Source organism: Corvus hawaiiensis, chromosome 10 (assembly GCF_020740725.1).
Source record: "Corvus hawaiiensis isolate bCorHaw1 chromosome 10, bCorHaw1.pri.cur, whole genome shotgun sequence".
Classification (NCBI taxonomy): Eukaryota; Metazoa; Chordata; class Aves; order Passeriformes; family Corvidae; genus Corvus; species Corvus hawaiiensis.
In genome coordinates, this window is record NC_063222.1 from 5,717,676 (window position 1) to 6,006,033 (window position 288,358).

A 288,358-nucleotide genomic window follows, 5' to 3' on the forward strand; every position below is an offset into this window, starting at 1 on the left:
TTTCCTTCTTCCTCCTCCCTCTTTTTTTCAGAGCAGAGTTGTTTTTCTGCCTCTTGGGCTGAAGGGCGGGCAGGCAGTCATGCATGCACACATCCAGCAGCTAACTGTGCGTGATTCCCTCTGGCAGCCCTGTCAGGACCGTGGAGTTTGTATCTATGAGATGTCACTCTGGGAAAGGTTCTTACACCTGTTCCAAACCCCTTCAGAATTCACAGCCAAGAAATACTCATTACAACCCCAAAGTCTTTTCGTTTCAATTCTCATTCCTGGCTGATTTTTTTCTTTTTTTGAGAGGAGCCCAAGATAAAAGTCGGCTGTGGTCTGCCACAACAACACATGCACATTTCCTGAAGATTCCTGGAAAAAAAAATATAAAATTTTGAAGTCCTGCAGCAAAGTGCATCACCTCTCCCTGGCCTCAGAAATCACAGTTTACCACGATGCTCTCTCTGGCTGCACCAGAGCAGCAGTCTACAAACTCCTCCTTTTCCTGTGGGAAATTCCCTGACCTGCAAAGGAGATTACTCCTTGGAGTTCCAACTGGAGCAGATCACTTTCCTTCTCACCAGCACACTTCTGAACAGAGAAGCATGAGTAATTTCTCATCTCTCTTTTCCTTTTTAAGCATGCTTACAGTTGAGCAAAATGCTTTGAGAACTGAACACAAGCCTCTGTGTTTTCAAGTCTGGCAACAAACAGCAGGCACTAATACTTCCTCAGGCCTTCCAGGGAGAAGCCCTGAATTACATTTGTGAGCCTTCAGCAGGAACAGCCTCAACATGAAGCTGGTGGAAATGCTCTCAAATACATTCTGCATTATGCCTTACGTGATCTACAGAGCAGGCAGTGAGCCATAATTATATATTCCACAAAGCACATGAGCACTTGCTCATCGCTGTGTATGGAAGGAGTAGTTCCTACTCAGCTGCCACCTTTGAAAACAGGAACTGTCTAATCCTTACTTAAACCCTGACTCCCTTTCTCTCCTCACTCTGCTTTTCAGAAAATACCTCTTATTTCCCTGACTTCTATATGAACTTTTTCCAGGGGAGTCAATCTGGACTGGAAATTCCTTCAGTACTGCGTGCTGTGCCAAGTCTCAAACAGTAAAAGCAGGGGATAATTAAAAGGAGCAGATAACTTTGACTGAAAGGCAATGAAACATGAGCTCTGAAAGAAGCAGGGAAGGATTCATTTGCAAGAAGTTCTGCTGTGATAAAACACTCAAAATAAGCAGGTAGCTTGCAGCAGGATAACATGCTGTTGAGCACAGTGGTTACTGTGCTGGACATGCTGATAGCTGCAGAGTGTGCATAACAGAGCAGATTCAAGGCCAGTCTCTCCCTTCTCCACTTGCAATTCAAAAGTAACCCAGGTCTGGCTCCCCACAACTTCTATCACCATCCACAAATGAACATGACTACTGAAAACAATCTGTATCTGTACATGGGCTTGAATTCTCCAACAAAAACATGGAAGAAATCTATTTTTCTGCAGTTTTACAATTAAAACTCTTGCTGCTGGGGCTGTTCTGACTTCTCAGTTTGATTACTAGAGCCTCTCCTCTCCAGCTCTCCCACACCCACGCTGGCCTCTCGTACCCACATCCACAGGGAGAGCTGCTGCCCACAGCTTCCTCAGGCTCCCACCTTCTCCTTCCTTCTCTTGCCTCAGCTTTTCCTCCTGTTCTTCATGGTATTCAAACTTTTTTCCCTCAAACCGTCCCCTGTCACATCCCACACTCTGCCCAGCTAACAACATGCACCTTCCTTGAAGTCACTCAGGTCTCCCCCTGCCTTGCACAAAAGCAACCCAGATGCACATTTTAACTTTGGTCCGCAAGTTTCTTTGTTTCTTTCAGCTTACTGAAATCACACCACAATGCTTATAAAACAGGCAGCTAGATTTGGGGTAATTGTCTAACTATGCTGTATCTGTTACCTTCAATTTCAGGATTTCAAAATGATGTAAAAATAAAAATTTAAATACCCACATTCTTCACCAGCCTTATAAGCTTTCCATTGTTAGGGTATAGGAAATTCTCTGCAACCTAAGGATCTAAAAGACCTCCAAACCAAACCATCAATCCCCTCCCACCCCCAAATGAGAAAACCTCCTGCCAAACTGTTGCTGGCAGCAAAGTGAGAGGCAACATTAACTTTCTTTTTTACACCATACTCATGCTCATTCCTCAAACCTATCTTGCTCTAGCATTGTTAAGAGGTCTGGAGATGCAAACCAAGTTGTAGTGGGTCAGTCTTTTTGAACTGCACGCAGGACAGGGAGATGGAGCCTTTGCTGACTTCGAAGGAAGATTTATCTGTAGAGAGCAGCTGCTACATGAATTTGATTTCCAGTTCCCTCAGATCCCACCTTTTAAAAAAGGCTCAATTTATAAAATGAAAATCCCCCTCCAATCCTACCAGAGCAAGCAGAGGACACCCCCACAGACAGAACCCTTGGATCTATCCAAGCGTTGCATTTGCTAATATTAGATGTGACTTACAATATTTCAGCACAGCTCTCCCAACGTCCAAGGAAAGTCCAGACCATCCTCCCCCAGATTCTCCTGTGACCTGACAGCACAGTCAGAGAGCCAGACCTGTCCCCTGCGCACGTGCTCTTAGCATGGAGGAGTTTTTCCCAGTGGAAGCTCCAAATATATTGTCGAGGCAGCTCTGTGGCTGGAGAAGGGACACCCTACCTCACCCCAGCAGAGCAGCAGTGCACAACAGCAGGCAGGAGACCTCCAGGAAGGTGAGGGCACTGAGGGTCTCCACTAAACATCCAAATTCCCTCTGTGATAAGCCCCATCCTCCTCACCTGGAAGGATGGGTCAGAAGAATGTGTGATCCTAAACCTTCACAGCTCCTGCATGGCAGCACTTGTTTGGCACCTCCACTCCGAGAGCAGCAATCAATGGTGCTCAAAATTATCTCCTGTGTCAGTAACTGGGATTCAGTCAAGTTCTAATATCCTTGATCTAGAGTCCCAATCAGACCTCGTAATTTTCTGGGTCTAATTGCCTATGAAACTCTGTAGTAGTTGAAACTCCTGAAGCTGTAGTTTCAAATCTTTACTTGTGTGAAATAAAGTATAACCTTGGAAATTTTTTACTCAAAGAAAAGAAACTAGTATTTTGTACTCCTATAAAAACTTTACCTCATAACATGAGAAAGTTTTGAGGGAAGAGACAGAACAGTCTATCTGGAGATAATAATAAACCTGACAAGAGACAGAAATTGTAGGATTAAAGACAGAACTTCACTATATTAGGAAAAATGACTAATTAACTTGTGATTCATGCACCCTAATGGAGTTTGAGAGCCCCATCAGTGTCATCAAATCACTGTCCCCTCAAAATTATGGCTCATTGCCTGCTCTGTAGATAAGGAAATCATGATAGGGTAACTGGGCATTTAAATGGGATGACAGTAACGTTAAGGAGGAATTCTGTATTTTTACATGCCCAAATAGGCCAGTTTCAAAAATACTTTAAGGAAAATCTTTTGAAGTTAGTAACATTCACTTTTGGGGGGGACTAAATGTAAATCTGATAAGAGGCAGCTTTTACTTATTCTTAATGAGAGAAGATTGCAGGTCCTTACAATGCTGACAGTGAGAAGCTCCTGTCTTACCATACCATTAAAATCACGGATGATGCCAGAGCCCAGGGGCAAGGCAAAACCAATTCTCCTTTCTCCTGATCTGTGTTACAGGGCCCCGAGGCAGGGGCTCACTGTGTTCTGTGTTTTTATGACACAAAGAGGGCACATTTGATGAACTAGGGTACGAATGCTACAATGCTTCAAAATAACATGATGAATGAAAACCTGCAGCATTTATTATGTATCAAAGCCCCAGACAAGGAAGGTCTTTGTGTTGTTTTTTGTTTAATAGTGAAGCTCTGTAGTGAGGGGAAACAACAGAGTTCTAAAACAAATGAAAAAGCACACTGACCTCCTAGGTCAGTGTTTTAAGCACATTTCCATGCAGTTCTTTTCTTCTACACACCACCACTTAACAACGTGAAGGACCTTAAATATGATAGGAAGAATAATTTGGCTCATGCTCAACATTTAAATGGAAGCTGGCTGACGAGTCAGACATGCCTGTGGTTATCAAGGTGCAGAGAGATTGAGATAGAGTAAGGGAGAGGAGAGATGGGCAGTTAATCAAAGTGACCTTTCCATTTATTTTATCCTGGAGCATCATCTCTGCTAGCAGCAGCCTGAGCATCAGCCTGCTTTGGCAAGTTTCCAGTCAAGTGTAGCCAGACAGATCTCTGTGACCTGTTTATAAGGAGCATTGCAGAGCATCTAGAACATAGCAACTATGGACACCTCTTGGCTTCTGCTCTTCTCCACTCTTCCGCACCAAAACTTGCATTGTGTTACTTTCATGGAATCCAGGATTAACGTGTGAGAAATGGTTCTTTATAAGAATGACTGGATAATGTGCCGCCTTTCTGTCACCCCTCTCCTTGTGTACAGTGAAGCAAACGTAATGGAGACCTAAGGAGGAGCCCACTCTTACCCCAGCCTTGCTCACCAGAAGGTGGTAGATATTTTTTGGATGTGGTTTAGAGTGTGGAAGAATCTACGACCTTCCTCTTTAAGGGCATGAAGGAAAGAAAGGTTAATAATCTCTCTACAGTTACCAAAGTTCCCACCCTAACAGCCCCAGCACAGCACACTGGGTTTCAGTGATGGTCTTTTTGCTGCCAGCACAAAAGACCATGAGAGCTTTGGGTTCCATGCTACCCTTAAAAAGTGTGACACAGTTTGGTGACTACCAGCTTGTCTGTCTTTATCCCCTTATGCTCATCCTTTCCAACACTCACCTTCCAGTTTTCCAGACATTTCAGCATCATTTCAGTCACAGAAACCTGGGGCCTTAATTACTGAAAGTAGTATGCAAAATATATGGAAGGGCAGAAAGCATCAGACACCTTACAGGCACAGTTATTGCCATAAGGCATCTGTGCTAGTAAAAAAGAAATAGAAGATCAGTAGGAGAAGAAGGCTTGAGGGGAAAACACCACAGACAACTCAAAAACAGATTTTGGAGGATGAGAAACACACCTAAGAGCTTTTAATGCACAAAAGGCAGCTCTGGACTAAGAAATGAATGGTAGAGGCAAGGGCTACTGTAAGGAACACACTACTTTCCACCTACCACCTTCCCATCCAAGAAGACAACTGCTTCACATGCTTTCATTGTCAGTTCCTGTGGGTTTTGGCCAACCCAGACCTGCAGGCCACCTTTACAAAGAATGAGGAAGGACGACAAAACAAATGGTTTTCACAAAGAAGCCACAGGAGACTGGGAGAAAAATAACCCACAACCAAAAATGTAAGACAGCTAATGAAATTCCCAAACACAGAGAAAACAAACAAACAAAAATGCTGATGTGATTTGTAATTCTAGTCTTGCCACAGATGTTACAGGCACTGTGAATTGTAAGTTCCTCTACTTAATAGAGTTCTTTTCTCTTGTCAAGATGAGTAAAATATATACAAAAGCAAGAACAGGCCAAGAGCAGAAAGGCCCTAACAAGAGATTGCTAACAAATGGCAGATCACTTGATGAGGAGACAGTAAAGGCTGTTGGGTTGGCATACAAGCAGAAATCTTTATTTATTGCTATAATTCTTCCTCCCAACACTGTCCCGGTGGGTTTGATTTGGTTTGATTTTCTTGTGAAAGTCCTTAAATGTACACATGAAAATCCAGACAACATGTGCACATCTCCAGAGCTTGGCTGGCAGGCCAGCAGCCATTCCTGCTGGAGGACATTGCTGTACCACAAACAACCCACACCACAAAGCTCAGCTTGGCCTGAGTTTTTGTTCACTGAGGCATGGCCCTGTCTCAGTGTGCGGCCTCGGCAGAGCTGATCCTGGGCTCGTTCCTCACGGGAGGAGGCAGCCATGCTCACGCCTTTCACGTGGCACAGCACATAGCTCTCACCAGGACAGAGGCAGACAGGCACACAGAGAGTAAAAATGACCTGCAGATTACTGAGACACTGCAAAGAGAAACCAAAAAGCCTGCATATGTGCTCAGATTAAACACTGTTTCCAAAAGGTTGTGGATGTCTTTCTCTAAGGGCAACATGGAACAACGAGAGGCGAGGCCGTGCCCGTGAGGGCCAGGCCTTCACCAGCACTCTGGCCCCCGATTTTACCCTTTGCTTTGACAAGCTTTCCCAGTGGAGAGAAAACAACAGTACTCAGAATAAACACATGAAAAGCTATGTGGAACAGTTGTAATGAAGGGTCCCTTGATAACATCAGCTAGGCTGCTCCTATCAAAAGATTTCTCCTCCAATAGGACCTCTGTCTCCATTTTCGCCTCCAAAACAGCTGAATTTTGGTCATTTTAGCTGCTTCAGAAGGCCAGACTGCCCTCAAAACAGAACACCACATACCCTTAATTCTTTGCATGACTTGGCATTTGATCTTGAGCAAAAACCTAACAAGCAGAAGATCCCTGAGCCCATAAGGTTGCACACTTCTCCCAGGGGCACAGTTTTCCAAGATCCAGGTTCTCCAGCCAGGGAGCAAAGCCTCCATTAATTAACTCCAGTAGCATTAGCATTTCCAATAACACAAACGGTATGATCATTCACTAACATAGTAAAATTTAAAAGCCTACATGGAGTTGTGGCTAATTGGGTTCAGTTTATAAATTCTCACTTAGTATCTAAATATTTGATATCAAGGAAAGGAAAGAAAAGAACATATGATCAGTAGAAACCAGTACTGATGGGGGCTGCTGTAGTAGGCAAAATGTCTGAGCATTCACTAATTTGGCTGTGAGCTCTTGTTCAGAAAACAATGTCTGGCACTAATAATCAAATCCCACAGAAAGGGCTCTAAAGGAAAGTTATTTACCATCTCACAAAGGCTCTATGATTTATATGTGTTGTCACTGCCTATGCCAGAAAACTGATGACTGACTACCACATATTCATTTGGGGATCAGGTATCCAGCCTGAATTAACTAGATTAGGCCACATGGAATTTCTTTACCATTTACAGCCCAACTGAGTATAACATTTGGTTTAAGTCAATAAGGAACTTTTAAATGGAATCCAGTAATAACCAGAATATGCTAAAGCCACTTGAATTAAATGCTTATTATTTATTATAATGTCTATTACTCATTCATTGCACAAACATCTGGATTCCATGACCATAATCTAGAAGAATATATTTATATATTTATTTTGTTTTTCCCCACTAATAACATCTAGTTTATTAAACATTTGCAAAGCACTGCTTTCCCTCATCCATTCCCACCTCCTAGAGGACAGGCATTCGACTTTTCCCTTGTGTTGTTGGCTGGATGTTGATTAAAAAGTATCTCAGTTCTGCAGCTCCTCGTGCAAAGGTCACAAGAATCCTGACTGAGATACTGCATGCCCCCCGTCTCTGGGGACAAACCTTCTGTGAAGGGGACAAACCTACTGTGAATATCAGTGGGCCAGAGTAAGGCAGGGACACGAAAGCACTCAAGAGTAAAAAAGCTTATGAGAAGAGCATCACCAGAGAGTGAGATGAGTAAATTCATGTGGGACAAAGAATTTCTAAGCCCTAACAAACAGTACCACATACACAGACAGTGTGGTCTGACTAATAAATAGAGACTTACTCATTTTAGGCTTATAGATATTTGCAAAGTATGAACATGCATGGTTTCTTTTCCAAGCCACTTACTTCCCAGATCAATTAAAGCAGACAGGGCCTTGCTAGAAAAGCTTTCCCCACTTGAACCTCTGATTGCATTAAGAGATACATAGCAATGATCTATTAAATACTGTTCAATTAATGAATATTTCATTGACTACACCCCCTTTATTTGAAGTTTATGAAATAACTGCCAGAGTAAAACTCAAGCTGCTTTAGTGTTAAGCCCACAATATATTCTTTTGAGTTTATGTATGAATGTGCCTTGGTTTCCCCCTGCAGCAAAGAGGGGAGCTGATGTGCCCAAATTAGCCATGAACATTTCTAACTGCAGAAAGCCCATAATTTTATTTTATCTGTGTATAAATTTATTCACATCCCTATTCTAAGTGCCACTGAAGTACTGCATCATAAAGTGTTCCAAACCGCAAGGCCTGGGATTCTCCTAAGATCTGTCCACTTTTACAAAATCCATAGAAACATGCAGTCACCACTAGATACACATTTAACTATGCACAGACCTACATCCCTCTTTCTGCTCTGTGACAACAAAGAAGTTCAGCATCACGTGGACCCACACATGGATCATCAGCAAGGCAAAAAGGGAACCTGTACGACCCAAAGATCAATGCAGGAAAGCTTTGGCACTACAGTGTTAAAGCAGATTTGCTTTGCTTTTCCTTGTCCTCTAGACAGTGGAAAGAAAGAGGTTATTAAAGAGTTAAAGTAGCTCTGTGTGAGTTTGTGAGCCAGAGAAATAAAACACAACCTCTGACAAGATCTCAGCACCACCTCCTCTGGTATAGTAGAATCAGGATCAGTTTTCTATTCAGGAAGAGCAGGCTGTCACCTGGGGCAGCAGAACAGCCAGGGGCTGTTTATTGTTAGGGTAACAGCAGGATGCAAAGGAGGGCACTTTCCAACTAACCTGAGGCAGCACATCCCCCAGAGGCATGTCTTGGCCTTTCCACCTTCCACAGCTTCCCAGAGGCAGTGCTGGATAGCGTAAAATCACCAGACAGAATTGAAACAACAACATTTTGGACTCAAGAATAAAGAAATTGAGTAATCAGTGTAATCAAGAAAAAATCCTGAGACTCTGGAGGTTATTCCCTCAGTAATTTCACTGCTTCTTTTAACCCTCCTTCAAGCATCCATTCTGCTCCTTTCCCTTTCTGCAACAGCAGAAGCCTTCCTTCCACCTGCTATCCTCCCTCTTTTCCTGGAGGCTCCTAGCACGGAGAAGAAGAACCCATTTTAAAGGCAGTGTAGGAAGACCATGTGCAAATGAAAGTGTTTTACCTGCCCAGACTTCTTGTGCCAGAGTATCCTCCTGGCTTCTGGAGAGGTCAAGGAGGAGACAAAGAGCGCTTAAAACAGGAACAGCAGGGCTCCCACAGAGCAGGACAAGCTGTGCCTGCACCTTGGCTGCCACGCTGGCCAGAGGGAGCCACACTGGGAAGTTTCTCCTGCAGCTCAGCAGGACATGAGGCCTCCTGAGCAGTGGTACCAGCACAGCTGAAGGGACTGACCCGAGGTCTCCATCAGTCCCCTCCCCTCACAGGTGAGCCCCATTGGGATCACAGGTGTTCCCCTCACACAGTCACTTACCCGAGTCCTCCAGCAGCACCTGCATGGCCCCTCCTTCCCTCCCTCCAAGTGTGATGCTTCAGTAAAATCATAGCCATGTTATTTGTTACACTTAGATAAATACCTTGCTGTTCTCATTCAGGATGCTGTGAAACACTTGTACCATCATCCTCTTACCCCCAGCTTACTTTCACTGTGCAAAACAGGCACGTGGCTTCGTTCAGTAACTGCAGAACATTTTTGCACAACAAAGTACTGAGCACGAAACCAACAAAAAAATTTCTGTTAATTATTCTGTAATGTTTGGTGTAACAACCTCTATTGCCTGCAAATGTGTTCGTTGCAGTGACTCCGAAAAAGACAACTAAGAACACTGTACAGCAGCAAAGGTAATTCTTAGATGATAGGTTCCATGAGGTTTAAGGACTTTCTGCAGTGTTGGCTCAAATGTAACAATAGGAATGAACAGACTGCAGTTTCTGCTTGAATATTTCTTGTCCAGGAGTCTGTTTTTGTAGCAGAAAACAAATATTCTTAATCAACTGCACTGGCAGCTTTATCTCTCTGTAATAAACAGGCAAGACATATTACACTGAAACAGCATCCAAAGGCCAATGCAAGGACAACACGCACAACAGATGCTCAATTTTAGGGTTTATTTCATCTGCTAACATTCATCCTTGATCTAGACAAAAACAATTAGATGATTTTTTAAAATTTTATTTTTCTTGTGGAAGAAAAAAAACCTTTTAACACTTTTTGTAAGATGCTATAAATAAATATATAAAGCTTTAAGTGTTACTCGGCTCAAGTTAAACAGTTGCCTTTTATTTTTTGTTGTTTTTAAGTTCCTGAAGTGGGGGGGGAAGTGCAAACCATACACATTCAGCCCAATGGAATGAGTCCAGCCACAATCACTTTCAGAGAAGCTGAATCTGTTTGATCTACAATATGGAGAATGGAAGGCAGGTGGGGGGACAGTTGTATTTTTTTTACCCTCAGTCACACAACTCCTAGAGGAACTGAGTTCCTTGGTAAGTAAAGCACGCAAGTAAAGGGAGAGAAAGAACAAGAGAACCCTGCCTGCACTGCCCTTTCCCTGCCCTGCACAGACTGTGTGGCAGAGAGGAAAGAAGAGACAATATAAGCAAAGTCTCAGATGAATAGAAATGACAATGAAAAACAAAATCAGATAGCAGGAGGGCTGGTGAGAAATCCTGCGCCTGTTGCGTGTTTTGACTGGCAGACTACACATAAACACATAGGAACTTCACATTGAGAGAGGATGGGGATTTTTGTCTTCTCCTTAAAGAAAAAAAGATTAAAAGGGGCAATAAAAATAAGTTAAATCATATTCCAATATGTACAAAACAAATCATGCTCAGTAAACCTTTTGAATATAAAATTATTCATTATAGTACAACTCTCTCAATCCAGTCTCCAGAATTGACACCTGGGGGAATTGACCAGGGAGGGGGAACTGTGGAGCTCTGAGGAGACAGACTCATTTGCAAATCTTGTTTTTTTCAGCTTGCATGGCTAAGAATTACAGAGAAAACTCCCTGCAGCTGGGACAACATAGGCTTTAACTCCCATGTGTTTATCAGGTCTGCATTCACCTTGGCAGAATTCTTGTGGAGGGGGTAAAACAAACGGCCACGGGTAGCTGGGATTGTGTGCCCTGGTTCACCTGAGCTGCTGCTTGCTGACCTGTGCCATAAAGGCTTGGCTACACTCCTGATCAGGCAGTGAATCCTACATTCACTTCTGCCTCTGGAACGTGATCTGCTAATATTAATGAAAGTGAAAACAAGAATAAAAAGAGAACGCAGCCAGCCTTGTGATTTGGATCCAGCAGATAGTATCAGGTTGCATGCCAAGCTATAGCTCTGGGAATACAGTATTAAGCATAGTTTGGTTGATGAATTCCTGTAGTACTATCCCTTTTTTGTGATGACTGGAAAAGCCTATGGGGTAGGAGGGGGTCTGGGTAACTCTAAACACCAGCAAGACACTAGAGATGCTTTTAACCCCAAGATATGAACCTTGGTCAGGCCCTGTGCTGTAACATTTTCATCACCTTCCGTAGCTGTCCACTGGTCCCTGTGAAGTGACTTGACTGGCTCAGAGCAAAAACTTCCCAATAGTCTGCACTGTCACTGGGGAGTCCTCCTGCCTTGTTCTCTCAGCAACTGCACTGCTCCTTTTTGCTCTAACAGGACAGCCCAGGGAGAGAGAATTCAGAACCTTATTGGGATCTTTCTTATGCTGCTTTCATTGTCATCCCAGTTTTGTAAGCAAGTAATGGACTATGGGGTGCAAAACCACCAACTGAAATGCTCCTCATTTATTCCAAAATGTTGGGTATAAAGGGAGAAATTCAGACAAGCCAGAAATTCACACTGATCCTTTGCTGACTTTTTCTTTGTTTGTGCTTGACTTTGAACCCTCTGACAGCCTGGGCTGTCAACTGTACCAGTCAATCCTGCATTTTGTGACCTGGATTGGGTACAAGGTGGTACCTGACTGTCTGGAAAACTTTGGATGAAGCAAACTCCTTCAACAGAGCTAACTGGGATGAGACAAACCAGCAAGAAAATGTTTTCTTCAGCAACACCACCACCAAGCAGTGAAGTTTAGCTTTAACTAAAAGCACATTGACTTCTTAGCACTACAACATGTCTTAGCCTTTCTACCTTCCCAGAGCAGGAATGAAGTCTGCTGGGAAATCCCCACTGAGCCCAATCCTTGTCTGTGACGTGCCAGGGTCAGCACAGTGCCAGATGGCAGAGCCTGAAGGACCACTGCCTTTTCCTGCCCAAATTGCTCACTCACACTGGTACTGCTGCCCTATACAGCCTTAAACACCTTACACAGCCCCAGCCTTTGTAAAGGCTTTCCAGGGGGTACCCCTGGAACCATGGCAGAAACACTGTGGGGTGGGTAAGCATCTGACCAGGTAAATTCTGATTTCAAGGGGAACTGCCTCACCAAGTCCCTGAGAGACAGGTCCAATCTCGCACCTGCTCGCACTGCTCCCAGCACTCTCTTAACCTGAGCTGGATCATGACACATAGACAGACCCCCTGAAGAAACACTTCGTGTACTGAAGAAGGTCGTGGTGTATCTGGATGCCACAGGAAAAACATTTTGGAAGAAACGGGCAAATATTGAACAGGAATCTACTGTCTGGCCACTACTTCTGCCAGAGTGCCTTAAAGCCATTGTTCTCCACTCATTTTAAAACTACACACACACTTTTCATGTTATTGTAGCATCAAAATATCAGTCCTAAAAAGAAAAGAAATAGTACCACTTCAAGCTGTGGTACATATAAATCACAAAAAGCTACATTCACATTATGTTAAAAAAGTTCCCTTGCACTCACTAAAGGAAGAAGATAGTGCCAGGTGTGTCCTGCAACCCATGTTCTGGTACACAGCACTTAAAATAAATTAACACATGGCTTACAGCCATAAGCAGACCAGCACAGCAGCCAGGGTGAGGGATGGCTTTTGGGTGATTCTGTTCATTTCCATTACTCAGAATCTGTTTCAAAGTGCCCTATACTTTTCATACCCTGGAATACCCTTTTAGAGTCTGTAAATTTGTTACTCCCAGTGTAGAGGTGGGAAAACGGAGGCATTTGCTGGGTGCAGGATTTAAATCTAGAAACTTCTGCCTCAGTACTAAGTGAGGTCAGCCCTCCTTTTGTGGTTGAAATGAAACTGTTAACAGTTTTCAATATAATTTCAGTTCTTCTGCTTGTTACTGCAATATACTACAAAGAAAATGTTGGAACAAGGTCTTCTACTGACATGCTTCTAAGGTCAGAGGCTGCTTCTGATTTAGACAACCCTGCAGACAGATTCATTAACATCCAGCTGGTTACTCAGAGCCTGTAACACAGGAACAGCTCAGGCAGACACAGCACAATCACAATACTGGTGTGAATCACGCAGTCCCAGCAGTGCCACACAAACAGGGATTAGCTGCAGGCACCACTTGTGTGCTATGGATCCATAACACAGGACGCACCCTGAAAAGCTTTTGGGGAAAGGTGGAAACTGTGCACATAGAACAGTTGCTTTTTATATGTCTTGTGTCGGTTTTGTGGATAAACAGCCTGTAAAGTCGAATTTTTAAGATACAAATGTTTTCTTTAGTTACAGCAACACATAAAAGTGCTGGCAACTACCAGACATAGCTTCTCCCAGTCTTGGAATTCAGAGATGAGCAAATGGACTTATAATACCTTCTGCCCCCAAGCCAACCACCAAATACTGCTTCATTTTGCTTCCCAATTTTCATCTAGGTGGAAATGCTTATGGCCAGGCTACACATTTCTGGGAACAGGAGTCATTTGGTGCCTGCAGACAGGTGAGTGTGTGCTTGTGCACTTTGCAGCAGCAGGATGCAGACCTGACCAAAATCCATCTGAAAGCAACAGGAAAGACATCCTCTGACTTTGGTGGACTTTGGCTCAGGGCTGTAACAGAATTGTATTTGAGCCCTAAGTGCTCTTTTTATTTTCTGTTCTCAAGTTTTTAGTTGTCTTTACTCTTGAGGAGAAGAACGTCTCCAAAAGCAAGGTGTATCCCCCAGGGCATGCACAGGAGAACAGAGATTTGCAAAATCTCTTTCTCTTTGCAAAACTCTTTTCCCTTTGCAAAACTCAGTCTGAACTTGAAACTGCTGGAAACAGTGCACAGAGGCAGAGAAAGAATTAAAATACAAGCCAAGCAGCACATCAATGGATTTGTATGATGGGAAAGGGATGCTTGTAAAAATGACATGCTAAAGTTGAGTGCACCAGCTCTCTGCCTCTCCTCCAGTGATTTCAATGCCATATTTGATTTGCAGTTAACATGGCCTTTGAAAATCAAATCATATTCCATTTGGTTCAGAGTTTACCCTAAACAATAGCTGGTTCAGGTCCTACAGGCTGAGCAATAACGGAGTGAGACATGAACCAGGCAAAAACTACTTCATTTCCATGCTTCCAGCCAAACAAAGAAGTGCTTGCAACAGCAAAAAAATGAGCCATATTTTAATTTGGCGAGTGGGAAGAGGAATTAGAGAAGCCATTGTTGTTCTATGACTGAACTATGACTGAAAAGTCAGTAAGCAGAACCTGGTTAGACTGTCCCCACACTGGAGGATTAAACTTACATGAGGCCCTAAAAAACAGCATTGAAAGAGTTCTGCTTTGAGAGTGGTCTGAGACTAAAAAAACACTATCCATGATTCTCCTTTCCAGTTTTATGAACACAGCTTGTTCATTTAAAGTAAGGGCTGCAGAACAGGCACCCTGCCAAAAGACAATGTGCACTGTCTCATAATTCAGACCCATAGTCAGAAATTTTCACAGCTCTGAAAGACAGCCCCATCCTGTTCCCACTTAAATCAGTTCTAGTGACTTCACTGGAAGCCAGCTGATGCCCATTACCTCTTGATAAAAGCAAGTAAAAATAACTGAAATAATACAGCTAGAGTACGTCTGTAAGCTTATTCTGGGTCAGTATTTCACATAGCAACAAACAAAACACAACCACCCCTTTGTCATGTTCCCATTAATGACTGATCATTTGCGGGGTCTGAATTTTGTGTGGATTTATGAAGGAGTATTTAAACTTTTCTTTCTTTTTTTTTAGTATGTAGGAGAGGGTTTTCATGTGCTGTTAACACACAATACTGATGGTGGCTTGAGTGGTAGTGGTGTAAGCTGACAGGATAACATGGGAATGCAGGTTTGAGTCTATGGTTGGCTTTTGACTTGTTGTGGGACCTGTCTGGGAAACAAATCTGGGAGTTTTGTGCATGAATTCCCTATTACTTTTGTGATGAAGCTGCGTATGTATATGTGATACCAGTGTAATGCATCAGAACCACTGTGCTAAGTACATATCCCAGGCTGTAGTCAATTTGCTTTAATGTTTCTCATCCTCTGACTGGTTTTCTTCTTTTTTTTTTAATGGTGCTCTACTTTCTGGCAGTGGCTGCCAGCTGAAACGCTGTGAGTGCCTGTGTGCTGAGATCCCAGCCTGACAGGATGGCCAATCCTCAACTTAGTCACCATTATCAGTTACTGACAAACAATGCAATTCCCATCCCACCACCCCCATAAAAGAAAACCTCTATTTCCTTCTTTTTAATTATGTATCTTTAGATCATTATGCCCAGGGGAGAAAGAGATTTCAAAAATTCCTACTTCTGCCATTTGTGTTAAAATTGTGAGGATAAGAAACATTCTTTTGTATTTTGTATTCTTTGTATGAGTGGGTAACTGCATTTGTGCATTTTTTACCTCTGCATTAGAATGTTGACCCTTTTTTTATTTTTATGTATTTATTGTTTTTTTAAGAATATCATCGGTCTTGTAAGAAACAGTAAAAAGACCCTATGCTTAAGGAAGCAATCTATCTTCTGTTTTACAGACTTGTTTTTAAATAAAATATTTTTTTTTGTTGTTTTTGCAATTTTACTTCCATGATCTCTTATATGGAAACCCTAGAATATCATTAATATAAAAGTCTGCCTAGGCTACCACTTCTCTATAATATGGCTCATGTAGTCCTCAGTGGGCAAACGTCCTTGCTCTTCGGTCTCTTCCTTGGGAAGTGCTTCATTGGACCGGTGAAGAAGCCTCTCTTCCCGGTTCTTTATCCTCTGCTCCATCCTCTCCAGCTGCCGTTTGTACTGGTAGCGCTGTTGGAAGAGGTCCTTTGCATAGTCATAGAGCTGCATGTCCAAGTCATTGAGCTCCTCGATCCTGCGGATGGTGTCGTTATCCACCTCCACCCCTCCTGCCCGCGTGCTGTTGTACTGCATGAAGGGCCGGATGAATTTCAGGTTAAAAGTTCTCTCAAACAGGTACTGAGTCTTTCTCTGGAACTCTGTCAGGCCGAAGAAGGCCATGTCTTTGAGGTTTTTTTTTGCACTCTCCAGCAGGATCTGTGCTCGCTTGTTCTCTGGGATGAAGGACATGTTGTAGCAGCCCACTAAGCTCAAGTCAGCCAACATCCTCACTTGGCGGTTGTTGGCCAAATTATATGGGCAATCCATGAACTCCTGCAGCGTGCAGCCCGACCAGTCCGTGCCCTCATAGCACGATGGCAGCTCTTCAGGAGTTGGTGTCCTGCCATCACACATGTGCAAGGAGGTCTTCCAAGTAGCTCCTCGTTGGACGTGACGCCATTCGCTGAGGTAACGAGATACGGGGTCTCTCAGCAGTGTGATGTAGTAAAATTTTCTACAAGAAGAAGAGAAAATAGAATAAATATTCTGCTAGTAACGGGACAGATGCTTGGCAAGCAGAGATCTAGTGCAGACAGCAAAAAACTGAGAGTAAATCAACATCACATCATCCATTCCACTGTACTCGTGGGCTATTTTTTTCTTGCAATATCTCATGCAAAGCAGTGTGTGCAACATTAGGCCCGTGTTTCTCTTTCTCACTGCCCACCATTTTAGCCTTGCCAAGCAGTAGCACCTTCACCAGAATGTCCATTCCCAGCAACAGAGTACGAAGTCAGAACAAATCACCAGGACTGAACCTATCTATTGACTTCAGAGAGCAACTGTGTCTCCTGGCACTGCCTGGCCTGTCACACTAAGCACTGTGTGCCCGCTGTGCCAGCCAGGACCTGCTCTGAAGGACAGCCCAGCAGCCTCTCTGTTTATGAGTTGGGCCTATCACTTCCACTCCATGCAGATGCTGACCAGGACACCCACTGCTTGACCGATCTGGCTGCTGAGCTGAAATCTGGGAGTCTGCAGTAAGTAGCAGGATAACACCACAGGCACATAAACGAAAAACAATGGGAAATCAGGAATGCAATATGCTTTGCAGAAAGAGAAGGCTGAGCTGACAACCAGCAATAGCAGCAATAATTTATTCCCATTTCAGTCAACCTGACACTAAATCAAACAAACTTCAGACACACTTTTGACACGAGACTAAATAGAAGGGAAGAGCAAGACAACCAGGAAGAACATACATAATGACAAGGGGAATTCTTGCTGTTCCAAGTATAATGAAGCCCCCAACAATACAAGCTGTCCCTAGAACTGAAAACATGACAGCTGTCTCTAACAGAGACCCTCCAGCTTCAGCCCATAAAGTTCTGGGATTGACAGAGATGGCAGTCTACAATAGCCCTCTGCACACAGAGGGAAATGGGCCTTTTCTTCCCTAACTGCCAGCAGTGTGGGATTGAGGTGTCTTTGTGCTTCCAGAACAAGGAAATACCTTCTCTAGCTCCTAAAGCTGGCACGAGCTTGTGGGGCACAGGGCTGTGTTACACTGTGCACACAGAAGCACCTGGCTTTGGCAGGGAACACACATATGCAACTGGAAATGTTCCACATAGGGGTGCTGGAGGATTCATCTCCCCATCAGAAATGCATCTTTGGAATGCTGCTAGGGCTCACTGCCTTGCCAGCACGGCTCGGGAGCACTGAATGTAATGGCCATTGAGGTGGCAGTGAAAAGTTTTTTTGAGGAAAAAAATAGTAACAGTATTCTCTTTTGGCTAATTTTAACACACCCATGTTTTCCTAGCACCTTCAGTATTATTCTTCTAGTAGTAACTTAAATTTCTGCAATAAGAGCAATCTAATTTTAAAATAATACATCAAAGCCATTGCCCAGGAAGTCTCATATTAAGTAAAGTTTGCTTTCCTAATTCATTACAAACTTGCTGAAGGGCTGTTCCAAAGTGGCCGATTTTGCTCTTTCCAACAATGGCAACGGGTGTCCACTCCAGCTCCAATTCCTCTCCTGCTTTCCACCTTCATAAGTAGGGCTGGTAAAGACATTTGTTATTTTTGGAAACTATTCCATCTCTCTTCAACAGGAAGAGTATCTTGCTGTCTAGTAATGCTGTCCAGTGCTGTCTGTGTACAGGGAGAGGGGAAGAAAAGGGGAGCAGACTCTTTCCTTAAGCCGACTTCTTTTTCCTTCCTTTACCTTGCAGCCTGTAGTGATTCCACTACCCTGAGAGGCAGCCATAATTTATACCGACTGAGCTAAGGAACCTCCAATAGATGGGATAAAATATGACAGCAGAAAGAAAAGGAAAGTAGTGATGAATGCCAGATGTTCAATGACAGACATTGGTGCTAAACACTATCAGCAGTTTTTGACTTGTGAACTGCAGTGGACTTTTTATTTTCACCAATGTAATCCAAAGGTTTTTCAGTGAGCAGGTTGAAGGCATTTATTATTTTGTGGCTACAGAAGCAACTAGAAGGTTGCTTCCCCCTGATCCCTAAGATCAGGGACTCATTTATGTGTCAGGTATCCACAGACACAGGAGGAGCTGATTCCTGTCCAAACATGCCATCTGTACAAGTATGGATAGTGGTAAAAGGCAAGAATTAATATCTGCATTTGGTAGACAGGGGAACCACAAATATTAACTGATGTGCATAAAGTCAAATGGAAGTGGCAGAGTTGGCATGAATCTGATTCCTGTAAGCCTGAGTCCAGCTTATCTTCTCTCTCTGTCTCTGTTTAAACTTTAGGAGACTGTTAGTAAATCAGATTAATAAATATCATGCAAAGCTTCTGGAGTCCATTGAAACACAGACAGCTTGAACAGGACACGGACTGGCAAAAGCTTAAGGAGCAAGTACTTCTTTCTTCAAACCTACACTATAAGAGCTATTACCTTAGCTGAGGTAATACCCTGGTAAGTATTTTACCATGAATGATCTTTCTCAAAGATTCATCTCAATGATAAAAAGCAGAGGAAAATAGGTTACAATTTTTGAAATTCTACTGAATCCGATTTGCCCCTTTCCAAGTCTGTCACACAGAAAAGTGCTTGAAGGAAAGAGCTTGCCTCCTAACACAGAAATCAGATTTATCTTTGGAAACTGGAACCAGGCCTCTGCAAGTACTTAAGGAAGCTGCCCCAATGGGGCTTAAATAAAAAAAACCCCTAACAAACAAAACTAAACAGAGACTTTAAAGCAAAAGAATAGTTTTAACTGCCTAAGTTGAGATGCACCATTTACATAGTGAAAGTTATGCTCCCAAATTTGTATTTAGCTTTCTAGAAATATATTCATTTCCAAGGAACAGATTCCCTCAGCCCTCAGGCAAGTGAGCAGTACACCTTCCAGGAGACTGGGACCTCAGGAGCCAGAGAGGTGAGCCACTTGCACATTAGATGGATGACCATGCAAGTATTCACCCAAGGCACTTAAGATACTGAAGTTGCTGTTCTTGAAGTATAACTTGGGATTGCCTTTAAGTTTAGAGAAAAATAAGGTAACTGTAAAGCATCGTCCATTAGCAGTCAGAAAGCTGGGGGAACTCTGTTTCAGCATGGCTGAGAACACAGGCAGTGCCACTTGTCAACAGTGGCTTGATATTTATGAGGAACCACATGACTAGTAAGGTTTTTTTTTGTCATCAGAGATGAAATAAACCCATAAGCCCCATGCAGCTGTGAGTGCCCTTCCTTTCAGCATGGTGTCCCAGACAGCCACTTAACTTTAGTGTTCCTAAAGGCTCATTTCAGAAGTGTGGTCTTCTCCTAGCCCAGATGGTTCCACTCAATACTGCCTCATAAAAAGGCCAAGCAGCCCCAGTTTGGTCATGCAATGTCATGTCTCACTGGCTTTTCTGGATTTAACAAGCTTGAGCAAGACAAATGGACATTGGAGTTAGTAAGATTTTGCTTCCCATGTGAAGCTGAGCAGAGCAGCATTACTGCTCTTGCAGGCTCCCCTTCACATAGCCATGGGGTTGTGATCTCCAAGGGCACAAAGACAAGCAGAAGACAAAGTCACACCTCTGCCTTTTCTTGCATTACTGTTCCTGGCAGTCCCAACATGAAAATCCACCTGAAGCTCTCTGACGTGTTTGCAGAGTTGCAACTTGGACCTGCACAGTTTTGGAAGCTGCACAGTTTAGTCCAAGGAAAGAATCCCTAGCATATCTTTTAAACAGAATAGAATAAAAGAATGTTTTTGATGAACAACCCTTTACCCGAACTGAAGTTGCAGGAAGAACAAAATCCAATATTAGAAAGGAAAGGCCAATCTTGTGGTCATAATACACAAATGAATTCAGGAAACCTTACTTTAAGTGCCCATTCTGTCAAAATTAGCCTGCTTGCCCCAGACAAATCTCTCTCTCTGCCTCTGTTTCCCATGTGTGAAGGGCTGACAATGTCTCCTTTGTCTGTTTTGGAAATTCAAAACATAACATCTCTTGGAGCAGGAGCCGTCTCCTTCCATGATTATGCAAAGCCCCTGTTTCAGCATGGATTGAGGTCAGAGGACAATGGTTAACTGGAGGCATATTTTCATGACACAGGCGTCAGAGGCACCACTGCCCTACGGGATTCCCGCCCGGACCTCTCCTTCCCATTCTCACATAGCAGCACAAAGCAGCCTTAGTTTTGCCAGCAGAGTTTTGTTTTTTTTAAGCAGGGTCATGCTGCAAATGCAGTCACTGAGCAGCTCTGGGTTAAAAACAACCCTTTCTTGCATGGCTGAAGCTGCCATTTAGCAATATTCTGTCTTAATTCCTGTCAGCAGGTTCCTCAGCTAATGAAGGGGAAATGAAACCATTCCTCCTCTAAAAACTCAATTCCTTCTCTTTTGCTAATAACCAGTCAACATAATTCAGATAAAGTGACAGATTCTAAATATGATGCTATCATTTCTCTTCAGTTCATTTCCACTCTTTTCTACATGCTGATGCACCCTTCTTACTGCTGCTGGTCTCTAAATTCTGCCAGGAACTGCTTATTTGACTGTGCAATTCCTTATTCTTTCCTGTGCTTGAATGCTTCCTCCCACATGGCCAAATTTTATTTTATTTTTCTTAAAATTTTTACAGGTTCTTCACTGAGCTTTCAAGCATTCCTCCCAGGAAAAGCAAAATATGTAACAAGTCCTTTTTGACTTCTGTGGTGGCCTTCCATCAGATCAAGAACAAAACACAGCTAGCCACTTGCAATATAAATGCTTCATCTGCCTGCCAGGAGGGGGAAGGGGAAGGAAGCTGCATAGGTCAGCTTCAACCATATAACCCCAATCTGTCAAAGCAATATGCCCCCAGGCTACAATTTTTCTAATGCTAGAAAACAAAAAATAATTAAAAAATCATTCCATATCCTTGCTGAATTAACTGAGCAGGGGGTCTGCCATCTTGTAATAATGAGGAATGCTGTGTTTTGCTTAAAGATGTAGTAATGTCAAATTTGTGGCTGATTTAAGGCATCCTTGTAAAAGTCAAGCCCACATATTATGCACTCCACAAATCCCTGGTGAGGGTCCTTATTCCATTCATACTGGCTCTCACTGTGAGTAGTTTATCACTGAAACAACCAGTGATTCTGCCTCCCAGCAGTGAAATGCACACGTGCACCTGCCCTGCTGTTAGCCTGCAGGGACCAAGGGAAGAAGAACCAGAGCATTCAGCACCTCCCTTGTGATCATCTAAACCCTCACTTGGCTGAAACACTGAAGGGGATTGCCAGGTAAGGGTTATCTCCAGTGAAAACGAGCAGTGTATCCTTAAGGAACAGCCCAGCAAGGACTTACAGGTAAGTAATAAGTAATAAGTAATAAGTAACAGGTGAGTCAGGTGTCTCTAACGATGGATGAGCTGAGAATGTGGCAGATGAAAGTTCATAAAGAATTTATATTCTCATTATAAAATCATACTAAACATTACCTACAAATAGCAGAGGTATGGTAGAACAGTTTCCCCCTTCTGCACAGAGAATGACCTTCAGCTACGATGGGAAACTCTGGGTGACTCTCCAGGCACCACTCACTTCAGTACAAGCTGCCTCCTGGCTTATTTACCACCAGTGCACCAAACCCATACTTACCACTTTTAAAGTCCAGCCTTGCCAAGACTCCACATATTTCCCTGTTTTCCTCTACAGTCAGATTTCTTGCACAACAAGCACATTCTCAGTTAGAGATTGGAATTTAATATATGTACAATGATTACTTCCTTTGGTAGCAAATAGCCCTAATTTTCCTCAGTCTATTTCCTCTCATCTGTTGTTCATTTAGACTCTTCCTGCATTTCACACACAATAAACTCTTCAGTCCTTTAAAAGTCATAGAAACAGAAAGAAAACCCCAAACAAACAAAACAAGCGTCTTCTCTATACCCTATGTTTAAATAAAGGTTGCAACACAAAACCCCAAAAGCCAAGAAACTGAACAGCAAACCCAATCCTCCAGCTCTCAGACTGGGTAAATAGCTACAGCAGTGATTTTCTTTGCCAGGAAAGGAGGGGGTGTCAGTGCTTGCTTTGGGAACCAGGTTTGTTTTGCATAATTGTGTTTGTTTTGCCTGATGATCTCTGCTCTTGGGACTCAGCTGTATTAAAAGATAGGACATTTGGAAATGTAACAACAGCCAACCCTCACACAGGCTCTGCTCACCCTCCAGATCTTTGCTCAGGGAGTCATCCTGGGGTTTGATTTCACCATGGGCCAGTTCCTGATGCAGGAGTGCCTGGACCATGCTGCCAACAGCCCACTGAGAGCCAGCCCTGAAACAATGCTCAGGCTGCTCCAGGAGGGGGAGGCAGATGAGAAGAGCCACTCCTCTCTCTTTTCACCCATATATTTCATAGAATGTGGACAATTTTGAATGGTTTGCAATCCTGGTGATGCAGCCTGTCATCACAGCATGATGATCCCACTGCAGAGCCTGCCCGGAGAGCAGAGCTCCAGCGTGTTGGACCTGTGTGCACCAAACACCACATCTGGGTGCAAGCACAACAGAGTCTGACCATGAAGAAGGAGACAGAAGAGAAAGCAACACCTCAGGCATTTCATGAGAGAAACACCCACCCCTCCATCCACTCAAAACAATCTTAAACAAAAGCTCCCTTTTGGTGTTCTCAGCCATGCATGGGCTGAGTCACAGCTCAAAAATACCAGAGACAATCAAACACAACTGCAAGGCCTTCTCCAGACCGGTGGTGAAGAGACCTGAAGACACGAAACTCAGGAAAAGGTCAATCTGTGTGCTTGATCCAGTCACACTGCAGCAATACAGCCTTGATTCTGGGATCTGTAGGAGCAGTAATGCTGTGTGTCTGCACACATGGTGGCTGCAGCACAGTATGAGGTGTCTCTATTTAAAGCTGACCTGCAAAGAAAGGTGGGTCTGCAAAGCAATAGTTGGAATAGTATTGTGTATATATTCCTGTAACACAGATATTCCTCCTGAATTATACTGGCAAAGGCAGCAGAGCTGGAGTGGAAGCACAAAGGATGTAAGTGAGCCCCAAGGGCAGATGGGTGAGACCTGGTTTGTCAGAAAGTTGGGAGGGCACATGGAGCCTTGACAGCCATGTTGGGAGTGGCAGAATGGTACAGGCTATTCCATACTGATTGATATGTATGGTAATACAAGGGAGCATTTCACATCTGGAATCAAATGGAGCATCAAGGTAGCTATGGCTGGGCATTCATTCCTCTGAAACCATCAGAAATGGATGCTTTCAGGACCACAATCTCCATTCGTCTCCATAAATGAAGTGAGGTGCACTTTTACCTCAGATCTCAGAGCTGTGCAATGCTGATACTCACTGTGTTCACACTACAGTGTTACACACTCAGCCCCAGTTCAGGTTTGTTGGCTTTTACCCAGGAAGCAAGTGTGGTCCTATCATCCTCGAGTCTCATGACTTTTTTATATCCAATTAGCAGAATAGACACAGATAATGAGTTTTAACAACATCTCTGCTTTTCATAAAAATTGCAGTGCTGTGTAAGCACAAGAATTTCCTGTTGAACTGTCTCTTCGCAAACAAGTTAATCTAAAAAAAGATACATGGCATGCTATGAACCTTAGGAGTGAACCGCCAGCTCATTTTTCAAAATGACAGATATGATGAAAATTGGACAAAGGCTTGGAAAAAAACGCGGGGGTCAGGGTGAGGGGAGCAAACGGGGGTGGAGGGAAAGGCATTCCAGAGCCCTCTGGAGCCTTGGACTCCTCTAGGACCCATTAAAAGCTTATGTTACTTGCACCATTTATAAACAAGCTCATTCTTTTGCCATCATAACTTTCCTCATATGAGGAGTTTAGGAAGTGTTGACTGCTGTCTTCTACTGAAGGAAGGCACCAAAAATGACAGCAAGTTACAAATCAAACACCTTTAATTTACGACCTTTCCCGAGTTTTGGGAGGCTTGTTGTGCTTCCTAAGTGACCTCAGTAAACCCCCTAATCAATAGCACCTCGGAATGCTGACAGATGGCAAGGGGAAGTGTCAGTGCCAGAGGGATTACATCAGTGCTGGCAGAGAACAGATGGCAGAAAGGTGGACTGCAACCTGTGCTTATTCTTTGCATTCCTTCGCTTTTATTATTGCCCCTGCTGTCAGCAAGGTAGGAAGTTTCAGGAGGGGAAAAACATGGCCATTCTCTGGAAGAAAAATTTTCACTCCCTTCACTTACTGGTTCTGTCACAGAGACTTCCAATTGCATTGATTTTGGCATTACAAAACACACAGAAGTCAGTAACACATTACACCCATACTTACTAGAAAATATTTGCTAGAAGGGTTCTATATCCCTTTTTTGTGGAGTATCTTCCTGTGTGTGGCCACATTAGAACCAAGCCAGTAACAAATCAATCCCTGAAGAGTAACGACACATTTGCAATGAGACACTGAACTTTTCCTCTCTGCATCAGAGATCAATTTCCACTGGATATGTAGCATAGGACAGCAGTTTTCACCCCACCATTAGATAAGTGGAAAGCATTTGGGGCCTCATTCCTGCTCCAGGGAGTAAGTGCTGTGCCCTAATACACTGCCTGTGCAGGCTGCCAAGCCAGGCAGCTTTCCGCTGTGTCACTGGGACCGAGCTGCACTGGTTCTGCACAGAAATCTGCAGAGCTTCATGCTGTCTTTGTCCTGGGAAGAGAGAGAATGCCAAGGATTTAGCCTCCCCAGGTGTCAAGATGGATGCAATGAATAAAACAAGTGAATATTTTAACTAATAAAGCAGGATTTCTGCATCTGATCCCTGCACGCTTCAGGACGCAGGAGAAAGAATGACCGGGATATTGCCGAACAGAAAAAAGAAAACCAGAAGCAAGTTGATACAGAGCAAAGACAAAGCTGAAGTAACTATGCAATATGTAAAGATATTTATTTGAAACAGCTGTAAATAAAGCAGATAGGCTAGAATTTGCATTTTCTTTTGAACTGTAAGTCAGCTTCTCTTGTGAATCACAGGAGCTCCACTGGCTCTGAGACTCAAAAAAGATTCAAGGAAAATGTAACAGCATGATAGACAGGAAATATGGCTCCTTGAAGAAGATTAAATTATAAAGAAACAATAGAGGAAGATTAAGGGAGCAAGAGTAGTCAGAGGAGCAGATATTGATCGCTTTAGCAGGACAATTGAATTCCTTGGCAAAGGGAGGCAATATTTGTGTCAGGCAGCTGCAGCTGCAACACAGCACTCCTGAGTTGCTCACTGATCAATCTTGTTCCAATCAAAAACTGATGGACAGCTGCTTTTATTGATCTGAGTAGGAAGACTCAGTAGGAAATAGGAAACAGGATCGAGATGCACAGGATTTTTAAACTGGACTGACATGTCCTGAACATACAAGCAAACACTGAAACTTTCAGCCAGCCAGCGAACATCAAGGAACAAGACATTCCAAGGAAAAAAACACAAGCAGCAGCAGAATCCATCCCTGAAAGCAGGCACAGTGCAAGGACTGGATTCCAAGGAGCTCTGCAAGCCACACAGGGCTGCTAGGAAAAGGGAACAACTGCTGCCCTGCAAAGCAACCAGTGTGAGCTGCATACTGCCACACACCTCACAGCATCAGGTAGGGGACTGGTCCTAATTCCATTTACTCAGCTCCTTCTTAAAATCAGTGCTGGGGGAGGTTCCCACACGGCTTCTTTTCTTGTGAATAGTCATACTAGTGGCTTACAAAGAGTACCAAAGCTCCCTCTCCTCAATTAACTGACTCTCCCTTGCTCAGGAATAGCAGATGTTGTTAAGCAGCAAAAGATAATCCTCAAGAAAGCAGAGCTACTGATCAATCACTTTTACATTTAAGATCACTTGGAGTTGCCACTGTCTTGTACTGTTTTCCTAATTAATTGCACTGGAATGCACTTAAGTAAGCCCCAGATCAAAGAATCATATGCAGAGATTGAAATAAATCCTGTCTGTGTTGCTAATGCCTCGGAAATGGATGACTTGCTAAGCATTCAAAATCCTGAGTACCATGGTTCAAAACTACAGATAGTGTGAGATGCTTTTAAAGGAGCAGATTTAAGGATGAAAAGGAAAAAGCTCCCTTCATTTGCTCATAAAAGACAATTAAGCAAAGGCAATTGTTCAACTAATTTAGTGTGAAGTTTGTGTATCTTAAGTTCCTTATTCTTCTCTTTCCTATCACCAAAAATCACAGATCAGGAGCATCAATTTTCATTACAGCAAAACTTTATCATCATTACAGATATTTTAAAAATGTGCTTTAATGAAGGGCTGAAATCTTTTCAAAGTAATGATAAATAAAAATGACTGGGGCTGAATGTGTTACCAGTTGGTGCAATAAATCACTGTCTCTTCCTGCATGAGTCTCTTTCTCATGATCTAGAATATCATCAAAACGCTTTGATTGATTTACAGTTTAGTAACCCAGCCATCATCATCCATAATTCTACAATAAACCACACCACTTAATGTAGCTGTTACAGATGTTCAGAAGTTCATTCCCTGCCTTTCAGGAGGAGATATTGACACAACAGCTGCAGACACCAAGATTAGCTGGGGAAGAAAAATTTGTCTTCGGCACAGGAAAACATCCAATTTTCCTCTAACAATACCCTGTCTTTAAAGCTGAAAGACATGCTGCCAACCTTGATACAACCAGTTTCAATTATTAAACACCAAATATCTATATGCACATACCCACCCCCCTGCCAGCTGGCAGGAGTAACAAGCTGCCTGGCTTCTGTCTAAAACACATCATTTCCTGGGAAATCAAGACATTACTAAAAGCCGTACGCAACAAATCCATCAAAGGGTTTGCAGTGAACAGCAGCTGATCTCAGGCCTTGCCAGCACCAAGAAACCCATTCTGCATGTGGCACTGCCTCCAGTCAGCCCTAAGGAAACAACTGGAGGGAATTTGCTCTTAAAATCACCAGCAGAGGTGGGCTGAGCAGGGGGGGGCTCAGCCGCATGAAGAGAGGGCTGCTCATTGTGCTGTCTCTGTGGCCAACACCAGCCCTGCCCCACAGCACAGCGAGAGATTGCACGGGCATCGTTATTCATTTTTCACAAATTATTGATCTGAAAACAGTAGGTTGGTTCTCGGTTTGAACTTCTTTTGCTTGAGCCTGAAAACAATGCAGCATTAGCTGGCCTGCCATTAACACTTTTGTTAAAACTGTTTCCTCAGGAAAAGGAGAATGTGCAACATGCAAAGTACAAAGTGTGGGTATTTTATTCCAAACAGCACGAGTACTCCCTGCCAGCCTCAGCAGCCACTGTTCATTTAAAGCAGGCATACAGACATACCCAACATGAATTGTCAGAGTGATGGTCTGGCTCACAGACACAATTTCTCTCCTAAGTGAATCACCATGCTGAGGAAGCTAACAAAGACTGTAAAATTCATTAACTGAGCAGTGCTGGAAAGGGCTGCTCCAAATCCATCACTGATCTGTCCTGGCCAGCCAGCATCCTGTCTCTGACAGTGACCTGTCCCTGGCGCTGCTGAGAGAGGTGCAAGGAACAGCAAAGCCATTTCTAATTACAGGAATCCTCTCGTTTCCTCTCAGTTGCACTCAAAGGAAGCACAAATCAGCCTTGTGGTTTGAGACTTCAGATGGACATTTGAGTCTTCAAAACTTCAGCAGCCTCAGGATCTCTCTGCTAGGTGATCCCCCAGACCTGTGCATTGCGAGGCTGAGAGAGTTATGAAATATCAAGTGGGTATTTCACAGGGACAGCACCCCTGCACTGTGAAGAAGGGATATTTTGCCCTGACTAACTTTGGGTTCTTTTAAAGTTGGTTAATGGGATTCCTTGCCCTGTGGTTAGCAAGAGCACTTGTGAATACCAGAAAAGCAGCAACGTGTTGAATGGGATTTTAAAAATCTGCTTTTTGATTAATAGATCATTGAAAGACTTTTTTTATTTCAATACAGGCCAACATTATTCCCTCACCTTCCACGTGAAGGACTCCAGAGGTGTTCCAGCTGGCCAAAAGGCTGCCAAATTCCTCTGCAGCTCTACTGTAGGTAAGTCTAATTACGTGCTTAAAAGCGTATGTTGCCATCTCTCAAAGCACTGCTTTCAACGCGGAAAATCCTTCTGCCCAAAGAAACCCAAAGAAAGTGCACAGTGGGACTATTCCTGCTTCTGCTGCCGCCTGGGAATCCCCTGACAGCCCAGCGCAGAGGGAACCCCCGGCTGTGCCCAGGCGGCCGCGTTCCCACTAGATGGCATCTCCTGCCACGGAATGGCTCTGGCACGGAGGGACCGCTCCTCCCGCCAGCATTTCCCTTCTCCTGGGATTTGTCATGTCCTGCGCAGCAAGGCCACGAGTGCAGTCTCATTTAATTGCCGGGAATGGGTAATTGGGGCTGTTTCCCTCTCCAGAGCGGCACTGCAGGCAGCGATGCCCGTGTGCCACCCTGAAGCGCCGTGAAGTCACCCGGCTGGGCACCTCCCGCAGCCCTGCCGGGCGTCACAACCACGGTGAGCCGGCACAAGCGCATCTTCCTAAGGCAGCCTCTGCTCGCACAGCCTTCCTCCCAGAGGCTCCGACAGCACCTGCCCCGGGTATTTACATTTTCAGTGTCACAGCTATTTCCTGCTCACACCCTGCTGCACCCGGAGTGCCCTCTGCCCGCGGGCGATGTGGCACTGGGACATGCAGCAGTGGGGTTTGCCTTGGGAGATTGCAATGCACCTGTATCTGCTGAGCCTTTTGCTTAAGTCTCTGCTTCAGGCTTGACTGTGAAACACCACCTTTAAAAAATGTACACAGGCGTTTTCTCCCTCACAAGCTTAGGTTACACAGAAGAGTTTTGTTGGCATAGCTGTACTGTAGGAAGTAAATAATAAAAGAACATTACCAGCCAAATAGCAATGCCAGCAAAAAGTTGTGGGTAGCAATATATCTGTGGTTGTGGGTATGGGTTACTCTGTCCAGGGAAATGGGTTAAACTATGGAGCAGAGGATCCTTGCCAGTGTGAGTTCCTTCCCAAAAAGGGTTTAATCAGCACAGCTCTGCTGAAATAACCACGGTTTGAATGCAGGCATGTGCTCAGTCTCTCTGTAAAAACAATTATCACAGAGAAAAACTTTCTTGTGTTTGGTAAATTTTGAAGTAAGTGCGTGGCAATCCACATCCCTGGAGCATGCTGTGCTAAGTCTCTGCCCACTGGGATCTGCTGGGCTGGGGCCATGAGCTGTTTCAGATACTCTGGCAAACTGCTGAGCTTGGAGAGGCTTTCAGGCACCACCAACCTGGGGTGAATGAGAGCTGGTGATCTTGTTATATGAGACTCCATATCCCACAGCTTTGAGTCATTCAATCTCCTGCCTGTCTCTTCACATAGTAATTTATCTTTTCTTTGAATATTTTGCCCATGGGAGCTGGAAGGTAGCAGGGCCATTGCAATCCGTTTCTTTCAGTACTCTGGGGGATCTCAGCTTGGTGTATAGCACTTTTTTTCATCCTAAATAGAGGATGTGTACAAAAGCAAGAAATCTGGAAAGCTTTCAGCATCACAGAACTGCCAGCACTGCTTCCTTTGTCTGCACCATTTAACCCAGTGATGTATTTTATTATCAGTTAGCTCAAACACAGAAACACTCTCAGTCACCTGTGGGACACAAGTATTGGGCTTCAAACTTCCCTTGTTAATCTTTCTGAGAAGCTGTGCTGATGCTTGTGCATCCTGTTATTCCAGTCAGCCCAGAGACAAGTGCCAGAGCTGGCACGAAAGGTATGCATCAGAGGTAAATTCCACAGGTAAATTCCTCCCACTCCTTGCTTGGGCTTGGTGTACCTGTTACTGCATGTGGTTGCTCCTTATGCCAGACACAACAAGGCAGAAGCAGTGGTGGAGAGGGACAGAAGGGGGACTGCTAATGCAGAAAATGAATTGTAAAGTAATCAATACAGTAAAGATTCACCATGTTCACTCTGGGAAGACAAGGTGCTCCTTCTGGAGAATTCCATGAAGGGAGGAACAGTAGTGACAGATTGAAAATGAAGAAATAACAAAAAAAAAAACCCCAAAACAACCAAAAAACCCAAAACAACAAAAAAAAAAAAAAAGAAAAAGAAATCCAATCACATCCTCTATATTTAAAAATTAAAAAGACTACCAGATGCAATTACATTCATGATTAAAAGATCTAACAGAAGCGTATTTAAATTCATTAACTTAGTCCACACTTTCCTACCTCAGGAGACCAGCTGCTCCTGGAATACAGGGCAGCAAAATACAAACTACATCTTGCTTGTATTTGATCAAAACCTTTTTGAAGTTCCAATGATCTGGTTGTTAACATCTCTTAGGTGATAATTAGGCTCTTGGGGCAGCAAACATTGTTTGGGAAAGAAAATGCACAGTGGAAACATAAGTAATGGAGCTTTCTGCGTGTTGAGGAGTCAGTTATTCCACTGTATAAAAAAAGGCACCAAGGGCAAAATGAGGCCATTTTCAAACAGAGCCTCATTTTGCCTGTGTATAGCAGCAATCAGCAGATGCTTACCTCTGTGTAAACTGTTTACTTTGGGTTTTGCTCATTTCTTGCAACACATGTTTTAAGCAAGAGATTTCAGCCCTTGCACACTGCGGCTCATGAGCATGGCTCTCCTCTGGAACACGGATGCTGCATGGTTTTTCCATCACTGCTTGACAGGCATTTGGTAGCAGGTACCAGCTGGGGCTGAGCAGGTACTTCTCCCAGTTCCCATCCTCTCAAGAAGGATCTGGTCTCTCTGCTCAGGGGATGCTCCAGGGCCTCTGGACGAGGTTCAGGGCATTTTCAGAGATACTGAGAAGAGCCAGAACCTCCTTGTGGGATGACGCCTGTTATCAAACCATGCACAGTGATATTCTCTGTCTGTCCCAGGAGAACACTAGAATAACAGCTGAGGCACTGACTTACTTCCCTTCTCTTACTGCCATGGGACCCGTTTCCCTCTGACGAGACAGGAAGAGGCTTGATTAAAGACAACTGGGAATTTCTGTTTATGGTTGCATCTGACAGGTATCTGTCCTTCTCAAGCCTCCCTCCAGGTGCTATGCCTGGCTTTGGTCTCCTCCATCCTGCAAAGCTCAACTCCTCTGGATAATGACCCTTCCTTCCCAAGAGATCTTTTAAATATTTCTGACAGTTGGAGTCTCTCCTTTCCTTCCTGCACAGCCCTCTGTAATCAAACACAAGACACATCAAAGGACAGAATTGCTCTTTCAGACAAGACAGCTACGCCTGACTCTGAACTGTCAGTTCAGACATTTTCAGGACCCACTTTAGGATTTTCTTCTTGTGACTTAGTTATGATCCATGGCAGAGACCTCTGCACTTTGGAAGAATCTGCTCCCCCTCCTCTGAGAAGTAGGGAGTGCCCCTGGGAAGTTGCAGCCTTGCTGAAGAGCTGTAATTCAGCTTCCTCACTGTCTGCAAATGCACCTGAAGTGCCCAGCATCTTCCCACACAGCCAAGACAGCCCTGATCATGTGTACAGGAGCAGGAACAGTTCCCTGCTGTCTCTGTCTCTGTGTTCCAATGAAGGCAGTGGAGATGGGGCTGCACCAGCAGTGCAATGTCCCACTCAACTTTAGTTCTCCTTTGCCACTGAAGAACTGGAGAGGTCTATTTTATTTTGCTCCAAAAGCCAATATAAGGCAGCTGACCTGCCTTGACAAAAGTGAAACCCAAGAAATATTCAGGTATCAAAATCACAGCTTCAGAATGTTCCCTGTTTGAGCGCTAGCCTGGGAATACGTCACAGCTGAGAGCATGGAGAGGAGAGCTCCTGGGGGGCTGCAGAAAGACACTCCTCCATGACTGATCACCATCCCTCTGGTGAACATGTACATAGGGACAGGATTAATCAAAAAAACTGTAACCAAAAGCAAGAAAATAGTGGAAAAAACAGGGAAATGCACGGGAAACTGCAAACGCTCAAACTCAACTTTAAATTCCAAAACTGTTTCTAGTAATTCAACTCCAGACATGTGATTCTGGATGTGTTTCTATCTCCTAAGTCTCATATCTTTGTTCTGACTCAGAGGAATTATTGTTATTTATGGGACCATGCATCATATATATCACATTGTGTTTCAAATGCAAAGGAAGATTCCTCTTATTGCCATATTTTTGGGACAATCCTTCATGCTGCTCCAAAAGTCCAAAAAGTATGTGCTCAACATGAGATCACTTTCCTGAATGGGAACCTGGAATTCAACCTGAGCTAAAGTTACTTATAGCAAAACTCAAACATATTTCATGCAAGACCTGCCCTGTGCACGTAACCTTGAAAATAATGACATTTTATTTTGTGATGAATTTACATGAAATCATGAGTGTTTTCTTCTCTTTCTAGAGCATTCAGTCTCAGAGAAAATGGAGATTATTTCCACAGAAGAGCAAAATGCCTGTTATCACCATGAACACACAGAACTTTACAGATGAGGTTTCTGATGGCACCTACTGAAACTGGGTGCCAAGGTCCCACACACAGTGCTGTGCCTTGTTCTCATCATCAAGGAGCCTGTAAAGGCTGCTATGAGTCTTGAGATTGGGAACTGAAGATGATGGATGGCAGATTTATCAATCACATTCCAATTTTTTATCCCAAAGAATCTTCAATACCTTTTACTACCCTTTCCCCTCACAAGAATGTTACCTGTTATCCTTGACAACTGATAGCTCCACATAAGCTTTCATTCATCCCCAGTGAATATATAGATTTTCTCTAACCACAAACTCTCATCTGTCCAAGCCTTTAGGAGTAGCAAAATATTCTGGGAGAGAAACTCGGAATGATCCAGATGACAGGATAGGGAGGACAAGGTAGGAAGACAAGAAAAGAGGAGCTTGAGGATGAATTGTGATCACATTTGTTAAGTTTAAATTTTATTCGATTTGTTAGATTAAATTTGTAAAATTACTTAAGACATATCAGCCTTGAGTACACCATCAGGTCAATCTGGTGGTAAAACAAAGGGCTTCCCTTTTGAAGAGGGGAAATTAAAAATATTAGATGTTTTCTCTTTTAACACTAATTTGTGCAGGAGGGGATAGGCTAGGCTGCAAATGACACGATTAGCTCCCTTTGGGGTGAATATTTGGGTGAGCTTGGCTGCATGCATTATCATCCAAAAGCTTTATTTTTAAAACTGTATTTACTATAACCTGACCTTTTCTTTTGCTTTCTGTGGATAAGGTTTGCACGGGTCTTACTTAAAAGCTGCATCGATTCCAAAGTGAAAAACTGTGATGATGAATTTTTCAAATGATTACCATTAATACAGGTAACACAAACACACCCAGCCTTGTTGCAGGCTGAAAGCTGCACAGCTTAGAGGTCGATTGTCACTTTTAATTGACTGAACATGCCCATAACTCTGACAGAGAACTACTGTCATTACCAGTGTTTTTCTGGGCACCAGTGCTGACCTCTCTGTTCCTTCCTGTGCTTGGCCTCTTGCACTCAGCTCAAGCTTTTCCAGCCACCATCGGTTTGCTGAAATCTTTTTCCCTGACTTAAGTTGGGGATTTAAGCTAGTCTATACATTCTTCTGCCAAGTTTTCCTTCCATTAGGGCACAATCCAAAGCTCATTGAACTCAGAGGGAAGATCTGCACTCACTCTTAGGGATTTTGGATCATACTTCACCTGCCTGTCTGCCAAATGCTTTCCTTGAAGACAAAGTGAATGCTGTGCATGAGCTCTCTTATGAGAGAGTGACAACTGATAGGGGAGGACACATGAGAAAATGTGGGGAGAAGCCTGAGGAGACATGGGGAGGGACAGACTCCTGAGGACATATGGGGCTGGAGACATGCTTTTGGAAGGAGGGACTCCCCTGAGGGACTGTGGCCAGTGGAAGACTCACACCAGGGCAGGACCCTCCTGAGGAAATGCAGCCTGCTGGTGACCCATGCTGGGGAGCAGCAGTGACAAGAGCAGAGTAAAAGAGACAACCAGTAAAAACTGTGGAAGAGGGGCAGACAAAAATGATTTCACCATTACACATTATAACAATTGATCCTACAATTATAACACTTGATCTTGCCTTTTACGCCCAGACCCTTATTTAGAAGAATAATCTCTAGGTAAAGTAGGAACTTGGATCTCTATGTTGTTTTAGTGCTGGGCCTTTCTCAGAAAGGGACAACTAGGACCCCAGCAGGGTCCACCTTCCTGCAAAAAGGGCAGATATGTTTAACTGAGGACACGTGGACCCTTCCCAATCCATGTTCAAAGAAACCTTTTGAAAATCAGCTGGACCTACTTTGCTTTCTGTATTCCCACCAGTTTCTTTAGGCTATGTCTACACCATCAGATCCAGGAACTCTCATCCAGGTGGGAAAACCAGTTTGTCCAGAGGTGCCCCAGCCACCCTGTGCTGTGGTTTCAATGGGCTGGAGGAGAGCTGTGGGCTGCTCCAGGCAGGTACCTTGTTAGCAGGACAAAGGGATCAGGGTATAAGGAATTGCCACAAAACACACATAATCCCATACCTTGGACAGAAGCAGTGTCAAACATCCTTTGGAAGGACAATTTGAGAAAAAAAAATATTGTCAAGCCTTGTTTAGGGAGCCAAACACTGTTTTCTCCCTAGAATTATGTCTTATTTGCCATTATCACAATGTCAACCTTCTGTGCCCAGTTTGTCACCTGGGACTCTGCTGATCTCGTTGCCTTCACCAGAAGCACTGGGGTCTTCCAGCTGTTCAGCAGCACCAAGAAAACCAAGCTTTTCCCTTGCTAATTCACTAAGAAGCTAAAAGGTAGAAAATAAAAGCCTTAGCAGAAACTTGAGGCCTCTCAGTTCAGTCTGTGCTCTCCCAGTCTGCCAACCCATTCTTGTGGCATTTACTGACCCTAAATTCCTGCCTGTCCACATGTACATGCAAAGTGGGTTTTATACTGTTTGTGGCTGATGGTTAGAAGGGCCAAAAAATTTATGAATTGCCAGAATCGTGCATTCAGAAAATTTGACTCAGGCCCCTGGAAAACCACTGGACTGGCTGAAAAATTCCACCACATTAAGCTGACCTCATTCTGCTTAGCTCCAAGTACTCTGGCAGGGGAGCCCAGGATCCTTCCAGCTCCAAGTCATTCACTCTAGTAACTACAGGAAAGCTGTGGGAGGAGTCCTCTGCCAAAGCTCCTTCCCTCCCAACAGCGATGCCTCTGTTCATCAGCGAGCAGTCTTGATTTCTTTTAGTTGTGGCCCAGTTCTGCTCTATTTTAGGATTTCTAGAAGCTGTTAAAAACTAATATCCTCTCACTCCCTCCTTCTAGAAACTCATTTATCACTCTGCCTCCTGCACAGTTACACTTCTCTCTCTCTTAGCTGGCAATTTCTCTCCTATGGTATGAATTTTGGATGACCTTAAGCGGTTGTAAGCACATGGGTGCAGTGGACCAGACTACACAGTGGCAGGGAAAGACTTAAGCAACTGGGACTGCTAGGCAGGGGGGAATTGTGCTCATTAGAAGGAAAAAGAACAGTAAATAGCTACAAACAAAAATGCAGAGATCCTCAAGCAGAAGGCCTCCCCCCACCCCGAGCGGCAGCAGAGCTCCCTATGGCCTCTGAAACAGAGCTAGGAAATGCACCAATTTAGTGATAGATAAATTCACTCTCAGAGTGTATGCAGTGTCATGTCTGCTGACTTGGACACGTATCTCATGATCAGTATTTTTAAAGATAAGCATGAGCTAACTACACATAAGACATGGAACAAAGAGCAGGCACCTGGAAAGGGAGTTAGCACAGGACAAAAGGAAGCTTCTCAAAACCATGAGACTAATCAGACTAGGTTGTTCCTACATGTCAACTAAAGTGACTGAGCTCTTCCATAAACAGCTCAACTAAACCACCTACTTACCTGTGTGCACGAGCACAAGGAGGAACTTGGAGAGTGCTTTCTTCACTGTTGTATTCCAGGGAAGAAAATTAATCTCCCTTCAAATCTAACGGGGCTTTTTCTCACAGCTGGCACCAGTCTTCATACACTGATAACCCACTGTCTCAAAACATCAGGGAAACAACTGCTCTTGGGACTGTCATTTGGCACAAAGCATTTGTGTGCTGTGAAACTCAGCTGATCACCAACCTGCTCTGCCTCCCAGCACTATGGCACGTCCATGGCCACAGGCAAGAAATGTGTAGTACAGGTCCAGAAAGGGCTAGAGGTAGCTGCCACATGCCTCTGAACCCAAACCTGCCTTATGCCAGTAGTAACTGGCAGTAGTACAAAAGCTGGCTTAAGTTTACAGGCTGTCAGGGGTTCCTGTGGGCCAATAAAGCACCAGGGAGGATCAGTGGCAGCGTGCAGAGAAACCCACTCCAGCTCCCTTAAATTGCCACTGGGGAGCCACAACACAGACTCAAGGATGCAACAGGGCTCCCCTCTGCTGAGATGATAATTCAGGGATCAATTGCACTGCTGTAAATCCCTTCCCTAGCACCAATGTGTATCACAGTGACCAGCACAAGACTGCTGTCTGCACCTGGAGGGTACAATACTCTACAGCTCACCAGGTGCTGGAGCATGGCCTGATGGAGAACACACTGATCACACCACAAACATCTCTGAGCCTCCCATTCCATTCACTGCTCACTGTCTTGCTTTCAGACAATCAATATTCCTTCTGATTTTTGTTCACATTCACACACACAAAGCAAACAAAGTCAAATTTTCCCTGCTTCTCATCTCATTACTGAAATTTTCCTTGCAGCTCACTAATTTTGTTCTCTCTCAGGTATGAGCACTCCCAGCAGCAGGTTTCCAGCAGCAAATTAGACAAGCTAAATTACTGGAAGTTTACCAAAGGAAAAGGAAATAAAGACCTCAAACACCTTGTAGACTTTTCTCTCCCTCAAATCAGTAGCTTGTTTATCCAAATAATAATAAAGCAGGCAGAAGGATGTAATTAATGTCAAACACAATTCTTTCCTGTTACTTTGAGGTACTAAAATCAAAACCAGAAATCCTGACCTTGAAACAACATACACACAAAAGACCAAGAAAAATTTTATATGTACGATTTTCTAATTTAGGAATGTCCATGTGCTATGTGAGCTGCTCAGCAAATTGAGCCAGGAAATACATTAACTGAAAGCTAATTTAGGGCAGACCTATTTTACCTCATGTTTGAAACTCTTCCACAAGGTTATTTCTCTGCAGCAAGGCAGAATATTTTGGAGAGGAGGATGAGCGCGACAAGGAGAAGAGAGAAGGGAGGAGATTTGCACTGTGGGTTTTTGGCTAAAATGGAAAGGAAGCTATTTCTGGTGAAGTGGACTCTCCCACACACATGGTTAATGGATAAATTGTGTAAGAAAAATGTCTCCATCCCAAGGCAGACCCAATTATGTTCTGCATTAACTGAAACATATGGGAACATTTCAGTATAAACAAAACCTGCACTGTATGAGCTTTTTTCTATGAGCTTTCCAGTTCATTTAACCCTTGATATGGTGCACATTAAGAACAGCCTGAGATTACTGGTGTAACGCTCTACTAAGTATTTTTTGGCTCAGATAATGCAGCAGTTATCTCCCAGCCTTTACACTGATAAACTGAGGGCCTGCTTGTGGGTTTCAACCCCTTCTTTGTGCCAATTTTGCAGCTGAAGGAGGTGGATGTTACAGTGGGCTTCCTGAGAGCACCAGGTTGAACAAAAGCCAATTTTTTGAACAAAAGGATGGCAACACTATAAAACCATCTATGAGAAAAATGTTATTCACATCAGCTTAGGTTCCCAAATAACTCGTCTGCTTCTCGAAATGCTGCCACTGTGTAATTCCTAGATTTCCCTTCCCTTTCAGGACCGTGCCCTTTCCTGCTGGGATTCCAGAAGCACTTACTGCTGGTTACAAGAGCAAACACCAGGAGTCGTGGTGAATCAAGATGACTCAAACCAGTGCTAAAGTTCACACACCTCTGGGGTTTCAGAACAGTGAATTATTTGCTTGCCTTTTCATCTCCTTGCTTTCCTTGACAAGACCTGCCCGGCTGAAATGATCAGCTGCCCCATCCATCACTTTTTTCATCAGGTAAATGAGGAGCTATCAAGATTTAGACAATTTTCTCATGTTAACTACTCTACTTTTATTTCAATACCAATGTTTACTGTGTCAACTAGTTTACTTTCCTCCTTGAGAGCCCACTGACATTGAATCAGTAAATGTACATCCAACCTCTCATATCCTCCTGACTGCTAGAGCACCAGCAGCTTGGGTAGAGCTCTAATGAAAAGCTTTGGTTTTATATTTTCATGCAATTTGTGTGGCAGAAAAGAAGACCCACCAATCAAAGCAAAAGGTCCTTCTGCCATGGAAAACAAGGGAAGATATCTCTTCAAGTCAACGGCACAGTATCAAGTGACAGGATACACACTGATTTTCATTTTCTGACCAAATCACTGTGAAGCCAGGAACCTGTTCATCTCACTGTCATTCACAGAAAGTAAAACCACAGAAGATTATTGCAATTTTGACTTCTGAATTACAGGGGCCATTGGGTTCCTATGACTTCGTTTTTCCTTGAATTCAGCATGTATTCTTGAAATAATCCTATTTCAATCGAGCAATTGTCAGCAGTGCTCAACCTAGTATAATCCAGCGAGTTTTATACAATCTTTAGCCCACGTTTGTCCAGCTTCATCTGTCTTTAGTCTGTTAGACTACTGCCAGCCTGCTGCTCTCTTTACAGACTGCAAATCAATGGCCCTTTAGACTTTGGGTTGAACCCAACAAACTGTGCTCTATGAGCTTCTTCTGGAGGCCTGGTTACCAGTCTTTTTCTTTCACATAATTTCCCAATGAATCCTCCCCTATTTATTTTCTGCCTTCTCCAACTATGGGCACCAGAACTGAGGAGGGTGAGTGAATGCTACACTCACAGCTGCAGGGGATGCAGTCACAACTCCTGGGTGGATACTTGTTGTGTACCTACAGTACATCTCACAGAGGAGGATCGTGGCACTGCACCCCACTAATATCCCCTGGCCCCCTTCAGATGTTGTTAGGATGAGTGTCATGCTGCTGTTTGAGTATAAAGTGCTCATAAACTAATCCCATCTCATCAAACAGATTGACTTTCTCAAAAAGATTATAAATGAAGCAACCATAATGATGGAAATACTGACAGGGATATTCTGGACAAATTTCACATTCTGCTACACAGAGAAACAAGGACCTGAAATTGCTCAGGACTGAAAATGAGATGTTGCAGCATTTGGCTTCTGGATCAGGAATTCTAATCTGATGGAGGAGGGTAATGAACAAAACCTCATTATCATCTAGCAGCCACTAATGTGTGTCAGGAACTAGATGAATACAGGACTTTGCTGACTAGCAGTGGCAGCTCCTATTTTAGCAAGAGCTATGTTTGTAAGAGGTCTGGAAAAATGAGCCAAAATTCTGAAACCAAGTACTCCTTGGGTACAAAATTCTTGCAAGATGGCAAGTGTGGGGCAGTGACTTTATTTTTAGGTCACTTGCTTACAAACCAGACTAGAAAAACAGAATGGGGAAGCAGTTAATGCTTAGCTGTCTGTGTGTAAATCATTTACTCTCCAGTCCAGAGGGCAAACACTCAGGGTGGAGGCCATGAGCAGCGGTTTCCCCAAAAGCCCTGGAGGGGAAGATGTGCCCAACTGCCCACACTGAGTCAGCTGGGAGGTGCAGCAGTGGTACCTTCTGACAGACCTGTGGCACAGCTGCTGGTGCTGCTCCAAGTTGGGAGTCCAGTAGCCCACAGGTCTTTGCAATGATCAGCTTTGATGATTTTAATCTGGCTGGCTGGCAGGAGAGAAGGTCAGTACGTAGCTGTCCTCCAAGCTACAGTCTCATAAAGGTAATTGCATTCTCACTTTTAGAGAGGACTTTCACTCCACAAACAAACGTTGTTTCCAAAGCTCTGTGGTGCAAATGAGTGTGCCCATTCTCCCTCCAAGCATGGACTGCTCTGGCAGTGCTGTGACACAGGCCAAGTCCCCCTCTCTCTCCCTCTCTGTGCTCTGCACTCACTGTTTCACTGCCTGAAAGGTTTTCACCCTTTTTCCCTAAATGTGTTTTTCCCTTTGGCTATTTTTTCTTTCCTACATGAAGTGCAAGGCCAGTAATATTAAAGAAGATGACAACTGTCAGACCTACAGTGTTCAAGTCAATGAAAATGCTGATGAAATTATTTTCCTTGTCCCTGATCTCCACTGCTGTCAGTTGTGGTCCTTTTCACACAGTTTGAGTTCACTTTTGAATGTGTCATCTTGGCTAAGGCGGGCTCTTTGGGCTCAGAATCACACCCAGACACCTTAAATCCTTGCATCTCAGGGCAGACCGCTGCTACACAGAAGCCTTGTCAGCTTGCAGACAGAATTCCCTAACTCCCACAGATACCCTCTGCACAAGGGTTAAGAGAGGAAGGGACCAGGCCTTTCACTGCTCTGCCACGGCTGGCTGTTGGCAGCAATGATAAACCAAGAGAAAGAGTCAGGAAAACTCCTGGGCAGAAGAGTCCCGTTGCAGAATTTGCAGCAGAGGATGGCAATCAGAAAGAGAGCACATGTTGCCTGGATAACTCTGCTGGAGCACTGGGACAAGCTTGGGAAGAGGAGCAGAACTTTTTCTAGGTCTGAAAAATGTTTTAAGAATCTTCTGATAACCTTTTCTTTCTACTCATTAGTTAAACTTCCCTTGATGACCTTCTCCACTCCGTCTGAGGCGTGGTGTAAATCACAGACATAAAATCAAACACTGTTCTGCATGAGCAAGCATTTCCACAATGAGTACAACTCACTCCCTGGGTAACTGGGGGTATTAAGAAGTTAAATCCTTCAAACTACTGTTGCGAACAGCAGCACTTGACACGGTAACCCCAGACCGGAATAATCTTGGACTCTGATCTAGTCAAGCATCCCTGTCTAATAACTGCCTCAGGCTGTCAGGCTGCAAACCTTGGAAAATAAAGCAGCATCACAGCACAGAAAAATCTGAACTCATGTCATTCCTGGCTAAGAACCTGCTCACCTTGAGCTGCTAGGTCAAACAGGCAGGTACAAAGAGCTGGGGGTATGGATAGTCAGGCCAGGAACAGACAAATCAGGGTGCAGTTTGTCTCTGAATGAAAACAATTCCTGCTCTCAGCACTTTTGTTTCAGTGTGCCACACCTTCCCTGTAAGGTGTGCTCCCCTGCTCGATGAGGTGGGCTTTGCTGAAGGTGGGAGTCTGGCTCTGTCTCGGGCCTGCCAGGCTTCACATCTACACTTACTGCCTGGTTCTGAGAAAAAAGTAGATGATTTTGTTCTGGAGTACACACAGGAAATCCCTGAATGGTGACATTCGGAAATGGGGTCAGGAAAGGCTGCTCTCTGCAGGTCTTGGAGCACACAGCCCTTTCTGGGAGCCAGCATGTTTGTGGAGAGAAGTGCAGGATAAGCAAGAGCCTCCAAAGCAGAGTGATGCCACTCGGCAAATGGTCCCTAGAGAGCACAGGAAAACTTCAGAGCAGCAGCTCTGAACTAAACAACGAAAAATGAGGAACTTGGAGCAAGTTGATAAATAAACTGAGGCCATGCTGAAGGACAGAAAAGAATTCATGACAACTGGCCCTACTTCCTATGGGTGGTGAGCATGTTTCCCTGATTGCACTCTTCCTCTTCAAAACACCCCATCAGGAGATTAAAACACCCCTTTGAGAGCAGCTCCCAGCCCTGCCAGCCTTGGTTAGGATGTGCCTTGCTGTCACACAGGGACTTGCTGAGTGGGAAAGCCAGGCAAGACCACACACATGGCACAGACCCTGGGGACCCTCAGAGAGTGAGGCTCCGGGACACCCCTTTGTGCTCCCATCCTGCTTCATCCTCATGCTGAGTCCAGGATAGCACAGAAAAATTAGAGCCTTTGAGGGTCATTTATCACGTGACAGGTGTAATATTCAGAGTTGTTCAGAGACCTTCCTTTTGCTTTTCAACAGTGGCAACAGTTCAAGAAGACCCTTAGAAACTCTTTTTTGTGCACAGTCCTCGGAGCTGCAACTACACACACCCGCTCCTGGATGGCATCTAGAAGTGTCAGCAACAGTCCCAGGGTTAAGTCCCTTCCCTTCTTATTGACAACAATAGTCTAAAGCTCCCCACGAAATTCTTTGTTCCATATCCTCCACAATGAAGCCGAATGAGACCCCAGGGCATCCCACAGTGATAATCCAGCCACATGTAACTTGTCTGAGGGCCTGTGAATTAACGTTTGCAGTGACTGGCTGAATAAAAAATCTCCTCTCAGCCGTTTTTTGGCACTGCAACACTCATCAGAGCCCTGAGCATACCTACAGTAGCCACCATTGTGTAATGTTTATTATGGCCTTTTATTCTGTGCACACACTTTGGTAAAGATCCAGCATATGATTCCTCTACTCCTTCCATGTTTCTCTGGTCTTCTATCAATTAGCTTCCTTATAAACACATATCCCACCTCAAAGCCCCATTTTAATGGAGAAACCCCAACATTCCTAACAAGTTTTTAGTCTCTACTGGGCATGAACAACCACCTCCTCAACAAAACCCAGGAACCTTCATATAGCTGATTTAATTTCTTGTGACACACTTGCAGTTTCTGTCATTTTGCCTCTGGCGCTGGCATCCAGCCACGGTGGTGAGTCATTGAAAATTCCATTTCAAGGGTTAAATTTACATGTTTTACATAATGAGTACACACGTTTTCCAGTTCCTACTAATTAAATTCATTGAGTCTTCTGTGACTCCACTGTCACTATGTAAATGAAGGCAACCTAACATTGTTGAGAGAGGCACAAGGCTACTGGGTCCAACCCTCTGTCAGTCAGAGTCTGGAACACAGCCAGGCCTTTGCAGGGTTGTGGAGATAGCCCAGACACTACAGCATCTACTTCTGCACCTCTAGGAAGTGGGGGAAGTATAAAGTTTGGAAAAATAATAGTCTTTTCCAGATCTGTCATAGACCAGGACTGTCTCTGTGCAAGCTGGGAAGCATCAGGACTTCACTATTTGCCACTTGCTGGTTACATATAAAAGTGCTCATTAAAATGAAATTTCTTACTGCAGTTTCTGTTGCTTGTCTTCGGTGGAATTCTGTGCTTGGAAATTGTCAGAAAATACACGGCCCTGCCTCCTAACGTCTGCATATTTCTAAATTTCTCCTGCAAAACATTCTTTTTCCTAAGTGTCCTGGTTCCGGAGGAACAGAAGGCACTGAAAAGGCATGAAAAGGCAGCAAGCTCTGGGAAGGACTGGCCTGGAGATATTTCACCTCAGACTTTGGCAGACTCCCAAGCGGCAGAAAATGCTGTGCGAACCAAAGACATTCTTGTAACAGAGCAACAGAAAGAAAACACGGCCAGCTTTCAGGGACAGACAATGTCCCTGCCTGTCTCTGGACACCTCTCTCTGTATATTCTGTTCTTGACTGGCATCCCCTCTCTCTATTGTCATTTAAACAGGCTGATATCTGTGATCTTTAAACTACTGAGCCACCTCTGACAGCCCCAGTTCTCTGGAACTCCTGTGTCAAGGGAAACATCAAGTGACCGTGTCTTGCTCCTGCAGTCCTGGGCAGATTTGCTGTGTCAAGGCTGCTCTGATGCCCCCTCTAAGCTGTGGTGGGGGAGCTGGCAGAGCTGGGTGGCAGCAGGAGACAAAGCCCACCTGGCACTGTGTCCACCGTGTTGGGGTGTCGCCCAGGAAAACCCAGCCTCCTCTGCTGGGAGCATCCCTACTTGCAGCCAATGGTTAGTAAAGACAAAATAGAAAATGTTCTTCTTAACTGGAGTTCTTGCACTCCAAATGGCCTCCTTACCAACCTCCTCCCCCAAGAGCTTTCGAGTTACATTTCTGTACCTCTGAAACATGTATGATAATGACTGAGGAAATAATAATCTTACCTTTAAAGTAATGAAGCAGACAGGATCACACAGAGATATCAAAGCCACCAAAAGACAAATCCGGGTCAAATGGGAAAAGGAAAAGAGAGAGAAAATACACAGTTAGATTTGTATTTCACTATGAGCACTCCAGCTAAGGAGGGAAAAAACAAAAAAGAGACATTTTAATTCAATTTAGTTTGCTTTCTCCAAGCAATGATAAAGTAAAAACAATGGGGCAAATGAAATAGGGTGACACAGAGTGCTTTTGTCAGTGGATAAAGATTTCAAAGATTTATGCAAATGATCTTTTACTAGCATTCCTTCATGACACTGACATGTCATCAAAAGAGTAGCAGGAAGATATTTTATGTACTATGAAATTTAACACAGACACACACCACTCCACCAGAAGTCCTGGGTGCAGACAGAGGGAAAAGGTAGGGTGTGTATCAACAGATCTGTCTGCACACACTCAGAAGCATTAAGCCCTTGGCAGAGCTCCAGTTCCCGGTGGTACCAGCCCAGCCCACTGGATTTGCCACGTTATCCCAGAGCCCCAGGCAGAGTTCTAACACCCAGCCCCTTTCCCCTCTATTAGTAGGCTACTTCCAGCATAAACAATGGAAAAGGCTTTGGAGACCTGTTAACACTAAAACAAAAATCCATAAAACAACACAAGTTGTGTGCAATGAAGGTACAGAAAAGGGAAGGGAAGGATTACTTGCAAGAAAAGAAACCAAGACTGTTCTAAAGCCAGAAAATCTGCGAATTTCCTGAGGAATTTATCAGACCGAAAGGTTTCCAGTACTACTGAAGGAAGCAAGCAGGAAGCAAGCTCAAGTCCTTTAACTGCCTCATCATCAGTGCTCCAACACTGTGGTAAAAGGTTTGACGTGAGTGTCTGTGAATAGAGGAAAAAACCCAAGCAAATGGGAAATCTTTTCTCACAACACCTGTGTCCTCCCCCCAATGCCTGCATATAAACGTAATGAATTTGGCATGGCATGTTGGAATTGTTTTTATAATGCTTTTTTCCATTTTATAATGCTTTTTTCCATTTTCAGTGATGATAAAAATTAAAAGCATTTTCTAAAAATTCCTAAAAAGAACCTTTTCTGGGAAAGCAAAATCAAGCTGGCTTGAATACTAAAAAACTTTCAGTGTTTCTATTTTTTTCTACTTGAGCTGCAATGCTTGACCCTAAATGGCACACAACTAAAGAGTTGTTCTTCCAGAGAAATTAAGGTCATAATGTAAGAAAAAAAGATTACAGACAAATACAGAAAGCAACATAAATGTGCTGGGGTAGCACAGCAAATGTGTCTGCCATGGTGCTGGGGGAAGTCATGCACTCCCTGTTCATCCCAGCCTTGAAGGGACGTACGGAGAGCCTTGGTGCAGCTGGGTCAGGTGCTGACTGCTGCCTCCCAGCTAATCAGCCCAACATGCATGTGGCTGCAGCTCCCAGGGCAGGAATACCCTGTGATAGCAATGAGCTGCCTCTCCTCCCCTGGGCCTGAGCTGGGTGCTGGAAACTGGCCCCCAGCACGTGTGGGGAGGCAGCAGATGAGTTTCAGTGATGATGCTCGCTCTCATTCAGTGTGAGATTATGAGGAAAACCAGGGCCTTCTGCCAAAGCATTTCTGCCAGAGTATTCTTCCATCCACCTTTTTTCTGTTTATGAAAAAAGACAGGAGGAAATGAAATCTTGGATAAAGTCACTGTGCTGAAGGACCCAACAGGGCAGAGAGAACACAGTTCTAAATGAATTCCAGTTATGATCTCACCCTTCAGTAACTACTGAGCAAAGATGAATGAGAAATGAGCAAGGGCACGAGTAATGAGACGTACATTTCATGCGGTCACAGAAGTAAGTGGGAACATGAACTGTGTCTGACTTTCACCCCAAAACCTTCACAGGCAGTCTGTTATCGCCCTGACACTCATCCATGTACTGAATTCACTCAGAGAATTCCATCTTTGATGAGGATGCAGTGAGAATGGAGGAAAGTGGTTCAAAAACACCACAGTAATTGTTAGAGCGAGCCCCTGTAAGGCAGGACACCCCAAAGGGTCTGGAGCTTGGGCAGAGAGTTGGTCTGAGAGCTCCCCCCTCCCACTGAAATCTGCCCCCAGGTGGTCTCTGGGTTGGGGGAAAAACAACTGGTGTCTGAAAGGGATGGGGAGTTTTGTAACAACTTCTTTCACAAGATTATTTATCTTTTCTTGTGTCTCAGCAGAGCCCTGTAGCTCAACTTCCCCATGAGGAGCTGGAATGAACTATGGAGCACATGTCCTCTGCCATGGGGCCTGGAACACAGCACAGGAATCAAGGAAATTTACTCTAAGATACTCTGTGCATGCTTGGAGGTACAATATTGAGACTGCACTACTGAAGCAGCAGGAGGAGAGTCCTACACAACTAACTCCACAAAAGGGTCCCATTTTCGAGGTGAATATGTAATGTTTTGTGTCTCTCCAGTTTTGCCTCCAATTGTGGACAATACTGCACTACTGAAAGATTACACATAAAGGCAAAATGGAATTACTAGTCTTTATTCCCAGGCCAAACACTAAATGTTGTCACATACATGTGAACATATATGCTTATAAAGGCAACAGCATATGTGACAACACCTTGACACTTAAGAGCATCTCCTACTGCAGGGCGAGAGGAACATTGATAACATCTGTAAAAACACCCTGCAGGATCCTTGAGAAAGTGGCAAAGATGAATAATCCCAAAAGGCAGGCAGGAAAGCTGAAGCCTAAGGGAGCCACCATTAAAGATACCCAGGAGGTGGATGCACACACAGCTACACTGTCAGCAGCAGAGCCCTCACTGGGCCCTGGCTTCAGCCAGGCTACTGATGCCACGTGCCAAGCAAGGAAGGGCAGTCGGGCTGTGGCAAGGGGTTCAGGAAGGAGGGAAGGGTAAGACATGGTGGCAGCTGAGACCTGGCACTGTGAGCACCCTGCTGCCTGTGTCCCCACCACATACAGCTTCCTCTGGCTGCTCCCACCTTTGTGATGATGGCCAGCAGAGGCTGGACGAGGCTGTGGAGCCTGGAGCCTTTGGGACAGGCGTGCTGCTATCAGTGCATCCTTGCTGCTGTCTGGATCATCCCTACCAGCTGTAAAAGAGTAGGAAACAGTGATCCTTGCCACGATGGAGCTCAGTTCAGGCTATATTTTAAGCATCATCCCTGTTCCTCTGGTGCTGCCACACGAGCCAGAGCAGCTATTTATACCCCAGCCTCGATCCCAAGAGCACTGTGGCATGGCCATAAAGACCGCTGAGGTATCAAAGGGATTTATAACTTTTTTTAAACTTGAATGGCATGGTACTGATGGAAATATGTTCTGTTACTAGAGATGAGCTAAAGATAATGTGGTTTGTATGGAATTGGACATGCACTCTGTCTCCAGTGCTTGCTCTTAAACAAGAAAGCTTTGCTTTCTGTCTGCTGCACTTCACTCCCTGCTGAGCCCAGGGCAGATTCCAGTCATTCCAAAGCTACCAACAGTTTTAAGGGTCTAAGATGCAAGCACATCAAAACTCAGATTTCCTTTTAATTTATTTCCTTTTATCTTGTGCTGATGGGCACAGTGTCTCCTATCAGCAAAAATAAGAGCATCACCCACTAAATCTCTTTCCAGAGGTCAACATGAGAGCACAGAACAATTGTCTAGGGAAAGCAAGATTATTTGCTTAATTCAAAACCACTTTTTTCTCATTAGCTGGCAGAGAAAGGGAAGGGAGTAGGTAAATCAATAAATATAATAACTTTAATAATAATCACATAGGAAACAGTTGAAGTTAAATAAATGAAACTTAATAACGATTTTTAATTACAGGGGCTTTCATTTCACTTTTCAAATGGATTTTAAAAACCTTGCCCTTGGAAGCCTCCCTGTACTTAAGAAATAATGAATAATTCAACACAGCTGCAGTTGACACTTTACACACCACTGATGGTAATAGCATTGCTGTGATCAATCTGCAGAATGCCTTTCTTTAAAGTTCCTACATCTGGCTGTTAATACAGCTCTGAGTCACAATGCATTTTGCAGTCCCTAATTTTGTGAAGACATGCATGGAAGCAGAACTGAACTACTTCCTAAGCTTCTGCGTGCCAGCTTACAAACGCTGGATTGCTTCATGAGACATCTCATTCAGGACTGCAGTCAGAAGCATGAAAGAGTGGTCTTGGAAATTACAGCAGGATGGATCCTGGTTCTTGGCTTTGGGCAGGGAGAGGAGAATGCTCAAGAATGTGCCTGCAGGACAAAACTGCTCTGATGTGCCCTAGCATGCCAGCTGAACAAGCCAGAGTTTTGTCTCTCTCCCAGAACAATCATCTCTGGAATCTTACAAATAGCAAACTGTTCTGAAGGTCTGAACAGGAGAGTAAAGCAACAGAAGCTCCCTGCTCAATTATCATACCAGAAGCCTGCCCCAGCCCCTTTTCCTGGAATAGCCCTCCATCATCAATGCACTGAAGTATTGTTTGTATTCAGCAAGGAGCAAGCTGCACACTGCTGAAGTGAGCTCTTCACAAACCAGTGGGACTGTCAGCAAAGTACCAGGGATGTACAAATTCTTAAACATAAAGGAGATGGAAGGACCACCATTCAAAAGCAGCAACAACAAAGCAACCTCCAAAAAACAAACAACAGAGACATTCAGATTTCTGAAGGACGTTTTCCCATGAGTGACGGAGTTCACAGTATGTTCCATGACAGTAAGACAGGCTACAGCTTTAAAGTTCTGCCTTAACCAGAGCAAAGCAATGACTTGAGAGTGTATTGTCTGTACTTCATGCTTTTGTTTCTAAGGAACCACAAAATTATTAAGGAATTGTGTCATGTTTCATATTAATCCAGCTTTTCAGATGGTGGACTCTTAACTCAGTTGTAGGGGCAAATTCAAGCCACTTGAATAATTTATGCACATAATTTTGTGGAGATTTGGAAACTGGGGAGTTTACGTGATGCAGACGGTGCTCTGTGAACAGCCATGGGGTTGAATAGCTTCATTCACACGATCTGTTTCACCAGCAAGTTAATGTAGCAAAATCTGCTCATTCCTTTTGACTGGCTGGATTGGGGTGCCTTGCCATGGACATGGGGGGGAAATAGGGTGTGACTGTATTTCCTGGGGTTCAGAAAACTACTGACAGCTTATTACAAAACTCCGTGTTTTTTCTTCTCATTCCCCTTTGAAATGATGCTTGACTCTAAATGTTGTTTGCCATGCAGCAGCACCAGAAGCTGTGCTGTCTGTACATCATTTTGTGAGTTGCTTCCATAACCACATCCCACAAGTGATAGAGGAGTTCGTATTTCTTTCAGAACCCATCCCACAAGTCTTCAGTTTTGCTCAGATTCAGTCACTCATTCCTTTCAACTCACCTTCTTGACAACTGATCAGAAAGGCCCTTCAAAACAACTTGTACATTTAACTTTCAATCAAAATTTTAAAAGACATCTAGGACATACTTAGGAAATATTCAAACAGTAATGGCCTTTTCACTTGGGGCTAATCCTAGGGGAAAGACCTTGGTCTCTTGGGAGATTTCAGGTTTTATTGGTCTTTTGAAAATTTAGACATTTTAATGTAATTCATAAACTTTGGATGATTTTGCTCTCATTTAAAGCTTACCAGGCAGCTGAAAAAAATATCCTGAACACCTATAGGAGAGAAATCTGTGGTGAGAGCCTCTTAGGCATGCTGAAGGGAGATGAGAAGAACGGGCTTTGTAGTGGCATCTAGCAAGAGGTCCCTGTGGCAGACTCAGAGGTTTCTGTAATGCTTCCCTGTAACGAGCTCAGAGGTACCCACTGACACAGAGAGAGGAGAGACTGTGGCTTTGGATCCTTCCAACGTTTGACCACCAACTCCAGCAGGGCAGCAGGAAGAAGAACAAATTGTCCTCCCCACAAAGATTTGGCATTTAACTGTTTCTGTCACTTTTTGTCTCACGCTAGCAGAACAGGATTTCCTCTGTTACAGGGCATGAATACAGTATCGGTCCTAAGGTTTGGTACATAACTGTAGAAAGGGTTGGAAATGCCCTATTTTCCTTTCAAAATTAAAAAAGAAACAACGAAAAGACCAAGAAAGTGGGATATAAAAATGAATCTTGCTTTACGTGTTGGCCTTACAACATAAAGTCCTGTATAATTTACAAAGTGAACACTCACTTTAGAGGAGAGCAAATTTCTGTAAAATTGCCTTTAGATGAAAACAGAGTTCTGACAAACTACAGCTTGGGAGGCAAGCTTTGGTTCTGCAACACCAGCTTCTCTGCAACCTGATTTTTCTTAGCCAAAGCAAACAAAAAGCAGAAGAATCTTGACTGAACAGATTTTGTTTTGTTTCTTTTTTCTCTTTCCTTCAAAAGAATCGCTGATGTCAAAAATGTCAAAACACAATTAGGGAGGCCTTTCCTCCCCTTCTGTATGCTTTCTGACAGTATTAAATCATTACCTTCCAAATTAGCTTCAGAATGATGATAAATAAATGGGAAAAAAAAAGTACCACCAGATACAGAGCTGACAGGGCTAATGCTCAGTTTGAGCCTCGTGTTCACTGATTCTGGCAGGTCTTCCACACATGCTCTGGCCCCTTCCTGAGAGAGGACGGACTATTCACTTTAGATCTCAGGTAATTTTGGTGTTTCAGTAGAGCACATCATTAGACGAGCTAAATGAATGCTGAAGCAATCTACAAATAGCAAACCTCATACTACAAACCCCTTATATTTTGAGAAAGAGAACTTGTCTTTAAAAGAACATTGTCTTTAAGAGAACTCTTCAGCTTTCAGCCCAAGGTACCACAGCTTTTCAGCACTAGTGCAGCAAAGATCAAACACAAACCTCACTTACTGCCGTGTCTGACCTTTGCCTTTTGTCAGGACTCTGACAAAAGCCACCATCACAGGGCGTTCTGCCACACAACAGCATTTCAAGAAAAGCTAAAATAAGTAGGAAAGCACTGATAAGAATTTGGGGTTGGAGCATGGTGGGATTGATGTGACTTTGCCAACATGGAGTAGAATAAGAAACTGTATTTTGAAAAATATTGACGGGGGTTTGAGAGCCGTATAATGTTTTTCGGGGTTCAGCATCATTGCTGAGAGTCAGGCCAAATCACTCTGCATCTCACCTGAGTGAGAGAAAAAGCAGCTGGCTTTCACCTACTTTTGTTCTTCCCACCTGCAAGCTTAAGCTCCTGCAGACAGCTGCAGTGAGCACCCACTCAAGGGATTAATTTCTGGCAGACAGGAATTTAGCACTGAGCTACTTTCCAGCTATCCTCCTTTCCCTACCTGGAATATTCCTGCAGCACGTCCTCTGGGCTAGCAGAGCTTGTCACATCTCATGCATCTCCCTAGGCTGGAAGCAGTTGAAACTGGTACTTCATGTATCTTTTAAAGCAAGCACCTAGTCCATCCAGGGTGCCATATAAATCAAAACAATCACTTCACTTGATGTAACTTTATCTTCTGTTGCTAAGTGGAAATGTTAGGGAGAAAATGGGGGAGAAATAAGGCTGGTTTTTTTAACACAGTGCAAATTGCCTGGGTCTGCAGGATGGCACGTAGCTTTCTCTTCGGGAGTCTTCCTTCAACACTTGCAGCTCCATGACTCCCAAATGCATTAGCCCCCTTCTATGTCCCTGTCTCTGAAATCCTAGTTAGAGGACAGAAACCTTCCAAAGACAGAGCAAAGTGTGCAGCTGGAGGGGAGAGGGGCAGAAGAGCATTCCCCAAATTGCCTGCCCTGCTTCTGCTGCCTCTGCTGCCCATCTGCCTCACAGAGGGCAGCCTACAGAGCTGAGCTCGCAGTACAGGTGATGACAGCACTGCTGCTGGTAGCAGATTTGGAATTAAGGAGCTTTGTCACTTAGCCCTCAAAACCTCTTAATTTAACTTATCGGGGAATAGATAAAATCTGATCAGCAGGATGGGTCTACCCACACCACTGGGGACAGCAGTGCATCAGCAGGGACTGGAGCTTTTTCCCTCAGATTACTCTACTGTGTAGATCCCACTGAGAATTTAGGCAGATCGGATTCCCCCACTGTCTTCTCTTTGCACATTCATGTACAGCAGTGCCAGGCCAAGTAGGAATGAGCTAGGAGGCTCCACATACAGACACACCTGCACAGTTATAGCTTTCATTGTACAGTAAGCCCCAAATTTTAAACAAGTTCCTTCCGCTCCATAAGGGGAGTCCAAGGTGAAAGTGCAATTTCAGCAGCTGAGATATAAGGAAAAACTCTACAGTGGTACTATTTAAAAAGCCTCCAATTAGAAATGCTGCTATAAGCTCACATACTAGTTGCTCATTCTTGTGTGTATTTCAACTAATCCAACTCAGTTTGCTGAAATTCAACGTAACTCCCCTCTGTGTCAATAATTACCCAAATATATACATTTCTATATTTAAAAATTTTTATATTTATATGCATTTTTATCTTCATATATTTATCTCCCATCCCTCATTTTTAAAATACTTGTGAATGTGATTTTGGTTTATGGATCACTCACAGCTGTTTTGCTGAACATAGAAGTGACAGATGCCCAGGTGGAATTTCAAAAAACCCCTTATGGATCAGTTTTTGGGCAGTTTCATCACTAATTGGTTCATGCAGAAAGATCAAATTAAGTAAGTTTTAGAGACAGAGGACACAGAAATTGTTTAGCTGCTTGATGGGGTGTGCTGAAATGTGCTTAACCACTCGGAGAATTCAGGACTTGGGATCTATTCTCATCGATTGTTCTGGGGTCTGCAGCTGCATTCTTCCATCTTTGACAAACTCCGGTCACATTATGCTTTATTCCAATTCAGGAAGTCTCTCAGGCAAAAGAGGCACAGAGACATCCCACTCTTCCATGTGCTGTGGGACTGACAGCAAGCCCTCAAACGTGCAGGTTTACAGTCCACTGCTGTGGAATGCAGTGTAGCAGAAGTGGCCAACACACACCCCAAGAGGAGAGTGAGAAAGGCCTGAGGATTTTCAGAAAACATTTTGAGGTGACTTAGGGCATACATATAAAAATTAGACCATGTATGGGTGAGGCTCTGCTCAGAGCTGAAGCAGAAAGAAACACAGAAAGAAAGGTCAAAGCTACCCTGTACTTTATGACCTCATTTAGAATCATGTCTTCTTATGCACCAGAAAATATTGATCCTGCAAGGGACTCCCAAACCCACATTCCTGAAGAATCTCCCATTTTTTTGCTATAGGGCTTCCTTCCATCTGTCACTTTCTGTTCCTCTGCAGTGGGAAGTGAGAGGAGATGAGTGTGCTGCATTACATCTTTTTCTTTTCCTTAGAGAGACTTTCAGGGTTAGTGAATGATGACAGTAAAAATATATGGAAAGGAAGAGTGATCTGTTGGCACCAAAACATGAATTTTCTGGCAAGTTTTGATGAAAAGTAATGAGAAATACATGCAGTCATGGTCATATCAGCCAATATTGACTCTCTTGGACTAGTTACCAGAGGAAATCATGCCCTGGAATGCAGGCTGCTCTGCCAGAAGCATGATTTCTTTCTGGAATTTGGTTTTTCAACCCAAGAAACAGCCACTTTCTGTCTAAACTGAAAATACCAGACAAGAATGTCACATTTTAAGCATGTACTGAAAGTCTGAGTAAAAAGGAAAACAAAAACCCCTTCTGCCTCTTTACCTAGCTCTGTCACTTAATTCAAATACTCCTTTCAGGCCATAAAGAAAAAGACTAACACTTTCAGAGATCTGGCTGGCTTCCAGCATGACAGAAGTAAGACATGGCCTATTCTGCTCCATGTTTCCATCAAAATGAGGGATCTTTTAGAATGGGACCAGTGGGGGACACAACAAAAAAAGGATTTTCTCAACCCTGACTCAAAGGAACACTCCAGTTGAGCCCAGACCAGTCCCACTCAGGGTAAGAAGACTTTAAGCAGATATTTCACCTCGGACATGGCCTTAAGCCATTTGCTGCCTGAGGATGGAGCACTGCACTGGGAGGATGAGCCTGTGGGTGTGCATGGGGCAGTGGGGCAGTGCTGGAGCTGGGGTTCCACAGTCCTGGTTGGAGGACTGTCACTCATCCACACTGCTGGGTTTGAAAGAGGCAGCTCTGGGGTATCCTGTATCAAACCCTGTCACTTAGCTGAGAGCTCAGAGCATCTGGCAGCCAAGACATCAACAGGACGTCACCTAAAGGTTTACTGTAGCAGTTTATCCCTGAAACCTGTGCAGTTGTGCAAGGATATACATTTGCCCAGGAGAATGTCAATAGGTAAGAATGAGTGTATCATTTTGGTGATTGTAGAACACAGAAAGATGAGTGAATGATGGTGATGATGGACTTTCTAAAAAAAGGCATTTGCTAAACTGCCTGGGAATCACACTGCAAACAACTGCAAGGTGTTTCTGATCACCTAGTCAGGAAAATCAAGCCTTAAGGTTTGCCAGGTTACTCTGCATCTCTTTGCTTGAATGAGAGTAAAGTCACAGGTCAGAGAATGAGTGAGCTAAGAAGCAAAGCAGAGAGCAACCAGGTGGCTGCAGGATGTGCCAATCCCTGTGCAAAAGTGAATGTGCTTTAATTCCTGCCTGTTACATTTTTGTTGGCTTGTCCCATACCTGAGAGAAAACTCCTGGAACATGAATGAAGTGGCGACATCACTGATATGAACCCTACTTTTACATTCAAACCAGTATTTGTTTCCTTTGAATGAAGTTGCTGCATGCAAGCAAAACCAGGGCACTTTTCAGTGAGGATGCAGTGTTTGGAGACTGCCAGGGAAAAGACTGAGAGCATGAGGCATAGCTGCCTTACACTTGTTTGGACTGAATACAGGGCTGTGAGGGCAGCTGTGGGCTGTGTAGGGAAATACACATCCCTGCTGGAGCAGCCTGTTGGAAGGACATGCTGTGGGAGCTGGGGCCAGAGAGGTTTTTGGGTTTCCACAAAGGTGGCTGGCACTAAGTGGAGAACACAAGAAAATTTTCAGATTTTCTTGTGGAAAAGTGAAAGCAAGTGAAAAATGAGAGTGGTGATAGGACAGCCTGATGGGGGACTCAGACGTGCTCTGCCTTGGCCCAGTCCAGCTCCTGCTGAACTCGGAATTTTATCAGTTAAATCAATAGAGAGCAAAGCCAGTACAACATGGTGCTTCATTTGTGACTGTGCCTTTGGAGGGACAGGCCATCCTTTACATTCACCTCTCTGTATTACAATAAAGCACCAGACAAAGGCACTTAATCTTCACTTGGGCCAGCAGGAGCCTTTTTGCACTAACTGGTGTGTCAGAAATGTCCTGTCTTTGACACTGAAAGGGCAGTGATTCCCTTGCAGCAAATATGCACATATGTCATGGAGGTCATGTGTCCAGAGTAGGGAGATAGGAAAGGAGAAAGGGAGACAGCAGCAACTGTGCTTATCTGTGCCTTGCTGTGTTCACAGTCCAGGAGAATGGTTATCTGTACCATCGAGATACGGCCTCATTCCTCTTGGGACTGCAGGAACCATCTTCACGTGGAAAACAGCTAAGAACATGCTACATATAAGAGAGCTGATCACCAACTGCTTCACTTGCAGACTATTAATCTAATTTCTTTATGATTATCTTTCCACAAATTGGATCCAGCTGTTCAGTAATCTTCACTGGGAGGTTAATGAATATGCTGAGCTCGCAGAACAAAATGGTGAGCTTCAAAAAACTTCTGGGTTCATTTTTAATGAAATGTTTTAAATTATTTGCTTTTAACTATCTTGCAAGCTTCAGAAGTAGCCCTGGTATCCTTTTAACTTGCTTACTTGATATTTTTCGTTAAAAGAATTTCAAAACACATGTACTGAAATGTATCATATTGTTGCCCTTTTAGCCCAACTGGTATGCAAAATTCAGAGCCTTCCTGTCTTATTTCCATAAAAAATTGATATGGATCCAGTACTTTTTTTTTTTTTTTTAAAATAAGGGAGGACTACACAAGAATCTACAAAAAGTAATTTTTTTTCCCTTCTGAACACACAAGGGGTAAAAAGAAGGACCAAAACTACTCTTGGAGGCTGGAAAGGTGTTAGGGGCAGATATCCTACATGCCTGGCATATTCCTGGCCATCCCTGAGCACCATTTCTAACTACTACAAGGAAAAGATGGATGTGGCCTGATCTGGTGTGTCTGTTTTCCACCTTCTCCACAACTCCCCTTTCTCCAGTGTTCCATCTCAGGAAGCCCTGCCTTGGTGTTCTTCAGGACCAAACTTAGCCTGTTTTCTCTCTCCCTCTCCTTCATGGTTGCTTTCACAGAAGGAGCTCAGGAGAACCCGAGAACTCACTGACATAGTGACCCTGCCCTGCTAAGTAACATCCACAGAAAATATTTGGGACTTAGCTTTGGCTCTGGCCTTCCTTGCCAGACTGCAATGTTGGCAGCATCTTCTGGTATTAAATCATTACCAAGAAAAGAGCATTTAAATGGCTTCACTATTTAGCCTCAACATGGAATGCTTACCATATACATAGATGCTTGCCAGGTCTGTGACTGAGGGCTGTTTTTATCTTCCACCACTGCAATGTATTTTTTCCCCCAGGGAAAAAGGGAATGCAGCAGTGTAACCACGTCCCTGTGGAGCATTTTACTCCTTGACAAATACTGCATGGCTTCCTCCATGCCCAGGTGCTTCTGCTTGGAGAACATCTCACCTTACCACACACCACAGCACAGCAAGAGCATTTCTGAACATGTCAGAAAGAAGCTTCTCTCCCCAGGCCAGCTGATGCTGGCTGCTCCTCCAGGAAGCCGTCCATCAGTGTGTGTTATCTTGCTTCTCACTTAATGGGTAGCTTCCACCTCACAGCTCCTGTGAATACTCAAGGTGCACAATTCTGGTGGCCAAAACTTTACCAGAAGGGCCTGGTTATTCACCTGTGTATTTACTATTGATATTTTACCCTCTTTCCTCGATGGAAAGATTGTTTAGGTGATGTGTGATTACACACCTTTAGAACAACCTTGCTTTAATTCTATATTCTCCTTCTCTTTTGCATCCCTGTGTGTGAAATTGACAGTAAACTCTTATGGGTGCAGATCATTCCCTCACTCACCTTCAGGACTGGCTGCAGGCACAGCACCACAGATGGCTGTGCTGTCTGTTCTCTCAGGCCAATTTTTCCTACAGCTGTCTTGCTGACCTTATAAAACCATTTGGCCAAAGAAGTCAGGAACAGTTCTAATCTATGCTCATACTTTTGCATTTTCCAGCATTAGGCATTTGCATATGGACCTTTGTGACAAGTTTATTGCTTCCCATGTTTATGTCCTAGGCAAAAGCCAGCAGGAGAAGCGTGCTTCTGCTTCAGTCCCTACTCGCCATCTTCTTGCCAAAATAGTTTTGCAGGCTCTGAATGCCTTTGGGTCAGCTCCACAGTCCTCTGGGGCAAGCCAGTTCTCTTGTCTGTTTATCCCTTAACTAAACACTGGCAAACACATAAAGGACACACCACCTTTCTGCAGGAAGAAATAAACTGACCTTCAGCCTGGATTTGCCCTTTGCTCTATAAAATAATAAAAAGAGTAAGAAAAAAAATGCACTTGGTGCACAGCTCCAGTGACTTTTAAGCAAGTCTAAAGCTGGTCTGCAGTGCACGAGTGGACAGTTTATTACAACTCTGGCATTTTTACATCAGTTTACCATCAACAGGAAGCAAACTGTTTGAGAAATGCCAGACAAACGGCTCTGTGAGATCCTGCAGCCTCCTAAGAAATGCTTTTAAGCAGCTAAACTAGGGAAATCTCTCCAATGAAACTGAGCAATAGCTTGCAGTCAAGATGCGCTGACAGAAGGACAGAGAGCTGTTTGAACCATAAGAAAATCCACTCTGCTACTATCAAGTTAGAAGCTGCGCTAGGCTAATTATGAATCCAGATAATAATCCTAAGAGAAAGTGGGAGAGAATGTTCCCTATGAGCTGTAAAATGCATTTACCCTGCACAGCACTCCTCCTGCAGCTCTGCAGGCACACAGACCTGCATACAAACAGCTTTATTCCCAGCTCAGGCTCTGGGGCTAGTGCTCCTCTGCTGGCTTGCTCACCCCTAACTTGTGCCCTCTCAAATCACTGTTCAGGGGTACAAACTTTCATCCCTAAAACCAAGACAAGAGTGGAAATTCAGCCTGTCCCAATAAAAGGCCCAGCTCAAAAGCCACCTTTACGTAATTGCCTACGAAAGAGACGTACTCCTCATGTTCAGACCCCAAGTTTCATGCTTTGCTGGGAATACACAACACACGGTGGATGCATAACACTCCGATGGATCTCATATACAGAGACATAAAATTCTTTACCAAGACTGCCAGAGTCACATTTTTGTAACTTCTTTCATCTTTCATCACCACTCGGACTGGTGGGTAGCAGCCTTGGGGAAGGGTGAGCTTTAAAACACTGCAAAGATTTGCAGTGGAAAGATATAGTTAACTTAGTTATAGTTAACTATAGTTACTATGCTATAGTAACTGCATTTCTTTCTTGCAAATTGAGAAGTCCAGTTTAAAATGCCCCTGTACATAATATTCTCCTCCTTAGGAATATTCAGGATACCTCCACCAAGCGGTGTAACAGCACTCAGCATTGCAAATTAATTATGGGTAGACTCCAATCATCCAGTATAATTGCTGGATACTGTGGTATTATAAACATTGGCAAGGACATCAGAGGTGGAAAAGCCTTCTCATATATAAGGCTTATCAAGATCTTACTCTAAATTGACATTTAGCTCCTTCATAATGGCAAAAAAGAGCTTCATGAGCAGTATGTATTTTAAGAGCAGCTCTGATACTCAAGAGTAGGTACATGCATTTGGAAAGATATAATTTACACTTTGATTCTGAGTACATGCAACACTCCCTGTATAAAAGAGTTGACTTGTCCTCTATAAATATTTTCGAGGTGACATCAAAGGCCAGCTGGAATCTCTTCTATGGAAAATACGCAAACTCTAGGATTACACATGTGCAGAGAGAGACTCAGCTCAGGGACAAGATAATGAACAGCCACACTCTCCTCCCAAGGTCACAGCCTCCCATTCAGCCCCCATAGATGTTCCTACCTAGAGATTGATCAGGGCCTGTCATAAACTGGAGCACTCCTAATCCAGTGCCTAGGCAACAGATATCTATGTTAAAAAACAAACCCTGACAACTTGGTGGACAGTAACTGCCAAAGGCAGGAGGGAGGCAGAGGAATGAGGACATGGGAATTAACGACCACTTTGACCTACATGCATCCTCATCATTGTAATAAAAAGGCTTTCTTCATGCTAAACAGGAAACTCTCTGCTTGGGGACTGCAGGGAAAACTGTTGTTCTTCTCTCCATAACAAGTCTAAATGGTGAAGGGGGAGCCTGTGCACCAGCGTTCTCAAGGCAGCACTTCTCCACTGTGCTGCATTCCAGTGGAAGAATGATCTACATTTATTTTGGCAGCAAGGTCAACAGAAGTAGCTCCCGCCATCCATCCTTGCCCTGCACAGCTCTTTTCCACCCCCAAAGCATTCACTCCAGCAGTGTCAGAACAACTGCTTCATGGAGACGAAATGCTGGGCTTGATCAAGCAACTGAGACAAGTTAAAAATAACCCAGCAAAGAAGGGAGCCCTGCCTGCTCTCCCAATCCAGTTCAGCATGCAGCCCTGGGGCCAGCAGCTGTGGGAGGCAGGGAGAGAGGAGAGGGCAGCAAAGGAACTGTTAGCCATCGAAGCCACCAATAATTAGATTTTCAAACCATGCCCTAAATTGATTCTCACATCCTCCAACCCTGTGGAACAACAATATTTTTTTGCCTCATTTTATAAATTAAGAAAAGAATGAGTTAGTTATTAACCAGAAGATAACTCAAAAAACATCATGTGAAACTCCAGCCTCCTTACCATTAGGTTTTGGGGTTTTTCAGGGTCAGACAAACTGGGTCTCTCTCCTCCTTGCAGTTCAGCTGTACTTTCCCTACACATGAATTTTCCATGGGTCCAACCAAACAGATGGGATAATCACATTCTAAGCATTTACCAAGAAAATGCAGAATTTCCAGCAAGACCACTCTCAACCTGCTACGGTATTACATTCCCTTTTCTAGATTAAGAAACAGGCTCAGAATTCTTACACAGATACCCAAGAGACTCTGTTAAACAGAGAAGACTCAGAAATACCACAACATAGAGTACCTCAACACAGAAAGAGTCTATTAAACTTCCAGGGTTACACATCAAAGGCAGTCATCTATCCAACTTATATTCCCACTTTGCCCTGTGTACTTTTGCTGTGTGCAGGGCAAGGCAACATCCAGTGACAGGACAGTCTGTTGCGGGCAAATATCCAGCTAGCAGCCAAAACGACCACTGGAAGGACCCTGGGAACCTCCAGGTCTGATGCTTTAGGAAGAAGTTAGCTGAAGATTTGTCATGAGCAGTTTATTTTGAATGGATCCTGCCTTGGGGGCATCAGAATGGAGTAGACCTCCTGTCCTTCCTAGGTTGATCTTCTGCAATTCTGATGAAAGCAGAGAGAGCAGAAGCCTGATTCCGATCCTGTCTCTGACACTGCCTTTTCATTCATCCTTGCACCTACCATTAGCTTCTCAGAATGCTGTCCTTGCCATAAAACTGGGATTAAAGCACTTCCTCATTCATATGAACATGTAAAGTGCATAGGCACACAGACAGAAATACATACATGATGTATACCTCTAGCTCCATTTGTATCAATAACCGTTTTTCTACAAAACATACAGGCACTGCTTCTATAAACAAACAGTCACTCCAGAGAAGCATGAAAACAGTAGATGAGAAAGAAAATGGAAAAGCATTAAGGCTAAGGATACAATAATAATAATTTCATAGCTAATACTTAGAACTGCTATTTTTGCAGCACAGAGACTCCCATCTCAGGCTAGCAAAACTTTTCTGATAATACGAGTGAGTTATTACAACTCCTGACACCAGAACAAATAACTGACTGCCATGGGACCCTTGTATTCCAAAACATCACATGCATCAGGAATACTCCCTTTTGTGCCAAAATGAGGACAAGCTCTAAGATAAAGGAATATTTTCCAGCTCACGCCATACCGAGAGGCTGTATGAGAGGGACACATTTACGTGACAAAACTTCTGTGTGGAGGCCCCAGAAGGCAAAGAAGCTGCATTTTAAGGGATGCTTTTCAATTAATGCCTGAGCAGAGCAGGCATTTAAACTTCACTAGAGCACTCCAAGGGACAGGAACAGAACACAGAAGAATCTTTCTTGGCTTATCTGTTCAGCTGTCACTTCAGCGAGCCAGCAGCTGGACTACACTACACAGTCTTGCATCTTACACATAGAATGTAGTTTACTAAACACATTCTACAGGTACACAATACAGGATTCATACATCACAACCAGCCTCCACTTAGGCCTCTACAAATGCAGGGTAGCCAAATGTAGTAGCTGCCTGTTGAATCACATTCATTGTAGCTCAAAATCTGCCTCTGCTCTTTGCAGAGGACGCACACACAGACATTGCAGGCACATTCATCGGGGCCAGCTGAGCTTTCTGGTGTCCTGCATGCATCTACATACATTATCTATGGCCATGCAATAGCTGAATATGTACAGACAAGTTTTAAACACCACATACTACACAAGCACATTTCTGTAGAGATTAGATGTCTGTTCTCAAGAAATGACAGGAAATGACTGGGGAAAATTTATGAAAACTGAAATAATCACCATGCAAATCTCCAAAGTGGGTTTGAGATGCAAAGGGATTTAATTCATCAATTTGCACAGATTAGGCAAAACTGAAATTCACTGCCTTAAGAGCTCCTATTTATTTCTTAAAACCTTTCTTGGCAGGGAGCCACTAGGTACTTGTAAAATATTAGAATTATTGGTGTTTGATGGGCTCTCCTAAAAGGAATAGAGGAAGAAAATCGCAGACTGGAGTCATTAGGATCATCTTCTGCTAACTCCTGTATTTTAGAAAAATATATTTTAAAAAGCATAAATAGATGACAAATTGCCTACCACCTAGCACGATTCCCGGCCATCTGCACTCTCTGTGAGCGTGTTTTTCCAGGCAAACCACCTGCACTCCACAAGTGTTCCTCCCTACTCAAGTTGACACATCCCATAGGCTGAAAGATCCATTTCATAGACAACTTTGTTTTGTCCTGCCACATGGACACTCAGCAACTCCTCCAGAGCTGCAAATCAGATATTTTAGACCACCAAGCTGCCTCCCTTCTCCTTTTCAATACTGTAAGTGGGCTGACTTCAGTCAAGACGCAGGATCGTTCTCCTGGCTGCCTGCAAACCTTCCTCGTGAGCATCTGTCAGCGCAGCTCCAAAGCAATCAGCAAATCTTCCCTGCTCTTCTCACCCCAGACCCACTGCTCCTCTCCTCCTGCACATCCCTTGTTTGGATGCTGCTGCTTCTAGGAAAGAACTACAAACATTCCAGCCAACGTGATTTACAAGCTAGGACCTAATCTCAGTTTTTTATTGGGCAAGAGATTAGCACCCTAGCCCATTTCATTAACTGTGCATCAGGAGACCCAATTTGTTGATTGACCAAAGTGATGTGATTTGTGAGGTTCGCAGAAAGAAATGCTTATGTTGACCTTGTAGTCCAAGAAAGAAGAAAACCAGCAATTTCTAAGGCAGTTCTACAACAAAAAGACATACCCAGAGTAGACAAAGCAGTAGTTTGTAGTTTTTGAGGTAATTAGTTTTCAAAATTACATTTATGCGATCTCCTATGTTTTATACTTCAAAAATGTCCTTTAAATTGCCTTCAGTGCTGCTTCTGCACTAGAATACTGACAAATGCAACTTGAGAAATAACCAGAATCAAAAACTGATTTTGAGCCACCTGCTTGACTTCAGCACACATGGGACTGAGTCTGAGAGTGGGGTCTCAGAAAAGTGGACCCAAGTCTAGTTTCTTACAGTGTTTTCCCTTTCCCTTAATCTGTCTGTCAGCCTGAAAAATGGTTTGATTTTTTCTCAATTGCCCACTTAAAGGATTTCTCTTCTTTGTCCAAATTTTGTGAAAGGATCTGAATGTTTTGTGTGTCCAGATGAGGGTGAAAGACATAACAGATCTTAAAGTTCTTGTGCAAACAGGTTACACAGCACTGAAAGATGTTAACTCCTCTGGTGTTAGCCCAGCCTATCTCTGATGCATTATCACTGCACTGCTTATCGTAGCTCACACAGGCACTGAAAGAGAACTGGCTAAAAACCTGTGTGAAACAAAATTTGTCGTGAGCAGCGTTGGCCATAGCCACGTGGCCATTTAATTCCAGTGTTTTGCGAAAATTAACTGTATGCTGACACTTCCTCCTTGTTTTATAATTGATATCAGGAGCTAATAGTGACTAAACTATGACTAAAATAAGGGATAAAACGTGGCCCGTGAAGAGGAGATTTGGCAGCGAGGCAGATGCACTCAGCAGTAATCGGCTAAGGACCACATCTGTGCAATCTGTTGCGCTGCTGGAGGCTCAAACCCGCAGCTCTTCTAGAGACTGAAAAGATTTTCAGCCTTGTCATCCATCTTTTAAGATCAGTCAATAACGTGAAGGAATCCTGCATGATTTCCTAAAGTGTTCTCTTTCTTACCTTGAGACGTTCTGCAGACAGCACATTGTAGGATCGCACTTTGTAGGATGAGCAAACAAAGCTTAAACGATACGGAGTTCTGAGATTTTCTTGTTTTGCCAAGTTTTCTCCCCTGCTTCTTATGTATAATACAGATTTATGCCTTGCTTACTTTGAAAGGTCGTGCTAATGCCAAAAATTACCACAGCACATGAATCAAGAGAATGAAAGCTGTGTAACAGAGAAGACCTTTCAATTTAGGCTCCTTAAAAGCTCTAGTATTTAGTTTAAAATTCCAACAGTTAATGAGCAATTTTTGAGAAGGGATGTCCTTGTTAGGAATTCAATAGCTCTACTCTTTCAATTATCAAGTAAAATCACACTCATGCTTGAATACCTAGGAGCAAAAATGGGTACAAGCCATGAGCACAAGAACATCCTTTGAAAAGGTCACTTTTAAAAGACATTCCAGAATGCAATACAAGGCAGCTGTGTTACCTCCCCCAAGAGCCTGATATGTTTTCACTCCTTTTTAAATATAATTCTGGGGAAATGAACAGGCTTCATTTTTCTCCTTGGCTTTGCAGAGACCTTAGCCCTTGGAACACAGGTACTCCTGTTTTACGGCATCCAAATTTTGACATTTATTCTAATTACCTGTGCTGGGAGTACAGGTATAGCCTTCCTGGCCAGTCAAAGGAGAGAAAGACTCCCCTGGAAGGCGATAAAAGCACGTCAAACAGAAACCTCTCTCTCTGTTAACAATATAAAAAGCCTGAAGTCCAATACTGAGCTGTTGTTACAGCTGTGGTGGTCTGAAGTTGCACATTAGCTCCGATTAAGAGTGAATTTGTATGAATACACATCCCTGTGCTTAAGCACCTTCAAACCCAAGGCCATTTAGAAAATGCTAGATAAAATTCAGTTCTGATTTACAAACTGTACGTTCTCACACCTTTTGTTCATATATATATATGTACAGCCTCTGTTTCGTTTCAGTTATTATCTGTATTTTGGAGTTACTTTCTACAAACTGTCACTGTAGATAGTATTTGAGACACAAGAAAAAAGAAATCACAGTATTTTGAAACTAAACAGCTTTAGGAAAAGCCATAGTCACAAGGATAACTGGTACTAACAAGATGACAGCTCGGAAAGAAAAAAGCATAGGACTTTGAAACTGTGATTCACATTGGTCCGAGACTTCAAACAGCAGGACCATCAACCACTGCTGTTTCCAAAGCATACTCCCAAGAAACTGCCCTTACTGCTCTGAGTGACAACAGGAAAGAAAAAACAGAGGATGGGGAGAGGTTAGGCTACACTGTGATAATGTAGAGATGCAGCATATACGCTGGGTAAGGTTGTTTTTACTTATCTTGGAAAAGCTGAAAAGAATGAAAACTAAGCAAAGGTTTTATGGGATAGAGAACCCTGTCATGTCTCTGCAAGCTCACTTGAGGCTTCCCACTCTGAACTGTGGGACAAAATGACCTAATTCAAAAAAATGAACCAATGGAAAACAATGCTCAAAGGAACAAAGCCAAAGAATGTTCATTAGCCAAGTGTGTCCAGCCCCACTTTACATAATGCCATATCCTGGGGGAACCAGCTGCTGGCTGTGGCTGCGGCCCTGACTGGCAAAGTTCCGGCTGCACAGGGCTCTCAGGTGGATGCAAGGAGCTGGCAGATCTTCCCCTCACTTCTCAGGAAGAAGGAACCAAAGCCCCACATGTATTTGTTGTTCCTTTCCCAATCTGTGACACGCAAACACGCACGTTGGGGAAGGGGGGCCTTGCCAGGAACCAGCTGCTGCTGCTTCTCTGTGCTGTAAAAGAAAGCATGTGTGCTCCTGCATGTGTGTGTGCATGGGCTTGGACGGAGAGAGAGGATGAAGTAATGATTCCCACCCTCAACCCAGGCCAATTAACATTCCCTTGGAGGTTTTTAATTAAAGCAAATGTCTGCCCAACAAAGAAGGCGAGTCTGGGAGGTTGACATCTCCTCTCCTCAAAAAACACACACAGACACACCTCCCAGATAAAGGCTATTTATTATCTGCTCAAGAGACTTTCTGGGATCCATTCCCCTCTTTCGGCCTCACTGCGGCCAAAGCGTCCCTTTCATATCTGTCTGACAGGTCTATACAATGCTTAATTGACTTGCCTGGGGTCTTGGGTTTTCTTCTTTAGGGAAAGCAGAGCTTTGGGGTGGTGATGGAGAGAGATCCCATCCTTTTGGCTTTTAATAAAAAGACTCTCATAATAATGCCATCCATTTGCAACCATGACCCCCTAGAAGATACTGTGTGGACAACTGTTTTCCTCCCAGTGGGAGCTGGGAAAAACACATGGCTGAATTCTCAACTACTTTGGCTTTTGTTTCCCTAATACTATAAAAATACAGCATTCAGGAGATGGAACTTCCCTTATGCTGAAGCTGGGTTTTGCCAACAGCAAAACCTTCAAAAAAGTCAGTCTTGCTCAGATACAGGCATTCCTGACCGCAAACACACTTTTGACATATGAGGAAGTTTGAGAAGGGTCAGCTATTGCTGAAAGCCCACACAAATCCTAAATAGCAGCTGAAAGTGCCTGAGCTGAGTATACTGAATGTTCACAGACCCACAGGGATGAACACAAGAGCACTCAGTCCCTAACCACGGTAGCACTGCCCTTACTAATGCCTCGGGGAGATGCAGCTTCTGTCAAAGGAGCTTGGGATCCACCACATTTTTCGGGAGCAGCACTGGAAGGCAGCATGGACCCTGTGAGCATGTTCTGATGAGAGGAGCTGAGCCACCTGAAGAGCCTGTGGCTGCCAGCAGGAGCCATGCTGCCCTCCCCTCCCCATCTTGGTGCGTGAGGTCTTGCCCTCTCCTCCTGCTCCAGCACCCACCTGATGTCTCCTTGAGCCACGCCAGCACATCAAGCGTTTATGTGCAAAACAACATCAAGTCAGGGTGCAATTTGCTACCCCACTGTTTTTTTAGTATTGGGGTTTTTTCCCAAGTTTGATGAGGCAAACCCACTCACTGAGATGCTAATCACACCCCTAAGTCAGTGCAAAGGAACAGGCATACACAGAGTGGGGAACGGAAGACAGCCAGCCACGTCCGCCCTTGGACAGCAAGTCATTAGTTGCCATTTCAGCTCAGACTTTCTGAACTGACCAAATCCCTCAGTAAGTGCTCCCAAGCAGTTCCCCCACAGTAGACGCATCCAAAACTTTGCCATAAATGTAGTTTCAGTAACTGCAGATGAGAATATGCATTTATAAAATGAGCAAGGCTGGCCTTTGTGGTCCCTGGCTCCCCTTGCTCCCCATCCTTCCAGCAGAGCAGGGCAGCAGACAGGACACACTGCTCCTGCTCTGTGCTTGCAGCCCTGACCAGGGCCAGAGCAGGGAAGAAGTGAGGAGATGATGGAGTTTGCATCCCTTGACTTTTTTGGCTGCTGCTGTAGCCAGACATCTGTGTACTCATTGCACCTGGTGGCATCTGGTTGCTAAAAATTTGTTTCTCTTTCCCAGAGGAAGAGGAAGGTTGCCAGCCCTGCTGGAAGGGGAGCAGCCCACCTCATCCCCACGCTGGGCCAAGAAATTATTTTGTCTTTGTGGTTGTAAACTTCAAATTTTCCTAAACATCCCTACTGATGGATCTATGTGGAAATGGTGCAGCAGAGGAACAGTGCTTGTGGAGGGAGTGCTCAATGGATCCTTCCCCTTCTTCCCCCTCATGGCTTTAGGGCAGCGTTTTGGAGAGGCTGCTGACAGCACAGGGAATGAGCCATGTGTTGCCACAGGGTAGGTGACAGAAGAGCACTTGCCATATGTGAACATCTGTGAGATTCATGGGGCTTTAATACACCCTTGGGCTGGGTGAGGTCTGTACACAGTGCTAGTTGAACGGAATAAAATTCTGGAAATTCTCAGTAGAAAACAAGGAAAACTAGGATTCTTACAACTACTTGTAGTTCAGAGAATGGGTCACTAATAGTTTGTACTGGGAGCAAGAAACTGTTCCCCTGACTTGCATTCACTAAATACACTTAGTGTCTAGTTGCTGCATTAAAATCAATTTTCATAATTAGATAACAAAAAGGAGAAAACATAGAGAGACAGGAACTCTCTGAGTGCATGCTAGGGAAGCACCCAGATAATGTAATAAATCCAAGAGGAAATCTGCAATTAAGAATGAGGACGTTCCATAAACTGTTTCTCTAACGACAGCTTAGTATCTCTTCTATCTTGCATTCTGAAATTAAAAGATGCTGCTTCTGCATACCACCAGAGCTTCCCCCGCTGTTCTCACACGGCAGTGTAATTCCATACCCCAGAACTGTGTCCCAACCTCACAGCTGCACACTGTGTGCATACACCAACCAGCCTGTTCCCAAAGTTTTAAATATATAGCAGAGGCTTTCTAAAGGTCCCTGTCCTCACACAGCATCTTGAACGTGCCTAAAGGCAGACAAAGTATCCTGAGATTCTCAGGTGAAAGTGTAAAAGTGCAAAGAATAATAATTATAAACAAAGTTAAAGTCTGTTTCAACAGAGAAATGCATCATATATTCTATGTTTGTATATTAATATATGATAATTAAATCCCTCTAGCACTAATGCCGGCTTGGCCTGGAACCAAAGCAGCTGTCTTGGGGGATTCTCTGCATGGTACTCCCTCTTAAATACACTAGAAGCAGACACTTATCCACTTTTAGGCCTTTTATAATGTTTGCATGGACAAAAATAGAGAAAGAGGCAAAGACAGGAGGCATGGGGAGAAAAGAATAAAAACAAAAAAAGAAATGCAGCCTGGAAGTCAGGAGAAGCGAGTTTCCCGCAGCACAGCTCCGGGGGTGCTTTCTGAGGCTCTCAATAGTGATTCAGAGAGCCGACGCTTACTGGAGGAAAGCAGGCTAAAGAGATTATCCAAGTTTGCAATTGTATATTGGTTTGGTTATTTTACATGCGGCTTCTGATGTCCCTTTCTATTCCAGAGACAGAGCTAAAAAGCTCGGCTTTGTCTGCTCCCCCTCAGAAACGGGGATGTGGGAGGCGGCTTTTATCAATGTTGCCATGCAAAAAAGTTCGTAATCTCTCTAAAGTCCAGCCTTACTTTTCTTTGTCACTTGGCCTTTGTCTGCTGGTATTTCAAATCTACAAATTCCAAAATGGTTTCCAATGTACAGTTTAATGGGGACACTTCAATCTGACACTGCACTAGCAAAGAGTCCTGTTATTTAGCCCCTCAAACTGCACCTTCACCTGAGCCAAGGGGAGGAAAGTGCAAGGAGCCAGGAGCAGTGGAAACAAATATTTTGAAGAAGAACAAAATTATCTCTGCAGAAAATACGGCAAAAATACAACAAGGGAATCATTAATAATGCATTTGGAACTCTGCATCAAGCCATATATACAGCACAGTATACATATATACAGTATTCATAAACTTTGCAGAAAGAAAGGAAAATCAAGACAAAAAGTGTTGAAGTTCTCAAACTTTAAGTAACATTAACCATTGGTTTGCCTGTTACAAATAACTAAAACCTAACTTTAAGAAAATAAGTCGCTCAGGCAGAAAGAGTCTCATTATTACGGGTGCAGCTGAGAACTGCCTTCCACAAAAAGATTTCTGTGTCAGAGAAACATCCTCTCTTGCCATCTAAAAGACTGAAGTACTGCTGCACCAAGTACAACAAAGGGGCATTCCTGACATTACTGCCTTGTCTTCAGAAGGACCAGACCTCCCTTTAGTCTGCTGTTGTGGTTCTGTGGGTAAGTTCATCCGCCTGATTGTGTACCATGTGGTTAAACCAGTTTATCTGGAGGTGAAGAGCTCACCCTTTCTAAAGCCTCTCTCCTGTGACCACTTCCAACTCTCTCTGACCTACTTCTCCTAAAGGTCTCAATCTATAATGTATAAAAGTAACTTCCTTATAAAGCATCCCCAAAACCCTCCTAAAGGGTCTACAACTTCTACCAGCATTACTAAAAGCTCCCTGGATTTTGTACCAGCCTTCCTGGCTCTGCAGGTTGGCTCCGAGTCCATCCCTATGTGCAGAAGGTCTGGCCTGTAGCTGAGAAGATAACAATTCGTTGCAAAATGTCAACATTATTTTTCATATCATTCAGGGCAGTCAAAGTATTTTCAAGTACGTGAAGTAGCAGTATTGGGGCAAGGGATTTCACGAACTATCCTGTCACATTGTTTTATATAAATGGATTAAATTAGTGCAAGCTGACTCTGTCAGTGAGATATCAGTCTCCGAGCTGCATCCATATGTGCAACAGAACACAGGAAGATACAGAGAGATTGAGGTCACATTGAATAAACAAGAATAAGCACAAAGTCCACAAACCTCTCCATGTCTGTGGATGGCTATTTACAGCCCTGCAAATTGAAGCAGCCACGTAAGAACCACCTGATACTCGGGAAGCTGGACACAGCCCCAGATGCAACACAGGCAGTGCCCAGAGGAGGTGAGGTGATGATTTCATCTCAGCCCTTGGGGAAGATCAGGTACCCCTGAACACGCAGCTGGTGCCAGCACTGCCTCAGGACTGCTCACCATGCCATTGTCACAGCTCTTCAGCACCACAGCAGGATGTTTGCTTCTAGCTGAGCACATTGCCCAAAGCTGGCTGTGAATGGTGCTGAAGGAAAGGTGTACCAACATCACTGGTTCTCCCACGCAGCACTGAATCTCAGCACTTGGAAGAGTACTTGGTTAAAACCAGGATTGTGCACAGCAACATGGCAGCAGGAATAGACACAGCCAGGACAGCTCTCAGCTCTTCCTCTCAGAGCATTTCCCACTCATTGATAGCAGTGCTGTTGCCATCCCAGACAGCTGCAGACATCAGGGAAGACTACAGCAACAGCAGTGGGGAGGGTATTTTTCTGTCAGACACCAAAGGTGCTGCATGAGAGGCTTCTTATTAATGCCAGTTTCAGGCAAAGTTTTCCAAATCTTGCCACACTGAAGAATCAACCCACAGGCCACAACTCTTGGAGAAACTGGGGTTCAGCAGTGCTGCTGCTCACAAAGTGACTTCTGTGCAAAGGCAATAGTCTGGGACAAGGCTTTTTTTCTCACACAACATCCCCTAAATGCTGCCACTGGCAGCTTCTGCTGAAAATGGCAGTGTTTCATTGCATCTCCTTCATCACACAGGAAAAAACATTAACTTCCACTGAAGTCACTGTTCCTGGAATCTGAATTTCCTTTGCCTAGCACGCACTGCAGATTAGGCAGAGTGACAGTATGGTGTGTCAAACTAAAGTAAACTAAACAGCTCAATTCTTTTTGTATCTTTTACAATAGTTGCAGCTAAAAAATAGATGTCAGCTACTGACATACCAAGCACTAATCAGAGTCCGCCCTTTTTTATTTCAGGAGAACCTACAGTATTTTGTTTGCTTTTTGCCAGAAAATTTCCAATCTTAAATCTTACATCTGCTAAGATTAATAAATCTCACTGTGTCATCTTGTTGTGTGCCTTACTTCTCCTTTTCTCTCTGTGCTCATGCATGTTTGGAGAGCTGTGCCATTATTATTTATGACACTACCAACCCTCTTGTCTGTTCAGACATTTTTATGGCTCATGGCCACATTCCAAAGCACAGCGTTAAGGGGCTTAATGGCTGTGGCAGAAAACTTTTCAGATATTACGCATGTGTCAGCCTAATATTTTAATCATGCTCTGCTTCAGGTACAACACGTTGCCCTCAAGGGTCTGTCAGGTTACAGCATACTGATATATGTTTCAACAACTCTTTGCCTCAGGAGGGCTTAATCAAAATTTATAGCAGGGCAGTGCATTCTGTTCAAGGGCATGAGCAGGCATGAATCTTGCACCTTGATCTGCATCATCGTCCCTGGCTTGTAGTTGGCTTTTTCTGCACGGAAACAGTTAATACACCTGAGCGAGGAGTAGTTTAAGAGCTGGCTCCCATCCCCAGACGTCCCTATTAAAGTGTATTTTCTAATCTGCTTGCAGTTGGTGTGACAGGGATGAACGTGTCCTGGAGCAGTGTGTGAGTTCTCGAGAGTCTCCTTGTGCTGGGAGCGGTGTGAGAGGCAGCAGATGGGGAATGAGGCACACGGACAGCCAGGGCTCCAGCTCTGGCAGGGATGTGTTTCTAAGAGTCACACATTCAGGTGCTTCTGCACATGTCTCTGGTATTTAATATGACATTAAAACAGAAGTAGACTAGGATTCAAAACCTGTCAATTCATACAGAAACACAAGCCACAGACTGAGCAGGATGCCCTAGAACTGCAGGCAAGGCCCTGACTTGACCCTCTCAGTGCCATCTGGCCATTTCTACGCTCTGTGCCAGAGAGTTTTCAAAAAGTGCCTTTTAAAAGGCAACTGAGACTGTGGAAAGCCTTGAGGCATGGACACATACCCGGCTACTGTCCCTTCTAAGCTCTGAAGGCACGGCTCAGATTATAACAATCATCTTTGAACTGATGGGGGTTGTTCCCCAGAAGTACCAAAATACCTCACATGCATTTTCCCCTGCCATCTGCCCAGCCTACCACACTACATCATTATGCTCTGCTCAAAGGTTGGCCCCGATTGTGCAGAGGTGAGGCATGAAAAGGAGGATTAAGTCTCCTGACTCGAAAGCTTTGTAGGAAGGACTGATCCAAGGTCAGGCACACACATCTCTTTCCCACAATGCCCAGTGGAAAAAAATGAACTGCAGATTAAGAGAATGGCCAGCAACATGGCTGTTGTTATCTTTTTCCAATCTTTTAAAAATAAAACTTGCATGAAGATTAAAATAAAGTATGCAAGCAGGAAAGAAAAGTCTCCAGACATTTGGAATCAGCTGGCCATGTGCTTCAATACCTAAACTTGGACTGGCCCAAAGGAGAAGCCTGAGTAAAAAACACCCTAAGAGAGAAGACAAGCATGCTCAGACAGGCCCCATTTGGAGAAGACCTTTCCAGAAACTAGTTCCTGGGGCTACATTTAACACAAATATAATGACAAAAACTTGCACTCACAAAGCTATTTTCTGCCTCAGGCCGCAAACACGCCTTCCTGTAAGCTCCTGTGACTATCAAAGCTGGAACCAGCCACTCTTTCTACTGCAGAGTCCAGTGCAAATTCACATTTCTTCCGAGTATTTCAGATACAGGCTCATTTCTAAATGAGAATGCAACATACCACTTACTTCAAAACTAAATTAATATACACTACAATACAAAATAAACAAAATCAAAAGGGCGCTGTTTAAATGTTACAGAACAAAGAGGTACCAATTTTACCTGTCTTCTATTTTTACCAACCTTCAAACTAAAACATCACTACAAGAATATAGCACTGACTGCTATTGGCTCCTTGTGTCCTTTTCATGCCAGCCTCCAACTGCAGCTGCTGACCTTACAGTAGAAACTCTGATGGACCAAAAATACTGTATTGTCTCTCTGCTATGTTTGTCCAGCTCCCAGCACAGTGAGAGCCTTCTGCTCCCTGGGCTCCTGTGCAGCACTGCAATGGGAACACTGGCAGCAGGACTGAAGCCAATGTTAAAGACACACAGCTCCTATATACTCACATCTCAGTTCCTGATCCAGAAACTCCCACAGTGCAAAATGAATATGGAAAAAAAAAACCAAACCAAAAAAGTCATGTGCTCTCTGCATTTGTGACATTAGGAATGTACAGTGAATGCTCCAGACCAAACCATTATTCCTCAATGAGAAGGAGGAGCTGGAGCAATGACTAGCGAGGGCTGAGAAAGAAGGAAGCCTCCAAAGCAGCACTCCTTGCTGGGAAACTGCATGGCACCAAGGCAGCATTCAGCACAGCTTGAGTGCAACCACCACTCTGACTCTGAATGTGACAGAAAAAGACCTTCTGGTCTTTGAGGGCAAAACAGAGAAACACCTCCAGCCTTGGTGGGACAGAGAAAGGACTGTTCAGCCCCCAAAACAACAGCAGGAACAGGCCACTGAGGAGGGCTGCTCTCTGCAATGCTTGTAGTTCTTACAAAAAAACTCTGCAGGAAGAAGAAAGTAATTCTTACAGCACAAAGACTTACAGAAATGCAGTGTGGCAAACCCAGCCTTCCCTCCCCTGCAGAGAGCTGCCTGCTGTTCTCGGGCTCAGCTCAGATATGCCCTTCCCTGTGCTGCCTCTGAGATGAGACACTTCTGCCACCATCATCCTGATGCAGAGAAACGGTCTCTGCCAACAAATTGACAGAGAATTTCAGTCTTAATAATCATCCTTCCCTGCACTTCAGCCTGATCCACATCCCAGAAGCAAGATTAATCCACTAAGCCTCTCAGCTCCTAGAAACGATACTTACAGGCAAACAACTATCCCCACTCATTCTCTCACTCAGATGATAATCAGAAAAATGTCTGTATTTGGCTCACTATGACAAGCTGATTTGAAACCTCCTAAGGAGCACAAGCTTGTTGGCTCTGGGATAACCCTGCTTGTCCCTGTGCTTTAGCCTGGCAGCCTGGGAAAGAACAAGGCAGGCCTCCTCAGAGGTCTTTTCCAACCTTAACAATTCTGCTTTTGGGATCTATGGAAGGGTTAATGCAAGCTGGTAACACAGGCAGATCCTAATCACTGCAAATGCCAGCGTGGCAGGTGCCTCTGTGGCCCTGCACAGCCACAGAAGGGCTGATGATCCCTCAGCTCTTTTCTTCTCCCAGGCAGTTCAATCACAGGTGCTGTTCCACTTCAGTGTATTCAGCACTACTAATGCATTCTTCTGATTTGCAAAACGAGTAGATCTGTAGAGCTCATGGACATCTTGGCACCTTGGTGAACCAGAATCCATATTTACAATTAAGTCTGAAGCTAGATGGCTTGTTAGGAACCAGCTCAAGCTTCCCCTATAAAGAAATCAATACCTTTGAAGCTTCATCTTGCCACAGCTTAGTTTGGAATAAGTATTGTGTTTAGTCTTTGTAAGGATAAGAAAAGGAGTGAATAAAGACATGAAACATCAAAATCACAGCATTTAAGAAATAACTGGCTACATGTTTTTTCTTCTTTTTTTCTTTTAATTCTCCATTTTGAGGCAATTATGCTTTATCCTACGAACTTCAACTTTTTGTTCTTATTTATAGTTTAAACCATTTGAATGATGAACCTTATTTTTTTAAATGTATTTATAATAAAATATTCAAGCTGTTACAGGGAGCTAATAGATCATACATTTTTTCATATGTGGATAATACACACAATTTCTGGTTGAAGAAAATTATCTTTTAGTAATTTATTTTCCCTTGGAATCAAAAGGGGCTGGAGAAAGACAAGACAAGCAATAGAACATATGCAATGCACAGAGTTTGTGATAGTCTATGGCTGCTTCACATTAAGAAGAGTTTAATTAGAGCAGCAATATAAAGGAGGTGGCAGTGGGAACTACAAATAGTCACGCAGAAAGGGGAAATAACTTGTCCAGCCTTGCTATGCACTCACCAGGCCCCAAGGCATAGAGGCTGTACAGCTAGAACAGATGGCCAAGGAGTTATGTCCTCTTAAGTCTTAGCAAATCTTCCTCCAGCTTTGGCTTCAAATGCATGGTAAAACAGGTCAAAGCAAACCCTGCATTTCTGGGAGGGAAGGTGAAATTAAAAGGCACAGGTAACTTAGGCCTTCTGTGGAAAGTAACACAGTTTTGCTCAGCATCACCTCTGTCTCCTGATTTGGAGTCTATGTGTCATTTCATTCCAGAGTCAAGAGTTTTCCAGATTTTTGCCCACTGAGGAAGGTTCATCATGACACTGTTTCTAGCAGATTTGGCACATATGACATCTACACGGAGCCACAGCTTTGGAGGAAGCTATGTCCTCCATCTGATAGGTGTAAAGAGAAGCCCTGGGAAGAAACTGTAGGCACCTAATTGCAGCAAAATGAAAATGAAAGTGGATGTACATGGGAATGACGGGAGCAGAAGAAGAATTTATTGTTAATGTTTAATTATCTGATAGCTAAGCAAGTTGAGAAAGCCACACAGCCATAACAGGTCTTCATCTAAATGTCTGCAAAAAGAAACACTTTTCTTTCAGCAGCTTCATGTTTTGTTCTTGTTTTTTTGGCAAAGTGCTTAAAATGTTTAGGGATTGTATATTGTCTGGAGGCCCCAGAGCATACAAGCCAGGCAGGTCATTCAAGAAAACTGTGAACTCACAATTTCCTCTAATTTCGTTCTTTGTACATCATTCTGAGAAGCCTTGATTACTTCAACACTTCCTAAATCATGCTCTCAGGCAACTTTTCCTAACTCACACCTACATTTTGTGGTCTCAACAAGAATCTGTTCCACAGTGAACTGGGTAGTTTCTAACACATCTCCTCCTCCAGTAGGGCTCTTTTAAGGATAAGGAATCATTCAAGGGGCTGTGCTGTAACTAATCCTTCTACCCTTCAAACAATAAAAATCAGCAAGCTCAATAAAACGAATGGTAAAAAAACATAAGCCTGGAACAACTGAGCTAAACAGAAGATTTTATAACAAACCCTCAGTGCTGAAATTCAACTACACAGGAGGACTCCTTTTTCCTCCTTGCTTTTCTGAAGGCTTTCTTGATAAAGTTCTGTGACAGGACTAATTCTGTGTAACCAAAGTGTGCTAATTGAAATGCAGTCCATCATTTCCTTCTAGGTGATTTGTTCTTAGTATCTGTTCTGCATCAGGATTTTGATACTTAGATGCACCCACTGTACCAATGGGAGGGAGGAAAAAACCCTATTAGCTGTAGCAGAGATGATGAAAAGCAGAGAAATCAAAGGGGAAAGGAGACAGAAGGCTTTCTCTCTTTAGTCAGGGCCATTCCATATTCCCTATGACTCTCCAGAGCTGGGCCAGCAAAGACAAGTTGGCACCTGGTGCCCTGAAGAAATAGGCTGGCAGTTTGGCACGAGGTTTTGAAAGACAGCCTGGGTTTGGATCCCATCCTTGCTCTCCAGCTGACACCTGACTTCGGACAGAGCTCAACAGGAAGCAAGGCATATGGAAAAAAGCCTTGTCTAGGGAACAATGAGAAGCTAATACAGAAACCTAAATGAGACATGACTCAATTAATGAGAGCTGATGGGGCTAATGACTAAACAGATGGTATTCCTAAAAAAAGATGAGGGAGAGGAAATATAGCTGTGATAATGGACCTGCTGTAGTGTAGATGGCAACTCTAATGCTGTCTCTTGCAGAGTATTGAAAGCTCTGAGAAAAAGGAGTGCTCTTTGCCTCAGCTGCAATACAGAGCAAACTGAAAAAGGCAGCTCTCTGCATACCTGAACTAAGGCACCTCATCTCTCCTTCCTGCAGGTGGAAGATGATTTTATTTAAAAAGTCTCCTACTACAGCCCCCAACAGGCTGCCAAAAATGGTGTTATAACTATACTTTTCATCTCTACATACACCCATTCTTTGGTTTTGACAGACTACAGTAGAAAAGTTGAAGTCATTCAAAGTCAGAAGTGCTTAGAGCTGAGACATGGCTCTAAGTAAAGGAGCTTCTCTAATTGCAAAGTACCACACAGTGCTGCTGTCAGCATCTTCCTGCAATGGTAACTCAAGGACAGGCAGCCTGTCCTCTCGTGAGACACTCCTGTACATTCCTGGAGCAGCCTTGAGAAGGTTTGACTGGATTTGATCCCACTTAATGTTGTAACTCTGCTGAGATTACAGGTCAGATGTTATGGGCCACTGGACTGTCAAGGTGAGTCAACATTAGGGCAAGGAGCAGCCTCTGTCCCTTTTGATGATATGTCAAATACAATTATATCTGTGACATCTTATCATAGGCCTGAGAAGCCGTAATGAGCTCAGACCTACAAATCTGATCCAAATACGCTCCCAGTTCTAACCAGCAGCCTCCTTTTACGTGTTCCCCATGTGTTCATTCGTCAGCCCTTCTTCAATGAGGCTGCTGTGATCAATACATACAGTGCTGCCAAAGCTTCCTGTGGATTAAATATGCCACTGTAGCATGTCTGTTCTGATAACAGGTTTTGCAACAATGGGCCCCTCTATGGCGCTTGCCAGCAGGAGGGAGGAGGGAAGGTTCATCCTGCTCAGTGGTGCATTATGACTGACAGGAGTCTCTGCTCTGGGATGAACTTTGGATTTCCTCCCCTATATCCTGAGATAGCACACAGCTGCCTCCTCCCACGACAATCAGCCTAATGCAGCCAGCATTACAGCCACTCACATCTCTTCAGACTTTTGCATTTAGAAACAAGCTAGATGGAGGAAAAAAAAAATTAAGAAAATGAAGTTGCTGCTCCTGAACTTATAAAAATACTTTCCTAAAAAGGCTAGTGCCCCATGCATCCATTTTCCTATTTATGGCATCTCTGAATCTGACACTCTAGTGTCACTTCTCACACAGGTGCCTTGGTGCTGCCATTGGAGGGCACCTTGCTCTGACCCTCAGCAACCCACAAGAGCCTGGCCACGGAAAAATCACCAGCACCAGTAAACCTGCCCATACTATCAGGTTTTTCTCCGAGAAGAGGACAGGCAGCAACAGTTATCCGTAAGTTCTAGCCATCAAGTGCAGGATATCTCTATCTCCTCAACAGGGGTGTGTTAGGATGTTTGTGAGATTTATAGTTGAGCCATAAAATAACATCTTTTCAAGGAATATTTGAACAGCTGCCATCCATCCCAGTTTCTAAATGCAACTGTCTCGATACGCCTGGTGAGTAGAGACAGCTTGTGACAGGAAACTCTTCTGGACACAAATGGCCTCACCAATTGCCACTAACACAGTGGACACGGTAATGAACCATTTCATGATTAAAATGGGGAAAGGAGTTGCTCCTCAGGGATGATTCTGGGACGAATCTGTCAGGTGCATGACACACCCAGGTGACAGCAGTGAGATTCTGCTCTCTTAGCTCTCCTCAGCTCTGACTGCTGGGATGAGGACAGTGGGGAGGTCAGCATGCAGATTCTGCCCAGCTTCCTACTGTCATGAGTGGGCTTTCAGCCTTCTATTTCCACTGAAAAAAAGGAAAGAAACAGCAGCACGAGTATGCCTAGGCATGAGTTCTTTCTGACAAAGGAACATTAAAATATCATCATTAAATTCAGAAAGATCCAGGGACCGATGTAGATACAATTTAGGAAAGAACAAACCAAATAAAATTAAATTCTCTACTTCTGTTTGATATCTGCTGTTGAGTGAGTGCCAAAAGTCAGTGACTGACTCACATGAACCTTTCCACTGACTCTGGCAGCAAGGAGCATTGTCCAGCTGCCTCCCAGGGAAAGAGCATATCCATAGAAATTAAAAACGAGTGTTTGTGGGGGAGGAGAGGAAAAGAAACCTCTCAGAAATAAGTCTGAAATTACACACAATAATGAAGGATTCATTATTGTTTCAGTCTTAGCTACATTAAATAATTATATCAAAACACTACAAAAAATAGAATATTTTGTTTCTTTGTCTTTGTTCAGACTACAGAACAAAATAAAGAAAATCTGAGGCAAAAAGCATAGGGGGCAACTCTTAGACAGAAGCACAGAATTAAACTGAGCATACTGGCACAGCATCAACAAATCTTTCAGAGAAAGCCTGACAGTCCTGCACAATAAATCTGCTCCCTCTTCATTACAAGCCTGTCTGCAAGAACACTCTCCACTAAAAGCATTGCTATAGCAAAGTTCTATTTATAGAAATCCTCGTTGCAATTCCCTACTTCTCCTCCTTCCTACCCCTTGTCAACAATCACAAGCATTATCTCTCTTGGATGGTATTAAAATGAAGGTGAAGCTTGTGTTTGTTTTCCTGTTTTAAGAAATGGTATGCACCACAGAGAAGGACCAATGAAAACGTACTAAACTAGTAACATTCATGCATAACTTGTATCAAGTCAGTTGATATGCATGATTTTTTCGGTTTTGCCCCCCTCTCCTCTTCTGATGATATCCCTCCTGGAGCAGAACCAGCCCCATGGCCACTTACCATGCTCTGGGGACAATACATGCAAGGGCCTGTCATGCCCTGAGCGTGTGTTGAGGTGTGTTTTAGGGCAGAGGCTTTTTGAGGGACTCATTCCACACCCCTGATTGACAAAGGCACAGTGTGCTCCTATATCATGCAGGAACAGGTACAGCAAAGTCAACAGCAGCACAGTATCATCCCCCCAACTTCACTTGAGCTGATGAAAGCCTGCCCATTCTTTGCAGCTGTATTAGTCAGTCCAACAAAACATAGTAACTAACCCTACAATCCTTTTTCTTTTAAATCTTTTGATCATTATGGCCGTAATATTCTCACTGTTACAATTGATCCGGCAACATTAGAGCTCCTGTATCATCAAGGGAAAGTGGTTTGTGTTATTTGTTCACTCCTTGATCTCTGAACGAGAGCGGCAGTCGGGAGCGTGGCAGGTGGCAGGGGAGTTGCATGCAATTCCCCCATTTGTTACAAAATGGAGCACTTCCTCATCACTGTCTTTTTAATGAGCAACGAATCACCCAGGAGTGAGGCTGTATGTATGCAATGAGATTCCCTGCGTTTCCTCTCTTTATTCTCCTATTTTAAAAATCAAAGATTCCCCCTTGCAGTCATATTCTCCATATGTGGTTTGAGTTTCTGGGCCAGGACTGCCTGCATTTGAGGATTACAGAGAAAACCAGGGCAGGGACACCATTCTTGTGGTTCTGACCCTTAGGCACGGGTTATTCAATTGCTGGGCGAGAAAAAGTGGAAGCAGAATACCCATTATTTTGCTCCGGGGAATTTACACTTCTGAACAAAGATTCTGCTGACACACACAGGTTGCTAAGCTTCCCGTTTACTGGGTGCAGCTCCAGCTTCAGCACTCCAACAAAACAGCTGAGTCTAAACATCTTTAGATGCTGTTTCCTCTAATCATTCCACCCTGGATGAGTGCTGTCCCCCTTTCTCCTGCTTCCCAGTACATCCAGGGACCTTAGAAGTCATCACAAACAGCATCACAAGCCCAGGGCAAAACAAACCCAACCTGAGCAGGGATGGAGCAGGATCTTGGTCAGCCATAGGGCAACACAAGAACCAGAAGCCTTTGTGAGAACAGTCAGTGAGGGATTTTAAAGGTATGTAAAGCATCAGTACATTGGGATAAACAAGGGAATAGCTTCAGTACCTATGTATCCCTCCTGATCCAATTTTCACTATACCATTTCAATCCAATTTTCACTATACCATTTCAATCCAATTGGGATTTTCATAGTTTTCTGCACTAATTAAAACGCAAACAATACCCCTTACAAATATTTAAAACAAGTGATGTTTCAACTTTCTCTGATACAGGCAGGTATCTGCTTTTATCTTAAAACTACACATTCAGTCTAGCACTTTTGTTAAGTAACCCAAATCCAGGAACACCAAGTTTCACTGTAAACAGCAGAAATGAGGGGGTGGCACCTTCCACATGGGCTCCAGCTGCAGCCTTGGTTTGTTCTTAGGATAGGGATTATAAAGATCTGTCAGGTGAGTTATGCATTTTTACAAGGAAACTTGCCAAATGCCAAGTAGACCAGCTCTCAATGTCCTTTTCCATCCATCTTCAGTGTTGCTTTACCTCACATTTGTAAATTACCAAAAATTTTTGTGTTTTTAAGAGTTTTCAATTATTAAAGCACAACTAAAAGCCACAGAAACAGGCAGGCGAGATTCACAATAAAGCTCCAGCACCTTCTGGAGTGTGAACACTTTGCCTTGGGGAGCACTGCTGTTACTATAATGTGGATTTATTCTCCATTTAAAATCAAGACCGAACAATCGCTAGTGCAAAATTTCTTCTTGTCATGACAGTTAACAGAAAACAAACTATCATGAAGGAATTAGATGTCCCTGGATACTGATTATGCACACAATGACATCCATTTGAGTTTTGTTTTGGAGTTTGAATGAAGAATTGTTAAACAATTCTGATGTTTTTCAGTAACCCCCTGGCAAGCACTTTGGAATTTCTTATCTTTCTTACAGTAATGAGACTACTCAAAATCACCTGTTGGGTTTTTCTAACCAAATGACAGTATTTGGTACTACTCCTTACAGATGATAGAATCTGAAAAGTAATTTCTTCCACTTTCTCAACTTCTTATGGGAAAATTGGCCTTTTGTGCTTGTACTCAGTAAACACTCAGCATCAGTCCAGCTGTAACTGACACAGAAGCCTCCAGCTGGGAAATCCTGTAATACAAATTTTCACTTACAGCTTCAAACACTGCTTTAATAAGCGTGGATTTAAAACAGGAACCCAGAACACGAAGAAACTTACTCGAAACAACAACATACAGGATTAATGAATATAAAAATGCTTCCTTGTTGAATTTCTTTTGATGCTCAGTAGTAGCTTATTTGCAATCAGAAAGAAAGGTGTTGTAGATGATGCTACACCTTCCTTTACGCATTATATCTATATTTTCTATACACATAAGTAAGTAATATTAACCTTCTCATTTTTTTTTTTTAAATTTCAAGATACTATTTTTTTCATTTAGTACTTTAATCCCCAAAAGTTTTTTGTATGATTTTAAAGGCGGGGGTGGGGGGAACCAACCAGAAGTCACATTTGTACTGCCAGCAATCACTGTAACAGGCTATTTAGCCAAAGCTGGGCGGATACAAGTCAGGAGAGCTGCCAAGCCTGGCAGCCTGACTACCTGTGGCAGGTTCCTGACCTGCCCAGCAGGCACTGCTCCTCCTGCTGCAGCTCTCTCCACTCCTAGGAAAGGGAGATAAGCTGAAACAAACAGAACTTGGGAAGGTTTGAACGAAACCTTCTGGAATGTCAATAAGAAAACACAGTTGCAGTTTAGTCTCTAGAGTGCTTCAAATCCTGGGGAAAAAATAAAAATAAATCAGAATCCCAGGCAGTAAAATCTGTTAAGGTAATGAAAGATTAAGACCACTCCCACAGGCAGGCTGCCCCCAGCTCCTTGGCACAGCCCCACTCTGCTGTGTCAATGCCCATCTCCAAGGGGCAGCAGATGGGAAAGTGGAATGATAAGACCAGCTAATGCTGCCTCCCTCACTAAAATGGCACTATTTTAACACGGAAGGCTGACTTTTTGTGTTTAATCTCTAACCGATTTTATTTCCTGAAGAGTTCCTTTGAGAGAGGTGGTTAATGAGAAAGGCGCTATAGAAATGAAGAATACAGCTGATTGCATAGGCAAATCAGCATGTGCATTTTCTTTGGGGAGGGGGATTTGCAGCTGAATGGGTTAATGATAAAAGCGATTGCTGGCTTTTTATTTATTTTTTTTTTTCCCTCCCAAGCTCCACAGCTGAGCAGGATGGGATGTGAGAGGGGGAAGGATGGTTAGGGACAGAGAGATTAAGAAGTACAAAGCCATTTTAACTGCTTAAAATATTTCTGGCAAGCCTGATAGCACCGGTTGTGGGAGGACCTGCCTTCAGGAGGGAGCACCGGCTTCAGATGTGACTCCCAGACAACCTTTTTTCCTCAAAGCCTCCACTTTTCATTATTTGGGAAAGAGACAAAGAGCAAGAGAGGAGCATGCCAGCGGAGGGCACCGAGCAGTCATTCTCCCAGGCGTGGGGCGCTAGCGGGGAGGATGCCTGTGTTGTGAAAGGCTGGAAAGGAATCAAGAAACAGAGAAATAAACAGAGAAATAAAAAAGCAGGAGCCCGAGCCCTCCAGAAGCAGTAAACCTTCCCTTCTTTTCTTTGCTGTGGTATCTTTGGAAGCTGCTGCTAAGGCGTGCTGAAAGAGGTTTTTGTCAGAAGCCCTCCCTGCAGATGTCTTCTGATCCCTTTGGAGGTATTTCAGCCCCTAATACAGCTGTCACTTTCTCCCCACCGCTCTAACAAAAAAAAAAAGGGGGAAAATATAATAGTAATAAATTTCTGCCTAACGGACCGAACTGCCCCTGACAGCCACCCACTGGGGACTGCGGCCTGCACGGGACACCCGCTGGCCCAGAGAGAGGCCCGGCGCTTTAAACTGCTTTCACGCCACATTAACACCCTGCCTGGCAGGAGCAGGATGGAAGAATCCAGGGCTGTCTGATCCCCGGAGCTGCTGCTCTCTCCCACCCTCTGTCTCTCCTGCCCGGCTCCCTACAAGTGGAAATGAACAATACTTTTCCCTCGATGCAAATGTCAGGGAGAGGGAGGCGAGAAAGCACCTTACCCTCACCCCCTCCTCTACCTCTCCTTCCCTTTGTGAGTTCAAGCAGATAATAGTGAAAGCCAAGGCCCATCTGTGGCTTCTGAGCAGACTTTGTCCCAGTTACTTAGGCTCATCTCTAAGCCTACTTTAGGCTCCCTGCAGTTTAAGGCATCTTTAAAGAATTGTCATTCGATCACTCCCTTGCTCTGCCGCCTCCTTGCTCCCTCCCCTGTTCCAGTCCCGCCCACTCTCAGCCTCCCTTTCCCCCAATTAAAAATTCTTTACATTTGAATGACTGTATTCTCCTCATCGCTTAGCTCAGAAACAGGCCCTCCCCCCTTCTCCTTCACATCCACCCTCCTGCTGAACAAAAACTGGGCTGAGGAGCTCTTTTCACACATTATTTATTTAAAAGCTCTCCCTTACATTTCATATCGAGCCCTTAGTGTGTCAGGCTGCCTTGGGACAGCATGGCAATGCTCACAAAACCAACACCTTAGCATTATCAATGCATTTGAACATCTTCAAAATTAAATTATTTCACTTTTATTCTCTTACCTCATGCTGTACAGAACGGTAAGAAAGATGAAAAAGTACATTTTCTTGAAGATTATTAACTTACTTTACTTTTTTTTGCTCCAGTGCTGGCTAGGGAGTATTGAAGGTGCAATAATTTTTAAAAGCACCAAACACATGAAATTAGTGAGAGCTGCTGTGTGGGCTCAGCACCTCTGAAGAGCAGGTACAAGTTCAGCATGAAGAAAAGTCCTGTATTCCCTTTATCTGCAACTATTAGCATTTATTTCTAGTAGGCTAGCACCAAGACAGACAAAACCCTGCCACAAATGGAATATATAATGCCCATCCCACTGGTCCCTGATGGGGGCAGGGACAAAGCTGCTCCATGGCCAAGATGAGGCTTGTTCCTTTGTTCTGCCCTGTCTAGAGCAGGGCATAGTGTCCTTTTACAGTGACATCAGGTTTTACTGGACAAACCTCTGCTTGTTCAAGGACCTAAAACATCAGTGATCCCCACAGTTTCAGGTTCTGTTCCTCAGGGAACTGGAAAGCTCTGGGCAGCCTGTAGATGTGTGTACATCTGAGGCAGGTGTGTTATAGCCTCTTCCCTGCCCTGCAGCGTATGGCTGCCTGCTCCTACAGCTGAAGAGAGAATTTTCAGTTCCAGGTTCCTAAACAGACAAGGCAGGAAGAGGACAGGAAGTAAAACAGTGTGTTAAGGATGCAGAGTCTTCCTGAAAGTCATGGCAGAGCAGGAGTAGGCCAGATGAAAGTCCCAGTCCTGTTTTTGAAGATTTTCTTTCTGATCAGGATCACCTCTGTTTCAATGGAGGGAGACTGGGAGGGCTCGAGCACAAAGGCTTCAGATTCTTCAAGGGCAAAAGCTCGATGCTACATGAAAAAGCCTTATTTCTTTGCCTTAGAAATCTGTGAAGGAAAAGACCTTTCTCCAAGGCATGAAAATCATTTGAGTTGTTACACAAATGGCAGATGCACTTAATTCTGAAAGCTAGAGAGCCAACATCTGACCACTACCCCTGATTTTCTCTCTCTCACATCAGGTCAGACCTCTGATTTCATGACCTCTTAAGTGACAGAGGCCTTGAGCATGGAATTAATGATGGTAGTAGATTTCCTAACTAAACATCACAGGGTTGACATGGTAAACATTCCAAAGTTGGAGAGCACAGTGGAGCAGAAAAGGTGCTCACAACCTAACCTTACAATTTGCTTTAGCTAACAAGTCACTCCTAACAAGTAGGAGAAGAAACCTAGTAATTTGTCTCCCTCCCTTCTGCTGCCCAGCTGCCTGCCTGACACTGATACAAAGCACCAGCAACTCTGACAAGTCCTAAATAAATCCCAGATTGGATTTCTCTACTTCCTCAGCACTACGATTTTGACAAAGTTTCCGTGACACTGGCAAGACACATTTGCAAAAACCCCAGCACAGCATATTCCTCTACACAAATGAAAAATGTAATATGCAGATCAGAGAGAACAACTCTGCAGTGGCATAGAACAGTACAGCTTTCTCTGGATTGACTGACAATGCTGTTTGATGCACGGGAGAAACTCTGCAGGAAATGCACTGGATTTGCTCAATAGACCTGATGCTTAAGTCCTAAGACCTCTTTGTATTCAGGCCAGATATGAGCATAAGGATATTCTGAAAATCCAGCCATTTGTAACATTTCTTGCACACAGAACAAGACTGACAAAAAATGGGAAGGTGCATAACTACTTTGAGAGAATTGGGAGAATTTATCTTGTGGGGTTATGGAGGTGGAAGAGGGAACCTGTGTGAGAGTCTGTATACTCCCTGTCAGAACATGCAATAACAACAATTTGTTTTCTGTCTCCCAGTTTGGAGCTGAGTGAAAAGCAAGTAACTCCCAATAACAAATTACAGTGTTATGGCTGCTTTGAAAGCACACAAAATATGGGTGGATCATAGTCCACTCATATTTGGTATTGCAAACATATGACATATACTTAACCTATAAGATGGGAAGCTGTCTGAGGCTGCAGTTTCTGGTATGGGGCAGTGGGACAGATTCTCTGAACAGCATTTAGGGGCTCAGATGCTCCACACAAATGTTTTCTGTGATGAGCCCAGTCATAAAGCACCAAATCCTCACTGTGGTGTAAATGAGCTTGTTTCATCAAAATTTAAGGGGTGATGTTGATTCACATCAGCGATGATCTGGCTTCTTCGTCCTGCAATCTAATGAGGATTACCTACCTGTACAAGTGATCAGTCAATATAAATACAAGACTGTAGACCTTAAATGAGGCTAAAAGCTACACAAAGTAAGGCTCTCAAGAGCCTAAGTCCCAAAGTTCACTCAGACACTTGTGAAAATTTAATCTACTGGTATCTGTGTGCTCACAGGGTCCGTAAGAACGTGCACTGTGGAGTGAAGCAGGTGGGAAGGGCACTAAGAGGCAGGAATTAATAGGTTTTGCAAGGATTAATAGACAGACTGACACTGAGAAGCTGGGGTTTGTGAACAGCACTGTGCCACCCTACACTCAATGTCACAAGGACTACCAGAAAAGTGGATGAATAAGCAATTCAGCCTAAAATCAGGCCATGCACATATCACAGGTGGCTGCTGGCAGAGCCCTGTGTGAAGGTGGGAAAAGGCTGGGCTCTGCAGGACAGCGCTGTGCCAGCTGAAGCCCCTCTGTGCAGACGTGTTTATACTGGCAGCACATGCTTTTGGCTGGAAAGCTCATTTCATGTGTGTGCTCCACTCCAGGGAGAAATGTAACTAAACCAGGACAATGAACAGCTCTGCCAGGGCAGCTGATTCCACAGCAAGAGCATTTGGTCCGTATGGTGGCTTTTTCCCTGAAAAAGCACTCCCAGTGTAGTTTTCCTAGCAATTCTTAGGTTAACCTTAGCATTGACTCCAGCTTTCACCCAGGACTTTGAAATTGAATTTGTAAAGGTAGAAAAAGCTCCTTTAAAACAAACCACCTCAACCAATTCTCAACCTTCAGGTCGAGCTCTGCTTCTTGGTTGTGTTACACTGCTGGCTGATGTTCAGCAGCTGTGTGATGTAATGAGTACTCCACGTTCAGACACACAAAGTGACAAACCAAAACCTCAACCCATGAGTATCTGTATCACGTACATACCAAAGGCAAATAAATGAGGCAAAGGATGGACTGCTGTCAAGACATCAAACCTCCTTTCTAGATGAGAGTATCTGGGCAAGCACTGAATCACACCACTGTGCTGCCTTGGCCAGTGCTAATTATAATCATACTTCTAGTTCTCCACCCTAAAAGAAGGCAGTTTAGGTGACAGAATGGATTACAGTTGACACTGAAATGCAATATAATAAACCCCCAATTTCCTTGTAAATAAAATTACAGGAACTCTAAATAATGTATATCAGCTGCTAACCCTTTGAAATGGGAGGCAGTCTTCAGTTCAGCCTCAGGATGGAGACAGAAGGAACAGCTTCTGAAGACAGACTCTCTGTGGACTGCTCTGAACCCTGTCCCTGTCTTGTTACCTCTTCCAGATTGAAGGGAAAAATTGAATTGGTCATCAATTAGGAAGAGTTCCCACTGAACCTGCAGAAACTCAAATTCACTGTTAGCTCATTACATGTCCTAACATTTGTAAAGCTTCAGATGGGCTTTTCAGGCTTCAGCCCAGCAAGAGAGCTATTCCTGTTGCTTGTTAGATAATTGTCAATTAATGAATTTAAATGCTATGTGGCAGTTTAAATGAGAAACTAACAGCTCTTCACAATCCAAAAAAATCAGATGAAATCAAGTTAAATCAAAATGTTTTACACAGCATCCCAAATAAGTGACACTTAGAAAAGCACATGAATATAAAAAATGTATGATTTCAGAGTCTTTGAGTGGTCCCACTTTATGGCTGGATCCACCAAGAATGGAATGAGATGCCATGCTACATTTCCAAGTGGCAATGCATCAAGCAAGACTTTATAAACCTCTGGTACCTCCTTTATCTTGTTCTTACAGACTGTTTTAAGGATTTAAGAGTTACAGCCAAATCATTTACAATCCAAATCACATGCAAGTTTCCCTACATTTTTTTCTTCTCATTCTCACAAAACATTAGTAACAAGAGGCATTTATTCAGAACTAGTCAGCACAGGGGTGTACCCACCACACATCACTCTTCCTTTACCCCGTGATCACTTTCCCTACCTGCAGACACCCAAATGCCAAAGCAGGAGTAAGATGCACAGCTCAGGGGAAAGCAGACTGGAGTGCTTGTTTAGAAATAAGCACCTTCATGAAGAGAAGAAAGGTAAACATTTTGCCTGGGGCACTGGCACAATACACATACCTTCCCTAAGTACATCAAGGACTCGAAGTTCTGCAGGAGAAGGTGCTGCAGTTCTGGTGTGCATAATTTCCATCCCTTCTGCCCTCACAGCTGCCTGGAGGATGCTGCAGGGGGTCAGGAGCAGGCTGCCTGCCCACCCCAACAGACCCCCTACCATAGCAAGAGGGGTGAATTCTGTACATCCCAGACACTCTTCATGCTGAATTTACTACCTGACAATCAAAAAGGAAAGGGCTAAACAATGGGCAAAGCATAGTAAAAGACAGAGAGATGGGGCAGAATGGGGAGGAGGGGGAACATACTTGCACTTCCACTACTTCAAAAAAGTTAGCTCTGTTAGATTTTAGATTTTTGACCGCTTTTAGGAAATTGGAAGGATCAGCAGAGCAGCACATTTGGCTTAGAGAAACAGAAAAACAAAAGGACAGCTACAGCACTCTGTGTAACTTAAAAGAACCCACATGAAAAAGGTTAGATAGTTTAGCTTGTAAAGATACAAGAAAATGATGGGAAAAACTAGATCAGTTCCTATCTCTGAATCAGCCTTTATTCTAAAGGTGAAAGGAGTAATCAAATCAGACTGCAAGGTTATCAGAAGTTCACTAGTTTCCTTCACATACGACATTGCCTGTGCTCCTGCAGAATATTACCTACTACCACTTGTAAATTGAAGAGAAAATGTCCTGTAAAGAGAAAAGCTGTCTCAGAAACCAGCTCCAAAAGTGTCACTGGCCAAGGAGAACTTGAACCACTGAATTTCTGCCTAAGCAGATGTGGATAAAAGTTCAGCAATCCTGTCCTCAATACCTTTAACTGCTAGAGAGGAGACCAAAGGACATGTCTGCCTCTACCATTTATGCAATCCAGTTTCAAGACCACCAGTTAGTGTTTCTGTTTGGAACAGCCATGAGATGCCACATCAGCAGCATCATGGAGAGATGGGTTGGCAGAAAGGACAGGCACTATTCCAAACTCTCACACAGTTTTTTCTGGTTTCATCACCCCAGGGAGATGCCTCTACATAACAAGAACAGGTCTATGGTTGCCAGTTTTTAAGTACTACTGTCCTTCAGGACCCAGGCATGTCTGTCACCTTAAGCAAATAATTGCATGTTCCAGCAGTCTCCTCTGCTTCAAAACCTGTAAAAAAGCCAGCGCTCTGCCTGCTGAACTCGAAATGAAGATGTATGATTCAAGTCCCAACAGCCAGTCAGGAGCTATAGCAGCAGGCTCTAATGGTTTATTGTCTCCCTGGGAGCTGGAGTCAGAAGACCTGATTTTCCCAAACCCTTTAGTGACCTGCTATGTGCAAAGCACACTCCCTCACTCTCCAGCTCTGTATTTCTCCTCCTGCCTCTGGTCAATTCTTTTTTGGTTTGCACTGGAGGCTGGTTCTGCAGAGAAAACCCCTGGTGCACCCAACCAGCAGGACCACCTCTTACCTGGACTGTGGATGCTCCTGCCAGTCTCAGTCTAACAGCAGGAGCACCATCCAGAAGGTGTAGCATTATGGAGCAAATTCTATCAGCTGTCTTAGACAGTAATGTAGGTACCAGCTGACAAAGGGAAAGTTATTAAAAATCTTCACAAGGTAGCAGGACAAAGACTCTGAAATATCTTATTCTGCACAACTTGCAGCTTAGCAGTGGGGAAAGGGGTGAATTAATTACTGGAGTTCATTTGATTTCTAGTGTTTAACATGCAGCAGCTCTTCAGTCTGGACTTCTTGCTTCTTGCCTACAATACCTAAGATTGCCAAGCAGTCTCTCATCTCTCCATATTTGCTAAGCCTAAGACAGCTTGGTTTCCAAGATCAGCAGGTGCACCGAGTCCACAATCATCAGAACGTTTTTGGGGTATGCCCCCAAAACCACCTAAAGCTCCATAACGGGGCCCTTCACACTGTACCTTTTGCTTCCTTACAGACAGCTGCTCCCATATGCTATTACTTATATCATCAGCACTGAAACTTTACTTTGCTGTGCAGTTTACAAGCAGATCAATACACCATTTTCCCTCCCACCAGAGCACCATGCTGCTTTTCTGCTGCCTTTAATGCACTGTTTGACTTCAGCAGCATGTCACGGAGGCAGGGCAAACTGGGAAAAAGCTCGAGAATCCACTTGATGGAAACGTTAATTGTGTGAGTTCCTAATTTCCTCTTGAGGAACCCATGTGCTGTGTCGCTGGCAGGCTGGAGTGGGGCTGGCAGCCACGGTACCTGTGCTGCAGTGGTGGCAGAGAGCACACAGCCTGCTAAGGTGACTCAGCACACTCACTGCCATCAACACCCCTGGATTAATCCTGCCATCTGTTCTTACAAAAAGGTGAATGTGCTTATCGTGGAAAGTTCTTGATTTTAATGCTGGCTGAGTCGCTGACTGCTGCGACCTGGGATGAGCTGTCTGATTGATGCAGCTGACAAGGCCATAAAGCTGGCACAAAGCCCCTCTCAGAAATGGTTGCTGACATAAGGCTGTCAGGCTGATACAATTGAAAAAATAAAATACATCCAGGAACCAGAAGCAATTCCATATACTCTTCCCCAATCAAGTACCCATTATTAAATACAAGGTTGCCAACTCTCTTAGGATGGCCACAGAGGAAATGCTGTGGTATTTTCAAACCCCAGTCTGTTAATCCTTTTAGTCCCAGCAATAAATATGGAATCCACAGGACAAAGCCCCAAAAGACCATTCGTGCACAGATACATCCCACAGCCACAGTGACTTGCAAGCAGAGGCTCACAGTCCAAGAGAGCCACACTAGCATGTATCCACATTGGACTGGGACTGCAAGTGTGACTCCACTACACTGAAAGCATGCTTGGCATCCAAAGGCTGGCCAGTGGCCAGCGGGGTCAAACAGCACCCAGCTGACCATGGCTGGGTTGGAGGCTGTGACAAGTGAAACAACAGTATTTTGATGTACAAACAAATAGCATTTCCTCATCTTCTCACATGCAGCATGGCACCGGTCACTGCAGTTCACACATTTTGGTGGACAACACCTGGGGATCTCCTGGGCTTGGTGACAATGGTTTGTTAGCAACAGATCAAAACAGTTTACTTGGAAACTCAGAGCAGCAACATTAGTCCTTGTGGCTTCCCATTTGCTCCACTCAAAACATTTCCTTACTAGCTTTTTAAAGCAGGATGCACAGGGAACACTGATACTCAGCAGCTGGAGGAGGGGGCAGGGGAATTGTGCCCCCATCAGCTCAAAGCTAAGGCTAAGAGTATGGCTAAGAAACCCCAAAGTGAAGTGTTTGCTCTCAAGTTCACTTTTTTCCTGCCTAAGTGGATTTTCATCCCATTAACTGAAACCTGTGACTAGAGACTTGGATTTCCTTACTACACATGAAACATTAGTTTGTGTCCCCTCCTAACGGCAATAAAGGCTGTGGAATGCTGATGCCTCATGACTAGTATTATAAATGCCAAATCAGATAACATAAGCTGAAATTACACTGTGACTTGGTACTCAGCTTTAACAGTTACAGGTAACTCCCAAGAGCAGCCTTACACCACAAACCATGCGGGATGTCTCACACTATTTGCCACTAGTTTGATTTTGTAACACTTTCTCCTTGATATTGTTGGACAGACAGATATAGGGCCTTCAATGGGACTTCCTCCTGCTATCAGCAGGAATGTCAAAATTCTCCTAAAAGTTACTTGAGTTAATTACAATTCTGTTGCAAATAGCTCATGAAAGTAATTTTCTTCAGCCTTTGCAACAAAACCCCAACTAAATGTTTTGTGAGCTGCCTTTGTTATTGCCCTCCAGCAGGTAAATGCTGAGCGAAACAGATGCAGCTTATGCTTGTTTAGAACATTCCTGTAAGAAGCTTAAGTCCCTTAAAGAACTGAACTGGCCCTACACAAGAAAGTATTTGACCTTATCAATAAGGTCAAGGATTCAGTGAAAGATTACTAGGAAAGAAGAAGTCTCACAGGTTCAGGCAAAGGCTTCTGTGCCCACAATCAAACTGGACAAACTCTCATGCAAAAACCTCCCTGTCAAGTAGGACCACCAAATTCCACCTTTCCTAAAAACTTTCAAAAAAATTAACTCACACCCCCATATTTTTTACCAGTTAAACTACTTCTCAGGAAACAAATGAAACTGAAAATCAGGAAGTCCAACAATACATTTTCATATTGGTCAGTGGGACCTGTAAATCATTATGTGAACCAAAGATATTTCTGTTGTACCCAGACATGCTGTATCTACTTTTTTCATCTTGAGAAATGTATAATTATCAGTCTTTACAGAACAACCATACAGCAAAATTCAACAAGGTAACTCACTGGGTGGTTTTACAATTAAAAAAAAAAAAAAAATTAATTTTAATTCTTTATCTATGGAGTCAAACATTGTAAAAGCAATTAAACTAAGTAATAGAGACTCAGCTGCACTGACAGTCACATTTCCTTCTAAGAATCATAGTGAGATCAGTTTCTTCATCCTTAAACACATAAAATGCTTGCTAGTTTATATTTGCTAATCAACTTCCTTTCTTCATTAAATTACTTGTGTTAGGTTAGAAAGATGAAATAACTCGCCAAGGCAGGAAAATACTCGTAAGATACTATACAGGAGAAGCAAGAAAATAAGAGAAAAATATATCTGGGACTGGAGCAAGACAAACCAGTCACATTCCTGTCAACCTCTGGCTATAAGAGCCTGGGAAAATTGCAGCACTGTAGCTGGGTACCATTTTCCTTATAATGATGGCTGTAATAGCAAAAGAAAGAGAGGTTTTACAGGGAACTGGGAAATAAAATGAGGTGTAGGTGTAGATTGGTAAAATCAGCTCTGTGCATGAATTTTGAGAGTGGGTCAGTACTTGGCATGGCCATTCTTAAACCTTTTGACAGCTTTTCACACCTCTAATACCCCAGGGGCAGAGGGGTCTTTCATCTCCTGACTTGTCTGGCATCTCCTCAGAGACACTCTCTCCAGGGGAAGAATACAAGGGCTGGAGATGCACTATCAGAATAATTTAAGCCTTTGTGAATTTTAAGTAATGGGTGTTATTTTCTGTAAGTTAGTATAATTTATCTCAGCTGATGTCAAGGGAGTTATCCTGGTGAAAAGGGGTAAGATGCTGAGTTCTGTGTTTTATTCTGAGGGCTGACATTGCTCATTTGTTCTCTCTGGACATTTGAATTCCCAACACATCTACTAAGAATCTCTAGATTTTGAGTTGTTATCTTCTTCTTTTTCTTTGATCTTTGGAAAGATGGATTACTTTTTTGCTTGTCTGACTGGACCATCTGCTGATATTGCAGGAGGACACGTGTTGGTATTAATAAACTATATATTCATGTAATAATTTTGCTTGGGAACCCAGCTGAATTTGTTTAGCCTGTTCTCAGTATGATGCTGTCAGCCACTGATATTTGGAGGGGAAAGCCATAAATACTTCTCTGAGTCTGGCTAATGAATTTTTTAAATTTTTTTTTTATTTCAATCAGAACGACTGCCATGGTTTAGCCTGGGAAATAGCAACTTGCAAAAGTGCACTCAAGAGGGATGTAGGAGATTTAAACAATGCCAGATGTGAATGCCTGGTTTTAGCCAATGAACTGCCAGGCACCTCCCAACCTCAGTAACAATCTTCAGGACAACAAAGCCCACAGGATGAAGGAAAAATTACATTGTGCATTTCTGAGAGACACACATATTCAAATCAATGTCTGTGCCCCGTTCTTTGATGCAAATCTGAAGAGTTCTTGCTTTCTTCTCTTAAAATCTTCTGTCCCTCTAGATCCAAGGCCAGCTCAAGTCTCTCCAAAAAATAATTAAAACCATAAATCATTTTGGAGTCAAAACAAAAATGGCAGGGAAAAAAGAGGTGAAACTGTATCTCCAGCTATTTTAATTCTGGAGAACTGAGAAACAATGGGATAAAATATGGCAAAACTTTTCATCACCCAGGCTCAGCTTCACTGAGACTCATTATGGCTTTTGGGTTGTGCACCTGTATAACCAAATTCCTATAAATAAAGCAACTGTGACATCTGTGTGTCCTGTATCTTTCCCAATTTGACAGCCACTTGACATCAGCTTGATTCCTATGGTACCAAAATGTGCTCTCACTGAATTTTGCAAGCTGTACCTGACATCACTTTCCCAGGAAAGAGGTATTTGCAACTTGTTTCCCTCCCACCATCACCATCAGGATAAAAGGACCAAAGCCAGTTGGTAGCAAGGCACGTTGTTCTACAGGCACACCTGGCCTCATCCTGAGCCACAGTGGTCTCCAGGGAAGCAAGAAAGCCTGCACTGACTTTCAGGCATCTTCTTAACATCCCATTTCTTTGTCCCTTTACCCTGTATCATCACAAGCTTTAAAAGCCCCCATGCTTCTACCTCCTAAGTGTTCTTTTATTTCTGCTGTGTGCAGTCAAGTTAAATGCCAAAATAAAAGCAGGGAACAGTAACTACAGAGGTGATACAACAGCATGAAGCCAGTTTAGTCATTCTTATCTCATTGTGATCAAAATCATAGCCCTGTGTCTGTTTGCAACAATGCCATAAGACATGAAAAAAACCAGGACTAACTCTGCCAATAAATTTTCAGACAATTTCATGTTAAGGATAAGGCAACTTGATTTACAGAAGTAAATCTTTTTGGTTATGTTGGTATTTTGAGTGCAAAGCTATAAACCAAAACATATTAAGAAAGAGTTACTGCTGTATAATTAATATTCCAAAGAAGAAAAATATTTATGCTAAGGGATGACGTTAACTGCATTCCCACTTGAATATGTTATGGTACAATATTTAATTACATGCTTGCATTTCTCAAACATCTATTACAACCTATCTTCTGCAAGACATGATGCATGTGTATTATTGGGCTGAACAACATGATAATACATCAAAAGAAATTGCAAGAATTGTATTCTAGTTATCTCAACAGAATGTCAATTCCCTTCCACCTCAGACTTGCACCCAAACTGATGAACCATGGCAGTCCTCCCTCCCACACAGGCCAGCTTGGAGCAGGAATGCCTTAACCTGAGGCATTGTATTTTCACAATACTACAAGCAACAGAAAAAAAGGAAAATAATGCAACTACAAAGCAACTTTCCCCAAGAGGACTTGCTACTGATACAGCTGTACCATTGCTGCAGTGAAGGCAGGGATTCACATGCCGCTTTCAAGTACACACAAGAATATCTCTGTACTGGATATATGCTTTCTCTTCACTCCTCATGTCATTCCAGAAACTTAAGCCGACTACACTTAATTCACTTGAGAATACATGCAACCTTCAGCTGAGCTTTCAGACATATCCAGGTTTAGTAAATTACAAATTCAGGCTGAATTTTCCTATGAAAGACTGTGAAGTAGCTCTGCAGGGCTATTTAACATTTATGTGAGCCCTCACACACAATTACATGTGTATATCAAAGTTTAGTGTCTACACCTGCAAGCCTAATATTTCACTTCAAAGAGGTGTTGGTACCTTTGATAGGGGCTTGACCCCAGCTGGCTACACTGCACTGCTCTGTCACTGTGGGCACTGCAGGGTGAGCCTCAGCAAGGTGACACGCCAGACTGGGAAAGCTGGAATTCTTACACCAAAAAAAAAAATTGAAACTTAAATTTATGAGATAGAGAATGCCTTTGATGCACTTTCATTCTTTTATGCTAAATTTCACTCAAATCTGCAGGATTCATGTATGCTGTCTTCATCCTGCTACAATCTGACTTGATTTTGTCCACCATGAGATTTCTGCTTATCTCAGGATCTGCAGCTCCTTACTCAGCACTGCTAAATTGGGAGAAGTTTGCTTCAGTTTGCCATGTCTCAATATAAGGTATGTAACAACACCAGGGACTAGGAGTGTTCAGGAACTGAAGAAAAGGAGGATAGGGAAAACTTCCAGGTCATTAAACTATTTGAGAGACAGTGGATTCCTAGTGAGGCAAAAAGAGAACCTGTTTGGATTTTTTCAATGGAAAAGTTTGTTATGAATAGGGACTGTTCCTTCTAAACAGGACTTACATGTATTTAAACCTTCCAGTCACAGCTGACAACACCCCAAGGTCACAGTTTGCCAAAAATGGTAGACAAAATGTCTGGAAATCTTCCACATGTGCAGCTGGCAAATTGACAGTTCATGTCTCATTCAACCCCCAGCAATGAATTCTTACTCTGACACCAACCAAAAGTAAAACAGAGTGTTGGTCCTTTCAAATGTGCTACCTTCCCAAACTCCTGTGCATACAAATACACATGCCTTTTGTAAAAAGAGTAATGGTATGGTTAATAATTCTACTACTTTCTCTTTCCTGCATTTAAATAAGTCTTATCTTTACCATTTGTCTGAAGAAGCCTTTACTGAACACTACCTTTTCAAGGATACACCTCTTGACCACAGTATTCAAAGCCTGGTCTTTTGTCTGCAAGAAGAATTTGGAAAAAACCCCAAAACTCACAACAAAAAACCTACCATATTGCTACTGTGACTTGGTACACAGCAGGCAAAGCTGCACGTGAGAGAAGCCTCCTTTCGGAGTGCAAATCCAGTGGTTTCGTTTCCCAGTTTTTCTGTAATACCACAAACACTTCCAGCTCCACTCCTCCAACAGGTGCATGTTACCTACCTTCAGCTACATTTCAAAACACCACTTTTGGCAACCAAACTGAACATTCTCAGTAAAGGACAGAAATTATTTTTGAAGTAAGTCATTTCAAAATGATGACCAGCAATGGTTTTTCTGCAAGGAAAACAAAGGCCAGCTATTTGTGCTCGAGAACATCACTGGCCCTGGAGGATTAAACTAGGGCTCACAATATTCCCTTATGTACTGGAAAGGACAGCAGGTAGATGCTCCTAAGAGATTTAATTCTAATTCTACATAAGCCACTCACAGTCACAAAGACTTTGGCATAGACACAGATTCCAACTGTTCTATGTAACTAAACAAACCCAGAAAGACCATCCATTACTGGCAAGACTGGAAAAGAGCATGTGAAAACCACGGAGAAGGAAAGCAAGGATATCTCACACAGCCCTGAGTGGTGCCTTTGGGAGGCGGAAGAGACAAATCTCCCTCTTCCCCAGCAGAGGAACCACTGCTTTGAATTTCCCAGCACCAGCTACAATTTCACTGGATCACTATCACTTACACTGAAACAGTTTTAAGAGAGCTACATCAAAGGAACCTGTACACCAGTGCACAAGATTTATTTGCCCTCTGGGAGAAAGCCAGCATTGGTGGGTGAGCACAGGGAGTGCAGTGCTGGGAACTTCAAGGAATGTGGGACTGAGGAAGAAAGTAATGTGTTGCTGTAAGCAGTGTTTAAATACTTAGGTCAGAAACATATTCTGTCCCACATTTGTCTGGCAAGTTTAATTTCCACTCTCCATGTCCTACTTCTGCGATGCTCAGGAAATCACTAAACTGAAAATAATTGGAAGCTGGAGAACTATTAAGGGGAACTATCACATATGCTTGCCCTGTTTTAGTCTTCCTGGAGCTATCACACTAGATGGATTTTTCTCCTACTCCAGTACAGCTGTTCTTATTCTTTTTTCTTTCAAGAAAGGGTAGCATCCCATATGAACACAATTTAAGGTCAATATGTATTGGTGGAAGTGTATCAAGATTACATAGGTATGTGTGCACACAAGCTTCCAAAGCTGGATGGCTTCAAACTCTGCTCATACAGATGCAGCTCAGACCTACAGCTCCATACTGTGGTACATGCAATATTGATGGTGTTTTGTTACATTTCAAATTTTAAAGCTGTAATACAAAGCTTTTAAAGCATGCAGTTTACATGAGTGCTTTTATAATTGCAATTACCCTTTGCTTTGGAGTTCACTTATGCAGCAAAACAGCTTCTCAAAAAATGGCAATTTTGGGTGTTTTGGCTATTGCAGCATCATTTTGAAGTACTGCATTAACCAAACACATTTAAAACAAGATTTAATCCAATTTAGAAAAAAATATGACTGGTGAATGAGTAGCAGCACAAAGACAGCTACTCTGCCTTTGCAGCACCAGCAGAGTCACAGATATTTAGGGGAGGAAAGAGGCAGGAAACACAAGGTTGAGAACAGGACTGAATTTTCAGCAGTTGCCTACAAATTGCTATGAAAAGAAATTGCAGCACTGGCAAGAGCAGTGTGTGGGAGACACCTGCAACACCCTCCAAATAATGCAGTCATCAGTAGGGAGTTCCAGAGCAAGTTCCAAAGCTCCATGAGGAAGCTCAGGTCACACAGAAGGTGGGAGAAGTTCGAGCTGTCCTGTGCTACTCAACTCAGGTGCAACAGTCCAGGTTTCAGGCACCTCTCTAAAAGTTCCTCTTTCAGATCTCACAAACCCTTTTGACTCTCCACACATCTTCAAAGATGGGAGGAAGTTTTCCGAGACTCCAGAAATCAAGCATTTCTTATTCCCTGTTACGTGGTTGATAATTAGAGGAGGGCTGGGGGAAAGGATTTGGGACAGGTTTTGTATTACAACAGACTTCCCATATTACAGCAAACTGCTCAGCAAACACTTGTGGGAGTTGCCAGAGAGTTTTGAGCTCAAAGCTGTGCTGATTAAATGTATTAGTAGGTTTTCTTACATTTAAAATCCCACTCCCATTTTGAATTACACTTTGAAATTATTTTGTGACTTCCTATGGAGATCTCCCTCACTGAGGGAAAGCAAAGAGTCTCCTCATACAGAGTTCTGAATTCCAGTGCTTTTCATTGCAACACCGGCACAAAGTGGGAGGTTAGCAATTTCCTTGGCAAGAGACTTGTGTTGCCTTGCTTCATACTGCTTCTGGGTTAAATGGGAAACTTGGGTTTGGATAGTCTTTTCTTTTTGTGAAATGGCTCATTTTTTGGGACTTGTATTTATAGAGCACTGGAGGTCATACTGCTACTATTTCTCCTCTGTGCAACACACTACTCAAAAGTCACTTGCAATAGAGCATATGACTGGGGAGAAAGGCAAAGAAGAAAGAGATAGTAATCTTTTTTATAAAAAAAGATTTTACACTTACCTGTATGTTTCAGTTCATAATGAAGAGAAGGAGAACAGAAGATCCAACAAGTGGAAGATCCATCCAGTGAAAACATGGAAGAGAAAAAAAATATGAAAAGGTACACCGTTAATTCAGAAAGGGAGGTTTATTTAACACAGACAGCTTGGTGCTGTAAGAGCAGAGGCCTAAGGATCTTGCCCACTGTCTCTCCACAAACTAGATCACATACACTGCATCTGAGAAGGTGTTGGGACACAGAGTTTATTTTATGGCTGAGGACACAATTTGTTGAAACGAGCTTAAATTGTGGAGTGTGGCAGTTTCTTTCTAACAGCACAACTAAAGCCTGGTCAAAGTATTTACTTTCCTGAATACACTTCAGATCCGCAGTATCCTGAAGATGATGAGATTTTTGGCGTGTCTTTTTGTGTGTTCGAGTCATTTTAAGAAAAAAAAAAGGCAGAACAAAACACTTTGGCAGGAAAAAGCACTGTTTTTCATCCCTGAAGAGGGCCCTTACTTCCCTGTTTAAAGGTCTCTATGCTCAGAGAGAATTAACACTTATTTACCATCAGAGTGCTTTCAAGGCTTCTCAAGTTCAGTGGATTTCTTCTCTTTCCACATGATGAATTTTAAAAAGACTGAACAAAACCAGGCAGACAGGACTGTCTTTTCTAGAAAATACTCCTTTCCCTCCCTTCATCCGCCCTCTCACCATAACTGAGGAAAAGGCTGAGATGAAAGCCTGCACCTTAACTAAGCCTCTGCCTGCAGGAGTGAGGCTGAGTTTCAGTTCCTGCACTGCGCACAAAGAGAAGCCATTAGAAGCCCGGGGGTTACAGGGAAAGACACTGACAGGTTCCTTTTAATTAGGCTGAAAACTAACTTGGTGAGAATGGCTTGTCTGTATCAATAGCTCTAATTGACTGTTCTGAAGACAGACAGAGCAAATAAAGCAGGGGGTAATTATTGTCTGTGACAATTTGATTGACAAGCTTGTCCCCTGGAGGAGAATCCAGAGAGCCTATTGTCTAGCAGAGCCCCCAAAATAAAGCATTCGCTTTCAGAGGGCTCCATTAAAAAGCCCAGTGGAGGCCTGGGAGATTTGGCATTCTGCTAATGGGCTAACACTCATTCCAGCCAGGGAGGCTCCAACACGGCTCAGGTGTGCTCACTGGGGACAGGGAACGAAGCTGAAGAGCAGAGGTGTGCTTCAGCCCTGGGCAGGAGAAGGAAAACGAGAACAGATGAGGAAGGTGCTGCCTCACTCTCCCTGCAATACACTCAACCATTACAGAGTGGCAGATTTTCAGTGCAGCATTGTGGCCTGTCTTGAGAGAGCACTGCTTGAGTCAGCCAGAAATACAGAGGAAGCAATTGGAAGGGATGATGATGTCCAATCTAACATGCCAAACAGGGAAGAGCTGCTACCCGTGCTTGTTTTCCAGACCACCAATCACAACCCCAATGAATGCAGCCCATGTTTTTAAACAGCACCTTTAGAAACTATCTCAGCAGAAGCTGAAAGCTTCCCAAAGCACTGTGCTACCTGCTGGGCATCTCACAGCAAAGCTGAGGGCCCCCCAAAAGACAAAGAGAAGTTGACAGGATGGAAACAGGAGGGAGAAAGCACCAATTAGAAACAAACCTGACAGGTAACATGGAGAGAACTAATACAGACATCTCAGTGCTGCCAGCTTGTTCACCCACTTGCAAATTTCTTTCACTTCTAAAGAAACATCATTAAGGAAAACTTTCTCTACCAAGTGCTGGCCACACTTGTTTTCTCCCTATGAAGACTGTCTGAATGGGTGTGTTTAGGGAGCAACAGTGAAAATGAAAAGTCAGTATAACTGGAGGTACGACTTTAATTTTGAATTGTTTAACTATTTAACCAATTACTCGGTTTCTTATGGAAACTTGCAATTTCCCCCACGTTTTATTTTTAGTGTCAAGACAATTTCATTAGAAATTCCAAACCACTTTGCTAAGAATATTCCTGTCCTCCACATCAGTGAAAAAAAAAAATTATTTGGGCAGTTTTATTCAAGAATGACCCTTCAAACCACCAGGTTGTCCTTTCACCCAAAATCACAGAGCACAGGAAAGTCTCAAGATGGAGTAGCAGTCTGCTGCCAGGAGCAGTGCTAGGGGCCCTCAGGCACATGGTATGGGGCCAAATCTCACTCAAGAGGAACAAAAGATATTCATCAGTTCCAGCCTGTCACTGTGTGTGACAGCAGCAGCCAGCCTACAAACAGTGCTTGGTGCAGGCAGGTACGACATACTTAGAGAGTGAGAGGCAGCGTCTCTGAGAGCTTATAATTTAAATGCCTGAGACAAAGGATGAATGGAAAACTGAGCGACAGGGGCTGCCCAAGGGCTCAAAAGCAGGCCAGCGGCAAAACTTGCGCAACCCCCTAGATGTCCTGACCTCGGGCTCAGGGTCTAACCACCGAGGGGTAAGCAGCCCATCAAGTAAGTGTCACACGCCAGGTACCTTCCATTCTCTGAAGGGGAAATACAGCTGTGCTGGCTTCACTTTTCCCTTGCACAGAGGCACACTGTGAGCGGCAGCACTCCTGACTCCTGAGGACTGCACTTCACTGGCACTTTGGAGCTTCCCTCTTTCAGGAGCAGGCACAGCTGGGAGCAGCTTGTCTCTGGGAAAGGCAGTGACCTCTTACTGCCGGCTCTGTGCTCCTACTCCGTCCCCATCAGGCCGTGGACAGGCACCTGCCTCCCTTGGCTGGCACGAGGCAGGGCCAGTGCACAGCTCAGGCTCCACAAGAGTTCAGCTGTGGGGGCTGTATCCTCTGCCTTACATACAAACAAGGCTCATTTAATGCCAGACAGACTGCCTCCTGACTGTCTTTAGAAGAAGTGCCACAGGTCAGCAGGCCCCAGACTGTGTTCCAGCCTCCCAGGTGGTGGTCCCAGAAGAGTTAAGAATTACTGAGTCATGAACACAGGTCAGTTTATAAAGTTCAATCTTCTGTTCTGCCTGGAAGGTCAAAGACATTACTTCAAAAACTGAAGCTGGGCTTAGAGGTCATTGCCCAAGCACAAATTGCAACAGCACAACCACACAAACCACAAAAATCTCAAGAGACATTGCTAGAGAAGTCAAAGGGTACGAGAACATTGCAGCCCAGACCTTGAGAAACACGGAAACCCTGAGGCATCCTAGGTCTTGGCTGTGGAGAGTATCCCTGATCTGCAGAGCATAGGCTGAACTCAAATAAGACTTAAACTTTGAGCTACACAAAATATTTTAAGTCAAAGAATCATCAAATGGTTTGGGTTGGAAGGGATCTGAAAGATGATCTTATTCCACCCCCCTGCCTTGGGCAGGGACACCTTCCACTGTCCCAGGGTGCTCCAAGCCCCATCCAACCTGGCCTTGGACACTTCCAGAGACCCAGGGGCAGCCACAGATTCTCTGGGCACCCTGTGCCAGGGCCTCATCACCCTCACAGAGAACAATTTCTTCCCAATATCCCATCTAACCCTGCCCTCTGTAAGTTTAAAGCCATTCCCCCTTATCCTGTCACTCCAGACCCTTGTCCAAAGTCCCTCTCCAGCTCTTTTGGAGCTCCTTTAGGCACTGGAAGGGGCTCTAAGGTCTCCCTGCAGCCTTCTTTTCTCCAGGCTGAAAACCCCCATCTTCATCAGAGAGGTGAATGACCAAATTAATGTAGAAGTTTAGTTTTTGCTTATACCAAACCAATTTCCTTTTCTGGGTCTTAGACCTTTCCCCCATATACATAGAAAAAAAAGAAAAACCTTTTAATTTTTTTGGCTGAAACTCTTTGTGACGTGCAGCCCATTTGAAAGTGATTCCCCCCACCTTAATCACATTTCTTGGCCGATTTACTGTTCACTGACTATTTTGCTGCCATCTGCCTATGAACAACTTGAATGTAAAAGCTCACTCTATGGCAGATACCAAAGTGAAAATACACACCTCAAAACAAATCACAGGCTGGAATTCTACAGGAAAAAGGTTTAAGAAGCAACACAACTGAATAATTCAATGAAGAGAAAAATCCAGCAGGTACTGTGACAAAAGGCTTACAACATGCACGTAGGACTTAGTGACCACTACCATGAAAACATAAGCCACGTTTAAATTAGGCTCACAGCAGCAGTTTAAAAACATAGCCAGGTCATTTTAGCCTGGATCAGATGGGCCAGGATACGACATGATCAGGACTAATGCCAAAGCAAAATGAGTTTTTAAGCTTAACATACAGACAGACGTCCCAGACTGACAGTAAAGCCTCTTCTGACTTCCTCCTACCATCCAGATCAAGCAATATGATCCAGCCCCCTTCCAAACTGCACTTTTGAAAAGACAATGATGTAAGTCCTCTCTGAAACCCCTTCTGCTGAAAGATCCTTTGGTGTTGGCTGGGAATTGTTTCGTAAAGAGGCTGGTTTCAGGCACTCAGGTGTAAGCAGCTGGCACCCTGAGCTACCATTTATGCCAGGCAGGACTTTGAGGCCAGTGGTTTTCCCTTCACAGAGTGCCACCCATCACTCAAGGTAAACACTCTCATCGAATCTGTAGTTCCAGAAGCATCCTGGATTTCAGTGTGTTAATATGCTAACTAGCCCAGCATCCACAAGGCAATAGATGGCCCTGAGATATTTCTGTGTCCCCAACCTTGCTTCTGGTAAATGTCTGCAGTTTGATGTGATGGAGGAACATTTTAGCTGATAAAATGGACAGAAGCAGCTGCTTCTGGAGCCACGAGCCTTGGGTTTGTCTATAGTTGGAGATAAAGAGCCAGGTTCTGAACGAAAAGGACTCCCATCCCCTAGAAGGGGCACAACATACATCTAATGCATTCCCTGCAAGGGATACCAGCATCTGGGCTGGAAGGCAGTGAATATGGATCAAAAAGCTGCTTTGAAATGGTGGATAAGCCTGTTGCAGTTTTTCCGTGGTGTCGGGGGAAGGATGAGCCTCCTGCTCTGGAGAAACGAAGAGATATTTTCCAGAGCTGACCAGGCAAAATTTATCTATCAAAGAAAGCAAGTGAGCAGTGGAACTTACAAAGGCTGATTTCCCAGGGCTTGGGGTTTGATTATCCCATGTCTAACAAAAGTGGGAGCTCTACTCAGAGCTTCTCTAGAAGCAGAGGCATGTGTCCCGTGTGGGTTCATTAATGTCTAATAATGCAGCTGAGCTTACCCCTAAACCTCCCCTGAAGCAGGGAATTAATTTGTGTGTGTCTCTTTGCTTTGCCTGGCCACCTATTTTCACTGAACTTTCCAGCTGAAATTGCCTAGTGAATTCAGAAGCTTTTACAAGAGGAGTGACAAGCATGAAATTAGATGATACAACCATATACATCTCATTCCCTTCAGAAACCAGGTTAGAAGTCATTTAGGACATTTTTCAGCACAGAACTCTTAATGGCTGACCATTTCAGAATGAAGGTTTTTATTATGTTTTTCTATACTGTTATGCTAAATAGGAATAACTAAGGGATCAGGGATTGAAATGGGGTGCATGCAGCAGACACCTGAGCCTGTGGGTGACCCAGGCACAAAGCATTTCAAGTATGAAGACCATGCTAATTGGACCCACGCTGCCACGAGCAAAGCAAGCCCTGGCAGCTCTTCCCCCTGCCACCAAAGCCACCAGGAAATTCTTGCTTCCTTAGCTGTTTCTAAAAGGACACTACTAATGACTACTGCTAATTTGTATTGTAAACACCCTCTCCCAGATCTAGCAAAGTCTACAGGACTCTGCTCCTAACTGGGACCCAATTATTCCTCCAGGTCTTGTGCTATACTGCAGGTTTCCAAGTACGGCACAAGGACTGACCCTACAAATAAAGAGTCACCAGTGTCTTGCATGTGCTTCATGCTTTGAATCCATTTGCGTTTTTTAGCTGCTGGCACCATTAGGGGAGATGCTGTTCTCTATTAAAACCAGCCCATTGCTTCTCTAGGCTTAATTAGAAGCAGGGCTGTACATTCTGGCACCAGCAGTATTTTCTTTTCAATTAATGGACTTAACAGGCAGCAGATGCCAGTGTCTTCCTTTCTCCCCTCTCCAGCAAGCATCCCACCCCTATTTTAAAATCATCGACAATGATTTTAAAGAGACAGCTAATTTAGATACTGCTTCTCAAACTGAGAATAGTTGTAAAAAACCCCAAATAAATCCATTTACATTTCAATGTTGAGACAGCCCATAGTAATCTTCCATCTTCTCTATATTTTAAAGCAGATGAGAAATGCTGAGCAAAAAGGAGAATGGTGAATTAAATAACAGTGCAAACTATGATAGTCTAGGACTAACCTTCTTGTGTGACTTTCATTAAGTCCAATGGTAAGGCCGCAAAAAGACTGCAGTTAATTTTTCTTGATAAAAGCATTCACACACTTCAACTTTCTTGCATTATTTCATTGACCATAAGTTGCGAAGAAAATGCAGTTACTCCTCCTATTGGAAACTGTAAATTTCTAATTAAATATCGTGTTGATTTTTTATTACATAGTAACAAGTCATAGCCTTTACCCCAGTAAGATTATTGCCTGTGTTTTAACACTGTTGCCTGCTTTCATTAACCTTTGCAGACCTTCCTCTCTTTAAAAGACTACTCCTCTTCGGCTGGAATTTGCCAGACTCCTCTACTCCAGATACTTTGGTCAGGGATTCAACAGAAATACAGCACAATGACATAAATCTTGCTTGCCTGGAAACTTAGTTAAAAACAGTGCTGGAGGAATCACTTACAGCTCAGGATGACAACACTGTCCAGCCATGGGGGACTGCAAGCAGGCTTCAGATACATCTGATAACAATGCTGCCTTTTTGGCAGGCCTGGGCAGGAGGGTATTCCAGAGGCATGGATGAATCACATGTGAAATCCTGCCTAAAGTCTATCAGATAAAACTGCCTTTTAAACCTCACGGGCTAATAGCTATGAGATTAAAGGATGTTTTCATAAAACAGTCTGATAGCTGTCCTACTCCTGTTTTGCTCCTTACCCTGCAAGTAAGATAAGGGGAAAAACCTTTTCCCCTCCCCTTGTAAGGAAGGAGGAATATAATGCCATAGCACAGAAGCACTGAATTGAACTGCAGTGCCCTAAATCAGGGCTTCCATTTTCCAACAGTGGGCCACCACTACTTCACAAAGCAATCCTGAAACACAACCATATTTAATGCTTGAGAACATCTGTCTGTCCCAAGTGCCATGATAAATTTTGTGATGTGGAGATCCTTCTTTTACTGAGACTGCTGAGCACTCACCTCTGCACTGGTACCCATCCACCGCTCTCCGACTGCGACTCCCAGTCACTGTCCCCTAGTCTGCTGTACCCAGCAATAAATGGCAACATATGGCAATATCTGACAGGTTAGCCTACCTTGTTCAGTGTCCTGAACATCTAAAACCTACAAAACCTCACAAATTTTATTTCTGAGCACTGTAGTACAAAAGGTCCAGTGTCCCCCTTTTCATGTCTTACAACCCAGGCCAGTGCTGGTGTTCATTTCACGGCACAGAGCCAGGAGAGAATAGTTTGCTTTCCTTTAGTCTAACAAAACTAACCTGCCTTTCCATTAAGCAGCTGGATCAGTTAATGTTTAAGAGAAACTATCCTTAATTAATTTGATAAGATTAAATTTAATTTAGAAAAAGCATGGAAGCTGCCCAAGGGAAAATCTCCCTCCCCACACTATAAAACAAGCTGGTTCCAATTCCATATTCTTTTTCATGGAAACTGTGAACGTGAAAGATAGGGTGATTCATAGCATTAAAAAAGGGAAATAACATAATTGTTGCTGACATCAAAATTACTACTCTTATTCCAGGAAAGCAGGGAACAACTGGGACAAAGAATAACCAAAGAGAAGGGCAGGGGGAAGGCAAATGGGGGAGTTTTTCTTATGGTAGGTCCACTTTTTGGAAACTGAAAGGAATCTGAGACGGTTTCCTAATCTGAAAGTGTTGTTTACATCAGAACTATGCCCTTCTAATGCTTTCTTATTTCTACATTTATTTTTTTACTGAAAAGAAAACAAAGTGTGTAATTACATTCCCTGTATGAGCAAACCAAAACAAATATATAAAAGAGCATTTCTCACAGAGAGAGAGAGAGAAAAGAGTCCAGAACTGTCCCACCCAAGTTTTAGACATTTACCTGAGATGACTGACTTGGAAACTTGCTGGATACCCGAAATCTGAAGCACGTTCTGGGAGGCATCATTCCAGCTCTGTGGGCTATGCTCACAGCCTGCACAGTGAACACCTCTCACCAAGGACAGCCAGGACAAAGCTCTCCAGTTAACTTGGATGGACCTCAGCTCACTGCACAGACAGAACAATGCTGTCTCTAACAACGATGGTGACTGCAAGGACTTGCTTTTGGTTCTCTCACCCAGCACTCAACTACTCCAACTATTTTCCTACCACTTGTATGACAGAAGCCCAACTATATCAGTTCTGCCTGCTGTGACAATATTAGAAAAGTCTTTAAGCATGATTAATGCTGATAGAAACAGAGAATGTTTGATTTGCCTGTTTTAATGATCCCTTTACACACCTCATTCTTCCAAGCTTTATGAAACTCCTCTTCCACATTGGAAGACTAAGAAACAAATGGTATTTGTAATAAGCTTCCTGACCAGCACACCAGGAATCAAATGAGGCAATTTAACTGAAAGAGCCTACTTTGAAGGAGACAGTAAAAGCTACCATGTAAAAGATTTAAGAGAACTGAGGAAGAAGAGGAACTGCTTTGACACCAGGCTGGAGAAGATGGATTCTGTCCAGGAAACCACACTACGTCAGCTTATGGTAAGTGTGGCTCAGGCATCCTAACTCAAGGATTTTTATCTGATCCAATCAATTTTGCATATGCTAGTTTGATTCAGGAAATGCAACTCTGTCTAGATGAGATTTACTGATATTTTTACTGATATTTTTCCTGACATCCCCTAACAGCTCCTGTTTCAGAGCTGTCTGATGTGCACAGGTGCTACAAGAGCTCCTGTTACTTACAGCCCAGTCTCAAAGCCAAAGGCTTTAAATAAAGTCCCCTCCAAGACCTCATCTGCCAGAAGCATGAGAGAAAGGTCTTGAGAAAAAGCCCTTTGGCAAAAATCCACTTCACCAGGCCAAGGTGACTTCTGTGTGAGTGAGATGAAAAAATAGCGTTCACTAGAGCATTTCTGGTTTTGTTTGACATGGACCCTACCTTGACCATCACTGTAACCACAGACTGGGAATAGCTCAGCAGTTCTCTCCAGCCTCTGTCTTTCCCAGAGTGGCTGAGTTTCATGGCAAGCAGCCTTTCTCCTACCATTCTGTCTCTACTACAGGCAAGCAAGCAGGGATGGACACAGATCCTATGTTTTCTGGAGGGGGAGGATATAAAATAACACTGATGAGAAAGGACAAAGGGGTACCACAACAATGCAACCATCTGGTGAAACAGCAGACAGATGAAAGCACATGTTAATTTGGATAGAATTATGGTCTTTTCATTTATTAAAAAAGTCACTCCAGCTCCCTTGGATTATTGTGAGTGAAAGATGAGGGCAAAACTCATATATTTCTCCCCCTACTCACTAAATAAAGTAAAAACGCAGAGATCTAGCTGAGAACCAGCAAAGCCCCCCCGCAGCACCAGTCAGAGGCTGTAAAAGGAGCCTGCACAGAAAGGGGCTCATTACACACCTGTTAATTCTGGGTATTGTGCACTGAGCAGTTTCTGGTTTTTACAGGCTGTCCACTTTGCTGTTTACACAGGTGTTTATGCACCAGGGAAACAGGTTTTAAGATGGGAAAACAGGTACAAACCCATAAACACTAACAAACCGAAGGTGTACAAGAGATTTGAGACAGACCTGTTCCAAGTGGCTGTTGTTCCTTTAAAATATTGGTGGGAAGGATAAGGAGCTTTGGGATTTGAGCAAAGTTAAACTGTCCTGCTCTGAGCTAATAACAAACTTCCTATTGTAGTTCTCATCTCAGTGACAATAAGTCAACTCAATTTCTTAGCTTAAACAGCACTTTATGGGACCCAGTGCTTTTATGCCCTTCAAACATAGGAACTAAAAGAAAATGAATGTATGCAGTGAAATATAGGGCTGCTTCAATATGATATGTTTTTATATATATACACACACACATATATATATATACTTCAGAGATCCTAAATATTCACTGTTTGTTCCTAGGAATAACTAAATTTGAAAATAAGAAAAGACACATTACAAATGGCTGCTAATTGTGCCATCATTTTATCAAATGCTAAACATTCCTGCCTGTGATACTGCCTCTTCTTTGCCATAGATCTAGCAGCAGGGAGCTCTACTAATATTACAAAAACACAGCCCAAGTGAATTTCTGAGATGGGAACACACTATACATCCTCTTGCCACACCAGGGAAATGCATTTGGCAGCTGACTCCTACAGCTTACCATTAAAAGAAAGGCCAAACATCTGACAGCAGGCAGGAGAGCTCTTCCTGGAGTGAGCAATTTCTTTCCCCTGTTCATGATCCCAGAATTACATTGCTCTCATTGAGTCCATTCATCAACTTAAAATGAGCACCTCACTGCAGTTCCCAGCATATGAAGAGTGGCTCAATTTCAACTAGTTCCTCTGGAAACGCTCAGAAAACACACACCAAAGAAACCTTTCAGACGTTTCCCAAGCAGACTTGGTGAGTCTGTTCTTAACACTCCCCCTTCTGTAGCAGAAAAGGTAATTCTTCATTCCCACTGGCTGATTTAAACACATTTAAACACGAGTATTTAAAGAGCTACTGAATCATCATGAAAATCTCAGGAAACATGATCTCTACAATGTACAGATAAGAGAGTGTGCTTTGATATTTCAGCTGATTAAATAACTGTCATCAAAAGCTTGTCCTGCTTTCCCATGCAGATCAGTCAGGACAACAAAAGGTATCATCTGTCTGTGAAACTGTTATACCCCTAGACTTTCATCACTGCTGCTATTTCAATTGTCTTCCAGTTGCCTGAAAAAAGGCATTTGAGTGAATGCAGACTAATCTAATATGTCATCTGTCTGCTTCTCAGTTGTAAAAAAAATTCACTGCAAGATTAGCTTAGAAGTTGAGTGACCAAGGCTGCAGTGCTGCTGTTTATTGTGCCCTGACCAAAGAGCAGGAACAGAGAACATGCTCCAGCCTCCTCACAAACACCAGTTCATCTAATTCTCAGAAAAGAGGTAACATTTAACTGCTTAGAATATAGGAAATGGGTGATGAAAAAAAAACCAAACCAAGCCAGAACCCCTCTGGACTAGGTCTTCAAAATAAGACAGTAGCCAAAAGGACTTGTACAGTTCTAAAAGATGAAATATTGTTTTCCTAACTAAATCTAAGTGTGGCCTTAATATACTCTGCTTCTGATCATCTTCTTTGTCTTCTCCTTCACATATAAAATGGACCTTTGCCCTAAGATAAGTATGTCAATTTATGTGAAGTTCATTATCTCATGTTTTATACAGTCATGGCTTTCATATAGAACTCAAACATGCATTTGATTATTAACTTATTATTATAGCCGACATTAGTTACTCTGAGAAAAATAAGTAACAAAAGCTAATATAACAAAGCTTATGATTTTGAAAAGTTTCTATTTCTGGAAAACATGAAGCAAAAAACCCCAAAAGAAAGCAGCAGAGCACTGAAGCAGTGTGCTTTAGCATATCTCTCTACTTAGAAACTGAAGATCTGCATTTTCAAAAGAAAAGGGCATATTAGCAAGTTTCTCCCAGACTTTTAAAATACAGCATCCATCTTGCCTCTCCAGTAATGCAAATGCACCTCTCAAAGGGCATGAAAGAAATACGGATGCACTTCTCAGCACAGCCCTTGTAGCTGTGTTTTCATGTTGTAACAGAGAGCACCCCAAGGCAGGTTAGCAGTGCACCTGGCTGAAGTCTGTTGGGAATGTAAGGCTTGGACTTTTAAGTTCAAAGCTAGGCCAGGCAGCTGCTGGCTTTGTTCCTTCTGCAAGCTTTGTAGCAATTCCTTCTAAGATGCCATCAGGAGTGATACATGCTCTGGCCATGACTGGAGCATCATCCTGGATTAAAAACGAGCTTACCACTCTGGGTAACCATCCTGAGTCGTTCATGTTCTTCCACAATTGGACAGAGTAGTGCAGAATGTAAGGTGTGAAAATTGTCACCCCATCAAGTTAAGTGGGTGCTTGTTTTGGCAGGACAGATCAAACAGGCTATGGTCAAAAAAAAGGAAAATGGCTCTGAATTTTTCATCAGTAACTGGGCTTTCACAGTTTAACAGTTAGCCAGCAAAAGGCTTTTGGGAAAAATACTCCCAAACCTGTGGAATACAAGGTTACATGTTAAACAGGCTAAATGAGTTTATATTGTGTCTCTCCCATGACAAATCTGTCCCTACAGTATTACTTGGATCACTTGGGCTTTATGCATCCAGTAGGAGAACTACTAAGAAATTAATCGATTTCATTCTCAGGCTGTTTCACTTCCTTCCTCCTATCCTCTCAAGCTTACATCTTCCTTCATTTCCTGTTCTAGCTCTATAAATCACTCTCCTCCTCGTGTATCTCATGTTTGCCTTGAAACTGCATTCCTCTCAGCCACTAATTTTTAAATTAGCAAGTAAAACAAAGGATTTCTCTGGCAAGAGTTACTCTGTGTAAGCTCTGGCTGTTGACTGCTTGTGGTTGTTCTGCTCATTTAGGACCAAAGTGCTGGCAGTACGAGCACCACATTCAGCTCTACGTGTTCTTTCCCTCAAAAACAGAGCAGTGTTGTCTTCCAGGTTCCTCAAGCCAAGTCAAACCAAAAAATACAGCCTTTGTGTGACTAACTGAAGCCAAACCTGTGGAGGTCCAGCAACCTGCACAAAGAAATTCTTCTACAACATGCCCCACCATGCAGGCGGAATAGTCTTTCGATTGTTGAATAAAATAGCTGAATTTTAGTCCATTATGAGATAGATACTTCTTACACGAAGAAACATTTGAGCTCTGTGGCAACCTGAAAAGTGTGACTAGTTTAGCAGAGAGGAAATTCTTTGCAGAAGGTACAGCTAATTAAATTAATAAAAGATATTCCAAGATGGAGACCTACAGAAGGCAAGCAGGCAGCAGCTCTTGTTCCAGGTATATTCAAACTCCACTCCCCCACCCCCAGTGCTCACAGCTTAGGATGTGTTCTCTGACTGGGACAGATACATGCGCGGGAGAAAAGCTCTCCTGCAAAAGATTTGGCATTGCCCCTGAAACACGAATTGGTCTGACAGTGAAGATGACTACAGGAGCTGATTTCTCACCCTTCCCCTTTAAGGATATCCCTTGAGCAAGCAGGGAAACACAAATGGTACTTGATAGGCATAACTGCTGCCAAAACTGTTCTTTGGAGCACTCAGAAATGCATACATATGCTTTATTAGCCACCCACACAAGGACAAAGCAGACAAACTAAAGTTCATTCGGTTTTCATTTTAAGCCTTGGATTTCAAGCACTCTTCTTCAGGTTGGTCCTACTGACCTTGACACTTCTATATTCACGATGGAGTTTACATGGAGTCCAAAGATAAAATTCTCTCTTTGGTTTCCTGTGTCCTGTTCCTGTGAAACTGGTGAGTACAGGGTATCTCTGTAATAGTCTTAACAAACAAACTGTATGACAGATTTTAGACAGTAAGCAAATATAAATGCCTATATCGTTATCTGCTTCTATTTTACAGCTGCAAGTCATACATATTCTTTGGGCTTAAACCCACTGTATTCTACTTTAAACAGTATTAGTTGTATGGCAGATAAATAAACACAAGAAGAGACAATTTATCTACATTTTCAATGAAAGTTCATGAAGTCCTTGCTATGAGGCCATTAAAATAACACAGGACTACAAATGAGAAGATCCTGTCCTCAAGTAAGCAATGAAAAGCATAAACAGAAGAGAAAAAAACCTCAAGTGATCTTTCCACAGCACAGAAATGATACTGGGCTCAGCCCCTGTTTCTCAGTGACACAACTCCCATGGGGTTCAATAGCACTCTGCCTGGCATTTGAGGATCTGGGAGGTGAGGGGGAATACAGCAGTGTACATTTACTTTCAACCAACCAACACAGAAAGCCTCCCAACTGAAAAATTAAACAGGGAGCTTCAGGAAAAGAGCTGGCTAAACAAAATTCCCCAAGCCCTGACATCTCAAAAACACATTACTAAGAGATGAGCACTGAAATGCCCACAAGGACCTGTGTGACTCCTGACTTATGCTGTGATGGATTAGCCTTCCAGAAATGAGATCTGAACAACATGATGGGCAGCACTGTGCTCAGTCTGCACAGAGTGCACACAACTAAAATTGATAGCAATGAAAACTGAAAGTGCTACTCTGGCTAAGACAGTCCTCTAGACGATTACGGATGAGATCTTATCATCTACAAACTCAAAGCATCTCGAGAAGACCGATGAGAAAGACAAAATTGATTTTAGTGAAGACCTGCAATCTATATAAACAAATGCTGTCAACAATACAATGTCAAATTTCCTCCTCAAAAGGGCTGTCCCAGCTGGGGCACAGCTGCCTGGGGCAGTGGCAGAGTCACCATCCCTGGAGGGATTTAAAAGCCGTGTGGATGTGGCACTTGGGGACACAGTTTAGGGGTGGCCTCGGCAGTGCTGGGTTAATGGCTGGACTCGATGATCTTAGCAATCTTTTCCAACCTAATGATTCTGTGATTCTATAGCAACAAATCTGCCTTTTCATGTACAATCACACAGCTCAGGGAAAAGTATGTGAAATGTCACAGTAACAACTGAAATTAAGAAGAGGTTACCACACCCAAACTCTCTCTGTTCTCTATTGCACAGGTGGGGTAAAAGGAATCAGTTTTGTGTGTGGAGTTATTACAGAATTTATGTGCTGAAAAGGTTTTTTTGAAGGAAGGATTTATTTCAATTAATAAAAGACACAAAGAGTAATAATTCATTTACTGTCTCAGAATATTAGGACAGAGGAGGGATTTGACTAATTAAGCAGTACTACTTCTACAAAGAAGAGAAATCCAGTTGTCTGGACAGGCATCTTCTCTGAACTTTCTCATGAAATGAACTACCCCATACAATCACAGGTCAGTAAATGTACGACACCTCCACAGACATGACCATAATTCATCAAAACAGTATTTTTACCAAATTTTGTACCCGGTACAGGGAATTTTCTCAGTGTGCAAGAGCAGAACCTGGCCCATCTCATTTGACTGAGCTGGGACTGACTGCTCAAGTGCAAAAGTTCCAGGATACCTTTACTAAGGCCCACAGCAGACCTGCCCCACCAGGAGCTGGTGAAATCCAATAAAGAACAAGTGATGAGAGTCCCTTCATATATCCTTTGAAAGAGGACAATCCAAGTTCCTGCAAGCAATCCTCTGTGGCTCCCAAAGAAGACAAGCGTGTGTTTTCACTCTAACAATCTACCCATATCCTCTGTGTGCCCAGTAGAGTTCTAAGGCTCAGCTCTGCTTCTCCTCCTTACATGAGGAAAGCAATCCAGAATCGGTGTGAGATGAGAATCTGTATGTTTAAACTGCCCAAAGGTTATCACAGATATTTGGAAGAATGGGCCAGATTCTAACCATATGTCACACTATAGAGAAGCACTTTTCTTTTTTAAAGAAATGCACAGTCTTGAGATAGTAGCTGCTACTGATCCCTGACTGGGTTGCCACACAAAACCATCACGTGCAGGAAGATGGAATAGTTCACTTGGTATTTAATAGTATCAGATCAGTAGGTATATAAATTAAGAAACTACCTGCAGCCAAAATGTGATTCTCTACACGTAAGAAATCCCCTGTAAATGCACTGAGATGTCAACACAAATAGTGACTGCATAAAAGTAGCCAAATTACTACTAAATATGCTTCCTGACAGCATGGAAAAAAGGAAGAAATTCCAGGCCAGAGCTCATCTCCTTGGTTTAAAAGGAGTCAGTAGCTGCCAAGGACTCTGCCTGCGTTGCCCTGTCAAGGATTTTTCACCACTTCTGAGAGCCATGGGTGGGATCTTGCTGCCAAGTTCAGTACCCAGAGACCAGTAAAAGCTTGGAGGAAAGGGCTGCTGGTCTTTGGGACATATTTACACAGTGACTTACAGAAAGGATTTTTGGTCCACAGGCTCTTTAGGAAACATCTACTGAAGTAAGGTCATAGGTTTACCACTAGTGTGCCTCAGCAGGTGATACAGGGCACACATTACATGGAAATCCTCAAGACTATAGCCCTAAACTACAATGTTCATATGGAATTATTTTTCCTTAATGTTTTTACTGCAGGGAAAAAAAAAAACTTGCACAAACAGTAGCATATTTCAGGCCTGAACTTAAAAAGACCTTTTTCTCTAGCTATCTAGAGGTACTCTAGGGGTATCCCTTCAAACAAAGATGAGCAGACTAATCCAACTCTGAAACTTCCTCTCATTAGCCACTGTGATTTCCTATTTTCATGAGTAATGTATTTCCCACGAAGAGGAGACTGTTTCCTCAGAGCAATGCTATTAACAGACATCCTTTTGCCTGGTTTTTGTTTGCATGGGTGCTTTCATTTTATTTTTTTTGCCATCCTTAACAGTAGCAAAGCTCATTTCAAAGCATTAGCGTCTTCACAGCACAAAACTGACAGATGTTTTTTTATATTAGAAATAAACCTCAATGATATTCCTGTGCTGCCTTCAATGAGTTTTGGCTTTTATTTTCCATAGCAGGGGAAAGAACACAGTTGAGGTGCAGGTTTAGAGGATTCAGGACAGTTGTTTATCTTCTGCAGTCTCTACAAGGTTCATCTGACTGCCCCTGAGCTGGGACTACCGTGAATGCAGAGCATCAGCAAGTAACTGAAAAACGAGCTGGACAGACACGTGTCACATGAAGGGACATCCGAAGTGACTTGACAGTGACGAACACCTGCTTGCTCTGAAAACTGAGCAAAACCAAGGCAAATGAAAAACCTGCATCTGCGTGCCTGAAGACGTGATTGATCATGAGTGGAAGGTGTCCCACTCCATGGCAGGAGGGTGGGAACTAGATGGTCTTTAAGATCCCTTCCAACCCAAACCACTCTGTGGTTCCATGATGCTCATGGGCATAAAACATGCACAAACATTCTGTACCTTCCAACAACAGTCACCCTGCAATTTTTGTTAGCCTGCAGATCCTTTGTTCAGCAGAAGCAGTTCAAAAACTGCTCTTCCGAAACCTCACTAAAACACTCGCCTTTGAAACCAATGGATTTTTGTTCCATTTATTGGAAATGATGCAACTTCTAAAATTTTTTTAACTAACTTTGGTCAGGGTTTTGTTCATCTTTGCCCAGGGGGAAGGGAATTGAAGTTTCTTTCCAAAAGGCCTGATGGTGTTAACATCCACAGATTGGGAGTAGCCAGAAGAAACAGAGGAGATAACCGACCATTAACGAACATTAATGAACATCAACTCCAAACATCATCCCTGAAAAGAGAACTGAAGAATGAGGACTAAATGAGCATCTAAAGTTGAAGGCATCGATAGCCAACAGGAGATCGAATACTAAGAATTGTGTAATTTAAGACCAATGAACTTGAGAATTTCTTTGGGGTTTGTCTGTATAAATATGAGAAAAATCTAGTAAAGAACCATGTGTGATGGAATGATTTTCACTGCACAACCCAGGCAATGTGTGGATGGGATGATTTCTATTGCACATCCTGGCCAGAACAACATCCTGGCCAGAATAAAGCAATGCCTTCATTCTCTAACACTGAAAAGATGTTGGAGAGTTTTTGTTTTTCCCAGGATTTCCGGTGACACATCAAACTAAAGACATACAATTTTAGAAGCTACAAAACTCAGTGGGTTGTCCCAGAGAACCCAAATCCCAGTGTGCTTATTATTAAGCCACAATGGCAAAACTAGTAAAATTATGAAAATTTATGGTGAATTTTCATTTGCCTTGGAAAGACCACGAACTAGCTCCATTTGCAATGCAAGTCCTGATGAGATTATTCCTTGCCAACATGAAGCTTGACACCAACTGCTCATGCCAGTCTGTGCCCCTAATCTCTACTTGCATAAATATCCAGATAATACTATTTCTACTATTAATAATGATAATAAAAATACCTCCCCCACCTCAGGCCCAGTGAGAAATCACAATCTGAAAGCATTTCAAAGGCTGTCAACCATGAAAATCAATCAGTGCTGACAACCTCAGCCGAATCAGGGCTCATGGAGGCAGTTTCCAGCATTACTGGAGAGTTGCCAGCCTAATCCTCTCGCTGTAAATACAGTGCTTGGAGCCTCTGACAAGGGAAAATGAGCAGATTACATGGGGAGGTAACAAGCTTGAACTGCACCATGTCATGAATGATGGGGTGGAGGGGAGAAATCACCCTCCCTTTGTACTCCCAAATTATTTGCTTTGTACCAATCTTTTGAGTAAACCTTCCAGCAAGAGAAATTACCCCTACACACATTACTACAGCCTTACTCTGAAAATAAGGTGGTGGCTGTAAGAGGTAAGCTCTTTTGCCTTGTCCAACAGAAAATAAGCCATTTGCAAGTTCTCAGCTTCCCTCAACTTCACAATACCAGCCTGATCTATGCACTGAACAGCCACCAAAAAGCAGGTTTGCTTTGTGCTCCAGGAATGGAGCCCAGATAGAACAATACAGCTGGGGGCCTGCATGTTCTCCTGCCTTCTCTGACAAAGAGGCTGTTGAGCATCCTCTGGGCTCTCACCTGGGCCATCCAGGAAACAGCATTTAAAGGGAGTAGATGGACACTGAAATGCACATGCAATCAAACTAATTACCCACCACACCTTTCCATATACGAGGTGCTCTTAAATGAAACCGGCACTTCTAAGCCCCATTTGCTCACCCTTGTGCTACTCACTCCTTTGAAACGGTGCTCATGAGAAACTAAACCAAAATCCAATAATGAAAAGACCACGGATGATTCACAGATTTGTATCATTCCTGACACCCCACTCAGAAGTGCCTAAGCATTTCTGGACTCCATGCCTTGACCAGCACTACCACCAGAGCCAGTAACCGCTCTCCCGTGCACTCAGGCAGGCTTTTGGTCAGCTGGCAGCTGTTCTCTGAGAATTAGCCCACCAGCCAGAAGCTGCAAACATCTTACAAAGCTTCCTCCTTGCTTTAAGAGCTTCACTGAAAGGAATCTGTGCAGAGGTCTGTGTGCTACTGACATCAGCCATGCGCGTGTGCAGGCACGTCCGCTCCCATGCAGAAATGAAGAAAAGATCAAAACCCTCCAACGCTCCCCGAGTTTTGGTCTTTGCTGCTGGACACCACAGCTTTATGATTTCAATGGCTGTATTCTTTCAAAAACTTCTTGCTCTTGAACAAAGCAGTGAACTCTTCAAAACACTGCTTTACATGGCAGTTCTCACCCAACAGCTGTTACAGACAATATTCATGCCTTATTATTATTCATGAATGTTCAACTGAACCATTTTTTTTTTGTTTCCACAAATGTTAGGGAAATGGCTCCTTTCTCCAGAGCTGAAAGGGTGTTTGTGTAAGAACAAGAATCCCCATTATTACCTTGATGGTCATTATTCTCAGTTGTTCATTTCCTCCCTTTAGAAATTTAAATCATGCAATCAGAACAGAGCACCACCACCACCACCTGACTTGTAAGACACTCACTCACTCCCAATTCCAAAGAGAAAATAATTCAAATAGGCTATTTTAAAATAACTGTTTATCCAAACTACTCTGTGAATCAATGTCATGTTTGCTGAAATCAGAAGTAAAATGGCTTGGGAAACAGTTCTGTCCACAGTGAACACTGGCATTATCAGTAGCCATAAGCTACTGATCAGCTTTATTTCTGAACAGCTCTGCACAACCAGCCAGCATGTGGGTGTGTGGGTACTGGGGGTGAAATTAAGAGGCTCATAAACTCCTTGAGAAGCTTGAGAAAATCTTGACACTTTTAGCTCTAAGTATTTCCTTTTCTACTGCACCTTTAGTGAACATTAACCATCTTAAGGAGTTTAAATTAAATATCGTAGAGTATTTTGATACAAGCTGGCATTCTCCAATCTACTTAGGTGGCAAATGGATTTATGTGATGTACAAACAGCAGATAAAGCACAGGCAGCCTGTAAAGCATCAGTAGGAGAAACAGATACTTTTCACCTCTTCTTCAAACTTGCTTTCATGCTTGATAAACTAAAAACTTCCCTATTTGAAAATAGCATTTGAGCAACGAAGTTAATCCTTTCTCTGCCTCCACGCCTGGAAAATAATCTTATAACTCATTCTGAAGCTGAAAAGAGGTAGATTTAAATTAGATTTTGGGAAGAAATACTCCAGTGTGAGAGTGGTGAGGCTCTGGCACAGGGTGCCCAGAGCAGCTGTGGCTGCCCCTGGATCCCTGGAAGTGTCCAAGGCCAGGTTGGACGGGGCTTGAAGTACCCTGGGCTAGTGGAAGGTGTCCCTGCCCAAGGCAGGAGGGGGAACAAGATGGGCTTTAAGGTCCCTTCCAACCCAAACCATTCAATGAATTCTGTGAGTCTCACCTGTGTTGTTGGGCACCTCTGCTTTCTAAGCAAAAAGTGCAGATCCAGAAGAAAATCTGTCTCAAAAAAGAGGTTTCAGTGGGTGGAGAAAAGGAAGGATAACTGCTTTACACACAGATAACAAATAGTTGCTTTTCTTAGGAGCACAAAGGCACAAGAAAACTGCACACAGATCTGTGCTGGGGTCTCACCCAGGCAACACATTCCCAGCCAATATGAAAATATATGACCAGTGACACCAGGTTCAAAGGTACCAGTGTATCAAGACAGGAAATACAGAGTATTTCAAAGAGTTGAAGAAATACCTTGCTACACCTGTGAGGAATAAAAAGGCAGATGAAACCTAGGCAGAAAAATATTAAATCAGGCACCCAGAATGTAATCCTAACTGCACATATGCAGTGATGGGCTATAAATTGGTCATTTCAGAATCCAGCTTTGGGAGTTAATGAGACTGCTGAATAAAAATGCCAGCTTAGTTTTCCCTAACCATCTAAAAGCAAGGAGAGTGACAAGAATTAAGAACAGGAAAGCAAATATGAGACAGTAAGTACGATGGATGATGTATAGACAGAACAAGATCATGTTTTCCTACCATCCCTGAAAAGGGATGCACCTGAACTAGAAAAAACTTGCAGCCTGAAATAGAGATGACTGAGTAGGCACCTGGACAAGGGCTATGGAATGCTGTGACACACAGCAGATTGCTGGAGATCAGGTGTCCACTGTCCCTTCTGGGACAGGAAGTGAAACTTGCAGGTGGCCAATTCACAAGTGGCTGAGGAAGTGGCTCTTCACACAGTATTTAGTTAAGACTGTGAAACTCATCTTCACAGAATGCTGCAAACGCTAAGAGGAACACAGGTTCAGAAAGAAACTGGAAAAATGAATGGGAGTAATGGCTGAAGATGTCACCTCTGACTCAGGAGGTCCTTGAGGATGGAACACCACTATGATAATTACACTCTGGCCTTATCCTGGTGCTATTTTGCAGCATTTCAGTCTAGTTGCTGTTGGATATGGGGGCTAGGTGGACTCTTGTGGTCTGACATGATACATCATTCTTCAAAATAATAAAAAACCACCCCATCAAACCAAACACAACTTAGTCAAAACAGATTTAAAATGGGTTTTAGTATATTATCCGTGTACCACTGAAGAACCCATTCAGTGGAGCTGATGTAGGAAAAGGGCTCTAGAAGAAAAAACAAAAGTTTGACAGGTCCTTCCAACATGCTTCAATATCTGTTCTGTTGCATTTGTGTACAGAAAGGACCTTACTTTCGGAATGCTCTTACATTATGAAAAGTAAAATCACAACATAAACCTCGAGAAAAAAAAATCTATATTCCCCCATGCTCTAAATTAAGTCCACTATAATAGCATTGCCAGAGTAAGCTGTCTGAAGCATTTAGCAGCTTTGGTTGGCTGGATGAAAATCAGGAATTTTAATACATATAGGAGACATCAAGCCCAGTTTTCCTGTTCTCAACTCTGTGACCTGATGATAATTTTCCATAAGCTATTATCCACCTGTGCCTTGCACTATCCCTTCACTAGTCATACCATAAGAATACAAGCTTATTCAGGCTGGAAAATCCTAGCCACACAACATACTTCTGTTCTTATGATGATAACCTGAACAATACTCCCAGCCACAATCCAACATGAAGCTTGTAATGAAAGGATTTCCCCTAGTCTGCAAGTGCAAACGGCAATGGTAAAAAGGGAATTCAGAATGAAAAGGCCAACCCCTGGGACACTGACAGTAGAAATGACATAGGAAATAAAGTACTGGAAATCAGGAAAAATACCTCTGTGATTCAGAGAAAATACATAATTAAAAAAAATTGGGAGAACCCCATACAATCAAGGGCAAGAATCAATTGTGTGTGCATTGAGTAGCTCTGAATTCCCCACAGGATTTGAGCTGCCATTCATACCCTGAAGAGATTTCCAAGGACCAGTTAAACCCCACCAGAGGGAGTGGAACACAAAGAGGGAGAAAAGGAAACTAATACCCTGAAACTCTTCCCGTTTCCAGCTGCAGGCTGCCACACACCTGCACAGGTGGGAGTGGTGTGGCTGTGGGGCAGGCAGAGGGGACAGGGCAGGGCTCCAGCAGGGCCTGGCTGGCTGGATACAGGGCTCAGGCTGCCAGCTGCAGAGCGGAAGCCATCAGCTGGAGCATGCTGCTCCCCATTAATCATCTGGTGCGAACCCAGCCTTCAGCAGAGGGCCTGACAAGAGAGCCAGGATCTAATAAAACCCTGACAGACTGAAAGTGAGGCAGCCTCCTGCCTGTCTCGCTCCTTCTCTTTGAAATGTGGGGTAGAGGTTGGGGGAGAACAAAGAGACACTGATGATTGATAACAACTTAATATCTTTCTGCAGCTTTATCAGGCTTTTTAACTAATGACTTAAGCAACTTCACCTCTACAAAATCAATCATCATGTCATAAAAGTCTGAAACACTACAAAATGAAGTGCCTGCCCCAGGGATATAGAGCATGTGTCATGTTTAAAGTGAACCTAATTCTTCTGGGGGTCCCTGGATGTTACTTTTTACTTTCATGTCCCTTGGAGATATTCAGAGATGGGGAGAGACACAGTAGGAGAACCCAAAATTAGTGTCTTCCCTTAAAGAAATTATTCAAGTAATCCTATCAGAGCTGTTTGCTTATCAGAGGAGTGAACTCAGTGATCTGAATAATGTAACCACCAATACATCAGCAGGAACAATGCTGCAGCAGTCGAACAGGATAGACAATACAACCTGGTTCTTCCCAAAGATGATCAATCTTCAACAGAAAGGCACACAAGCCCCACATGCTACAGCCTGCATCCTCACTGTAAGCACTTCAAGCTGACTCTTCTTTTTAATTTTAACAATGTCTGGATACCATCTGTTTTGAGCCACCATCCTCAAATACAGACAAGGGCAAGCAGGTGAAGATAAGCATGTGCAGTGTTTGCCAGGTACAGCGTAGCTGTTTAGGCAGACAAGCAGAACCAAGACTGGGCCTCTCCCACAGATGCCTGTAGGAGCAGAGCACTCCTTGAACTTCACTGGGCAGCTGGCACCTTCCACACGAGCCTGCATTGCATCAAGTTGGTTTTGACAACAATACATTGATGTTAATATATTTGACATCAATAACTCTGGGTTGCACTGAAAACATGATTTCAGTCACTCAAATATACAGAATTGAAAGATATTGAAGCTATCTGTTTTTAAGAGGGAAATAGCTAGGAAATTTAAAGAAAATGACTGGCAGCAAAGAGAAAGGTGCAATTAAAAATAAATAAGTTCCTAATTTAGGATAGGACTTGGCAGCTCTCTTCTCTCTTAGCAGAAAGAAAAATTACACTATCCCCCTCTCTTCTGTACATAAAAAGGAAGACAAAAACTTCTAGATTTAGCCTCGCATTGTCTGAAGCCTCTTCTCACTGGCAGAAGAGCTGAGCAAGGGCTACGAGGAGCACATGGCCCTTTGCCTGCTCCTTGTGCAGGTGCAGCTGGGTCACTGTTGCTCACACCTTTCCTCCCCCTTCTGCCATTTAGGCAAAAAACATTCTTCTAATTTAGGAAAAGGAAGATTTTTCTCAAATTGGGTCGGACACCTAAAAGTGATCAAGGCTTAACTTCCACTGGATATATTTATGTGGCAATGACTTCAACTGCCAATTTCAATGTTGCACACAGCCAGGTGAGATCATGAGAGCTTTTCTCTACAGACAGGAGATATCTGTACAGTGCTTTGAGTTTTAAACTGTTTCTATTTCGATCCTGTTTGTAACCATACTAACCTTTTAACAGCAGGGCTCCTGCCAACGATGAACTACTTGCCAGAATTTTATTATATTTTTTTAAAAGCTCAAATCTGATACAAGCCCTAGATTCTTTTTCTCCTGCTTTCATACAGTATATAATTCCAACCTCTCCCTGTTCATAAACTTTACAAGAACTGTATTTAGACAAAATCTAAACTGGCATATTTTCCATACACTTAATGGAAATATTCCTAACCACTTTTGCAAGCAGCTGAAGATGTGCTTTTATCTTGCCATGAAGTCACCAAGTTTAATTTGCAACATCACAGTTGCTTCTATGGCAACAGATGGTGACATCAAACACAGGATCATGACTTCACTATAGGATCAAAAAGGATTAGCATGGCACTGGGGAAGTTAAGATCTAATACAAACAAATAGCTACAACAATTGCAAAGAGAATTTACAGCGTGATAGTTTACTCCCTGTGTAAATGTTCTTCTTGTTTACTCCAGTACGAAAATCCCTTTAAATCAACCAGCTGTCTGTAAATTAAGCACAAACGGATTAGCTTTAAAACAAGCTCAAGGGTTTAAGATGGGGTTTGCACATGTACCCAGTTATGACTGCACTCAGGCCTATGACTTCCACCGACATTTAGAAAAAAAGAGGCCAGAATTACAATATCATTCCCTCACCATAACCTCAAGGTCTTTCACCTGCCCTATGCAGGTTATGAGTGCAGCATACCTGCATATAATTTTTACTGAAGCATCAGCTTTGAGCACTGCTTGTTACTCCTGAAAACCTTGTGGGGGCAGTTATTTAATTACCTGATATGTTATCTTTCCTAAGATAATCCTTTAATAGATGAATTCCCTGGCCTTTCACCTTTCCATTTCCAAAACAGGACCAAACAGAGGGGTCCCAGCTTGAAAGGCCCCTCTAGAGACATCTATTTATTACTATTGTCCCTAGCTAGAGCCAGCCCTGGGTGAGACAGCACGTGCAATCAAAGAATCAGCTTCCCCTGAGGGAAAATACAGAGATGGATCTTTCCAGGACACAGCTGAGTCTGATGGTGGGATATGGAAATCCACCTTCTGCAGCTGTTGCAAGGACTCTCACAGGTGGGAGAAGAGACAGAAGCCTTAAAGCAGCAGCACAGGGGGAAGCTCCACCTTGGGAACTACCTTTACAAAAAACCAATCCTATTCCTCTTTGCTGGGTTCCTGGGCACAGGCCCTCAGCACGTTGGTTCTGCTGCATCTGAAACCCGAGTGCTACACGCACACATCGGGGTGTGCAAGTGCCCAGCTACTGACACAGGTTTTTTCCACTGCAGTAGATTCCAAATCTTTCAACAAGTGGCATTTAGCTTTCTGAGAAGTATTCACAGGAATTCTGCTGGAGCACAGCATCATCTGTGTCTCCACAGGCTGTTTTTACTCTGAAATGGTGCCAGCTCGGATAGCTTTGCTGTAAGTTGGGCACTGTGAGAATCCCCACCATCACTGGGCCCTGCCTTGACAGAACCACCATCACAGGATATAAAGGTGATAACCTTTGATTCCACACCAAGTCACTCTCATGCCTCTTTGCTGAGATGCCAACTAGGGTATGAAATGCTGTTCCTCTATCAGAGCTCTCCTTTAAACAGACACATCTATTGGACTACCGGTCCTGTTTCACAAAGCAGATTCTGTTGATTAGCAGAGCCCTTAAGGAAGGGATGGTTTTGAGCAGATCCCTCCAGAATTAAAGTCTGACAATAGCTGCAGCACACAGCAGGGCAGGAGACTTATTTTAAATCTCCCCATCCATTTCACAGGCTTGCAGGTGCCCTCCATTACTGTTAGAGGACTCAGCAGGCTTTGTTGGACTGTCCTTATCAGTGTTAGTAAGGATTGGCTTACAGAAAGGTACTTGCCTAGGTAAATACAATCATTTTGCATGTGCACAATTAAAATAAAATTGAAGTACATCAAGAAAGCAATAGCATGAGGGAAACTGTCGAGACTGATGTAGTGGGACACATCTGTTAGATTCACTTCCAGACACATTTAGTTTGAGGTAACAGATTTTTTGACCTTCTTCCACACGTACTTACGTGATAATGAGAAATACTTCAGACTATGTTTGTCACCTCCACTTTCTTTTCCTGTTGCATCTCAATTCCAACCAGCTTCCCTTGCATTCCTATTGAGTCCAGCTCCTACCTCATGTAACACTATAAGATTCTGTCTCATTCCCAAATACTTCTAAGAGGAAGTCAAAAGCTTTTCATTCCTAAAAACCTGCTGGCCAGAACTAAAAGCATCTTTACCTCAAAACAACTATCATTCAGTGAAAGAAAAGACTGACTACAGAGAAAGGCAGAAAACCTACTACCTCAATGCTGCAGACATTTGACAACCCATTTAAAGTCTGCACCTCAGCACCCAGAAACAAAGCATGGTGAAAATACACCCTCTCCTCTGCTCCTTGCCTGCTCAGCTACTAAACAGGGCGCTCACTCTGTGATATCCACAGCAGACCGCTCTGCCCAAGGAACTCGGCAATTCCTCTGCCAGTGATGGGCAGACCCACAAAGCAGAGCAATGCCTCCATCTAACATTGCCTTGGAGACCAGAAATATCAGGGAGAACTCCAGAAGCATATGTGCTTCACTGGTGTGAAGGAAAAAAAGATGAGGAGATCTCATGTGTGGATCTTTTAGCATTTTGCCCAGGCAACAGGAGGAACATCCACTGAGCACACTGTTAACAGAAGCTGAAGGCACCTACAGAAAGAGCCAACTTGCAGAAAAATATTTTGCAACGTCTGTGAGACCTAGAAGCATTAAAACTAACGTGTAAGTGTTCCCCAAATGGTGAGCAGGTTCTGGGATGAGCTGTGTGCAGGAATCCCCAGTCCAATTCATCTCGAGGTCTGAAGAGGAGGAGGATCGCTCCCTCCCCACCAAAGAGACAGCAGGAAAAATGACAGCTCTTACACAGAAAGCGAGAAGGGTTGAAGGACAAACTCTTCTGGGAGAGGTTTCAGAAGTACATAGCAAATCCCCTTCCTAAGAGAAACCAGGCCTGAGTCCAGCATTTCATCCATGAGGATGCTACTGATGCGTAATGGTCAGTCGCAGCGTTTGCTCTGGCTGCGTTTAAACACACACTCATAAAAATTATTAGAAGAGTTTGTGGCCTTTGATCTTGCTAAAAAGACATGCTTAAGATCCATGTTTTTTCTAAAATGGCTCTTAAAATGAATCAGGTGCCTGCGTTTGACCCAATTCTACTCACTGTTCCCAAAAGAGCAATGTTGTCTCTGAGTCCTGACCAGCAGATGAACCCAGTGCTGAGGCTCGATGGATCCACCTCGTACAACACTGTCTATTCAAGCATGACCTCCAGAGGCTCAGATCCCCATTCATATTTCATATTCCACAGATGTTTTTCCCCCACTTCTGCTGCCTGGTTTTAATGCACCACTGGTCTCTGCACAACCCTCACTTAAATATATCTTACTTTTTGTTGTAAGCAAGCAACAAGGTGAAAAGCAAAACTGAAAGGTCTGACAGTCCCAGCTTCCCACTGACATACTCCCTTGTTTATGTCAAAAACCAGGGGCTGCAAGTGACAAGAAAGCAGCAGAGAGTGGAGAGTGCACAGAATCATTTAAAAGGCAGCAGTGACGTGAGAGCCTTCAGCAGGCCAGAGTTGACGTTTGTCAGGCTGGGGGGTTGGGATTGCATTAAGCTACATTTCATTAAGAAAATACTCAGAAACTATTAAGGGGTCCCATGTGGCGGCTTCAGCACATTTAATTTAATGTCTTCCCTCTCCAGTGACCAATCCACCCCCCACTTTCTTACAAACGATGACTTGTGGGTCTTAACCTTACAAGTGAAGATACGTTTGACCCATTAGTTACCCTATTTAAAGGCTTTTGTTAACCTATAGTACAGAGCCCAAGCCATGGTTTTACACTGAGGCTCCAGATCACAGAGGCAGATGGTGTCATAAAAACCCACCTCCCCCTACCCTACTTATCCAACTTCTGTTCTGTAATCGACATTCATTCTTTATGCACCATTTTCTAGGCACCATGTTATCCCCACAGATCTGGAGCTGGGGCAGTGAGTATCTGAAATGCTGGTCACAGGGAATGCCTTGGTCAGTGGGTGTGTTTGAAGCTGGTGTTGCTGGCCTGTTTCTTGGGAGGAAACTCCCAAACGTCAAAACCCAAGCTCCAAATGCAAAAGCCTCTTTGAATATGTAAAAACTCCACTAATATTTGGGGAATTAGAAATGAAGTAAAAGACAGAAACTATTTCATCTTGATACTACAGTGCCTATGTCTGTTTTAATTTTTTAAGCTTCCTGTTCTCATTGCCCAGCTCCAGCTTCCCCATCAAATGTATGTATTTTCCCCTTCCAGAAAGAACTGCAGGAAAGATAATGAATTGTGACTCTGTTGGCTACAGAAGAGGATTTCCTAGTAAACTGCAAAGTTCACAACCTTCAAAATTCATCTCTTAGACTCAAAAATGACTCAAAAATAAAGCCTTCAGACTTAAGGAATGGAGAAAAACAATCCAAACACACGGAAGTCTCTCTTTTACATTACTTTTCCAAAAGAAACTGGAAAGCTACAGAGAGGAAAAAACCCCACAAACTGCAAGCACTCAGTACTGAGGAACTGTCAAGAGGCAACATGCATGTGCATTAATAACAATAATTAATGAACAATCTTGTTAGGTATCCTGTCTCATAATCAATGAGCAAAATCCTTACAGAAAAGGTTTCCAAAGTCTGGCTTGTTTAATTTTCAGAAGGAAAAGAGGAAGATTAGTATAGTGACTTGGTGGTAAAGCACCTAAATTACCGAGCAATGTTAATTTAAGATCAGCAGAACATCACTTCTCCCTTTGTGCTGCAGCTGCAAAGCCCAGAGCATGGTGAGTGTCTGATAAGGGGCTGGAGGCAAGCTCCTGGCCCAGCAGACTCTTACTTGCTGAGCTCTAATACCATGACATGTACAGCAATGAGCTCTTATTGATTTTGCATTTGGACCTGCCTCAAACACTCAGGCCATCTCTCCACAGGAAAAAAAAATTATGTGGGAATGTAGGAAGGACAAATCTGGTGCTAGATGTAACAGCAACTGAACAAAGAGTATTTCAAATCTTCAAAATACATTGAGTTCTTTATCTAGAAACAGGGAAAAAACAATAGAAAAAGCAAAATATTCAGAGAACTAAAAGAAAGTATCAATACTGAAACAGAGAAGGAGCTGCTGAAAAGAGACATTGGCTCAAATTTTCAGCTGAATCTGTTCCAAGGAACAATCTTCCTCTGATCACTCTCTGTACCCACAGTCAGTTCTGTGGGTATGCACTCACCAGCCCTGCCCTAGCTCTTTCACATGGGAATACCTAGCTCAGCCCACATGGGAAATCCATCCTGTGAGCATCCTTCCGCACTTCCCAGCACAGGCATGCCTTGTGGGAGGGTCAGCACAGCCACCAAGGCCTCTCCAATTGTCCTGGAGGAAGTGGGGACTACACAATCTTGCCTGTGTGACTTCCTCCAGAGACTGGAGGGAAAGCCTCTACTCCTTCCATGGTCAGGTCACACATCCTGCAGAAACCTGTGAGTGTCACTGCCAGAAATCTCTGTGGTCAGACCGCCCGACGAACAGTCCACACACTGACTGCAAGCAATGCCATCAGCTAATGGAATCTGTGCCAGGTCTACAAGGGGCCTTTGGCTGTGCCCCAGATTGTGGAATGACCCCCTCCACAGACTCTGTCAGCAGCGGAATCCAGGGACCATGGGCTGCTAGCACCAAGCTGCTGCCCACAGCAGCTCAGACAGAGCTGATGTAACCACACAGCTTCAAGCAAAGGAGAATTTCCTGTGTATCTAGACCAGCACCAGCCAGAGCACTGAAGTCCCAGACTGGCAGTCTAAGAGGCTCTTTCACAGCATGAAAATCAGTGGTGATTGCCCCAGCTGAAAACCACAACAGCTCATCATGGTGAGGCACTCTGTGGAAACCTGTCACTTCGGACAATTTCCAGGCAGCCAAATGTCCACAGCTGGGCAGACACACTCATGGATCCCGTCCATGCCACGACCGCCAGCAGCCCTGCATTCCCCCTGGCTTCCCCAGACTCGCAGGGTCTGCAGAGGCAGCCTGGATCCCGCAGATGCACTGCTGCAGGTACAGCTGAGGCAGGTGCAGAGCAATGGCAGAGGGCTCGTTTGGAAGGCTCAGAGCCAGGCAGAGATTAATTACCCACAATGACAGTGCATGCAGCAGCAGAGGCATCATCATCTCTGCCTCTTTTCTGCACACCATTTATAAAATCCAGGGCAAGGCATTTAACAGTTCCTGGGCTCAAAGGGCCATAAGATTTGCAGTGAAACTGGAATGACAAGCAATGCTACCTGGGGCTGTGATTTACCTGAGTGCTGCTGGCACTGGGCAAGTGACCCAAAGTGGAGTGTGTGCACTTTGCTTCACTGCACGGGGAGGTGGAAAGTACAAAGGTCTGAAACAAGTCATATTCAGCAGCTGTATTTTTCAAGAGTTCATGATCCTGAGGTCAGATTTCACCTTTTCTATGAAAGCAATCTTTCTCACCCTTTTTTGCTATATTTTTTTTTTTTTAGTTCATATGAACTTGTGAGGGGAAATTCAATAATTTGTGAAGCAGTAATGTATAGAGAACATGCTCCAGGCTACTAATAGGTTATTAATAGAGCAAAAATTGCTGCAGATTAGAGTACCTAAGCATGCTGCCTAATTGCAAAGCAAAATGTCTATCACACTATGTGGCAGTTGAAGTGAAATATGTGTCCTGAAATCTTGGTTTTCTTTGCATCACTTATCAGCTCGGTGAAGTGTCATGATAATCCACAGAAGGAGTCATGCAACAGTGGGGAAATTCAGTGAGAAGGTTTTAAAGAAAAGGTAACATACTAATATCATAATCCTGCTTCTATTCTGTCAGGTAAGCTGGATTCTTGGAGCCCCTGGAAAGCTATTTTATGCTAAGCAAGTGTTTGACATTTCCCCTGATCTGCAAAATTTAAAAACAAAATAAAATAAAGAGATGGATTAGAGTCACAACTGATTAAGCTCACCAGAACTGTTTAAAGACCCTGAAGAGATCCTGCTAACAAAGACAGATTCAACTGCACCTGAAACTCTATTGAATTACACATTTTCCCAGACAGTCCATAAACTCTGAGCACGTTTCCCCCCTACCTGCTCTAGTAACCTATTCCAGTGCCTAAATTCACCACTTTGTCTAGTATTAGCACGAGCTCCTTGGCTGAAATTTAAGACCATCAATTGTCAGGTCATGTTTCCCAAGTACTAGAACACACAACACCTGCCCCTCACAGCAGCAGCAGCAGAAGCTGCATTGATTGAGCTGACAGCTGCTGTTGTCAGGGGATAGTCTGCATGCTACCTCTCTTCCTTAATCCCAGCCCTTGCCTGTTTGTCTTCTCCTTGAATGAGATGACAAGTTTAAACGGAGGCAGTCATTAATTACATGGCTTGGTTTGAAGCTAGCTCAACACAGGAGCTAAAAAAATCATGACTTTTCAGCACTGCTACAGCACAAATGATGCACAGTCCCCTTCAGAACTGTCTCCTGCCCTAATGTTCCTTCTCTGTCTCTGCAACCCTGAGCAGGGTTAGGAGGGCCCAGGACAGGTTTAGGCACAAGAGCTCTGACACTGGGCTGCATGGCTGATGACCTCTTTATCCTGATCCCTCACCAGACTCCTGCCCAGCTCCTCAGAACGGCTGCACACAAGGGACAGGCAGCAAGGGACAGCAGCTGGTTCAGTTCTTCTAAAGGGAGTATCTTTAATAACCTGGAGTAGCTTCTGCTCTTCCTAACTACCCTGTTCACAGGAGTTACAGATCTTTCTCCCTGGCAATGACTCCTAGACCACGGATATTCAATGTAGCTGCCACAGAACAGAGTGTTTCAAACGACAGAAGGTGGCTGTGCTGGATCCCCCTTCTCTCCATATGCTCACAAGGAGCCAACCCAGTCACTCCCAATCCCTCCCTGCAAAGCAGCTTCTGAGAGAAGGCCTCCAAAGAGCCTTTCCAACAGAGCACACAACAACAGGTGTGTTGACTGCTGCCAAGACAGTCCAGGTAATAAAATATTGTTCATTTAACGCTGCAAGAACAGGTGGGGACATAAATTCAACAAGCTGTGTCACCTCAGCTGCAGCTGGGGAACGTGGGACTGTGAGAATTGGACAGCTTTAAAAATGAGCCCAGTCTGCTGCCACTGCATGGGTGGGAAATGCCACGATGGCATGTGACACAGCACTTGGCTCTGCTGAAGCAAGCAGGGTCCCTGCAGAAGCACTGCACAAACGTGTGTGGTTAGTGATTCATTTTTCCATGCGCCAGGGTACGAGTTGGGGCCCAACTGGCAAACTTTGTGTGGTGAAGCCAAAATTCTTCTGCTTTTGCTGTTTCTCTGAGCACAGCGAGGGACATGTTGTTAGTGCTACTCCCAAACTCTCCAGCTGGGACAACTACCTCTGAAAAGAACCACAGCAATGGTCACAGAGCTGCTGAAAGTCACTTGTTCCTCTGCAGGCAGCTAGTAGCCAGCTCGTGTTTGGTTTCCCAGTTGAGCCAGTACAGAGAGGCAGAGTATCCCATTTGTCCCCTGCAAGACGCTATGGGCAGGTGCACATCTGCCTCCAGAGCAGAGCTTCCCTCCTCTGCCCTCCTGCCTCAGCCTTGTGCCCACCCCAGCACAGGCACATGAGGACACGGCAGCCAGTGCAGGAAGCACCTTGTCACACCTTGCCAGCTCTGGGGCAGCCTGACCATCTGTTTCTGTGAGCAGCCACTCTGCTGATGGGCTGGGATTTCTGGGAGGGAATTTTAAGCTGGTCTGTCCTGGTTTGCCCATGGAGACAACGCTTACACTCAGGAGCCTGGCCCCTGGGGATGATTTTCTGTTTCAGTCCTTGTTTCCTCACCTTGCAGCCTCACAGAAGTTAGCAGGATAGCTAACTAGCTCTGCTGTGCACAAAACCTCTCAATGTGAAATCCACAAAGTATCTGTTTCCTACACAGGAAATCTAACAAGTAGGCTGCCCTCCATGCTTTCTCTTTTGTCAAGCATATGGGCTCCCACATTATGCATGCAGGCTTTGTATAGCTGCAGGTTTCTCACACATAAATACTCATGGAAGGAGAGACAGTTCACGCATCTTTATTCTGCAATTCAAATTATGCCTCCTTTTTATCAGTGGAAATCCACTGTGGTTCAGTGAAGGCAGCAACTCCTCTATTACATCATGCAAGAGTAAAATGCTGCTCTGGAATATCAGTACCTCTACATTCTGTATTTTTCTAACAAAAGGAATCCATTAAAAAGTCACACAGTGATGACGACTAAAGCTTCTCTCACCAGCAGATTACAAGGACACAAGTCAGCTCCCCAACCATGGAAAGTGCTTCACTTGTCTAGTCCCATGGCTATATTAACACCCTCAATAGATGCCAGCAAAGTCTCCATGTCTAGATGCGTTGAAAATATAAAATACCCACTTCACTTTGAAATTAAAAAATAATGGTTATGTCTAATAATGTTTTAGAGTCAATATCACATGGTAGCAGCTCTACTGCTCAATAGGTAAATGATTTCAGTCTGAATTTTTGGTGATACAGATTTATCACTTCAAAAGCATATGAATACATTTCCTAAAAGGGTGAAATTTTCAAGTAGCCCTTCAAAGAAGGCTTCGTGAACCACTATTTGTTTTTAACAGTGAAAGTTTTGGAGAAATTAAAAAATCTCCAGCTCCTATTGAGCTTGAAAGTGCTGTAGACTCTGAACACACATGAAGGGGCCCTACTAAACAACTGCATCTCTGATTTGTAGGCACAAAAGAGGGGAAAATGACAAAAATGGAATTCTAGGTAAAAGAAGGTGGCTTTCACTCAGCATTCACTTAGGTAACATCATAAAGCTTTCCTCATCAGCTGTAGGTGTGCCAGCCCTGTGTGGTAGCACTGATTTTACTCCGAGTGCTTTTCCTAGAGACTGCTCTGGCCCCACCAGGGAGCTGGGGCATCACTGAGGGCATCAGGCAGCCTCAGAAAGAGCCTGTGAGGTCACCCTCCTTCCCAAATCTGGAGCTGAAGGAACCCGGAGGGTGCAGCCTCACAGCTTAGCCCGTGGAACAGTAATGTGACAGATGGCAAAAAGTGCTTCCCAAGCGCAGGACAAACAGTCACAAATGCCATGTGGTGTACAGAAGGGGAGAGGGAGAGACTAAAAATCCCACAGCAAGACAACACTCCTTTAGAGCACATGGACTTACCTAAACCATGTCAAATGAGGAAACAGGTGCAGGTCAGAAGACATCAAGGAAACATGAAAAAAGAAAAAAAAAACAGGGAGCAAATTAGTTGCAATTCCAGTCAGCTTGGTGACAGGAGCGAAGAGCACTCCACAAAATCAGACTCAACCTTTACTAGAGTGAGCAAAGTTTAACAAAATAATTCTACTCCAGTGCTGCCTTTTTGCTGTGTGTTAGTTTAGCAGCAGCATGAGGCACCCAGATGAAAAAGCAGAGAATTAAAACCAAATCCTTTGTGCACTGTGGATGGAACACAACTCCTCCACCTGCAAGGCTCTCGGAGGCTTCCCACCTACAGCTGTTTGTGACTCTGCACTGGTGGCTCAACACAGGTGGCTTGGGCACACAAAGGCCTGACTTTGCCTTCAGACCTCATTGACTTTGGTTAAGCAGTTTTAGGAACTTGATTCCTATTGAGTCCATTAACTCTTAGCTGTGCTAAGTCTGGAGCAAATTGCAAGAGCAGACAATCATCAGGGAAAAAACTGCTTTAGGAGAAAAGGAAAATAAAAGACAAGAATAGGAGTAACTTTCCAAAAAATCTTTCTTTTGTACTGTTGGGGTTTTTTTTTTTCTTATTGAGGCTTCTGTTACAATGATATTAATTTGATACAATAGAACTTTATTCTTTCATTCCATTGCACGACAGAAGTCTTAATTCTTAACAAAGTTTTTGTATGAGAGCAGTCAGCTCTCAATTCCACTAGTTGCAGTAACTCACAACCTACATTTCTGTTGCAAATGACATCAAGAGGTAAAAGGATACGCTTTATTAACCTTGACTACACACATTTAGCAACAAATTTCAGTTTCTGCTTTCTTTCCTTAAATCATGGATGGACATTTCCAACAGCAGATGACCATACCATTGCTCCCCAATGTCTTCTTTTCCAGAGTCTTTCATTTTTGTCTTCTGATTCCTGCCAAAGCTTACTATGATTTTATCTTGAGCCTTGCCATTTCTTTTATACAAAACTTCCTTGTAACCCCTCTGTTAGATCAAACAACTCATCCTCATTAAAAAAATGGCCACCACCTGTCAGGGCATTCCTCCAGCCCTTCTGTGAACAGAGGATCATCAGTTCTCCATTCTGTCCATTCTCAGAGCTGGGGCAGCAGCTGACAGAACTATGAGCAAAATCCAAAACAAACAACAGCAAGTAAATCCTTTGCAGTATGGAAACACAGTCACCTACAGAAAGCTCTGCCTGGACACCACATTGATGGCAGACTGGGCAAACTCAAAGAAAAATCCACTGAGAATTACTAAAGACAGTAAGAACTGCATCTAGGTCAGAAAGTTTCTTGACTTTACTCAGGAGAGTTTACTCAGGGGAAGTAGCATACACCCTTGCCTTGTTTCAATTATCTGTAGTTCTCTTTATGACCAGCACTGAAGATACTGTGTTAAGGTGGGCCTTTAATCTGACCCAGGATAGCTGTATCCTAGCATTCAAAGGTTGAAGCCTGGCTGTTCTCCAGGCTCTCTGTGGCTAGAAATCAGGGCAGATGCTCATAAGGACAAAATGTGCTAAGGAAGAGAAAAAGGGGAAAAAAAAAAAAAAAAAGATTAGCAAGGAGAGTAGAACAGCTCCCCTTACTCCATGAGATTAAGCAGAAAAAAAAAGTGCAACCAACCAATCAACCCAAAAGCAACTAAAGAAATTCTCCACACATTTGTCTTAATCATGAATATTTGAATTTTGAAGGAGAGAGAATCCAGAACCCAAAGCAGGAAGCTTCCTTTATGTGACTCTAACAGTGAGGACTGGAGCCATGGGTCAAGTTGAGCTCAGCCTGCCCAAATAGCAGGGGCAGGAGTAAAACCTCAGTACTTCACCCCACAGCCCCCAGCACTGGCCAGGGAAGGGCACTGCCTTCCCAAACAGCCTTTTTGCATAACAGATTATGTCCTCTGGGGCCAGAGGTTTAAAATCAACCAAGCAAATTATGACCCTCTACTCCCCAGTCTGAAGGGCTTCCTTCCCTCATCACCAGCAAGCATCATCCCATCTCCCTCTGTGCTGGCCAAACCAGTATTTTCTTTGCATTTTCCTTAATTTTAACATGATTTACAAATGAACATGAGCAACTCTGCATGGCAGGCTAGGCTAGGTAAAGTGCAGATGTTCCTTCAGCACTGCCTGGTCTCTATTAGCAGTAACAGTTCAGCCACTGTATGGTTCTGCTGACATAACTCAGCACCCATCCACGGCTCCAGACCCGCTGCCTCATTAATGAGGATAAATGTACCTTTATCTTTACAAGCAAGTGCTTCTGCAGGATTAGAGCTGCAGAGATATAAAGAAGAAAGAGTGTTGCCTGCTGCCTTCTGCAGTGTATTAGAGACACCTACATACAGTCCCACGGCCAGACAGTAATAGGAATTAAGATTAGAGTTGTGTGGCATTGCCAGGGAAATCATGCCAGCTCTCCAAGGTTGACAGATGCAGCAGGAGCAGCAAGGGAGCAAAAAGGAGTCAAAGCTATTGGTAAGATGACAAGATAACAAAATTAAACATCTACAGTGTGAACTTCTCCCCAGCTTAGAATCAGACTTTAATATTTACAGCATAGCACAAAACAAACACAATATGATTTAAACTCCATTTAAATCTTTCTGTGTTGTTAAAATCCTAATTCCCACTGCCTGAGGACAAATAAATCCTCATGCACATATCAGATATCAGCCAACCATACTATAAGGGAACAAAGCCCAATTAGCATTCTCCACTACAAGGAATTTCCTATGGAAAACAAATAAAAGGCAATGTTTTCTGCATACCTGGGCCTTGGCTGGCTGTGGCAAGACAGCAGAATTCCTTGTTTCAGCATTTAAGCAGTGTTTTAGTTCAAAGTCTTTGGCATAGAGTGACAGAGGAAAACAGCTAAATAATTTTGTAGCTCAGACTCAAACAATATCATCACTTGGCACTTCTGCTAAGTGTCCCCTCTTGTGCAGCCTCCCCTGGCTCCATGGGCAGGGATGAAGAGAGCAGAACAGGAAATGCTCTGGGTAAGATCTCACATGGCCTCGGGTGCAGATGCACAACTCGGTGCGAGGCCAGCTGGCAGAGGGGCCTGAGACTTCACCCCAGCAACCCTTGTGCAAGCTGAAAAGAAGGTGAAAAACAATTCCCCTCAAAACACATTTTCCAAAAGCCTTCATGACTTTCACTGCCTCTAGAATAAGCTAGCATTTCAGTGAAATGAAACCACATGGTAAATGCTATGGGGTTTGGTTTTTTTTTTCAGATTAGTCATAAAAAGGTTTGTGTGGAATGAAATTAGACTGATTCCTCTTAATTGTCACTAAAGATTTTTCTGTTTCTGTATGAACTGGGCTGATTCTGGACATTGATGAAAATACAGTTTTCTCCCCTAAACACATTTAAAAAGCATTCAGTATTTCACTTTAGGAGCTCCCCTATTAAGTGAACTGAAAAACAGTGATGTCTCCAAAAAAGTTAGCTTTTCAGGCAATAAAAATGATACCTCTATACTGGAATATTTGTTTTACTAGACACTGAATAGTATTTTTCAGAACTGAGAAGAAAAATCTAAGGATTTATTACAACCACGTGACACATCAGCCATTCCATACGGTCTTTGAAACCAACAGACAGTTTTGGGGCACTGGAATTTCATTTGTTTTTCTCAAACAAAGCAAGCATGGATATAAACCTGCTCTTACTGAAATCAGTAGCTCTGACTTCAGTGCCAGCAGAATTAGATCAACATCCTGCACTTTTTCGGATCCCACCCGCATTCAGCACAGCATTGTTTTTGAGAAGCAGGACAGAGCATGGTTCTGAAAGGGTTACTTCATTACAGAAATGTTTACTTTACAAACCAAAAGCATTACCACCTATTTTTACCAACTTTTCTTGTAAAGTGTTTTTTTTTTCCTTTCAGGTGTATATTTGCATTAAGGAAATAGGGTTTTTTTTATGAGAAAGGGAGACCCAAAGGTTTTCTTTGACTGAAAAGTGGAACAGAGAGGCAAATGCACCCCTGTGAAGTTGAGAGTGTGCTGGATCATGAAAGCACAAGGGTTCTCAGACCCCTGTTCTGTTGTACAGCTATAGCACCATTTCACCTCCTGGGCCTCTTTTCTTCTGATCTTTGATTGCAGGAATCTGAAAGCAGGAACTGTTACCACAAGCTTACATAATGCTCAGCAGAAAAAAACCCACTCATATTTATGCCACTTTGTTCCACCAAATTACAGTGATTTTGCAGATTTCCCTCAGTATTTTTTCTCAGAATCTCTCTGACTACAGCAGTGGACTTGATTTGGCACAGCCAGAGTGAACAAGCACTTTAGAAACCAAAACGCTGCCTTGTTTCAGAGAATTTGTCACTGTCCATGAAATCATAATCTTAGCTCAAGGGCAAATAAGCTGTGTCTTATATATGCTCTTTCCTAGTTTCCAAACACTGCTGCTGATTAGTGGGATGGGTGAAGCTGAGCTCTCAGCAAAGGTTCAGAAGCCCTGTCTGAGCTGTCTGCTCACACCACCTCACCTGCCTGTCATCAGCAGTTTGAAAGGTCAGCGTGGCCAGCGCTCATGCCAGCCAAATGCCCTTCCCTCTGAGCTGCCTGTGCCATACTTGCCAATAAACAACAGAAACAAAGCCCACTGGGGGACAAGAAACACAACCACCCTGCTAAAGAAAAGATGATCTGAGTCTACTTGCTCTTCCCTGCTCCATGGTACTAAAGGCTTAAAAATTCCCTACACACCAAGTACACGTGTGTAGCATCTTGGCACAATTATCAGAACAAAAAAATCAGTGCTGCGTATGTCTTCCCCACTAATGGCTTGTCCAGATACTCACAGCTCTCACTCTCCCTGTGTTTGCAAAGCAGCTTGAACCCCAGCTTGGTTTCTCCCCCAACCCTGTGAACTAAAATAAAGCTTTTCTTCTTCTCTGTTTGACAACTTCAAAAGAAAGAAAAGTTTAAATTAACAAATGGCTGTCAGCTCCTGAAAAGTATTTTCCCTGTGATTACAAAAACATTTCTAGAGTCTTTCAAAAAGTCTGCTTGCATTTTCCTCCCTGGCCTCAGTCTTCACTGCACAAACCCTTTTGGTTATGAAACCTGTATTCAGAAACAGACAATCAGAAATAAAGAAGCATAGAAAGTTTGGAGATCAGTAGGTATGGAAATCGAAACTTCCATATCCTGACACTTGCACTCAGGTCTAAAACTCAGAGAGGGGGAAGAGATTTAACATTGTCAGTACACAACTTCCTCAGGTTCTCCCAGGTCGCACTCTCATTTGTGCTTAGGAATTAGAGAAATACCAGATAGTCACAAGTCCTCTGGTATCTTATCAGAGTGAGAACCAGGAATTTTATCACTTGTATTAAAAAAGCAAACATTCTGCCCCCTTCTTTTTCCATTGCTTCCCTCAATAAACTACACCAGCCCTGACATATGAGAAGCCTTTGCCCAGCACACACTTTCCTGGTAAAAACAAAAATCCCCAGGACTGCTGTGACATGATTATCCTGTTCACTTGATCATGGGGCAGAGAAGGGTCTAGTGGCCAAATTACACCATCCCAAGAGGGAGTATGCCAAAGCAGCTCACTGCTTTTTTGCCTCAAATCCCACCAGAAATCTGCACTGTTATGAGCATGGCTGCTTCACTCAAGACACTTATGATGTCAGGAAAGGAGAAGAGGGAGTTAAAAACCAAAATCCTCTTGGGAGTCACTCAACTCACAGGAGCACAGGAGACATCACTGCTGGTAGAGCCAGGAGAAATTGGAAGCTTGAGGGACCAGTGATCACAACATGGTGAGGGAACAGGGAGGGCAGCTCAGCTGAAGTCAGTATCTCACGGTCCACAGGGGCTGTCTGTAAAAATGACTGAACTGCAGTCTCAAGGAAGTTTTCTGTTCAGACTGAGCATAGCCCTGAACCAATTCAGTGTGTCTATCAGCTCTGCCAGGGGAGAAGGACAGCGAAGGGACAGAACAGCAGGGACAGGAATGTTCAAGCAAAGGTGAAAACACTAAGGGTATGTGCCGGTTCTAACTTCCGAGTTAATTTTTCCGCAGTGGTTTGTATGGCATTATGCTTTGCATTTGTGCTGGGAACAGTGTTGACAATACAGGGATGTTTCTGTAATTGCTGAGCAGTGCTTACGCAGAGTCGAGGCCTTTTCTGTTCCTCACCCCACCAGTGAGGAGGCTGGGACTGCACAGGGAGTTAGGAGAGGACACAGCCAGGACAGCTGACCCAAGGGCTGGTCAATACCATAGGGCATCATGCTCAGCATGGAGGAGAAGTGCAGTGTGATGGCATTTGTCTTCCCAAGGCACTGTCACACGTGATGAAGCCCTGCTTTCCTGGAGATGGCTGAACTCCTTCCTGCTGATAAGGGGTGAGTGTATTCTTTGTTTTGCTTTGCTTTGCTTGTGCACGTGGCTTTTGCTTCGCCTATTGAACTGTCTTCACCTCAACCCATGAGTTTCTCACTTCTGATTCTCTCCCCCATCAGTGGGGAGTGAGTGAGCAGCCGTGTGGGGCTCAGCTGCTGCTGGGGTTAAACCACAACAGAGCCCTCGTGGGGTGAGGCACAGCTATGGCGAAATGGGAAACACACACGCAGCCCTTCAGGAATAATCCACAGAGACACCAATACCTGCAGTACAATGAAGGCAAGAAAACAGACACATAGCCAAACCAACACATGGATGCCTGGGAATAAGAAAAAAACCCACTGCTTCTTTCATGGGTATATAAAGAAGTCTAAGCAGCCCTCAGACTTTTTGTGAATAGACTCCTGCCTGGGTGGCAGGAGCAGCACAGTTATTTAAGATACATGTGGTTTTCAGATTCCAAACAATACTTTTATGCCAAAGTGATATATAGGCCAGCTACTGTCAGAAATGAAAATGCTGCTCATGAAAATATTGTCCTGTGCATCAGCAACAAAAAGAATAAAATAATCTTGCAATAATTGCCCTAGGGCTGGGAAAAAAACCCCCAGCTAAGTGTTCTCTGCACCATGGTAAACTCATTTTGATTCATATTTATAGAGTGAAACATAACATGCCTCCAATTAAACTCAGTCCAAGCTTGAGGGACACCTCTCTTGTCCTTCAGCCAACAGTGACAAATAGGATACTCAGAAGTCCACATCTATATCTCAGCCCACTTATTTCAGTCAGCTTTTATCAGAAGACAGGAATGGTTATGGAAGCCCATCTTTCCTTTTTGGAGTATAACTTTAAGACCTCCTAAAATTTACAAAGGCACCTCCACCAGCCCGTGTAAACCATCCCAAACCCAGCTGTACAGTACAGAAGCTTGCCAAGTGTCTGTAAAGAGCAGCACATCTTTATGTTACTGCATAAACAAAGAGATCAATTTTTCTGAACATCAGTACAAGTCACTAGATCTTATTTCAGCAGGGCTCAAAGCAACAGCAAAATGACAGCTGCCATCTCTGTTGTGAAAAAGCACTCCAAGAGAAAAATTTTGCCTTGGTTTCAGGCATTGTAGGTGTACACAGCACCTGTTTCCTTCTCAGCAATCCAGCCCCTTCAGGTTCTGCTAGGATAAGTCTAAGCACTCTCCCCTGTACAAGCAAAAAAGGATCAGATTGGGAGGTGCAGTTTGCTGCAGGACCAGGCTGTAGGCAGAGACACCTTTCTGCAAAGAATAAATTTTCATTAACCCACTCTTGGGGTTTTGTTTGTTTAAGCCCGACATTTATTAGGTTTGAAAAAGTATGTGTTTGTGGTGTAGGTGTACCGGTGGTACAAGCAACTTCAAAACACATACAATTCTTTGACAACTGAAATAAGCAGAGAGGCATTTCATCCCCTGGGATCTCACTTGCTGAATTTAACTGCAGGAAGCTCCCATGTTTTGACCTTGCTTCCCAGCCCTCCGGGTTGCTGTTGGAGAGCAGCCCCATCCTGCTGTCAGAGGGAAGCAATGCTTTCCCCAGCCCAGGCTGCTGCAAGCATTCCTGCATACCCTCTCCATATGCCACTGTGGGACACAATCCATCACCACAGAGCTTCGGATCCCACTACACAGGGGAATTATCTGCAACTGGAGGCTACAGAATAAACTTTCTCCCAGGTGTGGGCATTTTTTCCTAGGGAATCTTGATTGAATTTTTTTTATCCTTCTAGGAAGGACCTGAGACAGACACAGGGGAGCTATGCCTTGGCTATAAAAATGGGAGAAGTTTCCAGGCCCTGGCCACAGTGCAGGAGGTGATGCTGGCTCTGCTCTCTATGCTCTGCTCAGCAGCAGGGCTAAGGGGAGAGAGCTTGGCTGAAATGAGGATTTCACAAGCCCCGAGACACGACGTAGCTTCCCTCCCGTTTTCCCCCCTGACCAGCCAGAAAGGTAGACATTTAATATCCAGGCTCATTACTCGTCCTAATGAAATGTCAGCAGCAAATGCACAGGTGTTTAACTGCTGCTGGAATGCCTGCAGATGCCAGCAATCCCTCAGGCAGGGAATCATCCCAGTCAACAGCCTTAGAAAGGTCACAAAGGCAGTGCAAGGTCATAGCAGACCTCTGACCTTCATTTGCTGCACTGAAGGAGCTTTAGTTCTTCCTCCCTTTGCTTTCCCAAGCCCCCAGTGCATTCTCTGCTCTCCCTCAGCCCTCTTTGGCAATGCAGCCTCTCAAGGGTTCTTCTGCCTTATTCAAAACAAGTGCAAATGTGTGACCTAAGGGAGACCTGACCGGGACTCAACAAAGGCAAGTTACAAACAGCTCCACGGCTCCTGAATGGAGGTGCAGCTCTGCCTCCCTCCCTATCCTGCTCTCCCCAGCATTCCCGAGAGGCTGAGACGTTCATCCGCATTACAAGCCCCTGGCTAAAAGCATCCTTCTTCCCAATGCAGGGCAGTGGGTATGATTTATGATTGTGCTCGCTGTGGGTTGGGAGCCACAGAGCTGGCTGGAGGCAATGAAACCGTGCAGGAACTCGCTGACAGGAATCCAGTGGGAAAGGACATACCAAAACCAGGAATAGAAAAAGGGCAAACAAAGACAGGACCAATGGACTAATTTAGTCAGGTTCCTTCCACTTGCAGCTTAAAAATTACAGATGTAAACACTGCTAAATATTCTACCTAGCTTGCCTTTCCTGAAAGAGGGAATGGGGGTAGGGAAAGGACAGAATTTCTGCCCAGTTGTTTTATTTTTCTCCTGCTCTAAGTCACACACCTAAAAAAGCCCACAGGTATTTGGACAGCTGGAGGCTGCCATTGGAACTGGGCAACACTGTTAGAAAGCAGGACAAAAAGGAAGGAAAAACAAAAAGCAACATTTTCAATAAGCAGGGAAAGCCGCAGGGGGTTTTTAGTTCTGGCATCAGCTGCAAGCACACAAGTATTTGGCAAGTCCCATCCTGCTCCTTGGTTGCTGCAAAATCACTCCACCTTTTGGCACAACTGGCAGCATCTGAGCAGAGCTCGACCAGAAAGAATAGAGCAGGGCACAGAAAGAGCTTGTTAACCTGAACTTACCTAACTTGGACCAAATCAGTTCTCTGTCAAAGCCATATTAAAATGTAACCACCAGCTGACAGATTTGTTGTTTACTTCAACAACACCTGCAGCTCTATCTTGGACTCTTGGAGAAAATACTATAGGTAAAGCTATAAATTTCAGCTTCTGCTCATTTTTGTCTGACTGAAAAAGTCTCTAGTTGTCTTCAAAGTGTTTGAGCTTACCTGAAGAGTGAGATGAGGAATCACAGTGGCTTACGAAACCAATTGACTTTTTTCCAAAGTAGAGGGAAGCCAATACCTATAAACTTACAAATCTTGTGCTCACTAGGCACAAAAATCAAGTGCTTGTTTTGGAATAAACACACAATAAAACCTGAAGAAGAAGAGTTTATGAAAAGATTGTGATACAAGAGATTTAAATACATATATGTCGATAAAAACCCTTTTGGTTCACACAGGCTTGGGTTTTTTGTTCAAGCTTTTGTTTGGAATTTTTTTACCTTATTCACAGTACACAGTAAAGTAACTCACTTCTTCCCATACAAAATTGTTCTCTGGGTCTACTTCAAGATGTATTGCCTTTGCACTTCCCCTTTTCTTCATCCTCTTCTCCTACCAAAGAGCCTCGTGTCAAAGACAGTGTGAAATCCTTACTGACACTTCCTACTTCTCCTTTCCCACAGCCACAATAACACTGTTGCTGGTGGAACTGCATGTTGCCAGGATCTAAAGTAAAAAAAGTCTTTGCCAAATTTGGAAACACGGGGTGAATGCTGAGGGATTGCTCCAGCTACGCAACACTCACGCCCATCTCAGAGTTCCCTGGTGCTCTGGAGAACAAACACTGCACTGTGCTTCTGCCCACCTCTCCCCAGTGCAGACCATGGTGATGGGACGAGGAGCAGCACCCTGTCCTGGAATGGCCACAGACCAGGATCTCACAACACACCTTTGTTTTGTCCTCGCTGTGGTGCAGACACCAGGAAACTCAAATACCTCTCCTGCAGCTCACACACCCGAGCTGCCCAGGTGTGAGCACTGTGGGCCAGCTCTCTCTCTGCCCAGCACACACAGAGGGTCTGCAGGCTGTGAAACTGCTATTTACACAAATAAATAAATGAATTCTCACAGGCATGCTCACATTTTTACCCACTGAAATCTATTTGGGTAACTGCTCAAAGAACAACCGAGGATTATACTAAAACCACTCCTGTAATGCCAGGGCTTCCACTCACATGCCCCCTATGACAACTAAATTAACAGTTTAGTTACTTGGGTCAGGTTGTTCTATTCTCTTCACAAGAGCTACATCAGGACTGAGCCATGTATACAGCTGCTGGGCACAGGGTTTCCCAAGTAAATGGGGTTGTCAGAACTGTTTTAAAATTCTCCCCTCCTCTCCCATTAATTCTCTCTACAACTCCTTTTCCCCCTTCTAATTTCACCATCATAGTCATTCATTGGCAGGCAGAAGTTGGCTCAGTAAATTATTCTCTGCTCAAAATACTAAGCTTTCAAAGAAAAATGTGAGTAAATTCCACATCAGTCCTGAAATTCCCTCGAGTTTACGAGAGGTCAGGGCAGCACCAGTAAGAAAAAGGTTTTAACCCCACATTCCTGGCTAAGAATACTCTTTCCCTTCCTCCTTCCAGCCCCCAGCACAGAAAAATCTCTGTATTTCAGGAGCAGAGGTAGAAAAATTAGAAGTTGGACAGTGGTGCGAGCTGCACCTTGAAAATCCAGTCTGGCCCTTCCTACTTCTTTTAGAAACAGGAACACAAGGTGACAAAAGAGTGAGCGGAAACACTGGGCAGTTAAGTTCCCAGACTATACTGCATAGTTAAGCCATCTCATATGCAAGCAAAGCAACAGAAATACCTTAAGTGCACAAAGAGGTAGTTTTTGTTTCTTTAGTGAGCTGCTTTTCTTTCTCTTTTTTTTTTTTAATATCAGTATGAAGAGCATAATAAATTATCTGTTCAGTCTGTTTGCTTTTATTTCAGATAGTCAAATAGTTCAACGTATCATTCACCAAACTCTGATATGAAATGGCAAACCCAGCAGAGAGTAGCAGGGGGCTGTGTTGAGATGTGCACACTGCAGAGGTGTGCAAAGTTCACTTTTCAGATCTGAGGTTTCACACTAAGGAAGAAAACAGGAAGCGGTTACCTACAGCTGAAGCCAGCAGCAACCCATTCCAAGGTGAAAAGTTTGAGTTTCTAAACGTAAAGATTCTCTTTCAGATCATTTTTGTACTTTCTGTAATTCTACAAAAGACACCAAAATGAGGACCACGAGCAGCGCTTACAGTTGTGAGCATTTAGCTTTTATAGGTCTAATGACCATTTATTTGTTTCCATTGCTGTTTACAGCAGCACCTTGTCTTCACATGATTTAAACAGACAGCATGGCCAAGTGCAGAAAATACAGATCTAAACCGTGGCTTTGACCACCACCAGCTTCTTCCTGTACAAGCCATGCAATTTGGGAAGTCTGCAGGGCTTGTGCCACAGCTCACCATTTATACAGCATCCAGCAAGACCATCAACCTAAGGAACAACCTCCTCAAAAATGTAGCTTATGACTCACTGCTTTACAATAAATACCTTAAGGCCACAACTCCTGAGCCAGCTCAGGGAGTGCTGATGAGTCTGAGGGAGGCAAGTGCTGCAGGAGTTTTGGGCAACTCAAGTTTTTCCCTCACTAAGATTTTGTTTCTTGGCCTGAGGCTGCCTGAGAGGGTTCCCAGTCTCTTAACAGAGGTCACCCTCCTCCTTCTCCCTTTCCGTAGGTACCATGAAATCACACTTGCTACTAACAAACCTCATAGCCTCATAAAAATGTTTCTCAGACACATTTTCTCTCTTTGCCATGGACCAGAATGCATCACTTTCCAAGAATGTCTTTTACCAGCATTTCACATGTCCTCAGGCAAGCCTAATTCAGCTCTGTTACAAAATGTCCACTTCGTGCCTCAGGTAAATCCCAGCTGGACATCGGATGGCAGCACACATTTCATTCTGTGTATTTATTTATAACTTTGATAGTCAAAAGCAATTTTCTCGGAGGCTCACAATATGACTGAAACAGCAGATCACGTGCAGTGGGAGAACTGCAGGGGAAGCATATCCCTCATCGTCTTGTTCCCTCTCTTAGCATGTATTTAGGGATTCATATCAGCATTTCCCTGGTAACACAATATTGGCCATGTTTCAGCAAGGTCAAAAATGCCCTACACAGACTTAGCCACTGCTTTCCGTTCCAGCATCTGCATCACTCTTCTCCCAGCTAATGGCATCTACTGAACATATTGAAACATCAGATCATGGGGTCACTTTGTGATGCATCTGCATCACTCTTCTCCCAGCTAATGGCATCTACTGAACATATTGAAACATCAGATCATGGGGTCACTTTGAAAGCTGGCTCACACATTTTAAGAGACAGACAGAGCTCAAAGATACTCTGTTTTGGCATGAGAACTGTGACAGGAACTGAAATAGTATGTCCAGGAGGAAAAATTTATGTATCAAGGAAAAGAGAGTACAAAAGTTCTGTTAACCCCATCTCTGCACCCTCTGAGAGGGTTTCTTAATTCCTGTGGGAAAATTAGACTCTTTTTAAAGATACTGATGGTGACTTCTCTGCACTGACAATTGGCACAACTCTTCAAACCTAAGGAAGAAAATAGTCAAAGCCTGAATAAATAGGAAATAAAGAACATTAGCAAAGAATTTCAGATGACATTTCTATCAGTTCTAGCCAGCAGGTGCTGCTCTGGCAATAGGAAGTTAAGAGTTACAAAAGCTACATAAAAACAACTGCACCACATGAAGACAAAGAAACATCATATGGATGCATAAAAATGAACAATTAAAACTACAACTGCTACATGGAGAAGAAAGCCATAAATATTTCAGCCCTGTTATTATCGATGCTGCATGCCACAGCTACATTCTGTTCTGTATCATTACATCTTCACTGGCTAATTTCACAAATAACATCTTATTAACAACATGTTGACTTCAAACCATTGTTATCTCTCCTCCTCCCATTCTCTGATATTTGACACTGAAATTGTTCCAAGGACATTTGAAACATCAGGAACTAAGTAACAAAATACTTTCTTGCCCCACTCCAGTGTGAAAAGCAGCCCGAACATGCTGTAAGTAGAGGAGAAAAGGAGAAAGTCACAAAGATTTTTTGATTTTTTTTTTTTTAAAGAATTAACTGAATCACTGCTCAACATCTGCCCCACCCCCTCACTTCTGTAACCTCTCCTCTTTCTAAACCACTTCCAGTCCAGAGGGGAAACATAAGGGGCTTTCTATTAATGGAATATTTATGGACCTGGAGACCCGGGAGCCTTGAAAAGAAGGAAGATTCATGCATAATACAGGGACAGGACTTGCTGTATGAAACGACAAATTTACCACACTGGCAAACTGAACTAAGTGGCATAAAACCCATTAGAAAAAAACCCCATGGCTCACAAGTTATGAATACTGGACAAGAACCAAATACCAGAACTGGTAACCAGCACACATTGTACAGCATAATGACATTTCCTACTACAGTTTATTATCTGATAAATGATCAAGCTTATTAAATTAACCTTTTCCCACCAGCAGTTGACTGAAAAATTCCCTCCCCTCTTAATTACAAGGAGATTAGGAGAAACTAAAAAATAATTGTAAGCAATTTATACAATGGAAGAACCCTCAATTCTTCAGTATTACATACCACATAAAACAGATCCATCACCAGGCATTGCTCCCTACCTCTGAACAATGAATGATACAGAACCTGATCCAGTGACTGCCAAAAAGCCAAAACAAAGGTGTTCACACCATTCTTTTCTCTCCCTGAGTGGCTGTTTGCTCATTTCTGCTCACTCTTTATCAGCACAATTCCAGTCTTACAATGAGAAGGTATAAAAGCAATACTTTTTTTTTTTTAACCCCAGCAAATAAGAAAATGATAAATTTCAAACAGAACAGGGGACGTTGCACATGTTAGGAGTGTGTAGTACAGACAGACTGTAAAGCTGTGTTACAGGCCAACCACATGACAAAAGAACAGATGTGAAGGTATCCTGCCTTCCTTTAGCAAGCTGAGAAACAGGGAAGGAAAATCTATTCCTTCTCTACAAAAAAGGACAACCTCCTCCAGATCCCAAACTCCTTTTGTCTACTGATTGTGTCTGTGGAGGTCCAAAATGAAGAGACTAAAGACTTACAATGACATGAATCCCCACATGACCATAACATACGCAAAAAACCTCTTCACTGTGTGAATACAACCTGATGTCCTCCAACATTGCCTTAAAACAACCTTACAGTACCACACGTCTTCTCCCAAGTAGTTTTCAGCTTTCCCAGTGTTTTATGGGGGAGGTTTCTAGAAAACCTGTGTAAAGGTGTGGCATTTCAACTTTTCCAGTTCGCACCATTTCCTTAAGCAGCTGCTAATGGACACAAGGACATTTTATTTTTTAAGCTATATGCAAGCTTGTTCAAACTCACTTGGCCTGGGTCTTTCACAGACCCCTTAGAAACAGGCCATGATATACATATAAGAGCTGAGAAAGCAAAGGCTGAAACAGCAGCTACGGCAATGTTTTCCAGAGATTCATCACTGCAGATGCAAGGGGAAATTGCAGAGTGCCCAGTGTAGCTCCTTCCTACAGAGATCTTGGAGTCCCAGGTTCTGTGGAAGCTCCTGAGCGAGCAGGGTGGGCTGCACCCCATGGTTCAGCCTGGTGCTGAGCTCCACGTGGCTTTATTAGAAGGCATGGAAGTACAGACAGTGTCAATAACCCTGTCACCAGGCCTGGGGAGAGGGAGCAGACTGAGTGGGTTTTTTCTGCTTTGTTCTTGCTTTTTTCCAGCTCTGAAGCAGCACCGACAATATGAAGACAATTCTCTGAGAAATAAAATTAGAACATCCCCTTCAATTCTCTTTGAGAAGCATCTGAGTTCAAGAAACTCTTTTATCAGGATTAGAGGTGAGGCTGAAAGCAAATGGTTTCTCTTAGCTGGTAAAAAAATGCATTCCATTTCTCAACCTCCCCACCCCCTGGGCCAAGAGTTTCATGCATATTTGACATGTTTTCCATCTAGACAGCAATACAGCATTTCTAGCCACTGTCTTTTTTCTTTTAAGTGACTCAAGTGCACAGTGTTTTTTCTGAGAGTCAATTTATTTTTTAATTGTATCTGAATACTCTGGGATTTTTAACTTGACTTCACATGTTCTAATTTGTTAAAACAAAAAGGAAAAAAGGTATATATTATGAGCAAAAGCTGCTTGCAGTAAACTGGAAAGTGCTTATGGGGTTGTCATTTACTATTTAGGATTGTCATTACTATCACAGGAGAACCTAGAAGTTTTTAAGCAAGATCTGCCATTCTACCATGTTAGGACATACACAAAGCAAAGGCTCATCCTGGCCCAAGGCACCTACAGTACCTATAAAAAACCCAAAAGAAACAAGAGGGGGAGAGAGAACATACACATGCTAGCAAGAAAAACACAGAAAGAGGGTGAAGTTGCTATGAGAAGGCAGGAGAAGAGAGATGGAATAAAATGCAATGTGCATCACTCTAAGCTTGTGCTGAGATTTCAAATGACCTTAACTGAAGTCCTAGTTCCAACCTGGGGGATGCAGTAGAAAAAGCTCCCCCTAAAAAATCTATAATGCAATGAAGAAAACTTTTTAATACTTGTCATTAACCACAGATCAACTGTAGCAGATTTTTGCAGCATTTAATCATTTCAGGACTTCCGAATTTTCGGTTTAAAAAGTATTTGAAAAAAATTCAAGCAATTTAGCCTCAAAAGAATTTCTTGACCTAAGAGAAGTGAATGCTGACTTCCAGATGCTTTTCCACTATTCAGAAAATGTATGCATTAATTATAAAAACCATTGTATTTTTATTTTCCTTTAAAAAGTCACAATGCTTGGGTTGTGTTTGCAATGATTGCTATTGGGCAGTGAAGTGCAAGGTTAAGTTACAGCATGTGTGGTAATGACAGCAGACACTGATCTAAGTGCAATGAAAGCAACTGCAATAAATGCTTAGAAAAGGGTAAAGTAGGCAGAAAAATGCTTGTTTGATCATTTCCACAGCGATGTTTGTTTCCAAAATCTCATCTCTTTTGCCTAAAGTTAAAAAAGTTAAACCCTCGCAGTTTCAATGTAAGAATGTTTTAATTATCTTGTTCTATTTCTCCCCTAAACGAATCTATACTTTTCTATAACATTTTTTGTAGAAATTGATAGAAACACAGGAGAAGTAACAAAGTGTTATTTGAGACCTGTTTAATCTTAACCAAGACAGGTGGTTCAGAGGTTACCAAGTGCCTGTGAATGCACGCAGGTCACCTCCTCCTCCTCATCCACTCTTTTTACCCTCCACAGCTGAGTGTAACTGCTTAAAAATCACTGTGGAAAAAGCAGCACACTACATTTTAACACAGATTCAAAGAAGGCACTTGGAATTACTATTTACCATGCTCCTCCACCAAATTTTAGGATAAAAACTGACTGTAAGTGTAACTTCATCTAACAATGAAGTTTCTCAAAGGCATTCAAATGCAACAGTAATCCACGACTGAAGAAACTAAGTACAAAAGTTAGAAAACAAATTAGATGCCTTGAAAATGTATTCCCCAAGCATGTCAAAATCTCTTCTTTTCACACTGTTACAGCTGTGGAGCTCACAGGGATACCAAATGGTATATCAGGATGGGACAACATAAATAATGCCACTCCCAGCAGGTGCCAATTCATCCTGTTTCTTTTCCCCCCCCAGGTGATCATGCAGAAAGTCTAAACCTCTACCAAATCTCCAGAGAGCTTCTGGCAATATTTGGCTTCTGCATGGGGAGGCTTGGGAAGGAAACAGTTTGTACCCTACAAACAGGCACATGCAATGGAGCAGTTTTAGAAACATGACAAATCATGCACAGATATAAATGGAGCTGCTCGTATCAGTTCTACCTTTCTTGCTTTTCTCATGTCTTTTAGCCCTCTGTCCCATCTTTCTCCAAGAAGGATTTTGCATCCTGCTCTCAGGGACTTTTCAAGGGAACTGTAACAGATGCAGACTGCAAGCAAACAGTTCCTCATCAACAACAGTGAGATGTATTAATGGGTGCTTTGGCTTCACATTTTCAAAGCATGTGTAGGAGTCATTCCAATGGTTCCACTACTGTTAGAATTAGTGACCTCGTGTCTAAGAAAGGTGGTCTCCCTTTTCTAGACTTCATTTGTCTGTGAGAGCTGAAGTGCTCTATTCTGGTCTCAGATTTCTTTTTGCCTATCCATTTAGCACTGCTGTCCTTTCTTACTACAGTAATCAGGAAACCTACTGTCACAAGCAACCACTATTTTCACAAACAGCCTGACACCCTCTCTCCCCTGGAAGGTACCACAAAACCTTTCAAATGATTTGGGTTTTCCCACCTTGCTACTTTACATGTTCACAAATAGATCTGCATGAACGGATTTCAGAAATAATTACATTAAAGATAAAGGAGGAAGAATGTCACAGGGATGAAGGGACTCCTTAGGAATCGTGGAGTCTTTCACCTAATTAATGAAGTCGAAGAAATTCCAGCTAACATATTTCATGACAAACTCGCCCCCCACGTTTTTGCAGAGCCTATGCATTTATATCCAAGTGGCACCTACTCATATGCTACACCTATTGCACAGTTATGTCAATGTACATAACATATAAACACCAGCATAGCACGAGCACTTAGTATATGTTTCTATTTGCAGAGGAATTCATTATGGGAAACAGAAGGCTTTTCTCTGCAAGGAAATTTGTCTCAATGGATGCAGGAGTGGGTTTCTCTCCCCTCTCCTCTCCTTTTGCTATTACTCATTAAATGGATAATTTCCTTTTATAAACAAAGGAGTCCATAGAATAAGCAGGCATGTTTGGATAGATCATTAATGAAATAATAGTCTCCTCATCTCCCAGCCTGAAAGATGAAACCTAAACCCAGGGCTCCCAAGAGCCAAACCCTTCTCAGCTGGACTACAAGAGCATGCAGCTCCTCTCTGACCGACCTTCAGAGTGCCTGGTCAGCAGCCTGGCCAGCCTCTTTTAAATTACCTCATAGGCAGAGTGATGATTTCAGCAGAAGCTGCTTGTATGTGGTTTAGAGAACATAATTCTTCCCCTATTATATCTGGAGATCTCCAAAGAGATCTAGAGAATATTCCCTCCACAGTTTACCTTGACTGTTTCTTATCGGAGTTTACACAGATAGATTTTGACAACAGCAATTCCTTAAAAATCCATTGTGGTTTCTGAAGCATCAAGCTCCCAAAGAATAAGCCAGAAACGTCAGCCAGCTTGCAATATCTAGCTTTTTGTATGAACAATCGGGTGAGCATTAAGACATTGGCCACCAAAAATGAAACAAAAACATGTAACCTGGCACTTTGAGAAGTATTCATAAAACATGGCTCATCATCAGGGTGACTCCTGTATTGAAAACCTACTCTAGTTGGAGTCACTTGCTAAGTTCCAATATTCTTTTATTTATTACTCTTTATTCAGAATTGTCAGAATCCATACTGTTGTTCCACAAAACATGCTTTGATTTACTTTTCAAAATGAATGAAGAATTAAACCATTCCAGTGTTCCAAGGTGCTCAGAAATCACCAAATCAGGCGAGAAAAGTGTCTGAAGAGATACGTTTAAAATACAAGGGTATAGTATATCCTCTCTTCTGGGAGGGCTATCACAAAATACAGGACTCCTTCCAGCTTTCTTAGTTTTTAACCTGTGTAGTGTTCAGATGCTGGCCAGATGCCAGGCACCCATAAAAGTTGCTCACTCATCCTCCCCTGCCACAGCTGGACAGAGAAGAGAAAATTTAGCCAAGGGTTCATGAGTTAAGAACTGGGAGAAAACACTCCAATGGCAAAACAGGCTCATCTTAGAGATACAAAGTAAACTTATTACTAAGATCAAAGCAGGAAACTGATAAGTAAAATAAGCCTTTAAAAACACCTTTTTCCCCCCAACCCATCTCTCCTTGCCACTGACAGTGCAGGGAGACGGGGCATGGGGGTTTGGTCAGTCTATCAACTGAGGTTTTCTTCCACTGCTCAGGGAGAGGAGTCCTTCCCCTGATGCACCGTGGGGTCCCTGCCATGGGAGGCAGTTCTCCGTGAACTTCTCCAGCTTGGTTCCACTCTCATGAGCAGCAGTCCTGCCAAACCTGCTGCAAGGTGAGTCTCTCCCACGGGCACACAGTCCTCCCAAAACTGCTGTGGCGTGGGTCACTCTTCCACGGGGTGCAGTCCTCCAAGGACAGGCTGCTCCAGCCTGGAAGCAGGGCCCCCCCTCTTTCCACTGGGTCTCCCACTGGATCACAGCCTCCTCCAGGCATCCACCCCCTCCAGCACGGGCACCTCCCCCAGGAGCTTGGGTGGATCTCTGCATCCCCTGTGGATCCCCAGGGGCTGTGGGTGGATCTCTGCATCCCCCGTGGATCCCCAGGGGCTGCGGGTGGATCTCTGCATCCCCCGTGGATCCCCAGGGGCTGTGGGTGGATCTCTGCATCCCCTGTGGATCCCCAGGGGCTGCGGGTGGATCTCTGCATCCCCTGTGGATCCCCAGGGGCTGTGGGTGGATCTCTGCATCCCCTGTGGATCCCCAGGGGCTGCGGGTGGATCTCTGCATCCCCCATGGATCCCCAGGGGCTGTGGGTGGATCTCTGCATCCCCTGTGGATCCCCAGGGGCTGCGGGTGGATCTCTGCATCCCCCGTGGATCCCCAGGGGCTGTGGGTGGATCTCTGCATCCCCTGTGGATCCCCAGGGGCTGCGGGTGGATCTCTGCATCCCCCATGGATCCCCAGGGGCTGCAGGGGCCCAGCTGTTTCACCATGGTCATCACCACAGCCTGCAGAGGCATCCTGGCTCTGGTGCCTGGAGCATCTCCTGCCCCTCCTTCCCCGCTGACCTTGGTGTCTCCCTGTTGTTTCTCTCACATGTTCTCAACTCCTCCTCTTCTCTGGCTGGAATTAACAGTGTGCCCCCCTTTGTTTTGATTTTCTTCTTAAATCTGTTATCACAGAGATGTTACCAACATCTCTAATTGGCCCAGGCTTGGCCAGCAGCATGTCCATCTTCAGAGCCATCAGAGATTGGCTCTGTTGGACGTGGTGGAAGCTTCCAGCAGCTTCTCACAGAGCTGTGGCCCCCCTGCTACCAAAAACCAGGCTGTGCAAACCAACACAACCTGGAAATATCCTCTAAGAAATGACTATTACAAACTGCCAACTGTTCCCAGCTCAAAGCAAGAAGGGCAGATTGCACCTGGCCCCCCCAAAGGGGTAGGGGAGCTTTGGAGTGAGTCACATACAGCTCGGGTAGTTTTAACTCCATGATCTCTTTCTGTAGAGAGTTACCAGTAATCTTTTTTTATTCCACATATACATCCACTTTCCCACCAAGACAGAGTGCAGATAATTGCAATCCAATCAGGGGTTTGATTTTTTCTTTAAATGACTACCAAGTGCAAGTGCTGGAGTTCAGCTCCTCAGAGAGGCAGAGGAAAGGGCTCAGCTCATGGCAGTCAACCACTATCTCTGGACAAAATCTTTGGGCAGAGGCACAGATGCATATATGAACTCCTACCTCTACTCTCTTCTTTTTCCTCTTTTATTTTGAATGGAATCTTAGACATTTTAAAAAAACCCCATTCTCAGTTGCAGTTAAGAATAATAAAATTTTCCACCTTTAGCAGCAAACACTATAGCATGAAGGCTCCACTGTCATTCTGGCCTGAGTTCTTAAAAGGTATCTTCACTACTGTCTGGGCTCCTCTACAGCCCAAAATGGCATGTAGGACTGGGTCCAGTAAGTCTAAGTTCCTTCTCCAGAAGGCTGTTGACAATGTTTGCACAAAACAATGAACCCTACTTTCCCAAAAGGTCTATAAGAGCTTTAAGCACTACAAAGGGAGAACTTCTGGCTAGAGAAGTGGAGGACCACACCTCACATCCATGGGGTGTACCTGGGCAGGAGCTCAGGTGGTTAAGCCTCCCAGCAAAGCACCAAACTATCAAAAGTCAAGAAGAGGTGAGGCCCTAGAGCTCTTCTAAAAGTGCATATCATGAAAACTGTGACTTTAAAAAGGGATAATGAGTTATAAAAGAAATCATCAAGTCAGGGTCGTTCCTTCAGTGCAGCTTCTGGTTTCTGTTGCCCAGTTCTTCATAATTCAGAACAATTTAAAGGTTCTGGCTGGCTGCATAACACTCTGATGAACATTATCAGCTAAAGATCTTTGTCTCATTTACACTTAGAGCTTAAGCCAGCAGAAACAGAGAACTTGTGGAAAGAAAAAAGCATTTGTGACTTTATCTAAGTTATCTCTTAACCAGAAAACTCTTATTTCCCTCAAATATCCCTACAAGCTTTTGTTACTTATTTTCCATTTATCTAACATCTTTCTCCTGGCAAACTTATTGGGATCAGGTCATTTTCTCTCTCTTTTGATCCAAGACCCTGGCTTATGGAGTGGCTCTCCCCTCATGCCTGACCTTACCATGTGCTTGAAGCTCAGAACTTGGAACAGAGCTGTTGAACTTCATGAGCTGATGTTAAACAGAGAGTTTAACCAAATCTCATACTCATTTCACTTTAATTTTAAAAGCTCACCACTCAAGGGTAGAGGGAAAAGTTACTGCAATGAAGGCTACACACTGAAGACTGCAAAATCAAGTCAAAGCCTAACAGGTCTGAAAGACCCTGACTTTCAGGGCCCAAAGTCACATAAACATGGCAACAATATGAAACTATATTTGGAGTCTACTGAGTTTCTAAATTAGAGTCAGCTTCATGGCACAGCCACCCTTCAGTAACTAATTGCTTCATTCAAAGCTGCATGTGTTGCTACATCAAAACTTCCATGTCTACGATTTGCAACATTTCCTTCAGATTCCTTCTACAGTTCTAGTAGAGAAGTGAAAACTGACTACAAAGGTGGTATTTTTCCTCTTCTAAATACATTCATTGGGAATGATCCTTAAAAATATTTGCTATTTCTAGGAACAAGTAATTTGTCCATGCATCAACCACTTACTATGAAAAACTGCATTCCCTGGAGGTGGCTGGTGGGGGGAAGGAAGGGTGGCATGTGTCCATCCACATCCCCACAACTTACTGATCACTAAGCTCAAATTTCTGAAAATTAGCATTGTCAGGACAGGAGGGTGGGTGGGGATGTGCAGACACAAAACAATGCACAGTGCACAGTCACTAATAAATATTTTTTTTTCCTAGTTACTCTTCTTCCCCTACCCTGAGGATGAATAATTCAATCTAGTGGCCCATTAAGCCTATACATAAATAAAGGAGGAGCTGCTAACTTCTGATCCTGGTTAAAAACAGCTCTCCAAGTTCTGTGCAGAAACAAAACCGGGTGCTCATTGCAGAGCTCCTGATAAAACTCCAAACACCGTCATTTGCTCATATTAGACCTACAGACCCCAGATATGCTTCTTACAGTCCGACTACTTTTCTATGCAGTATTTTGGCTCTATCTTTCATACTGACGTAATTTTAAGAGCAGTTCTAGCTGAGGAAAGGAGGCCTGGCTTTCTACCTGGACCCACAGTGCACAGCAGCATGTAAGATTACCTCAAAATCTTATTTTTAGAGCCTAATTCTTATGGAGAAACAATATCATTCGCTACCTTTTTCCTTTCCTTTCATGCTTCACTGGCATGAAGTCATTTGTTAATAATGCCCATCTGTGATGGTCCATTTTCATATTCAGAAATTTCATGGCAGATTACAGGCTTTCAGAGAGCTCCCTAAACATCAGCTTCATCACAGAGAAAAGTTTTACCCGCACCCTGCCACTCCTTGCACCCTGCCAACAGATAAAGCTGCGGCACGCGGAATTGTTTTACATCTGTGTGCCCCAAGCAGAAAGGAGCAGCCGTGACCCCACAGCCCTGTGAATGCAGCCACAGAGAAGCTGACACTCCACACATAAACCAAAGGTAAGAAAAAGAGCTCCTGATTCCTGTGGGACAGCAGTTCCATGGAGATTAAGAGGAAAAAAGTTGCAGAACCATCAGTTCTCCTACCTTCCAGGAGCTCTGGATTCAACAAGCAGCAGTTTTTAACAGAATCAGAAGAGGAACAGAAAAAAAGCAGCTAGAAGCTGGTAAATTACAAAGTCAGAATCAATAGAGACTTTGTATAAGGGAATTTTAGGGTCTTCATGCCCTGCAAAATGCCATCTGTGTGTGCCATAGCTCAGCTACTGCAACAGATTATCTGATCAACAGGGAAGGAACAACAATGGAAAATCTATTAGCTGGTGGCTGTGGAGCATCACAGGTCTATTAGAGATTGACTGATTAGCCTGTCGGGTGAGAGTCAGACTTTCTCATATCTAGTTTTCAATAAACTGTTAAAAGTCAATATGACACAGAGTGAAAATTCAATTCAGGGTAACAAAGAAAAAATAGCTAATTATTCTTTTACAGCACAGTAGATCCTTCCAGGTCTCCTTTAACAACAGACTAACCACTATAATAGACTGTTTATATATAGATTACCAACAAAGATAATCTGGGACACAACGCAAATAAAAGCACCGAAAGAAAATTCTACATGCCAAAATTCACAGAATTTTAAATACTGAACTACAAACAAATGGCTCTGATGCTATGGAATCTCTGTGGAAGACCAAAAACATGACAGAGTCACCAGAAAAATTACCTTATTTCAAAACACTTTTTTTAGGCAATTTATCAACCTAAAATTGCAGAATTTCAACTGTGGGACACAGCAATCAATACAGTATCAGTGCTTTGGATATAGAATAAAACCAAGTGTGACAAAACCCAGAGCTTTACAGACACTGCTGGGTTTGCCAGCTCAGTTTTGCTCAGAAAATAACTGGGTACAGGTGAAAAAGGCAAAGCAAACTTTAAATGCTGTAGATCTTCTGGGAAGATTGGTAACAGCAGCAAAGAGCACATCCAGGGAGTTTGTCTGGCTTGTGTGCACTCTACCTTTGCAGAGCCAAACCCTCGTGTTGCCTTGCCCTAACTCCTTTACACTATTTTTGAATAATCAGCTGTGTTAGTGGTCTTGTGACACATCAACTCTACAGCACCTGAAAACAGGGATACAGGATGAGAAAAAAACCAAATCTGTATTTCATCCATACTTCAACATTATGCTTCAGTCTTTCTCAGCTGCGTTGGGGCAGACATTTGTGGGACCTGGTGCAGAAAAAAAAACTTACTTGGATTAGAGAAAATCTGTTGAAATCAATTGCTTTCAAGGATATTGTTTGAAAGTCTGGTGCCCGAACACTTGCACAAGTACCACCAGGACAATGGTGATGTGGCATGGGATAAAAACAAAGATGTACCTGCAGCCTGTGTTTTTGACCCCAGCATTTCACTTCACCCTGCTCACCTGAAGGGCTGTCAGTGGGAAGAGTACAGAAAAGGAGGAGGAATACTGAATGCCAGCCAAAAACTTGTGTATTCTGCAACTTTTACTGTCTCACTTTATCACAGAAGAAATTGCTTATCATTGGCATGCTAAAGACTAACACACCCTCGTACTAACTCATCCTACCTGAAAGCAATGTGAAAACATAATTAGAAAGAAAAAGCAAGCAAATGAAGAGAAGAATCTAATACTGGTCAGGTGATGCCATAATTTCAGTGGACTAGAATGGACAACACACATTTTAAAACCACATCAATATTACCTTGAGGGACATGAAGCCTGAAATCTCTCCAGCTCTGTGATCTCAGTAACAGATGTCAGGTCTGCATGGCTTCTTTCTCTTGTCACAGGAACACTGAGATCTTTAGAGATCCAGTTTGGGATTTTTTTTTTTGAGAAAAATCCAGTGCAGAGCAAACTAACTGATACAAATACTTGTTTTCTAAGCTGGAAGACCACAGTGCTCCTCCTCCTCTCCCAACACTTTCAATCATCTGGGAAACAACAGGGCTGCAAGACAAAAGCCTTCCAAAAGAAACTCCCTGTCAAAAAGGGTTTACTTCCAAATTCCTCAAATCAGATCTACTTCAGAACAGAAAGCAATTTCTAGCACCATGCCACAAATTCATGGGCTGGTGACGAAAAAAACCAGTTTCAATCCAGGTTTGGTCCACCTTATTGTGGTATGTTTTACTCTGAACCACTTCTCAGTGTGAGAACTCTGCAATCTATGCAGCCACGGTCACCCCTTGTCTAGGGAAAGGCACGAAGGAGTCTGGTAAAGGGTGGGGAAAGCACATGATGATGCATTACAGAGATGTAAAATCCTTCAAGCAGTCAGAACGTCACTGCTTCATCTTCTGGCACTGCTTTTGAGACTGAGATTGCATAGGATGATACACATTCCTGTCTTACAGACACACCTTCCCCTGGATGGGGGAAGAGGGATCATGCAAAGAATCAACCCTGGCAGATAGCATCGTGAGATAGGCATGGCCAAAACAAAATCAAATAAAAAGAACAGTTGATAAAATACAGGGCCTGGAATAACCTTTGCAACACTGAAGGGGAAGTTCAGTCACCAGAAGCCAAATAATTAATTTAAAAACGTGAAGCACAGTTTTAGAAGCAAATCTTTGTCTTTAAGACCCAGAATGCTCAATCGTGGAGGCTGTGTGCAGCTGTACAGATCTACTTAAACTGCCAAACCCAAGAAGCTGAGCAGGAATCTGAAATTGCAGCACTCATATTCCCACAGCAACTAGAGATAAGGAAGACCAGGAACAGCGTCATTTTAGAGTTTGCTAACCAATTCCCCCTTTCCCCCCAAAACCAGTTTAAATTTCATGTTTATCCTAGCTGGATACTTTATTTATTTAAGACAGGGATTTGCCATCTGGTTAGCAATCAAATAAGCTACCCAGACTGAAATTAGCAATAATGACATTTTCCCTCTGTGAAATGCTATTTCTTCAGAACATGCACACGGTGTTGGGTGTGGGGGGATGCGGGGGAGAGGACAGACAACCAAAATAAACCTCACCAAAACAAAAAAAACCCCACCCAGAATTAACCAGGTTCCACCCATTCTGGCCACCATCATCTTCATGCTCTTTTTCACCACCTCCAAACATGCAATAAACAGGCAGTAATTGCATTCCTACCTGCATAGGATGAGCATGGAGAAGACAGACTAACTATCAAGCTGCTTACAATAAGGAGTAACAAAATGCATTAACCCATAACCCAGTCTCAAGTAAGTACTGAAGCTTTGGGTTAGTAAATATAAATACAAGACAAGAGATAAAAGTTGAATCCATTGAGGAATTATCACTTCTCTGCTCAAATTTATTCCCAAGAGAAAGCAAATGCATCAAAAGCTGTAGAGTGAAGAACACCACATTTAACTCCTTTTTCAACACTTTAAAACTGTTATTTAAACTTAAAAGCTTTCTACTTAGAGCAAGGCATTAACAATTAAAAAAAAAAAAAAATTTATGTTCCTTTCTCAACACATATTCCCATGTCTTCTATTTCAAGGGTTCCCATAATGACTTTTTGTTGCTTTTTAAGAAGAAAGACACAGACTGATTACTTTTGTTTCGGTGATTATTCACCAAACAGAAGAGACATGGACTGCATAAACTTTGGCTCAGATACCGTAAAACTCAAACAAAATTAGCTCTACTTCATGCCTGCCAGCATAAGAAGCAGAGACAGATTTAAAATGCACTACTTTTGGTTTCCTACTCCACACAGGCACACCTTCAGCTATGTAACCCCATTTAAACCAGGCAGCTTTGGGCACAAAGCAGCACAGGCGGATTGCTCAGCCTGGGGCCACCTCCACAGCTGGAAAGAACAGCAGGAGCATCCTTTCCCCCATCCTGCTGCAAACCTGGGAACACGTACAGAGAACTGGACTTGCCAAGCTGGGACACCCACAAAGCTTATCTAGAGACAAATTAAACTGGACTAAACCAAATCCACACACCTCCCATTTTATGCTTCAGAAATCTAACATGTCTTGTTAGACTTGAACATGTCTGCTATATTTGTTTTTAACTTATTATTTTCAAAAGAGAGAGTTCCCTCAGGGAAAAATTTTCCAACAATCTGGTATTTTTTACTGATCACTGCATGTTTTCAGAGTCCATTGCCATTGTTTACTTCCCCTAAAATTATTACCAGGCCCACAGATATGATAGCTGGATGTTTTTCTAATATACTTTTCCTCCTTTTTGTGGGTTGTTTTTCAATTCCTTGGCTCTGAACACTCTTAGAGCTGTCACAAATTAAGCTGATCATAGCATCTCCTGTTCCCAACAAGAGGGCAACCCAGTTCTCATTGAAAGTAATAGGAACTTTGCCACTGATGGCAATGCAAGCAGGATCACGCACTCAACCTCTGTAACAAAAGTAAATAAACACTTTCATTTTCATGTCTGAATTGGTAATGCTGGAATAACAGCTTTCTTCTCCTTCTAATAACAGTGGAAAAAAAATCTAAGTATAATTGCAATTCAGCTGCTGTGTGAAGGAAGCAAAACAAAACCCAATGAAGCTTTTTATTACATGTGCTGTTTGCAGAAAGAATGAACGATCCCTTTGCGTCTTCCTACTCCATTTTGAAGAGGTGGCCAGCTCTGGTTGGACATCCAGGAAACTCCTTTGTTTGCTGTGGACTGTACTGCCCCAGATCTTACCCATGTAACACAGAAATCAAGTGCAAAAGGAATAGCTTTATATGGCCTCTACAATTTGTGCACAACAGTAAGAAGCGGTCAAGTTATGCAGTATTTTGTCAGAAAACAAAGCTTCTTTCTTCTTTCTTTAGGAAAAAGGAAAGAGGAGACAGCCCATGCACTGCAGTGTTGCTACTTCCCATTAACTTAGAGGACACAAGGCTTAGTGAGCCTCACTGCTCACCCTGTCAGTAACGCTGCTGCTGCTGCTCAGACCCTCAGCACTGCCAGCTGTGCTGTGCCAAAGCTGCCTTCCTGCACAGTGAGCCTGCACAGGGCAGAGCAGCTCCTGGCTGCTGCAGGACCTCACTGCCCCAATCTTCAGCTGTAACTCTTCAGCTCAGCACTAAGAGAAACTTTGGTTAATAATGGGATATGGACATCAGTCTATAGCAACTCAGAAAACAGCTGTTTTTCTCTTTTTTTCCTTAACCATTTTCTTTTTTCAAGCATCAGCTGTTCAGCTACAGATACAAACACCCAGTAAGCAGAGTGTTTAAGAGAAAGCAGAAAACCATCTATAAAATAGCCCTATGTAAATCCAACTTCCACTCAGCTACTTCATAAATGCAGGCTTCTCACTTTACATTAACAGCAGGAGACAATCCACGATCAAGTAATATCTCAGATTGGAGTGAAGGGTTTAATTTCTTTTGTGCCTTCAATTCTGCTTAGAACCTGATGAAGCTGACTCTGCATTTTCCTAGTGCCACCCAACTGTAACTTCTAGGACCCTTCCCTATATCCAAGATAAGGGAAGGATTTGGTTTAGACTGCAAGGAGATCTAAACTTTGCGTCCTTACAGGTGTTCTGCAGCCTGTAAAAAGAACCAATGGCAGTAATACAAACAATAGGCTTTTATGGCTCACCATCTCAAGATCACCATCACAGATCTTCTTATCTTGAGACACCCTTCTCTTAGCAAGACTCCTTCTCAACAAATGCAATTGCATAACGTGACAAAATGATATGCCTAAAATAAATGAGCCACATGTGGCGATAACGCCAGGCAGCCTCTGGGTTCAAGGCACAAGTACCACTGCCCCTTCTTGCAGCCATTTTAGGTGTGTCTGAGGTAACAATTTTTTCAGAGCAGATAGTTACTGATCATAATGGCTGTCTGTCTCATAACTAAAACATCTGCTTGTGGAACTAGTTCTTATTAATTAAAGTGGCAAGGAGCCAGTTGGGACTTTTTTAAATCAATGCAGGTCTCATAAACTTGAGTCTCTTTGCAAAGCACTGCTACAAAACAGGAAGCAATCTCTAAAACTGCCTTCAGCCCATTATTTTTCACTTCCAAGGAAATCCGTTTCCAGTCCAGCCAGGAAGACTCATCACAGAATTACAGCAGTCAGTGAATTACCAAAACATGTTAATGCAGTGCTCACAGCCAGGCACCCGACCAAGGAGAAAAACTGGCAACAAGAAAGAGTCAAGACAACAAAATACAGAGAATCTCAAGTCACAAGTCCAGCATCATTCCTTATTATGAAACACAGAAAAAGAAAAAATCCAAGAAAGGCCAGTGGATTAATCAGCTGCTGAAGGGAAAACTTCCTGCATAAGCAAAATCACACTGCTCCATCATTTGACGTACTGCAAATGAACAAAGAAATCAAAGAGGAACCCTGTAATTTACCCCCACTTGCACAGCTTCTGCTACATGCATTCACTCTTACTGATAAGCAAGTGATACAGAGCTAAAACATTTTATTTTTAGATGCTATAATGTCCAAGGCAAAAAGGACTCTTAAGTAACTCTGCATTTCTCAGCTTTTATGAGTTGACATCAAGCTTTTAATGTCACTTCTGGTGCAAACACCTAATGCTTGTTCCTGAAACAGACATTGCAAAATACATTGTTTCTTCCTCCAAAAAAAGCATTACTATTCTCACCTGTGCCACTACCTACCTACTAACACACATCAGGTAAATCACCTGTTGACTGACTGGCAGCATATTGTTTCTACTGCCACGCACCAAGCACGTGTGACATTTATCTCTCCCTTCCTTAAAGCTGAGCACTGACCACACAAACGATTAAGCCACCTTTTTCTAAGCACCATACACATCTGTTAATCAGCAAAGAACTTTATTCCTTCATCCAGGTACACAGCACAGCTCCCTTCTCTTCACAGCTCTCTTTCAGGAGCTGCCTTGCTAACAGGATTCAGAGAGGGAAAAAGCTATACAGAGCTCTCCAAGAGCACAGTGGGGCACAATTGGGAGGAACCATAATTTTTCACTGAGTTTTTAATAGCCAGTTGGCATGTGAAAGCTCGATTTTCTTCAAAAGCCTGCATTTCTTTCTGTCCCGGTGAATATTTAACAATCCTCTGGTGACACTGTGTTAAGAAATCATGCATGGTACGTTGGTTTAATAACTCTGTCTTTGGCATATGAGATGGCATGTCACACTCAATCTACCACAGAAGCCACTCCAGTCAGGTGGAAACAGTCAGTGAGGGGAGTGCTGATTTGTAGAACTGTTTTTCTGTGTCTCATTTGACTGCTTTATCGAACTCCAGGCCTTCCCCCAAGCAGTACAGATGATAGCTGAAGCTCAGGCTAAGAAGAATGGCTACCCATCAACAAAATTAAAAAAGGCAAAGCAAAAGCAGGAATCATACAGGAAGCTTCACTCCCTGTTTGTGTTTACTGTATAGACAGGACATAAGGTTTTATTTTCCGTTTCCTCCACCCCTTCATTTCCCCTCGTTGCTCTATCGAAGTATCACATTTGGTGGAGGTGGTTCATTGCACATTCCTTTGTTCAGAGGAGAAGCAGCAATCAGGGGCAGTATGAAAAGGTTGCCTTGCTCCCTTGCAAAGCAAGGCACTGCACCACTGATTCCTCACCTCAGCTCTGGACTGAATTACTTTGGCAGTTTCAAGAGCTTTACGTGTATTTTCCAAGTCTCACACTCAAGATACTAAAGAAATGGCTGGAGACCATCCACCCTTATAATTCTCTCACCATGATCACCAAGCTTTACAAAGAAGTAAAGAAGAACCTTGTACTTCCCAAGTTTAGTCACAAAGAGGAAGCAGGACAGTGTCAGATCCTTCAAGGCCCCAGCCTTTCCACCATGCTCCCAACTCCAAATTTCTTCCAGTTAACTCTGGTCCTTCCCTCTGTGTAACACATGTTGAAGCATGAAAAGTACAGCAGAATAAGCTGTGCAATGTTATTATAATGCTGCTGATAGTATCAAAATTAAAGCCAGACTTTAAATATATCATATGCCACATGAACTATATCAACTGTATCTATCCAGTACCAGTATCTATCCAGTGCTCTTCCTCAAAAGAGTGAACTTCAATTGGTGAGTCCAGTTTTTCTGCAGGCAAACATATTTGTTAATTAATGAATTATTAAACCAATCCCTTCTTGCTGGGAATGGGAAATTAAAGGACTAATAATTAAAATTTTATAACACAGAGATTGGCAGTTTGTTAAGAAACACATCTACTGCATGTTCAGGGTAGTTTTATCAAATTAGTCTTACTTCACTGTTTTCTCTTTCCCTACTCATATAATTACAAACATCACACAGCAGGCACTAAAAATTTCTAAGTAAATTCAAAGAAAAACCAACACAACTGCTGAAAATTCCACACATCACTATAAAAACCTCAACCACTCCAAAACTATTTTTACAAACACTATTTTTACTGTCTGGATGGTCTTACCACCCCCGCACTAGTTTGGCATGACCGTCCTCATAGAGAGCAAAACCTACGTCATGTGCTTCTTTATAATGACATTTGCTGATTTCAGGTAAAATTTCTATTAAACACTGTTTCAACTGACTTACCTATCCAGTGTCAGGATCAACACAAACTTAGAGAACTCAGCTTTAAATTCCTTACAAGAGAGGACTGAAATCAAGCAGCAGAAAAATTAAATGAGAACATAAGCCAGTAGGACCCTACATGAGCATTTGAGAGGTATCCCTGCCCCACAGCTCCAAACTACTTTGACAGAAACAAGGATTTTAGCTTAGGGGTTGTACCTGTTTTCTCTCTTCTGTTTCTCTTTCATTCTCAACTCCTGTGCATGCAGGAAGAACAGGAAAATATCTCATATGGAATTGATAATGGACCTACTGGAATTCAAACATTTACCAAAGGGGAATCAGTCATGCAGTGCTTTTTCCTGCCAGCAATCATATATTCCCAGCACGGATAACATTTTCACATATAAATAAAGCCACATATCATTCCTGCTTCTACTTGGAAAGTACTGAACTTTAACAGCTATGGAAAAAAAATACAGTGCATAAAAATCCACCCAAACCTTCACACTTTCATGCTGAATTTTTAATTTAAAAATACTATTTACATGCTTAAAGACATGCATGTGCAGCAATATCTGCAGCTTTAAAATCTCTTTCAGTACTCCTGTAAATCATGTTCGATATTACCAGCTATAAGCACTGAGGCTGCAAAGCCAATTTCCATTAGTTCTGGTTCTGACCAAGCCACTCCATGGAAATATTGCAATTGTTTGTACCACTTAAATTATCTCAGTCAGACACCTAAATGTGTTTGTTGTACACCTCATTTCAGCATAAGGTGTCATGCTACACCAGCACGTCAGTTCTTACAGAGGGAAGTGGTTTATCAGTAACTATTTCTCTCAGCATGGAACAAGCAATAGTGGAAAGTGCAAACCAATTTAATTTAACAGGAGGGATTCATACCATGGCACGCAGTTGTCCATTAACAGAACAAACCCCTGCCTCCCTCCCTTTCTCCAGTTGGCAATTGCAGCAAATCTTCCATGAAAATACATTTCCTGTAATGTTCTGGTCATGGTTGGCAAGAGCCACAACCCATTTCCATAAAGCCACCATGTGGAAAATTGCCTTGGCTGTTAAAATGGACTAATGCAAAGGAATGTTTTTCTTAATGTTGAAGGCATCAATCCTTTTTAAAAAACACCACGTTGCAGGACATTAGCTGGTCACCCACCAGCTGTAAGGCAGAGCCCTCACACTAAACAGTAAGAATAAAAAAAGCCCTTCATCCAAGTACCACTTGCAGACCACTAACTCGGTAAATATAACGAGAAGAGAAGCCTGAAGGAACTTTGCAACAGCAACTCTGTTTTCACCAAAGTATAATCCTCATGCTGCAACTGCTAATCAACAAGCTTCCACAGCATTAGTTAGCCCCCCAAAAGTTAAATCCTGAGTCTGCAGCCAAGTGGCTGCATCACAGGACAAGTCAGGCTGTTGAAGGAGATGCTGTAAGGCTTTCAGGGCTGGAATCCCATTCTCCAATACTCTTGTTACCTGGTGCAATTTACTCTTTAGTTCCCAGGGACTCACAGAGATCCTGTTTATTCACTCTTGGCCTACAGGGCTGATTCAGCCCATAATTCTTACCTACACTTGTCTGTGGCCTCTCCTACACTGCTTTTGCCTAGATGAGCAGAACACATCTCTCTTGCACACTGCCCTCCCCGAGCTCTTCATCTGTGCTGGACCAAGGATGAGACACAAATCTGGTGCCCAGGGTGAGGGCGTGCAGCTCACGCTGTCTGGAACCTCTTATTGCTCAAAGCACATCATACAGAGCTGAAGGAGCTTTGCATTCTCTCTCTGACTCTGGAAGACCCCTTGAACTTCAGGGTGTTACAAGAGCAGAAGCTGATGAATGAACTTGCCTGATCTGGAGAAATCTACCAGTAGATTTTACAGAAATGCCTGTGGGATAACACACAGGTAGAGGAGGCACCTGTTTTTGGAAAGGGGAGACAGTCAATGTGCAAGATTTCAGTTGCACTGATTAATCTCAAACCAGTTCTTAAATTGATAAATGTAAACTTGCACAGACTCCCTGCTATGTTTTACAAGTGACACAACCAAATTACCTGCAAAATATTAAACTTGGTTACAGCATTTTTGCACATTAAAAAGATAACAGTGTTACCATGGTATCATTTGTATAAAAAAAACTCACAAAGCTTATGCCAAGAACCATGAAGTGCAGGACAGCAGTGGTGGTACCAAAACCTTTCGCAAGACTGGAAAGTGAGAGAAAAACTCAGAAAGACATTCAGGAAATTTAGTATTAGAAAACTAAGAAACTGAAATCTCTGGACATACATAGCTTGCAATGCATCTGCTGGATGTTTGGGAACTTCTCAAAATCAGGCCAAAGGTGTCTATAGTCAGGGACCATTATAGATACACTAAAAGTATGGACACTTTTGAAGATATAAGGTTTGTTTCAGAAGTTCAAGGCTTTGCAAAACTAAAATAAACCAGAAAAGAGGTCCTAGAAATCTTTAATCGCCACGTGCTATTATAGGAGCAGGCCGATTTTGGACTACTGTACAAGAAGGAAAGGTAAAAATCACTGTAAGCCTTGAGGAAGGGTCACTAAGGCAATTTATTGAGAAAAGATTTTTAAGATTAAATATCTATGATTAAAAAAACTGATAGAGCATAGAAAAATACATTTGTGAGCATGTAAGTTCTCTGAAATTTAAATATACTTGTGATACATTCCTTGACTACAAAATTCTGATGGCTGTGTTTCCAGGCTCAAAGCTGTGCCTAAGGCAGTAGATACAGAAATACAACAACAAGTTTCCCAGTTTTGTCCTTCCTGGCCCCAGTAAGAAAAGAAGATGCACATGAACAGAAAAGCTACTTTACAATGCTCTTCCGTTTCTTCAAACTTCACTGGTTTTCTTGTCTGGAAAAAAAAAAACCCCATCATATTATAAAGTGGTTTTTTTCAATCCTGAGAGGCAGCAATGGAAAAAAACCCCCAGGAGGTAAGAAACAGGAATAGAGGAACACTGTATGACTCTATGTTGTACATGCCATCAGAAGGGTGTAGTGTTTTGCTACCATATGTGATTAAGAGAAGCATACATATTTCAGAGTACAGAAAACGCAGTTAAAGGGGTGCATGAGAAAATCTACATAATGCTGATTTCCTTCTGTATAATCTTGTTTTCTATTTATCATATCTGCTGTGCAAAAATTTAGTTTGTGCAGGGTCAGTGAGCAGCTAAAGTATCTTGAAAGAAAAGTCTAACCTTTCCTAATCACCTGTGCTTCCTGCAACCACTCCATTAGCCCTTTCCCTGATTTATGATTCCCACACTGTCCCTGTGATTAAAAGCGTGATGGTTTGTTTGCATTTCTACTTAGGCTGATTATTTTTTGCCCTTTCTCCAACTTCAGCCACCATGCAGATGACAGGTCTAAGGGTCCAACACTCATTTCCAAAAGCCATGTATCACAAACAGGATGCTGCCCTACAGCACTGCTCCCCTCATGCCCACCACACAGAGAATGAGCACTCTGTATCTGCTGGAAGTTTCAGCACTGGCCACTGGGTTTTGCTGTAACTCCAAAACAGTTTCAATTTCTTCTCTGTCTAGACTTGAAAACCCAAAGTCTCCAGAAATTCTAGTTAGATTGAACTGAGAAATCACGTTTTTGATTCAGGTCCCTATAAACGCCAACCTGAAAAGTGTCATGGGTTTTGCCTGACTGACAAAGCAGCTGCTGGGTACTTTTGAGAAGACTGCCTCCCATTCCTGCTGGCAACTCCTGTCTGGTCAGACAGGTACTTCAATAGCACAGTGGCAGACAGAGAGAAAGCACAGCTTAATGGAAATGAGGTCCCATGATGTCTGTAAAGGAGAATAGCCACAGCAACAATATGTAGGTTCAACCTAAAAAACAATACTCATGCTTCGTCAGAGACATGGCTAGTCAAGAAATTCACATGCATCCCAACAATTAAACAACACAATGAATTTACTGCTGTGAAAACACAAAACCAGGAGCCAGGTGCCATGACCAAGCCCAGCATCTATGGCGTGGTTATTGAGCATAAATCACACTTCTGGGAGGCTGGAAGAACATGCTAGAGTGGCTGGTTGCTATTCTGTCACCATCTTTGTAGCTCTGTGAGTGTGTAACTGCTACTGCACAGCTGGAAAATGCCACTGTGTCCACAGAGGAAGCCAATGGTTATGCACATGGTTGATGCACACCCCAAAGCACAGTGCACTCCCCAGGCAGGTAGCCTGTGGGTCCTGAATGAGTAACCTCACGTGCCAACATTTGTTAGAAGTATTTGTAAGGCCACAAAGACACTTATGTGTACAAAGGGCACCTGGTTTTGGTCAGGCAAAAAGAAAATTCCACAAAATAAAAATTAATATAAATCTGACTGAGTCTTGGCAAACTTTTATAATGCTGAGTAACACAGTAAAAATGCATATTTTCGTGCTCAGACATGTCTACCAGCTCATGTCTACAAACTGGCTCACTACCATCTGCTGAAGGTAAGGTAACAAGAAATGAAACACACCAATAGTGTTTGGTTAGTAGTTTGGCTAAAGCAACAAAGGTATCTTTCGTCACCTCTGGAATCACAGAATCTTTACTAAAGTAGTTGTCAGTATTAATAACTTTGCAAAGAGGTGTTTTAGTAAGAAGTCTCAGCCATTTTTACTGTGCTTCATCACCCTCTCATCCCACCAAGCTTTGCTTTTCATTTTTCACTCCCAAGACAACAAAGAGACTAGAAAGAATTTTCCCTTCCTTTCACCAAAATTGACAACAATCCTTTTTTATCATCATGACATGCCAAAACAACAATACATCTCCTCCCATGACCATTGTTTTTCTCTCTCACAACTGGACTGTTACTGTGTGGCACATCAAATGTTAGAAAAACACCATGGTTAGTATCTGCCAGGTTCCATGATGTTATTCCCCTCGCATTAAAATAATATGATTAACTTTAGTTTGTACTGCATCAGTAATTTTTTTTTTTTAGGCACAGAATTCCCATATATTTATAACTTGTGGCACTTCATGAACTTGTGAAATCTTCTATGCTTCTTCCTGAAGCGGGAAACAGTAATTTCAGCAGAAATATGAATTTCATTATGTCTGACTGACAAGCTCAGGCCACATAACTGACTTAACACACACAAGGCGTGCTCCCTTTTCCTTTGATTTATGAGTCTCCACTAGAGCTTGTTTTTTTTCCTGCAGGAACAGAAGCAGAGTATATTTATATAACTATTCTATCCCCCCCCCCCCCCCCCCCCTTTTAATCTGAACCTTTATATAGAACATCTGTTGCTGCAAGAGCAACTGGAAACTACTGTGACTGTGCTGTAGTAACAGACCTCACGGCAGTCTAATACAACTACCAAAAATCCAACCCTTCACAGGCAGGAGTTTTGAAAAACACCAGCACATCTGAAAAGGTACTGACAATTGCAATAGTACTGTCTCCTATGCTGACCTGCCACTAAACTCTTTTATTTTGTTTCAAAATAACTGCCAGAAAGAAAAGATCTTGTTGTGTGTTGCAGCTGTCTGCACAATATTTCAACTACATATTTTTTGTTAGGTGACTTAATTTTAGATCTTTTTCATTGAAGGACCTACATCTGATACAGAGCTCTATCCCCCACTTTAGTTCTAATCCCAAATATACGATCATTTACTTCTGCTCACACCTTACATGCAGTGATGTAGCAGTCCACTAAATAAATCACTTCAAAAATGTAACAAGTTTAACTCTATGAACCACACAACAGTGGAGCAATAACCTACAGCAGAATGCCTTTAAAAAACCCACCCAAACAGCAGCAATTATATCACACAGCTTTTCATGCTACCAGAGGCTTTGAAAGGAAGCTGACTCAACAGTCAAGGACTGAAGAGTGAGGAAAACCAAACATGAAATTTCCACTTCCTCTACACATGCTTTCAGCATAGAAAAGGACATAGTCAACAAAATAACAAGCTCTATCTACCTTTGGCTTGTGAAATGGGCTCTGATGAAATAAAACAGACCTCCAAAACCCTCAACCCACCCTGCTTCTCTGCCTTCTCCCTGCACACCTGAGGTGACAGCAGTCACATCTGAGCGTAGCCCTTGGACATACAATTGCTGATGCAACCCAAATGCAGACATCACATTTTCAACACACTAGCACAAAAATACATTTAACAAGAATTGTTAAATGCTTCTGATTTTTCACATGCCAACCTGAAAATCCACGAAACTGTGACTGCCAATGTTTCACAGATGCAAAAAATAGGTTTTATACCTCTGGGGTGAGGAAACATAATGGTAGTTGTAAAGGGTTTTACTATACAACAGTGAACTGGCTTATTAAGATAATAAGTTGTTTTTCCAATCACTCTTCAATTAAAACAAACAAAATGAATCACTGAGCCCTTCCTTCCCAGTGCAGCTGTATGGCACACTCACATTTTGCAGTTTTTTTAGGTGGCGAATCAGTGAAAAATAAAGAACACTTCCCTTGTACACTTCCTTTTCTTCTCTCACCTCACAGCTCCTCCCCACCTCCCTTAGAAATACCCACGGATGTAGGTGCTCTCACCAGATCTGTACACACACACACCTCATCTATTTCTTTAAAATGCTTTAAGAAGCATTTTAAGTCTGCTTTAAGTCCTGGGTGACTTCTCTTCATCACAAAGAGTTCCCCATAGGTACAGAGGGGTAGTAAGGGCAAAGCACCTGCCATGACAGATGAAGAGATGCCAACTTTTGGTTGTGAGCTGTAAAGCACCTGCTTTCAAAGGTTCTGTTTTCTCTGCCAGCCCTTTTCTCTGGAAATCCTTCCACTTCTTACCCCAACTCATTTCATATTTAATTCTCAAAACTCTTATTCCAGAAGGAGGACAGTCATGGTTCACAGCCTATACTCACTGCCTTGCATTGACCATTGCTGAACTGTAAGAATCCACCCAAAAAATAGATCTTTAAAAAAAAAAAACCCATTCTACACTGTCAACCATAAAGACTTTGATAGGACATATGGGGCCAAGATCCCTGAAATGCACAGCACCTTCATTTCAAAGTGCTTTTCTCTCTTTAGCAGCTAATGTATCTGTCAGGACAACAAAATTAAGCAAAATAAAATAAAACTTCCCCTGCAGATCCACCACTGACTCAGCTACAGCTCAAACACTTTCAGTACAAATTGAAATCACTGACCTAATTATAAAGCAGAAATAATGCCTACCTCTCTTCTTCCCATCTTCCCCAGCAGTCTGGGAGCTCAAACGAAAAAGCTGGAAAGCACTTTTCTCCTTGATGCTTTTGCTACAGAAAACCAAATGACTTAAGAACAAAGGCCTGTAGGGAAGATGCAGCAGGCAAGTAAGAATCACCTGTGAGTTCCTCACCCTGTCATTTCACAGACGAGCCCACAGTGTTTCCTATTAGCACTGCTCACTGCTTAGAGGGCGCCTGTCAAAAACCTCAAGGGTTAAGCAGGGATTGAAATAGGAAAGACACTCGTCCTGTTCCCTTCTGAGCATTTTACAGAAAACTAAGTGGCAATTTACACTTTCATATGTAAACTTGAATGACAAAGGATAGCAGACAATAAGAAACGGCAACTTCAGATTGTGAAAATGAAGAGGAAATTAAAGCAAGGAAAAAAAGGCGGGGGGGGGAAAGACCAATGTAAATGGAATTTTCAGTTATTAAGGGCTTGACCCCCTGAGATACTCAGCAGGTTTTTCAAGGCAAGAAAAAATATGAGCTTACTGTGATTTTAGTGGCATAAGTCTAAGCCTATTCTCAGTAGTAATACTGCTGAAAAACATACCAGCAGGTTAAAGAGCATATTTTATGATATTCTATGAAGAGCAAGAGAAATGTAGGAAAAATACAACTTAAATTGTTCCTTGCAGCACACTACTAATGCATCTGTTTTCAAACTGCAGATAATTCAGGATGATCAGAAAAGTAAGCACATGACATGTTTAAGAGAATTCCCAATTATTAAACTGAAAAAAGTGCCAGTAAGCAATAGTCCCTCTTAGGCTTCTTTTCAAGAAATTGTTGCTTTATTGCTATTATAAAATGGTACTTCTTAGCTCTACCAGTTTCTTTTTAGAAATTAGATTTGTGTACTTTTTAAGAAACCAAGATGAAACACATTAAATTTTAATATTACATGCAAAGTTTCAGAAAGAGATAGGACCAAACTTAATCTCTCTAAGATTAAAGATCTGTCTGAGCCTCTGTCAGTGAACATCCATAACACACTGAGGAAGCTGCTCATTTCCCAGTAAAAAACAATTTTATATATGTTATATGCATGAATAGTATACAATGTGCCTATTTTCATTACTTAGAAATAAAGATAAACGTCGTAGATTTTTACTATCTACTTGTACTGATCACTGGATGTCATAAAATATTTTGTTACGCATAGTTTTGGAAAAATTAGTAGCTTGGCAGGTGCCAGCCAAATGGTTTTGCAATCCTCACAAACTTCATCTCAGTAAAACACTTGTGAGAGAAGCAGCTCCTCAGCCACCAGTGCTGGTTGGCCAGGTTTGCCTAGAAGTTATTTCCAAAATGAGTATCAAAACACAGGTATTGAAATAGTGAGAAAAACCAGGAGTAACATTATCCTTCCTGGTGCTGGAACAATGCCCCCCAGGTGTCTTGTAGAATGACATTTTTGAGAGTGAAGTCACAATCAGTAGCAAGAGAAACGTTTGAAACTAGGACAGCAGCACTGAAAAATGAAATCATCTCAGGGAAGGAGAGAAACAACCTTCAAGAGAAGACAGGAAGCAAGGACTCAGTTCTCAACCGGCAGGTTACCTGCAGAAAAGACACCAGGGCATCTAGACACCATGAGAGGAACTCCATGCATGACTTCTGCTGAGCTTGGTAGGTGGATCTGTAGTGTTTGCAGGAAGGTTCAAATGGCCCTTAACCAACTCAATCCCAGGTCTGCACTTCATGTTAACAGTGCAGCAAAACCAGAAAGAAATGCTTATAGCTGAGAGCAGTCAGGATCACACTCAAAAGTTCTGAGATTACTGCCAACTTAATCGGAGGTACTCCTGAAGCAGTTTATGCCCTTGGGTTCTAAAGGGCAACTGACGTGAGTAGAGAGCTCAGCAGGAGCACAGGAGCCTTCTCACAGCACTGGTGATGCCTTCTGCACACAGTTGGAACTGGGCATAGAGGAGAGCATGGAAAAGCTGCAGAACAATATCATTACACACACATCCATACAGATTAACCGGACGCTACAATTAATGTTGCAAATGCTTAATTTCAGTCCAGTACACTCCACAGAACACACAAGTCCCTGTAGAAAAGGCAGTGTGCTGCATGCCAAAGTAGACTCTGCTGGAGTTGAAAATGTTACTGTATTTAGCTTCCACCTCCGTGCTCCCATTCAGCAAACACTATTCTCTTAAAACATCAGTGTGCAGGGCAAGAGACAACAATTGGCAAACCCCAGAGATACACTGGCCTTGCGTGGTGGAAGCTCAAGCACCTGCCAGAGTTCCTTGCCAACATAATTAAAATTGTGCCATTATAGATTCTTCGGACAAGGTTTCAAATAAAGCATTTCCCACCTCATTTCCTGCCAAAATTCAGAAATGCAAGTCCACATTCATGCGTGCTTTGTGGCATGGCATACAACTTTTCATTCTCTTGGGGTTTTTTCACTGATGCTGCTGCTTAAGGCAAGTGTTTAATACTGGAATGACCAAGCATAACTCCAACATCTGTTCTCCGAAGGAGGGGAAAACAAGACAAAAGAATAAACCATGCTCTTGTATTCCATCCCTTTACATTTCTCAATTAAAAAAAAAAAAAAAAAAAGCAGGAATCCTTCTTGCTACTGAGAGCATCACTATCTCTTCCGTTACTCAAAAACCCAATATACAGAAAACCAAACTCCTAAAGTCTGATGGACACCTTTGTTGTTTCTTGCCAAAGACTTACTGCACGGGTATATATATATATATATATATATATATATATATATATATATATAGGTGTAAGAGCTGCTGAACCTGATCACATTACACCTTTTGCCTGTATACCATAAAAATCACAGGGCTGAAAAGCTTAGAAATTGGGCAGCAATTTCTGCTTATACACAGCAACTCTCACGAAGACCAAGCAGTGACAACGCTTGTCCTCAAAGCCATTGATCCAAACCTGCTTTTTCAGAGCCTCTGGCATGTGTGTGGTACCTGACAAAGCTTCCCAAAATCTAAACCTCCCACATCTCTCCGTTCATGGAAACCAAAAGTCGGATGTGGACTAGTCCAACCCGGAGAACCTGTCTGAGACTGCGTCCTACAAGTTAATTGAGTAACTGTCAGTTAATGAGTGCCACTCAGTGGCACTCTCACTGGAGGCATGCCACAAAGCCTGAAGCCAGAAAAGGCTTGAAGGCAAATGGAAATTCTTGGACAGCGAGCTAAAGCACCTTCCAGTGTCCTCTTTATGCCTTCCTTTTCTACCAGGATGCAACTGGATACAGCACATAAACCCAAGCAGTGTTGCCATGAGAGGCCAGGAAAGGATTAATAGCACCAGAGCCAGTGTCTCGCTGCCACTGAAACCAAGAGAGCTGAGCTACAAGTCTGCATGGACAGCCCACTCCTTCTTTCTGTCAGACACGAGTCCTCTTTTGACAACTCCAGATTAGATCAATAAAACTCTTCAGTGTGACACCTTATCCCCATTTCAGCTCTGAGCTCTCCCACTGCCATGAGAGCTCTCAGGAGAGAGCTGCAAACGAAGACCTTTAGTTAGTGTACCTCTCCTGAGACTGTTACGCATGACTGAATTTCATTACTAAATTGTTGAAACTAAATCCAGACTTTTGTCAGAAGCAGCTACGAATCCTATGACAGGTTCACTTAATTCTGTGGCTTTCAGAATGAATTCCATTTTTCTCAGGTTGAGAGTTAGTAGTGCTGGCATCTACAGCTCTTTTTTTCCTCATGTGGAGGAACAGAGATAAAGAGGTAAGGGATGGTGGCACCAAATGGTTAAAAAAAAAAGAAAACAACAAAGAATTATAATTGCTCCTATGTGTGAAAAACAGAGTTGATGCACAGAGGCTCTGTACAACATGTGTACCTGACCTCCTGATGCTGTGATGGCACAGTTCCTACCTCTAGTAGGGGCTGTTGTAGCAAGCAAAACAAACAGCAAATACTTTTGACTCAAGAATGTGGTACAGGTTTCACTAAGCTTGGTGTCTGAGGCAGGCAGCTGCTGCACGACTGCAGTACCTCCCAACGCAAACACAACAGCTTTGGAATTACAGGATCTCAAGGTTTGCTATCAGGTAAATTTATAGCATGCCACTTACCCCCTGAAACCTGTGGGCAGGGATTGTCACAGAGAGAAGTGGCTCCCCCCTTTCCACTGAGGCTGAAATACTGCACCTTACCCTGGGAGAAGGCAGGGTGAGCAATCACCTGCCAGCAACCCACATCCTCACCTGGCATTAACTTGCTGGCAGAGCCATACCCTGAACAGCTCATTCTTGAGACACCTCCCTTCTCCCAAGCAAGGAGGACTCTAATAAGCTATAGGAGGAATCAAAACTACACAAATGTTGAGAAAGCTGAACTCCATATTTAAAGTCCAGATCCATGTTTATTTTTGGTACTAACACTGCGACCCTTTCTGTCTTCGCGCCTTCAAACACATACAGGGAAACTGCTCCTGTCTCCTGGGCTAGCTTACAATTCACTGTCTTTCTGAAAACTTTTTCATAGCTGTACAGTGACATTAAAAAAGAAAGGAAGAACAAGAGCACCCAGTAGCTGCCCAAGGTACTGAAGTGATAGCCACTGGGCTATGTCCAAAAGTCTCATTTTAAAGGCCACGTTTCTCCTGCACTCCATATTGTGTGCCTTTGAAGCAACTTTTCTAACCTGAATAAGTGGAACATTTTTGGTCCTTGTGTTCAAGGACCACTTGGATAAAAATTTGGATAGCCCTTGAATCACAGAACTAAAGTGAGAAGATTCATGGGTGTCAGTTTTGACACTGCTCTAAATCTGCTTCAAGAGCAGTGACACGCTCTGTACCTGTGTCCCATTCTACCATCACTCTTCTATTTACAAAGAGCAGAGGAGCACTCTGGCATGCCAGAGAGGCTACCTGGAGAAACCAGAAACCATCAGTGGAAGTGTCAGAACATCATGAATGACTTGGACATTTGCATAGCTCAGTTCCTCTGTTTCATTCTACCTTACTTGCTCAAGTAAGGCTTCAAAACAAATTAACAACTGCTTAGTGCCATATAGATAGTCACATTCTAGAGAGAACATCTGTTACCCAAGAGCAGCACTGAAAATACAGACCAGGAGGATATGAGCTTTCAGCACATTAAGCATGTTCTGCATTGATCCAGTGACCCGGGGGCTGAAAGCTCCAGGTATCTCCTTACCTGAGCTCAAAGCACTGGCTCCACCTCCATCTCTAACCAGGCAGAGCACTTAAAAGAACCATCTGCATGCTAATAACTCCTCCTGCCTCTTGTGATGCCATCAGCTGTGCTCTGAACAGAATGAAGAATGAATTGCTCAAAACTTACCTGTAGCTTTTCCATGCAGGCTTGGAGGTGTGATTTAAAAGCATGGCTTAGAAGCATGTGAACTTTTTTATAGAGCTTAGAGGGAGCTTAAACAACTGGGCCTTTGTTTCAACTTGCATCATCAAGCGGGGTGGAAAATAAAAAGGATTATGTGACATGCAGAATAGTCACAGCTTTAGCCGTTAGTCACAGTTAAATTTCTTATAACTAGGAAGGGGGAAGAAAAGCCAATAACCAGAATGAATCAGTATAACCACTCCTACTCTGAGCTCCCTCACCACTATAAACAGCTGCTTAACTACTTGCTGGAGCAAGAGGCCTGTATTCTTAATTACAGAAATATGCTAAGATTCAGATTTCCTGCTCACACCCAGTAACTGGATTTGTTTGAAGGAAGGACTCTTTGTGCTTTATCCTGTGGGAAGTTGTTAACGCCCAGTTGTTTCCCCCTCGTATTCTCTCCTCACTGACTCCAGAGAGACCACTTCACATGAAAAAGAGTTTTTCTCAAGACAGGAATATTACAGCAGCATGCATGACACAGTAAATCCTGATGCATCCAAGAACTTTGTGACTGACACCTTTGGAATTCAGTAGCACTGGTTCCTATCTATACTGTTTTGGGTGTTTTTTACACATATTACGCGATGATTTTCAGAATAATTCAACATGTTATGGTTCATACAGACAGAGCATCCAGCTTGAGTTTAATGCATCTATTTTAACTTGGTTTAAACTTTCACAAACATCGCAACACAAGCGCAGATTCCCATGAAAAGGAGTAAAGAGCCATATAAATTCCTTGGCGTGTAAGCAATTCTACTTATTTCCATAAGAGAAAACTGTTCTCAGATCCTTTCTGCACTAGGCAAGAGCTGCTAAATCTCACTTACCCACAATAGTAGAGCTGACATATATAACTGTTCTTTTTGTTCTCATGAGCAGTTATTTCCAGATTTGGGATTGGCTGGGCTTCAACCCAGAAAACAGACTTTTCATGGCAATCCCCAAATAACTTCAGAAGTTCAGAAGAATCAGGAAATATCCTAATTAGGAAAGGGGTCAAATTCATCTTGCCTGAAGTATTTGGCAGACCAAGCATCCCACATCTCCAGAATGCTCAAAGAATCCATCCCTCAATTTCTGCGAGGTTTCCAGCTGAGCGATACACTGACAAGCAGTGCTTTATCATGGCTAACCACGATCCATGCAGCAGTCAGGACAGACTCTTGATCATCCAGCACATTTTATAAATTGCAGCTGCACCCCTCCTACTGTGATTTATATTGTCATTACAGTCCAGCTACACCTCAAGTGTTAAGTCGTCCCCCTCCAACACCAGCTAGAGCACAAGGAAGAAAATGCTCTCACCAAGAAGGCCTTCTGACAGAAAGCCTTAGGGGACAGTTATTTCCAAATGGAAGTAGTCACACCGTGGACAGTCTGCAGAAAGATTTAGTTCTGCATTTGTTTCAAAACATTTGGAAAACCAATTTAGAAGGTCTTTACTTCTAGTGTCTGAGTGAATGACAGGAAATCTCACGGTTACCTCAGTTACCTGGTTACACAGTCCCATCCAAGCTCACTCCCTCAGCAGATCCTGACGCAGGAAAGTCCATCATGCTGTACAACACTGCTTGTGGTGAGGCACAACCTACCACTATAAGCACATGGATGAGCACTCAGCAAACACATATTGTCATAGATTTGGTGTCCTGGCACATCCCATGGTGAGCAGTTGAACCTTTGCCTCTGTTTCTGCGTTTATAAGAAGTACAAATAATATCCTGCCTCAGGATGGCACATGGATTACCAGTTACACTGTGGAGGAATTTGAAGAAACAGAGTATGTATACATTCACATCCTGTGAATATGGTCCTCAAGAACAACAGCCCTTTCACACCTCTGCCAGGTAATGGCTTTTCACCTGTGGTTTCAAGACTGGTAGACTAAGACTGGGATACAAACATTTCCCCATTTCTTGTGCAGACAATGTATTTCAAAAGAGCTCCTTAACAGATAATAAAAAATAACTACTGCTGAAATACTTCAGGTCAGATGGCAAGGAGCACTTTCCCCGAGTACGAAAATTAGGCAAAGTTCTCTGCTGTCTTTCAGCGATGATGCCTGGGCTATTCACAAATACAGACTTGCAGGTATAGCAAGGATCTTCCCTTCTTATGTAACAAAAGAGTTTGCTGGTGGTGCTGCTCCTGTCACATCCTGCTGTGCTGGCTCAGTCACAGGGGAGATGCTCTCTCAACAGCCCTGGTGACAGAAGGTGGGAGCAGTACATGGTTCCCCCAGACATCATGAGAGGAGCCACCCCTGCACGTGTGAGCTCAGCTGTCTGGGAGGAACATGAGACCTGTGCTGAACAGTTACACGGCCCAGCAGCCCCTCACACGCAGGGATCACCTTACAGCTCAGCACCACAAGGGCTGGCTGTGCAAATAGTGTGCATAACCCACTTTGAGCATTGTCAAACAAACATGAAACTTGCCTGGGCAAGCTGGGACAGACAGGCTAAGAACAGTCTCTGCTCACTTCCCTGAAGTACATAACATGGGCAGCAATCCAGCTTTTGTAATGCCCAGCTTCCACACCCCTGGCTGGGCCTTCTGCTGGCATGGAAAGGGGATGGACAATTTCCTGTTTGCTTTCCAGTCACAGAAATCCTATTAAGCACAAACGTTTTCATCAAACCATTTCAAACGTTCCGACAAAACAATTGTATTACTCCTGCTGACAGCCACTGTTACACGCACTGTGGAAACATTTCAGCTAACTATGGGAATATTTCTTCCCAGGAATTGCTGTCTTAGGCAGGTTAACACCTAGATAAGAACTGCTGGCATAAGCATAGTCCAGAAAAATCTTAAGTAATGTTTCTGAGAAAGCGATGTCCAAGGAAGACCTGTGCCCCCCACACGGCTGACCACACAGGAACCCGCTTCCCCAACTGAGGACACTCAAAGGAATGTGGAAAACTTCTGTACCACAGCCACCGCAAGTTCTTCCATTTCCAGGCATTAATCCTGATTTTTGAGACCTCCCTTGAGCTTTGATTGGGTTTTCAGGGAAAGACACTTCCCTTTTTAATGTTCAGAGAAGCTGCTACAAGCAGCATGTCACAGCATGGGAAACTTTCAGACTAGCTAGAGGCAAATCCATGACCTCTTCATGGTCTCGAGGCAGCTAACACTAAGAAAAAAAGTTGGAAAGTTACAAAGAACTTGCCAAATTATTCTTCCAAGGACTTGCCTAAATCATATTAAAAAAATAAACTCTTTGTGGACAGCAGCTAAAAGACCTAAATACGTTTTATAAGTGAGGGACAAATGTCTTTAAAATTCACTAAGCTAGTTGTCTCACAAACTGTATTGATTCACACTAGACTTTTCAAGTATTTTTCTTGCATGTTGTAGTCCAGTATTATTTCTTTAAAGAATTGCACACAGTTTTGGCAGCAAATCCCAAGGCAAAGAAATTTGGTGAAATTTGGCATGGAATTCAAACTGTGTCTTCACTAAGATCAAAGACTTGACAATTATTTTAAAACCAGCTTTATTGGTAACTAACAAACCATCTAATACCTGAAAATCCTAGTGAACACAAGCTATGTATGATTCCTTCTTATTCACTTATTATCTCTTTTTTTTCCTTGTATCCCAAACCTCCTTTTACAACCAAAAGCTAACTACAGCTCCACCTGTCATTGAACAAATTCCTGAAACTCCTTTTTTGGTGGGAGTCACATTAGTCCTCACCACATACAATCAAACCAGAGCTCATATTCATGTAACTGTTTTTCAGTCCCTTCTTGACATATCCAAGCCACAAGTAGGAGACCATCTAGAGCCAGCCCTCTGTTAATAGAAACAGCAAATGACAGGGTTGTTTTTTAAATTCAAACTCATGTATCATTCAGTGATTTTTGTTTCATCATTTCAATATTTGGAGTGTCATTTTTTCTTAGAAACAGAAAATGAAGCTCATAAAAACTGCTGGCACACTGTCTGCTTGGAGCCTGACTGAATTCTGAACAGTCAGGGTTGGAAACTGGGAACTGTGAAATGGAACTGCTGAAAATAGGAACTGGCTACTTTTGAGTTTCTGTAAGGTATGTGTTTGCAATGTACAACTGGCTCCATAAACAGGTGTCAGCTTCATCCAATTTAACCAAAGTCATGAAAACAACCCTTTCTGAGTAGTGTCAGAAGGCAGTAGTACCTCACCTAAAATATTCAAGTGTATTGACTGCATTAAATTTGACTGTTCAGGTTAACAGTTGTTTCTGATGTCAGCACAGTTATATTTTGTAGGCCTAAAATTTTCTGACCTATCGCAAAAGGGGCTCTTCAAGAATCAGAACAAAAAGTGCCCCCAAGTAAAATTCTAGTAACTTATGAAAGTGAGAAGGGTTAGGCAGTAAGAGAGCTCTAAAGGGAAAGAAGAAGCCTTAATTTATCAAGTTCAGAAACATAAATAGTACTGAAGCAATACAAGACGATGCCAACCTGGAAGAAAGTGTTAGTTCAGGGAATGGAAAAAAAAATTGTTCAGGTATTATAAAGAAATAACACATTGCTCAGAAAAAGCCTATTTTCAAAGTATGAGAAAAAGAGCAGAATTAAATGCTGGGCCCAAATAATGGCTTTAATAATGAAGGGCAATATTGAGTCATTGGTAATCAGTGTAATATTACATTTCAAAATCAAAGTCACCAGTAGCAGCAGTCAGAGACATGATACGTGTAACACAATATGGTTGTTAAAAATACAGGACCTCACTACACTGCCTTTGGCCAGGTCTAAGGCTCCACTGGAGTCAGGTTAGGTACACATAGAAGGATAGTGCCATTTTTAAACACATCTGTAAATACAGCCAAATAAATCAAAGAAAATCTGAAGTATTTTTTCCCACTGAAGTTATTTATTTTGGAAATGGTGCAAATAATAACCCCAACCAGAGGAGTATAATCAATGAGGGAAACTTCACTCAGATGCTCAGAACAAGAAGTTCCAGTTTTGGCCTCCTAGAAGAGATGCCAAGGCATTTCCTTACCTGCAAGGGCTCCTATGAATATGTATATCTCTTTCCTGTGCAGTATGCCACGGATGAAGTATTCCCCTTAATGGGGGGTTTAATCTAAATGACCCCTGCTGTACTTGCTTCAGCAGCCAGAATAAATCTGTGCAATCTTCTTCCTTGCACAACTACCCACATCACATCTGTCTTTTCTCTTTCAAAGGCTGAAAAAAAGGCACAGGTGGCAAGAGAAGAGAAGAGGCAAAGAACAGAAGAAGGTAATCCTGTCTTTTGTGATTTAAGGCATGTTAACAGAAGGGATGGTTTACTGATTATGGTTATACTCAGAGATTCCTGTTCTGCTTGTGCTTTTGTCTATCTCCACCAGGAAAGTGAAAGCTGTCAGGAAATTGGTGAGTCAGCATGCTGCTGCTGTTTCTCTTAGCTGTGAGGCATTGATTTTTTTCCTGATGCTTTGATATAGGGTCACAAGTATCCGAACTAAAATCTTTACTGAGAGCAAGGAGGTCATGGCAGCAAGAGCTGTTAGTTTAAACAAAAAAAGTCAATTCTATTTCTACAGTATTTGTTTGGACGTTTAAATTTTCTGAGAGAGTTGAGAGGAAAAAAAATACAAACCCCACTTTTTTATTTAAGCTGTTTAAGATAAAAATTGCTTTTTTAAATCTTATTTTTTGTGCAATGCTTTTCACAAAATCTTTCAAAAGTTGCTGAGGATTTCACTGTAATCAGGTGCCTTATATGTGTGTATAATTAACACAAGAACTAAGGCTAAAATATAGAGTAACTCCAATATATGGAAGAAGCAGCACTTTGAAATCTTTAGCACTCGTCCAGAAACAAGGTCCCTTTCAATATATCTGAAATTTGTGCAAAGTTACCACGCATTTTGAAACCCTAAGCAATGGTATTTGGCAGAAAGATCTCAAATCATCTTGTTAGTACTTGAAGATTAACATTAAGCAGAAGGAAATTTGGTCTATTTAAGAAAAAAAAATGCAAAGGCTGCTCAGGAAGCTCTGAGGTTCCCCCCCATGTAGAAGAGGTCCATAAAAGCAATGATAGTATTCCAATCTGCAGTGAGGTACAATCAAAGAATCTCTGCTTAACAGGCTATAGATTAGTTATGAAATAAAACACAGAGTCAGACCATAAAAAGTTAACTGCAAATAACTGTTTTCTTGTTTAAATCGGCAGGAAAATCTGAAATATTTCCTCTAGAAAAACACAGGTAAGCTACAATGTAGAATTTACCATTAATAGGCTGGAAGGAAGGGAAAAACAGAGCCAAGCAATAATAACAAGTGAGGAAACCAGTGGCTTCTGAAAGAGACAAAGTGATTGGGCAGGAAAGGCTGTACATTAACATGAAAGTCTGAGATTTATGGTCAAAGCCAGCTTTAAGACAGACCCCTTAAGTGTCTTTAGACTGAAATGAAGGCACAGACCTAAAGCCTGAAATTAATATAACACCAGGTGCTATTTACTATAAATTTTTAAGAGGCTTTGAGATACACAGGTGAAAGAATAATATAATTAGTACTGCTAAAAAGTTCAGGTTACAGCTAAAGGTGAGCAACAGGACCCTCTTAACCCTTTCTGGATGCACCACTGAAAAAGAGATGCCTCAGAACATCTCATACCCTTAGCCTTATTCAACAGTTTATAGGGATGAAACACATCCAGTTTAGTGTATTGTACTTCTGAGGCTAAGCATAGAAATGACATCGATTTACACCATTTAATAAATGTAGAAACAACCAAACCCTATTAAGTGTACATTGTGCTTTTCATCTGATGACTTCTCTCTGTGTGGACCTTTCCTGAAAACCCTTTTTCCACTCACAAGAGATCTCAGGCTCCAACAGACATGCATGGGGAAATAGCTCCTCCTTTGGCAGTAACACACAGGACTGTCTGAAGCATCCTCTTCAGCTCTCAGACTTGACATGCTACAGTACAGGGGTGTTTAAGGCTCTTTGTGCCTTCGTGACAACAATCTCCAAAGGACTCTTCAGAGAGATTCTCAGCTCTGGATTTCCAGCAGAGTACTCTGCTATGGAAACAGGAAGGGGGAACAAAACTGCATCAAACAGTGATTACAGAAACTGTGTTGCCTTGAGTGTATGCTAGTGGGTATTTTTTCATTATCATTCTACTTCAATTCCTTTAGAAAAAGTAGAGGGTGTTTTTGTGCTTGTTTGTTTGGTTTTAAGGTCAACCATCATTGGTGAAACAAGCAAGTTTGTAATGGGCTACTTCAGCTCTGTGTTCTTCCTGTACTTTGTTTATTCTCCAAACACAGTAACGTCTTAGTTTATGAAGGTCTTTGCTTCTGATGCAGGAGTATCAGTCCCTTCCATCCACATCAAGCAAAACTTCATCAAAAATCTTGACTTGGCAGCTATCACAATTGTGATTATTAGGAATTAAAAGACCATGCTTCATCTTTGCTTGACAAAGCCCAATTTCAGTCAATAATGGAAAATTTCTCTCTGTTCTAGTACTTTGTGGAAATACAAGCATAAACAAAGCTTTGTGGAGTTAGACTATGTCACTTTGGCTTTCTAAAGCCAGCACAAACCCAAGTGTTCGCTGACAAAACATTACTTTTTCAAGCATTACATCCACAAATTTGGTAAAATTGCTTCCAAATAATTGGAAGTTTAAAATAAAGAGACATAAACCAGAGATTTTGGTTCTCTCTGACTGCCTGAAGGCAATTGTCCATGCTGCTTTCCCACTTTCTAAGATATACAAAAGCCATAACCTGTAAAAGACAGCAGGATGTATAGTAGGGACACTCTAGGTGTATGTCATACATTCGATAAGACAGCTATTTCTAAGCAAATTTAAAATCAAGTGTGTTCTCTCATTGCAGTCACTCTTTGCTTCCAGGTCAAAGTACCCAGAAGAGCACAGCCACAACCCCTTTTGACTAGCTTTATCTTGATTCTTCTGGGGCTCTGCTTGTCACTCCAAACTTCTGGGATAGGAACACGCTGGCAAGGAGTCATCAAGGACTCTGGTGCCAGCCAGAAGTGTGGGCATTATGGACAAATATGACTCAGGTAAGGCACATCGATCTCACCTATAAAATGAACTCAGGAGGAAGTTTTCTTAAATACCTCCAGGCCTGCATGTCCTGAATTACTTTCTAGAAAATGCATCCCAGGCTACACTCCTCCAATTTCTACAACAGGCAGCCAAAAGCTTCTGCTTGACTGCTGAACAAGCCCATTAAGCCTAACCCCACAAATCACTGCGGGAAGGGGCCACAAGAGGAGGAAGGAGAAGGAGCCAAGGCCCAGGGAGAGGGCAGTCCTGCAACGAGCTCCAGTTACAGCTTCATCTTCTCCAGCAGTGCTTTCTCAAGAGGTAATACGACCTCATCCAGTTCATGTTCTAACATCCAACTAAAGACCTTCCCCAGCTTCCTGGAGGGAAGAGTCCTCACCCCACACCCCCAGCAGTGCTCCCTCCCCCAGGCACACCATGTAATTCTGCTGCTGTTCTACCAGGCAACATCAAATTCACATGTTTGCACATCACATGCCAGTTCTCACCTAAAGCCCCTACAGCACTAATGAACTCCAAATTCCTTTCATCACAGATTTCTTCCGAGATGCAGCATAAAGCTGACAAGGTGGCATTGCTAAGATCATCAGTTTGTATTGCTCACTGAGCATTCAGCATCTCACGCTGACAAACCAGGACCCTTCAGCAGAGCCTTGAAAACCCGGCTTGGCATTGCTTTGGCCGAGAAGTGTCACATAAAATGTTCCAAACTCTAAGAGCTGAGTAATGAACCTCAGAAGCGTTTGGCTGCACTAGCACGGTGGAACCCATCCACTGTGCATCTACAGTGGACCATTCCTTAATGATTCTCCTTACAATAGGAGTATATAGCAAAGCATCCAGTTCAGTTATTAACAAAATTCAAGCCAGCTCTTCTAAAGTAATTACTTTTAAATTGTCGTTAAAGAAAAAAAAAAGGAATGAACCAAAGAGAAAAAGAATAGAAAAACAGCAGAAAAAAAAGAAAGAGGATATTATTACTCTGAATACTGAACACTTTTATTTGTAGAGCAGGAAATGATAAACAGAAAAAGGCAAAATCTGAGGTCTAGGCAAAGAGTGTTTGCAAACTTCTAAGCAAGAAAAACAAAGTTACAATGATGGAACTTTGGTTTAAAGATTAATGAAAAACAGTCAAACGTATCCTTTTCAAAAATCAGGTCACACACAAATATACACACATCCTTTTGCTTTGTCAACAACAGCACCAAAACCCAGTAACAATTAAACCTGGCACACCAGCCAAAAGTCTCAAGCTTAGATAAATACGTACCTCAAAGTTAAGGCAGCTATTTGAAGAGTTCCAACTTTCAGCTACTTCTGGTAACTATGTCAAATTTAAAGATTTTCACTACAAAACTACCTGGCCTTTTAGAATTGTTTGGCTGGGAAAGACCAGCCTGGCTTTGTTTGGTGAGCAGAACCAGGTGCAAAAAGTTTCCTATGAGACCAGTAGGATTTAAAATACTTCACATGCTAAAGGTTTGAGAGATGACCCAGGTTACTGAAAATAGCTTTATATTGATATTTCTCCACGTGTCTTTAAGAGAAAGGAGTCTGAGGCGAACTGGTGAGTGGAAAAAAATGCCCCTTGCTCCCTGCAGACAGGTATTTCTCAATCCCCAACACACACAGATCCAAAAAGAATGACAAGTCCAAGCTTTTAAAAAGTGCTAATATTATAAAATTGATTTGGTAAAGCTTTTCATTCTCAAACAGTTGGTTTCTTGACAATGTGTCTCTGCAGCTCCTAAGCACACATATAATAAAAACCTCATCAAGAACAGATCCCTGCAATGGGACAGATATGTAGTCGGAAGCTGTGAAAGTTCACACTTCAGAAAAATCAAACTAACAAACTGCTGAGCCCTGTTAATTGTTTCTTTAAAAAAACCCAACCCAAAACATAAGCTGTAAATAGCTAATCATAGAGATTGTTGACTGATCTGTTTAGCAGCAGGTTTTACTAACCTGCCATGGATTTCTTACATAAAAGTATGTGGATTACAAGTTTTTTTTTCTTTCTTCACGTATGAAACCTTGAGAAAAAACACCTAAATCGGAAGCATGCGCAAAGTTTTGTCATTTTTGTCCACAGCTGAACTCAGAAACCAAACTTCTATGACAGACTAGCACATACAGAAAACCATAGCAGAAAAGCCAAAGCTAAGCTGATGTCTTGAGGCAGCTCATTAAAAAAAAAATAAATAAAAAAAAATTAAGAAATCTACATGGTGCTTGCAAGAGACTAACAGAAGGCAGAGCGTGTGTGTGAGCTGGGGGAGCACAGAGCCAGTAATGCCCAACCAACACTCTACCAGTTACATGGGTTCACAGATTTTCCTAATTCTGGAAGTCAAATTAAAGAAATGAGTTTGGCTTTTTTTTTTTTCAGAATCAACTGAAGAGATTTGATCTCTCATATTTTAAGTGAAACAAATTGGAGGGAGCAGTTCACAGAAACTGCTTAGTTTCTGCTTGCTGAAATACCAGCATGGTGACTCAAGGCATGCATCCTAATTTTGCTTCTTTTTTAAAAAAGTCTTTTGCAACAGCACAAGGAATAATTAGCCCTCCATTCCCCAAATCTTGGAATTTGCCCTCCACTAAAGCCATGAAGAGAACTGCAGCTAAGTGACTTAACTGATAAGCACAGCCAACTTCAGAGTTCCTTGGAATCCCAAGTTTTACAACCCCCAAACAAATCAATCTTTCTTTTACTGGCTGTGTATAAAACATAACATTTGCTTCAAGAAGTCCAGAAGCCTTTTGAATACAAAACAGGAAAGCCACTAGGAGGGGGTGGGAACCAGTAGTTTTTCAGAGTGCTGACCCATTGGACCTAACACACCCATCCCTAACACTTACTGCATCAATGTGGAAGAAAGAAAGAAAAAGAGAAAAAATGCAGCCTTTGGCAATCTAGGGCTCCTAATCATTAAATCTAACACAGAACAACTGAACAATGAAGAAAGTTGAATTGCATTGTAAATTTATGTTCCATGCCCAGGTTATGGAATGTAGTGCAATAGGGCACTGGGCAGCAACAGAACTCCATTCCTTACAAAGGGAACAGCTTGAACCTCATGATTTGTGCATGTGGGCAATACTGAATGACCTTCATGCTTTCCAGCATTCACTGGAAGGCAGATTTATTTGTAATCACAAGTCAGCTGTTTTGTTTTTGGGGACAAACATATATTTGAAAGAGCAAAGCTTTAAACTTTGCACTAAGTAGCAAATGCAGAAGCCAATACATTAGCTTTAAAAGCTGAATTTGAAGACTACACTCCAAAATCCATATTAGAATCTGAGAGAACCCTGACAAAATGGTAGTTTGCTGCTGCTTCTTCTGTTTCCTTTGAGAGAGATATGTTCATAGTTTAGTTATGTCCATAGTTCAGTTCCATTATAAAACAGTAGCCTCTCTAGCATATACCTTCTGTAAAAAGATGTCCCATTTCAACATAAGAGATCCAACACTCACAATGGACAAACAAAGTGATATTGCTCTTACTGTAATGGACATAATACAGGACTATCCGTATTTTAACAAAGAAAAACCATTACATTTTTATTTTAAACAAGCATTGCCTGTCTCTTATTTGCAATTTTCTTAGGCATGAAATAAATCCCATTCTGGATAAAGTGTTAACAGAACTGGACTGCAGTACAACAGAGCTGGACCCTAGGACAGTATTATTAAAATAACCAGCAGCTGGTTGCACTAAAACCATCTCCAGGATACAATGAACAGTAAATTCTGGGTTTTGTTTAACAGACCAAGGTGATAAACCATAGATTATATAAAGCTTCCACATCCTAGTTCTTGAACTCCTGGAAAAGAAGTTCTAAGTTAGATTTAAAGGAAGTCAAGAGACAACATTAAGCACAACTATTTCTTGATGTGCAGAAACATGAGGGAATGGGACAGGATTAGTGATTTTTCCTGCACATCCAATAATCAAGACAATTAAGAAGCATGTGGAAGCATACAGCTCCTGATATTCCCAAACAAATAGCAAGGAGAATCTTATTTACAAGCATGTGAGATGAAGCAATGGACTTCTGATTCTCAACTTCCTATGAGCAGCTGTAAGGAATTTAATTGCTACCTCACAACTTGACATGCCCCTTTCTCAGGTACCTATACAAAATACCCAGCTGCTGAACAGAAGAAAGTTGAATACTGAACACGTAACAGATTTTAATACAAAATTGCCAGCGGAAGTACACAAGGCTCTGAGACAATCCATAAACGCACACAGGTCTTTATAGAAGGTTAATGGTTTGCTAGCCAAGTGCCAAGGTTCACAAAACAGGTAATTTTTCTTTCTTTTTAAAATCAGATTTGAACTTTGTGCATTTTTCCTAACAACACTTCACTGAAATCTCAGCAGCAACTAGATGGGCAGAAGATATTTTACTTATAGGTGTTCTCAAACACCTAATTAATAAGAGAGCACAGGAAAGCCTCAACCCTTCAGCTACATACTTCAGTTTGCCGCTGCTGGGTCAGGCAGCATGACAGCAGTCTGAGCATACTTGGATGACTAACACTGAAACGGGTTGAAAACAGCAGCAATCATGACAGAGACAATAAAGAACCCCAGCAATCGCACACAGCTCCAAGGGGAAAAAAAAAAATCACTAAACATTGCTTTTAAAAAACACTGAGAAAACACAGTTCTGATGCCCAAACATACTTTCTTAAAGGCCACTTTTCATTGAAGGGATTATGGATGATATTGACAACATACGTATAAATAAAGCAGATGGCATAAGCAAATATTAGCATGAGATCTCAGGCACCTTAAAGAATGAAACTTTAAGGCAAACAAGGTTACAAAGTATCGTAATAAAACAACTAATTTGTCAAAGGAATGTGCATAGTGTTAAAAATAGCGATAATTTAAAAAACTGTCTTGTGAAATGAAAGACACAACAGAATATTGAGCTAAAAGAACATAATCTTTTGGAGATCTTAATATACACCACTGTCTTTACTACAGCGCTTCAAACAGAAAATTCCTCTGAAGCTTACAATTCATGAAGACGCCAAGGCAGAGAAATGATGGGCTAAGAGGGCAGAAATACACTAGGTGATCAACAGGGATGCACAGAGGGGTGCTTTAGGATGGCTCTCCCTCTCTCCCTGGTGCACGTATGAAGGACACTCAAGGAACACATACAAGGTAGCTGCCTTCCCCAAGAGAGTTCACCTCAGGTCTCCCATCAAGATAAACAGCAAGGAACATAAAAAAGGTGATTAAGGAGTGTTTCCTGCAATGTGCAAAAAACTGTGTGCAGACTGGGGGGAGCAAAGCAAGGAGGTAAGCGTGAGCACTGGTGGGCTCGTGTGCCTCGCCTCGGTTGCACTGGCGAACAATTTCAGCTGGAGGAAAAGGAGTGCACAGGTTAGGGCAAAGCTGGTTACAAGGACAAGCTTGAGACTAGGGGTATGGTGTAAAGCGTTCTTAAAAGGTGGCAAGTGATGTCTGAGGGGAAGACTAAATGTTTAAAAGAGAGAGTAAACAGCACAAAGAAATGGTCTTCATAAAGGGTCCACAGAGGCTGCTAGAGCAGAAGACCATGGGCTTGAGGGTGCAGTGTACGAGGTGCGTGGGAGGGAAAGAGCAGGAAATTTACAGGAGGAAGGTGCAGGGCACAGCCTGGAGGACGGGAGGGGAGGACAGGTGAACCAGCTGAGGAAAGGTTCAGGGCAGGTTGAGGCACAGCACACCGGCAGCGTGCTGCAGCGCATGGCAGGGGCTCAGCGGAGGAAGGGCCGGGGCAGGCGGTGGCGGCGGAGGGGAGCCGGCCCGAGCGAGGGGCAGCGCGGCGGGCAGGGGCACGGCGAAGGGCCGCTGGTACCTGGGCGTCTTGGCGGCGGCGCTCTCCCGGCGGTCCAGCACTCCGGGCACGCAGTTGGTGAGCTCGGTCCAGTCGGCGTGCAGCCCGCAGCTCCAGCCCGTGGAGAAGCGCGAGAAGAGCCAGGTCTCCCGGCGGTTGGGCCGGTAGCAGGTGCACTTCTTCTGCCCGGGCCGGCAGTCACACGGCACCTCCAGCCGCACGTTCTGCACCAGGTGGCGGCCGAAGGTGGTGCCGCCGGTCTTCTGGATGTGCAGAAAGACGATCACGTCCTCGCCCTTCATGTCGAACGCGAGCTCCCGCTCCAGCTCCCGCACGGGGAAGTAATACTTCTTCACGTAGTGCGGGTCCGGCGTGGGAAAGAGGTCCAGCTCCTCCGAGTAAGAGCGGCCGCTGGGGGAACCCAGGCTCAGCCCCGGCCCCACGTACTGGTACAGGATAAGCATGAAGCACACCGAGACGGCCACGATCAGCAAGAACTTGCTGGTCCTCTCAACCATGGTCCTTCCCGCACGCTTCATGTGTCACCATCTCCCGGGGCTGCCAGCGCTGGGCAGACTGCGGCGGTGCCGGGGGGTGGGCGGCGGAGCTTCGGCGTCTGTGCCAGCCGCCTCCCCCGGCTGCTCCCCAGAGCAGAGCCTTCCCCGGGGGCGGCGGGCCGCTCCCTGGGTCGCCTCGGCTCGCCGCCGTGCCCGCCCGCCCCGCCGCGGGCAGCGCCGGGAGCGGGGCAGGGGCAGCCCGCAGCCAGCCGCTCCGGAGGCGCCGCGGCTCAGCGGCGAACTTGGGAGAGAGGGGCAGGAGGGGGGCGGAGAGCGACCGAAAGGCAAGAACCAGCCCCCTCCCGCCCTCCCTCCCCGCGCTTCAGGAAGCCACCCCCATTCCGGCGCTGCCTTCGCCGTGCCCCAGCCCCCGCGGCACCGGCGCGGCTGTGCCCGCCCCCGCCGCCGGCTGCGCCCGGGCTCGGCTCGGCTGGGCTCGGCTCGGCCGGCAGCGAGCGCTTCCTGGCCGCGCCGCCCCGCCCGGCATGCACAGCGCCGCCCGCGCCGCCCCGCGCCCGCGGCCACGCTCCGACCGGCGGCGGCCCCGCCCGAGCCCCGCTCCGCTCCCGGCTCCGCTCCCGGCACCGCTCCCCCGCAGCGCGCCGCGGGCCCCGCCGGAATCACCGCCACTGCGGACCTAGGTGGGCTGCGAGGCGGCTGCGGCTCCCCGAAGCACTCGGCTCTTAGCGCTTCCAGGGGCAGCCTTTATGTGCCGCCTTAAAATTAATCCCGAAAAGCTGAGCTCGGCGCTCCTCGGGGGCTAAATTCCTACTCCCTCTGTGAGACAACAGTATTAGTGACGAGAATGTTTGCAGGGGAAAAGGATTGGGTCTTCCCGCATGTGTCTGCTCCCGCTGTGGCCGCCACATGGGCCACCGCAAGCCTCTAGTTGCAATGTCGCAACTGGATGCAAGAGGAAAATGCTCCGGCCACACGGAGGGTGATGATGGCTGTGAGCTGGAAGAAGCCTGGGCGCACCATCAGCCACAGAATGTGTAAATAATAGTAATAGGTGAAGCTGAGGCAAAAATCGTCAGAGGTGTTATTTATAGCGAACTTTCCCAGCGAAATGCTTTGTGCTGCTCAGTCAGGCGGACTCCATCCAGCAGCGGGGCTGCTGCAGGGTTTGTTTGCAATCTAAGTCTCCCAAATGAAGCAAAGCGTTGGGAACGCCGGGAAGTGCCCGGCACGGAGCCGGCTTACAGCGATCTCCTCTGTCGGGCAGCGCTTAGCAGGGGGAGATGTTGCTGCGAGGATCGGTGCGATCCGGATCCGCAGAGCCCGGCCGGTGTGCTCGGAGCCAGGCATCCCCTTAGCGGAGCGGTAAGGGCAGGCAGGTCCCGCGGCTCGTCTGTCAGCCCGGGGCCGAAATGCAGGTGGGGGTCACTGCCACCAAGTATCCAGGGAACCCCTGGAAATCACCATTTGGTGCCTCTCTTCTCTGACTGTAAACGGAGGAGGAAACGTGGCCCCATGTCAAAGAGTGAGGCTAAATGTAGTGGCAGTCATGCTGCCACCTCATCGAGACACGAGTTGTTGTCTATGCAGAATAAACGATACGGACAATTGTTAATTTCTAGCCAAAAAGAGTCTAACTGAAATGCCCTATTCTCCTGTCATTACTGCTGTTGGAGAAAGTTTCCTTAAATTTCTGGTGCTTTTTAAAATAGAAGTTACAACTAGATTTTAGCGCTCCAGCACTGAAATATTCCACCAGGTTACATTTTTTAATCCAAGTTATGCCTTATGTAAATGTAAAGGAATTCATGCCGATGGGTCATTGTTAAACACTGGGTCAAATTTACAACGGCCAAGGAGGAAATGAGATCCTGGATTTTCATTTGAACACCCTGACAGATAAAACTGCTACATTTTGAGATGGCTGCATTACTCACAAGTTATGGAGCCCCAGTGAGTTACGCAGTTCTTCCCAAACAAGTAACAATAAAATGTTTATAGCACCCAAAAGCATCATATGTTGTGTTCAAACCATTTATTCTGTTTGATATTTTCCTCTTAAAAGTCTACTTCTGGTTCTCCTCATGTAGGTTAGTTACTCCAGAAACAATGATGTCATTCTTATGCACAGAGTTCAGCTACACTGAGAAGCAGAGCATAAACCTAATTTACACGTTTGAAATTTGTATTACAGTTTGGGAAATACAGGCATATACATGAGGTTTACATACATGGTTGCACTACACATTGCAGCATAAAAAACACAGAGCAGATTTTTTGATTGTAATGTGTTTGCCTACAGTTCTAAACATACAAGTATTTAGAAATGCCAGAACTGTGGAGAAATCAGCCATTAAATTATTTCCAGTTACATGAGCAATTGGTAATGAATTGTTTTAAACTCTAAGGTATAAAATATTTTGCTCTTTTCATTAGTTATACAGATGGAGATATTTCATTACAGATTTGTATTTGTGGTAAATATAGTGCCCGTTAGTTTGTGAAAGAACATACTAAAATTCAATCCATGTAAGATAAACAGACCACAAAGGAAAATACAGAGTTATGGCTGAAAGTGCTGTTTTCTTTACTGCAGCACCTTCATCTAAAAGTGGGGTTTGGGGAACATGCTGGAAGCATTAGGGAAGGACTATACCCTTCTGATTTACACTTACACAATTACCGCCATCCTGCCTTGGAGACACTGCATTGACTCAGGGGTCAGTGCTTTTATTTTTACGAAATGCTTTGGAATCCTTCCCTGATAATTCTATATGCTGCTCTGAAATGCTGGTATTTTAAAGGTTCTTGCAGATGTGACTCACCTAAAATGATCACTTAAGCAAATACTTAAATCACTCTCTATTTATGCTCAAAATTCCACTGAAGACAATGATAGAGTAATTCTTCACTGCATGGGGAGTTAAACATCAGGTACTACATCAGTGCTGGTTTAGACCAGCACGTTTTGTGGACAAGAGAAGATCCAAGTAGAGTTAAAATAACAAGATCTACGCTTTCCCTAGCTTCTGCATTGGAAACAACATTGTAAAGGGGTGAGAAATCTGACAAATGCAAGTTGTTACTGCTACCTCCTGTTACATATTGTAACTGCCTGTTTAGTCTGTGAGTTTCCCTCCACCATGCATTTAGCCATTATCCATCTTTCCAAGCTGAATCTTCCACTCTCAGGCCGGACCTCCCTAGGCTTTCCTACGTCTTATCTGGAATTCACCACCCTAGGTCTGACTAGCTCCAGAAGCAAAGCTCTATTTCCTGTGAAGCAGTGAGACTGTCATTCTGCAATCATCAAGATGCCTAAAATCTAAATATTTGTATAAAAAGCATTTTAGAGGGGGGGAAAAGTTGTATTTTTATCTCTTGAGTGTGGACTAGAGGAGCTGCATTTCAGATTTTCTCTCCACGTTCTTCTAGGCAGATGCAAACAAAAGACCCCCCCCCCCCCATACCCCACTGGAAAAGTTCTCTGACATTTTAGTGTCTATCTAATCCTTTGCATCCTTCCACTCCAGATCTGTGTCAGACTGAGCAGAACCCTCTTACACAAGCAAATGGAAAGATTATGTTTGGCACTTTTGTAGGAATCTAGTTGATCTAGGAGCATAACTGTGCTGATTTTCAGTGATTTTCACATGACTAAGTTCCTTCGGGCACATTTGAAAGGCCTATGGCTTTTGTACACTCCCTAGCACTAAGCTGTATTTGTGAAGGAACTAACTTTGAATTCTCACTACAAAATAATTCCTATACTAGCTAATTTACCTAAGCTTGGTCTACACTCAGCCACTTTCCTGGCCTTCCTTTTTCTTGATTTATTTGTGGTAAGACCTTGCTAGGAGTCAGCTACAAGGATTAGAGATCTTTGTAGAGATAACAAGAAATAAACACAAATTTTGCAAAAGCAGTTGGAAGGTATTTTATCATTGCTTGCTTCTGGCCATGGGATGCCTAAATATTTATGTTAAATCTACAAAAATATTCTAATCTAATCTAATAAAAAAATTAATAAAATATTAACATGTGAGTTAACACTAGGTGAGGACAAACTCGGGTATCGTGAGAGTATGGCTTATTACAGGAAACCTCCCATGAGAAAACAAGAGTAAGAAACGTGTAAACCACACACCACCTCTGCCACCAAAACCTCATGCAATACTTACCTCAAAGCTTAATAAATAAATAGTAGCTTTATTAGGCAAGGGAAGTCTAAAGGCTTCTTGACTCAGAAGATACAACAGTTTGCTGCGAACTAGTATAACTTAGTTAACCAAAACATTACCAAAAAAATCCTCTTTAAACACTTGCAAACCCTAAGAAATACCTCAAGAAATGTTTTATCCTTAAATAAAGTTCTACTACTTTTTAAGAAAAAAATGTTTGCATCTACTTTGTTTCCAGAGGATAAACTCCCCATTACCCCAAATAGTTGAGACAAACCATTTGTTATCCCACTTTAGCTGTTTGGGTTTATAGCCCAGCTCCTTTAGGGAGAGTGGGCATGTGATGCTCATTTGCTTTGCTGATGTGTGTGTGTGTACTCAATATACTGAGTGAATGGTGAGGAGTCACAAATCACAGACTGTAGTCCTTGGCCTGTAATATCAACATTCCAACCTGCAGCAAAATGTAGAACTCTTGTTTTTCTAATGTGAACTGGTTTTGCTTGTCCACTGCTCTTGCAGCATCAGTGGCCAGCCATGCACATTTGCACAGAGTGGCAGCACTCACATATCATTTTCCTGCGATACTCGCACTCCCAGTTGGAAACCTGTAGCAGTTTGTAAACTCCAGTGTAAATACTCTGTGGTTCCACTCCTAATGCTGTAGGTTAGTCACAACCCCACAGAGTTCTCACAGCCAGCAAGGTGATCACTGATCCCTGAGTACAGCATGGTTCCACTTAATTCAAGGAAGCAGGCACTGAATGATGCCAAAATCTCTTAGACTCAGCAAACCTGGTTCTGATTTCAGCTCTTGCACTGCTTTTGGGGACTGCTGGAAAGATCTGCTGTTTGAAAGGTACCAAAGACAGTCTTAGAAACCGTGGGAGAAACCAAAACAGTGAAGGCACTATCAGCTGTCCTAAACAAAGGAAAGTGTAACTTCAGCAGCTACAGAGATGAAATCTGTGTTTTCAAACTACATTCACAGACTGTGTGTTTGTGATATAATCCTGCTCCCTCCTCTCACATGGATGCTGTGGATCTGTACACCTGTGGCTTAGCAGGATGTCAGCTTATGACTGGTGAGACGGAGCTAGTTACTTAATAATTGTATTTTCTCTCTTGCAAAGGGAAGATGATTGAAACAGACCCACTGCAAAAGCCTCCATGAGCAGATCAGTTCTCTGAGACCTCATGTGATAAGCAACAGTGGAACTTCTCAAAGCCACAAATACATGCTGCATGTAGTGACTGCAGATGCCAGACTTGAATGTGTGACGTTGGAAAGACCTTAACTGATCTCTCAGATGTACAAATGCCTACAAGTTTAAGCAGGAAGCTGGGACTGCAGCTGATGCATATATAGTTTCTAAGGTATTAATCCTTGTGAGGAAGGAGTTTGTGGGTCCACAGAGAAGGCACAAGGTGCCAGCTGTTCCCCATTCACACTCTTTTTTTTCCTACTTGTACTACAGCAGCTGCAAGATGATGCTGTCTGGGCTTGATGGAAAGGACAGGCCTATTTGGCAGTGGCATATTATTAGCATTATTCCCCATTCGTTCATGGGTATTAAATAAACACGAAGGAGCTTGGCTTCTACAAGATTTCACTTCCCCTGACTCTCTCCTGCAGCAGCTGTCCACTGGGACATGCCTGTTAGCAGGGAACAAGTGTAACCCTTTCAGACTTGCTCTGTAAAACCCCTCAGAACACAAATCCTTGGCTTCTGCTAGGGCCATCAGCGTGATGTGTTTAGAAGCACCAAGATGCTCTCACCGTGGAAGGCAGCCACTGCAGCCAGCAAAGCTGTTGGCTCTCTCCACATGTGTAACATGGATGTGTACACTCAGAAAATGGTGCTGGAATAGTTTCTGTACAACAGCTTAGTAGCTTTCTGCAGTGACTTGAAGCTTAAGCCTGGCTTAGGGCCAAGCTAGCTGTCACGGGTTTTTTGTATCGTACATATTAATCTAAATATTATTGGAAATACAATTGTTTTATCTTTACGCTCTTCAGGAAATGCTACAATGCACGAGGAAGATCCTTGTCTCTTTGCCATTGGGTCTTACATAAACATGTAGATGTCCTGTTAGCACGTGCACTGTTTTTTAGTGTTTTATACCATAATTTCCTTGATCTTTGTAAAAAAAACCTTTTGTAAAAAAACCCAGTTTGGAAATTGCATTCTAAAGCATATGTGCTTACAAAATTTTGACTTGACATCTCTGCAGGATTCTCCAGGAAAAAAAAATCTAATTAGAACTCGCATTCATCCTTCCTTGCTGATGTTTTAACATCGTGAACAGACAAAGCAGGGATGCCAAAGTTCAGGAGAATGGAGTTACACACAAAAAAGTGACTAATCACTTTCCCATTTAATCCTCAAATTAAGGAGTTATGTAATAAAGTGAATAAGCTGAAAGCTATAAAATAAACTGGCTATATAGCAATTATGCTCGGAGATGTGCAGTTAAACTGAAAATGTGCACCATTCAGTTCTTAGAAAGCTTTTAGACAGAAGTCAACCACCTGAAAAGTGCAGGGAATTTGAAGTGCACTGTTTAATGTATTTTTTTAAAAAAGAAATTGTCTGACAAAGCCAAGCTGTGAATAATCACAGCCTCTGCCTTTTGTTCACAGCATCAGCTCTTTCAATTATGTTGCTTCTACAAGCAATGTAGCAGAGGATCTGTAGGCTGACCAATCAAAGTTTGAATACTTTCTCACCAAATAAAAGCCATTGGTTGAAAAATCCCTTGGTGTGAAAAAAAATTGCAGAAATACTTCCCCCTTCTCTCTTCCCCCATTCATTTTTGCAATATTTGAAGCACTGTAAAATTATTTCAGTGGCAAAGCAAGAGGAAGAAGTTCACATTCCGGCTGCCTCTGTGTAATAGGAGCTGCCAGAACCAAGAGATGGAGAATTTCCCTGCCCTGCTGCCCACCCACCGGGCCCTGTACTCTGCCATGGATCTGGGTGCTCACAGACATGTTGATGCTGTGAACAGAAGGGATTTTCCACAGTTGGTTTTATCACAGGGATTGTGATTATCAGCATCCTATCAAAACAGTCCTTATAAATGATACCGAATCAACACTCAAGAGCCCAAGGAAAAGGAATTTCATGGAGATTGCAGGACTAAAATTAAGTCCACAACATTTATAATTAAGGGAAAGTTACTGCAAAAGAAGCTCTTGAGTGCTGAATATTTTTAGGCCACAGCAACAAGAAAATTGGGAGAAAAGGCTGAAATGCCACCAGGCAAACACATTCTTGATGACAATGAAAGCAGTGGGGCCTGTGTAGAGCATTTGGGCTGTAGGGCGAGGCTGCTTGCCCAGACTGAATGTTGTGTTCTTTTCTGTGCTGTTCTGTCCTAGGTGGCACTTCAATCCCTGTTTGAACCTTGCCACAGGGTGACTTGGCAGAGAGATAAGAGCAGAGATCTCCCCAAACAGTACCTAGTCGTGACTTAAAATTGCACCAGATGAAGGAGTGACCAGCTTCAGAGGGGATCATCAGTTAAGCCTGATATGGGTGCACAGGGGAAATAACTGTAGACCCAGCAGTTTCTGCTGTGAGAGCTTATGTATTTTAAGCTTGATCTACTTAAGGCATTATCCATAGTATATGAATCTCTTAATTCTTTTTCTTGATTTCTACACTGAGCATCAGTGATAGCTGGTGGCACAGACTCATCTGCTTCTTCAATTTTGATATAAAGTCCTAGAAATTGGCTTAATATGTACAGATGAAGTACACTGGTATTACAGTCAGTTGGGATTAAGGACTCATAAGAACAATAAGAGGAAAAAGGAAATAAATTTGAGCCTACTAGTCCATACATAGTAGAAATAAAGAATTAAACTTGAAAAAAAATTAAAATGTATTATTTAATTTTAGTGTAAACACAGAAGTCCCGACTACTCTGTCATCAAGTCTCACAGGCCAGGTAAGCATAAAACTCTATATTGAACTTGTGCTGATTTTTTCCTAGATTTCATTCCTAGACACTGACAACTTCAGTTAACTGATTCCTCCCTCTGTCACTGCAGTTCATCCAGCTCATATTTCCATTTATGTCTGCTGCAATAAAAAAACCATCCTGCCTTGTTGTCTTCTGTCAGGAGGGAGAGAGGCTATTGGTCAACAACTATTCACAGCCAGAATTACAAGAGAGGATTCCACATCATTCCCTGAGAGGATGCAGTGTTACCTTCTTTATTGTACCACATTCTAACCAGTGGAGGATTCTGAGTGGAAACAGAGGAATTCCAAGAATTCTTTATCACTGATAATAAAATAGGACCTAAGCAAGACCAGCCAGCCCTGACAGCTTTTGCATGTTCTAAAGGAAAACACAGAACACATGCACACTGCTGTAGGAAGCCCAGCAACCTATTTCCCTTAAAATATTTATCACAGAAAAGGAAAGAAACTGAATGTATAGACAGGAACTTCCCCTTGATTTCAGAAGTTTTAATCTCTCCCTCTGATATATTTATTACACAGTTAAAACACTTGAAGTTTAATATCACTTCTTTTAATTAGCCATTTTATCTGTCTTCTTTTTTCCTCCAAGTTGGCAAAGTTTTGTTTATCAGCAATTATCTACCTTACTTACACTGCAGAGAGGATTGAAATATAACAGAGGGCACCTTGCTGAGGCTTTGTCACAGACAGAAACGGGTCTGTATCGATGATACAGAATTCCACATGCTGCTGGAATACAAAATCCTTGTCTCTGCCCTTTTTTCTCAGGTTGGAGTTGATGTGCCTATACTGTGCCCTGTGATGAAACCTGGCTCTAATGTTGACATCCCTAATTGAAAAGTATTACTTCGTAATTTCTTCTTGCTTGGAAAACTGATAGAGGAATAGTCTTAGTTAAAAATGGAAAAGGCTGAATTTATGGGCACATGGGACATTATTTATAAGAATAAATAATTATTTATCTCAAACTTTTTTTCCTAGATTTGATGAGAATCAAATGAAACAAGGCTATTTACTGAAGCCAGAGGTGAGAGATCATTTTCCCTGACTCAGACACAAGTGTTTGTTTCCCAGAACAAACTCAAGGGGAAGCTGCACTGTACAAGAAATGGAAGAAGAAAGATTTCTCTTTCCAGCCAGAATATTAAAAAAATCCACACATCTGTCATGTTGGTAACCTCTCGAAAAACAGCTTTTGAGAACACCAAGATAAGAATCTCTGAACAGAAACAGACTGTTTAATACTAGTTTTACAATGGAAATAACCTGAAAAAAAAATGAGTTCACACAGGCTGGATGTTGTTTAAAATAAAGCTATTATTCTTCCTAGTTTGTGCTTCGCAGTATAGTGAAATGTATTATAACAGTTCTCAGGGTGGACACTGTTCTATAATAAAAATTATTTATTTTGGAATAATAAGTTTCTTTCAAATGTAATGTAGGTTCTTTTAGTGTAACACACACACACACACACAGAGCTGATTTTCTAGAGCAGTGTCGATACAGAGAACTATTCTGGAATTCTTACTGTGGTCACTGGGGCTTTGTTTCAATGTTAAACTATTGCATCATTTCAGAACAGATGTGTCAGTTAGGTAGATACTTGCATTACTAAACAACAGGAAAATTAGGGATGTGGAAAAGCAAAAGCCAAGTTGAGTAATTGTAATGCATTGGATAATTTTCATTCAGAGCTTCCTCTGCTCCTGCTGCTAGGCTAAGAGGGGGCATTTTCTTAAGAGAAGAAGGTACAGGAAGGAAGGTGTTTAAACTTTGTCTGTGATAGAGAAATGGAAATTGGAAAAATGTGTGTTCTATTGAAACAAAAGCTGTAACAAGGCATTACAAGTCCATGGCATCCCTTGCAGGAACACATGAACCTTGCTGGTAACTACAGCATCCCTTGCTTCCACCTATGAAAAGGATCCAAATGTCCCAAGTAAAGCAGAAACCAAAAGAAGTTACAAGTACTTCATTATTGTTCTTCAGATAATCCAGCCAAATATACTAGAAAAAATTCCACATCATTCCTGGAGATAAATCCCGGAGAAGGTTTTGTGTTGATTTTGCAGAACTCAAGTAAAATGCAGTTAGCACTTTACTCTTCATAGCTTCAAGGAGAAAACAACTGTCTGCTGATAAGGTCAAGCCTCTGTATAGCATTTGTTGCCACTGGACTGGCAAGAATTCCTTTAAATAACTTCAAGAGAGCCAACAATTCCACATGCAAAACTGTAGAAACAATATGACAAGTGAGTATGTATCAGCACACTGTGTTTGTTTGGATATTCTGATTTGCGGAGAAGGAAAATTTTTGTTCCCTCAGATTTTTGTGGTTGTTAACACAGCAGCTGTAAGCCCTGGACTGCCAGTGCCTGATGGCTTTGCCAATACAACCTCTGACAAAGATGCTCAGCTGTAGAACAAGTAGCTAAAAGGGCACATATTCCAGCAGCAGAGCAGCACCAGTAAGAGAAAATCAGCAAAATGGGTGTGGTTTCTTTGTTAGGAATATTGGTTATACCACAAAAATGCCACCTTTACTAGCATTCATGCAGTCACAGTGGGAGCCTGACAGCTTGAGTGTCTCTGGCCTGAGCTCAGAGCAGATTTTATGGCAATTGCACTGCAAACAGCTGTGGAAGGGCAGCTGTGAGCAGCTGTCAGAGGGCAGCTTGTGTGCACACTGACCAGCAATGCTCTCTGGCAGTAGCCACAGCAGGAAGATGTATGGTTCTCTGGTGCCCTTGCACTGCTGAACTGCATAATGCTGTGGAGGAGAAGGTCAAAATGGGAAAAGTAAAATACTCTCTCATTATCTCCCCACTTAGGTTCCTCAAGATTACTTTCTACAAATGACTGTCATTTTGGGAAAGGGTCTGGTGCAAGAAACACACATACCTGAGTGGGAGGAATAGCTGTTATGGTTTCCATACACAGCTGGCTCACTGCTCCCTGAGATTTTAAAGGGTATGAGCTGAACTGTAATAATTTACAGAATGGTAAACTGGCATTGATTTTAGCTTTCCCTATTATGTCAGCTATAATTTACAATGATTTGGGAGCTCTTCAGATAACTGAGTCTTCCTGCACTGGAATGGAGCAGGCACTTCAGTAGGAAAGATAATGTGGGCAAGCTGAGAGTAGAAATTACCAGACCTCTCCCTATGTAGGCCACCCCTAAGAATTATAGCCCCAGAACAAGCCTAGAAAGTGCAGTGATTTGTCTGTGGGAAAAAGAATTCAGAGACAACTTTTGTGGCATGTGGGAGAAAAGAGGTGGAAAGAAAAATGAGCACTGTCCTCCCACTTCAGTTAATCTGGAGAGAGGAAGAAACAGGGTCTTGGTTCTGGACATTAACCTCCATGAGAAGAAAAACTTGTGCTGTGACACTTTATCTTTCCCCAGACCAAGATGAGGGTATTGATGCTCTGCAATACATTTCCCTTTGCCCAGTACTGCTGAGGGAGATAGTTGTCCATTAAACCATAAAAAAGGTCTTGCTGTAGATTCACACTGCAGACAATTCTCAGCAGTAAACTACATTGCACGTTTTTTAAAAAACTACAGCTTGAGTCTTGTGGATCTAGGAACATTTTGAAGGTGTTGATAGGAAAGTGTGCAACCCCACTCTTTAAGATCTTTTGATCTCCCAGAGCAAAAAGCCTGGGTTCCTGAGCACAGAGATCTATTGATCAGTGCCTTATGACTTTGGATAAAGAATGATAATCACAGTGACAGGGAAGTTTGAGAAAGTATCGTAGTCAGAAAAATATTTGAACTAAAGCCATATCACAGTGTACTGCCACCTCCTGTATGACTTTTTTGCACTGTGGTGGGTTTGATAATCACTGGACCTTGTGCTCTTAAATTAAAGAACTTGGTAAATTTTATGAACTTCAGGCCATGAGTCATGAACTTTAACTACAATATTTAGTCCAAACAACTGCCTAAGTCCCAGAGTTTGTGCTGTCTTGCCTTGGTACTGCACAAAGCACAATCCTGTGCTCCCTGCACTGTGTGGATAGACAATGCAGACACATATACACAGATGTGGCTTAGCTTTAGACACTTGAATAGCCAATCTTGACCATATTCTACTCAAATTTACTTTTGTCTTCTTACAGAGACTATAATGGGAGAGAAAAAAGGTAAGGGTAAATGGTATTTATTGTTTTCCTGCAAACAACTACCTCTAAACAGATGAATCTGTTACTGTAGTAAAAATATGTAAGACAATCCAGGGCATTCAAATTTGAGTTCATCCCATCTTTTGAGCTGACAACTAATGTAATTCACTGAAGATAGAGACAGTGGAGGAGTCCCAGGGATCTTTAGAAGAGAATTAACTCTGGTCAAAATAGAGTTTTATCTGTGCCAGATCCTAAACAGAACACATGTGAAATTTAGGCTCTAACATAGATCAGTGTTCTATAAATTGCCCTGATCTTTACAGTATGCTAAGCTAAACCATTAGAGGCAAATGCTCTCTTATCTGGTGCTCTTGAAGACAAACTTATTTTTCCTGTGTCTGATTCAAGATGCAGAAAGCTTATGTCCCCTTTCAGTTCTTAAGATTATCATACCAACCATCCTCTTTTTTTCCCTAAAAAAGCAAAATGAAGCTATCCCAAATTAGCAGATCAGTGTGAATATAGCCACAAAAAAAATATATATATTAAGCTGCTTGGCAATCATATAGGTTCAGCAAATCTATTGACTTAGTTTTTATTATTCTTTCTTTATAAGTAGTAATGTTTCACTCCTTGAAATCTCATCATCCTTGGGTCTTGTTCTGAATTCTTTTCAATTCTATCTCTTAAAACAATAGAGTTTTCTTTTGTTATCTGGAATTGTGTATCACAACTAATTTTTAGCAGTGCATCCTGTTGATAATTAGGCTGATCTCATGAATCAGTTAATATCTGAATATTCTCAACATTTTCTCAGAGGCTCATGTGATTTTGGACACTGGTCTGAGTCATGGAAGCAAGTTTTTATATGTTACTTACTTTTAATGTGTTTCATTAAAGCTATAAGTCCTCCTGTCATAGGCCTCAGATAAAGATGTGATGCTGATACTAGAAGTGTCAATTTAAGTGTATCAAAATATAATGTATTGTTGAGAAAGCTGAGCTCTTAACAAGCTGGCTTTGGGACCCATCACATTGGATTTCTGGGCCCTTAAACTTTTTCAGTTGAAGAGTTTGTGTCTCTAGCCTCTTCCATAAACTCTGTTGAGCATCCTGGGCACAACTCTTTCTGTTACTCTCGCTGAAGCAGGACCCTGCTGCCAAGAGGGTGCTCTGAAGTACCTTCAAAACTCCATTTCCTGAGGCTGCAACCCTGTGAGCAATTAGGGTTTTCTGTCAACCTCTTCAGGAACATATGGCCACCAAAGCAAAAGGGCACTCAAAATCTGAGAGGGCTCCAAAATACCACCACTTTCACTTATTTAAATCTGTGCACCTACTTCTCACTCATTGCTCGCATTCATTAGTGCACAGCTACTTCCTTCCTGCTCTTCAGTATTCCCAGCTTTGAACAGTCAGGGTTCTACTGGCAAAGTGCATTGCATCTTTTTTCAGTAGTGGAAACTCCTCCTTTTCCCTATTCCACCATATTTTTTTGAGTTTTCACTAATCAAATCATATTTCTTTACCACAGACACGTAACTCTGACATCCCTTCCCTCGGCACGGATTTGCTGTACCTGTACCCAATTCTTTCAATTCCAGTTCTCTATGGTTACAGTGCCCAGACAACATTTCAGTCTTGCTTGGCTATTGTTGATTTACCAAACTCCCTCCTCCATGTTGCAGTCCCTCCATTCTCACAACTGACTGCTGCAGTTCAGCCTCAGCCATCCCCTGCTCACTTGGAAAGGCAATCAGTTCCAGGCTGGCCCTTTAGCAGTGCTTTGATGAATGGAATATGACTTGTATTTCACACTTAATGCAATTTAGGAGGGAGCAGTTTGAGATACTAGAAAACTTGGCAATAAAATGCCAATTAGGTGCGACTTAACACAGACTATTAACACAGTGTTTGAAATACCCAATGTTCTCCTACTATTCCTTATTATTGAATTGTATCCATTTAATCCCATTATGCCCTCCTGATAAAGAGATTATTCAGTCCTTTGCTTCCTTGTTCACTCCATGGTTCTCCATGGTGCTTTTTGCAGACTCTTCTTGGCTCCACACTGCTGTGACCAGCTGCTCTGGTACCAAACCCAGCTCATTTAAAGCAAGCTCTGATATATCTGTAGTGTAACACAACAGCTGTGAATAAAACTGAGGCATATCTTTTGATGATAAAGTTTCCAACTGGATATTGTATAAAAGTTGAAACAAGCATGATGAAATACTAGAGCAGCCTGGTGATTGTGGGCTCTCTGTCCTTGGAGGTACAGAAAACTTGACTGGACTGACATTGAACAAACAGCTCTAACTCTGAGGCTGGCCCTGCTTTTGGCAGGAGGCTGAACTGGATGGATGTCCAGAGGTCCCCTCCAGAATAAATTATATTATTCTATTGTTAAAATAACACAAACCCATCAGGTTTTATATATATATAATAATAATAATTTATATTATTTATTTACTTATTTATTTGCCTATCTTTTAAAAATGTTTTCAAATAAAATAGATTCGAGTAGGAGAGATTTGGTCTCTCTGACTAGACATCCAGTGCAGGCATGCTGCTCTGGAGTTTCTATTTTGACTGTATCATAAACTGAGGTGTCTGAACAGAGATGCTGCCAACTGCTGCTGAGATACATCAACGACATAAAACAGATAAAGAAATTACTCTACCTTTCCCACACATTAAACAGTTGTATTTTAGACTGCATCCTAACTCCAGCAGTTTAAAATTGTACCTGGTGCTTTAACTGCCTGAAGTAGACCTGGAACCAAGCCCCTTTAATGGCGTATGGAAAAGGCCTTTCAGAAAATACAAGGAGCTGACAGGCATGCCCATGATGGTTCTAAGTAGTAAGCAGAATAAAACTTGTGTTCTTCATTTTTAACTGCAGTGTACTGGACACAGATGGTACCTGGGACAGGCACTGGCACCGTGGCCTTGTGGACTTTACAGAAAAAAAGCACAAAGCAAGTGGTAGTTGCACACTCTGACTGAGGAACCAAGGCACGGAGACGCTTTCCTTGCTGTTATCAGCCAGTTTTTGATTCTCTCCTATTTTCTCCAATGCCTCTTTCCTATTTCCTTGTCCCAAAAGATACTCCTGCTGGAAAATTAAAATGACAACACAGAACCCTTTTTTTTTTTTTTGAGGTACAAACCTTTCCTTCACACCTGGCACAGCCTCTAATATTAATTATTGCTGCCATAAAGAAGGTGGTAACATTCTTCATTCATGGGAGTTTTGTTGATTTAATGGCAGTTTTAAAAGCATAGAATTTCCTTATGCTTAATCCATGGTTTCTTCCTCATCCCCAGCCCTGCCTCACGAGCTTATTTTTGGTTTGAATCAAGGGCTTTTTTGTCCATATAAGCCAGAAGTGTTCTGGAAGTGTTTTACATGGACAGAGGTACTTTATTGGGCTCCTGTCACCAGCCAGCATCTTTGTGTCACCTGGACCAGCTCACAGCACCGTGCTTTGTTACACTGCATTTTAGTGCTTGGGGTTGGGAGGTACCCTAATGAGTAGTGGCAGACAATTTAAAAAATATTTTTTCTGCTGAAGGGTGGGTGGAAGACAAGAAAGAAGGCCAGTACGGCATTCTTGATAGTTTGCTATGATGCAGGGAAAAATACAGTTTTCATCATGATAGTTCAATGAATCTTGAGTGCTCTGGAGGTTTGGGAAGTGTCTCTCCTAATGCATGGAAAAGCCTTCATTTAAAAAGGTACTTTTGACTTGTAACTGTATCTTTGCAGCAAGCAGACAGCTAGGTTATCTTTGTATTTATCAGAGTTCACACTGGATTGTGGTCTTGTAATTCTCTTTAGAAAAGAGTCTCTGCTCCTGTGCTAACTGCAGCTATTCAAAGGCACTGCAATCTATCAAAGCTCGTTACTTAGTTGTGATGATTACATTCTTGAGTTTACTGGGTTATGAAGAATAAGCCACTTGCCTGTCCTCTAAAATTACTACTTTCTTGCTGGAGAAGGAAGGAAAACACAGACATGTATGAAGGTCACAACACCCTGGTGTCAGTGGATAGCAGATAAGGCTCTTGATGATTTCTTCCTCCTTGATCATGCACAAACCACTCTCAACTCTCTGTATTGATCTTCCTCGAGGGCCATCCTCACAGAAAAAGACAGAGATTGAGGAGGAGCAAAGCAGCAGAACAGCACAAGCTGGAGCCTGGGGACAAAAACAAGTTTGAGAGCCTGGAAGCTGGACAACAACAGGTCTGAGGAGATGAAAGAGAAGTTGCTCCAGCTTACGAGGCTCTGCTCACTAAAGCAGAGCAGCAGTTCTACAGTCTGCAACAACACATGGCATTTTCTGAAATCATCATTGCTTTTATGAAAGCAAAAGCTTCTAAAGGTAAGACAAAACCCCTTCCCATCTCAGACTGCCTGGCTGTGTAAAGAACACTACCATAAAGCCCTAGCTTGTGTGATAAATGCCCTAACAGTGCTCATTGATTATATCAGTATACAGATGATGAAATCTGAGGGAGGGAGAGGACACGGGGTTACTTGTCAAAAAAATGAAACTTTAGAATACCAGAAATAAAGGTGCTTGTCTAATCTCAATTTGGCCCCTTTTTTGCTGTGAAGGATACATTATTGAATTACATCATTACACGTGTATTTTTTATTTTAAGAGGGAACAAATCTAGCCCCAAGGGCCTAAGCAAAAAAAGGAAATGAAATCACACAATGGCTGAGTAGGTTCATGCAGTTGTTTACAACTGTCAGCCTCCCAAATATCTTTCATTTTTTTCTGGACTTCATGGCCAAGGTCTGGATTAGGAGTGTTCAGAGTATCAATAAGAGCATCAATAATGTCAACCATCTGTTACCACATGAATCTGACCCATAAGAGATTCTTTCTTATTGTGAGAGTTTGGGAGAATGCTTTTTAAAGGCCTTTGCCTCCTTCTGAGTGAGACCTCAGCTCAACAGCTACCTCAGAAGGTGAGAATAGATATGCTTGAGCAAATACTGGATAAATGCCACGGGAAAAATTCTCCTTAATATTACCATGGAGTATGAATCAGCTGCTTGGCTGCATACAAGACATGAATCCAAGCTGGCAACCCAGATGTAATGTTCTGCCTTCAGGACAGGCAGAGGTCAGTGATGTCCCTAAACCTGGGATCCCTCTATCATGCTTTTAATACTACAGAAAAATGTTTCCAACAGGTTTTAAACACTAAGAGAATAAAAGATGACACTAGAGTGTCAAATCCCTCTAAGGCTATGAGCACAGAGAGTCGTATTTTATTTCCCTGAATGCTTTTGATAATAAAGAATAATTAATATCCAATCGACAACAAAATAAGATGAAAGTTTGTTCAACCCACAAACCAAAAGACCCCATGGTATTAGTTGTAAATGTGCACCAGATAAGTTTTACTTCCCCTTGGTGAGGTTTACAAGTTTAGCAACTACAAATATTGCACTTCTGATCAAAAATGCCTGAAATAATACAGATTCTGGGCCCACAGATATAACACAGAAATGTTTTAAAATCGGAAGTGCAATTGAAGAATACACATTTGTTCACCTGGAGCTCATCAATTCTGGGACTTTGGACAGACTTACACTAGGAAAATTTTGGAGAATTTGAATATTTTAATACATCATGAATCTTAAAGAAATACAAATCGTATATCATATATATATACATGTATCAATACCGTGAATATTAGTATTTTGGTTTAAGACATATTACTAAAGATAATGATAAATATGATTAAAAACAAAATACTAATGAAGATTTCTAAGAGCTTTTCTTCAGATGAGCACATTTATGAAAAAGTAAACTGTCTGGAAAATATTCACACTGTCCCTGAAGCAATCAATAAATAAATGTAATAAAGAAAAGAAGAGCAAACTGTAGTTCTGAGTACAGCAAAGGCATTTGAATCCTGAAACTTGGTTACATTTTTGCCATGAGCAGCTAATTTAACCTGTCTACCACTTCTTGGTTTTTCCTATTAGTAAAATAGGAAAAACACGTTGCAAGCATTATGAAGAAGAAATGTTATCAAAATTATTGAGGTAGGTAAGGTCCTGTTAGTATATAGTAAACCATCCTCACAACGAGGGGTGCTGTAACAACCTGGCAATTGTGAAACTGAAGATTCAGCATTGTTAATATAGTGAGATTAGAAAGGTCATAACACTGCAAGCTGGCATTATTTTCATATTTGGTGTCATGGAAGATTGCCTCCATAGCACACCTGCCTAGCTCAATATTGATTTGGCTTCTCTGATTAAAAATGGAATGTAAACTGATTAGAAAACAATTAGGAGTAAATCTATATGAACAAGGCTTTTTTTCTCTTCTTTCTTCTTGGAGAGTTAGCTTGATGTGACATGCAGGAATTTGACTTTGCCACTGACTGGCTAAAGGCAAGCAACAAGACAATGAGTTATCATTGCTGATTCAACGATGAGCTGTGAAAATAAAAGGTTTTATTCATTCTATTCCTCAAGGCTGAAAACCTCTGCCATCTTTAGTGTCTTTACAAAGGAATAAGAAAAACCCAGGTATGGCTTCTTAAGAAAATACTCCCTTATTACCTCTGACCTTTGTACAATCCTGTTGAAGCTGTGCTGATAATACAGTCTCTTGTTGGTCCCTTCAGTTGTTCACTTAAATGCTAATGTCACAGTCTAAAGGAAAAGTTGCCATGGATTCACAGTAACTGCCTGACCTAAAAAAGAGTCCAATAATGAGGAAGGCTAAAAGCAGTTTTGCTTTTAAATTTGTCACCAGGAACTAATGGTCAGTGCTATTCCACTCAGAGTTTGCATGTACTCCTATACCACATGAAAGTTTCCCTGGACAAATAACAACTTTTTTGTTCTGTGAACAGCAAAACGAACAAAGTCTGGGTCTGTACAGATTTGTACATTGTGTTCCTGAGTTCACCCCCTGCTCTGCACAACTCCCATGTTTTTACCACGCTCCCAATGCTCACTGCCTCCCCCACATCCTGTATGTGCAGTTATACAACACTCAAACTATTCCAGGGGTGACTCATCATCTCTAGCTGCTATATATATCAGAATAGATAAGAATATGTGTGTGTATATCTATATATAACTGTATATATCAGAATATTTAGTTCCCTACTTACGAATCTGCATAGATTGGGACAGTTTAATTCAGCCCACCCAGCTTTCTCACAGCAGTTGGTAGCTTGTTTCCTTCCTATGTACACCTGAAGGTTTTTCACAAAAAGCGTGGGAACTTCATGCCTTTGGAAATATTGCTCATTTCTAAAATTCAGCAGGGCAGCAACAGAGGCAAAAAGAAACAGCCCAGTGTTAAAACCCTGCTTGAGATACTTAGGTAACATAAGTAGTTTATTCTGAGGTATGTCTCAAAACAGACACAAATCTGGATAAACTTGTCTGGTACAAGATGATGTTGCAGCTGCTACTTAGCATTAGGCCATAAATGCTCTGTGCCATTACCTGGGTATTTGGCACTGATATTTCCTTTACTTGAAGAGCCCCTAAGTTACAGTGCTGCAGCTTGGATGAGGAGAAGCAACTGAAGCCCTCAGGTTGCTACATGAAGGAGCTAATGGCAACTAGCTCACAATCCTTTCCCTTCCTTTGCCGTAATTTCCATGTTGTTTCATTAGAGGTATCTTGCAAGGAGAGCTTGATGATTCTCCTAGTATCAAGGACCAAAAGACAACTTCAGAGGGCCTGTAAGATGGGTAATTCTGTCTTTCTTGCTCAGAAGAATTGAAAAAAAAATTTAAAAAATATTTGGCTTACTAGGAGAGGTCTTCACTAGACACAAGGATCTAAAGGTTTTCAAGAGTCCACGGCTTTGTCCCTTGATTATGGGAAAAAACCCACTATCTTATATCTTACAGATTTAAAGTCTAAATACCTGTTACATCAACTCTCTGCTTGTCACAAATCATCTTTTTAACCCGTATTTTCTCCCTACGTTAAGAACAGCTTCCAGATGTTATGAAAAGCTGGTAGTTTCTGCATAGCTAACACTTCAAGGTGGTACCTCAGAAAACTGGACAATAAAAAGGCCAAAGCCAGGCTGTGGCCTCTGCATGTCACAACATTCTCGTATGCTGTGAAGGGAGAGGGCTCTCAAGTTTCACATTTGACAATGGAAGTAGTTTAAGATTAAAAGTACTTAAAAATTACTATTTTTGTTATGTCCCACTAATATTTATGCTGGCACGAAAGAAATTTCTTCCTATTTGACTGAAGAGGCATTTGTTGCATGCCAAGCTTAGATTTGTGATATCCTTGGTTGTTTCTTTACTTTTATGTTCCTAAGCTTTGTGAGGGATATAAATACAGAACTGCCACTTAGTAAACTTGAACAGTCCTTGAGACAGAGTATTTTCTTGTGATATAGACAAGGGTCCTTATTCCCTTTTACCACTTTTGACTAACATTTATTCATTCTGCCTCCGTGTAATGTACTCCTAAAGCTACCAGCATAGGCTTTCTAGATCATCTCCCTGTGTATGCCACTGCTTTATTTTCCTTTACTTTTTATTTTCTAAAACAAACATCTCCACAGCACACTCGTGATCACAACTGAGAGTCACTTGCAGAATAAAGTTCAGCCACTCTACGATTTCCTAAGTCACTGCTTTTCTTGTGTTGCAGAAAAGTGAGAGAGCACTGAATTCAAATTATATTTATACAGTACGTAGACATGCAGGGCCAAGATTTGTTGAAGTTACAGTACTCCAAGCCACTATTGGCAAACATATTTTGGACTAGTGCTGCTTTAATTCTCCCAGGGCACGCAGCCCTGAAGAAAGGGAAAGAACACGGCCAAGAAAAAGCAGCATTCCTGGCTGTAGCAAATAACTTAGGATGGAAGCTCACAGAAAAAGGGAGAGGGGGAAAGAGGCACAATGGGAAAAGGAAGAGACAGGAAACATTAACATTTTTGCAATTTAGGTGGATTAGACCATTACTTTGAAGATTTAAATTTTCCACTGATCACAGAGAAAAATGGAAGCTATTTTGACTGAAAGAAAGCACAGTCACATAATGAATTTCTACTTAAGTGTAATGGTAGTACTGCAGTGTATCTATAAATAAAGTATTCTCCAATTAAACAGAGACATTTCATTCCTTCTTCCACCAAACACTGAATAAAAAGAAAAGATCACTTGCCCTCTTCTAACCTAGACTTAGATCTAAAGTGTATATGTAACCTAAAACCCTAAATCAATGTAATGCAATCAGAAAGTGCTGACACAGAACACTGGCATGAAAAACTTCTCTTGGCCTTTTAGATTGTCCAGATTTAAAGGCAACAGATGACATATTCCTTCCTTTTTATCAAATAACTGTTTGTTTGACTGATTTAAACCTGTATGGAAGTATTCTTCCTGGGTCATGCACTTTGGTCCTCAATTGCAAGTCCATTGGTGTGGTGACTGTGAATATTTAGACATAAAAATGTAGGGGCAAAATAGAAAAAATGTCACTATCTTAACTGTTATTTCTACAAGGGAGCTCAGGCAGGCAGACACCTTTTTCCCAATTCATTTAATTGTGGTGCAGGTCCTGCTCAGTTACAGTGTGGTTCCAGTGTTCTTCTGGAATTTACTTTTTGCCAAAAATGTCACTGAAGTGGCAAAAGGCAAACTAGAATTGACACACTTATGAGATACTTTTTCATTGCTATGAAAAGTCAAGCTTTAATTATTTCTAAATGCAATAATTTTTCCTTTTGAGTCACCTCTCAGATACATCCATCAGTCATACTGCAGTCTGCCCTTCCTGGTTTCCAGAATTTAAGATGTGGTGTTTGTTGAAAGGATTTTAACCAGAACTGAACATGCAGCCTGAAGTGAACACAGTGAATATTTTAGCATGCTAGGTTTGCTGCTCTGCACCTTCAGCCACTTCTGGAGAAGCTTGTAAGTAACTACCACCTCTGCAGTAAAGACTTCATGGAACATATGGAACTTGTGATGCTCTGATGGGTGGGTATAAAAGCACATTATCACCCTTAAACATTTGCTGGTAGATTTCCATGTTCATACTTTGGATGTTTATTGGAGATGTAGGAGCAGCAGCAGAATACAGAACTGGTAATATTTTTATAAGAAGGAACAAGGGGAGCTGTAAGTTTCAAAAACTGATGTCTCTCCTTTCAAATGTTTGAGTATGTGAAATCTGTCCTGCAATTTTGCCAAATTTAGCTTGTTTCTTAAGTTTTATTTACTAGCAATCCTTAGAGAGCAATTCAGATGTAAACCATTTACAAGGAACTTCTCAATATATGAGAAAATAAGACTTGTTTTGGTGTATCTACATCTCCTTTCACTTTGTGAACATTCATTGTTCACAAATCATGCTGATTGATAATCTATACTATGTGTTCAGATTTCACGTGTGTAGCAGTGAAATACACAACTCCTTTATGGAAAACAAAATGAGCAGTGAAACCCAGATAGAAAACACATCTGCTAGTGCAAACAGAACCAAAAGTCATGATCCCAAATCCTCCCAGGGACAGCAAACTGTAGGACTACAGGTGTCAAGGAATTCCTGGGTGATGCTTGCAACTCTGCCTACATTATTCTTGGGAAAATGCCTTTGATTGCTCAAAGGGATCAGCTCTGTGAGGTATGGTATGAGCCCTACTACAAAGGGCTGCTATAAGATATCATATTGGAAAAATTAGATAGACATATGAAAAAAAAAATTATCTTGACCCCGTTCAGCAGCCTTGAACCTCCAGTGACAGCCACTATGGAGCAGTACTTTCTTTCTTATGGAGGTGATTTGGGCTTTCAAGATCTTCAGGGTGTTCTCATCCATGAGATTGCCTCACTGCTGAATTTTGAAGCTTTCTTGGGCAGCCACAGCACTGAACTGCAGACTCCATTTGCAGATCTACTTCTGTCTTAATACTGGGATTACTTCCATAGCTGAACGCAGAATAGCAACATTAAGCATTTGGTCCCATTCTTTCTCCTTCCAAAGCACTCAGCTCCTTTGATGGCAGTTCTGTATATCTGCTTGATCCCTGCAGACACATGGAAGAACCGTTTGTGAATCCCAGAATGGGATTTAGCATTAAGAGACAAATAGCTTTTTGTGTGCAGAGCAGAGAAAATTGGCAGCAGGAGATGTGTGAGGAGCCAAGAAAATAAATGCTTCATGGCTACCTATTCTTCCTCTCCTCCTTATCTTAAAGACTTTCAAGGACTTTGGATACTCTGCAGTTTCAATGATTAGCTAAAAGTCCCAAATTCAGCATCTGAGATGGAAAATATTCAAATTGCTTCCATGCTCTTGCTTCACTCAAATACCTCTTGTATTTGCTTGAGAGGTGCTCACCAAATTATACCCCTCCATTAGCTAACCATACATGACACAGTATGTGCGAAATGCCCTACTAAATGTCAGGATGTGTGGCTTGTGTGGTCTCTTTAAATTAATTTTTGCAATCTCTCAATATCTAAGTAGAGATGGAAGTTCATAAACTGTTCTAGCCTTTCAAAGTTGTAGCATGAGTTCATACTGTTACCTGGGGAGGTGCTACTCTGTGCAGTCTGAAAATCTTCAGGGCGAGCAGACAGGCAAAAAGACACTATAATATCATAAGCAAATTCTAGCTCAGGAAAATGCTTGGCACTCTTCCATTTTCCTTCCCACAGCTGAAGGTACCCGTGTTCCTTGGCCTGTTCCATGAGACACTGAAGTGAGCTACAGGTGACTGCCTCATCCCCAGACAGCTTTGGAGGGGCTGCACAATGTTTGTCATCTGTGCCCTGAGCCAAAGATCAAAGCTACCACGTATTTCATTCATGTTGCACAGAAATAACTCTGCAAACTTAAAAAGATGCAAGCTAGGAAGAATTACTGATTTAACACAGCCACAGACATGCCCATTGTTACTGCCAGATACTGTCTTGAGACGGAAGAGTCCACATCTGTCACACGCTTCCAACATTATTTTGCTTTTTACATTTGTGGTCTCAGAAACTCTTCACTGCCCTCATCTTACCTGAGAAGACAGTTGAGCCATGACATTTTGGAAAAGGTCTGAACATTCTGGCTCCCTTCTCTGAAGTGCTCCTGCCCACTCTCAGGGGAGGGCGGGTGGGCCGTGTGGTACAGGGAGCAGCTGTGCCTGCCAGGTGGGCAGGGACATTGCCCGAGGCATCTGATGGGACTGGACGCCTGCTCAAACATTTGCCTCTTGGCCCAAGGCAACATTTGGCTTTTGGATGGCTTTGACATGTCTCTGATGTTTACATACCACTCGGAGCAGGTTGGTTTCCGGCTGTTCTATGGCACCTAATCCAATGCAAAATTCCATTTAAACACAGATCCTTGAGCTGAAAGGAGCATCTTCCCCTTGTGTACCAAGAGAGCAGTGCAAGAGGAAAATGCACATGCAGGGAACTTCTCTTTATCCTGCACACACAGACCCTCCCCTATCCCCGTACATTTCGCAGGCATCCCTGCTTCCCCTGCATCTGCCACCAGCCTGCAGCGGAGGCACCGGGGCATTTGGGGAGCCCATTCTCCCAGCTCCTCCCGGTGGTGAAAGGGAAGAAGAGCACAACACGACTTGCTTCCAATGTCTACATTCTCAACATAACCAAATCTGCTCTCCACAAACTTTTCTGGACACTATCTCAAACGCCCGAGCTGCCCCTTTCCCAGACCCTTCTGACTGAAGCCTCAGAGTAGCAAACGAGATGCTCAAGACAGACACTTGTAACACCTCGAATACCTGTGCATTCTACCACAGCCTGTCCAATCTCATCTGGCACTGACCATGGTGGTCTCTTTTCCTTAACCTCTGATGTTACACACTGGGAAGGACCACCCAGCCTCTTCTGTCACCTCCTGCATGCTCTTTGCAATATCTTGAAGGGGAAGGGAAATGCAATACTTCAACAGTCTTGGGTGGTGTGCTGCCCAAGGAATGTCAGATTGGAAGCAGCTGTGCTGGAAGGTACCATCTGCAGTTGCAATATAGCTCTTTCATTTTCAAATGACTGGATGTACAGGAAAGGTTCCTCCACCAAAGCAATGAATATTTATTTCTGAAGTCTGCTGACAGAAAATCCTTCCACCGCGTGCAGAATCTTTGCAGGCAGCAAATTTAGCAGCAATGAAGTGACCACAATGCGCCCCACACATTTTTCCTATATAAAACCATCCTTTCCATCTCTACAAAGTACAGTATTTCTGCCAACCATTCAGCCTCATGCTGCTGCAATACAAAAGTGAAACCATGACTGTATGGAAGGGGTAGGTGATTTCTGAGAGGTTTTTTGATGAAAAAACAACAATCCAATTAAAAAGACCAGTGATGGATGTGTGGTTAAAGATATTCCCAAACTTAGTGTCCTTTGACTTCTCTTGGCTACCACATTTGGCAGCTACACAACAAAAACAAACCCTCCCTCCAGGCTAATGGTTTTAGCAGCCAAGAGCTGAAAAGCATCCACCACCTTCTCCATGGGACTTCCAGCACAAACCACGAAAGTACTCAGTCCAGCCCCACTCCCTGGCTTGCAATACCAGGTCTCAGAGGTGGAGGGGACCTTGCACAGAGGAATGTTGCAATTAGCAATAAAAAACCCTCTTAGAGATGATGGCTCTTAGTGTATTTCTCAAGTTCTGATTCAAGCTCACTGGCAGCCTCATCTGCAGTACAAATAACACTGGGGTACCACCTACTTTTGCCTTGACCTGTCTGTAACCCAGCATCTGAATTTGTTAGGAATTGATGCCGTCAAGTTCTTGTACAGGACGCCTCAGAGTGGGGTTATAAAGCTTATGAGAGGAGAAAAGGTTTTCTTTACAGGAATTTGGAAAGATTCCTATTAACTCATCATGCCATGTTTGCAGATGTCTTAGCCCACTCCTGAGGAGAGGCAGGAAGTGCATTAGCAGTAAATCCATATGACAGTATGTATAGTGGGAGCCAGCCTTGTCTTCATACCTGGTACAAAAATGTCTGTGCAGTCAAGGGAAACTGAACTTTTTCCTTCTTCCTTGCATACTAGGGCATGGATGAATTGTTTCCTAGAGTGTGAGGGTAGCTTTGCTGGAACTATTGGTGTTGCAGCACTCCAAAGAAGCAATCCCTTTAGTTGGAGATGCTTGTTTCAACAGCCCACTAAGGATGCTGGGGTCTACACCCTCCTTTCTTCTTGCTTGGTTAAGACCAGAGGGAGAAAGAAAATAAAGGAGAAAAGGAGTGAGGTGGGGTAAGCAAGAAAGAGACAGAAGGACATTTTTACTGTGATGCTGTACTCATGATAAATGGATTCTCCATTACAAACTTGACTTGTAGATTTGTGTTATCTCTTCCTCCACCTGCATGGTTCTGCACCACAGACATGAATCTAAACTTGCCAGCTAACCAGAGCTGGGGAATTATTCCAACTAAATCCCTTCAAAAAGGAAAAGGGAGGTTGTAGCACTGGCCAGGGGTTGCAGACAGCACAGAGTTAGTGGGAAGCTTCTGTTCCTGTTCACTGAGAGCACATCTCCTCAGCTCCTGCTATTTCTGACACATTGCCATGCATTCTGCTGGGGGTGTGCACTTCAGCACCATGCTCAGCAGAGAATAAGCAGGTCTTTCCTGGCATCATGGGGGGATGATGAATTGTCATAAGGATGTGGGGAAACCATATTTCAAACCAAGTTGTTAAGAGTTTGGAAAAGACTGAGGTCTGAAGAACACTAAGAGAAACATCCTGCTCCTTTCACCTCAGAAGAGAGAGATTTCCCCACGGGTGTGGAGAGCTCTTCTGAGCACACTTCTGTGTCTGCTGTGAGGCAGGGGACACTGGAAACCTTGGGGAAGCAATGAAAAACAAACACCACATTCACAACAACTTTTCAAAATATCAGAGACACTGAATGTTGGATTTAGAGAGGTGAGAACATCACAGTGGCACCAATAAGGTGGGGAAAAGGTTGGGTTTTTTCCTTCAGATCTTTCTTTACCTCTTCCTTGCTGTTTTTCTGCATAGGTTCATAATCCTGCTTGGCATTTCTGTACATACCCCTGGCCTCAGTAAGGGAATAGTTTCCTGCATCTTATTTTTGAGAGACGGGAAGCTGCAACCCACCATCAGCATTACTGAAATCACAGTAATGGCACAATGCCCTTGGAGAAACTTCTATTTTCTCCCAGTAAAAAGTGGCTGAACATATGCTGGAGTAGGCTTTTTTTTTTTTTCAAGAGAATGTAAATATCCTTCTAACTGTGCTCATTTTATACTTTACATCAGAGTATTTCCTGAGGCTCTTGCCAGCTTTTCTTTTATTTCACTGCTTCTTCAGTCAATAAGTCATCACGAATCTCATTTCCATTTGTAAGTCCATTACTGCAGCCATTAAAGGGTACCTACTACTGCACTTCTAATAATACTGTGCCTTTTTTGTGGAAGCAAGTTTCCACTTAATTTTGAAAACATCTGCCCAGACCTTGAAACGTTGTCTGACTTAGAGGATGCCATTGAGTGTGTCCTGGCAGAGGGGTTTGGTTGCCCTGGCACCCCTTCATTAAGTCACTGGAGGCATTTTATGTGCCAGCAAGAAAGGAAAGGCAATTAAAAGAAATAGGAAGGACAGAGAAAGTGAAAAAAGAGAGAAAATTTCACTTGACAAGGGTGAAATTGTTGCCTTTTCCACACAGAGACAATGTTTTGCTGAAAGTACAAGTTTAAATTCCAAGCCAATATCCCAGAGATTAAAGAAGAAGGTCAGAAGAGAGTAAATGCAAGTAAAAGAACTTGGTTATCAAACCTGATCATCATCAAACCCGACTGTACTAATCACACCTTCATTTCAGGCTCTCTGAGATGGTGCAGCACACTTGCAATGCACCTCCCATGGCTGATATCTCCTCATGGGGTTGATTCATAATAATCCAGTGACCACCAAACTCCCAAGTCCAGTGCTTGAATAAACTAGATTGTGCAATCTATCTTCAGGACTAAAACCTTCCACCAGCAATGATCCAAAACCACAAACAAAATGCAATTTCTTAAATCTTACAGGAGTATCTTCCAGTTAGCACGGTAAGCTTTACCAATAAAAAAAATGTTATAACATGTTTGGAAGATTTTCTGGTACAACATTTCCTAATGGCACGTCCAGGTCATATGCCTACAGAGCTTAGCTTTGAACTTAATTACTAGCTAGGCAAAATTTGCTTGAGCTTCAAATGCAAACTTGGGTTTCTGTGTGCCATCAAAAAGCCCAGCTCTACCCTCAACAATCAGGTACAGCAAGAGAAAACCAGAGAAAATATTAATCCTATTCAATTCTCATGCTACTGACTTTTCTTTCTTCTTGTCTTGACAAAATATGGTGATTTTGGGGAACCTGAAACTAATCTCAAAACATTACCAGGTAATCCTTTGTATTCTTTGCACCATTAAACTGAAATTCTCCCAGATACCATATTTTCTGTCCTACTTAATTCTGCAGATTTCAGAGTGACTTTACTTGCTTAAAACTGTTCAATTGCTGCTGAAAAGTATCCTAGAATTGTTTAAGTTGAAAAAGACCTCTAAGATTATCAAGCGCAACAGTAACCCCAGCACTGCCAAGTCCATCACTAAACCATTCCCCCAAGTGGCACATCTACACATCTTTTAAATCCCCCCAGGGATGGTGACTCCACCACTGCCCTGGGCAGCCTGCTTCAGTGCTTGGCTACCCTTTCAGTGAAGAAATTTTTCCTAATATCCAATCTAAACTTCCCCTGGTGCAACTTGAGGTTATTTCCTCTTGTCCTCTCCCTTGTTATTTGGGAAAAGAGACTGACTGTCCCCTCGCTACAACCTCCTTTCAGGCAATTGTAAGAGAGTGAGAAGGTTTTTCCCAAGTCTCCTTTTCTTGAGGCTAAACAGCTCCAAGCTGCTTCCTCAGCTCCCTCAGCTGCTCCTCACTGGACTTGTTCTTGAGACCTTTCACCAGAATAGATCTGATGCTCTTCTATGACTTTACACCATGTGAAAAACATCCTTGGGACATTGCAAACTGAGCTTACATAAAGCTCAGCCCTTTGCAGCAGAAGCACAAGGCACTAACTGTGGTACACGTTGCTAAAGTAGCAACAGCCACTCCAGGTAACAGCATCTTTCAGTGCCTCAGTTATTCATTACCTTTGTTTACTGCTTTAGACTGAGTTACCATTTTATTTACTGATGACTTTAGGGTGCAAGTCTCTCCAGCAAGGTCCAGACACGACATCTATTAGCAGTTTCCATGCTGGAGATCTGCCCAGAACAGGGTCAATGCTGTCTCCTGCACTTGACAAGGACTATACTGCTGAGCTTATCTGAACCTAATGACAAACTGACTTCCAGTTTACAAAAGTGCACTGAGAGCCAACAAATTAGGGAGAACTTCTGCTATTTCCGCTTCTCTTCTCTCCTCTATTGTGAGAGGAACATGCAAGAAATACATTTTAAGTCTCAAGACTCCATTGCCCCTCCCCGATTGGTTTTGTATCCCTGAGTTACAGGGCAGTTATTTGAGGCCCTACAATTTCCATGTCCCAAGTTTTGCAGTAAGACGTAGGTCCTAACAGAAGGGCTTTAGTACAATTGAGATTTAAAACTATAATAGTGTAAAACAAATGACTACATTTTCAAAGAACTTTCAGTTAAGTTTGCCACATTATGCTTATGTCCAGAACCCCTTCAGTGACCAATGTCACAAAGTCATGGCACAAAAGAAACAAAGTGTGTGTTCAAGTGCAGTAAAAGTCATAAGTGTGCTCTTCCTGGGTACCATGAACTCTCTCCCAGCTAGGCTATGCTAGGACAGGACTCCCAATCACCTAACCAAAAATAGCTGACTAGAAATTGCTTATACTGATAAACTATCCTAGATGGTAAAAGGATAAATATTGCTGTATAGGTCCTTTGTACTAGCCCTGCTCACTCTTTTTTAGCCAATTAATTCCTATTTTAAAAATACACCTCCGTCAGGGAACAAGAACTGTAGTATTTTTATGACCAAGAGGAAGTCATCCTAATCCTTCACCCACACTCAGTAAAGAGAGAAGGAATTAAAGCTATCTTTCCAGGTACACTGTCTGATCTTTTCTCCCATCTACTCTCTCTGTCCTTACTCTGCTTCTGGCTCCACTGCTGCTAGACACCCACACTCATTTTCCTTCATGGCTCTCATGCTGCTTGACATTCCTCATTCCTTGCTGTTAACCTCTTTCTCACAGCACTCTTTTGCTGTTCCTTTTCAGTTTTTCACTTCTCTTCAGCTGCTTTAACTCTTCTTTTCAGTTTTTCACTTCTCTTCAGCTGCTTTAACTCTGCCTTGCTGAGTAGTTTATTGGTAAAAGAGTTTTCCTCCTAGAGCTGGAACACAAAATTTTTTCCTGAATACAACCAATTTGGTCAATGTAAACAATAGAGAGGACTCAAGTCTCTCAAAACTCTACACCGTGAGGGGAGAAGGGAGAGAGAAGAGTTTGGCTTTTTTCCCAATAACATAGGAAACATAATATCCTTTTTCAGTAACTACAGTAATGCTGCAAGCCTCTGCTGCTGGTTCAGCATGCAAGTGTAAATAAACACAATTTACAGAGTTACAGCATGGATATTATTGGGTAATCTGGGTAAATAGGATAACAAAATATTTATATTGTATGTTTATATAACCCTGCTATGTCCTTGGAAAGGTCCTTTGTGTGCTTCCTCCCATGCTCCAGTGGTGGCACAGCCTGGTACAGACTGGCAGTGCCACACTTTCCGTGTGCTCCGTGTGTGCCCCACCCACGGCTCGCTGCCAGCATTTACCTGTGTCCCTGAGGGAGGGCAGCAGGAACCAGGTCCCACTCCAGGCTGTGGAAATACAGCAGCTTCTCCCCCATCTGCCATTACATCATCTCCTCGTGCTCTTACCCATAGCTACAAGCATGGCTGGAAATTACTCTTCCAGCAGGGTAACTTAGGAGCACACTGGAAAAACAATTTAAATTCCCCATTTGGCTCAGCGGCATGAATATGCCCTTGTTGGTTACGGTCCGAAGTAAGGGTATCGGTAACTCGGTATCCCTGCTGAAGCAGTTTCCGGAGATGCTCCGAGCTCCCGGCGGGTGCCGGTGCCGAGGTGCGGGAGGCGGCGGGAGATGGCAGCAGAGAGCCCCTGCGGGAGCGGCGCGACCCGCGGGCACCCGGCGCCTTCTGTCCGCGCCGGGGAGGTTCTGATGCGTTTGGATTTAAACCCAACAGGGGAAGTCATCTTAAAATAATCTGAAAACAGTCTCACCTCAGTAACTGGTTCGTAAAGACACTGGCAGTCACCCCTGGAAGGATCCAAGGCTCTTCCCTTCCGTGACTTTTTTCATCGGGCAAGAGAGGAGCTATAGGAATGACGAGGAGCGGCTCCTTCAGCCGGCACATGCCACAGGTGTACAGGGAATTGGGCAAAAAGAGCACGGCAAGAGCCACCCTGCAGGAACGTGACCCCACTGGCACTGGCAGCTCTGCAGGGGCAGCTTCAGGGCACTCCCCGAGCACTGAGGCAGGTCCCACATTTCCCTGCTTTGGCTCCTTAATTTGTTCCTAGCCCTGGTATATTTGCTTATGGAAACAGATCAGTGCCCTGCTCTGGTAAGGAAGTCAGATGTCTCCGTCCTCATTTTGATTGCCAGCAGCTGATAAGGCCTGACACACCAAATCATGTGCTTGGGGGAGCTCCTCTCTCTGAGACGCATCCACTACTAGAGCAAGCACATGGGAGACTGTATGTGCAGTTCTTACATCTCAGCTCACAAAGGGCTTGTGTCCATATGTTCGTAGCTAGAGGCCTAGGAAAAGTCACTTGTTCAGTCTTCCACCTGCTTTGGGGTTGAAAACGTGCTTGGAGAACTTGGAAAACTAATCCTTTCATTCCCAAAGCACAAAAATGAAGATAAAAGTAGGGAAGAATTACAAGGCATCTGTTGCACGATGAGGTGTCTCCAAATTCCTGAATAATCATGTTTATGGGAAATCTGCTTTTCTTACATCAGCTCTGGTAGCAGCTGATACAATGGAAAGATATCCCAAAGGGTATGGATGATGCTAGGAACTGTAATGTTGCTGCTGTTAAATGTACAGCATTGTAGGCCTGTGCTGTACATTAATAGCTTGGGATCTCTGTCATCAGTGTGAGCTCTTACAGCTCTGAGAGCTGTGCTTGCAGCTGTGCTAATGAATACTTTCATGTGGGATTTAATGTAACAGGTAAAGAAATAAGCTTTTCTGTCGTAGTCTGGAATGGCAGCCCTGCTCTGTGTTTCTCTACAAAAACACTGCACCACCTCACACAAAAGGTTCCCAAGGTTGTTTACTGCTAGGGTTGACTTCTAATGAGGGAGATTTTTCAGGAGTCATTTGAAGAATTGTCATGGAAGGGCTTACTCCATTTATCAGTCAGTTCGATTGGCCATTCTCCATGGATACAATACAGGGCAAAGAATTGGGACCAACTTAGCAAGAGACCAAATGTATTTCAGAGTGGCTGGAAAGCTCTGAGTGCTAAAGAACGGTAGCTGGAGCCTTGAGAACTTTTAGCTTCACCAAAGGTCAGACAAGATGCACATTAATCTGAAAAGCTCTGTAGAACTATCAGTCCCACCCTCTGAATCTCTACTGATTTCCTCCACACTTGTCAGAACTTTGATATTGAAGGCTGTTTCTTCTCTGGAAGAAACAAAAAATTTCCAGCTGTGTTAGTCTTCAGTCCTGACTTGGGTAAGGTAAGGTAAGGTGAACATCACTATTTATCCCTGCATGATGTAAGTATGTATTTTCCTCTATGGAGCTGAACTTCTGCAGGACAATGGAAAATGAAAAAGAAAATTGGCATTTTGTTTCCAGGCCACTTAACTGATTTTTCATTTTGATTCCATTTTATGAGCCTACAGACCCTCACACACATGCATAGACATCATCTCTCTCTTTTCATCCAGCTGTCACCAGCCAGTGTTGCAAGACACTGACCTTTGATTGCAGCTGAGGTCTGCTCCTCCAGCTTTACTGTCTTTATTGATATGGTGTCACAGTCAACATAAATTGTCTCTTCCTTTGAGAAGATCCAGCATCAGAGGGTTAATTCTGTCAAGCATCATTCTTGTGAATTGGTAAGAGTGCAGCTTGTGCATGACAGGCTCCAGAGGTTTCTGTAAGATGCAGATGAGGTGAATATTCCAGTTAAGATAGTACCTCATAAATTATTTTCTAACAAGTCTCCCCTTGGGAACTGCAACCCTGTTTAGGCTTGTACAGACTTGTCATCAGGTATGAGATTCTGAAATCTAGTAAAAAATTAGCCCTAAACTAATACCTCAAAGTCATATGTGCAAAGTAATATAAAGTGAAGAGATGCAAACCTTCTAGAAATCAACCTCTTATAACGCCAGGATAATTATCAATCCTTTCTGCAAGTCTTTAAGCAAGAACAACTGGTTTTGTCCTTTTTTTTTTTTTTTTAATTACTATATTCAGTGATACTTTAATATCCTTGATTTGTCCTTAAATATCACATAAAGTCACTGTTTGATTTATGAGGTTTAAAAAAGTCTTTATTAATGGTATTGTGGGGATTTCACAATAAATGTAACAGCATGGTGCCTGGAATAAAAACCAAACCTCATTCACACTCCCAGGTGAGAGTTACCAATACCTTTTAACCATCAGATTGGGGAAAAATGATGAATTCCTCTAATGAACAAGTGAATTGGGGGGGTCAAACCAATTGGCAAATAAGCTTTTATTGAAAGGGAAGTTTAAAGGTTCTCGTGAAAGAGAAGATAAAGCCTTTTCTGTCAGTTATTGCAGTCTGTTTGAGAGCAGTTCCATCGTTAGGAAGGTGCTGCACTGAGGCTGGGCAGTGTGTGCTTTCAGTTCTGCTCCTGTTAACAAAAAAAGGATTTGTTTCTTCATGTGACTCTACCAGGCCAGTCACCACAGCCCTAAAAGGGTCTGAATGTTACTGCAGCATTAGGATCTTGGTAACTGGACAGAGTAAGACTGAAAAAACAAGACAGTAATGGCTGGAAACTTAGAGATAACCAGAGCATGGACAGAAACACAAAATTGTTTTTATAAGAACCTCACAAAGCTTATCTTGTAGGGAAACATCCACTGAGGGGTGTGTGTACACCTATAACCCAATTAATGCTTCCTACCCAGGAAAGCATTACTGAGAAAGGTACAAGGAACAGAGCAGCAAATTATTCTGGAGAAGTGGCTCACAATTTCCCACAGCACTTTGTAATGTGCTCTTAGTTCATTTGATCTAGCTTGTGACTTCTTAATGGATGTGCTTTTTTTGCTTTAATTACTTCCACAAATTGTCAAGATGTCAACTGTAATTTTTTACCCTAGTTTATATGAGTTCCCTTGCCCAAAGGATTGTCCAAGAGGACTTTGCTTGCTGTGTTTCCTCTTCTTGATTTATTCTGAAAAGCATTGACAGGAAAGCTAAAAATACCTGCAAGATAGTTAACAAGAGAGTTTTAATTGCAATAAGGGCAACAACACATTCAGAATTGAAAATTATCTTGCACATTCAGGAGCCATGAAATCAAAACTTGGACGACCTATCTAAAAACCACAGTTACCAGCCTAGGACACAAGCTCTAGTTTGCATGTTCTAATCCTCTTGAAAAGAGGGATTTAGTAGCCTTATAAGCTGTATTCCAGCTCAGTGATTTCAGAGTGACTTTCAAAGGCATTTCATAGAAGAGCTCAACTATGCTTAAGTGCTCTTAGGACCAGGTCACAAAACTTCACTTCACTTCTTGTGTTTCTGCAAAGAGCTCAATCTGTACTCAAGCTTTGGTTTCTAGAAGCTCTTTCCAGGCTTGTTTAGAATTATTATTATTTTCCCTGGATAAAATATCTTGAGATTCATAGGATAATATGCAACTATTAAAATACAAACACAATACCTACTGTATGTGGTTTAATTTCAATTTTTCACTTACCAGTGTCTCCCATCTTTTTTGTGTAGGCATTCACAGTTCCTCATGCACAGCCTGTGGACTGAACAAACTCTTCTTCCTGTTGAGTGACCCACAACAAAGGATTCCTGATCAGCCAGAACCCTAACAAGAAACAGTTTACAATGATTTCACAATTTATTAAGTAACTATTTCAAAACTATTTCAATTGCATCTGGATCTTTTTAATCTTTTACCATCACAGAGGGAAACCATGTTATTCAAAATCACACCTGAGCTGTCCATACAGCACCACTCATCTGTGCCTGACAAATCAGGAGCACGGCCCAAAAAAGCAGGAATCCTTACACAGCTCTTCCTTTGTCTACACTACACACTTCCAAGTCTTTTCACTTCATCTAGGCTTTCTATTATTATAGAGATAGAAAATTAATCAGACTAACCATAACTTCCCAGCTCTGGAATTCTCTGGGAGATTCTTGAATTATTTGGGAGATACTCCTTGATGTAAAGAGCTGGGGCATAATCACATTACATTTTATTTTATGTACATTTCCAGCATCTGTAGTTTTGGAAAAGGGGTTGACATTTACATGCAGGATAATTTAAAAGTCAGGCAAATAAATCACTTATTTGAAATCCTGAGCTTTTAAAGCTATCTCAAGATTTTTCCAAGAACTTTCCAAGAAATGAAACACGGCCTTAGGTGAAAGATGGCCTTTGGAAAAATTACAGGGCTTTGCCAAAATGGTGCCAAAGTCAACATATGATACACAAATATCACACTTGTTTCATCTCTTTCTGCTGCAAAAAACCTCTTTCAAAGTGTTTCAGTGGTTGTCCTGTACACCTTGCAGCTCAGCTCTCACCACAAGCATTGCATTGAATGCCTATCACTCACTTGACCATCTATTCTAATTTTTGTTATATCAGCAGTTTGTGATGCTAATTAAAAGTAGATTTACCTATCTCACACTACTTACATTTATTTTTTGAAATGAAAGTAATTCACCCTCCTGCATGAATTAAGTCTTGTCTGCCTGTGTTTTGTTTTTAAAATTTTTTCTTCAGCTATTTGGTGGAACAGGCTTAAAACAAGGTCTTGAAGTACTATAATGAGATTTCCTACTACAGGCTGTAAAGATTATTTTCATAATTTGAATAATCAACACCCTTATCTCTTTGTCAATTTAAACACTACGAGCAATTCACTCATATAGTTCTGACTAGAATAATGTTTAAAAAAAGTGATAAAATGAGGAAAAGCTGTTTAATTGCACCTAGGTTCATCACAAAATACTTAGCTTTTACTGATTCTGACATTAAATACAGCACCCTAAAAGCTGGCCCTGTTAAGGACTGAGGAATGAGTGGAGTTTGGTTCTTTTAATGCTGTGTGGAGTTTTACAAAGGCCTCACGGTGTGGTAAGGAAAGTGTGGTGCTCTCCTTGCAGCAGAAACCCTGAGGTCTCTCCACTGGGATGGCAAGATAGTTCTACATGTTTAAGCAGCAAGATTCCTCTCTCAAGCTCAGGCGAGGGGAAATGACACCAGAAGTAGAAAACCCAGGAAATGTTTTCCCAGAATGTGTCAGTTTATGTCAGTGTTGGAAGGAGAATTTTATCTCCACTTACCATCTTGTCTGAAGCTGACATTGTCTCCTTTGATAAGGAACTGATACTTACACTGTTTCATCCAGTTACTTCATCCAAACACTAAAGCATCAAAGCTGAAGCGATGACTCTTAAGCGTGATGAACAGGAAAGCAACACAGAGAAAATTCCTGTTGATGTGGTATAGATGTGCTCAAAATTTAATATGGATGCATTTTCAGGTTGTCCCATTAGATGCTCGATCTCAAATTTCGCAGCCCAGAGCAGGTTCTCCTTTGGAAAAAGAATATCAGAGTAAAGCTGTTTGTAAACTAACTCTGTTACAAATAATTCAGGTTATTCACAGTTTGCCTCTATCTGCAATTCATTACAAGCAGCACTTCTTACAAAGAGAACAGAATATTTAATTATTGTTGGGGAAGATGAAACAGGAAAGCCTTGGAAATATGACTGCCTGACAAAAGATTTTGGGAATATGAAAACTACAGGCAACATCGAAATGAAAGCCACTTTTGAAATACCAGGTCTTAGTTACTGAACAACTAGAAAACAATGGTATGGCCACTGAAGTTATCCCCTCTTGATGGAACAATACCCTCTGCTTGCAAACAGGTCCAAGGGTCAGAGCAGACCCTACTAGCTCAGCAGAAGGGGTCCAAAGAGTAGTTTTTAGAAGTTAAGATGTAACACTCTATGGTAATATAAGAACTCTTATAGGCTGTATGTAAATGCTATAGGATTTGTATCTTGTATTAGATTGGTTAGTGACAATTAGAATATTCAGTGCAGAAGATGATTTATTGTATTGTAACCAGGACTTCAGACATTCTCATTCTCACTTCTATTCATTCTCTCTTCTATTCATTCCTCTCTTCCACTTCTACTCTTGCTCCTACTCTCTCTCTCTCTCTCTCTCACCCGTTCACTCTCTTGCTCTCTTGGGCCTGCTCAGAGCTGAGTCTACCAGCTCTGAGCAGTGCCCCAATACCCACGCCCTTTACAATAAACCGGCTGTGTCCCAAGACCTGCCTATAGAGATCTCTCGTCTCCATCCGTCACCGTCTACGTCCGGCCGTCCCGACTGGACTCCAGAACCCCCTTAACCTACAAATTATAAACTAGTACCTCAGATCAGCTTAAGGCTACATACATCAATGCTCTGGTGAACAAACAGCTTGTGCCTTGAACAGGTTTGTTGGTTTCACCGTTTTACATTTGAATTGTGTAGGAATTAGGATAAATACTAGACCATTTCAACACGGGAAGGGGCAGGAATAGTACCAGAAACAGTTCAGATATAGAGAGAGGAAGAGTATGTGAGAATCAGCACCACCAATACCCAGCAGAAGAAATGACCGTAACATCTGAAGTGGCTCATGAGATTTCACAGCAGATATTCACAGTGAAACTATAGAGAGAATCCAAGATGTACCTACTTTGATCTCTTTCAAAAAGGATTTCTTATAAGGTATTAAAAGGTTAATGATACAGTAATACTTTACAGCAGAAAGTGAGTTCTCCGTGCAATGGGACTTGTCACTGACATACTCTTTGACAGCTTAACTTGCAGCAAAGCAAAGTATGAAACAATGTATTATCTCAATTAAGATTATTTAATGTTGTTATAGATTCCTGGGAAAAAAGGCAAATTGCAAGCAAGTACCACTCAACTTTTCTAATGAAATACGTAATCTACTAATTCTAAAAAGTTGTATAAAAATAATTTTTCTCACAGCAATTACACCTCAATCTGTTTTGGAAAAGGAGAGGCATTTTAACATAAGTTTCCAAAGGTGTGGATTACTTTTCAGCCCATTGTGCTCTTATGTGCTGTAACTCCCATTGACCACAGAGAGGCCGACAAATTATGTGCTACTTCTGCTGGCTGCCTTCAAATTCACATTAAAAATCAGTTTCACAAGATTCTTACAAAACTTGTTGCAAGTTTGCAACACTTGTGGTAATATCCTAGCTCCATAGCATCCTTTTTGTTCCTTTTACTTACAATCTACAGAGCACTTTTGTTTTCAAAATATAGAAAGGAAATGACAAAAAGGACTAATTTCATAATTCTGTTTTGGCTGATTCTGTATTCCTGTTGTTACTCTCTATGCTGATTTTTTTTAACACATCCATCCCACATTCTAAGAATCTAAATCTTTCCTGACTTTCTTTTGTCATTTAGTTCCATTTTAGTTATGCTTAAATACTTCTAACTCCCAATCAGAAACTCATTTTTTAAGAGAAAGTCAGAGTAATGTCAATGAGCTTTATATCAAACATATAATGTTAAGAAAGCAATTAGAGAACTAATGGTTTTGCTCTATTTTTTAAATTAAATGTCAAGTAATTTATAGCTGATTTAAAAATTCTAGTGTTGCACTGGTGCCATGGGATCCTGTTTGTTTCAAGCAGCTATAAACCTATGCTTTTAAAGAAAAACACCCCACAGAGTTCCCAGCACCAAACCCACAGACTTCACGTTGTAATAGACTTTGGACAATAATAATTATAAATTGAGAAGTTCTGTTATAAATTATTCTGGCCAGGGCTATCTGCTGACATAATTCAGATGTTAAAGAGATTGCAAACTGACCTTGTTTGTTGGCAAAGCCTGAGAGGAACTGCCTTAAAGAACAAGAGTAGGAGTGTTTCATGCCTCTGCTCCACTTGTTGCAGAAGACTGGAAAGTGGATGTTGGTAATAAGAAATAGGTTGGCCCACATCCAGCTCATTCCTTCTATTTTTCATGTGTTTGATGTACAATTTAAATACAACTTCCTCCCCTTTCTGAAGGGCTCAGTTGATCAACATGTATATACACATATTCCAAAACACTACTCAAAACTATTTCCTAACAATATCTGACACAGATGTGTGCCAACCAGCAAGAAAATATCAGTAACAAACTTCCAACACTAATAAAAAAGGTCAGGTCTGCTTATCAGTATTGTTTGCCTAAACATGGATTCAACTCACACCTACCCAGAACAGCCATAAACTTCAGACACAGTCTGTGTGTACATGTGCTGTACTGTGACTGCCATCCCTGCCTCACTCTGCCAGGGTCCTACAAGTGTCCCTGGAAAGAAATCCTATTTCAAGCTAGTACAGAGGACAGAGTACTGAGAGCAGAAAACAGCTTTGTCATTTTGCAGATGAGCTGGAAATAATTTCCAGTTCATTTAGGTCTCTTTTCTTTGTCCAGAATCTTAAGGAACCAGGTTGTTTCCCTTTAAAAGCAAACTGGTGCTTTCTTTTTTTCTCCCCAAATTGCCCTCAGTCTGGTCATTGCCTTAGACTGGTTTTGACACAACGTTTGTTACAGGCATTAGCTGATGGCCATGGACCCTGTGCTGTACGTCACAATACAGATTGTTTGGGCACTTCAGTGACTGGTAGAAGCTCTAATGACTAAACCCTAGGTGTTGTTGCCTCTTGGTATTTTAAAGCTTAAACACTTGTTTCCAAAATTACTTGAAACTAGAATTCCTGATGACAGTTACAACCTTGGGGGCAATTCAGTGCAACAGGAAACCTCTAGTTGAAGAGATGGATATGTGACAAGCAAATCACTTCCTTACTCTGCGGATACAGTTTCATGCCAGTCACTTTAATACAATAGTATGTAGGTGGCATTTGGCTTGCAAGGGTCTCATCACTAAGGAAATAATTTTCCATGCAGGTGCACAGCCTCCCATAAATATTGGAAGCTACACACAGTGTTTGTGCTATCACTGCCTTCTGTTGGGTGCACTGTTGGGTATGCAACAGCAATTCTTTCCAGTTCAAATACATTATTCAGCCTGGGTCTTCTTCACCTTTTCACAACCAAGAAAAGCCCTTCCAGCCTTTTGCAGCAATGAAACATTAAACTACTTCGGTAGTTTAAAATGGCCACAGAGTCAGGCCTGTGGATCTTTCCAACTGGTTTTGTTGCATAAGAGCCAAAGTGAACCACTGGGAGCCCAAACAATACTTTTATTCAGTTTGCAATGTTTCTGATATGATAGGCTTGTCCACAGTGAAGATTCTAGATGTGGCAGTAAAATAATTGCTAGAGTCAATGCAGTTTCAGGAACAGTAGAGATCCATTGGTATAAAAGAGTTGGAACCCTGGGTTCAGAGAATTCCAGTCTTTCAGTGCTGACAGGCAGTGATCCTCAAAAGCACACTGCATTTGACCTGAGGCCTTGGGAAAAGCTTCCCAGATTATGTGATAGCACTGAGATTGTTGCTGTGTAATTAAAAAAGAATTTTGTTCTATCACTGGGTGGAATATGTAAAGATGTAGAAAATTTATGTTTCTGGGATATAGAAATATACATGTAACAAGATGAAGGATTTTGGGTGTAGGTTAGTTCTTCCTCTTTCTTCTTCTTCGCAAGCCTAAGTGATGTGGTATTGGTTCAAAAAACCAGCAGTGCAGAACATGAGTGATTAGTTACTGGATTATAAGTAAAACTAAATTAGTTGGCATTCCATAATTGGGTAGTTTGGGCTTTAAAAGACCTTGGAAGGTAGAACTCTGGGGCCACTATCACCTTGTTAACTTAGAGGCACATTCTGTGCAGCTACACTATAGAGAAGAAATAATAAACCTCTGAGTCCGAAGAAAAATTCCACATCTCCTGCATTTCAATCCAAACTCTGAGTAAAAGGACAAAAGACAGAGGCAGAGAAAGAAAGAACAAAATGGAAAATTTAATATAAAAGCACCTGCAAAATCAGGTTCTAATTCTGCCAAAAGTGCAGTGAAGACATCACATATTGGGATTAACAGTCTTCTGAAACCTGAGCTATTACTCTGGATTTTGGAGCAGTTCTCCAACTGATGGGAGCCTTAGGACAAGTTATCTGCCTTACAGAAGACACCAGTAGCCTCCACAAAATATTGTGAGGGAAAAACTCATTCAAGAGTCTAAATTAGTCTCCTGAAGGTTGACTTCATTGCTTAGCAACATAAACTAAATTCCTCTTGCCAGATTTCTCATGGTTATGTATTTCAACAACAGCATCAAGACAATCTCAAAGCAGAATATTCATCTTGGGATCATAGCAGTCATGAGATCATAGCTTTTACAGTTTGCCAACACATACTTTGCCTTGTTGAGCTTTGCTGTTCAATTAGAAGATGCCACTTCAAACACTGAGAAACAAGCCTGATGGTAACAGTCATGCAATTATGGCTGAGTACTCATATTGTTAGAACATGATAGACCAGGTTTCACAATTATTAAAGTAATTAAAAAAGGTCTTTGGTCAGCTGGCAGCAGCAGAACTACCAGGGTGGGTGAAGAAGGCACAGTCCTTGAAACAAGAGATGCTGCTGCATGTTTCAGGCTCCAGTCTGGTTTTGAGGCCAAAGACTCGTTTACAGCAGGAGCTGTATATGGCTGGGTTCCATATACAGCCGTATACATGTATATTATATATACGTGTATATATATATACCTAGTTGCAGGTACTGTTTGGTACACCTTTCTCAGTCTTTCTCTGTAGTATTGTACAACAAACATGTCATGCAATGATATTGGACCTGGCTTGTATCTTCTAATCCTAAGAACGACACTGACATAAAGAGAGAGAAATGCTATCATCCCTGTATCATGCACCTTTCCCTGATTCACTGGAGAGCATGTGGCCTTATTCCTGAACCCTTCTTTTCATTTTTCTTTGTATCAGAACCAAGTCAGAGCCTTTAGAAACAATGCTAAACAAAAAAGAAGGGTAATTTCTGCTTTGATCACATGATACTCTGTCCTTACATACAGCTATCTTAAACTAGATTTGTGTCTACTGAAAGTATTTCCAAAGCATGGTTAAAAGAAAAGAGTCCACGTCTTAGAATGAAAGCAATTGATAGAAACCTGCATTGCAGTTGCAGCGAAGCCCTTTGGACACCCTTTGGTGGAGGTTGTCATGCTGCTTGTGTGGTGAAAGGCATGAGACCATCAGAATCCCCCTGAAGTAGCCTGGGATGATGGAATAAAGCATGCCTTATTCTGTTTTAGTACTCAGATGAACCACACAATTATCAAATTAGCACTTCATTCGCTTTGTTTTATTGAACCTAAGTCATAGCATATTTTACAATTCCACAGGACTTGAGCTACTGTGGCTTAAGAGTAAATTATAGAACAGTAGTTTAATGAAATTCCATGTTGGCTAAGAAAATATAACCTAATTTTGCTAGTTACAAGATTTGCAGGTTAAACAGAGTTTCATTAGTTCAGTGTACGAAGTCAGCATGGTTGTTGAGATAATTTAACGATTCTGTGTGTAGAGAACTAAAAAAAAAATGTTTCTAAGGCAGTGAGGTGGCACTCATGCTTTTCTTTCCCTTTCTGCTTGAAATCATGGGATCCTTTACAACAAACCTTAAAATGGATAAAAACCTAAAAATTGATTAAAAACTAAAAATACAATGGCTAGAAGAATCAAATGCAAAATTCTAAAAAACTCACTAAAATTAGGAATTATAAAGATCCTGAGGAAACCTAATATTGCTAAATACATTACCAAAGCTGTATTTGGTACTCCTTTTTTTTACTAAGATATGTAGCTGGAAAGGCTGAATTAACAGGTTAAAACGAGCAACAGCTGTAAAATTCTCTACAGCTAAAAACAACTGGTTTTAGTAGCATATCTCACTTCTACTATGAAATTCATGGCCTTGTACTGAAGACAGACTTAAAGAAGGCATCCTTTTTGTCTCTATCACACCAAATCACTTTTAGCTGCTGCTGGGGGCCTTGCTTAGCTGGAAAGTGTGTAATATGCTGCAAGGTTTACCCAGGATTTTCATTTCTATTTAGACACATCTCCTTATCTGAGTCACAAGTTTTGTTGTCGAGGGACAAAGGTATAACTTTACAGACACTCCAATATAGGGGTTTGTATTCTTCGGGTAATGAGAAAGTAAAAAATCCATTTTTTAGAGTATTTTATTAATGCACGGATATTTTTATTTTTGGGTAATCTTATTAAGCAGAATGACAAGCCTTTCTAGCAAACACAGCCCACTGGCATGTGGCAAAACACTGTGCACACTTTAAGGAATTGGGATTACTAGCTGATACTGCTGAAGAAGGGATTGTCACTGTGCAAAGGCCAGGAACTGTGTTCTCCCCATTTATGCTGTGTAGACCCTTTCTCCAAGCATGATTTCTCCAAGGATTAGTTTTCTCCTCGCAGTTGTATAGTAGAAATCACTTAGACTTTACAATAAATGCTAATTCTCATGATTCTGAGGCAAACACTGGAACTAAAGAGAGCAATTTCTCAGCTGATATGGAGCTTTGGAGTTATGTTGCCATCAGCTGAAGTTCTAGTCTTGAATCGAGAGAGGGACAGATAGAGAAAAACAGGAATTGACTTTATTCAGATGTGTTCTACTTTTCCAATATTTACAAATCAGAAAATATTTCCTCAGTGTATATAAACTCCATGAATATTAATTATTTAAACATTTTAAATCTAGGCCACGGTCAAGCAGCCAAGTGTGGGGCCATATTTAATAAGTGTTAAGTACCTCCTCTTGAGAAATGAAGACTCCTGGCTTTCAACACAAGTTAGGTGGTAATTTGCTGTTGGCATTGGAATATACAAAATGTCAGCTCTCCTGGAATACTGATGGGACACATAAGAATGCTAGTGGGGTACATTCCATCTCTGCCTTCATTCTGCCTTTTGGCCCTGCTCCTGTAGGTGCACTCAGCTGTAATCTCAAGGCCTGAACAGAGTAGTTTACACTCAAGCTTACATTCAAGATATAAGGCCTAGTTAAAAGGAAAGACCCAACTCTTTCACTCTGCAATTCACTCAAATATTCACCTCTGACGCTCCAGTAGCACTACTTCCCACAGGTAGAAGGGCAGCACAGTCCATGCTCACCATGCCATCCACCAGCACCTCCAGCAATGGAGCAGGCTGCAGGAGGAGCCCCTGCTGACTCTTGACTTTCCTTCCATTCGTGGCTGAGTCAGTGGCACACTCTACCAGAGAAGCTTTATCCTTTTCTTCCCAGTGTGCAACCCAGAAATATTTTTAGCTACGGATTTTTTAAAGTTATCAAAAAATGTTGACTTAGCAAAGATTTTATCAGCTTTGCCTTAATTGCTAGGAAGGAATAACCAGTGATAAAAATCATGTGCCTTATTAATATATAAATAAATTATGATAGCAGTCTTTCTATCTCTAGGAGGTTGGCTGAAAAACAGCTTGTCATGGCTGGGTGGCATTTACTTTTCTATCTGTCAATATTTGGAGGATTTTATTACTTTGCAGTGCCAAGTTTAAAATGGCTAATGGAAATACTAAAATGGAATTAATCTAACTAAATAAAACTGGTTCTCTGTGTGCTATTCCCTTGACAGTAACTTAATGTGCTTTCTGAAACAAAGCTATGGTGGAAAAATGGGTTATGTTTAAGTTTATATGTTGTTCATTTACTTACTCTCAGAAACTTTCTTTTCCAGCAGAGGCAAGCCATGGTGCTTTGTGATAACTATACCTCAAATATTTACACAGGACAGAAGGTTAGAGGTGGCCAGAGGGTTTCCAGATCCACTGACTCACCAAATGTTCTATTTTTGGAAAACACCCATAACACAGTGGCAGCTAATTACCTGTGTCAGTAGCAGCACTGCGCTCCACAGGTCAGTCCTACGAAGTCTGGCCAGCCTAACAGGGATGTCTTAACATGAAAATTACACACACCTCTAGCTGGGACTGCAGTGTTTAACAAAACTCTGGGTGTCAACAGAAGACCTGTGCCAAAAAAGAACCCTCTTGCCAAATTAGCTTTGCTGCCTGCAGTGGCAGCACCATTTTGTCATCTGTGGGCTGGATGCAGCCTGCATTTTCTGAGGGGCACTCCATCATACCTAGAATAGTTGCTGTCCAGAGACATCAATAACAGGAATATTTCTAGTCTATTTATGAAATAATCACAGAATAAGATAATTAATCTCCCTTTATACTTCTCATTGCACCATTTTTAAACTTTATACACTGACTTCTATCTTTTTCAGAAGAGTTTAATGAGTTACTTCAGTAAAGAAATACACACTTCCACTTTGGAAAGCAGGACACAGAAGACCCAGGAAATGAAACAAAACTCTGAAAAGAGTGCAAGCGTTAACTGCTGAAAGAGAGTTGAACTGAAGAACCAGCAAGGCACCAGAAGCTGAGAAACACAAAAGATGATCTCATTGTCAAAGCAGCAACTACTCCCAGCCAAGATCTGGGAGCTGTGGGAGGTAGGCAGACATGCCTCAGGTATCTGCAGTAGACCTCCTGTTCCATGCACACACACAGGGGTGCAGCTCCAGTGGATCCCACAGCTGTTACCAGCAAAGCTCTCTCGCAGTTGTCGGCACAGATGCGTAAGGAGAGTCCAAGGCAGAAACAAGACACGCTAATAATGCACACGGGACTTGGAGATGACAACAGCCTTTCCAATCTAGGCACTGAAAACACAGCAGGTGTTTCAGAAGTACATTGAGAGAAAAGGGTATGGGAAGGAACTACAGCACAAATGTTCTTTTGAGTTCACCCACCTTGCTTACAACTCCCTGACATTTACTTCCTACCTACAGATTCACGTTAGACAAGTCATTAAGCTTTGTCATTAAGCTGAGCTGAGCTCAGACTCGGTCCTAGTACAAACACACCACAAGTGTGGGACTTTTTGGCACCTTGGAAAGATTCATGGCAATTCCTTCTTCCCTTCCCACAGCCTATGTGAAGTCTCATTCACTTCTTCATTTTAATATTTTAAGATGTCACTATCAGCACATCCAGGTGTTACCTATCACTGCAGGGAGCCTCTGGAAACTATGCAGATACATCACTAGTCCACAAGAGATAGATGCAATCCAATTATTTCTAATTTACTACAGAGTATCACCCATGACATCCAAGTCACCGAAAAGGAATGCAGTAGAGACCGAAAGGCAGAGTTTCTGTGAGCCATGCTCCACCTTCTGGCTTCTTATCAGTTTCACTTTTTCAAATGCCTCAACTTGTCCAAGGTCCTTTATCACTCATTTGTAAAACTGCCATTCAGATGAAATGTCACTTTTTATCTTATGTCTACAGAGCCATGCTGTCTTCTGCCATCATCATCTTCAATGGAACCTTTTCCACTCTTCCCTTAAAATTTTCTCTGAGCACCAGAGCCCAACTGACACTGGAGGGATTCAAGCACCGTGACTCATTCCAAAAGAGATGGAACAAGAAGGCTGGAAGTGACTCACTATGAGATAGCACAACATTTTGTCTCTTGGGACAGTGATGGTGCCTGTACATTACCTCACATCAGAATATGGCAAAGTCAGTCAGCTCAGTCATTGCTCCAGAGCATGAAACAGGGTAATAGGATAACACAATCCTCAACCTAACTCTACTTCATAATTGCTTGCAAAAATACTCAATTCATAGACCAAATTATCTTTTTAGCAATAAATATTCTGCTGAGCAAGTCTCATTGGCAGCAGCATAGCATTAGCTGGGTAATCTGCTGGGAGTGGACTTAGTAATGCTACATCAGTCTTGATCTTCATTCCAACTTCTTTTAGACCTGGAACTGGTCTGCAAAAGATCCTATCTGCACTGTCCCATGTAAAACTCAACATTCAAGACCACATAACGCCACTGCTCAGAAGTTATACAAATTCACTTGGCCTCTGAATTAAATGCAAGAATTAATGTTGGATTTTGTGGCCCTTCCTTGAGCATTTCCCGGCAGCATCAGCTCCTCCTGTGACTCTGCTTTCAGGGATATTTGGTTGTTAGTCTACATGCAGAAACACTTTCTCATAAGACACACCTATAACTGAAGGTTATCTCTAGAATTGTACATGTAGCTTTAAAGTCATGAATTCTGGCACTTATAGCTAGGACCCTGGACAGACACATTGTCAAAAATGTCACAGTATATAATGCTATACAACTCACAATTATATAGTATAAAGATATTATCACTGCAAGAAATATAAAGCTCCCTAACAAGTTAACATTGAGCCATGCCTCTTCCAGTCTGCAGTTACAAAATAAAGAAGTTACGGGAGTCTTGAGCCTACAGAAAAATTTATACACAGGGTGCAGCCTTGTGTTCCAAAATTATTTTTCCACAAACTGATGAAAAACATGTTGACAGCAACTATTTGTAATCCATCAGTAAATCAATTTTTCCCTATAGACTCCTGGGTTGTAATGAACTTGTTCATTCTGAGTGCTCTGATCTTACAGATTGAAATGTGAATCTTGTTGTCGTTGTGGTGTGGTTTACATATAGGGAGGTATAGTTTTGTGGGAACTAGATTTATCCATAGCAAGGAAAAAAAAAGAAAAAAAGATTTGAGTCCCTTCTCAGGACTGGAGTTCAATGTCTACTAGGTTGTAGATGAAGCAGCTCTTAAATCTGGGGGTTTTATATACCAGATAGACTCTTCGAATCATAAAAATACTACCAGGATTTCTTTAAAAAATATTCTGTGGAGGAGTTGTTCATTTTGATGGGACAGCATCGCTTCTGCTGAATTTGTTTAGCTGAATGCATTGCACTGAACTGTAGACCTTTAAATTGATTTCTCTTCACTTTAATAAAATTCTCTGATGCTAAAATGAGTTTATTACACTTATGTATTTGTTGGCCAAGTAAGATCAATATTAAAGGTAGGACCTGTAAAAGTTGGTGAGTTTGCTCCCAGAATTTAAAAGACTAGCTGCACATGAAGGTCCATGTTGCTGCTTATGGGGTGCCCTGTGGTTCATGCATTTCTTCTTCTTGTAGAAACTGTTCCAAATATTTTTTGGATATGCAAGTACCATGAAGGTGATTTAGTGGTGTTTGTATTTCCAGGGGATTTGACTCTGCAGCTCATAGCCTGGAACATTCCCTAACCTGTCATTATAAAACTCCAAGTCTCGCTCCCTCCCATCACCACGGAGGAGAGATACTGACAGCAGCTCATTGTCATTCCCATGTGCTTTTCCCATCACCAGAAGTGCTGCTTATGCAGTTCCATTATCAACTCATCCTTATTCTTCTCGTTGCTGTGCTGTCAAATTCAGAATCTTGTCACTGACACTGATGAGTGATCTCCTTGTTTGCCCAGCCATTCCTTGACAGGTCTAATGCTGTTGCACTTGCTCCTGACAGACCGAGGCAGGGAAACCTGCCCATGCCCTTGGGAATTCATCAAGTCTGTTTTCTGCTTATGGACTTGCAAGCAATTCCATTGTGTGCTGTTCTCTTTTGTTACGGCTGTGCCACGAGTTTCTTTTTGAACTTCTGGGGAGTTACCAGCCCAACCAAGGAAATGGCAAGTGAACTTCACCTCCCAGCTATCCAAACATTGTTGGATTGGAAGGGAGATGAGGAAGCAGTGAGCAGAGGGCCAAGAGAAGGGCAAGAGGGCAATAAGTGGGATTCTGTGGCAATCTCTTGCAGGCTGTTGCAGTGCCTGAATCAGAAAGTATCTGAATCAGAAAGAGGTTTCTGTTCCAGGCACCTGAAACAGGATCCTCTGTGGTAAAAATCTCCACAAACTCTTAAGAAACAGAACGATGGCTGAAAATAAACAGTGGCCGAGGAATGTTTGCCTTACAAAACAATTTCAAGAAGTAGTTGAAAATGTTCTTGATGCTATTTTATACTGATACTCCATTTTTATACCCTAGAGCAGATAAAAACTGTGATAAAAACCAGCTCTTGTATTACTGGTACCTCAAGGAAGGCTTAGTCTGACAAAGTGGTGAGTGCCCTAAAATGCAGTTCTACAGTAACTGAGGCTGGGACATGACTACAGCAATTTTTTTTTCTTTTAAAGTTGCTCTTTTGCATCAATTCCTTAAGCTATCACTTCTACCTTAGTCAAGTTATTTCCTACAATCAAAAATTTCACTGTTTCCCACATGAACATGGTTAAAACCAGAGAGGCTGCCAGAGCCTCTGAGAGAAGCACAGACAGTGAAGAAGGGCATAGAAGAACATGTTTACCTGTGATTCTTCCAGGCCTACACAGCTGCAAAACTGCAGCACCTAATCTGCACCAACAAATATTGCAATGCTTGAACTAGTAGAAGCCATGAGATATTGCTGATTTAAATATACAAGAGTTAGTAAAGGACTAGGAAGTAAGTCTGCCTCATCATAATGTTCACCTGACCTTTCCAACACTCTCATTCCCACTCAGTTCAGAAAGTGGCATTGCAGACATTATAACATTTCATTTGCATGTCTAACAAATATTACTTTGACATGTATTATCAAAATGTGTCACTTTTGATAAAGATACTATAAATCTTCCATATGCTTAGTCAGTTCTTCAGTTCATCACTAAGTGGGGTACTAAGAGATCTGGAACGTTCCACAGTTGAGATCAATTCTGAGACATAAACTATGTAAAATTGCACACAGAAAGTGAAAAAAGCAATTTTAACATGAGAATGAGGTGTCCTACATGCCCAAAGTTCATTGCCAGGAGCTTTTTCTAAAAAGCAGCCCAAGTACCTGGAGAATCATGTCTCCTGTTGAATTATACTTAGCCATCTTGCTTTGTTTACATACTTCAGATGTTGCTGTTGAGCTCTCCTCTAGGCATGAAAGACGTTGAAATTTTACCAAAGGCAAAAGCAATATGTCTGCAGTTTGCAAAATGATTTAATTACTTCTCAGTTGGTTGGCAGGAGTGATGCTGAAAGCCACACAACGAAGTTGCAATCAGTTGTGTGCATATGCAAGATTACATTTTAAGGAAAGGAAAAGAAAAAATGGTTGTTGCAAGTGCAAGACATGAAAAATGACCAGAGCACTGAAAGCTGAGGCCAGAATTTCTGAAGATATTTAGGTAATAAACTGGTCATATGTGGTCAAGATCAACTTTCTATCAAGTTCTAAATTACTATATTTTGTTTCATTACTTTTTAAATGTCCCGAGTCTTGTAGTAAAACAATTTATTAGTTTTGTTTGCTTTTCTCTCTTCCTTCAGATGGAGAAACAAATTTCAGATTTTCTGATTTACACTAAATAGTGGGGAGGAGGATGATTGTGAGGATTTTATTGCTGCAAAACTGGCACATCAGTTATTTGGGGAGGTACTTGCTCATCTCGTCAGCTATCTTGTGTACTAATTAAACTGATAGATTATTAGCCAGGGAGAAATCTTCAAAGCTGTTTTTGGAATGCTGGAGGCACTTTGCCGAATCAAAAATGCAAACAGCTTGATGGTTAACAGGATGTAATTAAATGCACAAGTGATGTTACAGCACTGCCTGTGGGTTTTCACAAAGCCTTCTTCCTGCTCCCACCCCAAACCAGGTATGTTACTGGCACTACACTGAGTAACCCCTGAACACTTACCTTTAATATGCTGCTGGCTTGTTCTTTGGAGAAGCTTATTCTTTATTGACATTTTTATTTGCTTAGCATATTCTACCTTGCATGCAGTGTTGACACTACACCCCAGCCGAGGTCTGCTTGCACATGGGGTCACAGGCCAAGTCATTTGTGCAATATGCACAGAGGCAGCAATTATACCCTCCAATATTGCATTTAAATAAACCTTAGAAAAGCCTGAATAACCCTGAAAAGAAAAATCCTATTCAGCATGTTATTTCTATCCAAGCAAGTGTACAGTCTGATCCCATGATGATAAAACCTGTGAAAATATTTAGTAATATTCAGAATATTTAGTAATAATCAGAACTTAATTGAAGTGTCTGAGACAGTAAGTACCTGCATATTCTGGCAAGATGAAATTAATTAAATGATTTAATCTTCATCAGTTTATCAAATTTGTATTTAAGGGTGACCCATTCAGTACAGGTGCAATAAAATCACCTTCACATTTTCAACTTTCCACTGGAAAACCAGGAAAATTTGAGAAACAGAGAAAGCAGGAAAATTTGCTAAACTGTGGTTCTGCTATCACTCCTGCTCAGAGCAAAACTAAATGACACAGGCTTATCTGTGAGTAGGTGTGTATAGACCAGAAGCTGTAATGGTGTGAGAAATTATGTGCAAGGAAGCTGACTACTAGTTCAGATGGATCAACTTCATGTTTCCAGCTAAAAACAGAGCAGAGTTTTAGTTAGTGCTGGCAGTTGAGTTGGAGCTGTTTATTTTCCAAAATGAATTTGAGCCAAGTATTTGATGGTATTCAGCAGTTTACTCTGATTTTTCCAGCCTCATTTATGAATAATGGCAGGACTCCAGTTTTTATGAATTAAAAAAAAAAAAAAATTACATGAAAGTGGCTAAATTGGATTCTATCTGCCATTTGGTAAAAATACAAAGTTGATGTGAATGCTATTAATGGATTTTAAGTTTGACATGTTGGGCCTTGTTAGCAAATCCCACCCATCTAAAATATTCTTCTTAATCACATCACTAGCATGCAGAACCTCCATGTCAACAATCACTCTTTCAGGAACTCACCATGTTTCAGAGGAAATTTTGGCTGAAGAATAAGTACTGCAGGGTGGGTTTTTTCACTACTGTGGTTCTTGTAAAGAATAAAGCTTACTGAGAGCTGTTCCTTTTGTTGTTAGGTCACAGTTAGGTCTTTCTGATGTCAAAACAAGAGTAAAACATAAGAAGTCCTCTACCCAGAACCTAAACCTTAATTTAGCACATTTCTGAAGTTTCCTCTATAGGTGTGTTGTGTGACTTGAGATTCCTTAACCAACCCAATTTGATCTAAGTTCTCCTGTGATATCCCATTGGGGTCTCAGCATCCCCAGGTTCAGGATCCCTCTTTTTACCAATGGAGGGACTGTGGAAATGGAGAGTTGCATTACATGTGTTGTCTAACATCACTTACACAAGCTGGGACTTCCCATCTGAGGACTGATTTTTCTTGTTGCTTGCCTCTGATTCACTCAGCTACATATATGCCCCAAAATGTATTTTGTACTATTTAAGTGCTTTCCAGAATGATATGATGCTGTAAACAACTTAGCTCCAAGAAATTTCAAAACAGAATTTCTCACAGAAGCCACTGTGAGCAAGACATTTGCTGTTACTCTGTCTGTAAACAACCAGGTGTTTGACCTCTATCCCATACGTCAACAACAACAGGGTGGTCAAATTCACAGGAGCCTGCATGCTCCTCCCTAATCCCACATTGGTCCATGATAGTTACAGGAGGCAATTCCAGCTCTCTAAGCAGATGTGATGAAGCTCTTGGATTCCTTGTCTCACTAATACTGATTTTACCCATGAGGAAATAGCAGCATCTGGCCAAATAAGGCAACAGTATTATATGAAATTCACTTTCCATTGTGCAGGGGCAGCAAGTACTAAGGAGGGAAGGAAACCCCAAAAAATAGCTGCTTACTGATGTCTGAGCAGCTTTACCTGCTGTGCAGTCCTCACTACCAAAAAGTTAGAGGTCTGCCTAGGTGCTTTAATTGAGAAAAAGCAAACTGCATGTCTCAGGGCAAAAACCAGTATGATTACACTGGCAATGAGGCAGAGGAGACAGAATGCATCTGGCAGAATCAGGACTTGGACAGTGTAGTTAAATTGTGGTTTAGGGACCACTCCTACAGTGAAAATTTACCACTGGAAGCAGAAAGGTAAACTACTGCTCTAATGCTGAGGTCCTGTTAAATTCACCTCATTTGAGTAGCCCTGCACTGTCTGATGAGACTGTATTATATAAAACTTATTTCCAGCACAAAAATCTTTGGCTGGCTGCAGAATGGTGCTGACATGTTTGCTCTAAAGCAAGTAGTATCTGGAACATGCTGAAGAATGGCACTGAGCAAAGGATTAAGAAAAAATGTGCATTGCTGTCATTACCTTTTTTATGAGGAAATGGAAGTTACATACAAAGTGAAAAGAATCAGCACAGGACACCACTGACGTGGGTACTGATCATGGAAACAGGCTCAAGCAAATATCTTCCTTCATCCTCAGGCTTCAAAAGCCGTTTCACAGTGCACAAATCACTGCTGGTGTTTGTCACTTCCACTGATCAGACACAGAATAAATGACAGGCCAAAGAAGAGCAGGAAAAACCCCAGAACTATTTATGGTCAGAAAAGTGTTTAATGTTACTCAGCAACATTGTTTTACCTTTTCCCCATTTGTAAGAAATAAACTCTTTATGAAATGCCTTGTTTCTTTAGGCCACTAGCATTAGAAAAAACTGGATTTTTAATTAAAAGCCTTCCTCATGTTCTCTGACAGTAACCAGGAAAACAAGTTCAGGCCATTTTCTCAAGCACCTAGGCTATAGAAGCTGCTGACAGCTTGCTGGAAGAGAAGCTTTTAGCAAATAGCAATACGCAGTATCCTTCAGACTTCAGCAGCCAAACAGATGCATTTTCTAACCCTGTTATTTGAGAAGTTCCTACATTAGATGCACATTAAGGCACTGATGCCTGGACAGAACACAAAGGTGCCCCTTCTGCTTGAATCATACATTATATTAAAATAAAAGCAAGTATTTCTAAGCGGAATTAACCTAAAAAATTACAAAAGGCAGAGAACAATTATTTAATACACAGTAGAGAGGACTAAATAAAATACTCTGTCCATTATGGGGTATTATTATGAGAAGTGCTGTTCTTCTGAGATGTTTTTCTACCTTGGTGGGAAGAGTGGTATGTTTAACAAGTGCTTTGTCCTACAAGGGAAAGTACAAGCAATGTGTGTGTAAGAAACCCAATCAACACCTGAGAAACTGCCTTCATTTTTAAGTATCTAGGTTCTAGATCAGGAAAAAGAAGACCTGTAAACCCATATCGGTGCTTAATTACCCTGATGTACCTACTGTCTTAACATTTTTATAATGCTAGAGATTACTTTGCATTGGCTGCAAGATGAGAACATGCAGTCAAGCAGGTACTGGCAAATGGTGGCACCAAACACCCGAAATTTGACTACTTATGATAACTTGTTATTACTTATCTCTGGCACCTGAGGCTTTGGGAAGAAGAATTCGAGTTGCCACTCCTAAGTAATTCCCTCTCTTCAATATTCTTCTTCATCAAAGCTTCCTGAAGAACATTTTCCCTTTTTTTTTTTTTAACAAGGCCTAGTACCAAGAAAGTTAAGATTCTATAGGAAATTTGGATTAAAGTTTAATTTATTTCTTCTGATAGGTTTTACTTATCAGTGTTCTTGTTTCAGCAACCTCTACAGTTTATGGCAGCATGTACATTTCTGTATTGTAATAAACCACTCTTCATGGTTTAAAAGTGAATATGGAGTTAAGGATTAGCTGGCAAATATTACTGCTGGCCCCAGACATCTTTCAGTGCCCCATGACAGTTTGGTATAATGTTTCTTCTCCAGTCTGCCTGATTTTCATGGGGATTTTTGATTTTAATTCACATAGGAGTCACTTTTTATTACATTCTGGGATTTATAGATAAGAAAATTGGGCATTTTTCATAGTTTTTTTGTTTGTGTAGCACTCAGCATACTTAAACCCATTTTGGACGCTTGCTGACCTGAATTCCTCATGTGCTGGGCTAAACTGATCTGCCATCTCTCACACAGAAACAAACAGTGATCAATGCCACAGTTTTGCTTTTTCATCAAGCTTCAGCCCTGCACAAGTGTGTGTGTTCACTGAGATGAGGAGGAGAGGGGTGGTTTGCTCAGGACATAGGGAAATGTCTGTAGAATCATAGAATATCCCAAGTTGAAAAGGACCCACAAGTGTTACAGCTGGGATTCTCTAACACACATGTATCAAACCAGGAGGGCCCCAGAAAAAAGTATATAAGGACAGACTCTTGGTAGATGTTTCAGAGATGTTTATTTCTCCAGCCGCACGGCCGGAGCTCTGCCCAGGAACTGTTCCAGTCACGGGACCAAGGGTCCTTCTGCCCGCGCAGGGAACACAAACCAACCAATGGGAACGAGGCTGAGCAGGGACAGGGAAGCCCCGTGTCTGTGCCCTCAGGGCCCCTCTCCCAGGGGGAAGGGGGCAGGGGGGAAGGGACCCCAACATTTCACCCGTTTATTTTAATAAAAGGAGAATGAAAACAACTGGATAAACATAACAAGAACAGTTTTAAAATAATACAAGCCACCCTCCTGAGCCTTTAAATGTCCAAACAGATTCTGTGGAACATCTTATGGCTGACAGAAGGGAGACAGAACTCTCTGAGCATGCTTTGTGGGGAAACTGAGGCAGGAGAGGGTTTAATTTCTTCCCTCCCCCCTCGGCATCGGAGAGGAATTGTAGGGAAAGGGAATTGTGTAGGGAAGCCATGGGGTGAAAAACGGATTAGGAATAAACTGGGGATGGGGTAAATTTAGGAAGGGGTTCATATTGGGTATAGGGTAAAAGGGGAAAGTAGGCTGTGGGTAGGGAAGTTGCTGGGATGGATATTGTTTATAATTTTGTGCATAACGGCTGCCTTTGACTGGAATACCTCCAGGCCCAGTAACATTTGCTGCTTGTAAACCCTTCTTTCCTTGCACTGTATCAAATTGTACAACTTCCCCATCTCCTACACTTTGCAGGAAATTTTCAGGGTTATTCCTTTTAATGGCAGTTCTATGGATGAATAAATCTTCCCCTGTATCATCTCATGTTATAAATCCATAGTTGTTTTTTACATTGTACCATTTCACAGTTCCTGTGACTTTCGTTGCTACAACTCCTCCTATCACGTGCTTGTGTGTTTGTTGTGGGTGCCAGTCCCGCGTGGCCGCTGCCTCGCCGGCTCCGACGTTTCGGCTGGGCCCCCGCGTTGCGGCTGCTCCGCGCTTCCCGAGCGGCGCTGCTCCGGCGCATGTCTGGGCTCTGCGCGGCCCCGTGTTGCCATCGCTGCCGGCCCCGTGCCCTGTGAGCGGTTCCGCTCCGCCAACTCCACGATGCTTTGGGTGTGGCCCCGTTTCAGCTCGGCGCTGCGCTGCGCGGCTTCTCGTGTCGCTGTGGAAACCGCCGCTTCTCCCTCCGCAGGGCTCTCCGAGCCGTGTGCTCAGAGCGGCCTGCCACGCCAATGCCCGGTTCCTGGCTGCCCGTGGCCCACGGCACCCGCGGCGCCTGCGGCATCGCTCCCTCACTCATGGCCATGTGGCCAGGGACCCCGAGGCAGGGATGGGGTCCGCGATAAGATGCGCGCTCCTGAGGGGGCCGGGCGCATCCAGCACAGGCACCTCCGCCGGCACGGCTGCAGTCACGCGCTCCTGGGATGGCTGCCGCACGGTCTCGGCCACAGGATTACGGCCATGCTCTGCTCTAGGGGTAATGGGACCATACAAATGCTCCTCAAGAGCTTCACTGATTACAATTAGTCCACGGAGAGCTTCTGTCGCTAGTCCATGTTTTGTTTGGTCCCTTATCTTATCCTAGATCTCGTACCAAAAACACCCATGACTAGTTCCAGGAGGTTCAATATCAAAAAGTAAGTCTCGAGAAATATAGAAGAAATTTTTGAAAAGCCAGTTAAAAAAATGTTCTACATCTCCCAGAACAAACACTTTCTTGTTTTGCTGTTCAAGGATTCCTTTAACTTCTAGATACATTTCTTTCTGTGGCTCAGAGAGCCACATTTCCCATGATTCTTCCATAGTCCAGAGAGAATATCCAAACCAAGATGAGAAGAGAGAGATCTAGAGTGGTTTTTACTCACGAATTTTCTGTCCTTAGGGATCGGTGTCCTGCCCGCAATTCTCCACCATTTGTTACAGCTGGGATTCTGTAACACGCGTGTATCAAACAAGGAGGCCCGTAGAAAGAAGTATATAAACAGACTCTTGGTAGATGTTTCAGAGATGTTTATTTCTCCAGCCGCACGGCCGGGGCTCTGCTCAGGAACTCCCCCAGTCACGGGACCCGAGGGTCCTTTGCCCACGCAGGGGAACACAAACCAACCAATGTGAACGAGGCTGAGCAGGGGCAGGGAAACCCCGTGTCTGTGCCCTCAGGGACCCCCACACACAAGGATCTTCTAATCCAATTCCTAGCCTGGCATGGAACAACCCCCAGCACCACACCACGTGCCTGAGAACATTGTCCAAGTGCTTCTTGAACTCTGGAAATTGTTTGCAAACTGTTTTAACATCTGTCTCTGTGATTGATTTATTTTTTATTGTTCTACTTCTTGATTGCACAACAAGCAACCTTGGAAAATTTTACAGGGTCCTTCTGGTCACCTAGACTTTAAAGTGTTCTGTAGAGCATGGGAAGCCCCAGGTGAGCTGAACTGAAAGGAAGGAAAAACTGGATTGAAACATCTTTCAAATGCTCTTCATCAATCCAAGTATTGTGGATGATGATTCACTTACTTCCACTAACCTGTGCAATATTTATTGTGTAGGTTAGCAAAAATTTTATTTAAATTTTATACAAGACGTGACATTCTTTTTCTGAAAGTAGGAGGAAAAGTTGAAGGCAATGCTAAAGTACTTTCTCTAGAAGATTCTCTGCTCATCGTGAACCTCTGATTACTCAAACTCCTCCTCCTCTTGCTGACCTCATGGCTGCAATTGTTTATGACCCTCTACCCTTTTGAGGGGAACTCCACTAATGATGTTCTGATATTTGCCTTTCTGTTCTTTCACACAGAAATTGCAGAACACACATTTATCTGCCCAAATTTCCAGGCTTCTCCTTTGAACTCTCCTGAATTGTCCTCTTTGTTTTTTTTGTGTCCCCAAATTAGTTTCTCATTAGCAGTTCAGCCTCTAAAGATATACAAGAGACCATGGACCAAAAGCTGCAGCTACCTTTACTTGGCAGTTATGCCTGATTTCCTGGGCATTGTTAAAAATCCTCTGCTTTAAAGATACAGACATTGAAATATCCTTAGGGGGTTTTTTTTTGAGTAACATTTTGGGTTGAGTTTTTGCAGTATGAAGTTGTGGGGTTCTGAAGAAGCAGAAGGGTTTGGTAGGAGTGGTTTATCTGTCATTCAGTTCCATTGAAATTCCTGAGTTTGTTTCTCGAAACATATTTGGAAAGGCACGAAAATGAAGTTCTTATTAAACTGTCAGGCATATTTTCCTACTTGCTGCTCCTCATAAGAAATACAGAAATGCAAATAGTTCTAAATTGAAAGGGTAATTACTTTACCATAAAACAATATCTGTAATTCAGGTGCTGGAAGCGTCACAATGGGGTATACAGGACTGGTCTGTTGGTATCTAAATCAGAAAAATCCTGGATCAAAATAGCATTCAAGATGCACTGGATTACTGCTAAATATAGGCACAGTTGCAGAAGAAATATAAGGGGAAAATGGCATGTAAAAACATTAATTTTTTTTCTTGTAGCTGATATTTTAGTCTATATTTGACCTGTATTTCTATATGTTTGCTAAAAATACTTGATTTACTAAAATTCAGTATTGTTAATTAGCTATAAGGAAACAGAGTAGACTACTCAAAGTATTTAAGCTTTGAATCTTTTTTTTTTTTAAATATTGAATAAGGGCAACTTGTGATATTTTCTGTCTCTTTACAGTATATGTTAGAGAGGTCTGTGTGGACTACAATAATCCTTTTTTCTATTAACTATGTACTCTCAAAGTTCACTCTGGCATTTCTCATACACTTGACAATATAGGGTCTGGAAAGGAGGCACAAACTTCATTGAAGAGGTATGAAAACTGCATGAATTCTCATTCAAAGCAGGGACTGCAGATATTCAATCTTTAGAGCATCCATCTGGCGTGACACAGCTGCTTTAAAGGAATGTAGTTTTGCAGCCACAGCATGGCCTACACAACCCCCTTTTCCTGTGTTCCTACAAACAACACGTACTCTGGAACAGTCAGATTCACCCTGCCTGTGTGTTCAGTGTGCCTTAACCTTCTGCCCAGCCTGATGCCTCCTGCTTTTGTATATTAACCCCCAAAAGCAGCAGCAGCAGCTCGCAGCTCAAACATTAATTATGGAACTACAATTAGACTAGTGACAGGTCTAGTGCACAGCTTCGGAGTAGAGAAGGTACAAACCACAGCATTTTAAGTTTCCAGGTGACACAGTAGGGATTTCTCTGTTATGTAAAAGACACTTAGAATGATTTTGCTCAAAGGTTTGCACTGAAGAGCTATTACATTCCTTATAAAATGTAACTGGACTTTAAACAGCACAGCTGAAGTTTTCTTGCTATTTTCCCCCCCTATTCTCCTCAATTATTATTACTGAATTAGTTTAAAAATGGGGTTGCACTATTCTCAAGACCAAGCTGGTACTCTGTTTAGCTAGTATTAAATACTCAACCATCCTTCCCCAAGAAAGCAAGAGAGCTTCTTTGTCTTAGGGCGGGGGCTCTGAAGCAAAGGGGATCATCCCACTCTTTTTTCCCAGACTCTGCAGTCCGAAGGGCCTCCTTTATAGTCCTGAGATTGTTAAACTCTTATCCAGGGGCCAGTCAAAAAGGGCATGTCAGAAACCTGAAAATTACACGCATTCCCCTCTTCTAAGGTCAGCAGTGGAAGTGGGGGCAGAAGTAGGGCCCTTCATTCTTGGTCAGTGTGAGGACACAGAGGGATTAAGCCTCACAGCCACAGCAGCAGAGAACCGACATGCTGTTCTCTACATGACCAGGACCTTGCTGTGAGGGGGAGAGGTGGAATTCTGTAAATCAGCTGAAAAGAAAGGTTGAGCTGCTGCTCCTGTGCAGCAGTTGCTGATGTGGCTGGCCTCCATCAAGGCTGCAAAAGGAGAGGGAGGGAGAAATAGCAGAGAAGCTGTGTCTGAATAATGAAACTTTGGCAAAGGACATGGAAATAAGAGATACAAATTCCACAAGAGCTTTCTCAGGCTTAGAGCTAGAGGTCCCACAATGCATTCCTGTCTTCCAGAAAGTTTTCATTCTGTATAAAAGAATATCACTGTGCTTCAGAGAAAAAGCTCAGTACATTCTCCAAAAGCCAGGAGTTCCAGTTTTCCATTTGACATCACTCTGACATTTCTGGGCCAACTTCACTTTCAGGAATCCAATCTGACACAGTGAGTAGCCCTCTCATGCAGTTACTGAGAGTATTACTATTTTAAGTTGAAATATTTAATCAAGCTGAAAATATGCATGTGGAACAGATATTTTAAAATCCAATTTAATTGTCAGTAGTTTGAAACCTGTGGAGCTACCCACTTCACTATCAAAAAGTGGGAAGATTCACAGTTCCCCATCAAAAGACACACTGCACTCAACCTGCAAAGAATGAGAAACTGAACTGTTAAAAAGTAATCTAAAACAGTTCCCCTTACAAGAGCAAGTGCAATCATTAATATTTCTAGTCCTAACATTAATACTCTTTTCTTCCTGCAAGCCTAGGACAGATGGATGGAAATCTTCATTCTGTGTGATCTCAGACCATCCTACTGAGGCAGGGTAAGTTACACCATCTCAGGCTCCAACCTACATCAGGTATAGCATTTCAAACACAAAGGCAGAAGTGAGCTGAAGAAGTGCTCTAAAACAGCTGTATACCCATTTCATGTGGGGAACCTAAGGCAAATTTGATTCAGGATGTTTTCCAGCTTGTTCTCAAGTCCTCTAACTTATCTCAAATTATTAGCAAACTCCTTACACTGAGCACAAACACTGGAAGCTTGCATAAAGGTATTGCATTTAAAGTATGGGGCCTTGAAATATTAAGTTTTCTTTGTGGAGTTACATCCTTTAAATTTAATAGTGTGGTTAAAGCATTCTCACCAAAGACCAGCTGTAACTTCCATAAACTGCTCCCTCGAGAGACTTGGCTCAGTACTTCACCCTTTGGAATTACATTGGGTTCTACTGGCTGGGGCAAGACTGGGAGAAAGAACAGAACCTTAATTTCAGCACAGACTTTCCCAGCACAAGAAGGCCTCTTGAATGATGTGATCACTGATATGTTGGGAATGTACTAAATCAGCTGCTGCCCAGCTAGGATTGAGTTGGAGACTTACAGTTGTGATTAAAAGTAGTAAATACCTTTTCTTAGCATTTTTCTTAACTTCCAATTCAGTTAGGAGGTATTTCGGAGAAAGGAAGAGACTGGAAAACTCATTTGTAGCACAAAAGTACATTGAAATAGGAAACAAAGTTCACTTTTTCAAGAATAGGTAGAAAGCAAATGTAGTTACCTGGGAGAGCTCTCTATGAAAGATTCTTTACTTGATAGAATAAAAGACATCTTCTTTCACAGTTTGTTTCCCAGGAGAGACAGATGCAAACATTTGTTTATTATGTTGCAATCTTTATATAATGCATAATTTTCAATACCTCCAGGCAAATGGAATCCCGTTTTAAGAAATGAGGATTCATGGACTGTGTTTTCTCAGTCATATCACCTCCTTTTCCCCTGCTTGGTAACTCATTTCTCTGCAACTAGAGGAGCTTGGGTAATCTTTTGGTCTTTTGGGAATTGTGCTATGTATCAAAGTGGCAACCAGCCATTCCATATGGTTTTCATTCCATTCAGTCTAAAGGAGCTTCTCTGTCCTGTTATGTGACCATCTAAAAGAGCAGAAACAGAACTTTTGACAGCACAGATATGAAGCTACAACACGACTAATATGTGTAAGGGAGGGAGAAGTATTTAAGAGCCATACAGAGCATTTGTTTTTATTTTAAGAGTGCATATTTTTTCTTTTAGGTTCCATATAAGGCAGTTATGATTATCCAGTGTCTTGGTTTTGGTCTGCCTGCCTGGTTCTCATTCTTCTGGGTGGTCTCCCCAGCCAAGTTCCCCAAAACCACAAGTTCATAATAAATATTTAGGCATTTCCTCAATGCTTTACAAGCAACATCTTCAGTTAGTATAATCCTATAATAATTCTTACAGGCTGCCCAGAGAGTTCATGGAGTCTTCCTCTTTGGAGACATTCAACATCCGCCTGGACATGTCCTTGTGCAACCTGTTCTAGGTGACCCTGCCTTGGCAGGTGGTTGGACTAGAAGACATGCAGAGATCCCATCCAACCCTAAATATTCCGTGATTCTGTGAAAAAGCATTTAGCATATTGTACATCGACACAGCTTTTCCAGAGTTTCCTGATTATTCGTGGGTGTGTCCTATATGTAACAGTTACAGAAGCAGCTTTGCAGTCTGGAATACCTCAATTTTTCAGGCTAACAGAAGTCTTCATATCTGCCATCCAGCAGCTGTACTGCTGATATGCTGTCAGCTAGAGGAACTGCATTTTTTAAAAGCCAAGTTCTGAAAACTCATGGTCCATCTTTCATTTCAAAGTACATTCAGAAAAGTCAATTAAGAATTGACTTCACAACAGAACCCTTAAGACACCCTTACACACCTTCTATTGCCATGAATGAAATCCAGTGTTCAAGGTTTTCAACTTCAATAGACTGCAGCCTTTAAATTCCAGTCAAGTCAATGGAAAACAGAATTCCACCTCAACAAATTGGACATGTCATAGTCAATCCCATATGTTTTTCTGGTAACATTTTGCTTTGAAAAGATAAGGTGAGTGTTAGGCAAGTTTTTATTTACTAAAATCCAATTCATTAACTACCTAAGGCTTTTTACTAGCTGTATTTTAGAGGTCCTGTAGCTGGGTGTATTTAAGTGAAGGTTAAAACACTAAAAAACCCCAGTGCGTTGTGAGAAATTAGATCATAATTTCTAAGCTCTTAAGGTAACATTCTAAAAATATATATTTATTTCTGACTGCTATTAGGAAGACTTCCATGACCTTGTTCTTGTCAGCGTGCTATTTAGAAATAAAATCCTGATTTGCAAAGTTTGTTCCAGATAAACACAGCTGCACACATGTGCTCCCTTGATTGCAGAGTGCATGCACAACTTTGTTTATGTGGGCCAAATCAGCCCACAATTGCACTTGCAATCGAGGTCTCGAATCAGCAGAGGCTTTACAAGGTCTGCTGGTTAAAAGCTGCACCATGCACACATTCAGCATATTTGAGAAGACCCTACACAAAGCTGTCTGTTGCATCTCAGAGATTTGATCCCAGTGGTGGTGGGATCTGGGTGTTTCGCTGGGTGGCTGCTCCAGCTCATCTTCCACAAAGTGCACAATACCAGGTTTTTCTTCCCCTCCTTTTAGGGTATTCATCTCAGTAGGGAAAAAAAGCTCAGCAATGAATTATCTTACTGCATTTACATACAGCTTCACATCCCACCTGAACATCAATCTGTTCTAGCAGGTTAGTATCGGTACATTTGATGTGCAGGACAAACTGATGCAACCTTAGTTCTTAGTCTGCAGCTTTATGTTTTTGAGCCAAGCAGGAATCAGACAGCACAGAAATGTTCATTCTCTCTGACTCATATAAGCTACATTGTTAATTTTTAAAAACATAACTAGCATCTTTATGACAGCTCAGTTTTTTGTACAGAGAAAGGTTTTCCAGCACAGCTGAGTATCATGGAAGAAAACATTAAGACTGTTGTGGGACCTAATGCTGCTTCACCAGGTCATTTGCTAGACTACCCCTCTTTCTATGAAACCCTCAGCCAGCTCCCCAAAACAGTAAGTCAGTTGGCTAAACTTGGTCCTTATGGTTCTGATTATTTTTCTGTACCTGCCAAAATCCCAAATGTCACCAGGGAACAAGAGAAACCTTTCTTGTTAACATGCATAATCAAGTTGAAAGAAGTCACAGTTTACAGCACCCCCAAGTTCACTACATTTGTAGGCTCTCTACATTCCAACAGGCACTTCAGAAAAGTTAGTACTGCTTTATTGTTTCTTGCCAATCTTTTTGAAATGAACACAAATCAACAGGGATGGATTTGGAAAGTCCTACCTGCTACTCTGAAATAACTGTTAGTTAAAAATACCTACTGCTCTGATTAAAGTGTTAATTTCAAATTTCTCCGTTGCAGAGCTAGGACTGAGCAGTTCCTAAAGAAAGGTGATTAAAGACACTTTGAAAGGTACTTGCGCTCACTCAGAAAGGGTGGTAGCTGCAGATACAGCCAAATGCTGACGAAAAAAGAACATGCCTTCATTCAGCAGTTTGACTCTGAAAGTCATAAGTGAACACAGCTGAGAAGGAAGAGTCAGATAAAGTATTTCTGTGCAGAATTTTTAATCAAAGAGATGTGTGATAGTTTCATAGATTTTGAGGTTGAAATGAGACAATAAATCTAACAACCTCCTGCAGCACAGGTCCTCTCACACATTCTTGTATTCAGTGTAGGAATTCAATACATTCAGCCAGTCCTCAGTAGCCTACCGAGTTTCTAGCACAAGGAGTGAGCAGGAGAGGCCAAGATTGGACACTGCACAGAGCAGGGTGTACCAAGAGTGTCCATATCTTTCCAGTCAGTATCCTTGTACCTTTATAGGAGAGTCTCTCCTACCTTAACCTGGGAAAAAAATTGCTTCCTGATGGCAAGTGGAATTAAAGGCATGATCTTAAAGAATCATGAGGACATACCAAGCAGGCATGTAAGCAGGACTAATGAGTGTGATCCAGTTCTCTGTGTTTAGGTCTTTTACGCTACACACTTGTTCAGGTTATCTCCAAGGCAATCTACTCCAGTCCTTGGATTAGAGGAAAACTTGGCTCCCTCCTGCAGACTATTATGCAGCCTTGCTGTATTTTTTGCACCAAGAGCTATATTCTAGTTCTGTTTTACTCTGAGACCATAACAATAGTTCACAATGGTCTTCAGGGAAATTAAAGAAAATTAAAGGAAAACATGTTTCACAGGAAAGTACAGATAGTACAGAGACAACTGAATTTATCAATTGTGAAGGAAAAACATGCTAGTTGAACCATGCTGCTAAAATGTTTCATTTGAAGGTGTCTAAATTTGGGTGCTAATTGAAGGTGTCTAAATTTCTGATTGCTTGATAATTCAGCCAAAGTTACCAGGCACTGTTTATGAAAACATGGAAAAAAAGAGTTTGCTCTGCCAACTGCTGTCCCCACCTGTCTGTTGGCAAGTCTGCATTCAACAACAACAATGTGCACACAAAACTGATTCTTCTCTCAGTGATACTCCTGAATCTTAATTTTTTCTCATGTCTGCATTTAATAATTTCCAAAAGACTATATACCTCACTGAACCCTTTTCATGAAGTTAGGGCAAAAATCTTTTATATACCATGAAAAGGGAAATGGATTCTTCAAGGTGTTTCTAATGAAGAGATATAAAAGTTAAGTTCTTATCTTCTTTATATTTCTCCCAAAGTTTCTACTTTGGAAAGTTGTTGAACTATAACAACTATAGTTGCAGGCCAGATAGAGAGACTTCTTGATGTTTAGTAAAAATGGAGAAAGGTCTTTGCATGCAGAAACTGCCAGGTTGGGCACATGATCTCAGATCAAGGAATGTATTGTGTTCTCTTCAAATTCCAGAAAAATGAGGAATTTGAAAAGAAATGGAAGCTTGTTTGCCATTTCTCTTTTTTCAGTCCTAAAGAAAAAGTTATACAAAGGATGTCTCCCAGTGGTGGCCTACACTGGAGAGTACCAAAGAGCAGCTTCTTGCTTTGCTTGTGGAGGAGAAGTGCCAGGACCAAAGGAGGCTCACTCCAACAGCTGGTCAGCTTCCAGCTGTTCTGATACATTACTTTCTTAATACTTCTTCCCCATGCATGTAAGTAAAAGGCCTTCGAAGGTCTCCAGAAACAGCCACTTGAACAAATAGGTCTCAGAGCCAGGGCGTGAGCGCTCTGAAGGCAGCAGAGTTTAATCAGCACGAGCAGAGTGAAGGTTGGCTGCTGTTCCTTTCACAGCTGCACAACCCCTGCTGCTCAGCCCTTCAGCACAGAGCCTGGGAATGGAGAGGAATTTCATATTTGAGCAGAACACAGTAAGAGTATTGTTACAGATCCTATGGGGCAATAGCATTTCAGAATATGCTGTGTGTACACCTTGAGAGGACACTGATGCTGGCTGGTCAATTTGATAGTGTGCATTTTCTCTGTAAGAGATTTTAGGCTAACGATTAGGAAAAATACAGATTATGGAGTTATATGGCAGATCTCTATCAATTTCAAACTGTAATTACTCAGTAGGAGTTTAAATGAAGAATATTTATTTCTATCCAGACTATGCATTATAGTGCAGGAAGAAGTGAAAGCTGAAGCTATTAATAAAATAGCAAGTTCCAGAGATCTTTATTCAGCAGGATGAATAAAAATTTAAGCATTTTAGGTTTTAGTTATTATTTAAGGAATTCTAAGACCATATATGAATTAAATGCCAAACAGGTTCACGTCTTAACCTTGGTTTGCAGTGCGCAGGGGGAGCTCTGTTGGGGGGGGGCAGCTGTAAAATTGATCATTTTTAGAGGACTTAGAGCTACAGCAGAAACTGCTCAGGGGATTCCTGGTACATTCTCTGATGGCATATACACAGTTGAATTACTCCCAGGTGACCCAGTTCATAGCCATCTAATTCAGAAAATACTTTCATTTTACAGCAGGAATATTTGTAACCTGCTAGTACATTTGTTTTCCAAGCAGACAGGGTTTCAAATAAACTAGGCAACTCTGTTCTCTTCCTTCCAAGTTTTGGTAAAAACATTTCAATCCTCTTCAATCTTCTTCAGGTTATACTCTAGATGTAGAGGAAAGAGGGTGTAAGTGTTGCTCACAGCATGATCTAGAACAGTCTAGCAGACCAGTCATTTGTAATCTGTTCTGTAGTCTTATAAACTAAGACACACAGGAAAAAACCCCAAACACACACAGACACACACACACACAGACACACACACACACAAACCTACAAAACCAGAAAAACCCAAACCAATCCAACCCTAAGAATGACAAGACTAATTTGCTTTTGCAGTAAGGGCAAATCTGGCTCTTGGACAAGAATTGGACTTAATGTATTCAGAAAGTTCTATTTCCACAAGAAGGAAAATACCACTGTTAATCACTCTTTCTAAGTTACTGTAAATACTGACAGCTGGATTTAGAAACTTGAACTAACATGAACTTTAAAGTTCGTTCACTGGATGAGGAGTCACAAAAGATTTTCATAAAGAGAGCCTCAGTGCCAGATCTGTGGGTTTTGTACCATGCAGTTGGTGACTGAGAATTTCCCCATATTCACTTACAGTGGAAATGCATCCTATTTAGTATGGTAGCCAGATTTTTAACAATTATTAAGCACTTTCAGATAGGAATCCTCCCAGGCTGCCAAAGACTCTAATTCTATAGAAGAAATAATAAGAAATATATGGGGAGAAAGTCTGTGTCCATTTGATTAAACTATAACAATAACCAGACATTCTAAACAAAACACACTGTGTTGAATTGGTGTTCATCAGCCCTGCCAGCTCCAGAAATGAAGGGTTTTGGGTTTTACACTACTACAGAAATCTTTATCACTTAAGATACTCAAGAGTTCACACCATGAGGAAAGGCTATGCTAGGCCGTTGTGCTTTTGCTGCTCAAGAATTCCAGGCTACTTCAAGGAAACCACTGTTGCCCATTGCTGGATAACAATAATTGCTTAAAACACTATGCTATGAAGACATTGAAATGATAAAAGCCATAATTCATCTCAATCACTACGAAAACGTGTTTTGCAAATCCCAAGACAACATTCGACCAATGTCTGTCCAAAAGCCCTTAATACAGGTAGAGAGCACTGCTGAGTTGTAGTCTGTTCCTTAAACTGTGGATACCAGTACACTTTAAGCTGATTTGGGGGAGCAGGAATATCTGCTCTACTTGCTTTGCATAATCAAAGAACCACATAATTCCTGGAAAAGTAGCTGATGATTTCAAAGATGGGGTGTGGTTAGCCCCCTACTAAATTTGTATCCCTTTGAGAAAATACTAAATCTTCATCCAGGACTTCGGCAGATGGTGGAGCAACATTGTTTAAAGATGAATTTACAAGGGGCATGGCTGGGGTCTTGGGCTCCAGTAGCCCTTTTCTCTAGCTGCTTCCAACCTTTGTCACTGTATACATAGATGTGGGCGTGACCGAAGGTACGCAGCACAGAAAATGGCCAGACTGTGGCAGGTCCTCAGGCAGGTCACAGCCAAGCAACATGAGATCAGTGACACAAGGGCCAGTGCAGATCAGCTCTCTTCCACGACTGTCAGAATCAGAAAAGTCCTGAAAATCATCTTTGTGCCCTCCAGCTCTATACTCACTGACAAGAGATAGCACAGCTTCATTTTCAAAATGGCTAGAAGGGTCTCAGGCTGCAGGTGGCTGGAAAATGTGGTGGAAATGTCTTACTGGGATGTTGGCAGAGCTCAGGTGGGAGGCATTCCTTGTGGGACAGATTCACTGCCACGTAAAACTTCCCTGAAGCAGTACAACACAGTGATGTCTTAATGAGCTACAGAAAGCTGAGAAACCTGATCATGGCTATTAATTCAGTAATTCTGAGTTTGTTCAATACCCACTGCTTTTTCCCCCCTTTTTTTCTATTTTTTCTGCTCCTTTTTAATAGAGTAAAAAAGCCTACATTCAAAAAACTTGAAAAAGGTGGGTTTTTTTTTTTTTTTTTTTTGAGGGTGTAATGCAACTCAAACTTGTTGCAGGATGTCAGAATCAAGAACTGATAACACAAGTGAAATCCAAACCACATGAATATTGCTCATCCATATTTTTTTTGTTGCAGTGTTTTTGAAAACCAGTCAGCTAAACTGAGATAGTCAACAGTGCAATAAATTTGGTGTATTTCTCTTCTAAGGCCATGGACAAATGAAGAACACTATTAATACATCTCTTTTTTAACTCTCAAATTCATTGATCTCCATTTAGACATCCCATTGCAAGAATGAAATCTCAATTGTCTTAAAATCCATTTCCACTACTTCCTTTAAGGGAATGCTACAGAGTCATAACTGTAACACTAGATCTAATTAATTGGGACTTTGTGCCAGCACAAATATCAAAACAGCTGATACTTTGTTTTTTGGCTGTCTGTCCCCTAAGACTATTCAGTAGGTAGGAAACTCAATTACTTTCTTCAAGTTCCATTATTCTCTAAAAGAAATGCACAAAATTACTCTTTATGCTGTGACTTCATTTAGTTTATCCCCTGGCTCTGTTATTGCTTCTAAGGATGAAGTATCATTGCAACACTTGCACATAGTGTTCACCTAGCGTTTAAAAATGTATCTGTGCTCGTTAAGGAAAAGCCCGAATACACTGTGACAATTATGTCTTTGTTTTGTTTAGCTGGGTACATAATATTTTGCAAATGTGTGTGTAGAACATATTGCACTTCATTTCAGTGCCATAATGGAAGTTTGGGCACCAGAACTGGCTATGTTACCAACACAGCACTAGAATAATTCACTCTAACTTCCCTCAAAAGTAAACATGTATCCAGCTATGTTTATCACTGTTCCCTAAATTTACCTTTTGCATCCTAAGCAGGGTTGCTTAATGTCCTAACTCAGGAAGGTGTTTCAGATGTTTTCAAGTATCCCTTTCAGCTCTGATAGCTGGCTGGGCACATTTCTGGGTACTTTCCTGAACAGAGGTCAGCTTATGCCACTACAGAAAAAGCAGCAAGGGGCAAAATCCACAAGGGACGTGTCATGTCTTACTCAAGTATCTTGTAGGGATGCCAACATCAGGGTAAGTGTTGGCCCTCCTATTACTGCTAAAGGGCAAGTGGAAATTAGCTGTGAGCATGATGCTGCTAAGAGGTAAATTCTGATGCATCTGACAGCACAAGGGCATAGCTAAAATGGGGCTGACTATTTGGTACTGCCTGCTGTTGCAGTAAGACAGTCCCTACTAGGTGATCTACTTTTCTTTCCTGTCTCCAGGTACTCGATAGCATCCCTTTTCCATTATCCTTTCCATCTAACGTAAACAAACCAGCACTGGAGTAACTTTTCCATGCAAAAGGAGGTATGGCTTTTTCAGAATCTGAGTACGATGCAGCTATAGACTGGTGTGGAGGAGGAGTTACTGTTGAGCACTTCCACTGACCTCTCCATTTTGGGCTTTTTGTCATGAAGCTTGCCTGAGGCTAGACACTCCCCCAGGCTTCATCAGAGGTCAACTTCTGATTTGCATGCATCACACAGGACCACTTTTAACCCTAAACTTGTTAAGACAGGTAAATGTTTCACTTAAAATTGGAGCACCTCTGCTAAATTTCTTATCAAGGCAAAGCAAATTTCCAGCAATACTTCCTGCTGCACCTTCCTTTTGAAACTCTACTTCCTTTCCCCTTTTTTACCCCTTCTCCTAACTTTGCACAGGTAAAAGAAGGTTGCTGCAGAGGTAAATTCTGTAAGTGTCTAGTTAGGGTATTTTATTATCCCTTTTGGATACTTAAATATTGCAATGAAGCTGTATCAGAACTTGACATCAGGTCATGCATCTATTTATGTAAGTACATTCAGAATTCATGTTTCCTTGGTATTAATCATTAGAACTCATCCCAGAATCTAAGCCACAAAAGCAAATCTTCTCATCTGAACTTAAATAAATAAGAGCCAATCTGTTTGTGCAGGTAACTTCTAATAGTTTTGCTTTTATAATTAATGCCTATCGGAATACTTAACATATAAAGTTTAAAATAAATGAGAGCCTACTGGCATTACCTAGATATATGGAATATTTTAAACTACTTCAACAAGCTTCAAAAATAATCTTCAATATCTCCAATGTTTAACAATCTTCCAAATTTAACTACTCTGCAAGAAAAGTCAGGAAATAAAATGGCTTTGGGTAAATGATACATACTTAACTCACCAAAATTAAAATCAAGGGTCTTGCTTCGTTATGAAGTTTCCCTATCAGATGGAGGAATTTGCATCTATTCCAAATAATATCAAAGCTTTTAAATTATTCTACCCGGGATATAAAGATAAAGTAAAAAAGTCTTTCTAGTAAATAGGGTTGTTCATGTTTTAGTCAAGAATATGTGTCATGAATCCCTCCACAAAACACCAGTTTTGTAATTTGCCCAATAGTTTCACTGCAAGATAACAATGTTTAGCTCTGAAATTAAAATTTAAACCAGTGACACTCATTTCTTGACAAGCATTACTTTAAAAGCGGTAATTCTCACACCTATACCAATATAATGGCATCAGCTTCAGTAATCAATCTTATTACTGGGTTGATAGGCAGAGCTTGGCCAGTTCTTTAGTTCTGCATCATTTGGAGTCCCCTACAGTTGTTTCAAAGGTGACTGACGTCCTGTTAAAATCTCTGCATCTTTTCTCCAAGTCTTTTTCCACATTTATATTAAGAAAGCTACAGAGGTAAAAGCTAGGGGAAGCAAAATCCCAGGGGATAAGCCATCCTACTGATATCCATTGAGAAGCATTTTGGCATGCCTGAACATCTCATTGCCATTGCTGGAATCCTATCTGACCAGCATTTTCAAGTGCACAGCTACCAGCCAGGTGTGAGGATATTGAATCAGTTTAATTAATGCACTTAGAAGCGGTCGAGGGAAACATCACAGGCATGTTGAGCTTCACCTCAGAGGATTCACCAAGAATCTTTCTACAGCTACCAATTCAGTACAAAAGAATTGTCAGTAGATCAAAGCTCTCCTTGGGCAATATTTAAACACCTAAACCCCAACACTAACCACCTTATCTGATTCCTCCAAATATGCTGAATACACTGCAGATCACAGTAAAATGACACAGTAAAGAGACACGAGTGGCAAATGTTTTAGAGTCTTGCACTTACTTTGACCAGGTCTGTTGATATTCTTAGAAAATACGTCAGTTCCTGGTACCTCACCTTTGATTTTATGCTCTGTGAAAGTTCTAGGTCTAAGCTAATGCTCTGAGGGGAATATCCTCACTCAGTAGAAAACTAAGCTGCCATTTAATGCTGCCTGGTCTGAATGACCAATCTCATATTGGAAACAAGATACATAAATCCTGATAGTCAATTTTACCTTCTGCTTCATGTGATAAGGCAACACTCTGCATAGTGATAGTAATTTCAGTTTCCTTATCACCTCCTGGGCAGGCTTTGCACAGTGTCAGGTTTTTGCAACCATTTTCATTCCAGCTATTCTATGCTATTCTGTACTTCACCACTGTGCTGGTCTATGCTTTTTATAATATGCACTCTAATTTTCATATTTACTTCAGTTTTGCAATAACATTATAAACATAATAACATTATAAATATAAAGGCTACCAAATACTGCAGGATGCAACTGTTTGTTAAACATTTTAACACCATTTATCAGCCTTGGTTAGTTATTGCCCTTGACTCTTCAGAAAATCCTATGTCCCTAGAAACCACAGTACCCAGCATCAACCTTAAAAAGCACTGCACTTTCTTATCTCCCCAAACAACCAAGTACAGTAGTAGCACCTATGGTTCAGCCTTACAGGAGCTCCCCTGCAGAAAAACTTGCGTTTCTAATTCAAGCTTCAGGCAGAAGATAATTTTTTTGGCTCATCATTATTGACTGTAGGTTGAATCTGCTTAAGGGAATAATTTATCACCACACTCTGATTTCCAGGTGCATAAGACAGATGAACTAATTATGCTGGTAACTTACAACAGTCTTGGCTACTTGAACTGGAGCTACACCAAAATGTGGTGAACCACAGTGCGAAAAAGCTGGCTTTATTCAGAAATACTCTATATGCTCTCTGCATCCCACTATCCTTCACTTGGGCCAATTCATCTGACTTAAGCAGTTGTGTGCATATGCTGATGCAGCCTGGCTCACTGGTACCACAGCAATTTATCCCTGCTAAGGCTCTGACACGGTAACTTCTGTATCAGGAATCAACAATGTATGTTTTCTCATCCTGTAATGAATGGAATGTGTTGTGATTCACAGTTACAATAAAAATGCTGAGAGAGGTGTTTAGCCTGATTCTTGCATCCCAGCTATATTCAGGGCAAAACTGAAAATACCCATTGAAAAAACACTTTGTCAGCTTCTCCCAGTAACAGCAGCTGGTAACAATCCTTTAGCTCTTTTCCTCTCTGAAAAGGAAGTGAAACCTGGGGCATCATCAGAACCAGCTGTTCATCATCTGGGATTTCCCTCATGTTGGCAGGAGCTCTCAGGTCTGTATTTCAGGTGGCTTTGTAACCCTCTGAACAGACATGCGCAAGCTAAGGTAGAACTAAGTTGCAGAAGGCAGAATAGATCTGTCATGTTTTGGATCCACAGCTTGCTCCTTCAAGTCCGAATGAGCAGTTCAGTTGGTCTGGACACTACTCAATTAATTCTCCCTTCCTCTTCTGTCCTCCTTTCACCGGCATCTCTCTCCCCTTCTCAGCACTACATCACAGGAACAGTGAGGTTGCCAAGTTTAGCCTCAGAAACAACAAAACCCCCACCAAACAAACCAAAACCACAGACTCCAGCAGATTCTCGGGTATGGAAAATTCAGTTCAGTTACATTTTGGCAAAGACCTTATCTTTAATTGTTCACAATAGGAAGTTTCAGCAGTAATAAGCAATTCTGTCAACCTCAGTAATGGTAAATACAACATTAGTGCTGTGCATATGCACACATTCACATCTATTTTCATACTGTGCACAAATTTCCTGCACAATAGAGTAATTTCAGTTTTCCCATGCTTCACAGCTTGGTTCTGATCGGTTAAGGAAAAGTGGATAAAATACCAGTGTTGAATATTTATTTGCTAGCTTATTTCATTTCAGTGGTTAAGGGGAATAGCATACGGTTTCCTAGAAAATATTTTCTTCAAATTGCTTCTCAATTGGTCTGATGTCATCCAGAGTATTTCTGTCCATAATGAATAACACATTAGGAAAGGGTATTTTTCACAGATAAAACAAGGAAGTAATTTTAACTCCACATCAGCATTGTTTCAGACTTTTCAGTATAATTCCAGAGTCAAGTTTTTATATTGTTGGTTGTCTGGGATTGGGTTTTGGGGGTTTTTTTTTGGTATTATTACAGCATGAACAAGCCAAAAGAAAAATCTGTGTTGCAAGATGACAATACACTGAGCTCAGTTTAATCAGTCTAAAAGTTTGTGAATTGAAAACTATACACTCCTGGTAAGCTCCTCAGAACTGACTGTTGGGGATTCTAGTCATGGACTCTGTGCATGAAATCCTGTAACTCATAAAATCACTATACTCATGCAAAGCACGGCTGTGCCTTGTTATTGCTGGAAACCCAGGACACATATTTGGCCTTCCTGTTTCTGAAGCATGCTCTGAAAAGAGCTATTTTCCTTATGAAATAATTCATAAGCTGTTTTAAGAAGCCTTTCTGATAAGGGTTTTTCCTTTACAGGAAAACTGTTCATCACAGTTAGGTTTGACCTGAAACTGACACAGTGTTCAGAATGAAAAAAGATTAAACCCCACATTTCTCAGCTTATGCTTAATATTTAAATTCCTTCTCTTTTTCACATGTGCTTAGGGAGAGCTAGAGATTGCAAGGTGTGTGGGCTGGCCATTTCTACTGGTACTCCTCAGAGTCATAATGAGCATTTGATTTACGAGTTCTTTGAATAAAGCAGTTTATCCAGACTGGCTCTGGATCAGCCAGAGACTTTCTGTGTTTCAATGAACAAATGCATTCTTTGCAGCCATCCCACTACAATAGAGTCTGAGGTGCTTGGGCCCTGCATTCACAATGCAGAGCCTTGCAAATTGTTGTTTTCCTTTGGAGAAAAGTGCCTTCCTGGAAATTCAAACCACACAATACAATTATGTTCTATACTTCCCTCTGAATTTTATTTAACCCTTTTAGCGTGGACATGCCCAGACTGTCCATCAGAGGGGTGATAGGAAGCTTAGACTAAATGAATGAAGGAGGACAGAGACTGTACCTCTTTATGATGGTCTCAGAGTCAGAAACTGCAATCTGTGGCTTTCCTGCTCTAATATTATGGGAAAGCTACACCTTAATTTTTTTATGTCTTCATTTTTTTGTCATCTCTGTTATGAATACAGATGTTTCTGAATAATTCAGCCATTTTCCAGTCAGCTTTTCTGAAAATCATAAATAAACTGATACTTCATGAGTAAGTAGAGATAGCAGGTTTGGACAGCTGAATGTATCCAGCAAAGGCATCCAAATTAATACAACATTTGGACACATTGAAATCCTACCAACTGCAACTGAATGTGGTCACATTCAGCATAACGTGTATGGTGACTAAATCAGGATTCCAAAATTGATCACATACCAAGGGCAATCTTTGTACAGTCAGTTATTTTAGTTATCAGGTGACGTGTTTTGTAACTAGCCTCTGGGTAGTGCACATAAGGAGGAGGAAAAATTTAATACTTTCATATGAAAACAATCAAACCATGCAAGCAAGCAGAAATATCTTAGCTGAAATATCTTAGAGAAATAAATTGTGCAGAATAGACTACAGCACCAAGCATATGATACACAAGTAACCTTAATTTAGATGCTAATTAACCCAAATGTAAGAATTACAGGGTTAATTAAGCAACATATCCCTCCCACAATTTTATCTGCTGCAGACAAAGGTGAGAGGAGAAGTATCTTACCATTTGATTAAATTAGCCACAAGCCACAGTGGGAAGTTATGATAAACATTTTTGGAAAGCATTTAATTATGAGCCCTAAGTAGGATGGATTCTGCATTTAGATTACATCTATTTTTATTATTGGACCTGAAATATCGAATGATCAAGAAAACAGCCACTTCAACAGCTATGTAATAAATGCTTCTCCTGCAGCACAGTTGTTAAACCAAAACATGTATTTCTAATCAATTTAGTTGTAATGAGCATGCAGAAAACTCATGAAGTTTAAATTAAATCCTTATTTCAAGCACAGTTTGACCACTCTTGGTACAGTGGCTTGTTACACAGAAATTTTCTTTTCAAGCTCTGTTCTCACTTTTCCTTGTCTGTGACACCACCCCAGCTACCTGTAAAGCAATATTCTCTGCTTAGGCAGCTTGTTAGTTTGGTAATGGTAAGAGGAGCCTTCATGCAGAGAAGATTCTCAGCTAGACTAAATTTATTCTTTGGGAACTGGGAGAATTCCATGACGTTTATAGCAATGTTCCTTATTTGAGTATTGATTCTGCAAGATCCATCAACAGCTGCTTTAACTTACGACATCTAAAGTCACTCCTTCCCTAATAAGCCAGCTTGCAAGCAGAAGACTTGTTGAGAGCAGACCTCAGGCTGAAAATATTTTCAGAAGTAAAATCTAGAAACTAAGTTATTTTCTTCAGCTATTTCATTCCAAAAATTCATCAAAAAAGATCCCTGGCAGAGAATTCAAAACACAACTCATGGCTCACAAATAGAACTATTTTATCAGCACTGCAAATCCCATGAGGAAAAACGTCCTATTAAGAATGTTCAGAATGATGCACAGGATTTTCAGATTAGTTGTACTTTAATATTTAAGTGGTAAATGCTGAATTTGGTCTATTAATACTTTACCAAATGGCAGAGGCCAAGACTCAGGATGCATTGGGGATTTTACAGAAAGTCAAAGAATATACCTGACCTATTAGGTTCAAGGAAAATTTGTAAGTTGCAAGCCTACTCAAGGATTCCAGGGCAAAAGCTATCCTGGTATGTCAGCCCAAGCCCTGCTTTAAAAAAGCTTCACAGAGACAATAGCTAATTTTCCAAAGACCATCCTGAAAAATAGGATGAAGTAGCATTTGTTCTCCATGGGTTCCAAATCCAAATATTTAACAGGATATTTTTCACCATGCCACCGTACTGTACAAAAGCAGCCAAGATAAGAAAAAAAAAAAAATTAAATTTTATTTTCCAAATCTGCTATACATTTTTCTAAGATGTTTTTAACCAGCCAGTTATATTCATAAATTTAAGCTGGAAAATTTATTAGCATAACACTAGAAATTCTAATTTAGTTACTTGTGCTTTCTGAAAATACCATGCTCTGCAGAAAGGGCTTAAAAATATTTTCACTGCTGTCTCATAGAACAGTTGCTTCAATAGGTTGCCCTGAGCTTAAATCCAAGATCATTGCTGTTTCTAGAGAACAGTCTTATTTGAGAGAGTTTGTATTGCAGCTATCGGCTCCCAAAGTAACCCAGATTAATATCTTTAAACTTAATTCTTAAACTACCACAAACTGTCATACCTAAACTCACTCCAGAAGAGTTAATGACAGAAAACCACTGAATTGAAAATCCTTATCCATTTGATTAAAGAGCAGGGTAGAGAGATGTCCTACATCAGGGGCCAAAGGGGAGTCAGGACATAGCACACTAAACTTCTCATTGTGTTGTTCTGTCAACAATTCTGAGTTCATAAACATTTATCTGCCCATTTTATAGGGTTCAGTCACTCCTCAGAGCTCTCCCACAAGCCAGTCATTTTAATGTTAACCAAATATTGAACTTGCTGCAAGTCAATAAAAACATTTGTTGACTAAAATACTCAGCCTATAAACAGGCACAGTTAGAGGACTTCTGTTATATAAGAGTGACAAAGTAGAAAGAGGTGATTGGCAGATTGGAAAAAATGAGTAATTCTCTGACATTACATTTAGTAGAATGCACACTATTAAGCATAGTACTTTTATTTACTGGAATAAATCTTATCTAGTATCCAAATAAGATACAGAAAAATGTGTATTTACAAAGGCACACAAGGCTCTACTCTGCAAAGCTTAGCAAGAAATGGTTCTTGGGTCTTATTGGCATCTTCATGTTGGTTCACCTAAACCTTTGATATCATTCATATTACAGAGCAAGGTGACTCAGGTGCAAACCCCACGACTCTGTCAGCAGCAAGATTCTGCATCTCTTGATGTTTCACCTCTAAACATGAAATGTAAGAAACCAATTGATGGACCTACCTCTGTTTAACACATAAGAAAGAATGGTGTAGAAAAATCCCATAGTTCCTAAGGTCATACGAGGGTTTTCTACCAATACTTATTTATGTCCGATCCATCACTTGCACATTTTTTTTCAGAATACTTTTTCCATTTCTGATTTTAAGACTATAAGGCTATATCTGATTGTTTCAAAGAGCCACAGATATTTCAGTGTGGCTAAAAAAAATGTAGAGAAGCATTGATTGTTCAAGTTTTGTGGTCATTTCAAAACATCATTTTACACTGGATATTTAACTATTTGTGTTTGCTTTCTCTAGCAATTTCAGATTTCTTTCCTTCCCAAAGCCACAGGTATTCATGCAAAATAATTTAAAGAAATATTTGCCAAATTTATAATGGATATGAACCATCTGTAATAAAGGGGAGACATAAATTGGTATTTGGAGTACTAGACAGCATGAACCCTGCTATGGAGCAAGCAGTCAATTGAGAATTAAAATCTTTTAGGAGCAGCTTAATTCACTTGTGATAGCTGCATAACAGTTATTGAATCTTCATTTGTAACGTGGATTTCCGTACCTACCGAGAAATTGTATAGATTCCATATGCCAGCACTGGAATCAATATAACATTCTGTAATTCACTGACAGTGAATCACTTCCTCTTCTTGCAAACAATTCATCAGGGTTCTGACAGCTTCCAGGCACACAATGGATCCCATTAAAATAGGGATTCATGTTTTTCTTTGTCAGAGTACTCCAGACCTATTCAAATGTGGCAAACCCTCAATAATTACTCTTGCAGCCCAAGAATGTCTTAGTCTAACCCATGAAACTGGCTGCTCTTCATGGAAGCGTTACTAATCATGCTGCACCCTTTATTTATCCACATAAATGGTCCAGGTTCTTCTACAGAATATTCAGTATGAATGTAATATTCTCAATTATATAAATGCTCGATCCTGTCTGTAGCTTTTTTTTATAATCAAACCAAATTTTTGCCAAGTCCAAGAGCAAATAGTGCTTGTTTGGGTCAGGAGCCACCACGTGAATGGCAGCACTGTGTTAGCAAAATGAGAATGGCCTCATTATAATCTTAAAAGACCATAAACCACACATATTAAGTTAAAAAAAAAATAAAAACCCCAAAGATTTCTTCATCTGATAAGCTTGTGTTTTCAGTGCTCCTTATGGAGTCAGTGAAGTTTAATGTCAAAAAGATAACTACATACAGTAGCTAAAGAACAACTATAGCTTTATATTTCTGGATAGAAGCTTAATAATGAATCTTAAAAAATAATTTTATCAGTTGTACACATGATTAAAATAGCTCTAGCTTTATAATACTGATGAGATAATTAAAGTAATTAGAAATTACACCTACTTGAACAGACAGTCAGTAAAAGCAGCTTTAATCACAATCAAAACCTTTTCTTCCCTGAAGGAAGAATTTTTTTTTCCATATTACAGATTTTTGGTAGTCTCTCATTAATTTTCTTCAGACAGTGATTAGAATAAGCCTTGTCAGTGGTTGGAAGGAACACATTAGGAATGATTTTACATAGAAAAAAAATCAATATCCCATTCCTGGCATTCAGAACTCCTTTCAGCTGACTTCTTGTTCCCCAAATGTGCTTCCCCTTGTTTCTCAGAAAAACTCTCTTTACAGAAATATCTGTCTTAAACAAAACATTTGCTTGTACACTTAGAATAAAGGTATGACTTTTATAATACAGAACACTACAAGCCAGTTTGACAGAATTTGTGTGCTCTGATACTGGCAAAGGCTTAGTTAATACTGTTGCAAATGAACCTCCTGAACACTCCTTTCTCGAGCATCATCTTCTTTTCTCACCAACATCACAAAGGCATGCAAGGAATATAAGACAACTTGAAAATTCTGTTCTCTGAAAAATTCCAGGAGTGCAGCAGCTAAGGTGGGTTGGATGCAAGAGCAGACCAGATTTTAATGCAGTTCTCAGAGTAAAGGCATATATAAAGCTAATATTTCATGTTCTACTCTGCAGTTCAAAATAACTCCATTCCCCTATTTTTCAATTTTGCCATTCTTTAAGATGTCAGTTCCTTGCATATTTTTTAAAATTTATTTTTAATGTTTACTTTTGGACAAGACAAAGTGTTTGCTCATTCTTATACGATACTTGCAAATAAAGATGCCAGTCAAGTTACATCTTATTTATACTGAGTACAAACACCCTTGCCCAATATTTAATGAGCACTTAAGATATATATTTAAAAGAGGTTTTATAGTATTCACTTTGGGAGCACTGAACCTAGCTCTGCCACACCCCAACCCCCAAAGTATCTCTATTAAAAGGCTTTAAATTTGGCCAAGATTTCTGTAAGCCAAAGACCAGAGAAGGCAGCATCCACCCACAAATCTGCTTCAGCATCAGTTTGACTTTTCTTGCCACAGATAACCATTTGACTGTGAAGCTGGTTTGATTTAGACAGGAGTTCAAGTCAAAATTTGTCTTGATTATTGATATCTGTTAACTACCAACAATTTTCTTTGCCCTTAGGACAAATTTTTCCAGATTAGAATGCTATACTAAAACCTCCTCCCAAGAATCTATTATGGAAAATCACAATTAAGGCCATGCTATTTCCAAATATTTTTCCTTGAAATTTCCCATGAAAATGGTTAAAACGAGGTCTTACATGTCTTTTCAAGCATGTAAGATTCTTACTATGAAAAGTTAAACAAGAGGTGTGTTTTACATTATATAGAGCTTGTATGAGGAAGATTAAATCCTCACTGAGGTTATACACCAATGGAACTGCAGTCTGAAGACAAATGATTCAGAAGTTCAGATCCCATTAGAGATAAGAAATCAGGCTTCTATTCCTAATAGTTTCTGTCTGAGTTTAAAATAATCATACCATATGTTAGCACAGTAAAATACATGTTCTTTATTTGAGACAACTGTTTTAAAAACAGATGAAATGCAGCTAAGCGTAGATTCAGCAAACCCAGTATTAGCCTTTTTTAAAAGTGCTAGAGAATTCTTTTTGAAAAATACCTTAACAAAGCAAAGCATTTACTTAAGACTATCTGGCTCTCTCTGACCTGAGAGACTGTATTTTTGAATGTAAATTTTGCATAAGAAGTTGAATGGAAAGATCATATGTCTTTTTCTGCATACTTCTAAGCTGTGACAACCAGGAGTGGTTTGTATTTGAGTGGGAAAAGCTACAGACAGGAAGAAAGGCTCAACCGACTTGGACTGTACTACCAGAAGGATTTAAAAAATAGCCCCACAATTTTGGGAATCAACTGGAAAAGGAATTAGGGAATGGAAGTCCTTTAATCTGCAAGGGGTTCGGTTACAATATGTTGATGAGATCCTGATAGCCACCAAAACTAAAGAACAGTGCTGAGACCTGACTGTTGAATTGTTAAACTTTTTAGTTAAAAGGTTACAGGCTACCGAGGCAGAAGACTGTGACCTTTTTGGTTTTTAAATTTTCTGAGGTCAGATGAAACTAAGCACAGAAAGAAAAAAAGCTGTCTGCCAAATCCCAGAGCGACAAACTGTAAGAGAATGGTGTGCCTTTCTTGGAATGGTCAGGTGGTGGATCAGTAATTATGGATTACCGGTCTCACCTTCGTGTGGACTTTTAAAAACCGCCTGTAAAGATTTTATTAAATGGATTGATCACACTCAGGCCGTGTTCGAACAACTTAAGAAGCACTAATGAGGGCTCCAGCTTTAGACTTACTGGATTACATGAGGTCTTTTGAATTATTCACTTATGAGTGACAAAATATTGCCTTGGGAGTTCCAGCAGAATTCCCAGGAGAACAGAGGCAAGCCGGTGCACACCTTTCTAAACAGCTCGATGATGTGAGCCAAGGGTGGCTGAGCTGTCTGTGAGCAGTCACAGCCATGGTGCTGTTGACTCAGAAAGCTCCTAAATTGACTCCAGGACAAAGCATGACAGTCTGTGTACTGCATATGGTACAGACAGGCTTGGGACAAAAGGGGGCCACTGGCTGTCCCCCAGCCCAATTCTTAAGTACCAAGTGGTGCTAACGAAACAGGGTGACATTACCCTCAAAACCACCTCTATTGCTGATCCTGACAGGTTTCTGTTGGCCACCAAAGTAGGAAGTACTCCAGAGCATGATTGTTTACAAATGATCAAAGAAGTTTATTCCAGCTGACTGATTTAAAGGACAGCCCGAAAGAGAACCCAGATTGGGCACTATATACAGGCAGAAAAAGCTTTGTTTGCAGTGGAAAACACATGTCAGGATATGTGGTAACTACCCAGAGTGAGGTAATTGAATCTAAGGCTCTAATGTCAGATGTTTCAGTGCAGAAGCCCGAGCTGGTTGCTCTCACCCAGGCACTGGAACTGAGTGAAAGGAAGAAAGTAAACGTCTGGATGGGTTCTAAATTTGCTTTTGGCATAGCGTGCATCCCATGGGGCAATTTGGAAGGGGGAGGTTTGTTATCAGCACATGCTACGTCGATCAAACATGGGACACAAATATTACATTTATTGGAAGCAGTACAAAAGCCAGCTGAAGTTGCAATTATGCACTGTAGAGCACACCAGACAAAATAGGGCCAAAACAAGAAAATGACTTAGCTGACAGGGAGGTGAAAGAGGCTGGAGAAAAAGACATCCACGTTTTGGGTCCACAGTGGGAGATTAGCCTACCAGATATTAAGACAGAATATAGTGCAAAAGATTGTCAATTAATTGAAGCATTAGAAGCTAGATTTCACCCTTGTGGATGAAACAATTATGAGAGAAGTAGTAGACAGAGAACACCAATCTATACTCTGGAATGCATACAAATTGTTAAAACACTTAAGAAAGGCAGTAATTATCTCCAAGATGACTGAGGCTGTATATTCAAAGACTTAAAATTATGGCACATATAAAAGAAGTAACCCAAATACTGGAAATAAAGTGGTAATAGGGACTATCAAATCTGGTAACTCCCTGGAAGATTATCAACAAATTGACTTTACAGAACTTCTACATAAAGACAGCAATAAATATATTTTAGCCTGGCTGATCTTGGTGTCACTGTGGGTTATGTGGCTGCTGTGCCCTCAGGGGGCCATGTCCTCATGCTGGCCACAGCTGTGAGGCTGAAAACTCTCAACATCACACTTCTGGTGGTGTGGCTGAGAGGCTCAAGTGGAAGAGGAGTTTCAGTTGTCTCGAGGCTCTTGCTAAAAGTTATCTCTGTGGGAGAGGGCAGGGCTGAGGTGTGGAGCACCCTTTCTCTGTGTTTGAAGTGAGTCCTCCTGGAGTCAGCGGCGCGGTTTGGCTCTTCCCAAGGCAAATTGCAGTGTTCTGCTTGGGTGATGGGAGAGGGCTAAACAGCTGCTATTTACTGTACCCTGAACATCCTTGCTGCAGGCAGGATAACAGGGAGCTGTGGCTGAAGCTCTGTATTGTTTGGTGCTTTCCAGATGCAGTGCTTGATGCTTTTCATCTTTTCCACTATTGTGAAGCAGTAAAGTGTTCTGCAGCTAGCAACGTGTGACACTTAATGTCAAAGTGACTGTTACTTCTTCCCAGGTGGAGATAGGAAGTTACAACGATGAAGAGCTGCTGTTGTTTTGAATTCTTTGCAGGTTTGAGCATTCAGGTTGTACTTTGACCACCAGAGCTCCTAAGCTTGTCTTGCTCGGATCATGAAGAATACCAGAAGACACAGTTGCAGCTGAGTGACTAAAAGGGTGTGGTACTTGCAGTGTATTTCAGCCAATGCCCTCTGGAAAGGGAAGAACTAAAACCTTAAATGAGCAATTACATATAAACCAGATAACAAGGATGATGTTTTTATTTAGCACTAATCTAAACTTCTTGAGGGCTAAAGGTAAGTTGGACAGTCTTTTAAAGTGCCTTTATTAATCATGGGATAAACGCACTAAACCACAGTTGCCACTGTATGATTTGAATGTATTCCAGTAAGTCACACAAATAAGATATTTATATATTTCCACTTAACGTTGTGGAATTGTTTTCCTGCTATTTTGTTTGTACCCAGATGGATTCTATAAAGCATGTCTATTATTCTGCTGGTGTGGTGACTAGTTAGGAAGCTGGTCTTCGTGTTTTATTCCAGGTCTTGCAAACTGCTGAGCATGCTAAATTTAATAAAGTGTGCACAGAGCTCACTGATTTATCCATCTGGCCATGGTTTTATATGCATTTGTAGAGTGTGCTAAACTGAAATTGCAATACTGGGTAATCCACATAGAAACACAGCTCTTAGAAAATCAGTAGGAAATGTTGACCACTGCTACTCGTCATTCTTGAAGGAGGTACTGAACATTTTCAATTACATCAGCTGAGTGATTTTAATATCCACATCAAGGGTATTAATATCAAATGATGTAGTTTTGCTACTGTGAGCAATATGATCATTTAAGTTAATCAGGGAGATCTTTACTCCATCTGCACCAAAGAGCATCGTAATCATATCCAGAGCTATGCATCTTTTATATGTTCTCATTCATGGGTATTCTGCCTGGAGAACTAATGGATATTGGTTTTTGCTGTGCAACTTGCATTTTTCTGGCAAATTCTAATTTTCATAATGCAGAAATATAAAGATAACAGGGTGTGTTTGGTAATGAAAGCAACTATATTCAGAATACAAAAATTATGATGTAAACCTGAGATTAGAAAGAAATGGGTTGAAGGTGAGGGTGGAGGGAAAGGTCTCCTTTATCTATGAGTGCATTACATTTCTGAATGCCTGTGATTAGGAAGGTAGGAAAGCTCAGTCCGAAGCAAGTTTGAGAAGCTCAAAGGTTTAGATGATGGCTGTGAGTTATGCTTGGGTTTTACCGAATTACTGAATGATTACAGAATGGGTAAATGATTGTTAAATGGGTCAGAAAGGTGTGGGGGGCCTAGCAAGGAAGAGGTTTTCTACTTTCATTATAACGTATTCATGCAATTTGAGAAATTCAGTTCCTCTGCTCATGAGTGTGCAGTAGTATAGTCTCAACATATTATAAAGAGTGATTAGCTTACATCCCTTTGAAAAGCATAGTTTGTGCTGATTTAGAAGTCCTACACATAGAAAAAAATCCTGCAATGGTTATCAGGTGACAGCTATTATTTGGTGCTGTTGTTTGTAGAACAACTGTTTCTAAAATTCTGTGTTATTCTGATTATGCTATGTCTGTGGCTGTCTGTATTACACTGTACACTGTGAGCAGTGGTTAAAACATTGCACTTTAGCACTACCTACAAACACACAAGACTTACAAATGCAGCTTTTTGTAGCCATTTTTTTTTCCAGATTACGATGAATAATTTATGTTTAACATTTCATAAGAGGAAAAAGTGCTTAACAGTCCTTTGTTGTATGCCTTTGGTATGAGTGAAGGAATTCAGTAATGCATGAAGGAATTTCCCTTTTTTATTGTCACTTTATTAACTGATTTGCTCAAATGTGAGAATTAATGGTAATTCAGCTGCACGGTGTTAATGCCCTAATCATTAATTTGCATGGGAGATACTCTAATAATAATTAGAGAGAGCTCATTTGTTATTAATGCAGGAGCAGTGAGCATGGCTTTAAAATAATAATCCAATTAACAGGCATTAAGTGGAAATTTTATAGTTTCCATAGCATGAGTGTCTGCTGCTGTAATTTGAAAATATTATTTCATGGCATCAGGTAACAATCTCTAGCAGCTCCTGCCCAGTAAGCCTGGCCTCTGTGAAGGATTGCCTGTAAGGCTGCTACCAGGGTTGGAGGCTGGGCATGTGTTCATGAAATGAACTGAAACCCAGAAATGCTGCTCTTCATAACCCCCAAAGAGCTTTGCAGCCCTCCAAAGGTTCATCTTGAGCATCTCTATTTGTAATCTAACTCCTGGTTTTGAAAGCTCAGGTGTTATGTGCTGTATATAGGTGACCAATAACCTGAAACTGTGGTGGTTTAAAGAACAAGCCAATGAATCATATCAGGTGTCAGGAGTTAATTGTGCTAAGCTGACTGCAGGAAGTAGGAACCAGCACTGATTAGCCTTTGTGGCAGCTTTCTGCAGTGCTCATTAAGCCCCTTTTAAGGCCACAGAAAAATATTTACAGAGGAAAGAATAATCTTCCTAAGTGTCAGACATATGAAGTACTGACTAGGGGAGGAGGGGAGAGTAATGGGCGAGTTAGAAACTTCTTATTGATGATTTGTGTAGATACTGATGCTTTTGGCTGACTGTTCAAGGAGGAAAGGTGTGATGAACCTTTTGCATTACAGTAGATAACAGACTGTTTGGAGTGGTCATGTAGCCCATAGCTTAACAGGAGACAGTCTTGTGTAAATCTAGACAAACCTAGAAGATCATTGTTTCCAGCAGTCACTTCCCTGTGACCAGATGTGTACTGGATTCCTTGGGTCAGGACACCTCTGGGTAAAAGAGGTCACAGCTGAACATGCTTTGTGTCAGCTGGGAGGAGAAAGGTTACTCTGTTAGTGTGGGTTGATATGTCTTACAGTGACAAGTATTGATGTGGCCATAAGGGTCAACCAGCCTGCAATCCTCATCTTCTGTGTTGTACTGCTTTAGATTTCATCTGAGGGATTTTGTGTAAGAGAAGCTTGTTCTTAGGTTAATGTGGTATGTCAATGCTATTGTAATTTAGTTACAAGGTCTGTGAACAGCTTTCTCTGATTGTACAGGACTTGTAGCAGGAAGGACACTGGAAGTGAGGCAAAGTACCCATCTTGGAAGTCTGCACAAATACCCCACGGAGCTTGTTCAAAGTTGGTTGAAGGACTGCAGTGTGTGTATATATAAAAAATAAAACTCGCAGAAAAACAGCTTGAAAAATGGCAGCGAGAAGGATGACAAATTCTAGACAAGTGACTTCTTACCCACTATAGAAATTACATTTGCTAACAGAATTTAGTTGTGGTAGTGGGCCTGGCTGGCAGTGTTCTGAAGGTAGTATTTCAAATTTGTAAAGCCTTCTCAACACACTTTGTGCTGAAAAGGATATTGAACTGTGCGATGTTTTACCAAATTCTACATTGCACCAAGGCAAGTGGATTTATTGCTGAAGAAAGAGGAAATATTGACATAAACTGAACAATAAAGAGTCGAGGGCAGAGGTGGTCCCCAGGTGGAATGAAATATTTCTAGATATTTGTGTCAAACCTCTTGGGTAGTGAAAGATATTTAACAATTGTAACTGCTTCATGCTCCTCATTCAAGAGGTAAGTGGTGATATTCAAATATCTTGTTGTTGACCTGGGAACAGTGTGACTTTTTTACCTTTTTCCTTCTGTCTTTGAGAACAGAATAGAGGAGACTTTTCTGCTTGGACTGCTATCTCACTTCTGGAGAAAAGCTCTTGAGATAAGAGGTTCATCTGCACCAATCCCATGTGTTTTCTATTAGGCTGAGTAGAGATACCTTATCCTGCTCAGCTGAGAAAGATAAAAGCACTCTTCCTCCTGTTACATTTATCATGCCTCTACCACGCTCCATGAATGAAGTAGTGAAAATACTTTTGGTTCCTAGCTTATTAATATTTGCAGCAGCAGAAGCAACTACATCTTGGAACTGTGTAACATCCCTGGAGGATTTTTAGGTGAAGTTGTTGTGAGGGTAAGTGCATTCTTTTCTATAGTAATCATCCATGTCTCCTCCTCAAATAATCTCTCATATAATTGCAGCTAGATCCTAAAGTACTTGCTAGAGATTAGGGGGAAAAATGAGAAATAAATGTTAAATGTAGGCGTTTCTATTGTTCCCTGAGCCTTTGAAAATTGTGTGTAGTGTCCAAGTCAGAGCCAAGGTGACTTTGCAAGCAGCCATCCACGTCCACCTCTTACAGAAATCCACAGCCTTAAGGTAAGGCTCTGCTGTATTTGTGCTGACCTCTTAGGGAGGTTGTTTGTGAACCTCAGTTTTCACTGCTAAATTTAATGTAGGAACTAGAAAGCTTCCAGTGATATTGATTTATGGATGTTAACTCTGGTGATTTTGGTGGTTTAGATCAAGCTATGTTGGGCCACAGTAAAAGATGAGTTTCTTAAACTGCTTGTCAGGACTGAATGTGCAGAGATGGTATTTAGGCAGTCCTGGAGGAGAAAAAAAAGTTATTCTTTGATATTCACAACCTTTTATGACAATACATTTTAGTGAAATTAGAAAAAACTGTTTGTGCCTTGTCGAAGCTGTTGACGGTGTAAAATTCTCATATCCCTTTCTCTCTAGATGACATGTTTCTAGTCTATAATCTAGCCTCATACAGGATTGATACATATCTTTCATTCTTGCTGCCTTTCCTGTGCTGGCTTAGTTCTGTTACACTCATTTTGAAATAAGGAGAACTGGAAAGCCTCAAGATAAGATTTGCTCCATGAATTTATACAGAAAATATAACACTCTATCCTTAGTTGTTCTTTATTCCCCCCAGCATTTTTCAGATCAGTTCTGAATACTTTGAATAATGCATGTTCCAACACAGGTCTGTCTGGGACCATGCTAGTGAACTTCTTTTATCATGAAAAGATGCTTTCCTTCCTACTTTGTTGTTTATGTTTTAGTGGGTTATTAATGCTTGAAGGCTGCTGCCTTATATTTGTAACAGCCATACATCTTTAAAAGCCTTCAAGATATCTTGACACAACTCTTTGAAAAGTTGAGTTTGCTTTCACCCTTGTCCGCAGCTGTCCTACTGCCTCAGAAATTCCCAATAAACTTTGTTTTCTTCCTTTGGCAGAGATACGCCTTTTTTTTTTCACAGTTGTTTTAGCCAAGATATCTGATGTAGTGCAGAATTACTACATGAAGGTTTATGCTGTTATGTCATCGTTTGGTGTAGGTGATAGGGTGGGCAGTGTTACCTTTAGAACTACATATCTGGTAAAAGCCTGTACAAAAGCAACCAGAACACAACAGATCCTCTTTCTTTTTGCCCCTTATCACTTTGATTTCCAGCTTTGGTTCTGCTAGCACCTTTACTTGGGACATCTTGCTAGTCATATCATGTGCTTTTTCCTTCCATTTGTGAGGCAGCTGAGCCATTCAAGGAAGGTATTTTTTTTTTGTGGGCTTCTCTATAGTTACCCAAGTTCTTGTCATCTACCAGCTGCCTTGCTGTAATGTTCCTCGGGTAGCCCCCAAAGAGCTTTTGAGGAACACTGTAATGCTAAAGAAACACCTGCTTTCATAGTGGTATGTTCTATGCAGAGTGAGTAAATAACCAGAGTTAATTCAAGGGCCTTAGAGAAAATCTTGTCCTGGCTGCTGTTACCAGAATGTGAAGCCATGGGCAATAGTTACACATAGCCTTAATAAAAATCACTGCCCTTATTGGGTGACATACTCAATTTGTCAGACCAACAGAATCCCAAGACCTAAAAATTAGTCACTCTTAGAAGCAGTACCTAGTTGTGTACCTAATCCTTTATAGCTTGTCCTTTTAAGTGGGCTGTTGAAGAGTGGATCTGACCCCCAACAGCATCAGGCTTCAGTTGGAAGTTTAAATTCAATCTAAATGTCTGGCTGGGTAAGACAACTGGATGCAGGAAGCAAGGTATTTGAGGCTCATTTTCAAATGGTTGTAACTCAGATCTATTGCTCTGTGGATTTTTATCCCTTAGTTCATCACTTCCTGGTACTGGCTGAGTAGCATGTATAGTTCCTTATCAGACTTGCCACACAGATCATGTCTTTGTATTTTTGGCATAATGCACCATTTCCCTGGAGACTCCAAAAGTTGATTCTGTCCTTGTCTGCTTTGGGTTGGATAAGTCTTGTTTTCTGGTCAGATTCTTACTATCTTAATTTCCAAACCACCTTCAGATCCTAAGTCTGATTGTTCTTCCCTAAGAGACAGCGGCCAGAGGTCTGAGCTTGCCTGCCTGCTATATTTCTTGAATTTTCTGTCATATAACTGGCCAGAGCTCTGGTGACTTCCCTTACTCATCTCATGAGGACATATTACCTTGTCAGATACATTTCATCAAATGTAGAACAGCTGGATGTCAAACTTTAAGGTCTTTTGGAGTCTCAGCAAATAGTCACATCTGCCCAGGAAATACATTATTATTTCAAAGAGAGACCTTTAATTGGAAGTAAGTTTTATCATACCTTCTGGTTAAGGAGGTTTTCTTGTTTTGCAGTGAATATTGATGTTGGCAGATGTTTATCTGTAGGGGACTTGATGAAACATCTTTTTGGAAGAAAAAGTGATTTGCTTACATGCAAGACCAGCATGTTCCTTTGCCCTTGGAGGCAAATAGGGAGCCAGTCTCTTTGATACAGAGCTATTTTTGTCTTCCTCTGAACACTGCTTATCATGCATTATGCATGTTTGTTTTTTTTTTTTTTTTTTAAATGCTGTCAGCAGATACAACCAGCCATTAACCTCAAGTACTTCCTATTTAAAGATAGCACCTGTAGTCAGTTCATTCAATTGTGTGGGACAGAGGCCTTAGGTCACTTGCTGATGATGGCAGAGACCTGATCCTGAAATGGCATGTCAGCATTTTACATCCTGTCCTCTTTGGGAGTTTACAGCTCCATATATCTGGAATCTGCTTTGGTCATGTGGTGGTTTAAAATCAGCTGGGATTTAAACTCTAGAGAAAGAGCTCCCCTTTTTCCCCACCCCCTCTGGTGAGAGAGGGACAAAGGCAGAGACTATGGGCTGAGATAACAATTTAATGAAAACAAACAGCAAAGGCACAAGAAACAATGACAGCAACAATATTAATAATGAAAGTATAGAAAAGATGGGGAGATTTACACACAAGAAGGTGCTCAGCACCCCAACCCAGTTCTGAATGGCTGATGAGACAAAGACAAGATGGTGAATGTTCCTGAAGCCTGGCCGTGATGTGCCGCTATTCCTGGGACAAAGAGAAGGATGGTGGATGTTCCCACAGCTGGCACTCCCCTTCCCTGAGCCAACGAACAACAATGATGAACAAACTCCCTTGAGGGATGGGAAGGGATAGGCAGTGGTGTGAGAGCAGCAGGGTCCACAGCACTGGCCACTGGCAACACCCCTGAAGAAAAACAGAACTGAAATGGTGCCGCTTCTGTGTGTGTCCAATTTTTTCCTTCCCTGAGGTCATGCCTCCAGTGATGATGTGGATGATATGGGATAGTGACCCAGCCATGCTCACATGTCTCTAGGCTTCTCTCCCTCAGCAACTGTGATGAAACCAGGACAGTCAGGATCTTCCTGTTCTCAGTGCTGCAGTAAGTGTTTTCAATATTTGAGTTATTTCAATATTTGAAGTATTTCAATATTGCCTTTTTGAGTAACAAGGGTAGGAAGAGGGGACTTGTACATAAAGCAATAGGTCGAGTAGTGGTGGGAATAGATTTGCACCCCTCAGGCAGAGTGCCCTAGGCAGCGAGGTCACAGTGCTCCTGACTAACGTAGCATATTTGCCACTGGACAATGGGAGCACTCTCATAGCATAATCATCTCTGCAGGCTAGGCAAGATCTACATCAAGGCCTTCTGTCCTGCTGTGTGAGGCTAATAGGCTGATGTAACTGGCTGAATAGTTCTTTAAGGTAGAAAAGCTTAGGTCACTTTTATTTAGAAAGATTTGCTTAAAGGCTGACATCCACATTACTGACTCACTGTGAGAGAGGATGGTGGTACAGACAGGAAGGTGTGAGCATTGAGGGAACATCAACTGCCTGAGCATTTGCTGCCTAGGTTTTGAAAATACTGTTCCAATTAGAGCCATCTATTCAAATTTGTTCCTCAGTATTCTGTTTTGCCTTGTGTTAGCTACATTCGTGGTGTAGACTGACAAGATGTTTAGTGGTCCTGGCAGAATTATGGTTGACTGATGTAAACAGTTCCTGCCAGCATATGTTGAATAGCTTACATTTGTCAGAGTCAATCCATCCTGGTCTCTTCCTGTCTGGATCAGTACCAAAGCAGAGTCTGTACTTGCAGGAGTGAACAGCTAGTCAGTCTGTGAGAACTCTACTATTCACTGTATCTCCTAAACTATATTTGCTGCTGCTTTGTTGAAAGTGTGCTCTTGTAAATTTAGAGGAGAAATCTGCCTGCTGTTAAAGTTTAGAACTGTTTAGTAAAATTCTTGGATTTTAGAGTTTCACTTGATACACCAAATGGAAATGAGCAGTGTCTGCAGCTTGCCTGTGTGGTGTCCCTCTACTTTGTACCAGCTGGGAGCTTAACCAAATGATTAACAGACATCTGTGCAGAAATATTTTACTCTAAACTCCTTGTATAAAAACTTCAGAGGGATAAAGCAATTTTGTCTTTACAGATATTGCACCTATGCATGTGAAACATGAACAGACCTTTAATGTTTTGGTAAATTCATTGCACTGGATTTTTAGCCAGTTGGACCTGAAAGTCCTACCAACCCAGATTAGACCGTGGCTACGTAAAGCTGTCTAGAGCTTGTTTTTGGGGAAACTCATTCTGAAGTGGTTGATAGTTCATTTCTAAGATAGCATGCTTTGAGTCTTCCCTGTGAGAAGTGGATGCTATTTTATTTACATTCAGTGGTTGCCTTTACTTCCAGCATTAACTTGAACTAAATGCATGCATGTTGTGGGCTATCAAAATCCTGGCATCCAGACTGAGGACACAGCTGGTAGCTGTTTCTGATGCTTCTGATGCTCTTCTAGAATCACTGTTACACAAGTGGATATATAGGAATAGTGAATTTTGTGTAACTGTTTAGCAACTGCTACGTACTTGCTACCAACCAGGTTGCATACTGTAGTATCTGCTCACTTGAGGTAGTAGAAAATTGCATTTCCTTGGGAAATTGTGTTCCAGATACTAATGCTCTAGTTAGTGTTCTGCATCCTCCTTCAATTTGTTGAAACTGTAACTGGAAGATTTAAAACTGCCTTCTGATGCACTCAAAGTTTCTTTTTCCCAATAAGGGATACATGTGCAGGTAGCTTTTTCTGGCTCCAGAGTGTCTGATTCATCTTCTCATTTACAGAAACATGGTACTCAAGCATACAGACCACTTTACTCCTTGCTCTCCCCCAGTTCTGCCATCAAAGGAATTGAAAGTGCACTGCCATCAAACCTACTAGAGGCAGACTTTTCTGCTGCTGTTTGTTGAAATTCCCTCGTACTTCACAAGTTGGCACAGGTTGTGGTAGTGGTCTATTTCTGATGGAGAGGCAGGAATTAAAGTTACTGGGCTAGTTTCTTGTGAGATGGCTGTGCCTCTGCACGTGGCCAGACTGAGAGCCCAAGCCAGAGAACCATCTCCTTGCGCATAAAATGGATGGGAATGCTTGTACCCTTAGTGTTGTGGTTTAGCCCTAGCTAGCAACTAAGTACCTTGAAGCTGCTCACTCTCTCTCTCCTTGGGAAGGGGAGGAGAATAAGAAAAAGGGTAAAATCTGTGGGTTGAGATAGGAAGAGTTTAATAATTGAAATAAAGCAAATACGGTACTGCTACTGCTAACAACAATAATTGCAATGAAGCTGTGAAAAAGGAAAACAAAACACAAGAAAAATAAGTGATACACAATAGAAATGCTTACCAGCCACGGTGCTCTCCTTTTGGATTCTTCTGCAATTCACTCCTTCTGGACCACTCCCCCCAGTTTATATAGTGAGCATGGGTTCTGTGGTATGGAATGTGCCTTGGGCCAGCTCAGATCAGCTGTACAGTCTGTGCTTCACCACAGCTCCTTGTGCTCTTCTTCTCCAGCAGAGCATGGGAA

At 42.2% G+C, this 288,358-nt stretch overlaps 1 protein-coding gene and 1 long non-coding RNA gene across 2 annotated transcripts; both read right to left on the reverse strand.

Moving 5' to 3' along the window:
* Positions 1-14,253: 14,253 nt before the first annotated feature.
* Positions 14,254-194,397, reverse strand: HS6ST1 (heparan sulfate 6-O-sulfotransferase 1). The gene is made up of 2 exons (XM_048314301.1): positions 193,573-194,397; positions 14,254-16,535 (listed from the first exon to the last, which is right to left on the reverse strand). Exons 1-2 carry the CDS (start codon positions 194,088-194,090, stop codon positions 15,827-15,829), a joined length of 1,227 nt encoding a protein of 408 aa, XP_048170258.1. The 5' UTR covers positions 194,091-194,397; the 3' UTR covers positions 14,254-15,826.
* A 33,580-nt stretch (positions 194,398-227,977) lies between these two features.
* On the reverse strand, positions 227,978-231,262 carry LOC125331012. Its single transcript, XR_007205818.1, has 3 exons — positions 231,068-231,262; positions 229,407-229,526; positions 227,978-228,910 (listed from the first exon to the last, which is right to left on the reverse strand). It is a non-coding gene; the product is annotated as an uncharacterized LOC125331012 (long non-coding RNA).
* Positions 231,263-288,358: the final 57,096 nt, after the last annotated feature.

Coding starts and splice junctions, on each gene's coding strand:
- HS6ST1 (XM_048314301.1), bottom strand. CDS start 194,090: ATGAAGCGTGCGGGAAGGACCATGGTTGAGAGGACCAGCAAGTTCTTG. Junction 16,536..193,572: donor GCCGCCGCCAAGACGCCCAG/GTACCAGCGGCC, acceptor TTCTTCTTGTAG/AAAATTTTACTACATCACAC.